The sequence below is a fragment of the Pinus tabuliformis genome, chromosome 5_2 (assembly GCF_031772625.1).
Source record: "Pinus tabuliformis cultivar Carrire ecotype Pingquan chromosome 5_2, CPIR1, whole genome shotgun sequence".
NCBI classification, from domain to species: Eukaryota; Viridiplantae; Streptophyta; class Pinopsida; order Pinales; family Pinaceae; genus Pinus; species Pinus tabuliformis.
In genome coordinates, this window is record NC_142306.1 from 115,696,478 (window position 1) to 115,984,835 (window position 288,358).

General features: G+C 38.9%; 3 protein-coding genes and 1 pseudogene across 3 annotated transcripts; 2 read left to right on the plus strand and 2 right to left on the minus strand.

The window, feature by feature from the left end:
- Positions 1–21,491: 21,491 nt before the first annotated feature.
- Positions 21,492–22,328, minus strand: LOC149157764 (glucosidase 2 subunit beta-like). The gene has a single exon (XM_089433779.1). It carries the CDS (start codon positions 22,326–22,328, stop codon positions 21,492–21,494), a length of 837 nt encoding a protein of 278 aa, XP_089289905.1.
- A 17,657-nt stretch (positions 22,329–39,985) lies between these two features.
- LOC149157765 (ubiquitin C-terminal hydrolase 12 pseudogene) lies at positions 39,986–57,052 on the plus strand (annotated as a pseudogene).
- A 3,060-nt stretch (positions 57,053–60,112) lies between these two features.
- Positions 60,113–216,210, minus strand: LOC149157766 (T-complex protein 1 subunit zeta 1). The gene is made up of 15 exons (XM_089435995.1): positions 215,819–216,210; positions 214,601–214,664; positions 212,012–212,147; positions 173,810–173,961; positions 173,582–173,629; positions 167,411–167,503; positions 113,654–113,760; positions 95,771–95,885; positions 95,550–95,636; positions 67,754–67,958; positions 67,455–67,549; positions 67,099–67,167; positions 60,961–61,068; positions 60,749–60,867; positions 60,113–60,481 (listed from the first exon to the last, which is right to left on the minus strand). The coding sequence occupies exons 1-15, from the start codon at positions 215,950–215,952 to the stop codon at positions 60,409–60,411; spliced, it is 1,605 nt and encodes a 534-aa protein (XP_089292121.1). The 5' UTR covers positions 215,953–216,210; the 3' UTR covers positions 60,113–60,408.
- A 6,787-nt stretch (positions 216,211–222,997) lies between these two features.
- On the plus strand, positions 222,998–224,023 carry LOC149157767 (uncharacterized). Its single transcript, XM_089433781.1, has one exon. It carries the CDS (start codon positions 222,998–223,000, stop codon positions 224,021–224,023), a length of 1,026 nt encoding a protein of 341 aa, XP_089289907.1.
- The last annotated feature ends 64,335 nt before the right edge of the window (positions 224,024–288,358 follow it).

The following is a 288,358-nucleotide window of genomic DNA, read 5'->3' on the forward strand; positions in this document are numbered from 1 at the left end:
TTGCTTAGATATAAAAGCCAAAAAAAAAAATAAGAATTAAATTTTGCCATGAACTCGTTTTTCCTTTTTTTGCCAAAAAAAAAAAAAAAGATTTGTCATTTTCTATATTTTTATAAAGTTGTTCTCCTAAATTTATAAAATAAAATTATTTTCTTCTAAATATCACTAAAATTTTCTAGTAATTATAAAATACTCACAAATTTGAAGATTTTTACAAAAACAATGTCTAATATTTTATGGTTGGCATTTTTTTTAAATGAAATGTGTAGGAATTTTTATATTAAAAAGAAAAAATGGATTTTATGTCGGTCCCTTACATTTTTGGACTTCTAACCAATTCCACTAACCATTCCCTTCCAAAAAATGGTTTCCCTGCATCTAGAATATCTTTTGGTTACACTTTAGCATGGATATCTACGATAGACTCTAAACAAGACACCTAACAATCGTATATATTTGCAATATATTAATTAAGACATTTAGGAGTGAATTGAATCAGAAGGCCCAACTTATTGGTTTGTGTTGCTAAAGTTTATAGCTTGTTCTAAAGCTTCCAAGACTCGGACGGCAACGCCAGGACTCCTTTTCTAGGTTGGGCTACACTTGTCTCCAATTCCTCTTGTTTTCTCTTTAAACCTTAATTGATCATAGGTTCTAATCTACCCACTTTGATGTTTAATACAGTTGCCTCTGCCTCCATCAAAGCCTGTAATTTTTCAAATTTTATTTGGAGCAACTCAAATTTCTTGTCCAATAGAACAAATTGCAGTGCCCTTTCCTTGTTTGTCAGGTCGCTCCACCGGTTCGTCAGCTCCAGCAAAGAAACCATAGTTTTGGACAAATTGTTTTTCGCTTGACTCATCTAGGCCAGCGCTTGTTCAAGAAAAAAATAGTCTAGAGACGCCATTGAGCCCGACTTGCAATATTGCACCCATGTTATTCTACCAACGAGAAACAAGCTTGCTTCACTATTGATTGACAAGAGCGGAAGACATGCTACTTCTTGAGTTGGATATATAGATGGAGCTTCTTTTATTTTGCAACAAGGCCAACTGGATGTAATTAATACAAGGGCAACCCAATCCATGGAACTGAGGATACGATCCACTCCAACAACTTCCATTAATTTACATTTTTTGCAAAGGATTTTCACATTTATTTCAAAATTCTTAGGACTTTAATGCTTTCTCGAGACATCAAGCAAATTTATATAGAGTTTCACCTTGTTGTCACTCACTGCATTATGAGTTTTCAATTGTCCCAAGTTCCAAATAACAGTGAAGTCTGAAGCCATTTTTTAAGCCATAGAAGCTCTCAAAGCTAAATCAGACCCTCTCCTTTGCATGGTGCTCAGAACGCTCTTTCTAACGGTATGTGGAAGTCCGAAAATGGACTTCTGGATCAGAAGATAATGCATGTTGAAGTTACCCTTTGAAAGCCAAAAAACAAAGAGAAAAAGACCAAAGGTAAAGGCTCATCACAAATTGCATATCGAAGGTCCCAACAATCAAGACATATCGGCAGGGTAAAACAGCAATTGTTGATATCGTACTCCAGGAGCACATCACAAATCGTAATCAGCTCTTTTCTAAAGTAGCCACAGGGGAGGCTAGAAAAAGTATCGCGATCAGCGATCGCCAATATCGCAAAATTGGCGATCGGGGATTTCAGGGTCCAGGGCATCACAAATCGGCGATCGACATGATGGTAGGGTTACAACTCCAAAACACTGTGATATTGCGATGTTTCAATATGATAGTGGAAAGCACCGAGAAGGCCGAAAAATATTTAACAAAGGATTGTTGTGGAAAACCAAAGGCAAGCAGGCTCTTTCTCTCTCCTCAAGCAAGGCCACGTGGAAGCACATGATTGGTCCCGAGAAAGACACATGGTAGTTGACATCAGCATGACATGTTGGTACGGAGGACACGTGGCATGCAGATCAACATTTTCAGGGGTCCTATGGGGGTATATTCAGGCGACACTTGTCACTACTCAAGACGCGACATGTGGCATCGATGAGGTCAACAATCCCGCATTTTGGTGATTAGAAATCTCACAAGTCAAAGTACCAGTCTGGCCAGATATTGATTAATCATCCCCCATCTCTAGACGACCTAGATTGACTCTGCCCAGATCGACGACTCAGGGCTTTTCAGCCCCCCTTTCCATGTTTCCCTTTATCGACGAGGGGGGGGGGGGGTTCGAAAAAATGGTTTCCCTGCCAGGCCCCACCGCTACGTGTCCCTCTCATATCATTTCACACCCCCCCCCCTCAATTACCTCTCATACCCCCCTCCGAAAACTACTCATCCTCACACTCCTCCATATTACACCATAGTTGCATCACAAGGCATATCAAGGTGTCGATAGTGTTTTACAGGGATTCTGGGAGGGTGGATGAGTTGGCAGCCGTGTTCAGAGTATGTTATCGCAATGACAGGTAACTGCTCCTGCTTCATGAAAGAGAAGGAACAAGACTATTAAACATTGAAAGTGACAAGGAACCGGCTGAGAGAGGACTAACCGTGATTTAGCATAAACACGCTTAGACAAAATGCCCGTAAAAAAGAGTGGCGTGGAGATATTTTCAGGACCATCATTTCAGTTTCATTGATTAATTTTGTTTTTGTTGTTTTCAATTGTTGTTGTTGTTATTCTGTTTTACTTTCAAGAAACGTATCTTACCATTGTAACAATTAGAGGCTTCACGCTAAGACAACTAGTCATACAGATAGTTGTAAACTCCAGCCATAAGATATTTTTGTAACTGAATTCCTTGCTCCCCATTTTCTTATAAAATGGAGGAAGAAACACTTAGAAAAGGTTCTGAATTATGTGGAAAAATTGATGTAATTTCTGAAGCTATGTTAATTCCAGATTTGCATCTTTTAGATTATAAATGAAATAGTGGCCATTCCAACCTTCGATTATTATAGTATGTTATTTCTCTGTTAAACTTCCATTATGTTCACATTTCCTCTCTGATTTCATGCAATTGTAGCTGCCATAAATATTTCATATGCTCTTACGGATTCATTTGTGTTGACTAATTAATGCACATGCCTGTATGTAATTCTGAGATTATATCTTTAAATTGTGCTCCATGAATCATAGCTTCCATTCCTCTTACATCCATATGTCTATATTTAACTCGGATAAGTATATAAATCTTGAGGTTTCAAGCTCTATGTGATGAGTTAGTCTTCTCCCTCTCTTCTTTCATTACTCTGCACAAGATGATTAAACTATAAATCCTCGAATTACTCAGCCTCCACTAGTTTTTACCTATATTCCTGTGAGTTGTATATGTGAAAGGATACCAGAAATATATGGATTATATCCTTGGATGAAGGAACCAATCCATGATGTTATTTGTATATTTGTAATTACTATGTGTATAAGATGTATATGATGTCTTTGGTTTCCTGAAGATCATATAAGACATATAAAGATAGATGTTACCAGGCACTGGTCTTGTAAGCAATCCAAGGTTGTATCTGGAAGTGACAACATCTTTTGGCACTGTTGTTGGGGAACTTATTGAAGGATTTTTCCCCTAGGATATGACAAGTGAAGCACTCTTTGTGTAGGTGATCAAAGACGTTCTGATTGCATCATTATCACCTTGGTGACTCCACTAATCTTATTATCAATTATCATCCTGGCTTTTAGAAAGCCTCACACTCACTCAGATACCTCTCAGTAGAAAAACCCTTCTGTATTTGATCCAGAGAAATTAATTTCCAAGAGAGAAGGAGAAAACTCCTACTACCTATACTATTGTCTCATCATTCTTTCAAACTTCCTCATCAATCTCCCAACACATTGTCAGTCACGGCTCAGATCTAACTCCTAATGTCCTTACATACCCTACAGAAGATAATCTAGAGCATCGTGACCCCAAGGAAGAGATTAAAGAGGAATAAATATTAGTAATGACTCCTATTGTTTCATTTCCTCCTCCTCCTGAGATTGAAAAAGGTAAATTTATCCTAAATAATAGCCATATCCATTATACATTCAGACATACCGTTCTCATTCTAGTTACTCCAACCCCTGTGGTTTTAACCCAAGCCCCTCTAGAAAATCTCAATCCCCCTCCATTAACCCAGATGGTTGTTTCGAATTTCTTACTGAATAAATATGCCCCTCTTGATTTACCTCAAACCCTAAGTGTTATGCCCCAGGATTACCTAAATCTTTTGCCTAGCTTCAAGTGGGAAGACGAAAATACTACGCAGAGACACATTGAAATATTTTGTGCCTTTGCTGAAAATTTGAATGTAGAATAGCTGGATGTGGTCCTGAGACTCTTTGTGCAATCCCTTGATGGAGAAGCCAAAAAATGGTTCAAATCCCTACCCAATGCATCTATCACCACCTGGGAAGAACTCAAAAACTCTTTCACAGAAAAGTGGGGTGAACAGAGAGATCATGAATATGTCTTCACCGAGTTCAATGCTATAAGGAAGAAGCCTGAAGAGGATATATCAGAATTCATAAAAAGATTCAATAAGAAGTATAATAACCTTCCCATTGAGATAAATCCTCCTCAAGTTGCTGCTCGTGTAGTATTTGTGGGAGCCCTTGAGTCTGAATTTGGCTTTACCTTGAGGGAGAGGAAGTCTCATACTTTAGATCAACTCCAAGTGGACACTCTTGAGGTGGAAGCAAATTTCACCTCGGCAGGGAAGTCAAGAGGAAAGCATAATCCTCATGAGAAGAAAAGGGGGAAAGAAGAAGCATCCTCCTCTGGTCAAGGTAAAGAATCACCAAATCTAAAGTGGGAAGAAATGGAGAAGCTCATTAAGAGTTTATCGCACAAAGTGGTGAAGCTTGAGCTCAAGAACAAGAATATCCCTAAACAGAACACTCAAGGTAAGAACCAAGGGTACAACCCACAGTACCGAAGGCCACCATTGCAGATACTACAAAGGGAAAGAAAATATCAACTTGATCAAATCCCTCCTCCTCTGTATCTAGAAGATGATCCAGATGAACAAACACCAGATACACATGAGACACGGGGAAGCCTATATTCCTCCTTCTCTGAAGAGGAACAAGAAAACATGGCTCACCATGAGATGTGTCCTGATAGAGCAGCAACAAATGAGGAGGTCATAGGGGATTATTGTAAACAATTTGCAGATTTCATGCAAGCACAGATACATCAAAAGTATGACCTCAGATCTTCAAAAAAGAGGTCGAGGGAAACTGAACAGCAAGAGGAAACTGCTCCCCAAAATACTCCCCCAGTATTAAATAAAGGAAAAGGGAAGTTGAACACTGATCCACCCAAAGTAAAAGCATCCTTAAATAAGGAATGCAATAACTTACCATCGCCCTTTCATGGACCATACAGTTTAGGCTCAGCATGAGCCTGTTTTTGCTTTATGATAATATTTTCATGTTTATATATTACCAGTTGTATTTACAAACATACATACTCCTTGCGTAGAGTATTTTTTTGATAACTTTATTATGAACACTACTGAAGGCAGATCCTCCTTGCATGGAGAGCCTATCTTTTGTATTTCTCTACCTGACAGACACACAACCTCACATATGCATATGCGAACAACATCTACAACATGTAATTTTCCTTTAATAATGAAAATTACGATTTTTCCAAGGGGGAAAGGAATGCAATAACTTTGAGAAACATACAAAAGTGAAGGCACTCCTTCTAATAAAAACCATTGGCAATAAAGAAAAAAAAGTAGAGCTGGGAGGTGTAGAAAAGGGCAAGTAAGCATCCAATCTCCAGAAGGAACTTGAGAAGGTAAAGATCCATGTTCCCCTAACTAAACTTCTAAAATAGCCCACGTATAACATTCAAATCTCTCAGTGCATGCTTCCATCCACTTCAGTACAGACCCATGATTGTTTAAAACTTCAAGAAGAGAGACCAATGGTTATTTTTGGGCCTCATATTGAAGAACTTGACTCTTCCACTGCACCCTTCTATGTGACCCTGGTAATCCATGACCTCTTATTGCACAACTATATGTTGGACTTTGGAGCCTCCCATAACCTCATGCCCTTTGCTGTGATGGAACAACCACTAGACCCTACAAGGACCTATACTCATTTAACTCTAATAGAGTCAAATGCTTGGGAATGATAAAATATTTGGCGATAAACCTGGACCATATCCCTATGAAGAGTTTAGTGATGGACATAGTGGTGGCAGATATTCCCCCTAGATTCGACATGCTCCTATCTAGGTCTTGGGGTTCTAAGGTGGGGGGCTCTGTAAAATTAGATCTAACTTATGCCGTTACTCCCACTTTTGGAGGCAAAGAGAGGAGGTTGTATAGAGAATCCAGATTTGTAAATATTGTGACCCCAGCTAAAGGTTCTAGAAATTCTCTTGTATATGGAAAAGAAAGTGATTGCTCCTTCCTAGCCTTATAATAAGATGAGACCATCTTAGAAGAAACTCGGGTACATCTAACAATGAAATTAGACGACCAGCATACAGATAAAAAGAAAGTATCGAAATTGTACTTTGATGGAGCTAATTCAAAAGAAGGAAATGGAGCAGGATTATTGTTGGTAAGTCCTAAGGGCAGCTTGATACCCCTCTTATTCAGGCTAGAGTTTGAGGCAACCAACAACATGGCGGAATATGAAGCATTTCTCCTTGGGCTAGAAACAACGAGGAATATGAATATTGAATTTTTAATTGTGCATGGAGACTCTGAACTAATTGTAAAGAAAATCTGAAATAAGTGTTAGGCCAAACACCCTAGATTCAGGACTTACCAGAATGAAGTATGGGATTCAATTGATAATTTATTCCTGGCCTTTAATATCCAATTTCTGCCTAGAGAAGAAAACAGAATGGTTGATTCTCTTGTCGTAGCAGCAAGCAACTTCAAATCTCCTCAAAATCCACTTCTCAGGTATAAGGTGGAGGTCAGACATAGACCCTCTATACCTGATAATGTCAAGCACTGACAGGTATTCAAGGATGTTGAGGAGGTCAAGCGGTTTATAGAAGTAGTTGGGGAGTTCAGTAGCTCAACTATTGATCATGAAGAGGAAAAAGAGGCATATCAAGAACCAATTTCATGGAAGAACACGGTGGTCAGACAGAAAATTATACAACTAGAAGGGAATACTATTCCTCGTTGGTCATTTCCACTGGAAAAATTATTTAACCAGAATGATGTAGCCTCCAAAACAATGGCTCCAGAGATGGACGAGCAAGTAGAAGATTGCAATATCGGCCCAGAAGATGAACCTCGGATGGTCCGACTATAAAAGGGAATCCCCGCACGGTACAAACAAAGGTATTTAAATCTTTTCAAAACCTATAAGGATGTTTTTTCTTGGTCTTATGAGGATTTAAAATCATTTGATACTAACATCATACAGTATAAGATTCCTTTGAAGAGTGGGATAAAACCATGCAAGCAAAAGCTCGGGCAGATTAATCCACTCTTACTCCCCTCTATTGAAAAAGAAGTGAGGAAACTTCTACAGGCTAAAATCATAGTGCCATTAAGGTACTCAGATTGGGTGGCCAATATAGTCCCAGTCCGAAAAAAGAATGGGGAAATAAGGTTATGCATAGATTTTCATAACCTTAACAGGGCATCTTTGAAATACAATTATCCATTGCCCAAGATGGATTATATATTACAAAAGGTGGTGGGATCATTTATAATGTCCATGATGGATGGGTTCTTTGGTTACAACCAAGTGGCAATCCACCCCGATGATCAAAAGAAGACTGCTTTCACCAGACTTTCATGTACGCTCGCATTCCTTTCAATCTTGTGAATGCAGGGGCCACTTTTCAGAGAGATATGGATATAGATTTTGTAGGGGAACAAGACAAGTTTGTAGTGGTATATCTGGACGATATCACAATCTTCTCTAAAACTGATGAAGAAAACATCCTCCACATGAAGCTCACCATTGAGAAATACAGGAGTTATTTGTTGTCTTTAAATCCCAAGAAGTCTCAATTTGCCTTGAGTGAGGGAATCTACTAGGACACATAGTAGAACAAGAAGGAGTGAATATTGACCCTAAGCGAGTCGAAGCTATCAGTCAAATTCTACTGCCCAGAAATAAGAAATAGGTCCAAGTCTTCTTGGGGAGAATTAATTTCTTGAGAAGGTTCATACCCAACTATGCAGAAATAGTGAAGGGTATCACTGATATGCTAAAAAAGGAGAATGAAGTCAAATGGAGCCCTAACTCTTGAGAGTCTTTTACCAGAATCAAAGAAGATTTTGTTGGAGCACCGGTACTAGTCAACCCTGACTACTTTGTACCTTTTTATATCTTTTCTTTTGCTTCTCCTCATATTATTGTTGCAGTTATACTACAAAATAATAAAGATGGTTATGAGTTGCATGTTGGCTTAGTGGGGCCTGACCCAGGTTCAGAAGTGATTTAGCCAAGCAAATCCCAGTACTATTGGCCCTTTCAGCAACAATCCGCGAAGCGCGGACTGAGGTTTCACCCGAAGTAGTATGGGAGGGTGCTAGAACCAGGTTTCCGCACCCTAGGGATGTCTGAAATGAGGTGATTGATACGCGGTCCAACCTTCACACTTACTGTGCTACGCGCACCTGTGGGTACCCTGCACCCTGTGATACTGTCTTCGTGCAGTTCTAGCCACAGCGCGACCCGTGTTATTTACCCAAGTCTTCCTTAATTAGTCTCCGTTAGCTGATTACTTAGATTAAATTCACATATAAGAATTCATACGAGTATTCATCAAGTGCGCGTAGTAAATAAATAGAGTAAAAGTAATGTATAACATCAAAATAAGGATTCAAGAACAGATGCACAGAATAAACTTCTCTTTATTAACTTTCAATTCCAAGTACAAACCCGACTCCGCCCTACGCACTCAGCTGCAGGGGTCCGTGCACTTAGCTACGGACTCTACTAGGCCTCTGCGCACTCAGCTACAAAGCCTCTTCCTACCACTACGACCCAGTACACTTCAAAATCCACTCTAGGCTATAACCATGCCTTTGCTATTCTATCTATTCTTTGCTAAGCTAAGTTTTCTTTACACTTAGAGCCTCGCTCTATTTATACAATCCCATCGTCCGTGGACCATGGGTAGGCCGACACCACTTTACATTAAATTACAATATAATGCTTAGGGTAGACAACCCTAGGACTCGATTGTACACTTCGCGCTCCGCGCCTGCACTTCACGGAGTTCTACACCATCTTTGACCAAAACTTGGGCTTTGAGCCCCAAAACCTGCTGCGGGGGATCCCATGCCCAACAGGCCCCCAACACAATCATTGTGACTCGTCCTGAGTCACTCTGCTGGTGCGACGATCTTGGCATGGAGCCCCTCCAACTGTGCCTGTGCTGCGCGAAGGTCTGCAGTGCGCGGTTCTGTCGTCTGCTGGATCTGCTCCATTTCTGCTTCTGAATCATCTGCGTCTAACTCGAGTCTCTTCTTTGGTACCAGCTTCTGGTGCTTATGTTTATAGTCCCACGCCCTTGTCCGGCTCCTCGAGTCGCGAAGACTGTGCTTCGATTAGTTAGTTAAATAGTCGGCCCACTCGTGTATGGCTTCAGGCGACTGCCATTTACCTTTCCTGGGAAGGGTTCTCCATTAAGTTTGACTAGCTGGACCGCGCCTCCGTCTATGACCTCTTTTACCACATATGGTCCCAACCAGCGCATTCTGAATTTTCCAGGAAATTTTTCAAAATTGTTGTCATACAATATCACTAAATTTTTTACCTTGAAGGTGCGCAACTTGATATGGTAGTCGAGCCAAGCTTTTTCATGCTGCTTTTGTACCTGTTGGTGAAATCCAACTAGAAATCGTTCCTCCTCGAGTTCTTCTAATTGTGCGATCCTTTATGCTAGAACTTCGTGGTCCTTCATGCCTGTGAACGCTGCTATTCGCAGACTAGGTACGATGTATTCCATGGGCATGACTGCTTCCGTACCATAGACCAACCAGAATGGTGTCTGTCCCGTCAATTTCTTACATGTTGTCTTGTACGCCCATAACACAGCGAGTACGCGCAGGTCCCAGTTGTCCCACTACGCATTACATATTTTGGTCAATGCAGTCTCCAGTATTTTATTGAATGCTTCCATTGTTCCATTACCTTTGGGTGGTATGGTGTACTTTTCTGGTGATAAACCTCGAACTCTTCTGTGAGCGCGTTGATGGTTTCATTCAAGAAAGGTGTTCTGTGATCGCTCATTAAGATTTTTGGGCAGCCAAATCGTTTCATCACGTTTTTGAACAAAAACTTGGCAGTCGTGGCAGTCGTGCAGTCCTTGATCGGTTGTGCTTCCGCCCATCGTGTCAGGTACTCCGTCGCGGAGTTGATGTAGCGCGCACACGTCTTTCCCTGAGGTTTGATTGGAACCACAAAGTAAATTTCCCATTTCTCAAACGGCTACAGTGTCATTTTGGGATTTAGTGGCATCTCGTCCCTTCGTGATGGTTTTCCCGTCCTTTGACATATATCGCAGGCCTTACAATGCGCTTTCGAATCCTGGTGTAGGGTCGGCCACCATAACCCTGCATGAAGAATCTTTTGTGCGGTCGTGTGTCCTACATAATGTCCTCCTGCAACACCCCCATGTGCTTCCACAAGGATCTGACCTCATTCAAATTCAGGTACGTATCTTCGCAATATCTCATCGTTGCCCATCTTGTAGAGGTGCCCTGCGATGACAGAAAAATTCACCGCGTGCACCACCAATTCCTTCTTCTGTTGGATTGAGTACTCCTTTAGTGCAATCCCTGTTGTTAGAAAATGGATTATATCTTCAAAGTGTCCATCTGCAATGCGTACGGTAAAGAGTTGTGCATCAAGTAGTCCCTCCTCCAAATTTGTTGGTTCCTCGCCCGTCTCAATTCATGACAAGTGGTCTGGTCCTGCGTTTAAGCATCCCGGCTTGACTATGACCTCAAAATCATATTCTTGAAATAGTAAAAGCCATCTTCATATGCATCCCCCCAACACAGGCTTGTTCACCAAGTATTTCAACGTGGAATGGTTGGTATACATCTTAAAATGTCCTCCAAGTAAATAGTGTCAGTATTTCTGGAGCGCATACACCATTGCCAACCCCTCGCATTCGGTGGTAGAGTAGTTCTTTTCTACTTTGGACAATCTTCGACTCGCAAATGCGATCGGGTGATCCACACACTCCGCGCCCTCCTGTGTGAGTACAGCTACCAACACGATGCACGATGCATCAACATGTACATGAAATTCCACGTCCCATTCTGGGAAGACCAAAATTGGCGCGAAGGCCAATTTCCCCTTTTGGACATCCAAACTCTTCATGCAATCATCATTCTAGCAGTATGTCACATCTTTTTTCAATAGATTTTCCATCAGCGCGGTTATTTGGGCATAACTCTTGATAAACTTCCTATAGTAGCCAGTGTGCCCCAATGTAGCGCGTAATTGTTTGACACTGCGCAGTGCTTCCAGATTCAGAATAACAGCAATCTTCATAGGGTCCACCATCAGGACTTGTTTGCAGACCACATGGCATAACAGGTTGCCAAAGGGAACGAGGAAGGTTCACTTTTTAAGGTTCAGCTCAATCTAGTGTCAGCAGCAAGTATCCAGCAGCAAATGTAAGCTTGCTACATGGTGCTTAACTAATCCAAAGACAGTCCAATTGTCCAGATATACCTCCAGATATATTCTTTGAACACCGCCGTCAATATGCGCGAAAATATTGCTGGCGCGTTCTTCAGTCCAAAGGGCATAACGGTGTACTGGAAGCAGCCCCATTCTATTGCGAAGGTTGTTGTGCTCCTATCTTCCAGCGTGATCTTGATCTGATGGTACCCTGAGAATCCATCCGTGAATGAGTAAGCTTCCTGACCGCCAACATTCTGCAATACTTCATCTGTGAATGGTGTTGGGAATGGATCGTGAACACAGGCGTCATTAAGCTTCTTGAGGTCCACGCATATTCTTACTTTGCCTTTCTGTTTCTTCTCTTATACTACCATAGGACTCACCCAATCGGATTCTTCTACTGGTTCAATAATTCTGGTTGCGAGCATTTTTTCTAATTCATCGCAAACCTTTTCTTTATACTTTGGGTTCAAGCAGTAAGGTCGCTGCTTAATGGGCTTCGCATCTGGTTTCAGAGTGATCTTCATCATCCCTAAGTCGCCAATGATCCCTTTTAAGTCCATAATTTTGGTCGAGAACAAGTCTTGGTATTCACGGAGTAACTCAGCGACCTTATCTACCGTAGCATCGTCCCAATAGTCTCCAAGCGTCGCATACTTTGGCTCTGCTTCTGTGCCAATGTTTACCTGCTTTGATTTTAGCGGAATGGTGATGTCGAGATCCTCAATTGATGGTCCTCGAACCTCGTGACAGCCTTCGGTTTCTGGAATATCAATATTTCGAGGGTCGTCAACATCCTCCTCCACTTGCACGTTATAACATTCGAGGGCGCTACTTAACTAGGTTGCCCATACTGGTTGAAGCAATTCCAGTGGCTCCTGTGGTATTTTGAATATGGCGACTTTTACTGCTTGCAGCACGTCATCAACAGTATCCGACCACCCGTCTTCAAATTTGAATGTTAACAAAAATCCCTCGTGTAATACATCCCATTCGCCCGTACCATGTCAGAGTTCTATCTTAGTATACCAGTTCATGGGTATTGCATCCAAGCTACAGTAGAATAAGTGTACCCATTCGGGCTGTGGTTCTTCCCCATAGACCTTGGTCCATTTTGCGAGGTGCATGCGTGGGTCATCTCATCCATCGTATTTGTCTTCTAGCCGTAGTTGCGGTTTCCCAAATCGTATGCGCATCATCCTTCTGCATCCGTGCCAGTCCTCGAAATTTCCTTGATGTGTTCCCCACCATCGTGCGGGTGTTGCGCGCAATGCCCACTTCAACTCATTGAACGTTGTTGTTCCGGTACTGCGCTTTCGAACTTGCTCAGGAATTCATCCACCACTGTCAATCCATCGTATGTCGACAGCTCTCTTACTTCCATTGTCACGCAGCATAGTGATCTAACCATCATGTTGCAATTCAGCGTTGTCAATTCGTGCAACCGATTCTGCCACCGCTCTACTTCTTCGTCTGAATCTGAAATGCAGGAGCTTTCGTGCTCCCACAAGATCCTCCCATCTACAATCGAATCCACCCAATCCTGGTCTTGCACAATTATCTTGTAAATACAATCGAGATCATCATCGTGCATTGGTTCAGTGTAGCGCACTCCTTCGGTTGGGTCCAGTGGGACTACTACGCGTAGTGAATTTTTCTCAAAGATAATTTTTTGCTTCTTCATATTAATGACTCCGTTCATATCGGTGGCCCAATCTATTCCTAACAATGCAGGATAGGGATTGTTGTCATCGACAATCTCTATTACTTCAAAACTGCCTGCGCGCTCGCGCCTTCAATATCATCTGTTACCCCTTGCAACCTCCCCATGGGAAAAATCTTATGTTGGTTCGCCATTCATAATTGAGAAGGGGACCATTGTAACGCAGGCTTGCCCATGAGTTCCCATGTTTGCTTCAGTAATAAATTCACGTCCAAACCCAAATCTAGGATCACCTAATCCATTTCATACTCACCAATCTGTGCAATCAACCTCATTTCCCTTCCAGTGTGCAATGCATGCTTTCCCAATTTCCTAACTACGCGCGGTTCTCCTGACCCCATGCACTTGGTGATCAGTTCCTGTAGTCCTTTAACCGCCTTGTTGTCGCGCAATAGTTTCATGCATGTCTCCAGAAAGGTAGTGAGCATTGAAGGATCCATTCCTGGCTCTGGTTGATCCTTACTACCTGAAGTGGAGGCCTCCGCGAAGCTCTTCTTAGCTTCCATGAATGTCTCCTTTGCGCGTTCTAAGTCAAACTCAGGTTCCTTCGCAGGAGCCTTGCAAACCCATGTACTTTCCTCTGGTTGTTTCCTCGTATCTTCTCCCATGGCCATACCGCTTCTGAGCATCATGTTTACATTCGGGTCTTCTTCGCACGGCTCAGACCTCATCATTTGTATATTCTGAGTCGGGGGAGGCTGGAATACCCCTTTTTCGCGCATCTTTGTGATCAACGTAGGACAATCTATTGTTTCATGATCAAACTGAGCACAATATGAATAGGATATCCTCATCGAGTTGGTACAATCACGGGCATAGTGCCCTGGTCCTCCACAATTGTAACAAATTAACTATTCGCAGCCCCTTCCTGGTCCAATTCCACCTCATCCCCGACCTCGCCCTTGAAATCCAGCATGTGCCATCACTGCATCTAGGTCGAGGGCTCGCATTTCGGTCTGCATCCTATAGGCTGGGGTCCAATCCATTGTTAGCTCGTAACTGCGGAAAGTGCGCTCATCGTGGCCTACCGACCTGCAAAAATTACAAAACAATTGCTGGGGTGTCTGTGTATATTTCTGCAGCAAATGACAATTTTCTATTGTGTGTTTCCCTCCTATCTGACAGATCGCACACCATAAAGTGGGTGTCACAGTCAGCCCTGCTTGCACCTCCAGTATCAGCGGCATTGGCCCTCCTCCTGCCAAGTAGTTCACGAATACTAGGTAGTGATCCTTGTCATGGCCCTGGCCTTTGCACTTTATGCACCATACTTCCTCGCACGCCTCTAGCCGTGGTGCCCTATCCTGATTCAAGCTTTGCATTTCCAAACACAAATTTTGTAGTTGCGCGTGGATTTGTTGAACTCCCAACCCAGGGTCTTGTATCGGGGTCTCATGCAATCTCATTGCCATTTCTAATGCTTCAGCCTGGGTAGAAAGTTTCTGCTGTGACAGCACCGTCCTAAAGTGTGGTGCCAGAGATGCTACAAACCATGTGTGATGTTGTCCATATGTCAACGTCATATTGGTTTTGCAAATCGTACTCTTCAGTCGTTGATCCGGATCCTAGGGAGTCTCATCTGGGAGCATCGCGATCTCTTTAAACTCGATGATTGATTGTGTTTCTGACTTTGGTCTACTAAATTCCCTGTTCATCGCGTTTTGGATCTCTGTTATCCTTGCATTTGGGTGGTCGTTAGAATGCTTGATATACCATGTTCATGTGCGATCTTGCAGTGCGCTCACCAATGTGGCCTTCTTAATATTGTCATCCATAACACCTTGTGCTTCCCATACTGCTCTTACCACAAACCAGAATTGGTTTGGATCCTCATTCCCTACTCCTCTGAATACTGGTAGTTTTATCGTGCTCACCATACTAAACTGTGGAGGTGTTGGAGGTGGAGTAGGTGGAGGTGGAGGTGAGGGAGGTGAGGCGGGAGGCGGTGTGGGTGGAGGTGGTAATCATGGAATCCGCTGCCTTATCAAACTGACCGTGCTCCTCCGAGAAACCTTCACGAGCTCGTCCTCACTCTCCCGCGAGGGTGAAATTAAGGGACTATTTTCTAATTCTTCACCACTTCCGTTTCTGTAGATCTTTCCACTCCGCGTAGTCCCAAACATTAATTTACTCACATAACCCGCTTTTCACATAACAACATCTTAATCCAGGTGTTCAAATATTTAATATACTTGCATCGCGGTCCCTTGAGAAAACGTCTCTCTGCTTCAATGTAACTGACAGTCGTGTCCATCGTGAACTTAGTGATAAATCCTCCTATTATTCAGTCGAGCCAGTGGTCCATAGCTCACACTATCTTATCTTCTAAGGCTTCTAGTTTGCACACTAGTTCCGAAGTCCACACTATTGGTTTGTTGAGCCTACACCTTCCTTGGTTGTCTGCTAACTTCGTGATCCACTCATATAGCTCCGACAGAAAGGATGCAAAGAAAATCTCGTGGATTTCAGTGTACAAATAGCGATCCAAACACTGTTCAATTTCCTTCTTTATTGGGTTCCAGTGGCACGACATCAGACATCCCTTATGCAGATCTCGATCCTAGCAATGGAACGATTTTTTGGCTTAGTGGGGCCTGACCCAGGTTCAGAAGTTATTTAGCCAAGCAAATCCGAGTACTACTGGCCCTTTCGGAAACAGTTCGCGGAGCACAGACTGAGGTCTCACCCGAAGCAGTATGGGAGGGTGCTAGAACCAGGTTTCTGCCCCCTGGGGATATCTGAAATGAGGTGATTGATACGCGGTCCAACCTTTGCACTTACTGCGCTATGCGCATCTACAGGTACCCTGCACCCTGTGATACTATCTTCGCGCAGTTCTAGCTACAGCGCAACCCGTGTTATTTACCCAACTCTTCATTAATTAGTCTCTGTTAGTTGATTACTTAGATTTAAATTCACATATAAGAATTCATACGAGTATTCATCAAATGCGCACAGTAAATAAATAGAGTAACAATAATGTATAACATCAAAATAAGGATTCAAGTACAGATTCACAGAATAAACTTCTCTTTATTAACTTTCAATTCCAAGTACAAACCCGACTCCACCCTGCGCACTCAGCTGCAGGGGTTCGTGCACTCAGCTGCGGACTCTACTAGGCCTCTGCGCACTCAACTGCAGAGCCTCTTCCTACCACTACGACCCAGTACACTTTAGATTCCACTCTAGGCTCTAACCATGCCTTCACTATTCTATCTATTCTCTACTAAGTTAAGCTATCTTTACACTTAGAGCCTCGCTCTATTTATACAATCCCATGGTCTGCGGACCATGGGTAGGCCGACACCACTTTACATTAAATTACAATATAATGCTTAGGGTGGACAACCCTAGGACTCGATTTTACACTTCGCGCTCCGCGCCTACACTTCATGGAGTTCTACAGCATCTTTGACCAAAACTTGGGCTTTGAGCCCCAAAACCTATTGCGGGGGATCCCATGCCCAACATTTCCCATCGCCTTCTTTAGCCAAGTCCTGACGGATGTTGAGCTGAAATATAACATCTTGGAGAAACAAGCATATGCACTAGTCAAAGCTCTGAAGGTATTTCGAGTGTGTGTGCTACAATCATAAATCACAGCCTTTGTCCCAATAACAGCGGTCAAGGACATCCTTATGCAAGGAGACAATGAAGGAAAAATGGGTAGGCAGATATAAAAGATACAGGAATATGAGTTACACATAAAGCCTACTAAGCTCATAAAGGGTCACGGGTTGGCCAAGATTTTATCAGAATCTAACTGCCAAGCTTTGGGAATAAACCTGATAACAGAGGAAGGCAAAGCAGAAGTTCAATAGAATGGGGTAAAAACATCAAAGAAAAATATATGTGTTAAATATGAGGGGTCACCCTGTTACAAGAATACCATCCATTATCTCTTGTTCCTGAGGTGCCCACTAGGGGTAGATAAATCTAAGTACAGGACTTTGAGACTGCAAGCTCAAAATTATATCATATCCAATGGTTAACTCTATTGGAAGGACCCGGCGGGAGTTTTGTTATTATGCTTAGTGGATGGTGAAACCCATATAGTGATTGAAGAATTTCATGGGGGAGTTTGTGGAGGTCACTACAGCTGGAAGACCACATCTCACAAAATCCTCAAGGCAGGATTCTACTGGCCTATACTATTTGGAGAGGTGTATTTACAAGTCAGTCCTTGTCATAAGTGCCAAGTTTTTGCTGAGAGACAAAAACTCTCTCCTTTTCCCGTGATCCCAGTGCATGTGGATGAACCTTTCAAGAAGTGGAGACTAGACTTCATAGGAGAGATAAACCAACCTTCTAGTGGCCTGCAGAAGTGGATATTAACAGTCATGGATTATTTCACCAAGTGGGTAGAATCCATCCCAACTAGAAACGCTACAGACTCAATGGTAATTAAGTTCATGGGGGAGAACATATTATCGCATTTTGGTTTCCCCATCAAAATCATCATTGACAATGCACAGTTCTTCAAATCAGCAAAATTAAATAGCTTATTTCAGAAATTCAATATCATCATAGGGCACTCCACTACTTACTATCCCTAGGGAAATGGTTTAGCTGGGTCCTCAAATAAAACTGTGGTGAGAGTGCTAAAGAAGACCATCACAAAAAATCAGAGGAATTGGTACATCCAATTTAAGTTTGCACTCTGGGCCATCCGAGTAACTCCTAAACACTCCACTGGAAAATTGTCATTCGATCTTGCATATTGTAACTTGGCTACAGTCTTCCCAATCCAATTAGCAATTCCAATGGTGAAGTTACTGCAAGAAGCTAAGAAGGAGCCAAGTTCTTTGACAAGAAGTATAAACCAATTGGTGGAGCTCAATGAAAATAGGGAACAGGTGGGGACTAAATTGGCAAATTACCAGCAGAAGATGAAATCCATGTTTGACAAAAAGGCCAAGGATCGACCTCTTCAACCGAGAGATTTAGTTCTTTGATGGGATGTCCGACGGGAAGAAAAGGACAAGCATAGAAAATTTGATGCACTGTGGTTCATCCCTTTCAAGATTTCAGAATCAAAAGGAAATAATACTTACCTAATCGAGAATCTAGAAGGTGAATCGTTGGAGCTACCAGTAAATGGTTAGTTCCTTAAACTTTATTTTCATAATTAAAAGGTATTGTCTTGCAGTCATCATAAATACTGATGTGTGTTGTAATTATCATATGAAATTTCCAGTTTTTTGTTTAAAATATCTACTTTCAAAAAAAATTCACTTGTTTAAGAATACTTCATGCCCAATGGAAAGAAGGCTACTAGTCTATAGGTTCTCAGCGCCTTGCCAGCAAGGCACTGTCCCCAGTTGGAGCCAATGTTGTCACTCACTGCATTATGAGTTTTTAGTTGTCCCAAGTGCCAATTAACAGTGAAGTATGAAGCCATGTTTCAAGTCACAAAAGCCCTCAAAGCTAAATAAAACCCTCTCCTTTGCATGGTACTCGGAATGAGCTTTCCAATGGTATGTGGAAGTCCGAAAATGGACTTTTGGATCAGAAGATAAGGCATGTTTAAGTTAACCTTTGAAAGCTAGAAAACAAAGAGAAAAAGACCAAAGCTAAAGGCTCATCGCAAATCGAATATCGGAGGTCCCAGAAATCAAGACATATCGGTAGGGTAAAACAACGATCGTCGATATCGCACTTCGGGAGAACATCGCAAATCGCAATCGACGCTTTTCTAAAGTAGCCACACAGGAGGTCAGAGTAAGTATCGCAGTCAGCGATCACCGATATCACAAAATTGGTGATCAAGGGTTTCAGGGTCCACGACATCGCAAATCGGCGATTGACGTGATGGCAGGGTTACAACTCCAAAACACTGTGATATCGCAATGTTGACATATGATAGTGGAAAGCACCAGGAAGGCTAAAAAATATTTAACAAAGGATTGTTGTGGAAAACCAAAGGTAGACAAGCTCTTTCTCTCAACTCCAGTATGGCCACATGGCAGCACAAGATTGGTCCCGAGAAAGACACATGGTAGCTGACGTTAGCGTGATGTGGCGATACAAAGGACATGTGGCACGCAAATCCTGCATTTTCAAGGGTTCTATGGGGGTATATCCGGACGACATGTGTCACCACTTAGGAAGCAACACATGGCACTGATGACATCATCAATATCACATATCAGCGATCGGCGATCTCACATGTCAAAGTCCCAACCTGATCGCATATTGATTAAACATCCCCCATCTCTGGATGGCCTAGATTGAATCTGCCCAGATCGATGGCTCCTAGGCCTTTTCAGCCCCCCCACCATGTTTCCCTTTATCGGCGGGGGGGGTCCGAAAAAGCAGTTTCCCCACTGAGCCTTGCCACTACATTTCCCTCTCATATCATTTCGCACCCCCCCCCTCACTTACCACTTACCGCACATACCCCCCTCTGAAAGCCACTCATCCTCACACTCCTCCATATTACACCATAGTTGCATCATCAGGCATATCAGGGTGTCGATAGTGTTTTACATGGATTCTGGGAGGGTGAATGAGTTGGAAGCCGCATTCAGAGTCTATTATTGCCATGATGGGTAATTGCTCTCTCTTTGTGAAAGAGAAGGAACAAGACTGTTAAAGGATGAAAGTGACAAGGAACTGGTTGAGAGAGGATTAACCGTGATTTAGCAGAAACGCACTTAGACCAGAAGCTAGCAAAGAAGAGTGGCATGGAGATATTTTCAAGACCATCATTTTAGTTTCATTGATTAATTCTGTGTTTTTTGTTTTCGATTGATGTTGATGTTATTCTATTTTATTTTCAAGAAAGGTATCTTATTGTTGTAACAATCAGAGGCTTCACGCTGAGACAGCTAGTAATACAAACAGTTGTAAACTCAAGCTAGAAGATATTTTTGTAATTGATTTCCTTTCCCCCCCTTTCCTTATAAAAGGGAGGAAGAAACGCTTAGAAAATGTTCTGAATTCTGTGGAAAAACTTATGTAATTTTTTAAGTTGTGTTAATTCCAGATTTGCATCTTTCATATTTTAAATGAAATAGTGGACATTCCAAACTTTGAATATTACAGTATGTTATTTCTTTGTTAAACTTCCATTATGTTCACATTTCCTCTCCGATTTCATGCAATTGTAGCTACCATAAATATCTCATATGCTCTTATTGATTCATTTGTGTTGACTAGTTAATGCACATGCCGGTATGTAATTCTGAGATTATATCTTTAAATTTATGCTCCATGAATCATAGCATCCATTCCTCTTACATCCAGATGTCTATCTTTAACTCAGATAAGTATAGATATCTTAAGGTTTAAAGCTCTACGTGATGAGTTAGTCTTCTCCCTCTCTTCTTCCATTACTCTGCAAAAGCTGATTAAACTGTAAATCTTCAAATTACTCAACCTCCAATAGTTTTTACCTACATTCCAGTGAGTTGTATATATTAAAGGATACCACAAATACATATTTTATATCCTTGGATGAAGGAACCAATCCATGTTTTTATTTTTATATTTGTAATTACTATGTGTATAAGATGTATATGATGTCTCTGGTTTCCTAAATATCATATTAGACATATAAAGATAGATGTTACAAGTCACTAGTTTTGTAAGCAATCCAAGGTTGTCTTTGGAAGCGACAACACACCTTATGCTCTTTTCATGACCCAATAGACTATCATTTTCATTTTCTCTTAGTGTTGTGTAAGGGCCTCAAGTAGATGTCATGATGGCCTACGTACTCCAGATCTAAATTGTGAGATGAATTTTTCCTCAAGTCCAATCTTCCTTAAGAATGGTGCAAGATTTAGTTCGGGAGAATTAATTGATATATATTGTGGATTGTCCAACTAGCTTTTTGACGATAAGGATTGTCGTTTTGTCAACCAACGCATCTGTTCTTTTACTTAGTTTAATGAAATTCATGGTTTTGACACCTAACCTTTGGGATTAGCTAAATCCGTGTAAATATTGTAAAAAGAAAATAAGGAGAATTAGAAGACGAAGAAGAGACACTGGAAGATGAAACCCAAGATATTCTCCCTCCATGTATATATTAATGCAAGGACACAATTCTATTTGAGGAGTTACCTCCCGGTGTGACATGGTATCAGATTTAGCCCTTTTTTTGCTTTCTTTCTACCCTTGTAACTCCCTCCTGCCTCTATTCTGCATAATTTCCATAACTGCCTATGTTCTGCATAGTTTGCAGAATTGCCTCTATTCTACATATTTTTGCAGAACTTACACCTCTTCCTTCCAATTGACCATACCTCTCCAAAGTGAGCCCAACGTCCAAGCTCAACATACGACATACCAACTCTATGAAGGATCCCATGACGCCCATTATATGCACACTACACTTCCCTCTCACCTCCAAAACTAGTATCGAAGCAACAATAGCCAGTTCGAGCAGTGGAAATACCTTCAAGTCCTTGAGATTTTGGATTGTATCTTTTAGTTTCTTGTCTTCTTGCTTCATTGATCTTAATGCAGTTTCTTCTAACAAGAATTTTCGTTTTGCGTGCTCTCTTTCTTGTTTATCTATGGAGAATATTTTTGTGTGAACTAAGAAATTTTCTAGTAGCTTCTCTGTGATGCCCTTCCCACCCTTCCTACAAGTATTAGGACATCTTATTTTACCATAATTATCATCATTGTCGTCACAACAATCACAAATACCATCATTGAATCGAGATGATGACATTAGAATTGGTGCAGGTCTAGTGTTTGTGAAATAGAATTTTCCTTTTGCACAAGATGATGTTCTTGGTTCATCCATTCTATCAGCACAATCATGGAATTCGTCATTAAGACGATCACAGGAAAAACTCTTGGAACCATCCTTGCACATTATTTTCTTTGATTCATAATATCCTTTTTCTTGAGGATCAATTCCAAGAATTAAGGGAGTGGAAAAGACCAAGACAGTGTATGAAAACAGTCTTAGGAGAAAAAATGCCTGGTGATATACTGAATAAAGGCCAAATCCCTTCATCATCCAAACTGTAACCTTAGAATTCCTTCTCTGGAAGCAGGAAAAACCCTGGTAGCGACTGTGTATATTTTTTGAGTTGCATTCAACTGTGATAATATTCCAAGTGCTTCGGCAGATAGGGTCCCTCCATGCAAGAAGGAAGGTGCAGCCTTAGTGCAGTCCTATGGTGTTGTTGACTGTTTTTATGATGTATTCACCTGAGTTTTCTCACTATGTTGTGGCACATTGCAACATTGGAGTAACTGAATACTTGTTCAATGCTTCACTTTCTTCATGGAAGGATGATTGGTTGCTTCATTCATGAGTAACTTTCCACATGAATTTTAGGAGATATTTCTTTGAAGAATTCACTGACAATGTTGATGGAGCAGTGTTCTTTGCAGACATGTCAAAATTCAAGCCATCAGGGCTCGGCACCATCACGCTCAAACTACCTAATCTTCTAGACTTTCTTCTACATGATGTTCTATATCTCCCAGAGTTGAGGAGAAAGTTGTTTTCTTTGTTCCGCATCCGCTAGTAAGGATACTCCATTCATATATTTGATGGAAAGTTTGAATTCAGAAAAGCATCAGATCACTCACTTGCCATGATGGGGATAGAAGAAGAAATACTTCTGAAGTTGCAAGGAACCTTTTCTCATGCATAGAACTTCTCATATAGTTCTCAATATGATGAAGGTACATTTCCATCAATTCTTTTATGGCATGCTATATTTGGACACTTGAACTATGAAAACCTTCGTTTGTTGAAGAAAAATTGTGTTACTAGTTTGCCTACAATTCCTAGGAAACATAATCAATGTGATGCTTGTATCTTAGGAAAGCACATCAAACAGTATTTTCATGATTCTCATTCCATAGCACATAGAAAACTTGAACTCATTCATTCAAATTTATGTGGACCAATGTTTGTTCCTTCTGCAAATAGTAATAAATATATGATGACATTTATTTATGACTACACCAGAATGTGTTGGCTTTATTTATTGAAGAACAAATATGATGTTTTCGAAACATTCAAGAACTTTCATGCATGGATTGAAAATTATGCACAATCTCATATTGGCTCTATTCACACTGATAATGGAAAAGAAAACACTTCTAATCAATTTGAAAAGTACCTTCGCCAACATGGGATCTAACATCAAAAAATTGTGCCTTATAATCCCTAACCGAACGAAGTAGCTCAAAGAATGAACAAGACAATCTTGAATATGGCACATTTCATGATGTTTTTCAAGAATGTTAAAATGAGGTTTTGGGTTGATTTAGTTCTATATATTTTGTATATAAAGAATATGTTTCCATCTAATGCTATCAAAAACAAGACTCCCTATGAAATGTGGTATGGCCACATTCCTTTGGTGAGTCATCTCAGGGTTTTTAGTTCCACCTGTTATGCCTTTATACCTAAGGAAAAAAGAAACAAACTCAGTGCAAGGAGTCACAAGTGTATCTTCTTGGGGTACTCAAATACCTCCAAAGCATATTGTCTCTATGATGAATTCAATAAGAATTTTCATATCTAGAGATGTGATCTTTCTTGAATATTCCAATACTGACAATGTTGTTGAGCGACAACTTGATCACTTGGACATGCAAAATATTTTTAAGAGTTTGATAATCATATTCCACATCCTAAAGGGGAGATTCCTATACTAGATCAATCTGTGGAATCTTCTTCTGAAGCACTCTCTCCCCCACATGAAGCTCCAACCACTGATGACACTTTGAGTGATGTGATTGACAGAATTGGGAGACTAAATTTTGATTCAACCCCAACTCAGTCAACTGAGCAGCCTGGGTCATCTCAAAAAGGTCCTCCAAAATGGTTGACAAAGACACTCAAAAGTGTTCATCCTAATGAGGTTGGAAAGAGAGGAACAAGAATATCAACTAGACATAATGGAGGTGATGTAGACGATTATGATTCACCTATTGATATGGATGTTTCTTATGATTGTGAACTGAATTTGTCTACAGATTTTGAACCAAATTACTTCAAATAAGTTGTTGCTCATGATGAATGGAAAGAATCGATGAAGAAATAATATGATTCCTTGATAAAGAATGGCACCTGGAAGCTGGTTAATCCTTCATTTGAAACTAAACCAATAGGCTGCAAGTCGTTGTTACACATTATTTTGTCAGATGTCCTGCACTTCCCTGTGACATAACCCAAAGTGCCTGAAACATGACCATCATGTAGTGTACTCATGCAGATATGTAACTCAAATCCTCCCTAAAACACTGATTTAAAAATGCCTTAGATCTTCCCCTGAAGAAAGGGCTCTAAAACCCTAATTTTAACATCATCACTCCCCTGACACTGAAAACCGCGATGGTCACTAGTTGCACTATACTAGCCCCACAATGCCAGCGCACTTTTGGCTTTGATTCTTGCGATGATCCCTAAAAGGAAATTTTCCCAAAGAGGATAAGAAGCTTCGTGATCTAGAGGCTTCCAGAACGATGAGCTGGAGGTTTTTCAACATGGATGAGGTCGATTTCTCTCAACTTGGCCCTTTGGTATTATCCCTATGAGCTACCTGCTTGAGATGAGGGCCTTCTCCTATCTTTGGATAGATCCTAACTCCCTTTCCCTGCCTATATATTCATCCTCTCCCATTACCAAATCGTTGGTCTTTGGATATTTGCACCCTTATGCTGAGATTATGCCTACATGCTACTCATTTGGCTTGGAGAAGGAGTGCTTGGACTTGGAAATTCACTTAAGCAGAGCTTATTGACATCAAGGCTTCGTTGTATGCTTTCTCATTTATTCTATTAATATATACAACTACTAGTTCATTTTCCATAAATGTGTATGTTAATGCATCATTTATCTTAATTCTCCTTGATCTGTTAAGTAGGTTACTTTCGATTATGTTATTTGTACTTGTATGCTTTGTTGTGTCTTGATCTCTTAAGTAGGCATTTAAATGATGTGAGAACTAGTATCGAGCCCATGGCACAAGCGACTCGAGGTCTTCAACAAAGGAGGACATTATAGAATCAGAACAAGGTAGGTCATCTTCCTCTTCTCATATTTTGATTGTAACTTAGGAAAGTGTCTAGTAGATTGTCACGTAGGTTTCTAGTCCCACTCATTGGGCTAGAGTTATTGTCTTTGTCTGCCGAGAGGATTGCCTAGACAACAAAATGGAAACTCCACTTGAGAAGCTATGACCCTTTCCATCCATTCCTTCAATCAGATTCTATGATGATTTTGACCAACCATCAGTTTCTTGGCTTGTTTGCTTCTCTGTACCTACTTGCACCCACTGGATATTTCTTGAGGACCCTTAGTCTATTCTGATCTTAGAGATTTTTTATTTTTCCCTATTTTTATCGCCCATCATGGGTTTAGCTTTAACAGACACGTTGTCATCGCTTCTTTTTTAATTACAATCACGTTGATTACCCTTGCATCACCCTTTTTCCTATAACAAGCGCACTAATCCTTGAGGATAAAGAAAAATTAGGGTTTATTCTTGTTTTCATTTTTTTCCCCTCTGTCAATGATTTCCCAGTGTGTCTACAGTGTATTTGTCTTGGTTTCTATGCTTGTATGAATACAATTGTCTCTTGACTTTGTTAATGTGTGTTTGAAGCTTGTTTGCTTTCTAGGGTTTTTAGGGCTTCTAGGTCACCCTCCACTCATTGTTTGGTTTGCCTCTCTTAGATTGATTGCTCTCGTTCAAGAGTCTTCCTGCAATCAGGACATCTTTTTCAAGTTTCTTTTGGTTCATTGATGTGAATTTGTTTTCATTAGTGTTTAGTCGTGTCGATGATTTAAATATTGTTTTAGTCCCATTGTCGAGCATAGATTACAAATTGTTTGCTTTGGTTGGACTGAAAGGAAGTGCTTGTTTTCATTCTTATGTTTCAGAAAGAAAAAGTGAAGATTTCGTCATTTAAGTATTTTTGAGAAATTTCTTTCATTTGCAAGATGAAAGTGAAAGTTAGGGGAAGCCATTTTGCGTGATGTGTTTTGTTTGATGCATTATTGACTGAAATTTTTTCCCTTGATTAGACTAGCTTTCATTGAAGTGGAAAGTTTCCTTTTCTCATATAGTTGCATCTTATTGATTCATGTGACATCATTTTGATCCTCAAAACAAAAACTTAATTGAAGATAAAAATTAAAATTTACCTCAATTAACTTAAGGAGAATTTGGAACTTAACGCAAACATTTATAGGTCTAGGCTAGAGACGTGTTCCGACATCTATAAACCTAACAGTTGTCGTTAACTTCATGCATTGTATCTCGGGGGTGAAATCTCGTTCCACTACGAAAGTATATCAAAGGTTCTCTAGTGCTTTCGGGTATATAGGAGGCACTTCAATATGGCAAGTATATGGGAACACTCTCACTGAATGGTTATGCATTATACAGTGCTAACACAGACTTGTTCTCCCCTTACCGTCGAGTATATATTGGGATACCCCACTCGGTTGTTAGCCTTTAGCCACATGTAATTGAGTCAGCCGTCTTGTAAACGTGATACACCGAACACAGCATTCAAGGAGATTTGCCACTGTACGTTAAGTCCTTGGTTCCGTCTAAGGTGTATATAGTGGTTCACAGATACTTGGTAAACCCTTTTTGCCTAGACTCCCCCTTTTTTATTTATCTTTGTTAAAGTTATAAAATCAATTAATTGACCGTAAAACAACATCCTTCCTATGGAAATACTCCTTAGTAGATCTTAGGTTGATAATGATGGCAACATTTCTTGAGTTTACCAGTCAAGGAAACCCCTTTGACAAGAATCCTAGTCCTTTTCCTTCTTTTGGAAATATTGGTGCTCGTTATATGGTGACGTTGGCCCTTCCTAGATTGACCATTGGTCTACCAGTTTGGTTATTTTCGACCTCGATGATTCCGAGTGTCCAAAATGCTTTTCAACCAAGTTCTCCTCCACCTGAACAACATCAACCTCATGTTGATCCTAAATTTGACCCCTTGCCTTCTTCGCCTATTTCTTCACCCTATTCTTCCTCGTTGCCTGACGAAAGTCTAGATTCTAGTAACCAGGAAGCTAAGAACAAGAAGAAGAGGACCAAGAAGAAGAAGCAAAATAAGCAAAGGGGAAACCAAGTTTTCATTGCTACAAATGCAACTGATGTAGAAAAATCTTCCAACCAGCCCTAGAAAGTAAAATTCCCTTGGATGTTATGTAAGGGTGACCACCTTCTTCGAAATTGTCTTGGTATTCCTAAGGTCTTAGAAGTGTGGTCCACAGGTTCACATCGACCTTTTTCATCAACCTCTAGAGTTCATGTTGGGGACGAACCCTCAACTAGTAACCGTAAAGCTCATGGGAAAAAGGGAAAAGTCAATTTTCCTTGTAAGTTGTGTGAAGGTAATCATCCCATTCACCTTTGTCCTCTTTTGGATGAAGCTTCCAAAGAGTTGGAAAACCTTCCTGCTTCCCAGCCTCGTCTTCCATTTGGTTATCGAAATATTTCCCCTAATCCTTCACTAGTTGATCCAGGGATTGATCAAAAGTCATCTTTGGTCAACCCCAATCTCTCTGAAATTGAGTCTCGTGAGTCCATTCTCGACCAACCATTGGTTGAGAAAGTGATAGACTTGGCTCCACCTTCAGTTAATCATTCCTCTCCGATAGAGAGTGAACCTCTTACTTCTCAAGTTCTTCTGGTTTCTTCAGTTTTGAATGAATGAGAGGGAAATCCTCCCATTCCCAAAGTACATGAGAGAAGTTCTCATGTTCCTATAGAGAAATAGGGCTGCTCTCACATTCCTAAGACACCCCCTCCAAGTAGTTTGGTCACTTCTTTTAATTGGAGCCGACTGGAAGGATATCGTCTTCCGCCTTATGTGCCTTTCCAGATTACAGTACATATTTATAATTTGGTCATACCGAGCACAATCATAGATGAGGATGCGCCTGTTAGTATTTTGCCTTCAACTACTTGATAAGATTTAGGTTCTTCTAAGCTTGTCCCCATCACCCAAAATTTGTTAGCTTTTAACAGAGGAACCAGTCAATCATTAGGGATCCTTCCTAAGTTGCCTATTACTTTGGAAGGAAAGATTGTCTATATAGACATGATAGTTGTCTAGGGCCTTTTAGATTTTAATCTACTTCTTGGTTGTGACTATGTTTACGTCATGGGGGATCTTGTTTATTCTCTCTTTCAAGTGATTTGTTTTCCACATGAAGGAAGCATTGTAATCATTGATCATATTACATTCATTGGTCCTGAATCAACTCCAAATCAACCATCATCCCTAAGTGGTTCTTATGTGCAAGCGGTATCACCCCCGCCATAGGTTAATTACGTGGCCACTTGTTCCATGCCCACATCTACTGATGATCTAGTGGGTGATATCGTACACCATGTATTGGGGGCATTGGAGCCCGATTTTTCATTTGGAACCTTGGACATGTATCCCTTCTAGATTGTTTTTCTCCCGTCTGATGAGAACCTCTTGGAAGCCATGGCCTCTTTTGGGTTGTGATAAAGGGATGGAGTAGAGTTCCTTGTCTTGTGCCAAGCTCCTTAAGAAATGAAACAAGGGATATGCGGATAGTTATTTCACTATGTCGACCTCGTTAAAAAATGAAACAAGGACTATGAGGACAATTATTTTACTATGTCAACCTTGTTAAAAAATGAAATAGGTTATGAGGATAGTTCTTTTACTATGTCAACCACGTTAAAAAATGAAATAAGTTGTGAGCATGGTTCCTTTACTTGTGTCAAGCTCGGTAACAAATGAAACACGGTGTCATGGGCATGGTTTTTTTCCTGTTTCAAGCTCGTTAAAAAATGAAACAAATCCCCTTCCAATTCAAGTCTTTGATTAGATCTCGTAAAATCTTAGTCAAGTCTTTCACTTGATCTCATAAGTGAACCTTCATTCCATCTACCTGTTAGTAACGAGTGGTCTACTTAGGTGAATGAAATGAAGCTTGGGGGGCATGTACCTCAAATTGAGTCATTATGTTGGGGGCATGCAAAATTGTCTCAAGCATAGTTTATTTTTGCTTCAAGCTTGTGTAAAAATGAAACCAAGTCTCAAGCATAGTTTGTCTCTGTTTCAATCTTATGTAAAAATGAAACCGAATCCAAGCATAGTTTTTCCCATGTTTCAAGCTTGTGAAAAAAAATGAAACCATCCTCAAGTATACTCAAGCATAGTTTCCCATGTTTCAATATTGTGTAAAAATGAAACCATTCCCACTTTACATCTCTTGATTGTTGTTTTTATCAGCCGATTTTTGCCAAATGGGCCTTGGTTTTTCATTCCAACATCACCATCGCTTTGGTTGATCATATGCTTTCAATTGGTTGCTTTACCCTTCCCTGGGAAACATCTGCAATGAGTGGTATTATTAGCCATCCTCTTGACCTTTACATGTTTGGAGCAGTTCCATCATGACCCGAACCAGTTGCCATCCTTTTATACCACTCGTTTCTCCAGGAGGAATCGTCGTTAAGCTCTTTTCTGACTCTTGAAATATGAAAATATCGTCGAGTAATTGTCGCCTTAGTATACGTTTACCCCTTTTCGAGCTAAGATTGAATATTTAGGAAAAAGGTACACCTTGGTTGACATGGTTAAGAGGTCCTCTCGATTTCTACCTTTTCGGGTTCGAGGGACAAATTAAGAAAAGGGACATACTAGAGTTTTCTTTTTCATCTCTTTTTAAAACTCTCTAAATATGAAAAAGATACCGAGTTATCCTTTCATCGGTCTTGTTAAAAATGTTTACAACGAAATACTTGTCACCATGATGAGACCAAGTTTCTCCTTCGTAGGGCTCGTAAAATTTACTAGGATGGATTCATTTGAAGAATGAACTTATATGACAAACATATGTTATCCCCTTCAAGCTTGTGATTAAAAATAATTAAGGTACTCACTAGAAATAGTGGGGAAAAATGAAAGTGAAACATCCCTTGTATAGGCAACATGTCGCTCTTGAACATGACACTTATATGTTTCTCGTGTCGGGTTTGGGATATCCTCACTCAGTCACTTGTCTTTCCGGGTTTGGGTGATCCATTTTGCCTCTCATCTGACTATTCCATTTCGTCATCATGACCCTTTATCTTATGTTGATTCAAATGTTGCCACACTCCAGAAACGTGTCGCCGATGTTCAAGAGAAGTCCTATCTACGGTTTATTACCTATACATTGTCTGGCCCTTTGATATAGTCTTGGATCATATTCATTCATTCAACTTTATTTCTTATTCTGTGTCGATGATGGGGGAATCATTATGGCCCTCCTTCAACGGGTCACTTCCTGTTGACTTCAGCTCACTATCCAAGAAGATGATTTAAAGACTCCTTTTTAGTACCTTAAATCTTACATGCCTTAATGGAAAGTTCTTCGCATCTGATGACAAGTTTCCATCATTGGCCTTTGATTGGATGATTCCAGGAGTGTTTGACTTCAGCTTCATATTCACATTCACATATTGTACTTGTGTACCTTGAGATCCATTGACATTACTCGTGGTTTCTCTCATGCATGTTAACGATCCACATCATTGCGCGGTAATCAGGTGGTTTTCTAGCATGTTTGACTTCGACACATTCATTCGCATGTTAGAATTCGTACGTTGATCAGGTTGGGATGGAACACAAGACCCTAAGTTTTGTCTGATATAACTCAGGTTGTGGGGAGTTATATATTATTCATGATTCTACGCATGTGTTCTTCTATACGGATGGTTGTGACCATACCATGGGACTTTTTATTTATGATGATCCTTCTATATTAGCTAGTTGCATCTATACCTTGTGTTAGGGTCCTATAATTTATAGTCTCTCAAGGTAATTGAGTATTGTATCTCAAGAATCTTATTTTGTAAATACTTGTCAATTTTCCAATGATTTCCAAATAAAAGAAAAATAATTAAAAAACTAAAAGAGGGTATAAATAAGAAAGAAAAGATAAAAACTAAAAATATTGAGAAAATAAGAAAAGACTAAGCCCCACCAATGTTGGGTTGTGTTATATTCTTTCCATGACTAGCCCACGTAGTTTACGGGGGGGTTAGAGGGGGGGCAGAGCTCCCCCTTCGTTGCGTCGACTATGCAACGGGGAGGTCACAAGGGGGTGGTAGACCCCCCTGTACGAGGGGTTTGAGGGGGGCAGTTAGCCCCCCTCTACGAGGTCCGAGGCAGCGCCCCGGGGAATTTTTTTGGACCCTATATTAGGTTGGGCGAACCTACCTATGGTTTTGTGCATGGTTTTCGCACATGTTTTTTGACGCGATGGTTTTTGTTCCATGGTATTGGATGCTTTGGCATGTATAAATATGTATTGTAACATTGAAAGGAATATAATGAAAAATCAAGCTAGTAGTCCCGGTTTTGGGATCCAGGGGAAAATCTATGTGTATATGTGTTTTATGTGTTATGCTCTCGCATTGATTATTGTCTGTGTTTTAGAATTCGTATGCAGGTAATTTATGTACGAGGTTAAAACCTACATTTGGTATCATAGTTGTTTTGGCTTCAAGGGGACGCATTTATTGCTGAGGGGTTTCGCTCGGGCCTATGGTAGACCCTTTTTAGTGGGAGATTTGCAGGGTCAATTCTGGTGGTGAAAGAAGATGGAAAGCAGTGCAAAGATAGAGATCGATAAATTTAATGGTCATAGTTTTGAGTTGTGGAAACTCAAGATGGAGGATCTGTTGGTGGATAAAGATTAGTGGATCGTGGTAGATATGGGTACTAAACCAACGGGAGTGTCTGATGAAGAATGGAAGAAGTTGGATCGGAAGGCAAACGCACAATACAATTGTGTGTCTCAGATTCAGTATTGCTGAATGTATCAGGGGAAGCTACGGCGAAGGCTTTGTGGTACAAGTTAGGGACATTGTACCAATCTAAGTCTCTGGTGAATAAATAGTTCCTACGAAAAAAATTGTATAACCTGAGGATGAAAGATGGAGACTCGGTGACAGAACATCTGAACACATTTAATACAGTATTAATTCATTTATTATCTATTGATATTAAAATTTCAGATGAAGATAAGTATATCAGTTTGTTGTGTTCTCTACCAGATTCACGGGATAGTATGGTTATTGCAATAGGTAGCAATGCAACTGCCTTGCAGTTTGATGAAATAGTCTCATCCTTGCTGACGGAGGAGATGAGACGGAAAAATATGGAGAGCCAGAATGGTGATGCCTTGTCTATACGAGGACGGTCCTGGAACAGAAACAAAAATAAGTCATCAAGTGGGAGATCTAAATCTAGAGGGAGATCTAAATCTCCAGGAAAACCTGTAAAGGTGGTGTGCTGGAAATGCGGAAAGGAAGGGCACTACAAAAGGGATTGTAAATCAAAATCTCCTGACAAACGAAAGGTATATAGTGATGCTCCTTCTGCAAAGGCAAAAACCACTTCAGATGAAGGTAGGGATGTATATTTGGCTTCTTCAAGTACACATATCGATCATGAGGCATGGTTGATTGACTCAGGTGCATCCTTTCACTTCACTCCCCATAGAGAGTGGTTCTACGAGTATGAGAAATATGATGGTGGTGATGATAGGAAGGCTAGAATCGTTGGTCGCGGAAAACTAAAGTTGAAGTTACAAGGTGGAAGGGTTAGAACACTTCCGGGTGTTTTTCATATTCATGCATTGGCTAGAAATAAGATTTATGTAAGCAAGCTGGATGATGCAAGTGTAAAAACAATGTTCGAGAACGATACCTGCAAGATGATTCGGGGAGCACTGGTATTGATGCGGGGAGTTCGAATTGGAAATCTGTACAAGCTGCAAGGTAGCATTGTTGTTGATGGGTTCAACAGTTCTGTGGTTCCTGAAAGTGGAGCAGAAAATCTAGTGGTCTTTGGAGAGAAGACCATGTTGTGGCATCAAAGGCTTGGACATATTGGAGAGAAGGGCCTTCGAATACTTCATGGTAAAAGTATGGTAGAAGGTATGAGTAATAGCTCTCTAGATTTTGATTTCTGTGAAAATTGTGTATATGGGAAGCAGAATCGAGTGAGTTTCCCCTCTAGTGGTAAGAGGGAAAAACATATATTAGAGGTTGTGCACAATGATGTGTTTGGACCTGTGAAGGTTCCATTACTGGGTAATTTTGTGTAATATGTATCATTTATAGATGACTTCTCAAGGAATACATGGATATATTTCCTTAAGAAGAAATCTTGAAGTCTTTGATAGGTTTAAAGAATTTAAGGCTCTGGTGGAAAACCAAACAAAGAATAACATAAAGGTGTTGAGGTCAAATAACGGTGGAGAGTTTTGTAGCAAGGAATTTGAAGAATTATATAAGAAATGCGGTATAGCACGGCAGAATACTACTCCATACACACATGAGAAAAATGGAGTTGCAGAAATAATGAACAAGATGTTGATGGAAAGGGCGAGAAGCATGATCAGTGGTGTCGAGTTAGGACAGGAATTCTAGGTAGAGGCGGTGGAGACAGCATGTTACCTGGTCAACAGATCACCTTCATCAACATTGGAGGATAAGACTCCACAAGAGGTATGGACTAGTAAAAAACCCTCTCTTTCACATCTGAGGTTATTTGGATGTGATGCATATGTATGTGTTCCAAAGGAAAAAAGAACCAAGTTGGATAGTAAATCTGAAAAGTGCATCTTTATTGGGTATAAAGATGGTTTGAAGGGTTATAAGCTTTGGAACCTAGTAACAAATAAGGCTGTGTGCAACCAAGATGTGGTGTTCAGAGAGCTGAAATATGTTATTAAAAATGAAGTAAAACCAAAGGAACCTGAGAAGATAGAGTTTGAGCATAAGGAGGAAGAATCAGACTCTACAGCAGAAGAGGAATCTGGAGATGAATAGCCACAAACTTAGGGTGTTATAAGATCGATTCAAGAAAGAAGGTAACTAGAAAGGTATAGTCCATCTTCATTCTGTTCAAATTTTGCTTTATCTATTATTGATGGTGATCCTAGAACTGTGAAGGAAGCAGTAGATTCAGAGGATGGCAAACTCTGGAAAGAGGCCATGGTTGATGAATGGCATCTTTGCACAAAAATGAAGCTTGGTATCTGGTGGAGTTGTTGGCTAGAAGGAAACCCATTGGCAGCAAATCGGTTTTCAAGAAGAAGACAAATGCAGAAGGAAAGGTGGAGAAATACAAAGCTCGGTTGGTAGTAAAAGGTTATTCCCAGGTGTCGAGAATTGATTTTGGTGATATTTTTTCTCCTGTTTCCAAGATAGCTTCTATTAGATTACTTTTATCTATTGTTGTTGCTTTTGATTTTGACGTAAAACAGATGGATGTGAAGACAACATTTCTTCATGGGGATCTGGAAGAGGAGATCTACATGAAGCAACTTGAAGGTTTTACGGTGAAGGGTAAGAAAGAACTGGTATGCAAGTTAAAGAAGTCTTTGTATGGGTTAAAACAGTCACCAAGGATGTGGTATCAGAAATTTGATACATTTATACGGGGACTTGGCTTCACCAGAAGCAAAGAAGATCATTGTGTGTATTTTAAATTAATTGGTGACTGTGTTATTTATCTGGTCTTGTATGTGGATGATATGTTGCTGGTTGGAAATGACAAAGAAATTATCCAAGATTTGAAGATCCAATTGTCCTCCAAATTCAACATGAAAGATCTTGGTGTTGCAAACTATATTTTGGGCATGGAAATTAAAAGAGATCGGGAAAAGAGGAAGCTCTGGTTAAACCGGAGGAAGTATGTCGAAACAATACTACAGAGGTTTAATATGCAGGATGGTAAACCAATGAAGGTTCTTATTCTTGTAGGTGTAAAGTTATCTGTTGAACAGTGTCCCAAGACACAAGAAGAGGAAGAGGACATGTCTCGTGTTCCATATGCTAGTGTAGTCGGTAGCCTGATGTATGCAATGGTTTGTACTAGACCAGACATTGGACATGCAGTGGGAGTATTGAGCAGGTTTATGTCAAAACTAGGGAAGGAGCACTAGACAGCAGTGAGGTAGGTTTTCAGGTATTTACGTGGCACTAGTGATTATGGTTTATGATACAAGGAAGACCAGGATTAGACAGAGTTTTGTATATATGTGGCTTTGTTGATGCAGACTGGGCTAGAGATCTGGATCAGAGAAGATCTACAGGTAAGTATGTGTTTAAACTATTTGGAGGTGCAGTTAGCTGGATGAATAAGAAACAATCTGTAGTGGCATTATCAACTACAGAAGCAGAATACATGGTAGTCACTCATGCAAGCAAGGAAAAAGTTTGGTTGCAGAGGTTGTGTTCAAGTATGGGGTTAGTACAGGGAGATATAAGGATAGACTGTGACAGCCAAAGTGCAATTTTATTGGCAAAGAACCCTAATTATCATTCAAAGACAAAGCACATTGATGTTCATTATCACTTTGTGAGGGATATGATAGAAGAAAAAAAGGTGTTGTTGGTAAAGGTGGACACTTTGAAGAATATTGTAGATGCATTCACAAAATTTGTGAGCTCTGAGAAGTTCTCTTGGTGTAGAGAAACAATGCGTGTTTCAGGGCTGGATAAATGACTAAGCTCTCCTATGACCCCCTGTGAAAATAAAACAAGTGGGAGAATGTTGGGTTGTGCTATATTCTTTCAATAACTAGCCCACATAGTTTATGGGGGGGCTAGAGGGGGGGTGGAGCTCCCCCTTCGTTGCACCAACTACATAGTGGGGGGGTCACAAGGGGGTGGCAGCCCCCCTTGTATGGGGGGTTTGAGGGGGGGCAGTTAGCCCCCCACTACGGGGTCCAGGGTAGCGCCCCAGGGAGAAAATTTTGGACCCTATATTAGGTTGGGCAAACCTACCTATGGTTTTCTGCATCGTTTTCGCACATGGTTTTGGACGCGATGGTTTTCGGTCCATGGTATTGGATGCTTCAGCATGTATAAATATGTATTGTAACATTGAAAGGAATATAATGAAAAATCAAGCTGGCAGTCCCAGTTTTGGAATCCAAGCGAAAATCTCTGTGTATATGTGTTTTATGTGTTGTGCTCTCGCATTGTTTATTTTATTTGTTTTAGAATTCATATGTAGGTAATTTCTGTACGGGGTTAAAACCTACAACCAAAAGAAAGAAAATTCAAAAAGGAATAATATTGAAAGTGTTGCAAGTCTAAATGCCACTACTCATAGATAGTTTTGCTTCATTACTGAAAAATAAAAGGTTGTGGGCAGCTTGTTCAAAATGCCACAATCATTAGATTTTAGTTTAATCATACAGTGTAATCATGATTAAACTCCTTTAAATTTCTGTAAATTAAGTTAGAGAATAAATACATACCCAACAGTGTAATCTGGGTAAATCACTAGTTAGCTAGAAAATAACATTGATCCAACTGTATAATTTGGATCGATAGGAGAAATAAGGGATAGGTTAGGTAGTTTTTCATTTTCTATAAAAAAAAAAAAAAAAAATGGGTTGCTAGTCTAAGTGCACCCTACAGGAAAGAATTAAAAAATGCTAGTTTAGCTAAGGGTAGCTAGATTGGATTATTTGTAAATATCTGCATATGTAATTTTATTCTAAGTTTTGAGGATAGGATTACAAAAGGGAAAATATGTGCGCTATAGGAATAAAGTCTTTCATATATTTCAACATTTATCCCTTATCCTAACTTCAAAAAGCAAATATTGAAAGCGCAAGAGGACAAAGTTTTTGTTTGTTGTATTGAGGTTAAAGTATAGTAGCATTAAAAGCCTCGATATCTTCTCTCACCTGTCAACCACGGTCCTTATCCTCTTTCAGCTCCCCCTCTCCATTTTGTCTTTACTACCGAGGGGGTCCGAAAAGTTGTTTCACTTGTCAGGCCCCATCCCCTACGTGTCGCATCCTCGTGATTTCGCACCCCCCCCCACCAAAACCATAAACTTCTCACTACCCCCTCCGAAAACCACTTTCCCTCATCCGCTCTACCGCTCCCCACCATGTTTCCTCCACCACTCTCCGCCCACCACATGGCATAATCGTTGGCCTATTAAATTCTCTCCCAGCCAAACGATCGTTCGGCATTAAATTAAATTTCTCCTGGGTAACCGTTTAGGCCTAACGGTCTCGTGTCATTTCAATGGGGAAATTCACTGCAACCTTTAAACCTTGTTGAACCCATCTCTTTCTTTTATTTATTGCTCATTTTGTCGCTCTCCTGCATTTTATTGTTTTTTCTATTATTTCCAGCTTTGTACAGCAATCTCTTTCATAGTCTCTTTGCGACTAGATCACAACAGAAACTGACATTTCCTCTTCCTTTCCACATGACAGCCTGTTATTCAACTATGCACGGTAATCTCCTCTGTAATTTCATCTTGTTCATAGATTTTTACAGTCATGCCTCCAAAGACTAAGACTCAAGATAAAGCTATTAATCCTTTAATTCCCCTTATGTAGATTTAGATCATATACCTTTAGCTAATAGGGATTACAGGATAAATGAAGCCCAATGTGATTATGATTTTCTTGAGTTATATTGCTAGCTGGAAGATAAACACACAGACAAAACCGATGAAATTGGGCTTTGGGAGTCCAACCTCCCCCATTATATTTTCCCCTTGACATTCCAAGCCCCAAAATTTACCAAAAGATGTCAAGCATGCTATGTCCCTACCCAAAGAGCCATCATTGCCCCTACAAGTGACATTCTTTTCACAATTACAACCCAATCCATTGATTAAATGATGTTGGCCCCCACTGTGGAAAATGCTACTCCTTTCTCTCTAGAAGCCCTCACCCAACCTTATCAAAAGATAGATTTCACCACCAGAGCCAGAATTTTTGAGATTTTCTTCCAGAGAATGCCCAATTACCCAAAACGAATCCTCCATATCCTTCTTCCATCTTCCCTGATCAGGCCAAGAAAATTATGTCCATGATCTCCTACATTTTAGGCTATTATTCTGATCAGTGGGTAGATGGGCCCATTTTAGGATTCCTCTCCATATTTTCCACAGACAGCAAGCCATCCTTGGTGTTTAATTTCATTCAATTTTTGGTTGATAGTATTCATGAGAAGTTCATAAAGTTTCCTACAGAACAGGTGTTCAATTACACCTCTATTTTGATTTATATGTTCCTCTATTATCAGGAAGACAAATTCAATTTTTCATTGAAGAAACTTGATGATGCAAAAAATTAGCAGCCAATAATCTTTTGGACCTCATTGGTCATGAGAGAACAATAGGAATACACCTATAAGCAGTTCATTGAAGATTTTGTTCATCCAGCCATGAAAATTTTGAACAGTGCAGTACATCCCAGGATCAGTGAGGAAATGAAGATAAATTTTCACTTGACAGATCAAGCAAAGAGTGGGGTTTGGTATTTATACCAAAATTACACAGAAATCAGGGTGTATGGATGTGAATTGGCACCCTATAAACTCCCCAAATACCTCCCAATGAGGATTTTTTCCCTAGAATACATCAAACAAATGTTGAATTCGGATGACATCCACTTTGTAGTGGCCAAAAAGAAGTCATAATTTAGAATAAAGACATAGGCGGGCCCGTTTGTGTGCAACACAAGGACAGTAGGTGAAGAGGCAGATAGAATTCTTAAAGAAATGAAGTTCAGTTTGAGCTTTACATGGTCTTATGACCCCTATGGCATCATTTCAAAGCTCAGAGTAGAGAACAAAAATACTCCTTACATTCATACTTCAAGGCCAGAAATAGAGCAGTATTCCAATCAGCTGGATTACAGGAAGTTGAAGAATAGCTTATTTCTACTTCTATTTTTCAGACTCCTATTCCTCAGCAAAAATTAAGTAAAAGACAGATGGAGGTAGGATCATCATCCACAACTGGGATTGAAGCTAAATAATTCAGGATCAGCTATAGGAAGAGAGAAAAGTTAACTCCTAGAGTATAATTGGATAAAGAAATTGAAGAGCGGGTTGTCATCATCATCACAGATTCACCACCTAAAACTAGCAAGTTCACATCTCCTACTGGACCTTCATCTTCACAAGGTCACAAGGAAACTGAGCTAGAATCACAAAATGTCCAAACAGAAAAAGAGAAGACAATTTTTGACAGGTACAGGGAGATAAAGCTCAGAAATGAGATTTTGAAGAATAACACCTATAACCAATTCTCGAAGCAAACCTCCAGCTCACAGAGTAGGTTACTATCAGACTTTGACACAGAGCATGGAAAAATGCAGATGGCCTTTCCTGAGGCCCAGATTCCATAGCTAAAATCAGTAGCAGACTACAAGAGCACCACTTTTGAATTTAGCACAAAGGAGATACATCCTATTGATCAAATGGAGATGCACAAGAAAACTGGTGAAATGATATCCTCCACTTTGACTAACACTGCTATGTCACTTTCTAAATTGTAGGTTTCTTTTGCAAATGTCCAGTCACAGTTGAAAATGGAGAAAGTGTCCTCCTTGGCAAAGGATAACAAGATCAAGTATTTGGAAGACTTAGTGATTAAAATAGGATATGATCCCAAAGATGTCAATGCTACTGAGTAGATTATTAAAAAGAAGAACCTAGACATTGCAGCATTGAGAAAGCAGCTGAAGTTGACAACCACAAAGGATCCAATGACCAAGTATATTGAATAAGGTGAAGCACAGAAAGCAGATATGATGAAATTGATCATAGAACAGAATATATGGATTACGCAGATGGAGGAAAATATGGAATAAATGATAAAGGAGAAGGAAGACATTCTGAAGATGGCCATTGTCCCCTTGGATGCCATACCTATTTCTCAACTTCCATCAATAGGGGCAACCATTGCAGCCACTTCTTCCACTCAAACTATGAGTGTTGAACAAGTAACAAAGACACTGGAGAACATGTCACTCCAGTCAAAGGAGATTGAGACTTTTCAGGGCCAACTCAAAGCTCTAGAAGTGCAAAATGCCAAAGCAGAAGCAACTCAGGTTACTGAAATGCAGAAATCCCAAAGGCTATTGGAGAAGTTGCAAAAGGTAGAGAGAGACACTTCAATTGGTCAGACCTTGGCCCAAGCCAAGGAAACCATCTGGATGAACATACTAGACTCTATGAATGAGATTTGGCCTTTTATCCAAATCATATTTGAGCAGAAAGAGCTGATAGAAAAGGCTATAGAAACTATTGTGTAGGGAAGAGAAAAGTTGGGAGAGATGCCCATAGAAGCCTCTAACATAATCAAGTTCTTAAACTCCAAGTCCAAGTATGAGCTTGAAGAGGTAGGGATCAATGATAGAACTACCACCATTCTGGAAGTCAAGAAAGTCTTGACAAAGAGAAATCTCATTGATCAGTTGGAAGAAAGGTGTGAAACCTTGGAGTTACAAGTAAACAGGTTCATAAATAGAATTGAAGCTTTGATCTAGAAAGAGTTGCCAAGCATTTATGTGATAAATGAAAAATTGATCACTCAGGAAGATTATGTCCTGAAGATGAAAGAAATGGCTAGAAGCATCATTAAGGTCAGTGGGATTAAGGGCATTATGACAGCAAAGGCCTTTCTAGAAACCATGTCAAATGATTTCTATGTACATAATGAAGTAAAACACATTTTCATTGTGAAGCCAACCTTCGGCAAATACACAGAGGTAGATGAAATCTACCGCAGGGTAACAAAATTGACAATACCAGATGAAAGCAGATGGGAAGAATTGGTTGATTTAATGGATTGGAGAATAATTCAACGACAGTAAAACAATTTCCAACGCAGCATCCAGCACGATGGGTAGTTCCGCATCACAACATTGTTTCGATTTGACTCAGCAACCAAAACCATCAAAACAAGGCCACCTTTCCTTTCACTTGCCTACGTGGCCTATTTGTCTGCCAGAATTATATCATCTTGTTTGTAATTAGGCTAATAATACATTGTCGATTTGACATCGATTTTGTAAAGGATTTTTTGTAATTTTTATTATAAAAACTTTATTGTTTGAAGTATTAAGGGTTGATTTCTGAATGTAATTTCCTTCTGCGTATTGTAATTTTCAAAGTACTAGAGAATCAATAATACAAGGACCTTTCACAGGAATCGTGTGGTGTACTAAATGGTGATGTGTCTCTTATGTCTAATTGTTTAAACATTGTTTTCCCTTTCTCTGTTATTCTAAATTTCTGAATCGATCAACAGAAACTGTGATAAATAGGATTTGTTATTAAGAGCACCATATTTTGGTTGTTGATAATTTTAATGTTTTCCACTAAATTCAGAACAAGGAATTCTTAATTTCTCCTTGGTTTCAACTAAACCTTATATTTCTGTTGTTCCACAATTCATTTAATTTCTGAAAAGATCTAGTTAGTGCAACCTAACTTTCCCCGTGAGAACTCCTCTAAAAATTGATGCAAAACTCCATTTTATTTTGTAGACTCCATAGCCCAATGGAATTATAAAACTCAAATCAACCAAACCTTTCAAACAAAACAATCAATACATTCATAAATAGCCTAAAATTGACATAAAAACAAAGCCAATTTGAACAGAGAGATCTCTGTCTGAAGCTGGCAAGGCTAGATCCCGGCTTCCAAAGTGGTTTTGATGTTGTCCTATGTGTTTACTCCCTCAACCTCAAAAATACTGAATGACAACACCTTGGATCTTAGATTTACAGATGATTCTTTGCATTCGAATGGCTGCACCCATGCCGTGAATTTTCTCATAGTCCTTTCTATCCGGATGGTTGTGTCCATACCATGGATTCCTATATTAATGTGTCCTTGATTTGTAGGTCCCCTAGCAGTTTTTGTTCTCGTCCTTGCGAAGCTCGTAAAGCATTTCAGCCATCACTCAATGTTCTGCCTTCATGCTTTAGAGGGGCATCCGTTACACAGTATTTTGTCACACCTCCTGCACTTCCTTGTGACATACCCCGAAGTTCCCAAAACATGACCATCATGTAGTGTACTCATCCAAATATGTAGCTCAGATCCTCCCTAAAACACTACTTGAAAAACGCCTTAGAGCTTCCCGTGAAGAAAGGGCTCTAAAACCCTAATTTTAGCATCATCGCTCCCCTGACACTAAAAATCGTGATGGTCACTAGTTGCACTATACTAGCCCTACAATGCCAGCGAGTTTTTGGCTTTGATACTTGCGATGATCCCTAAAAGGAAACTTTCCAAAAGAGGACAAGAAGCTTCGTGATCTAGAGGCTTCCAGAATGACAAGCTAGAGGTTGTTCAACATGGATGAGATCAGGTTCTCTCAAATTTTCCCTTTGGTCTTATCCCTATGAACTACCTCCTTGAGATTAGGGCCTTATCCTATCTTTGGATAGATCCTAACTCCCTTTCCTTGCCTATATATTCATCCTCTCCCATTCCTAAATGGTTGGTATTTGGCTATTTTCACCCTTATGCTAAGATTGTGCCTGCATGCTACTCATTTGGCTTGGAGGAGTGCTTGGAGAGCTTGAGCTTGGACTTTCACATTCACTCAAGGAGAAAATAATGACATCAAGGCTTGGTTGTATGCTTCCTCCTTTATTCTATTAATATATACAACTACTTGTTCATTTTCCATAAATTTGTATGTTAATTCATCATTTATCTTAATGCTCCTTGATCTGTTAAGTAGGTTACTTTGGATTATGCTATTTGTACTTGTATGCTTTGTTGTGTCTTGATCTCTTGTGCATGCTTTTAAATGATGTGAGCAGTGGGACCAAGCCCATGGCGCAAGCGACTTGAGGTCTTCAACAAAGGAGGACATTATAGCATTAGAACGAGGTAGGCCATCTTCCTCTTCTCCTATTTCGATTGTAACTTAGGAAAGTGTCTAGTAGATTGTCACATAGGTTGTTAATCCCACTCATTGGGCTAGAGGGATCGTTTATGTCTGCAGGGAGGATTGCCTAGACAACAGTGGGTCTACAAGAACAAGTATAAATTTGATGGATCACTTGATAAGCACAAATCCAAGCTTATGGAAAAATGTTTTGCACAGAAGGAAGGGGTCGATTATGAGAAGACCTTTTCCCCCACAGAAAAATGGGCTACCATCCGGACACTCTTTGCCTTGGCAGCACAGAATGGTTGGAAAGTCCATCAAATGGATGTAAAAATTGCTTTCTTGAATGGATATCTGAAAGAGAATGTTTTTATGTCCCAACCAGGAGGATTTGTTCTGAAGGGTTAGGAACATAAAGTATGCAAGCTTGTAAAATCCTTGTATGGCCTCAACCAAGATTCGCGAGCCTGGTACGAAAAGTTAACTGAGCATCTTCTGAAACTCAACTTCAAACATTATGATCTTGATGTTGCAACTTTGTTTGTCAAGAAAGTTGGTAAAACAATTGTATATCTTGTGGTGTATGTAGATGATATTTTGATGACTATGAACAATGAGAGTTATATTTCATCCATAAAGAAGGAATTGAGGAAAGGTTTTGAAACGATGAACTTGTGCTATGTTCACTACTATCTTGGAATTGAAGTAACTCAACATCTGAAGTTTATATTCCTCTCTCAGAAGAAGTACATTGGAGATTTGTTGAATAGGTTTGGCATGACTGAGTGCAATCCTTTAACCACACCAATGGAACATAATTTAAAGCTCACATCCACTGAAGGAAAATAATTTGATTATGCAACAAATTATAGACAGCTCATGGGAAGTCTCAACTATCTAACTACTACTAGACCACACATTTCATTTTATGTTGGAACCCTCACCATATTTATGCAAAAGCCTTGTGAGGGACATTAGTCTGCTGCAAAAAGAGTTCTAAAGTACTTGAAAGGAACTCAAGACTTTAGACTTAAGTATACACAGGTGGGTGACTTCAGCTTGATTGGATACTCTGATTCAGAGTTTGATGGAGATAAAGAAATTGGGGTATCTACTTCAGGTTATGTTATGAGTCTTGGATCAGGAGTTGTCTCCTGGAGGTCACGTAAACAAGAAGTTCCAGTGGATTCCACAACTGAGGCAAAATATGTGGCAGCAGCTAAAGCAACAAAGGAAATTGTGTGGCTCTTGAAAATTCTGGAAGATTTGTAGGAAAAACAAGTGCATTCAACTCCTCTCATGATTGACAACACTTCTGCAATAAAGTTGGTGAAGAACCCAAAGTTCCATGATCACATGAAGCACATCAATACAAAATAACATATGATTCGACTCATGTTAAGGCCAAGACAATCCACCTACACCATTGTTCCACAAATGGAAGGTTGCAGACATCCTCACCAAAGCGCTTGGAAGAGAAAAGTTTGAAAGATTCAGCATGATGCTTGGACTCACCAACATCCCTTCAAATTAAGGGGGGGAATGTTGACACCTAATCTTTTGGATTAGGTAAATTCATGTAAATATTGTTAATAAAAAATAAGGAGAATTAGAAGACGAAGAGGCACTGGGAGATGAAACCCAAGAGTCACTCCCTCCATGTATATATCTATGATCAATCTTAATGCAAGGACACAATTCCATTTGAGAAGTTACCTCCTAGTCTAAAAAATGGTAATGGGGTGTAGGCTATATGGTGATCATCAATGTCCATCATGTCTTGTTACATTCTAGCACCTTTGTTGGCTAGTGCATTTGCTTCTTTATTCAAAATTCGAAGTATATGAGAGAATTTGACCTCCTCAAATAATATCAATTGCATATAGATTCTTGACAATATGTTGTGGACAACATTGCTTTGAGATTCCTTAATTCTCTAGACCTTTTTAATTACCAACATTGAGTATCCAAATACCAATAATCGATGAATTCTTTGCTTACACTGATTTTGAGTCCTTTCTAGAGAGCTATATATTTTGTTTGGTTGTTTTTCATAGTGCCCAGGCCCTAGGAAAATTGTATCTCTCTTTTTCATTGGGGCGAAGGATTACTCCTCCCGCTCCTACCAACCTAGAGTTTATGGTTGGCATTTTAAACATAAGATTCATCAAAATGTATGGATCCTAGAAATTTTCCTTGGTAAAATTTTAACACGTAGATTTTGAAAACATCACAAACCAAGAATGTTGAATGTTTATTAAATAGGGTTTCATATGGTAGTTTACAAAGAAACTTCTACATCTTTGGTAGTTTTGTTAAAATTGCCAAAAAGATTGCCTCAAAATTAGCTAATTCAATGCACATGTACAAATAATTAATGCAAAACACCTTATATATTACAATCACAAAGCCATAATTCATTGTAGTTGAATGCACAAGTTCCTTAGAATAACATCTTATATGATATTGAAAAGTCACATCTTATATATAGAGGTAAAAAGTTCCAATTGTCAAGGTGCACAAGTTCAAAATAGGCAAGTTCAACTATAGAATGAATGTCCATTGCAGATGATGTTTCCACTATTGATACAGGTGAAGTTATTCAGTTGAGGTAAAATCCAACTTCTAATAGCATTCTTGTCTTGTGAACAAATTAAAAAACAATATTAATTACTTTTGACACTATGGAGTGAGGATGTTGTTGATTTCCAAGTGTTTTAAAGTCAACAAAAATTCAATGTTTCATAAGTGAATCCAATCTGTGGCAACTCATTGAAATTATATTCAAAATCAAATGGATAACAAAGATAGAGACATAAAATTAAGTCACTTTGAAATAAACCATAGATGTTCCTCATGTAGAGGTACATTGACACTATTATACAACTACAACATGGAAAGGAAAATATAGAGATATAATATTATGTATTTCAATTCTAAACTTCGAACATATTTAACAACCTCTCAAACCACATTTATGTGTAAAATTACAAAATATATTTCTTGCAATTCCATTTCACTTACAATATGTAAATTTAAAATAAGTTTGAAATCAATTACAATGACTATTAAGGGAGATAGCACTTATACAAACTATGTATCATACTTAGTGAAATTTGAATAATGTGGAATGATATAATAAAGCTTAATTGTTGAATTAAATCCAAGTATTTTATAATTCATTGGTTGGGTTTCTCTAGCTTACCTCTTTAATACACAAATATATCCTATGCCTATACATGTTTTGAACATATGCATAAACAATTGTTGATGCGAGTAGCATTGGAAGGTCTTCTACATCGGCTTGGTGTATTAGCATGTGGAAAACATTATTTTCCTCTTCTAGAATTTATGTATTCTTTCCTAAGTCTAACTTAGGAAAAGTACAATAATTAAAATTAATTAAGTATTGTTGACTATTGAGTTATTTTGTAAGAACAAATAATTTAATTATTTAAGTGACTTAGAAATAATCTCAACCATTTATCTCCAAGATTGTTCTAAAGGAGATTAGGGTTATGGATTGGACTCAATGAAAATTATAAATGGAGCCTAGCATGGAGGTGAAGACACAAGACGAAGAGCACAATTGTGTGAGTAAGTGATCATTTAGAGAGAGTGAGCTTCTCTGTAGTGCGAGTGGCTCAGTGACCAGTGTGCAAAGAAGGAGAGGTGCGAGTGGGTTCGTGTGAATCCAAGGAGGTTGAGTAGGAGGATATTGTAAGGCCCAGTTTCCAGAGGGAGACCGTGTTTGTCTGGAGGAGGCCGAGTTGTTGGCGCATTGGGATTTCTCGAGTGTGCATTAGTGGTAGGGCGTAGATTGAAGAGTGCAGATTCGATTGCTAGAGGCCAAGCTCTTCAAAGTGATTTCATTTCGACGCAAATTTCCTTGAGTCTGATTTACCTGGGTTGAATTCATTTAGAGGGAGCCTAGTTGCAGGTTCAATATTGTATTTCCCCTTGTATCTTTTTGGGTCAAAAAAACCATTTTTCTAGATAATAAAATGACATAGAATTGTTTGTGGGTTAATTAATTTTGTAATATGTGATTGATCTCTTTGGTTTATTTCCGCTACATATATTTTCTAGAAGTTAAAAATACTATTGATTTTATTTTCCGGTGATTTAGTGATTATGTGAGAAAATAAATAAATTTCTGAGGATAAATTAAATTTTCATAAGAAAATAAATTCGTCTGGTATTAGAAATTTAACATGGTATCAGAGCGGTCTAGAAGAATATAAAAGAGAGATCTGAGATCACTAGGGTTTGCATCAACAAGACAATTTCTTAAATTTTTGCAAATGGGTTTTGTGGTCGTGGTCAATTTGTGGAGATGGCATCATTGAGTAGTTTGAGATATGAAGAGAGGTTGGACGGGGTATCAAATTTTAGCCCCTTTAAAGAGTGAATAACCATGATTCTAAAGAAGAATGATCTTTGGGATTTAGTGAGAATAGATGTACAAGTTCCTTCAGATTTAATACTTGTAGCAGAACATAGAACCAAAGATATGAAAGCAAGGTGCATAATTCTACATGGTGTGAGGGATCATATAATTCCCCACATATCAGGGAAGGACACTGGAAGACAAATGTAGTTGGCTCTCAATTGTATTTATTAGAGTACAAACGAGAATAGAAAAATGGTGTTGAAAGAGAAGTTGAACTATATTAAAATGAACAAGTTTGAGACTATGACTTCCTATCTCACAAGAAGCCAGCAAGGTCGTGATGAGCTTGCAGTTGTTGGGAAAATTGTGAGCAATTCATAGCTTGTCATAGTTACTCTGAAGGGGTGTGTGAAGAAGTGGCTCACTTTTGTGGATGGGGTTCTTGCTCATCAACGGCTTCCTGATTGGAGTTGGTTATGGGATGACTTCGCCCATAAGGAGATCTAGGAAAATTCCTTGATCAGAAGACAACGAAAGGGAGGAGAGGAGAATGATGAAGTTGTTCTTGCTACACAAGCAAAAAAAGACAAAGAAAAGGCCAAGTAGAACCAGGGTGGAGGAGGATATTCACAAGGCAAGAAGGAAAAGGATATGAGAAAAGTTAAATGATATGCTTGTCACAAGTTCGGGCATTTTTCCAGTCAATGTCCAAGCAAAAAGAAGGGAACTGGTACAATGGCTACAATAGTTATTGGGCATATGGAGGAGATGGTCGAGAAGTTTGACAAAAACTTCGCCTTAATATCTTGCCTTTTTGGAATAGAGACGAGAGGTGTTTGGTTCGTGGACAACAGAGCATCTTGTCATATGATGGGATCGTGGGACTTCTTCACCAGTATGACCAGGGGACCCAAAGATGTAAATGTGGAGCCAGGTGGCAAGGCCAAGTATGTAGTTGAGGGCATTGGGGATATCAATTTCCAAATGGAATTAGGTTGTATCATGGAGGTGAACTAGGTGTTATATGTATTGGGGTTGGAGAAGAATCTCCTTTCTGTTTCAGCCATGGAAGACAAAGCACTGCAGGTCAGCGTTACGAGAGGTGAAGTGGTTGTTGGGCCGAAGGGAAACAATGTCAGTAACAAGCGGGTGATTGGTAGGAAGGAGAAACACCTCTATATGTTGAGAGGACAGTCAATAAAGGCTCTCATTCACAAGAGTGAAATCTAAAGTGAGATCTAGCATAAGAGGATGGGCCACCTACACCACAGAGCTCTTCTTAGGGCGCAGAAGATGGTTTTTGGTTTTCCAAAGATCCAGGTGGAGCAAGATGGAGTGTGCAAAGGGTGTGCACTTGAAAATCAAGTCAAGGTTGCATATCCTCACAGTGATACCAAGTCAAAGGACATGTTAAACTTGGTGAATTCTAATATATGTGGTCCTATGTATGTGACATTGATCATAGGGTCCTTATATTTTGCGACGTTGATAGATGATTATTCCAGCAAGACTTGGACCTAGTTCCTAAAGACCAAGGATGAGGTTTTCGATTAGTTTCAGGAATTTAAGTCTCTTGTGGAGAACCAGGTCGAGAGGAGGATTAAGGTGATGAGATTAGATAATGGGGGCGAGTATACCTCCAACAAGTTCCAAGGTTTTTGCAGGAGGCAAGAATTAAGATGGAGCTCACAATGCCTTGCAATCCTCAGCGGAATGAGGTTGCCGAGAAGAAAAATAGGACCATCATGGAGGCAATGAAGGAAATGATCTATGATCAATAGTTGCCTATGTTTTTGTGGGAAGAAGCTTGCAATGTAGTTGTGTACGTGTAGAATACGAGTCTAAATAGGGTGTTGAAGGACGTGACTCCTAAGGAGTTGTTTACAGGAGTGAAACTGGATGTGAGTCATTTGCACATATTCAGTAGACCAGTTTATGTCCATGTTCCTATAGAGAAAAGGACTAAGTTGGAGCCCTTATCTGAGAGGGGCGTGTTTCTTGGTTACAGTGAGGTCTTGAAGGCCACTAGTCTACATTCCAAGACAAAGAAAGGTGATCTTGAATCTGGATGTAAAATTTGATGAGGACAAGACACTCGGGAGATCTCATGAGAGGGAGTCAATAGTGGTAGATGAGTGAGGACGAGGGGCTCCTAAGGTTGAGCAGGGACTAGCAGCACCAACAAGGCCACAGCCAACAAATTCGAAGGATGAGTTGGATATTCCTTTGAGTTCTACCAAGAGAAGGCTAATATGGGACAAGCAGACATTGAGGGATGTTGAGAAGCATGTGCAAGCTCCTAGCAACACTTCGAGGCAGAGAAAATCACCGACTAGATATTCTAGTTAATGGCAACTATCAAGTAGCATCTACCATTCTGAGCCATCCACTTTTGAGGTGACTATAGGTGAGCAGATCTGGAGGGATTCCATGATATAGGAGTATAGCTCCATCATGAGTAATGATGTTTGGGACATAGTGCCAAGACCGAAAGGGAAGTTTGTGGTCACTTCTCAATGGATCTACAAGATCAAACATGCAACAAATGGAAGTATCGAGAAGTATAAGGTGAGGTTCATGGAAAGATGGTTCTACCAAAAAGAGGGAGTGGACTAAGGAGAAATTTGCACCTATCGCTAGATATGCATCTATTTGAGTCGTTATGTCCATTGCTTTAGAGATGGAGTGGAAGATACAACAAATAGATTTGAAGATTGCTTTCCTTAACGGAGTGATTAAGGAGGAGGTGTATATTGAGTAGCCTCATGTTTTTTAGGCTTATGGGAAAGATTCTCATGTATGCAAGTTGAAGAAGGCCCTTTTATGGGTTGAAGCATGTTTTGCGTGCATGGTATGCCAGGGTCGATGGATATCTTCTTGGTTTGGGCTTCACCAAGAGTGAGGTGGATCCTAACTTGTACTTTGTGCTCATTAAAGGTGAATTTCTCATCTTGGTACAATATGTGGATGATCTCTTCTTGACGGGATTGAAGAAGCTCATAGGGATGTGCAAGGAGGATCTTGCTTTAAAATTCAACATGAAGGACATCAGCTAGATGCGCTAATTTTTGGGATTAGAGGTGTGGCAGCAACCACGAGAGATTTTCCTTGGGAAAGGAAAGTATGCAGTGGATATCTTGAGGAGATTCGGGATGGAGTATTATAGGCCTATGTCTACACCTATGATCACTAACTTGAAGAAGTTGAGCACTTTCAAGGGTGAATTAGGGGTTTCCACATTTTATATGCAATTGATAGGTTCTTTGATGTATCTAGTCAACACTAGGTCATATATATGTGTTGTCGTGAACACGCTTAGCTAGTTCATGGTGGAGTCGATATAGGTTCATTGAATGGCAATGAAGCATGCGTTAAGATATCTGCATGGGACAATAGAATTTGGACTAAGGTATGTCAAAGCTAGAGGAGTGGAGATGCAGAGGTATATAGATTCTGATTAGGCGCGGAGAGTGGTGGACAGAAAATCCACATCTAGATGCTTCAGTCTGGTATTATCCATGATATCGTGGCTCAACAACAAGCAGCAGTCAGTGGCACTCTGATTGGCAGAGGCAGAGTATATGGCAATGAGTATGGCAAGTTGTGATGCAATGTGGATTCACAAGATTCTTGCAAAGTTTGATCTACAGATAGGGCCAACAGTGATCCACTATGATAATAAGAGTTGCACTAATCTCTCTAAGAATATTGTGTTTCACAATCGGTCCAAGCATATTGAGATCAAATATCACTTCATCAGAAATAGGGTCCAGAGGGATGTTGTGAGATTGTAGTACATTTCTGCAAAATAGGTGGTAGATTTTCTCACTAAGCCTCTAGTGAAAGGGAAGTTTGTGAAGTACTAGAATAAGTTGGGGGTGGTGGAGAATCTCTTCCTTGCTAGGAGGGAGTGTTGATGTGAATAAAATCAGAAGGTCTTCTACATCGACCTGGTGTCTTAGCATGTGGAAGACATTATTTGCCTCTTCTAGTGATTTCATTCTTCTTTCCTAAGTCTAACTTAGGAAAAGTACAATAATTAAAGTTAATTAATTATTGCAGACTATTGAGTTATTTTCTAAGGATAAATAATTTAACTATTTAAGTGACTTAGAAATAATATCAAAAAAGATATTAGGGTTAGGGATTTGGACTCAATGAAGATTGTAAAGGTAGCCTAGCATGGAGGTGAAGACACAAGACAAAGAGCACAGTTTTGTGAGTGAGTTGTCATTTAGAGAGAATTAGTTTCTATGCAGTGCAAGTGGCTCATTGACCAATGCGTAGATGAGAGGTATGAGTGTGTTTGGGTGAATCAAAGGAAGCTGAGTATGAGTAGATTGCAAGGTTGAGTTGCCAAAGGGAGATTTTTCTGGAAGAGGCCGAGTTGCCAAAGTGTTGGGATTTTTCCAGTGTGCATTAGTGGGAGGGCACAGATTTGATTGCTGGAGGTCGAGTTCTTTAGAGCAATTTCATGTGGAGGCAGATTTCCTTGGGGTTGACTTACCTAGGCCGAATTCATTCTGAGGAAGCCAAGTAATAGGTTACATATTATATTTCTCCTTGTATCTTTGCGGGTCGAAAAACCAAGATTTTTAGATAATAAAATAACATAATTTTTTGTGGGTTAATTAATTTTGCAATGTGTGATTGATATCTATGGTTTATTTTCACTGCATATACTCTCTCGAAGTTAAAACTACCAATTATTTTATTTTTTTGGTAATTTAGTAATTATTTGGGAAAATAAATAAATTGTTGGGGATAAATTAAATTGTCGTGCGAAAATAAATATGTTTGGTCTTAGAAAATTAATAACAACGTTTAAATGTAATGATCAAGTTAAACTTCAACAACCATGTAAGTTAACTATAATGCACTCTTAGAGATTTAAACTTGAGTAAAGCATGGAATAAATCAAGTGGTATGTGCATGTGAGATCTCCTATAGGTGACTCCCCAATGTGCATTACGACATTCATCTATCTCCTTGCAACTTTGTAAATGATACAGATGCATATGTTGTGCATATAGCATTTATCTCTCTACTCTCTTATATCAACATTCAAATGTATATAAAAACATTTAGTTCTCATTGTAAATTTGTAGTTTGATACATATACATCATTATGCATAAATACATTCATCTCTCATCGTAAGTCTATAGTTTGATAAATATGCATTATTGTGCATAAAGGCATTTCAGATATCCATAATATGATGTGTATGCATTCAAATTTTCCAAAAATATTAGTAGTTATATTGAATCCCAAATACATTCTCCAATTGTTTATCTCTCATATCATTGTATGCATAAATATTTTCACACAAAAATTATACAAGTGCATCAAATATCCCTAAACATGGATCCTGTAAATTGTCACTAATACATAAAAACCTACTACATTATCATATAATATAGAATTAGAAAATGTCATTTATTTTTATCATAATAGTATGTAATGTTCCCAAGGGATTAATTGGCCCAAGAGACGAAATAGCCTATCAGTGCCCATAGGCTATAGTCCTCAATAAGGGGGGAAACCCCAAAATACTCAACAATGGGCAAGTTTAGGGCAAAAATAAGGGGTTTGATGTGAACCCCACTCAATTAATTTAGGAGAAAAATCCCCTCAAGGAAATAAATAAAAGAGGGTTGGATTCATTTGGATCATCATTAGATTGAATCATTTGTCTTTGTTTTCTTTGAGGCTGATTTGTCTTTGTTTTCTTTGAGCCTGAGACTATAAGGGTTTTAAGTTTTCTTTGAGCCTAAGACTATAAGGGTTTTAAGACCCCATTTCTTTTTTGACTAGTTTGGATGGAGGTGATCCCACCCTACCTAGTCACCTTTCTTTGTTCTGGCAACAAGGAACATATCTGATGAAGCGGCGAAGTCTTTCCACCTATCTGTCTTTTGTTTACTTGTTCTAACCACAAGAAATTAAGCATTTGTAGAAGCAGTGAGACTTTGTGGAGATCCAGAGGCACATCGACCTAATTCTTGAAACCCTATGATTCTACCTAAAGCAACAAGAACGAATTTCCAAATCTTATGAGGTAGGACAAAATAATTCTGAAAGTTGAGGCATGCGACTCTATTCCAAGGTGTAGAAAAGGTAAATTTGTTGAAACAGAACAAAATGCCTGAAGTCAATTCTATGTGATTTCCTCCTTGAATTTCTTACAGAACAACTCTTCTGATGGAGGTTGAAGTACTTCTGAGGCTTGGATGAGGGTTTCTAACCCATTTCTAGCTAGTCTAAGGTCAATCGGGAGGGCTAAATTATAGTCTATTACAAATCTGACGCCAAACCAAACACTGAGGTACATATGAATGGGCTTATGGGTTCAAAAAGAGGATTAATTCCTCTGTCAAATCTAAGTCATTAAAGAGAAGGATGTGTTCCTGACGCAAAGTTCGGAGGGTATCCAGAATTGATCAAAGGAGGTTTGAAGGCACTCAAGGTCGGATTCTCTTAGGTAACCAAAGACTTCTGAGGTCAACATTCCAAGTGCTCTGGGGAAAATCATAACCTCTTTAGTGAGCTCATGAAAATTCACCCTGAAACTAATACGTGATAATTTTCTGAAGCGAGCCCTATTGACAGAAAATCACTTAAGCGGATCGAAGGTTGGGGACTAGAATCAGTCCAAGCAATTACAAAATCCTTAGACAATTCTGCGAATTTTTCTAAGAAAGGTTGCAAGGTGAAACGGGATTTGTTCTTCATCTTAGACGACCAAGTATTCACCCTGGATAGCCGAGCTTGTCTAGAACCCGTGGTCTTTTGTCATGTACTAGACTTTGTTTAAGAGACTCACAAGGAAGTGCCAATTGCGTACTTGTTTAAAAATGTACATTAGGCCAGGTCATTTGGAAGCTTAAGCATTGTTGCTCATTGGCTTAGTTATGTTGAAGTTGGAGTTTTTCCAGAATTTGTTATTGATTGGGTTACAAAACTGTGTTGCTAATTTACTATTTCATATATCGCTAAATGAAGTGGTATTAATGGGATTATACTATATTGTGCTACTGAGTGATATTTGTTTTTTATTGTTAAATGAGAAAAGAAAATTTTATGGGAAAAAACCCTAGTTACTTAAGAATAACCTAGGGCAAAAATCTCCCTACATTATTACAGTGGTATTAGAGTTGGCTCACCCTGCCAGCCTATGAGCAATTGGGTTGATGTCATGGACCCAAGGTTTTAGGTGAGACTCAATGGAGAACACAGTTTTGGGAAAAAAATTCGCAGCAACACGAGTCGGTGATGTCTCAAATTCTTGTCCCACTCAGAATCAATGCAAGAAGCATTCACCATGCTCCTATTCAACTTAATGCCCTCAGACAAACTAGTGTTGGGATCAGTTTGCATGGATCAGTGATTGCAAAAGATTGCAAGGGTCAAACGCATGTGAACCCCAACACTGATCAAGCACATAAACTGATGGATAAGGTCATACAGCACAAAGCACTCAATGATTTTTGGGCTAGTTATAGGAAAGACAAATCAAGTGACACTAATGGTGAACCTAAGACAGAAAAACAAGGTACAAGAGAAACAAAAGCAGGGTCAAAGGCATGACCAAATGATTGGACATGGTTGTATCTTCCTAAAAGGAAGGAAAAACCTCAAGAACCTATGGGCAGCTCCAAGCCCTCACCTTACAATTTTGATTTGCTATATCAGCCAAAGGGAGATACAGGAGATCAAACTCAGTGACTAAATTAAGAGAATCAACCCATGGAGGAACCCCACTTTACAAATTCATTTTGTCGATTGAGCATGTCTCCAAATTGAATGTTAAGAAGTATTACTCAGATGTTTTCATAGTAAGGGGCTATAAATGGCGTGTGTTGATATTCCCCAAAGGGAACAACATGGACCACTAGTCCATTTTACTTAGATGTGGCGGATTTCACAACATTACCTTACGGTTGGAGAAAATATGCCTTCTTCAATCCGGCTATTACCAGTTAGATTCATCACAAATTCATTGTCAAGAAAGAAACGCAACAACAATTCAATGCCCGGGAGAGCAATTGGGGACTCACATTGTTCATGCCTCTACCTGAAGCTTACGACCCCACAAAAGGATATTTGATAGATGATACTTTGATTGTGGATGTAGAAGTAAGTGCACGAAGGGTACTTGACTATTGGGCATATGATTCTAAAAAACAAACGGGTTTTGTTGGGCTAAAGAATCAAGGGGCAACATGCTACATAAATTCTTTGCTCCAAACATTATATCATATTACTTACTTCATAAAGGTTGTCTATCATATGCCCACCACTGAAAATGATATACCCTCAAAAAGCATTCCCATTGGCTTTACAAAGCTTGTTTTATTATGAAGTTCGGTGCATTAACACCAGTGTTTCAACAAAAGACTTGACAAAATCATTCGAATGGAACACATGATTATATCATGCAACATGGTGTGCAGGGGCTAAACTGAGTGCTTTGCGAGGAGTTAGAAGATAAAATGAAGGGCACAATTATTGAGGATACAATAAAGCATCTATTTGAAGGACATCATATGAACTACATTGAATGCATAAATGTTGATTATAAATCTACAAGAAAGGAATCATTCTATGATCTATGGCTTGTTAAAGGTTGTCGAGATGTCTATGCTTCATTTGACAAGTATGTTGAAGTTGAACAACTTGATGGTGATAACAAATATCATGCAGAACAGTATGGACTACAGGATGCAAGAAAAGGTGTTATTTTCTGATTTTCCTCTAATACTACAACTTCAAAACTTCAGTTGAAGTGATTTGAATATGATTTCATGGAGATACAATGGTCAAGATAAATGATCGATATGAATTTCCACTTCAACTTGACTTGGATAGAGACAATGGAAAATATCTTTCTCCAGATGCAGATAAAAGTGTGCGCAATTTATATACCTTTCATAGTATTTTGGTTCAGTGTAGGTGTGCATGGTAGTCATTATTACACTTTCATTAGGCCGCCTCTCTTAGATCGGTGGTACAAGTTTGATGATGCAAGAATCACAAAGGAAGAAGTAAAGAGAGCACTGGAAAAACAATATGGTGATGAAGAGGAACTCCCTAAATCCAAGCCTCATCGACAATTCAGGATTCAACACACCATTTAAATTTACCAAATACTATATGCTTGTGTATATAAGAGAAAGTGACTGGGATAAATATTGTTTGCAATGTTGACGGGAAATATCTAGCAAAGCACCTACAAGCAAGATTGAATAAGGAAGAAGAAGAGGAGAAGAAACAGAAGGAGAAGATAGAAGCACATATTTATACTATTATTAAAGTGAAACATGACAAGGACTTTGCGGATCAAATTGGTAAGAACACATTTCAAACTTATCGATCATGACAAGGTTTGAACGTTTCAAAAGCGAGTTCCTTTTGTCTCTTTCAAGGAAGAAGTTGGAAAGGATGTCGTGATTCCAGTGCAATTTCAACAATTTGGGCCATGAGCTAAGCGCCAAAACCATGCATATCATCCTAACATGTCCTTTACACAATCAGAGGAATCCAGATCTGTTGACTATCTGAGGAAGATTTCAAACTGGGCACATATTGCAACTTCAAACAAGGCACACACTGCAGAATTGAGATTGTTTTAAGAAGTTGAATATGGTAAGGATTTTTTATTACTCCCACCTCCTACATCGAGCAGAGGCAATTTTATTCCGTTGCTTTGTGCTAAAGTAGAGACAAACTTGCAAAATCAAATTTCTGAAAAGTTGATACCACAAACTGTAGATAGTACTGACCATCTAGAATCAGATACGATGGCCATTACGAATTCATTTGAAACTAGGAATGTGGGGAGAAAGCTTGGCAGTGACTATTTCATGATGATTTCCCCCGCCAACCTCATGGACATTAGGATGCAAAAAGAAAAAGGGTGTGTTGATATGAAAGCAGTAAGTACGGAAGGAAGCCTATTATTCTTAAAACTTAAAGTGAAAATTATGCAATGCCCAAACATGTCATTGCTTGAGGACAAGCAATGTCGGGAATGGGAGACTATAATGTTCCAAAGGGATTAACCACCCCAAGGGGCGAAGTAGCCTATCATTCCTCATAGGCTGTAGTCCAAGATAAAGGGGGAAACCCCAAAATACCTAATGTTTGGGCAAGTTTGGGTCAGATGGGGCAAAAAAAACGCAAAATTGGGGTTTGATGTAAACCTCACTCAATTAATTTAGGAGAAAAATGCCCTCAACGAAATCTATAAATACAAGAGGGTTGGGTTCATTTGGATCATCATTGGATTGGATCATTTGTCTTTGTTTTCTTTGAGCCTGGGGCTCTAAGAATTTTAAGACCCCATTTCTCCTTCAACTAGTTTCGGTGGAGGTGATCCCATCCTACCTAGTCACCTTTCTTTGTTCCGGCAACAAGAAACATCTATCTAAGGAAGCACGAAGTCTTTCCACCTAAAATTAACCATCTATAGAGACAGTGAGACTTTGTGGAAATCCTGAGGCACATTGACCTAATTCTTGATACCTTGTGAGTCTATCTAAAACAACATGAACGAATTTCCTAACCTTCTAAGGGAGGACAAAATAATTCTAAAATTGGAGTGAGGGTTTATGCAATCAAAGGTTGAGGCATGTGAGTTTGTTCCAAGGTGTAACAAAAGTAATTTGTTGTAACATAATGAAGTGCCTGAAGTAAATTCTATGGGGTTTTCTCCTTGAATTTCTTACTGAACAACTCTTCCAAGGGAGGACGAAGTACTTTTGAGGATTGGACGAGGGTTTCTAACTCGTCTAAGGTCAATTGGGAGGCCTAAATTATATTTTGTTACATATCTACTGCCAAACCAAACACTGATGTAGATACAATTGGGCTTCTAAGTTCACAAAGAGGATAAATTCCTTTGTGTCAAATCTGAGACATTAAAGAGGGCGTGCTCTTGAAGCAGAGTTTGGAGGGCATCCAAAGTTTATCAAAGAAGGTTTGAAGGCACTCAAGATCGGATTATTTGAGGTAACCAAAGACTTTTGAGGTCAACAAGCCAAGTGCTTTGGGGCAAACCGTAACCTCTTCAATGAGCTCATGCAAATTTGCCCTGAAACTAATGTGAGATAATTTTCTAAAGTGAGCCCTATTGACAAAGAATCACTTAAGCGGATTAAAGATTAGAGGTTGGAATCGGTCCAAGCAATTACAGGATCCTGAGATAGTTTTGCAAAGTTTTCTGAGAAATATCGGGAGATTAAATAGGGTTCGTTCTTCATCTCAAATGACCAAGTATTCATCCTTGATAGCCAACCTTGTCTAGAACCTATGGTCTTTTGTCTTGCAGCTGACTTAGTTTAACAAACTCGCAAAGAAGTACTAGTGGCATACTTATTTCAGAATGTGCATTAGGTCAAGTTGTTTGGAAGCTTAAGCATTGTTGCTCATTGTCTTAGTCCTATTGAACTTGGAGTTTGTCTTGACTTTATTAATGATTAAGACTATAGAACTGTGTTGCTAAATTAAATTTTACTATTTAATAAATCGCTAGATAAACAGTGTTATTACTGGATTATATTGTTACTCTTGTACTGTGCTACATAATGAGATATTTATTTTTAATTGTTGAATGAGAAAATAAAATTGTATATAAAGAAACCCTTGTCGCTTAAGAATAACCTAGGGCAAAAATCTCCCTAAATTATTACATAATATAAAACATTATTTCACTAAAAAATAAATTGCACTCAAAATAAACTAAAATCTCATCCAAACTTCCCAACTAAGAACTTCACTTAAATCTCATACAAACTTCCTAACTAAGAACTTCATGCTTTGTTCCACACAGAAGCCCATTAAGATTTAATCAAATAAAAATTAGTAGTATAAATAATAATATCAAATATTATGATTTTATAAATTAAAATAATAATAATAATTAAAACTAAATACATACCTTTTAATACAATAAGAATTCAAAGACATGGGAAAATTGCATCGCATATATTTAATGATCTTTAAACAATAACTTTAACAGTTAATTTCGATCTCTATAAAATATTTTCCAATATTATATTATTATACTTAAAAACAGTTTATAAATCAATGATAAATTATAATAAAAATTGCACAAACGCTACATATTTAAGGGACCTTTACACATTATAGATTTGACCCTTTATTTCTATCTCATTATATGTTTTTCATTTAAAAGATCAAATAAATAACTTTCTAATCTATTTTTTACATCATCAATATCGTTAAACAAAACATCATATACCAAAAATTAGGGAACTGCCAACAATACATGTTTCTCTTTTATGTTTTTATTGTCTATGATAATGTCAAGCATGTACAAGGGTTCATCGATTTATCATACATTGAAAAAGGAGTTGTCTTTAGTGCGATTTTTTGGAGATTCCGGTGATGGAATCCGGCAGAAAAAAATGAGGTTAAATCTTAATTTGTATTATTTAAAATAGTTTTTTAACTGCATATTTGGATTCAGCACCTGAAAAACCCCAAGGACACTTTGATTGTGCAGAAATTACCTATCAAACTTGCAATTTCAATAAATTGTTGCCGGATTTTAGAGATATTTGACCAGAAAAACCTACCAGAAAAACTTGCAAAAAGTCACACTAAAGACTACACCATTAAAAAATAAAAGAGAAGAGCCAAGCACGTATGAATATCCCAGACACTAAAGCTAAAGCAAAGCAAGCACTTTTCAATGGATGCAAGAATGCAAAATGTCAGGACACTCGAGGCGCTATGTACGCAAAAACAAAAGCACCGAGCACATCACTGATCCAAATCCCAAATTGCCAATAGTAGGCAATGTTTGCGATACATAACTCTTCAAGGAACCAATCTCATGCCAACTCATATTACATGCTCATTCATTACTAAACAAACTGTCCTGGACTCTACAAAACTGCTATCCCACCTCAGCAGTGTTGATGCAATAACACCATATAAGCTTATTAAAGCTAATGTGCAAGCTTCAGCTTTTTCGCATATTCCGTCCAGCACGGATGACCTCATCCACAAGTAGCAGCTGCGATGCAATTACAGGGCTGCACAGGACATTTATGTTAGGACTAACTCTAAATCAACCAAGAAATCATAACCTATCTTGTAACAGAGTATCAATCCTAGGGGAAAGATCTGTTAGAATATGACCAAAAACGAGTCTTCTACTACCTTATTCATATTTATGGACAAGTGAAGAGTAAAATTTGGTCCTGTACTATAAACAGACAAGAAAATATTGCAGTGATAGTCCACGGCATGTCCAAACAATGGCACAACAGAAGACCACGTCAAAATTTATGAATCCATACCCAGAATTTATAATCTGGCGCTTGACAGAGTAGTTGTCGAAAATTCCCTCCAAGTATGGGTCCATCGGTTCTCCTGTATGCTGATTTAAACCAACAATGTTGCCTTTGTCATGCTCCACCTGCAGAAGAAATATATCTTATCGGAATTAGGAAGAGTCGATCTCTAAAAAAAACTCAAAAAACAGCTTGACATTGTCAACAAAAGATCTGACCTGTAGTCCAACCAAGACATCCTGAGTATCTAGTCCAGAATTTTCTGCCAGAGTCTTGGGCACAACCAAAAGGGCATCAGCAAAGGCTTCAACTCCTAGTTGTGCACGCTGCCAAAAGATTAGAAATACACAATAAAGAATTAGTACGCAAAGAGAGAAGAAAATTGCAATTCCTTTTTAAAGGAAGTCCCGGGGCTAGAAAAACCAAAGTACAGATAAATAATGAGAACTTGTACATCCCTGCACTAAACAACAATTTTGACGGGAAAAGAGCTTTAGAATATTGTACATTAGGTAAGTACCTGAGAAATCTTTGTTTCTTCCAATTACATCGTTACATCTCATTAAGGCAAGACCAGAACAGACTTCAATATCATTATCAATGTCCATCTGATTGGTTTTTGTCTATAAAAAAACTCCGTTCATGTTGATTACCGAAGTCATAGACATTGTTATTTCTCTAATTATACTTTGAAAAACTCTTTAACCACATTCCTGACAGGTAAAATTCCAAAAACCAAACAGAACGGAAACAGCTCAGAAATCCCTAGAAAACACACTTCCTGCCAGTTCCCAGATTCCAACCATTGTTTCCTAACATTCTCTGAAGAGTTTAAATTTTCAAATGGGTTTCTATGTCAACATGCCAATAGCAAGTAGTTGCCACACTATGGAGATCATTTACAACAGTGCCACAAAATCTCGTCGAAGCAGACCACCCAAGAGTTTGGCTCCGAACAGGAAAAAATCAGCTATTACAAAATTATAATGATATGCGCATATTTTGGCATCCACCCAGCAGGTTAAATTGAACAAGTCTAACTCATGATTAATTGTGGTTCAAATTTTGACTTGCGATTAATCATGAATCAAACCCATGTTGATCAAGTCAAGCCCAGTTTAACTGAGTTTGACTCGAAGAGATTGATTATATATATATATATATATATAAGGGTCCAATCAAAGTCAAACTCCACAAGCTACAAATTTGACTGGCCATACTGGTAACCATGACTTAAATCCATAGAAAAATATTTCGATTAAATCACAATAAAACTGATGAAATATAACAAAATATGACTACAATAATTCCAATTATCACACTTATAAACTCCATCTGCTGCTCCCATCTAAAGTTTTCTGAAGTTATTTCTCCTAATGTCTAAGACTAGGTTCAAACGTCACGTTCAAAAGAGAAGATTTGACGTAAAACCCTGGTTCATTTCCCCTCATTGTCAGGCCTAAAACCCCATCGTCTGGGGCAAGTAACTTGGTGAAAAAAAAGCAGCAAAAGACCATTACAACTCAGTTTTCTTCTTCTTTAGGTTTTAGAATAACAGTGTGAATGGCATCTAGCTCGGGTGGTTAAAAAGAGTTGTCATCCTCCCAACCCAGGTTTAAATCCAACTTGTGGTATGCTTTCCCTTAGTGGGCCGATTGCCTCTCATGTGGATGGATTCCACAAGTCTGAGTGCGAAATTCCTCATGTTGACAGGAAGCATTTTTATCAAGAAAATAAAATGAGACTCACCAATCAGGCTCATGAGGCATTAATCAACCCACTGAATACAAGAACCAAGATGAATTTGACATACGAGTCCTGGTCAAACACTACAAGTCGTGATACTCTTAATTGAAATAAATTATTATAGAGGCACGACACCCTTCTTTGAAAGTCTATTGTTGTTTCGTAGATTTTCGGAAAGCTTTTGACTCTGTTCCGAGGGAAGCCTTACTCCAAAGACTCGAAGATATTGGCATCTTGGCAACCCTATTGACAGCTATTACACTCCTATATGAGGCCGCCCTTGGTTGTCTTCTCATGGCTCATGGGATGTCTGATTTCATCCAAAGCACTATTGGGGTTACGTAGGGTTGTCCAATGTCCCCTACCTTGTTTGGGATCTATATTGATAAGTTGGAGGCTTTTCTACACGAGCATATCCAGGACACTAATGGTTGCCTTCTTCACGAGGTTCTGATATCTATTCTACTCTTTGTTGACGACGTGGTCCTCCTCTCCTCCTCTCCAGAAGGATTACAGAGGCAGCTGGATGTCTTAGCTTTGTTTTGTGATATTTGACAGTTGACGGTCAACCTAGGTAAAACCAAGGTTATTGAGCCAAGAGGCTCATTCTACAGCCCAATATGAGGGATTGTGTAAGTTTGTCTGTCCATTCATGAACCTTTAAAATTAAAATTAAAATTAAAAATTGTGTTCTAAATAGAAAAATAATGTCGGCTATAATTGAACAAAAATGAATATGTTGTAAAGTAATTAGAAGTAAAAAAGATTGTGAATCAGATGTTTAAATCTTATACTTTTCAAAATTATTTCAACAAGAGATTTAAATAAACTATTTGAAGATCTCTGTTAACTAATTTATGTTGATATCAACTTTATATATTTCTATATATAGGAAAAAAAATATGGTCAAAAATTTTACTTGGACCTATATATACTCTATTTAGCATTCAAAAATACAATTTAAATAATGAAAAATAACACATTGTATTTTGCACTCTAAAAAAGTTTGCACTTGAAGAAATTTGATCCCTCTCGGCTCATGTTAGATCCGTACTTAAGACGGATCTATGATGGTGATCTTCAATGGGGTGAAGAAAACTTCGGACCTTCACTTCCTATTTAGAAGGGAGGAGGTTGAGATCACCAGCACGTATACATACTTCGAGTGCAATTCTCAAGTCCCCGCTTCAGTTTGCGACCAGCGTTTCAGCCTCGAATCAACAAAGGATATGGATCCATAGCCCTTCTCAAAAGATAGTGCTTTCAACATCACTTCCAAGCTAAGTCACATTACACAAGGACACAAGACACGGAGGACACATAAATACGAGTATTCAACACGAGACACAGGGACCCCAGAAACAGGATACGAGGGACATGTTTTATATATATATATTAAACAAATATTGAAATATAGTGCCTAATCCATATAGATATGAATCATGATGATATCTATTTAGTATTTAGTATACACTATTTACTATTTAGTAATTTACTAGTTTGTTTATTAATTTACTACCTAAGTGATGTTCACAGTTCAATGTTCATTGTTCATGTTATAAATTTTGCTATTAACTTCAAATAGATTCAATCATGTTCAAACTTCACATAAGGTAGTTTGTAAATTATAAATTTATGTGTTCAAACTTCATCGTTGACCAGAGCGTTTATCGACTTTCCCTCCCTTTAGACCTCCAAGGTGTAGTGAGTAGTGAGCACATGATGGGGAGTTGGGCTTTTTATTTCAACACACGATCTATACATGGTCACTGTTGTATAATAAAGTTAAGTTCCATAGGCTAGAACACAACTTACAGGAAATTTAAGTGCTCCAAACTCTCAACAAAGCATGTGAACACTCGTCTCCTGCATCTCCAGGTCCAAGTCGATGTGAAGTTGTGAATTGTGCTCTCAATGTGAACTTGTGAGCATTGCACTCAAATTTGATGGAATTCCTCACACTACACAACAAATTCGATTTTGGCAGCGAGCAAACACGACTTCGCTGACGAACAATGACAAAAAAACCCAAAAATAAACCATGTTGGAGATTTTAAATGTCACTTTTCAAGGGGCACGTGTCCTAAGATCCAAAAACGTCAGGGCATGTTTTTGCCATGTCCAAAACACGTGACTTATTTGGAGGACACGAAGAAAAACATTTTTGACACGTTTTAGGGCACGTTTAGTGTCCAACACATGAAATACGGGACACGAGACCTCAAGGGACGTGTCATGTGACTTAGCTTCCAGGACTTCTCGTCCAAGATGAGCCTCATGGACACCTTGATCCGTCCCACTGTTCTATATGGCTCAGAGATTTGGGGACCGTCTTTACTCGAGTCAAATTGAGCTTCAGTTGAGAGAGTCCAAATTCTTCTTCTCCGCTACATCATCAGATGCAAACAAACAGTACCTTAGTACATCATCCTTGCAGAGTTTGGAGCTCATCCCTTTCGGCTTGAGACAGTCTTCACTTTGGTGTCATTCTTGCGTCGTGTCTGGGGCTTTGCAAAGTCAATAAAGAGTAGGGACCGGTATCCTTACTTGGCATATTGTTCTTCTGAGACTATTGCTCGTTCTACTCCCTCGGGCCAGACTAGACGTTGGTTTGCAAGAGTTTCAGATCTCTTAGAGTCAGTGGACATTCAGTTGGATCGTCTCCCTCCTTTCCGATATTCCTTGGATGCTCTTGGTCACCTTCTACCTACTAGACAAGAGTTGAACAAGATCATCAAGGCGGACATCTACAGGGAGTTCGTCCAGGTCACGTGGGTCAATCCTCCGGGAGGGTTGCGCCCAAAGATAGCCTTCTATGTTGAGCACTTCTTGGAGTTGAGAGATGGGCTCATTGTTCGACCCTAGTATACGTTTCATCACTGGATGCATGCTCTGCGCATTCCTCTAGGCCAATTCAGAGTAGGTTCTCATAGACTTCGGGTAGAGACGGACCACCAAATTGATAGACCAGACAGAATCTGCCAGGGATGTCATTTACAGGAAGTAGAGATCGAGGTGCACTTCATTTTTGGATGTCCTATCTACTACGAGATCAAAGGAAGGTTCCATTGATTGTTCAGAGACTCTCAAACCCTCGCAGACTTTTTCACGTATCCCAATCAAAGATGTTTGGCCCTATATATGAAGGAGGCTCTCAAGTTCCGAGCGCATATTCTTCAACCTCCCATCAGACCAGGCCCCACACAGAAGATCACGACATTTTTCAGGGTACTACCTTCAGAGAGGGGCACCAAGAGACCGATTGATATCGTTTCATATCTAGACTCTAGATCAGTGAGGCTCTGTGGGACCTCACCCCGCCACACGAGATTTCAGTGGCAAATCCGTCTCAGATTCATGCCTAGGAGACACACTAGGTCCTCCAAACCTCAACAGTGAACGAACTCCGTGAGACAACGATTTAGTGGACAGTCCGCACTTCCCACCGGCCCTTCATCGGACCAACAAAATTTGTGGAGTTTTCTTCAGTGTTCTTTAGTCAGCCTCGGATGTTACGAGAGATGAGTCTGATCCTCAGACCCATTAACTCTTCGATCTTCTCCGTCAGGGCATTCCATACATTGTATCTTTTATGTTCCTACATTTACCTTTTATATTCATGTATTGTATTTTTTTATAGGAGACTGTTTGGTTCTCCCGCATTGTATGGATATCATTGTACTCAACAGTCCATTTGACCTACTTTGTGGTCATTAGTTGGACATAAATATAATTATCTTACCTTATCTTAAATGGACATTGTAAACTCTCCTTTTAATTAAGGATATTCTTTTTCTGACATTAATTGTATTAATTTTAATTTCCATAGTAGGGTTAACTCCCAAAATTTTCACAAGTCCGAGTCAACTATTGTCAATTATCGTTCAACTCCTCAGGTTATTCTTCAAACAGATTCTGGTAGCTTTGACTCTTACTTCTGAAACTGAAATTTTTATAGAAACAATCAATGGTTTCTGAATTTCAGGCAACTTAGGCTTCAGAATCAATATGCTGGAACCAGAAACAAGCCTGGCAACGAGCAAGTGTCAAACCAGGATCTGGAGGAAAATTGGGTTGAAGATCCTGTCAACTAAAAATACATAAAATATGCAAAAATAAATGAAATATCTATATGATCATGTAAATCAACGTAAATCCAAACCATTAAACACCAAACATGCATCGTTTGTTCTTTGCATATAGCATGAGAGGTGTTTTTGTCATTTTTTTTGCTTAATTTTCAGTTTTTTGGGATTGATTTTATACAGGTGGGACAAAGTTTTTTGAGGGCCAGGACACAGTTTTTGAAGGTCACTACAAATTATAACCAGCCAATCTGGCAGGCTGAACAGTGAACCTACCAAACCAGCTGGATCGGAACAGAACCATCCTACCAATCTAATCCGGCCCCTCTTAGCGGGCTCATATGACACAGTTCAGAACACATGCAAAGAATATTGGAATTTAGAACTGTTTCTGAGACACTGAATACTCATATATGAATGTCAAGGGGCAGATACACATTTACAACAGTGTTTTTACACTTAAAATGCTAAATTTTTAATTGGAAAATAAGAAAAAAATATCAAGATCAACAGATCATAGCATACCCCCTGAACAGTCTTTTTGACAGTGTGTTTGAGATGCTGGCTTGCAGCAACTTCAAAAGCTCCAGCCCCCTGTAATCCACCATCAAAAAGAAAGGACACTAAGCACCCTATGTATTCTACAACTTCAGTAAAAAGAGTCATCAAGTGCGTGCAGACACCCACAAATTAACAACCAAATCCTCCTCTAAATTGTTAGGTAACAAATAAAATAAAAAATCCTGTATTTTAAAGTTTATACACACAGCAGACTCTGTTTTACTATTTTTTTCAGTGACCATACACTTTCTTGCCTAGTGAACTGCGAAGTCAACAAAGAATACACCAAAATGAAAAAGAAGCTCTTAACAAGTTCTCACCAAGACAACAGATCTATCTTCAAGTGTGTTTTTAACAGCTCTGAGACCATCACGTACAGCATCCTTAATTTGAGCAATAGTATGATCATTAGGTCCTGCAAGAGCCAAGAAAATAAAAACTCCAATAAAAACAGGATGCTCGAAGAGAGCTAAAAAGAGCTGAGATCATTTATAATACTTCAGCAATCCATAAATCCTGGTGCATTTTACGCAGGCTGGGGGAGAGTCTAGAAAAAATACTATTTAGCATGTTCTTCATAGAGAAAGTAAAACAATGTTTACATATTTTCAGAACTTGCCTTTTATTAGAATTGTACATGAGTGAGGATTCCTAACATTTTCCACAAAAGTGTACTTTTCTTCCCCTAGGACATGCTCATATACAAGCCCAGCCCATCCAAGAACATTAGGAGTCAGATCATCAACAGAATTGACAGCATCCCCACCACAAGCTAAAACCAATCTCTCCATATTGCGCCTCTTTGCTCTCCTCAAAGCTACAATCTGCAAAACAAAGATACAACAAACAATTATTTAAAGGTCACAGCATATAAGAAATTAGAGACCAACTGTTTTAAAAGCATCCAAAATATCTTCATTGCACAATAGTTACCCTCTGAGGATACCAATAAGGGTAACCAATATGCAACCTATAAATTGTGCATCCACCCAACTAATAGACCAATTGTGCACATAAATTCCAGAAGAACAATTACAAATGGAACCACAACTCAATCAGAGGATTACAGTAATATACTTGAACTGAGGCTTCTAAACAGTCATACACTGGAACACATCCCCACGGCATCGGGATGCATTTCCAGTGGAAAGATCCATACCAGGAATACCATGAACATCTCAGGTATATCCCAGAGGCACCATGTATGTTGGGTGTGTCACGAAAAGCAGCTCAAGAGTCAATACATCCCCATCCAATTTACTGATGTCCCCATTTGCTGGGGCATTTGTGTAGTGAATGAACCAAAAAAATACATTACAATCTAAAGTTTTGACTGGATCCAACATTGAACACATATTTTTCCTGGGCAAAAATATGTGACCGCAGAGGAACTTTGGCAATTTTACACTCGAACAATGGCTGGAAACCTGCAAGAGCGGTTATTTTTTGTTGATTTCACTCTAAAATCCACTTGCAAATTGTTGGAGAGGGAATTTCCCAAAACCATTATGTCATAAATTAAGGAAGTTGAGATGCTTCCATTTCACTTTGGATTCAAATTTAAGGGCATCCACCTCATGTATAGTGGGTCTCACCTGCCTTTATGAAAATTCCTTGAAATGCAGCAACTGGAATTAATCACACTACGATTTCTTCACAAAATAAAATAATTGTTGTCGAAAAAAATGCTGGAAACTGAAAAACGTTAGCACACATACAAAAAAATTATGACACTGTTATTTTTGGACAAATGTCCCCAGAAAAACCCAATGTGGGAAAACTGGTGCAGCTGTGAGGGTTTTCATTATGCAGCCGCAGAATTTCTGAATACAATAAAATGTTGCCAAACTGGCGATTCTATCCAAGAGAAATACTGGCAAAAATATACTAAGGGATTTTACCCTCTCTCCAAGCATTCCCGCCACTTGACTTCCTCTGAAAAGCTAGCCGTCCAAACCCTCTGTGCAGACCCTCTCACGCTCAGCCCGAAACTGCTGCCAATCAAGTCGTCCTGCCTGCTGCTGACTAGGAAAATGTCTCTCCGGCATTGAAACAACTGAAAACGACCTTCCCTTCAGCCAAATCGAACTGCTCTGCTGAAGCAACTGTGCAATCCCTACGCTGCTTCCTGAAGAATAATTTTGGCCTCCTCTTTCTGACTCTCCGAAACTGGAAACTCCTCTGGAATGTTGTAAAATGTAACTAGGTTCGGTCTTCATAATGACTTGTAATTGTAATCTTTGTAAATGATGAAAAACAGAGAATAAAAATATTTTTGTAATGCCTTGCTTCATGGGTTTCATGAGCAAGAGTTTTTATCTAGTTGGCTCCCATTGAGAGTCTTAGGATTTATCATTAGAGACAGAGTCAATGTCATGTATGAAGAACCCTTCTTAGGAGATGTCAAATATATACGAGTCTATAATAGCCCTCCAACGACAAGCACAAAGTCCTCTTCATGTCTGCTTCAAGTCAAAGCAACTAACTCATGTCGGCTTAATATGACGGACAGACCACTACAAATAGCAACCTTGGCCCAGTCCATAGAGACAGAATTTCGGATATCTTTCTCTGAGTTTTTTGGGTGATAGAGAGAATTTCGCATGGACAGTGGAAGAGTATAATTCAGACATCTCTGTGATTTCGAGTAGACAGTGGCAGTGATAAGTTTGATGCAATCACAGGAAGGAGAAGGGACTGTGAGGTTCTGTTTAAGGATGATCATAGTCAACAGTAGTTTGGATCTCTGTCTAAGTTGGATGGATGTTACAGTGACAAGAAAAGGAACAGAAGTTTGGATTACAGTGACAAGGGTTTCTTATGTTCGGTGCTGCACAAGAGGAAGGTCACGTGTGTGACAAGATCTCGTTGTTGTTACAAGGAAGAAGATCTCAGTGGTGTCTCAAAGGGCAGCAACTATGGTTCAGCAATATGTCTTCAGGATTCGGTGTTACTGCTGGAGGAGAAGATTGATATCCACAGTAATCACAATTGGGTGTCATCACATATGGTGTGAAATCTGAAGTAGAAGGAACCGAGAAAGAGTGAATGAGAAGATGGAAGAGGACTTGTGTCTTGGTCTTGGAGAGGCTACTAGGTCAAGGGTCTTGGTCTTGGTATTCGTCAATTGGAATCTCTATAAGAATAATTTGTGTGGGTTTTCCTCTCAAAGAGTGAGAGGTTTTGGCCCTGGCTGATAGCCTACATTCTGTGTCTCTTGTCTATTTATGTTCATGCATTGGTTACTATTTGATGAAGAAGAACACTAATACACTAAGAAGAAGAAGATCCTAATCTAAAGAAGTAACAAGCATTCACAAGCAGTCATTAATCCAAGATAAATCACCTAATGCTAATACCCTAGATTTCTCAACATGGAATACTGTTGTGCTGCCCCTTTGCCACCTGCTATTCACCCACTGGCTCGATCTCCACTACTGAATCACCCCTACTACTGAGAACTCGAACTACCTAAGCAATTGAGTATGTGCACTGACGTGTTTTCCATCTACCCATCGACCTCTTCTTATAATCTCTAGTTGGGACTCCAATGTGTTGACACCTAATCCTCTACGATTGGGTGAATTTATGTAAATAGTTAAATTAGGAATGTGAACAGTCATCAGGAGATGAACTGAGCAGTCACACCCTTTGTATATATCAATAGCATACCTAATGAAATAAATCGAATCATCTTTTCTGCCTAATGGAGTTACTGCCTGGCCTGACATGGTATCAGAGCCAACTCCTTGTTTTAGCTATTATGCTCCTGTAACTCCTCTGTCCTGTCCTGAGTTACCTTCCAGCGCTACTCTGCCTCTGCCATATTCTCCTCTGTCCTGACATAACCTGCCTCTGCCATATTCTTTTCCAGCGCTGCCTCATAACGCATCTGTCCATACTGTCCAGACAGAAGCGTTGTACATTAATAAAAAAAAATTGTGAATAGCGTTGTCATTTTGAAACGTTTGCGCTGTCTTTGTGAATGGCCTGACATGGCCTGATTCAACGTTGTTCATTTCTTACACTGTTCATTCCTGTTTTGCGTTTTTTGAAATGGGGGCGACGTTTGGTTGTTCTTCTTCTTCAATGGAATGAATGTTTTTCCCTCTGCTTGTAGACAGTCGTGCCCTCTTCGTATTCATCCTGCATAGGCTCTCTCGTTTGATCCTTGGATCGAAACGCGTTGTGTGTTGTTGTGTAGACCGAGGAATCGGGCGCTACAATATCCATGTCACGGAGATTCTTCAGTTGATCGACTCTTCACTCGCTGATTGTGAAGGTTGTGCAGTGGCTCTCGCTACCTTTCACACCATTGTCATTTTGACAACCAACTCCCGCTCCCTATCAGTTGAGAGCGATTGGGTGTTGGTCTGCCTACTCTTCAAAGATTTGGACGCCTATTTCTGCTGCTTTTTCTGAGCAGTGGAAGCTCAGAGAGAACGGGATCTCGAGTTGGCAATGCTGCGGTTTGAACCCGGGACCCACCGTCTACAAAGCGCCATGTCTTACCGTTGCACAACGCAGCAATGCTTGAGCTGAGCTGTGAACAAGGGTGAAAGCAAGGCTTCCACGAGTGTGGATCGAGTTTTTGGATCCAAGCGACGGCAGGGAGTTGCAGTCTACGGGTCCATATTTGCTAGCCCGGTGGTTAGTACTGGTGACAGCCTCAGCTACGCCGCGAGTTCGAATGGTCTGGCCTGAAATACGATGGTCTGGCCTGACATACGGTGGTCTAGCCTGTTGACAAGTATTGAAATTTAAATTACGACAGCATATAATATTGAAATTTCGATAACATTTATTTGTATATAATGTTTAGTGAAGATCTTTGGCGCAGCAAAGTTCTATTCACAGTATATGAATAGCGTTTGATGGTCTTAGTGCACTTTGTATGTAATGTCTGGTGAAGATCTTTAGCGCAGCGGAATTTTGTTGCTGGGATATATATATACCACGCTATTAGGCTACCATAGTGGTTTTTTTTATAAAGTTGTTCTCAAAAGTGACTAACATAGTTAAGGCTAGAATACATTTTGATATCATAATCAATTTTCTTTTAGCAGCAGAAGTTTTTTTTTTCTCCACAAAAGCACATTTTTGCCAGCAAAAGTATTTTTACAGCTCTCAGATTTTTTACAGAATGCATTCAATCATATCCATGGTAGGAATAGTTCTCACTGGCAAGGAGAACTATCCTGAATGGTCCCAGATGATAAAACACACCCTCATCTTCAATGAGTTGTGGAAAGGGGTGTGTGTCGGAGAAGGAGACAAAGACCCAGTACAGCGTACCTCAAACAAAGAGCTCGTCATTTGGGAAAACAAGAACAACAAAGCTTATGCATTAATTACAGCATCTGTAAATGAAGAGGTGAGTCGCCATATTTCATCATATTCAACTGCCTTTGAAGCCTTACAAAAGCTGAAAGAACTCTATGACTCACATTCTGCACTTGAAGTTGTTCAACTCATGATTAAACTCTTCACTCTTGAACTGAAAAATAATGATCCTCTTGCTCTTGCATCTGGTATCAATTCCACTCTTGAAGTAAAGTCTATAATGCATGATATCAATTCCACTAAGGTTGAGCTGGATATCCCTCTTATTGCTTTTCTCAAGGCACTCTATCCTACTTACTCCAATTATCTTGAGTCTTTGCAAGCAAATGGAAATCTCAAATATAACCTTTGACTCTCTTGTGAAAAAGTTTGTTGAAAGAGAGAAAGCTTTTGGAAAGAAGACAGCCCCTGAATCTTCTGAAGAGACTGTGTGCCTTGCTCATAAAGAAAAGCATCCTGCTCAAGATTCTACAAGAGGAAGAGGTGGACGAATAGGAAGAGGAAGATATTTCAGAGGCAGGGGGGCCAGATATTCTCAAGGAGAAAAGGCAAATTTACACTGCATTCGCTGCAAAAGAAATGGATCACATGATGCCTCTACATGCAAGCTACCATGGGACAAAATTGAGCAGAAAAGAAACCAACAGAGAGGTAAACTGATGATACAGACAAAGGTAAAGCACCTGAATCCGCTCACTATATTGAGGCACAATGTAATATTGGAGTAAATGAAGATTTGTTTAATGCTTCACTTGCTTCATGGAAAAATGATTGGTTGCTTGATTCAGGAGCAACCTGTCACATGACTCATAGAAAAGATTTTTTTGAAGATTTCACTGACAATGTTGATGGAGCAATATACTTTGCAGATCAATCAAAAATCAAGCCATCAAGGCTTGGCACAATCAGGCTTAAACTGCCTGGTCTTCCAGACTTTCTTCTGGATAATGTTCTATATCTCCCACAGCTCAAGAGAAACTTGTTGTCCTTGGTCCACATCTGCCAACAAGGTCACTCCATTCATATGTTTGATGGCAAGCTTGAGGTAAAAAAAGCATCTGACCACTCACTTGTCATGAGGGGAATAGAAGAAGAAAGGCTTCTCAAACTGCAAGGAGCATCTACTCATGCACAACATTTCTCATATATTTCTCATCATGAAGAAGGTACACTTCCATCAAGTTTATTATGGCATGCTAGATTTGGACATTTAAACTATGACAGTCTCCGCTTATTGAAGAAAAATGGTGTTGCTGGTTTGCCTACAATTCCTAGGAAACTTGAGCAATGTGATGCTTGCATTCTAGGAAAGCATAGCAAACAGTCTTTTCATGATTCACATTCAAGAGCACATAGGAAGCTTGAACTCATTCATTCAGATTTATGCGGTCCAATGCCTGTTCCTTCTGCAAATGGGAATAAATATATCATGACATTTATTGATGACTACACCAGAATGTGTTGGGTTTATTTATTGAAGAACAAATCTGATGCTTTTCAAACATTCAAGAATTTTCATAAATGGATTGAAAATGATGCACAATCTCATATTGGGTCTATTCGCACTGATAATGGAAAAGAATATACATCAAATGAATTTGAAAACTATCTTCGCCAACATGGGATCAAACATCAAACAATTGTGCCTTATAATCCCCAACAAAATGGTGTAGCTGAAAGAATGAATAGAACAATCTTGAATATGGTACGATCCATGCTTTTCTTCAAAAATGTAAAGATAATGTTTTGGGTTGATGTTGTTCTATGTGCTGCATATATAAAGAATAGATGTCCATCTAATACTATAAGAAACAAGACTCCTTATGAATTATGGTATGGACATGTTCCTTCGGTAAAACATCTCGGGGTCTTTGGTTCCACCTGTTATGCTTTAATACCAAAGGTACATCGAAACAAACTTGGTGCTAGAAGTCGTAAGTGTATCTTCCTGGGGTATTCAAACACCTCCAAAGCATACCGCCTCTATGATGAAGTAAATAAAAAGTTTGTTGTATCGAGAGATGTAATTTTTCTTGAATCATCCAAATCTGACAATGTTGTTGAGCGGCAACTTGATCGCTTGGATAGATTCGCTAAAACAAAATCATTTCAAGAATTTGATAATCAGATTCCACATCTTGAAGGGGGGATTCCTATTCTAGATCAACATGTGGAATCTTCTTCTGAAGAACACTCTCCCCCAAATGAAACTCCAACAACGGATGTTGCTTTAAGTGATGTAATTGATAGAATTGGGAGACTCAATCTTGATTCAGTCCCAACTCAATCAACAAAGCAGCCTGGACCATCTCAGAAAGGTCCCCCAAAGTGGCTGACAAAGACACTTGAAAGTGTTCATCTTGACGAAATTGGAAAAACAGGAACCAGAAATTCAAACCGACAAAATGGAGGTGATGTAGATGACTCTAATTCACTTGTTGATATGGATGTTTCTTATGACTGTGAATTGAACTTGTCTACAGATTTTGAACCAACTTCCTTCAAAGAAGTTGCTTCTCATGATGAATGGAAAGAAGCGATGCAAAAGGAGTATGATGCCCTCATAAAGAACGACACTTGGAAGCTGGTTGACCCTCCATTTGGAACCAAACCAATTGGCTGCAAGTGGGTCTACAAGAACAAGTACAAAGCTGATGGCTCACTTGACAAGCACAAAGCTACGCTTGTGGCAAAAGGTTTTGCACAGAAGGAAGGGGTCGATTATGAGGAAACTTTTGCCCCCACAGCAAAATGGGCCACCATCCGGACACTCTTTGCACTAGCAGCTCAGAACGGTTGGAAAGTCCATCAAATGGATGTAAAAATTGCCTTCTTGAATGGAGATTTAAAAGAGAATGTTTTTATGTCCCAACCTGAAGGATTTGTTGTGGAAGGACATGAACATAAAGTATGCAAACTTGTGAAGTCCTTGTATGGCCTCAAACAAGCACTGCGAGCCTGGTATGAAAAACTAATTGAGCATCTTCTGAAACTCAACTTCAATCATTTTGATCTTGATGATGCAACTTTATTTGTCAAGAAAGTTGGCAAAACAGTTGTATATCTTGTGGTATATGTAGATGATCTTTTAATGACAGAGAACAATGAAAGCTACATTACATCCATAAAGAAGGAATTGGGGAAAAGTTTTGAAATGACTGATTTGGGCTATGTTCATTACTATCTTGGCATTGAAGTAACCCAACATCCGAAATCCATATTTCTTTCTCAAAAAAAATACATTGGAGATTTGTTAAATAGATTTAGCATGACAGAGTGCAATCCTCTTACTACTCCAATGGAACAAAACTTAAAGCTCACATCTATTGAAGGAAAGGAATTTGAGGATGCAACCATGTATAGACAGCTTGTAGGAAGTCTCAACTACCTTACTACTACCAGACCAGACATTTCATTTGCTGTTGGAATCCTCTCCAGGTTTATGCAAAAGCCTTGTGAGGGACATTGGTCTGCTGCAAAAAGAGTTCTAAAGTACTTGAAGGGAACTCAAGACTTTGGAATTAAGTACACACAGGTGGATGACTTCAGTTTGATCGGATACTCTGATTCAGACTTCGATGGAGACAAAGAAACTGGGTATCTACTTCAGGATATGCTATGAGTCTTGGATCAGGAGCTGTCTCCTGGAGATCACGCAAACAATCAGTTCCAGCAGATTCCACAACAAAAGTAGAATACGTGGCAGCTGCTGAAGCAACAAAAGAAATTGTGTGGCTCAGGAAAATTCTTGAAGATTTGTAGGTAAAACAAGTACAATCAACTCCACTCATGATTGACAACACCTCTGCAATAAATTTGACCAAGAACCCAAAGTTCCATGATCGAACAAAGCACATCAATACTAAATATCCTCTGATCCGACATCATGTTGAGGCCAAAACGATCCATCTCCTTCATTGTTCCACAAATGAGCAAATTGCAGACATCTTCACCAAAGCGCTTGGAAGAGAAAAGCTTGAAAGATTCAGAACGATGCTTGGACTCACCAACATCCCTTCAGATTAAGGGGGGGAATGTTGACACCTAATCATCTGCGATTGGGTGAATTTATGTAAATAGTTAAATTAGGAATGTGAACAGTCATCAGGAGATGAACTGAGCAATCACACCCTTTGTATATATCAATAGCATACCTAATGAAATAAATCGAATCATATTTTCTGCCTAATGGAGTTACTGGCTGGCCTAACACAATGGCCAAAATTAAAAACTTAATTGATGCCTGAGATAATCTCCAAGTCAATCGAACTACCTAAGCAACTGAGTATGTGCACTGATGTGTTTTCCATCTACCCATCGACCTCTTCTTATAATCTCTAGTTGGGACTCCAATGGCTAAGATTGAAAACTTTATTGATGACTGAGATAATCTCCAAGTCAATCCATGTGAGTTTTTTGAGAATTCTCACCTTTCTCAATTAATTGTTATTAATTGACCATTTTTCCTAAGTTAGACATGGGAAATTTTTAATTGTCATCAATTAATTTAATTGAGCCCTCTCTAGGTGGAATTTCCATAAATGATTTTTGGGTTTTGGAGAACTCATGTTTTAGTCTCTCCACAAAGTCTCGAGACTAGAACACCGTCTGATGCTACAAAAACTAACATCCCACACACTATAAACCATGAAACCTGGAATCAAAACATAAAATCAATTCAAATAGTGACCATTGGTATTTGGTAGCAATTTGGAAACTTCGTAGCTCAAACTCACCTGCAGATGATTTTGGCATTTTTTTCACTGGATTTGACATTGAAAAGCCATTCCAAGTTTGATTTTGAGCTTCTTTGTAGGTAAAAAAAAGGTGACAGAAGAAATTTGGCAATTTCTCATTGAAATCATGGCTGGAAACCTACAACAGCAGTTACTTTTTGTTCATTCCACTCTAGAGTCTACTTGAAAGGGGAGAATTTCTCAAAACCGTTAGCTGTTGCTGGCATAAAGATGGAAGCTAAGATGCTTCCAGTGCAAGGGATCCTCCTCATGTCTAGTGGGTCCCACTAATCTTCTACACACTATAACCTAAGTAGCAGGACATGCTCCCCAGGGATGCAATGTCCTTATTCTCCATATCAGACATGGACCAGTGTTGAAAAAAATGGCATTGGCAAAAAATCAGCGAGGGTCCAGAAAACATCTTTTTGGAAACACTGGCAAAAAATGGCAAACCACAGCAAATGTTAAAAATACAAAATATATTCATTTTTTCAAAATCAGAAAATAAAAAAATAAAATGACAAAAGTCTGGAAAAATTGGCAAAATGGGGAAAATCAGAAAAAAAATCACAATTTTTCTACACATCGCCTAAAAATTGGCGATTTTATCGACACTGACATGGGCACACCAGGATATGTGTTTGACACGTGTCCTAAAACAGGATATGCACATGTGACAAACACGTGTCTGACACATGCCCTAAACATGTCACAACTATTTGACTCTAAAAACACATTTTCATTGTTATTTTCTCACTTTCAGCTGGATTGAAAGAGCTCTTATGTTCTCTCATTGTGCAGATGAAGGGTAAAATTGAGACTGAAAGGGATTCAAGGTGCTCTGTAAATGTTCTATTTTCTTTTAAAAAATGGAACTTTGTCTATTTTTATGTTTGTAATTGTAAATTTTAAATTTTTTTAATATATATATATATATATCATGTCCTACATGTCATGTGTTGAACACTTGCATTTCCGTCTCCTCCATGTCTCATGTCATCATGTTATGTGACTGAGAAACCTGTAATAAATACCTGGAATCAAAACATAAAATAAATTCAAACAGTGACTGTTGATGTTGGGCAGCAGTTTGGAAACTTGGTAGCTGAAAACTCAACTGTAGATGATTTTTGGCAATTTTTCCAGTGGATTCACTATTGAACACATTAGAGAGGCATTCTAAGTTTGGTTTTAAGCTTTCTTGTGGACAAAAAAAGGTAGCAGCAGAGGAAGTTTGACTTTTTCTCACTTGTCAGAGATTAATACAATTATCTTATTTTACCTATCTTATCACTGAAACAGTGATTGGAATCCAGAATCTGCAGTTTTTTGTTGATTTCACTATAAAATTCACTTGCAAATTGTTGGAAGATATATTTCTCAAAACAATTAGATGTTCCTGTTATAAATAATGGAAGTTAAGATGACTCCATTAATCTTTGAGTGCAGCGAATCCATCACTTTTTTCCAAGGAAAACCTCATGAGGTACTCGAGGGTTACTTCCCCACATTTGTGGCTGGCACCACTAGCAAATCCATCACCATAAACTAGCACACCTAACTCAGGGGGTTTAAACTGGGTACCAGCCAGCACAGAACTAGTCAAATATCCAACAACATTCGTAATAAACAGTTGAGCATCCACCACCTATCAAGAGGTGGGCACCATCCCACTGTTTGGGCTGTATGACCACCCAGCACGAACTTAACAGCCATGATGGCCTCTGCTTATCAAATGCCCCCTTGTGCAGAGCATCCACTACCTATTTTCCAAGCAAAAACTTAAGGGGGAAACCCAACGGATGCTTCCCCACATTCATGGATGGCATCCCTAGTAAAGTTGTTGACGTAGAGTACTGCACTTAACCCTGGGTGGATTCAAACCAGTCATCAGCACTGAACTAGCCAAATGCGCAACAACATTGGCAACAATTGGTTGAGCTTAACCCCTTGGGCTTAGGGTATCCAACACCTATAAAGTGTTTGGATACCATCTCACCGTTTAGGGCATATGACCACCAAGTCCTGACTTAATGGCCATGAAGACCTCTACCAATCAAGTCCCCACCATGTAGATGCATCCCAGCCGACAAGGGGCAAACATGTCACATTTGGGGCATTTGAACCCTGGTGGGGGCAACAGCACTTACCTGGTTTCACCAACCAGGAAATTACCCTTTGACTGCAATCATAACTGATCATTTCAGTCAGGTTATGTAATTTATTTGTGATTGTTTTCTATTAATTATTAATAAACAAAAAAAAAAAAAAACTTTTTTGTGTGTAATATCCCCAAGATATCCTGCCACCAACTGAAATTTGAGGGGTTTCTACAGACATATTAGATACACATACCTGCATTCCCCCTGTACCAGAAAACCTTGGTGGAAGACTGTTCATAAAAGCAGTTATAAGATGTACAACCCATATCAGAAGTAGCGGTATCTTGATTGGAGAAGAGAAGGGTTTTGCTTGCCTAGGTGCTAAGGCTAGCAAAGGAACCCATGAGACAGCCACTTAGCAGATTCTTAATTTAATTAGCTATTTCCTAAAGTTAAACTTAGGGAAAATTAAAAATTCCCAAGTTAATTTATGATTTAATGATGACCGTTGACCACAATTTAATCTCAGCATTGAGAAAGATTAGGGTTGAGATCAAATTATAAGAGTAAATAGAGCGAGTTAGTGGCAACTCAGTTGAGCACAAGCAGGTGTGAGAGATCAGCAAAAGGAAGCTTGAGGGTTTCAGCAGTTCACAGTGTTTCAGCATTTGGAAAGGAGAAATCAAGTGGGGATCGAATTGCCTCAGCTCAGACAGCCTTAGCGCAAACTCCACTTTGCACATGAGCGCAGAAAGAGAAGCCTGCACGTTTGTAACTTTGTACTATTCGCACAGGCTGCAGATAGCCATATCTGCGCAGGCCGTATGGCAGATCTAGTGCGTGAGAGGGAGATTGATTCATCTCAGAGCTGATCAGTTGCTTTTCATTGTGATAAAAGGGAAGTTTCTCCCCTGCTATAATTTTCAGAAGAAACCCCTTTTGCTGAAGAAGATAATAATAAAAACACACAGAGTTGCAGGTTTTCCCCGGAGTTGGGGTTTCCTGTGTATATCTTGTGTCATATGGTCGATGTGTTTTTCTTCTGATTTATTTTCCGCTGTGCATGTATTTGCAGTTTAAGTTTCCAGTGCAGCAGTTGTTTGTATTTCTGGTTTTTATACATAGAAAATTGTAAATCAGTTGCTGGGTTTTATGGAAATCTAATATGTTATACATATTACCACTTCCTATGGCACTGGAAACTTCTTTTTCTGAATTCTGTTCTAATTACACACCTCTATTCAATATATACACCATTCCCCGAGATACATTCCAGAAGAAACTTTCCAAAATGACATAATCTGAGGATTCCAATACATTGTCACTTAGACCCAGGACATGACCCAGGACATTAAAACAAGATTCCAAAAACAAGGATCAGACAGAATTTATCATGGAATAAAGATGTACAATATAATACATCTTTCAATTGCAATGGAAACTTTTCTTCTGAATTGCAATTCTAATTTTTTTTAAATTACAGTGACCTCTGATACAAAGAAATGCTGGAACCAGGAACATGACATATGCCACTTGAATAGCAGCCAACTGACATAAGTGAATTTTCTAACCCCGGCAACCTGGCTAATTAATTTCTAGAAGATTATTACGCAGATCTACTGAATAAAAGAGCACAGCTGAGATTTTAACACATAAAAAATAGATAACACCAGAAGCAAATTAATACACCAATCTCAAACACATGCACACATAGTTTCTGCCCTTCAAAATCTGTTGTTTTATTAACAAAAATCCACAGCATAGAAGGGCTCTCTTCCTGGGATGATGATCCTCTGAGGAAAAACACAAATACAACAATAAAACTGGAAATGATCCAGCTGGTCAAACCCATGACCCATCCTTCAATCTGCTGGTTATCTGGATCCTTCCCTTGCTGCCCCTTGCACTCTTCCTCAAACCCTGCACACTTGGATGAAATTCCTTCACCCAATCACTGAGATCTCACTATCTCACTGTGTCTTGTGCTCGCTTGAAGTGTCTTCTCCCCTAGGCCTAGCCTTCTGTTTATAAGTTTGAGTTATTGACTAAATCCACAACCCTAATCTTCAAAGTGATTGACAGTTGAGATTGGATCTCAACATCACTTGAGATCAATAGTTGAGATTCATCTAATTCACTAATGCAAACAACCTTTGCATTTCATTAGATTAACTCACTTTATATTATAAAAGTCAATTACATTAATAATTAAAGTAATTGCTCAGGTTAAAGGTCAATTAGGCAACTTCCTCATGTTGAAATGTGTAACTAGGTTCGGTCTTCATAATTTCTATTGTAATCATGATTTTATATATTTGATATTAAAGAGAAAAGAAATTTATTATTGTCATTCTTGATGCATGGGTTTCATGCTCAAGATAAATTTATTTATAGGTCAAGCACCCATTGAGTGCTTCTAGGTTTGTCATAGAGTTATGAAGTCAAAAGAGTCATTGTCATACATGTAAGACCCCTTTGGGCATGTTGTATCTTGTAAAGAAAATTTTTGTATAGTCAAAAGTGTCATAAAGACCCTCCAAGACCTTGTCAAACAAGCAGCAACAAGTCAGCCTTCATAAGATGACAAGTTGGCCTCATGTAGGGCTATTCGACCTAGAAGAGAAGCCTATATATAAGAGACATCGACCTCACTTGAAGGACATCCAATTATCACACAAGAAGTTCGATCAAGAAAGAGAAAGAGACCTAAAAGAGCGAAGAAGAAGAGGACTAAAAGAAGGAAAGGAATGAAGTCTTTGAGTATTGCTTTTGGGCTATCATCTCCTCACACATGCGAAGATTAGGGCAACATTACTACAGCAAGACCGAATTGCAGAAAGAAGCTGAGATAGGGCACCAAAAGGTCTACCTTGCAAGCCGAGTTCCCAAGAAGGAAGAACCAATTCAAGCGAAGGAATAAGAGGGAAGAAATCACCATCTTTTCCCATACGTGCAAGAGCTAGGGTTTCTGTAGTAGTCGAAGTTGCAGAAAAAATTGTTGGAGTCAAAGTTGATGGAGAAACTGTTGGGGTTGAAGTTGTTGGAGAAGTTGTTGGGGTCGAAGTTGTTGGAGAAGTTGCTACGATCGAAGTTGCTAGAAGGAAAGCTCATCAAGAAGGAAGGTTGACTTGGTCTTGGAGGGGTCTTTGACAAGGATCTTAGGTCTTGGAATTCCTCATCTAAACATTCTATAAGATGAGAAAAATTCTTGTGGGTTTTCCTCTCAAGAGGAGAGGTTTTGGCACTGGCTTGCAGCGTACATTTTGTGTCATCTTGTCCTATTGTTCTTCATTGTTTGGTAGTTGTTTGATGATTAAAGAACACTATAATAATCAAGTAAATCAAGTTAAATAAAAGAACATCACAAGCAGTTATCAAAGCAAGAGAAATCACCTAGTCTAAGTTGCCCCTAGATTTCTCAACATGGTATCAAAGCCAAGGTGACAAGACAAGAAGAGACAGCTTGAAGATCATCAATTTAAGAAGGATACATAAGGGTCGAGCACAAGGAGATCATCAAGAAGGAACTAAGGAACATCAAAGAGGACTACCCATCTCATCACAAGGATCATACCATCTAGAAACAACAACGCTTTGAAGAAGAAGAAGACCTCAAAAACCCTAGCTCATTCAAAGAAGGATTCTACACTTGAAGCATTCTTGGGAAGCTCACACATCCTACAATCATCATCCAAGGAAGCAAAAAGAAGCATTGCCATCATCATCAAAGGAATCAAGACTATCTCCCTCTCTTGAAAAAGAAGCGTTGTCATCTTTGCGAAGGGATCTTCAATTATCAACATCATCAAGAAGGCATCAAGTTGAAGATATCATCTTCAAAGGACCATCTTCACTTGTCAAGTAAGTATCTTTGTATTTATCCCTGAATCTATTATCAACATGACTTCATTCTGCAAGGAAAGCAAAAAATTGGTCGGGTCATCAAATTTCCTTGCATGGAAGAAGACAATAGATTTGGTCCTCATAGAGAATGAAAATATTGAATATGTAAAGGTTTCAATCTCTAAACCATCTCAAGAGCAAGCTCAAGCACTATTGAAGTATATGAATTTATGAAAGGGAAAATAAGGGTTCAAAGAATCCTCATAGAATCAATCAAGGATTCCCTCATCCCTTATGTAGCAAAGTTGTACAAATCGAAAGATATCTACGAAAAGTTGGTAGAATTGTTTTCTGTAAGCACTGCAGGAGAAGTTATATCACTGAGAACCGAACTATACAAAATGAAGGTATCAAAGGAAGAAGGGGAAGGGGTAGCCTCATACCTTATGAGGGTACCTGAAATAAGAGATCAACTACAAGAACTAGGAGAAATAATGTCTAATAAAGAAATGAGCATCGTCGTGCTCAATGCACTACCTGATGAATGGGGCAACTTTGTATCAAGTATCTATGGAAAGAAGGAAGCCACTCCATTCAATGAACTATGGTCATTATGTAAGATTGAAGAAACTAGGTTGAAGGCAAAAAGCGATGCTAGATCAAATGAACAAGTTCAAGCATATGTTTCCATGGCCAGGAGAAAAGGAAACTTTGGGAAGTTTGATCCTCAGAAAAAGAAGATCATCGATATGTCAAAAATACAATGCTATGAGTGTAATGAATATGGGCACTTTAAAAGGAATTGTCCTAAACTAAAGAAGGACAACAAGAAGAGAAAGGAAATAAATGAAGCTCGTGTTATCAAAGAAGTGGAAGAATCAGAAAAGAAGAAATCAAAGGAGGAAGTGAAAGATCTCTACTATAACTAAGATAATCTCCTTCGCTTAGTTCTTTTCAGTTATAAAAGAGAATAGAAAGCATCACAATTATGATAGGATGCATTAGAGCAAGATAGAGATGACATCATCATAGAAGCATGGAAGGATAGCTAAAGTAGAAAGTCTACATGGTTATCGCAGTCATCATGTTAAAATTGGCAACTAGGGCCAAATTCCACCTTGGGACAGCTCATATGATCAAGATGATTATTGCATTGGATTCCTCTTCCTTTTGCTTCTGAGCTTCCTGTCTGATCAAACTTGCTTTAATACCATGTCAAAATTTTCAACTATTTCAGCAACTGAAAATTATTCTTCTAACTCTAAATTAATTTTGCAGCTTACTTGCTATAGCAAACAACGAATAATTCACAACTGCAATTTTCACCAAAACAAAATATTGCGGAAGATAAACTAGAAACTGGGAAAATACTAGCACACACACAAAAATACAACACCGTTATTTTTGGACAAATGTCTCCCAAAAAACCCAATGTGGGAAAATCGGTGTAGCAATTCAAGGCTTTTATTATTAAGCAGCAATGACAAATCCAGAGTACAATAAATGTCACCAAACTAGCGAATCTACCCAAGAGAATACTGGCAAAAATATACTGAGGGATTTTACCTCTCTCTAAGCAATCACAGCGCCATGTAACCTCTAAAAAGCGAGACTTCTAAACTTGTCTGCAGGCTTTGCATCACCCCTACGTTGCCTGCCAAATGCTCTAACCTCAATCAACTGTCAATCTAGTCATCCTGCCTGCTGCTAACTGGAAAAATGCTTTTCCAACCCTTTGGAAACTCTTCTCAGCATCTGGTACTGAAGACGTCCTCCCCTTCAGCTGAATGGAACTGCTCACTTGAGCCTTTGCGCTGCCTACTGGAGAATATTTTCAGCCTCGTCTCTCTGACTCTCAGGAAATGGCAAACTTCCTTTCAAACTCACTATCTCTGCGTCCCCTCTCTAGCTCGAACTCTTCCGGCAAAATGTTGTTGCTCTCTAGAAAGTCGAACTGCCCAAGGAAATCAATCGCAGGTGTATTCCTCCATCTACCCATCGACTTCTTCTTATAACATCTAGTTGGGACTCCAATGACCAATATTAAAACATAATCAATGGCTGGGGTCATTTCCTAGTCGATCCGTGTGAGTTTCTAGAGAAATCTCATCTTCTCCGTTAATTACTGTTAATCAATCATTTTCCCTAAGTCAGACTTGAGAAAAAATTAATTACTGATTAATTAAATTAATTAAGGCATTTCTAGGTGGATTTTCTTGAAACCTTTTCTAGGTTATGGAGTCCTCGTGTTTCTTAGCCTTTCTGACAATTGTTGAGAATAGAACACCATCTGATGTTACAAAAACTAACATTATCATCATGAATTCCTGCAATATCTTTCCAAAAGCAGATAACCAATAACAAAAAATATTAGATTTACCTCATCATGATAGCTTTCTTATCAAGGCAACATCCTCATGGTACATCTTCACACGAACCTTCATGCATCAGAGTGCCCAAGGATGGAACTTGATTACGAAGTTACAATTTTTCTATATTGGATGTTGATCACAATGTGGAAAAAGTCGAAGTCGGGATTAAATCGGCAAGGGTCCAGAAGTTGAAAAAGTCGTTAAAGTCGGGAGTTTTTTGAAAAAGTCAGCAAAATTAAAAAAATACAAAAATATTCATTTTTTAAAAAATCCCGACTTTTTCAATAAAATCCCGATTTTTTCAAAAATAAAAATAAAAAATCGTTAAATAAACTACCTCATTCACGATTTTTTGGAAAAAGTCCCGATTTAATCCCGACTTTTTCAACTGGGAAAAAATCGGCAAAAAATCGGCCGATTTAATCGGCCAGCCAAAAAATATCACATTTTGGGGATTTAATCCCGACTTTTTCCACACTGGTTGATCATTATTCTATATAATCTGAGAGGAAGTCTTGATCCATTATTCATTCTAGAGTAAGTCAAGCTCATCTTTTCGGCATCATATAACCATACAAAGCATATTTTATGACCAACTTCTTTTCACAAGATTTTGTACATATGAATCCTACCCAAAAGATACTTCAAGTATGCATTCCTATGCTATCATATAATCATCTAGATATATGCCCTAAAATGAGCCTACAACATGACCAACTACATACCTTCATCCTTCTAGAGTATTGTTTCCATACAATATGAAATATATGTTAACCTTGTCATAATTCTTCTTCCAAGAACCTTCCAAAATGATGGTTCTTATAGAAACCATGATGATCCACCTTAGCAAGAATGACTACCTCTAGCATAATGTTAGATAATGCTTGGATGAATAATAATATGCAAAATGGTCCCAATCTTCTCAATTTTAAAAGACCTCGATGATTCTCACTAAAGCAAATCACGTAGACTCTAAGTATGCTACTATCTCATGCTTCTATCTATGATGCCAACAAAAACCTTCTAGAGTAAACAGTGCATGTTATTCTAAAGGAAAGACCAACTTCCTAAAGAACATGACAAGGAGGATGCCTTCTTTAACAGTAAATATCTTTGACATCTTCTTTCTTTAGCTTCTTCTCAGGTTCTCCCATCTCCTCAGTTGTGTGAGCTTCACTTCTTTCCTTTCTTTTGTTGTTCTGTTTGTTTGGACAGTCCCTCTTAAAGTGTCCAAATTCATTACATCCAAAGCATTGAACCTTGGACATGTCTTGCTTCTTCTTGGACTTCCCAAACTTTCCCTTCTTCAGCTTCTTGGTTCTTGCAATGAAGGCTTGAGACTACTCATTTGATTCGATATCATCCTTTGCCTTGATCCTAGTCTCTTCCAAGATGCATTGAGCCCACAACTCATAAAAAGGAGTTGAGTCTTTCTTAGAGTAGATGCTCATTGCAAAACTGCTCCATTCTGGTGGCAAAGCATTCAGTACACATATGGTCATCTCAGAATCAGAAATTGTTTCCTCGAGCCCCTTCAACTGATCTCTTATTTGAGAGATCTTCATTAAAAATGAGGCCATAACCTTGTCCTTCAATTTCTTCATTTTATATAGATTATTTCTCAAAGACATCTTTTGTCCTAATGTACTTATAGAGTACAAATTTACTAGCTTGTCATACATAGCCTTGGAAGTCTTCAAGTTAGCAACAAAGGGAACTAGATGATCCTTAATGGATCCAACAAGGATCCTTTATGCCCTTCGCCTTTCTTGTATTTTGCTAGTTCTTGAATCCTATCTTTGCTAGGTTCAGTAACTTCACCGAGGAAATCTTCCATTACTTCATGTTTTGTAAGTGTTAGGTCAATTCATTTCTTCCATGCTAGGAAATTTGTTGAGCCAATGAGCTTATTGCTTACCTTGTAGAAAGGACCCATAGGACCTTTAGATTCAGACATAGAGCAATAATATGATACTTACTTGTCAACCAAGAGTCTTACCTTTTCTGATGATGTCTCCACTATCCTGAGGCTTTCAAGATCTTCAATGATGTCTTATAAGGATGTTTTCCAGGTAGGTTAGATCAGCAAGATTCAATCCTGCATCAGCTAGCTACTAGCTACAATTTCGTTCCTTAGTTTCGACCCTGCAACTTTGATCAACGCCTCTGATGTTGAAACTGTTGTAGAAACCTTGGATATGGTACAAGATAATCCTAAAATAAATTCCTCCTTTGAGCGAGGCTGATCTTTCCAAGATCAACGAGGTCAAAACAAAATATATGGTCTTCCAGTAACTTGAACTGCAACTCAATCCCCTACAATTTCACCCTCCCTTGTAGCCAAAAAAACCTTAAACCCTTCGTATGTCCACTAGATGATCCTTCCAGTTGACTTCTTGTTCACCTTAGCTCTGATACCATGTTGGAAAATGCAATGTGGTAGCTATTAATTTATATTTTCCTTATTCCTTAATACTTGCTTGTGAATCTTATTTTTCTTCTTGTGTTTCTATATTTGATCATTTTCATCAAACAAATATCATGATCAAAACAGTAAAGACAATGGAAATAGATATTAGGCTCCAAGTCAGGGCAAAAACCCCTCCAAGGGGGAAACCTAGAAAAACTCTTCTCTTCTTATAGAATCTGCTTCAAATGAGACAACAAAGACCCAAACCCTAGACCAAGTCTTCCAAGTACCAAGTCAACCCTCCAAAGAGACCTTCCAATTAGGTCAAAGTCAAACCAAATCAACCAAAGACAAACCCTTCCAGAGTTGCACAAATCTCAGAATTTCAACCCCCCTGCAACAAGATTTCGGACCTGCAGTCACTACAGAAATTTTGACCCCTACAACTACTCTAGAAACTCACATGTGTGAGAGAAAATGCCCAAAAACTCATCCTCTTTCCTTTGCTAGGGTTTTCTCCTTGATTCCTTGTCCTTTGCTCTTCTTTCTTCTTCTCTCTATTGCAGATCAAACTTGTTGACAATGTGTGTCAAATGAGTTCAAAGATGTCTCTATATATAGCCTTTCCAAGAGGTCAAATAGCCCCTCTCTAGGCTAATTTGTCTCTGTCAGGGCCAACTTGTGCTAGGAGGCTTCCAAGATTTCCCGAACTCAAAAATAAATTCTTTTACAACATACATTTTGCCCAGAAGGGTCTTATAATCAAGATGTTGACTCTCTTGACTCATGACAATAAATCATATGACCTAACAAACCCTAGAAGCATGAAGAACATGCTTTTACCTAGAAGACCATCAATAATGAGTATGAAACCCATACTTTAAAATAATCACTTTTTCTTTTCATCTTTTGTTTGTTACACAAGATACATGTTGAAATGAGTACAATAACAATTATGACTACTAAAACTAGTTACATTTCCAACACTTGGAACCCTTCCCCTTGTCCTTCTTGGCCATACTAATTAGAGCCAGGTTCTCCTCTCCATCTCCCTACCTATTGGCCTTTAGACTCCTCCTGAGTCTCTTACTAAATGCAAACATACCAAAGCCTCTCCCAAGCAAAAATTCCCTTAACAAATGGTTCCCACAACTTGGGAAAACCATTTAGTGACACAATTATGAGCTCCACATCCTCCACTTTCTCCCCAATGGTTGAAAGTTGATCTCGTGTCTCGGTGATCCTCATGAAGTCACTAGTGACAGTATCAAACCCTGACAACTGGATGAATTTGAGCTTGTTTCTCAAGATCATCTTCCTATTCATGTTGTGACTCTAGAACAAGTCTGTTAGTGCCTTGAACATCTCCCTAGTTGTCTTCCTCTTTGTCAAACGAGGGATCAAGTGATCCTTCATGGCATCTATGATGACTCGCAGAGCTCTAGTGCCTTTTTCATAGGTTGCCAATAATGTTGCATTTATTGATTGTTGAATCTCCTTATCAACAATCTCCCAAAGCTCATTCTCTTTCAGCATCAAGGTAACCCTTGCCTTCCAAGGCAAAAGTTAGTTCTTCCATCCAACCTATCCTCAAATCTCAAACTGGTTGTTGCCATCTCTAGATTTGATAATTATTGTCTTGTGTTAAGTCCTTCTAGCACCCAAAAGAAAAGTTGTTGATTGATAAATCTGCTAAGATCTCCTGTGGGTTTGTGTTTTAGTCCTTTAAAACACCCAATAAAATTATTTTTCTACCAAAACCCTAATTGGTATCATCTTCCTCTCTCCCTATAAAGAATGACCCACAAATCTCTAACATCCTTTTCATGGGTTGCCAACAATGTTGCATCTGTTGGTTGTTAAATCTCCTTCTCAACAATCTCGCAAAAGGTCATTGTCTTTCAGCAACATGGTAACCATTACCTTGCAAGGCACAAAGTTAGATGCTCCATCCAACAACCTATCCTCAAATCTCACACTAGTGTTGCCATCTTTGGATTTGATAATTATTGCATTGTGTAAGTCCTTCTAGGCTTCTAGCACCCAAAAGAAAACAAGAAGTTGTCAATTCATAGAACTACTAAGATCTCCTCTGGATTTGTGTTTCGGTACTTTAAAACACCCAATTAAATTATTTTTCTGCCAAACCCCTAATTGGTATCGTCTTCTTCTCTCCCTCTAAAGAATGACCTCCGTTAATCTCTACTAGAAAATTCATTAACTCTATTGACATTGTCCTTGTACCCCTGTAAATTTTTTGGATGTTGTAAAACTCACCTGTCACTTGTGCCCCCACACAGTTGTCATACATCCTTGGTGACTTGGCAACTCACACAGTGGTTACTTTCTTGCAACTCATACGACCCTTTGATTATGTAAAGTCGCATACGGTCGTAAAGCCACATAAAATTTCCTGCACAACTTTGATGGCCACTCGATCTGACGCTCGCACGTTGTTTTGTAGCTCTATACTAGCTAACGACAACTCTATTTCAATTTTCGCACTATACATTTGTTGCTCTAACGATCGCGACTGTTGACAGCCACCAATGGCTATTACACATTTTATAATTTGTATTTCATTTAAGCCTTTGTTGTCGAACATTGTTGGTCATGCCTTTTTTACTATTCCACTTTTTTCAACTTAGTCCATACCCTCGTGCGGGTCCGTATTTTTTAGACACCATGCATAGTGATTTGTTATGGAATGTGTAGTGCCAATATATGATATGCCCCCTCATGCAAATACAGAAAGACTAATTTATGTGGTGTGGAATGCATTGAACACCCCACCTCATATGGCAACCTCTACAACTAATCCAAAATGGTACGATCCAATAATATAGTAGCCTCCTTCCAAATATAGAGAGGTGGTGAAAGAATTTATGAATATTGTTAATAAAAATTTATCTTTGTATATAAAAGAAATCCAACATACATTCCTAGTTTGCCCAAATTTCACATTGGCAATGTATTTTTGCTTTACATGCTACTTTGGGAAATAGGCATAAGAAAAAGGATCCAATTGATTAGGTGACACTCCTAAATTGCAAGTATTTGCCACATGATTACTTTCAATAATTCTTCGTTGTGAGATGAACTCGAGCACTTATTCTATCATCCATTCAATGAAGAGAAAACTTAATAAGGGTCCTTTCCATAGCAGAAAGGATGTTATATGTGTGGATGAGATGCCACATCTAACCAGCCTTTTTGAAATACCTATACTTACTGTCATCAAAGAGGATCATATGCTTGAGAGATATGATGACCTAATAAGCCTATTGATCAAGGACCTAAGCAACATCCATGACGATGAGGATGCAATAGACCAACAAACTTGCTGAGGAATCAGCTATAATGTTTTTCCTATATCATTTTTAGAAATGACATAAGGCAATTTTTGAATTTAGTGTGTACTTGGTTTATGACTCAAGCTATTAACGAGAATGATCATGTTCATTGTTTTTCTAATTGCATGAGTATTCAATGTTCAATGAGAAATGTCAAATTATCAATTGATTAATCATTGCATGGCAAATGTTTGAAAATTGACTCTGAAGTTGAAGTTTGAATAACTTGATGATGGGTTTTATCCAAAATGAGTATGAATGATTGATAATTTACTCATTTATGTGGGTGTGAGTTTAGTTATTGTTGGGCATTGGATAAACCAACGCTCCCACTGTGTTTCGTGACATGGACAAACCACCTCTCATGGATCCTTATCTCTGGCGATGTGATCGTTGACTAACACTTGCGGGTTTTGGTCTAATGGCAATCGTGATTCCCAACAAGTGGTATCAGAGCGTAGGTCACGAGTTTGATACACACCTGGCTCACGTTAGGGGGGGAGATTGTTGGACATTGGATAAACCAACACTCCCCGTCTGTTTCACGACATGGACTAACTGCCTCTCATGGACCCTTATCTCTGGCGATGCAATCGTTGACTAACACCTGCAGGTTTTGGTCTAATGGCAATCATGATTCCCAACCGTTATAACTCATGAGACTCTTTGAAACATTAGGCATATATATATATATATATATATATATATATATATATTCGTTTTTTTATGCGGTAGCTCCGGCATACACTACTGGAGTGTGTGCATTTCTCTTCCATTGCATGTTTCTTTCATTGCCTCACCTTCCCTCCTACGTGACATGATTCTTAACCATGCCTGTGTTAAGGTACCTAGACTGATTTTTCATGCACTAGCTCCTCAATGCTTTTATGTCAAGTATCAACCTCCCAAACAGCAATTATCCACACAACATAACATTGCAAATAGAGAGTTACTTAATAAATCAACTAGAGACATACACTCATAAATCAACTAGCTTTCCATTATAACATAACTAGATTTTGATTAACACTTTTTTCTCCTAACCTTATATATTAACATGGAGTGTGACTTTACAAAACTCATTTGTCTTGTCAGAAGACATACACTCATAAACCAACTACATTTATTTTAAAACATAACTAGATGTTGATTAACACTAGCCCCTCAATGCTCTTGTCTCAAGCTCCAAACTCCCAAATAGCATGTGACCTTGGCTCCGATACCATATTAATTATTCTCGGATAACATAACACGACAGACAGAAAGTTACCTGAGTTTATTCAAATCGGCAAAGATGTACAAAACTCGTTTGTCTAAGAGACACACACTCGTAAATCAACTAGCTTTGCATTAAATCATAACTAGTTGCTAGTTAGTACTTTACTTCTCCTATATTTATTAACATGGCATGTGATTTCAATATATTATGCCTAAAGTCACTTTAGTATATAAAATAGCACCTAACAGAAACATGCGATGACCATTAGACTACCTTGACTCTATCAATGTCCTTGTACCCACATCCATGAACCCTAGCTAACTGCCCCTCAAATGTGATCATCAATAAACTGATATTAACAAAAATGCTTCCTTGTAACATGGTCAACCTTACAAATGTTGCTTTATGCAACCTATGGTTTCATAGCATAGTGACCTTCAATTTGTCTCTTCCCAATATACATCAATGCAAATCTTTTAAATTAAATATAATTAACTACACCCTGCATTTTCCCAACTACATGAAAACTACATATTTTTTTTCTGTTCAAATAGCTTAATACTGAATTTTTATGAATACACAAAGCACTTCCTTCCTTGATGAGAACTATTTTTTTTCTATAGTGGGAAAACCAAGCATAACTCAGTTGTCAAACAAGCAGTGAGGAAAGCCATCTCTGGCTGCTATCCGCAAATGCAGGTTGACTCATCACCGTCATTCAAGGAAAACCACGCCACCTGGAATGACCCGATTGTGGTCCGTAAGGGGGCAGGCTTTCACTCTTTCCAGATGCCTTTGGGTCTTGTGCCATTAACCTTTACCTTATGTCCGACGAAGACTAGCTCCTAGGCAAGCAAATTATGGTTAAGTAACTTAGTTTTCATTGATGAGAACTAAGTTACTTAACAATAATTTATTATCAAAAATTACAATTTCTAAGCAAAATTTGGAAGATATTATTTCATTTTGTTTATAATGTTCCTCAAATCATCACTTCATTAACCAATCCCTAGGCCTTTGCCTGCTTCCAACCTCAATTTCTTCTCAACTGAGCCTCTAATACCAAGTGAGTTATTACTCTCCCACAAGCTTAGACAGGGATAGATAGGAATGAAAGAAAATGGATTCATACATTATTAAGTGATGCAATGTCTCTCTACATAGTAGGAGACAGGAAAGTACTTACTTGCCAAATACCTAATCTTACTCCTGATCATAGTTTTAAAACTCCGACTCGGCCGAGGATCGACTCCAAGACTCCGAAACGGTAATGACTCGGCTGGCTCGATTTCAATGACTCGGTCGTTGTAAAAATACATTAAATATTTATTTTTTTTATAAAAAAACATAATTTTAAAGATTTTAAACATAATTTTAAAGATTTTCATTCATGTTTCCAAACACACAGCATTATAATATAGATGGAAGACAATATATGATCAAAGTAGGTTCATGAACCAATCCATTATATCAAAATGGTACCCAATGGCAATACATAGTCAATTGTCATACATGATCAAAGACTCAAAACAAAAAACACATAACCAAGACAACAAAAGTAAACTGTGACGAGACTCCAGTACTAGTACTACAGCTACTGGCTAGTAGCTACTACCAGAGGAGCCAAGATCATGTCGATCAATCTCTGGATCATCATCAGAGTCGGACAGGGGACCCCATGGCTCCTCCTCATCATCATCATCTCCAACTGCAACTGTAGAAGTGGTACCACTAGCAGGCTGTGCAACAGCAACAGATGCAAGCTGAGATAGAGTAGATATGCGGCTCCACTTCTGTCGTGGCTAAGCAGAGGAAGCACCTACAACTGGAGTCCTTGCTGGCTGTGACACTAACGCTGGTGGATTGGGATTTGCATTCAACTGAACAGCATGTTCAAGTTCAACTGATGTCTTGATATCTAAATCTAAATCAAGATCCTCATCAGGATCAAACTCTGCTGGACGACTCCCCACTACCCAATTTGATGTTGGATCAATGTCTTCCAACACAATGGGATCTGAATCAAGTCTTTTGTTCAGCAAATGGTTTCGTTTGAGCCGGAGGTTGTATTGGACATAAACTAGATCATTTAACCATTTTTTATCCAAACGGTTTCTCTTCTTTGTGTTACTTGGGAGCAGGAGCGAAAACGGGAGCGGGAGCGACATTTTCAGAAGCACCTGGCTTGGGAGCGAATCCCAGAGGAGTTCGACAACCAATGTCACTAACATCAAGGTACATAGAGGGATTGGTGCCCTTGATTAAATACGAGTTCCATACCCTAATACATGACAAAATTCAATGGAAACATTGCAATCCTCCAACCCTGAAATCCTGAAAAACTGATAAGTCTGCTGGATTTTGAATGAAATCTAAAATTCTACTTTCTCCATATGAAATCCAATGAGGTCGAAACCACTCTCAAACATCCTGAGTCATTTCATGGTAATGTTAAAAATTTAAGTAAAAGGATGAAAATGAAGATTAAGGAGAATGTCACTTTTACTTTAAGAATTTAACATTACCATGAAATTTGAATAGCATATCAATAGTAGAGAGCATTTGAGTGTGTTAAATAGGGTTTGGGAGGGGGGAATGGACCCCAAATAACATTTAACTAATTCATAAAACACATTGGAGTCCAAACCAATCAGCAAACACTTCAAAATTTCATTAAAAAAATGTCAAATCGCTGTTTTGATGGGGTTACAAGGCACTGGTTATGACTCAGCCGAGTCAATACGGAAACGGTTCAGTAGGCCGAGTCAGCCATGACTCGGCCGAGTCATGGCTGACTCGGCCTACTGAACCGTTTCCTCCACCGAGTCACATTTATGGGCAATGAAACGGATCAACTCGGCCGTTTCCGTTTCGAATCGGCCGAATTTTAAAACTATGCTCCTGATTACATCACTTATTATAAAACCCCTAAATAAGATTTATGACCTATTTAGGACCATCATCTATAACAAATGTACCCAATTCTAATGATTTGTTCGAACTGAACATAAATTAATGAAAAAATACAACATACCCCTTCTCTTGCAAGAAGATCGAGTGACATAGGATCTATTCCCTTTTGATTGATCACAACAAAATTGTTGTCAGTGCCGTCACAAACCTGAAAAACATAAAAAGTAGAACATTATGAAGTGAACTTGAGATTTCATTCTTGTCTGACTCAAAATTTGCTCCCACTAAATTATCATAAGGATTTGTAAAAGTCTTAACACTTCCTAAGGTTAAACAAATTACTTTCTTCTTGAGGTTAATGATCTTTTGAATTTTCTCATCTACTTGTCTTCTTTCTGCTAAAACCATTTTCTCCCTCTGCTCTGCATTTGAGTAAAAGAAACCTGCATTTACTTCACTGGAAACAAGACACATATTAATATATGAAAAAACAGGGTTCAAAAACTTGATTAGCACATGACAGAAGTATTTCATGGAAAATAAGAACCAATTCAATAAATCTTGCAACAAAGCATAATTAAGTGAAAAGTCAAAATATCATTAAAAGCAGCATTTTTTATTCAAGAAGGAGAATCAAATCAAGATCAAACAAGGGTGGCACAGCACAGCAGATTCAAACTGTCATAAGGATATGTATGTTTTATAAGAACAAAAAAACTGTTAAATGTTTTTCTGCATACGATTCGGGCATTAATTTTCAGATATTGCTACAAAATATACTTAACTAATCAAATCAAGATGCTTTTGAATGGCAATCTTTGGCCAGTTCAAGCAACTACAAACTAGCACAAATTTCTAGGACTATTAAAAAAAGAAAATGCACAGAACTGTTTTATCATTATGTAACTTATCAGGATAGAATAGGATGATTAAGGTAAAGTAAAGATCTTCGAAAATAGAAAATAATGCCCCTAGTCAACAGACCATCACAGTAAGGTCATGAGCTTGAGTATGATAGAGCCACAAAGGGGAACCCATGGAAATCTTAAAAAGGCAATGTACTTCCCAAAGGCTAACTTAAAAAAATCTTCAAGGGAGGACTGCTAATTACACAGGATGTTTGGAGCATCCCATGACCACGGATGGATGGGTTATGGCCTTTAACTAACAAAATCACGAGTTAGGATGGGGTGAGACTTGCAAAAGTGAGGCAAAGATATTCAAGAAGGTTCTGCTTCCAGACCTTCATTTATGCCATCAACTAATACCAAGCTCAAAACATGACTATTGGTTGAAAATGTATCCATGATTATCTTGGAGAGGGAGGACTTGAAACAATCTTGAGTGAGGGTAAGATGCTCTATTGCAATAAATGGCTGCATACATATCCAATGCCTCCTACTACTCAGCATCCCTGTTTCACCTTTGGCAAGTGTATTCTTCCCACCAGCAACTGATTGCGTTGGGAAATGCAAGCATTCAACTTTCTAAGATTCTTTGGGACAGCTTATAGTAGGATGGATCCTCAAATCTACCACAGGTGGTCACTAAAACTCATGATTGTTGTACAAATAGGTTAATTGTTTGGAGCCAGTAAAGTATTATTTGTTTGCACTTTGGCCCCTTGTTTTGTGTGTGCACTAAATAACAATTCAAGGAATTTGAGAGGATTAATTAGATCATCAAATTGATTTACAGATGTGATAGAGATGCGCAGATGCTTAACTACAAGTATCATTCCTCCCTAGCTATTTAAGGCTAATGCATCCAAGGAGTTCCTCAGGCCTGTAGAAGACATGCCATGCCAATTACATTATATTATTAGAATAAATGATTGATATAGGTAGTGTAACCCATAACAGTATGTAGGGGTTCACCCAACTGTAGAGAGCCCACAACAAACACGGAAAAAATGTTGCTCCCCACCACCTATATGTGCATTCACTTAATTAAGTTCACGTTATATGTTCTACTTCTAATCAACAGATGTCAGAAACATTATGATGCTGTAAGTCTAAAAAAACATCCTCTGACCAATAAAAGCAGCCCGAGCAACTAATATGACTATAAAAAAATATTTGTGACTAAAGTTACCTGACCCACTGGGGTAATGCTAAGTTACTAGAAAACGGATACGGGTACGGGGTTTGAAACGGATACGGCAAATTTTCAAAAAATCTGGATACGATACGGCAGGAAACGGCACATAATAAATATATAAAATAAATAAATATATATATATATATATATATATATATATATTAAAAATAAAAAATTCATATTAACATTCATATTTCATAATCTAGATTATCTGTATCTCATCATCATCAATTCAAGTTTCAACATATGCCATATTGAAGCAACGTTTTCAGTGTTCACTCTCCAAAAAGGCAGAGATTACCTTCTCATATCAAGCCAAGGGTTCCTTTTTTGCTGGCTAAATATATCTTGTTATCTGGGCCGAGTTTACCTCTTATTACTTGCTAGTCGAGTTTGCTGCTTTGTGGGCTGAGTTCTGCCATTTTAAATGGGCTGAGTTTTGTCCTTTTGAGGACCCAGTTCCAGTCTATTTCTGGAGTTCAAGATGCTACTAAAAAGGGGGTTTAGTCCCCTCTTGTTGTGCCATTCAAGCTGCCCAAGACCTCTGTTATTGGTGGCTGAGGATTTGTTTGGAAGAACTGTGGGTAATATTTGTTATCAGTCTTGCGTTTTTTGAATCTATCTTTTGCTAGACCAAAACAGTTCCAGTTAAAAGTTAAAACTTAAAAGCCAAGGGAGGCAGTCTTGCTTGTGTCTGCCTGTATCATGTCAACTATGTTCCAACTTCCAAGATGAAGATAATGCCAAATGGCAAAACCTCTGATTCTTTGTCCTTTTATGGTATAATGGAATGAAGCCATGGAATCCTTTGATTCCAGCATTGTTAATCCAGGTTTTCCTGTGTATTTATTATTAAAACAAAATGAACTATTTCCCTCTTCATGGATGTTTGAGCCATTTTAGAGCATTGCTGCACTGATCTCAAAATTTAAAAATTTGAAATAACCTTTAAGATATCTGGGGTGCTTTCATAGCTCTTCTTCCCATTTCAGTGACCAGTCCATTAAAATCTTCAGAGGACCATTTCATAAACTACTTTCAGATCATGTTCTTGTACTGTACAGTATCCCATCTTAATAACAGATTTTTAAAACTACAAGCGTTTCCAATTTCTGGGTCTAACAGACCAAAGCTCATTCTCGATAATTCATGTGCCTTTTAAGTTTTTACATGGTACTTTCCAATTTTCACGTCTAAAAGACCAAAGCACATCCTTAACAATTCCTGTCCTTTATTGCATAGCAGTTCACGATTTGCTGAAACGTATTGGTTTTTTTAAAATGGGAGGGTTTTTTCAGGAAAACACCTGAAAAACGGCTAGAAAAAAAACAAAACGTTTCCAAATCACCCAAAACGTTTTTTGGCCGTTTTTTTGCCGTTTCTGGGGTGGATACGTATCCAAAACGTAAAACGGCATTTTGGCCCTTCAGGCACCCGTTTCCGGTATCCTAGGGGTAATGACTTCACGAGGCCAAAGAGTAATAGTTCACCCGACTTGGGAAACTTAAGAACAAAAGAAAATAAAAATAGATAAAAGACTACAAAGAATATTATTTTCAATAATATCTATGTTCACAATGTCAATATAATGTAAATTTCAGTATAGCTCATTTCAAATCGTAGTATTCAAAACAGTCCAGATCGAATAGGTAACCGGTCAAACCAGTCAATTCATTAACCTCCATGACTAAATCGGCCAATAAACCTGGTTCATCCCATTGCATGCCTAGGGTTTGCAGCAAACCGGTCATAAACTAGCCCGTTTATGAAGGAACCAGCCGCTATTTCCATAAACAAGTTTGTTCGTCATAAACCGGTCGGTTCATTACCAACGTGATCGCAGACCAAAACTGGCCAGTTTTGTCATAAACAGGTCGATTCATTACCAACACGGACACAAACCCCACACGCATCAATTTTGGGCATGCGCGAGTGGTTTTGAGGGAAACTGGGGGCGGTTTCCCTTCATAAACAACCCCTCTGATCCTTTAAAAGCATGCATCCCTTCTTATTTTCCTCACACATCTCAACCCTAGCAATGTTGGCAATCAATGTTAAATCTTTCATTTTCATCCTTTTACTTAAATTTTTAACATTACCATGAAATGACTCGGGATGTTTGACAATGGTTTCGAGCTCATTGGATTTCATACGGAGAAACTACAATTTTAATCTCACTCAAAACCCAGCGGACTTAATGGTTTTCAGGATTTCAGAATTTGGGGGATTGCAATGTTTCCATTTGATTTTGTCATGCGTGAGGGTATGATATTGGCATTTGATCAAGAGCATGAAGCCCTTTAAGTACCTTGATGTTGGTGGCATTGATTGTTGAACTTCATTGATGTTGGTGGTATTGATTGTTGAACTCCTCTACCATGACCTTAACAAAAATGTACCCTTCACTCAAAGGAAAATAATTGGTTAGGCATGCTAAGCTTTTTCTACCATATTATAAGGTTGAGGAGATGAACCCTTCACTCAAACCAAAATCATTGGTTAGGCATGTTAAACTTTTTCAATTTCTACCATATTATAAGGTTGAGCAATCCAAGTCTGAAGACTTTGAGCTAGATGATGTTTATGTAGCTCTTGTTGATGATCCCATTTCTAGTAGTGTTGAATCAATGATGAGTTTCATTAGTGATCATGCTTATCAGTGATTTGTAGTTTTAATGTCTAGTTTTGCTACTACTACTACTATTATAGAGGTTGCAAAACAGCATGAGGAGTCCTCAAACTCTAAACCAGATGATGTTTATGCAGCTCATGTTGATGATCCCATGTCTAGTAGTGGTGATGAGTTTGATCATGATGAGGAATGATCATGTTGATCACCGATATGTAGACTTGTAGTAGGCCAATGGCCCCGAAGCTTGTAGCATTGTTTTTCGACTCTAGAGACCAATAAGAGCTTCATCAATTATGTATTTTGTTGTTGATATGTATTGCACTCAGTGCCATTTTCATATATTCACCTTTACATGGTATATAAATGACTAAACATTGCATATTTTGTCTCTATTGGTTTGGAAACATGGTTTTAAATCTTTAAAAAAAAAAATCATGTATTTTTTAAAGGTTGATTCATTAAGGCCTAGCCAGTCCGGTTTTTCCGGTTTCAGTTCAAAAAAAAGTTTTATGGGTGGACCGGTCTAGTCACCAGTTCCAGTTTTGAATACTATGTTTCAAATTACATATATGATACTCAATACAATAAAAGCGCATGGATTCTTGAATTTTGATGATTCACAAGTAGTATGTTGTAAAATCAGGTCACTAAAAAAAGCAAAATGTATGTCTTTTCCCTCGCAAGCATGACTTGCTAATACCATGAATCAAATTGACTCTTGTTTGACATGTAATCTAACACATGTTGGACTTGTTAGTCTGAATTGGACTCACAAGAGATGATTCTACTTGATTTTCTCAAAGAGTAAAGTCAGACTTAGAGATCAACTCCAACTCATAAGTGTCTGGTATCACCCCTTTGACAAATGGAAGTCGCTATGCTACAAATATTTTGCCAAAGAAAACACGGTGAACTTTCAGGTCATGCATCTCAGTTGCTTCCATCAAAAATTTCAATCACCAAATATAGCAATGTGCTTCCCATTCATCTCACCTTCTCACAACTCAAAAATCCAAACAAAGTGTTGAAATTTCTAGGGCACAAGCTAGAAATGATTTCCTTCCACAGATAACTACTTCCAATGATTTAGTTAGCATTAATTTCACATATTATTCATCCAACATCATCAAGTAGTTATGCAAAAGAAAATTCAACCATTAAAACATGAAAAAGAAGTAAAATAATCATGAGACAATGAGACAAGAGACACAAAAATTAGGCTCATAGTCCAATAATAGTCAAATTTGAATGACCATACTAGGCTCACAAGGGGGAACCCATAAAATTCCTTCCTAGTGAGAGAGAGAGAGTTCCAAATTTATCAATACATCAAAAATAACCATAGCAAGACAATAGCCAAACCAGTAACCAAGAACGAGATAAGTGCCAAGCCAATGTCCAAGCTCTCCTTCAAATTTTCGGCCCCCTTCTTCTGCTCCCAACTTCGCTAGATTAGAGATAGACAAGACAAGTTCAATATCCAAATGAGGAGAGATGATCTCCTTTATATAGCCTTCAAGTGGGCCCCCTTTATATAGCCTGCAAATAATATCTTCATGATGAAAATACCAACCATAGCTACCCAATTTTTCAACACTCCCTCTTAGTTAAGGAGGTACTTTTCATTTTGTCTCAAGATCAATCTTCTAAACCACTTCATAAGTCTCACAGCACACAGCCTAAGGAACAGATCACAAATGCAAGTCTCTCTCTTCGTCAGGATCAATCTCCCCGACCAATCCATAGGTCTCAAAGCACACAGTGTAAGGGAGAGATCATTAGTCTGAACATAAGGAAAGATGTATAGCATCCAACTCATCTCAATGCATCTCCCCCGCCACAAGGTCTCACAGCACAATGCATCTTCCCCAAACAAAAGGTCTTCATAGCACACAGCCTAAGGGAGGAATCATCAAGTCAATGCATCTCTTGGACCACAATATCCCACAACAAACAAACTACGGGTGGAATCATCAAGTCAATGCATCTCGCATACCACAAGGTCTCACAGCACACAGCCTACAGGAGGAATCACCAAGTCAATGCATCTCCCAGACCACAAGGTCTCACAACACACAGCCTATGGGAGGAACAATCTTTCCGCCCAATCTATTGGTCTCACAGTCTTAGCTTAAGGAAGATTCATGATGATATGTAATCAATGCTCCCTTTCCAAAGGGATTCTCAGCCATTCCAGTCTCTTCACATAAGCATCAACAACCAGCTTAATAGCAGAAAAGTAGCCATGGCGGATTTCTACACATTCTAGTGACATCATTCAGTTATTCATTCAGTTTTTGCCAGGGCGTTTCTCAAAAGCAGTCAATAAGTGGCTTCTCACAAAAGCAGGTATTAGTCAAAATATCAAAATCCAAAAGACAACAAGCGGCTTCTTACAGAAGCAAGCATAAGCAACAATGGTCGAATCTAGCAAACAACTTCTCACAAAAGTAGGCAACCTGCACATCAGCAGACAAGTACACCATAAGTGATTTCAACACAAGCTCCAATAGATCTGCAACCAGCTTCACAATTCAACTAAATTTCCAACTTTCATGTCATTTAGATCAACACAGTATAGAGTCAGCAATCAACAGCGGCTTCTTCAAATTTTCCTCAAGCAAGTGTCCATGGACTCACAGTCCATTGTGCCACAGCGTCAACACGGATTTCACCACGCTTGTGTCATAGTTTCAATCTTACAATAAGCTCCCTCTTAAACTGGATGAGGACCTCAGTGCTTATCAGAACCACTTCATCAACACATAGCAAAAAAATCACAAGCTCTTCTTCAGCAAATTTGAATTGTCATTAATCTTCAAGACATCAAACCATCATGGATCAAAACATGCTTCAATCAGGTTGATCTTAATTGTTCCCTCTGAGTCCAAAGGCTTATCCAATCATGATTCTTTTTGTCACTTTGTTCTTCCATCCTTTCAATGACTGCCACAACCTTGACATGTTCCTACAATCTTCACTGGGAGGCCAGGGAAGAAAAAATACAACCAAGCAATGCATACAAAGACAAGAGACTCGTAACGAAACAATAATAGAACCAATCAAGAAGGTACTTACCTCTTATCAAAGAGTTAATCTCATCCATGTCATCAAGAAATTGATCTCATCCACATCATCATCATCAAGTTGTCCACATCATCGAGTCAGTGTCATCAAGGAGTCCATATTATCATCAAAGAGTTGACCTTGTCCATATCAAGGAATGCACATCATCATCATTATTAAGGAGTTGACCTCGTCAACATCACTTATCAAGGTATGCACATCATCATCATTGAGGAGTTGACCTCGTCCACATCATTTTTCGGGGAATTCACATCATCATCATCATTAAGGAGTTGACCTCATCATCACCATTTATCCAGGAATGCACATCATCATCATCATTAAGAATTTGACCTTGTCCACATCATTTATCAAGGAGTGCACACCATCAACATCATTAAGGAGTTGACCTCATTCACATCATTTATCAAGGAGTGAACACCATCATCATCATCATCAAGGAGTTGACCACGTCCACATCATTTATCAAGGAATGCACATCATCATCATCATTAAGGAGTTTACCTCGTCCACATCATTTATCAAGGAATGCACATCATCATCATCATTAAGGAGTTTACCTCGTCCACATCATTTATCAGAGGGTCTACATCATCATCAAGGAATCCACATCATCAATAATGATTTAAAAACTAAAACAAAGTACATATATTTTTGAGAACTTGTCAACTCCCTCTTATTCTTTAGCCTTCTTGGGTCCTCGTTCAATTCATCAAAGAGTTAATATTGTCCACATCATCGTCATCAAAGAGTCGACATAAAGAAATCCATATCATCAAGGAGTCCATATCATTATCATCAAGGAGTTTGTTGGGTCCTTATAATACTAGTGATTACCCCATTACTATTATAGTTATACCCCTTATTTATACTGTTGTGCCCCTATTAACCCCTTATTGTTATTTTTGTGCCCCATAGAATCCCTCTATTGTTATTTTTGTGGCTTTATAATATTATTGTTAGGTCGGCTGAATTATATTGTGACTCCTTAGACTCCTATATATAGAAAGGAGGTTTTGTCATTTGAATCATCCAAGGATTGTTCATTTATGTAATGTAAAGGAGGTTGCCCCCTCGAAGAGGCTGAATTCTAAGGCATTGATCTATCTTTTCTATCTTTTCTTGAGATGGTTTCATAACATTTGGTATCAGAGCTTTGGATTCTAGGGTTTCTCTGCTCCAAACAGGTCATCGTGGCATTTTCGTTGTAACTTTTTTTCTATGACGTTTCAAAAGTTGCAAAAAACCTATTTGAGAAGAAATCGCGCTGAACCTTGGGTCCGAATTTCAGAGCTTTTCGCGCGATATTTTCGGAGATATGATCTGAGGAAGTTGGTTTTTTTGCAGACTCCTGAATTACATTCAAAACAGGTGACCTGGGGAAAATTGTCATAACTTTCTCTCTGGGAATCAGATTGAAATTTCGTAAGAAGGTACAGAAAGAGGACAGACTGTAGTTTCTTGTATATCATTTTCAGAACCAAATATCGAAAATTGTACACGTGGCACTTCATACTTCGCTCTTCTGGAAAGGTCTATAATCAGGTCATCTTGGGAGATTGTGCATAACTCTTTCTTGGAGAATCCAATTTGGATCAGACTGGTGGCATTGGAAAGAGGACATAGAGAGCTACTACAGGTCACAAATTCAGAACTAGATGATTGGAAAGTACAGAGATACATCAGAGGCAATATCCAGCTCCTACAAAGTGAAAAAAGGTGTGTAGATTTTTTTTAAATTTTTGCTTGCGCTTGGTTTGAAAATTTATTTTGAAGGAATTCAAAGGGCATAGTAGAGCATTATTATCGGTAACTGATGCCCCGAGGAAAGAAAATGCAAACACCTAGTAAGGAACCTGAAAGCTCTAGCATGACTCATGAAGAAGAGGAAGAAATGCTACATGATATATCAAAATTACAAGAACAAGTGCAACAATTGTCACGCTCACAAAAGTTAACAGATGCTAAGATAAATGGCGTGGAAGCTAAGATGGACAATTTGAAGATAGATTTGAACACAAATTTGAAGACAGGCATGGCAGATTTGAAGACAGATTTGACAAATTTTCTACAAGAAATACTTACTAATGGTGAAAAGGTAGTAAAGGAAACTCATGATGAGAACAAAAGAAATGTTAATCATGATTCCATAGACGCTAATGTTGGATCGAAGAATCACCATATTCCAAAAATCGATATGAGGAAGTTTGATGGCAAGGATCCCGCCACATGGATATTACAGATGGAGCAATTCTTCAATCTCAATAATGTCCAAAACACACAAAAGGTACGTATGGCAACTGTATATTTGGAACCAAATCAGTTTGTATGGTATCAATGGCTTTGTTCTCGTAAACAATTTATCACTTGGGCAATTTTTACGGAAGAATTGATAGCACAGTATGAGGACACAAAAAGCAACACTTTTTTTAGCCAATTGATAAGTCTCAAACAAAAGGGTTCAATAATGGAGCACATTGAGGAGTTCCAAAAATTGAACATAAGGGTAAAAGATATTCCAGAGGAGCATAGGATTGATGTGTTCATAGGGTCTTTAAAGGATAATATCCAACATGATGTTCGCCTTTGAGAACATGATTCATTAGAGAAGGCATTCAGGTTAGCAAGAAAAATGGAAATCAAAATTATGGCAACTAGGAAGCATACCACTCACAACTATAAAGACGGAAGTGTTGTTGCCCCTAGTCTTCCACAACCTACAAGGTTGACGCCACAACAATTGGAAGAAAAAAGAGCAAAAGGGCTTTGTTACAATTGTGATAGCAAATACACAAAAGGTCATAAGTGTGCTGAGAAGAAATTATTCTACATAGATTGTGAAGAGGAAGAAGAAAAGGAGCAAGAAAGGTCAAAAGAAGAGGATATATTCCAGGAACAAAGCCTAAATGAAGAACAAATAAATCCGACCATATCTTGTAATGCATTGGCAGGAATTACCACTCCTCAAACCATCAAGATAGAAGGACAAATCAAGAAGAAAAAGGTAATAGTGTTGATTGATTCAGGAAGCACCCACAATTTTATTCATTGTGGGGTAGCAAAAGAATTGAATTGCTTCCTATATCCAGCACCAGAGTGTCAAGTGATGATTGCAAATGGAGGAACAACAAATTGCTCTGGAAAGTGCCATAATATCAAGCTATCCATGGGAGAATATGTATTGACTAGCCCAATGCTTTCCATTCCAATGGGAGGTGCCAATGTTGTACTAGGAGTCTAATGGCTACAATCCTTGGGTACAATAGCTTTTAATTTTCAAGAACTTTTCATGAAATTTTCTGTAGAAGGAAAGGAAGTTGAATTAAGGGGTATTGCAGGGAAACCAGGAAAGATAATCAGCTCTAATGGCATGACTAAGCTTCTAAAAAAGGAGCAAAGAGGTGTAATTGCACAATTATGTTCGCTAGATGTTTCCACATTGGAATCATCTATTGCTCCAGATCTCCAAAAAGTCCTGGACAATCATTCCAAGGTATTTGAGACTCCCAAAGGTCTCCCACCTATGCGTGATCATGATCATGCTATTCATCTGGTTCCAGGAAGTGTTCCTCCAAACATCAGGCCGTACAGATATCCCTATGTCCAAAAAAGTGAAATTGAACGTATGGTTGCAGAAATGCTAGAGGTTGATATAATTCAACCGAGTCAAAGTTCTTTCTCAGCTCCAGTAGTATTGGTGCACAAGAAGGATGGATCATGGCGCATGTGTCCGGATTATAGGGAGCTCAACAAGCTCACTATTAAAGATAAGTTCCCCATTCCTGTCATTGATGAATTACTGGATGAATTGCATGGATCAATTTACTTCACCAAGTTGGATCTTCGTTCGGGATATCATCAAATCAGAATGAAGATTGAAGACATTCCGAAAACGGCATTTAGAACTCATGAGGGTCATTATGAATTTTTGGTCATGCCTTTTGGCCTTACCAATGCACCTTCAACATTTCAAGGTTTGATGAATTCAATTTTCAAACCATTCCTTAGAAAATTTGTGTTAGTATTTTTTGATGATATACTAATCTACAGCAAGTCTTGGAAGGATCATGTTGAACATGTTGACAGGTTCCTACAACTATTGGAGGAGAAACAATTATATGCAAAAAGATCCAAATGTTTCTTTGGAGTCCAGGAGCTGGAATATTTGGGTCATATTGTATCTCATGAAGGAGTTAAGGTAGACCCTAGCAAAATTAAAGCCATTAAGGAATGGAAAATCCCCACATCCATAAAGCATCTGCGAGGATTTCTTGGGTTGACAGGGTATTATCGCAAGTTTGTTAAGAATTATGGGAGAATAGCAGCACATCTAACAACATTATTGAAGAAAGATTCATTTTCATGGACTCCGGAAGCAACAAAGGCCTTTGAACATCTTAAAGAGGCAATGTGCCAAGCACCGATCTTAGCTACACCGGACTTCACAAAAACCTTTATTGTGGAATGTGATGCTTCAGGAAATGGAATTGGTGCTGTTCTAATGCAAGATGAAAGACCCATTGCTTTTGAAAGTCGACCAATCAAGGGAAAGTTTTTAAGCAAAGCTATTTATGAGAAGGAAATGTTGGCAATACTCCATGCACTTAAGAAATGGCGACCCTACCTAATGGGAAGACACTTCAAGGTAAAAACGGATCATGATAGCCTTAAATACTTTTTAGAACAAAGATTATCCTCTGAAGAGCAACAAAAGTGGGTCACAAAGATGTTGGGTTATGACTTTGAAATCATCTACAAAAAAGGGAAGCAAAATGTGGTGGCAGATGCACTCTCAAGAAAGGATGAGGATGTGGAAGCATTGTTGTGTGCCATTTCTATTATCCAACCAGATTGGATAAACGAAGCAAAGGAGGAATGGAAGAATGACGAAGAAGTGTGGGCACTTATTCGAAAGCTACAACAAGATTCCAGTACTTCTAATACATTTAGCTGGCAAAATGATTCGTTATGGTACAAAGATCACTTATACCTCTGTAAGAATTCCCAGCTAAAACAAAAGATTCTTATGGAATTGCACACTTCTCCCTTAGGAGGGCACTTAGGATTTTTAAAAACTTACCACAGGGTTAAGAAGGAATTTTTTTGGGATGGCCTTAAATCAGATATTCAAAAATTTGTGGCGGAATGTTTGGTTTGCCAACAAAATAAAGTTGAAACAATTAAGACACCGGGTCTATTACAACCTTTATCCATTCCAAGCCAACGTTGGGAGGAGGTTTCAATGGATTTTATCACAGGTTTACCCAAGTCTGAGGGAAAGAGTGTCATCATGGTGGTAGTTGACAGACTTACCAAGTATGCACACTTTTGTGCATTATCACACCCATTTAAAGCCAGTACAGTTTCTACTGCATTTATGGAAACAGTTCAAAAGCTACATGGAAACCCAAAGATTATTGTAAGTGACAGAGATCCCATTTTCACTGGAAATTTTTGGACAGAATTATTTTCTTGTCTTGGTACTCAGTTAGCTCATAGCTCATCTTATCATCCTCAATCTGATGGGCAAACTGAGATAGTAAACAAATGTTTGGAAGGATATCTTCGTTGCTTTGTATCTGATAAACAGACACAATGGGTCAAATGGTTGCCTCTGGCTGAATGGTGGTATAACACTTCCTTCCATACAGCAACAAAAATGACCCCATTTATGGCACTTTATGGGTATCAACCACCATCCATCACATCATATTTAAGAGAAAATTCTAAGGTTCAGGCAGTGGAACATCACATCGAACATCAACAACAAGTCCTCCAACTCTTAAAGGATAACCTCGTGTTGGCACAAAATAGAATGAAACAACAGGCAGATCAACATCGCAGTGAAAGAAGTTTTGATGTAGGTGATTGGGTATTCCTACGGCTACAACCATATAAGCAAATGTCCCTAAAGCAAGCTAAGAAGGATAATAAACTATCACCAAAGTATTATGGTCCGTACAAGGTGTTGCAAAAAACTATGGCATACAAATTGGAGCTTCCTGCAGCGTCTCGATTGCACCCAGTTTTCCATGTTTCATGTTTAAAGAAGGTTATAGGTGACAAGCTCCCAATTCAAACAATATTGCCAGAACTTGACGAGGAAGGAAAAATTATATTGGAACCGGAAGCAGTCACAGAAACAAGAACTCGACAGCTACGAAATCGATCAATTTCAGAGTATCTTATCAAGTGGAAGAACTTATCTGCTGAAGATTCCACATGGGAGGATGAGAATTTTATGCAGAAGTATCCAGAATTACTCAAGCGTTGAGGACAACACTTTTTTGAAGGAGAGGGGCATGTTGGGTCCCTATAATACTAGTGATTACCCCATTACTATTATAGTTATACCCCTTATTTATATTGTTGTTCCCCTATTACCCCCTTATTGTTATTTCTGTGCCCCATAGAATCCCTCTATTGTTATTTTTGTGGCTTTATATTATTATTGTTAGGTCGGCTGGATTATATTGTGACTCCTTAGACTCCTATATATAGAAAGGAGGTTTTGTCATTTGAATCATCCAAGAATTGTTCATTTATGTAATGTAAAGGAGGTTGCCCCCTCGAAGACGCTGAATTCTAAGGCGTTGATCTATCTTTTCTATCTTTTCTTGAGCTGATTTCATAACAGAGTTCATATTATTATCAAGAAGTTAGGGTTTCTTCTTTCAAACGAACATAATCAATGCTAGGATTTGGTCCATTTTCATCTCCAAGCACCACCTAGGGTTTATAAACCATAAACAATCAAATGTTAGTAATTATTAAAACAATAAAAGAAATACAAGATACTTATCTTTTGAGCTCAAGACAACATTCTCTTGATCTTAAATTTTCTTGAATCCAACCTACAAATCAACGTTAACAAGATGTCAAAACCTTTAGGAGCAAGGGTTCCTTCTTAAGGAGAAGCAATTAATCCACAGGCCCTGGGCTTTCTATTTTCAACCCTTATGACTTGATAGGGTTTTAACTTCAAACCCTAATGATCTTACAAACCATACTGCTCATCTTCATAATTCATTATCGCATTCTATTTCAACTTCATCATAATTGCTATCAAACAAGGGATATGACCATACATTCCAAGTTATTCTTGTTCACCTCAATTTCAATCTTCCTAGGATTTTGTAATCTTAACCAATTTTAAATCCGTCAGCAATGTTCTTTAGATCAAGAAATTTATTTTGTCACAATTGTAACAACAGCATAGGTCCATGCAATGAATTCCATCGATCAGGGTTAGGCTTGCTCATGCTAGCACATTGTTAAGCAGCATCCACAGATCCTTGAAATTTTAACGCAGTGTTCTAAAGCTATTTTGCAAGCCACCCATCATTGTTGATACCTCTTCATAATAGTGTTTCAACATAAGATAATTTTAAGTATTTGGACATATTTCTGGCATTACAGTTTAATGCAAATTCTATTATTTTACATAATAGCTTATGACAGAGAGAATTAGGTTGGCTTACTTGCAGAGCATGGCCTCCTTTTAGAGAATTTTGTTCTTCTTATATATAAAAGAAACATCAATCTTCAGGAGACAATCAAGCTTGAGGGCTTATAGGTCACATCAATAGGATTCTTGACTTCTTTAGTGATTAATATCTCTTCATAATAATGTTTCTACATAAGATAATTTTAAGTATTTCGACATATTTCTGGCATTAGATTTTAATGCAAATTCTATTATTTTTCATAATAGCTTATGACAGAGAGAATCAGGTCGGCTTACTTACAGAGTACGGCTTTCTTTTAGAGAATTCCGTTCTTCTTATATATAAAAGAAACATCAACCTTAAGCAGACAATCAAGCTTGACGGCTTAGGTCACATCAATAGGAGTCTTGACTTCTTTAGTGATTGACACATGATACCTCAAACTTTAAGTACCTCAGAGACGACTAAAGGAGGAGACTCAAACTTTCTGGACATTAACTTGCACTTGAGTAGCAATATTTGGGAGTTCAGCACTTACCTTAGAGGGTTTGTGTGCAACTCGAACAACAGAGTATGGAAGCTTTAGAGATCTTTGACGATTTGATTGCCTCAATTGTATACTCCATTGCATAGTTCCACAAATGTATATGGCCTCAAGCACGAATTCTAGAGATCACGAGATACGTTTAACTTCATAGTTGGCTACAGAGAGAGATCTTTAGATTATAATGGATGTCTTAGAGTTCGCAAAAGAGATTGTCAGAGGAAACTCATGTATCATTCAGATGAAGCTTGCATAATCCATAGAGATAGAGCATAAGAGACTCACACAAAAGGAATCTCATACATTCAACTACTTTAATTTGGCATGTGATGTATAGACTTAAATCATGAGCCGAGTGCCATCATGACATGGACTAACCGCCTCTCATGGATCCTTATCTCTGGCGATGCGATTGTTGACTAACACCTACAGGTTTTGGTCTAACGGGAATCGTGATTCCTAACAACTTCCATAATGCAATGAGCCTCAGAAAACTTGCATACCAAGCCACAGAGAGGTCTGTAATATGGTCACAGAAAACTCGCATAGTAGAGACAACAAGATGTCATAAGCAATATTACAGACCTTCGCATGAATAGGTACTATAGAAAAAATTCAGCTCTCATTTGACAACAAATATAGAACAGTGGATCTCGTATAGTCATAAATAATGGAGCCACAGAAGATCGTATGTCATAAAAGAATAGTGCCATGAATGCAATAGAGAATATAACAAATAATAGTCCATAGAAGAGTTCGCATACAGAGAATACATGCTACAGGAAATGCGCATAACAAAGATGCCACAGAAAAAGAGTTCGGATCACATGTGCAAATGCTTCCACAGGATCGTTCTTATAGAGGTATGCGAGCTTACAAAAGTCCTATGATTCGACCCATCTCCAGATCAAACAGAACCATAAAGACTCGGATCATATCACAGATAATTTCCACAAACTTCAGACTTCGGTGGTATTACCACATACTTCAGCCTTAAATGATAAATGAGACCTTTCGGAAAAGAAATTTGGCCTTCCTATAGTCCTTCAGATGCTTCAGATTGAACATAGAGAAGGAGGCTCGAATGACTTGTCTCAACTGCTCAACGAACCAGCTCTGAAACCATGTTGAAATTTCTAGGGCACAAGCTAGAAATGATTTCCTTCCACAGATAACCACTTTCAATGATTTAGTTAGCATTAATTTCACATATTATTGATCCAACATTATTGAACAGTTCTACAGAAGAAAGTTCAACCATTAAAACAAGAAAGAGCAGTAAAATAATCATGAGACAGTGAGACAAGAGACACAGAAATTAGGCTCACAGTCAAGGCAAAACCCACAAGGGGAAAACCCAGAAAAGTCTTTCCTCATGAGAGAGAGAGTTTCAGATTTATCAATACATCATAAATAACCATAGCAAGACAATAACCAAACCAGTAACCAAGAACAAAATAAGTGCCAAGCCAATGTCCAAGCTCTCCTTCAGACTTTCGGCCCCCTTCTTCTGCTCCCAACTTCTCTAGATCAAAGATAGATAAGACAAGGCCGATGTCCAAATGAGAGATGATCTCCCTTATATAGCATTCGAGTGGGGGTCGAATGGGTGCCTCTTAGGGGCCCAGCCGACCTACACAAAATGAGGCCAACTTGTAAATTTTAGAGGCAACAATAAAAATACAAATTTTTTATTTTCATGATGAAAATACCGACCATAGCTACCCAATTTTTCAACACAGATCTCACATAAATGCCCTTTAAAAGAAGTCATCCTCGAATATTTGCAAGATAATTCAAACAACATGCCAAACTACAAAAAGAGCCACATATAGCAACAAACAGAATTTGGTGCTACTTTGCTAATATTCGGGTCAAGTCTTATAAGTTTACTATTAATTCCGTGCATAGAAGACATACAAGACTTGTTAGCTTGTATTTTACCTGAAAGCCAGAATGTTAGCAATCATATTTAACACAAAATTATAAATATTTAACACAGGTGATATTTCTAGCTATATTTAAGTTCAAAAACAGTCATTTTAAATCAGAACAGAAACTTCTATTGAAAAGAAACAGCTAACTATTAGAACTAGATTCAAGACAGATATGGACCAGTAATGCCTGATGTTAAAAGAGAAACTTCAGACAAACATCTATGTTTGTAAACAAGATGCTTAGACTATTTAGTATTACATGCTACTAGCTAAACATGAAGAAAACCCAATTGGGTTGCTTCAGTGCACAAGTACAGCAGCACAAGAAGCCATATTTATATCCCATAAAAGTTTCAATGTAATCTCAACCATTAAGAAAATTAAAATTTTAGAATAAGAAATGCTTGTAACCCATTGAAGAAGGAAAAATTGGAGCAAAGTCAAAATCAGGAATCAGCCTATATAAATTCCACCTACCTCTTTTCATATTCTAGAGATACATTGCAAGTCAATATGTAGCAATTCTCCACTCTTTTCTTCATGTCCGGATGTCGGGCTCCATGATCAAGGACCAAGCCATTAACCTAACAAAGCATAAAAGCATAAATCTCTCTATCTGGCATTAAACACATTGTCAACCACAGGTCAATGCACTAGAAAAGGCAGAAATTTGTTAAAAAGGACAAAAATAAAAAATTAAACATATTAACTGAAAAGGTACACCAGACTAAAACAGAGGATTTGCTCCCTACACACTTGTAAAATTTTTGTGCTGATGAAGTTCAACCTTTCCCTAATCTCATTATCACTGCTTACATAAGAACTATTCACTTGGTTCAAGATGTGATCAAAGTTGGGACAGAAAGATATCATTTGAAGGCTATCCATTTCTCAGATAACTAAAACTTTCCTTACGTTCAGGTTTCATTTATTTTTTCTGTTGCCTAGGGAGATGGCTGTAAATGTTTTTCGGGCAAGGATGCAGCAATGTGGAGAAAGAGAAAGAGCAGCAAGACTGCATTCCACATTACTAATGCGAATATGTGGAAATGCAGATAAGGGAAAAACAACTCAGGCTTACCAGTGTCTAGTCCACAAATACTCCATCCATTCATACTACTTTTAATTTTGATTTTAAAATTCACATGTCTCAACGGTTTCTTGTTTCCAAAGTAGCCATTTCAATAGTTACTGTGCCTTCCCTGTACATCCACACGTCTTTTGTTCCAATGGGAAAATAGTCAGTGAACCAGTATTAAGTATATAGGTAAGCCATTTACCATTACTGCTTTTCACATTCACACATCGCAACAGTTTCTTTTCTACAAAATATCCATTTAAACAATTGTTGTGTCTTCTATGTACCTAAGCACGTGCCTTCTATTTCAATTGGAAAATAGTCAGTGAGCCAGTATATAGGTAAGACATTTACTATTACTGCTTCTGAAAGACTGAATTTCTACTGCTTCTCACAGACTGAATTGCTGTAAAAGGTTGTTTTATTGATGCAACTTTACAGACAGCTTTTCTTCTATTACAATGATAAACCAATAGTCCAAACGAGCGGTTGAGATTACCAGCCACTAGCATTGATTTAGTATATTGTTTTTAACAAATTCATAATCAGAACCATTTCTTATTTACAAAGTAGATCTGTAGACACCCGGATTCCAAACAATTACTTTATTTCTATAACCTCAGATGCTCAATCAAAATCAATTCTGGTTAAAGTGCACCTAATTCCAACTCTATATCTTTGCTGAAATTTCCTTCTAAAAGCTCTAAGGAAAATCCAGACTCTTTGAGAGGTCACAATCAGTAACAAGATAAGAAAATTGCAGCTGCTTAATCAAATTTTGAGTTTCTTGTTGACAAAAGTAACTAGTTTCAGTCTTCATAATTTGTACCATTATGTATTTATCAGTGTTACAGGAGTCTCCGATCACTCGCGAGTACTCGCGATTCCGACTCTGATCTTCAACCAAATGAGCCAATCTGAATCTCGGCGAGTCAAACTCATGTTGACCGAGTTTGACTCGTGGTTAACGCGAGTTTGACTCGCAATTTCGGCGATTTGTAGAGGACTCGACGAGCCACTTTGATTCATAGGTTAAAAGTCCGCAGGGTTTTATTTTGTGGTTTCACTTTCATTTCTTCTTGCCACCCGCCGCGCTTGGTGTTTGCTTTCATTTCTTCTTGTTGCCCGCCTATCCAGAGATGTCGTGGATCAAATGACGCCATTGTCACGTTCTTCCGTCATTGTGTGCACTTCAACTTCAATAAACATGAACCCTTTCTCTAATTCGTCAAGGTCACAATGGGTTTTGCTGGTCAGATTTATGTATATAATGTTAGGCAGTCGACTTCATGTATTAGGCAACAACTTTAGCATTGGTTGGATTGCTTGTCTTACCAGACTACGCGACTTTCCAGGTTTTCTATGCCTTAGGTCTAGCCACACTACCTTTCCCCCACCCAAAGTGTCACCTAAGTGAAACTATGGGTCCGCTTACCAAACACAGACTACTTGCCCCAATGCTCATGCCAGTAGCTATTGACTTCACTGGTATATGTACATATTTGTGGCTACTCCCCAATGGTCAAGCAACGTTCTTTTCCTTAAAAAATATCATTTTGAATAAAAGAAACTAGTTGTAGTTTGCTAAAGTTCTATATCGTTTTGAATAAAAGCAAATCGTTGCAGAATGTTGGAACTTTACAAGGACCTATAAAATGAAGCAATTCCTTGAATTCATTTGTTGTCATCAAGTGCATAAGTGATCTACCAATGAGTATAATGCACTATCAATCCAAACTCAGGAGCAGGAAGAAGGTGATGTGATCAGCTCCACTATTTTATGGTACGAGGTCCTTCATCCTACATTTACCATATATGGATAAGTACCATTAAGATATATTTATCCATATATGGGTGTTTAAAAGTCATGCAACTGTAACCCCAAGTAAGATTTTAGCAGTGTTCCATGGGGACGCGTCCCCCAGGGTCGGGTGCGCGCACCCCTCGCACCCCACGCACCCGGGACAGGGGGGCGTCTGGGGAAACGTTTCCCCACGTCCCCCTTTTGGGGAGATGTGGGGAGACGCAAGGGGGGGCGTTTCCCCAATGTGGGGGACGCAACTCCCCAGGCGTCCCCCCTTAAATTTGCTTGTAAACAATGATTTATGATAGGGAAAACGTAGTATTTGACCATGTTTCCCTACTAATGCTATGCTATTCATGGTAATGTTAAATTCTTAAAGTAAAAGTGACATTCTCCTTTATCCTTCATTTTCATCATTTTACTTAAATTTTTAACATTACCATGAAATGACTCAGGATGTTTGAGAGTGGTTCTGACCTCATTGGATTTCATATGGAGAAAGTAGAATTTTAGATCTCACTCAAAATCCAGCAAACTTAACAGTTTTTCAAGAATTCAAGATTCGATGGAGTGCAATGTTTCCATTGCATTTTGTCACGTACAAGGGTATGGAATTGGTATTTAATCAAGAGCACCAAGCCCACTGTGTACTTTAGAGTGACTTTTAGACTCATCACTCCATTATTTTTGAGTTTTAATTATATCAATTTACTATTCCAGTCTTTAGATCAATTTTTCAAGAATTCAGGATTCGATGGAGTGCAATGTTTCCATGGCATTTTGTCATGTACAAGGGTATGGAATTAGTATTTAATCAAGAGCACCAAGCCCTCTGTGTACTTTAGAGTGACTTTTAGACTCATCACTCCATTGTTTTTGAGTTTTAGGTATATCAATTTACTATTCTAGTCTTTAGATTTCAGTATCTATTATAGTCTATTTTGCATAGTACAAATTAGATTCTAGAATGATAAATAATGAATTTTAATTTTAAATCAATTTAGAATCTAGAATGATGAATGATGAATTTAATTTTTAAATCAATGTAGATTCGAGAATGATGAATAATGAATATTGAATATGGATCAGAGTATTTCGTTATTGAATCTCATGGTTTATGGATGAATCATGTATGTATTAGTAAGGATGATGAGTATGGATCAATGTATTTCATTATTTAATTCAATTATGTATGTATCATTCTATCTATGCTTTCATTATTGAATATGAATTTGAAAATATATATATATATATATATATATTAAAAAGGAAAAAAAATTATATACCCCGACGTCCCCCCGTCCCCCCTAAATTTCCCTAAAATTTGAGGGTACTCCCACACGTCCCCCTTGTGCATCTCCCCGCACCCACGTCTCCCCGTCCCGGAGACTTGGTGGAACATTGGATTTTAGTAGGTCCGCAGTGTTGGCTGACAAAAACTTGAATGTTCTTCGTCTCTTTTGAATCTTTGTACTTGTTTTTAAATGTTTTCCAATACTAAATATATTTTAGACTTTAAGTATACACATTACCCCCTTGATTTTTTGGACATCTATTGATATTTTGCATTGTTTGGACATGGCTTTATTGAATATCAATGAAATTTTTTTATTAATTTATTTTTTTTAGATTCAATAGATGTGATTATCTTTATTTATTGTATTCACCGATTTTTTTCCGATCCAATTAAAACACTTTTCTCTTTTTCCTTGCCGATTTATTGTCGATTCTGAGCGGTAACATTGGTATTTATGTAAAAAGAAAAAGAAAAATTATTATCATTTTTTTAGACAAGCATGTTCTTCATGCTTTTAGGTATTTGAGTCAAAGAGTCAAAGTCCTATTTTGGACCTACTGTAAAAGAAAAAGAAAAAGGAATTTTTAAATATAAAATTTTGGGACAGAAAACCCTCTAGATGCCAAGTTGGCCCTGCCCCAAAAGACATGTATGTTTGCACCCCCTTGGACAAGTATAAATAGAAGGAAGTTGGAGCTCATTTGCACACACACTTCATATATTTTCTTCTGAAATATCGCAGGAAGGGACAGTGAAGACAGAAGAAGGGGAGGACCGAAGTCTGGTTTGAGGAAGATTCTCTCTTGATATCTGTCTTGTGGAAGTTCTCCCTAGTTGAAGACTTGTTGCTGATCTCTTGCTGATGAATTCGCTGAAAGGAAGCAAGGTCAGTCTTGGCATCTAGAGGTGGGAATTTATGTGGTTATGAGTCTTGGATATCTCATTTGATCTGATTCTATAAGAAGAGATTTTTGGGGTTTTCCTATTGAAATGCTAATCAGATTATCTTTTCAAGAGCCATGACAAACCAAAATGTAACTACTTTCAGACAACAAAAAAAAGGAGTTTCTTTCAAAGTTACACCTACATGAATTTTCTTTTCTATATGAGTTTTCTTTCAGAGTCACACCTACAAGCATACAATAGGGCATACCTTTTCCCATGGTTGCACATGCTAGAGTGAAATAACGAGGCTTCACCACAACAAAAATCACAAGGGAAAAATGGTATATGCAAATTAGAGTTGTGCAAGGGCACTGCAACTGCTGGGGTTGAACATTAAGGTCTAAGAGGCCAATATGGATCTACGAAGCCATCCTAGAATGTATGCCCTTCGCAATTCCATAAAGTACATTTGAATCCCATTTTTCATCCGCATTCATTCTTATTGACAAAGGCGATATATGTACCTAAAATTAGATGACATTTCAGATTTCTGTACCTAAAGTGGATATCTCTACCAACAGAACTTGCCACTAATGAACTTATTGATGGTAAGAGGAAACGAGAGAAGCATTGGATTAGCTCATACAAAATACAAAAGGAATAACTTTTACAAAATGAACCTATTAACAAAGTCAGAGATTTTACTTTCTGATCATTAAGTGCGACCTAGAAACACGGTAATACAGACAATCAATCTGGATTTTCCCGTCTTACCAGATCCATGGGATCGTGATCCTGGATCCACATATCCACATTTCGGATAAGTATATGGATACAGATCCACCCAGATCCGCACAGGATCTGCCACGTAAATGGATCCTTCCAACCTGAAATCAGATCCCATGCTACTGAAATGGATCCCATGCCAGCTAGCCCTCACATGCCGAATCCCAAACAAATAACATTAGAGTTTTCAGTTTATTTTTTACTTTTTTAAGGATATTGCCAACTGTTTGAAACCCTAAAAAACAAATATTCTATTTAGATTTTTAGTTGAATTACTTATTAGTAATCCGCAGGCTGTATATTGTGTAAGTTATTAATTACCTGTAGGCTGTATAGCACATGGTAATGCTAGCAGAAAAGGTCTAACACATCCAAATTTTAATTTTCCATTTTTGATAATGCTAACAAGAAAGCTTTAAGACAATACATAGATAATATAGTGTACAAAGGATGGTTGTGTAATCTGCAGGTTGTATGCTTGTATAAGTGAGTTATATAGTGTACAAAGGTTACTATTATTTATTAGCAATCTACAGGCTTATAGTTGTATAATTTATTAACTACCTATAGGTTGTATAGCACATAATAATGCTAGTGGGGAAGGTCTAACACATCAAAATTTTAATTTTCAATTTTAGATAATGCTAATAGGAAAGATTTGAGACAATATATAAATAATAATATATAGCATACAAAGGATGGTTGTGTTACTAATAATTTAATTAGATCAATCCCATCCAACTATAGGTGAAGAGTCCTCTTAGAAGTTAGAACACCATAATACATAGACTATAGCATGTTCTCAAACAGTGTACAATACTCATTTACCATTGTAACTAGATGGGAATTTTTAGATTTTAAGGCATATTTCAAGGAAGATGACAGGTTGATCATGTTGGAAAATCAGAAAGGCAGAGATATTTTCTTATGTTGATAATTACTTGTGATATCTTTGTGTTCTTATTAACTTTCTTAAGTTCTTTTATCTTTGTTTCATCAAGCAATTATCAAAAGCAAAACACGAATATCAAGACACCAGATCTAGGCTCTCTGCTAGGGCTAACCCCCCCCCCTCCGCCCCTCTACAAGGGAAAACCTAGTCAAACTCTTCCATTAGCAAATTCAAGTTGAGCTAGACCAACAACCTAGACCAAAAGACCTTCCTACTCAACCAAGTCAGCCTTCCAATTTAATTCAGCAAATTTTAGTAGTCTCTTCTTGTCCAACAACTTCTGCCCAGCAACAACCCAAAATTTCGGCCCCCAACAAATCTAGAATTTTGGCCCAGCTATATTACTGCAACTTCGGCCCTTCCAACAGCTCAGCAGCTTCACTCGTGAGAGAGAGAGAGAGAGAGAGAGAGAGGCAGGAATAAAGGCAAGGGGCTAAGGCATAAATGGGAGCAGGACCAAGTTAAGTTGATACGGATCCTGTTATCCACAAAAAACTATCATTTTCCGTTTTCATTTATAGAAACCTCGTTTTGATCGGGTCGGAGAGAGAGAGAGAGAGAGAGAGAGATAATTTCAACTTCTTGTGCTTGATAGAGACCTCCTTCTCCTTTGCTAGCCCTTTCCACCTTCTTCCTTGAATTTCATAATTTTACTGCCCCTAGCAACTGCAAATCGAACATGGTGAGTGAGTGCTCCAAATGAGGTCGAGTTGTTGCCTTTATATAGGAGATTTTGCCCCTCAATTAGGTTGACTTGTCCAATTTGAGGCCGACTTGGTGCAGGAGGCCTAGAAGACCTAATTTACATCAAAATAAATTTATTTCTTGACAAATGAAGCCCAAGAAGGGTCTTTTACATTATGACATGGACAAGGACACTTGACATAAACCCTAGAAGCCTTCAATGGAGGCTTTGACCTAAAAACAATTGACCCAAGCATGAAACCCATGCTTTAATAAGTCAATTTCTTTAATAATAAAATTCATTTTTCTTTCTTTTGACAAATACATTACATCATGACTCAAATACAATTATGAAGACCGATACTAATTACATTCTTCAACACTCCCTCTTAACTAGGGAGGTATTCATAATTACATATATACATAGGTACATGGGAGATCTCAAAATGATATGCTCTATGAAGAGTTACAACACATGCAATGTAGATTAGATACTTGACCAGAGTGCTCTAATTGGGTGGGACTACGATGGACTCAAGCTTTAGCCACTATAAGTATCATCAGGCTTTTAATCTCTACCACCAACCCAAGGATCTAGGTGTTTATCCAACGTTAGAGTTCCATGACTAGCGCCACCCTCCCTGCTTCGGGATCTAGACATCAACACATAAGACGGCCAGATGTCCTCCCAAGCATCTTGCCATAAGATGTTTCATCTCTCCTAATCAACTAAATCAGATATATCCACCAATCCAAGCATGATTCAAACGTTCAACTTTTTATGGAGAGATCTTGAACAATCACAACCTCCAATCAATTATAAACTATCAAATGTATATATACAAGTAAACACAAACCTTCGGGGTCCTCAATCATTCTGATGTTGCTTTTATTATCTTCAATATTATCGGAAGCTTTTCCTTTTCCATTTCTTCAGCAACACCAAATACAATCTCACTATTTCTCAAGTCTCTTTGTTTATAACTTCATGAATCACGAACATGCTTCCATTTATTCATTTTCATTCTTACTTCAAGGCATTCATTATCATTGTCATAATATACCCTCCCTCTCAACTAGCGAGATATACCCTTTCTTCTACCCAAGCTCCCTCTAACTTGGGGAGATCAACAGCTTCATAACTTCGGAGAAACTTCATTCTTTCTTTCTTATGGCATCAAGGTCATCTTGATCTTCACCATTCTTATAGCTTCCTACATCATGCTCATTATCATCTTCAATTACGAACATCTGCAACATCTTGAAGATTATGTACCTGTAGATCTTTAACAGCAAGTACAACCAAATATAAATATACAAAAGCATGAAGACAACTATAATATGTTTATCATGTCATTACAATGGAAGCATCAAATCATTCAACCTTTAGACATCAAAAACCTAAACCTAGTTTGGTTCATAATCAACAAGAGAGATGTCCTTTTATATACTAGTCTTCAACTTCTTGCTAGGGCTTTGTCATAAACCCTAGACTCCATCTTCGAGATACGAAGCCTTAGATATCATCGATTCAATCAAAAAACAATCCAATCATAGTACTATACATCTAAGGTTTCAACAATATGCTTTTGGAATTACATTTCACACTCTACTGGGATTTGTTGCAAACCCTAGATTTTATCATCAAAACTAAATTATATCGAAAACAATATCATCATATCCTAGAATATCGATTTCTGCTAGGGTTTTGTTACAAAACCTCAATTTTACAAACTAAAACATTAAGTTAGCATACTAGCATATAAATATCTAAGATGCACTAGCATTTCACATCAATATCAATAAGGTAAACCCAAGACATAAACATCAATACATCGAAGTTAGATATGCAACAATTTTCACAAGGCTATGGTTTCGATCAACCATACGAACATACACCTAGGGCTTCATTCCCAGGATCTTACTATAACTATTACAAAGGTTTTGTTCATAAACCCCAATTCAGCAAACCCTAAATATTTAGGGTTTTATTATGACATTATCAAAACTCTAAACTTCAAAAGAATAGGATTTCTAAACATTATCAACAACCCTAAGAGGACTAGGGTTTCAACATTATTGACATACCCTTAGCATCAAGAGGCTGGGGTTTTATAGTGAACCCTAAACGTTAAGATTTCACAAGAATGATCAAAATGATAGTATGACGAGGGTAGATTCAATCTAATGATTAATCACCCTAACAAGAATCTTAAGATTCAAAACCCTAGACATAATGATGTTAGTATTGTAAAGCAAATTTCAAAAGAGAATGAACATACCTTTTCTATGAAGAGAACCGTGTAACAAAACTTGTAGTTTAAGACACACCTTGGGTTGGTCTTTAACAAACCTTATAGGATATCAATTCTAGAAAGGTTTCCTTTGCAATATAACTTCTTTCATGCTTCAAGTCTATCCCTTTGAAGTTTTCTCCGTAACCTTTGTGTATTCTGCAATCTTTCTTATCAAGGAAAATACAAAGAAAGGGTTATTAGCATATAAATACAATCAAATCTTGATATGAGAGGGAAGCCAAACATAAAAGAGGAAACAAGAAACAAGATACTTATCTCTTGGTAAAATGGTGAAGGCTACCTCTTAATCCAATCTTGAAGGATACCTACAACTTATCAAAATAATGTTAGACAGTAGACCTACAAACTCTAGAAATCAAAACATAAAGGAAAACAATACAAGACTAAGAAGGATATGTATGAGAGGACTTAGTAGTATAAGTCCTTAACTTTCGATTCTCTAGTCTTGTTCTTCTTAAGTGGAGCTTCATTGGTAATATTTGCTTGTTCCCAATCTCTCTTCTTATTCCTTGGATTCTTAGGACATTGATTTTTGTAATGACCCATCTTAAGATAGTTGTAACATTCAATCTTGAATAGGTCAACTATCTTCTTTGGTCCTTTGAACTTCTTGAAGGTTCCCTTCCTCTTGCAATGAGGAGAATAGGCTTTAGAGGTGTTTTCTTCTTCATCCTCCTTTTTGTTTACTAATGATATTTGGGCTTCTTCTTGACTGCATGCATTCCACATTTGTTCAAATGTTGGAGTATCCTTCCAACTGCTAATTCCTGATGCAAAAGCACTCCAAGATTTTGGTAGTCCTAGAAGAGCAACAATTACAAGCTCCTTTTCTGGTACAACTTCATCTATTGCTTGGAGTTCATCTCTGATTCTAGATATCCTTACAAAGTAGGATGATACAATATCGTCTCTTGTCATCTTTATTGTCCTTAGTTCATTCTTGAGGCTTGTTATTTGACCAATGTTCTTGATGGTGAATAATTTGGAGAGAGCCTCATACATTTCTTGAGCGGAGTCTATGTTGGATATGTATGGAATTAGGTTGTCTTTTACTCCATCTACTATTAGATTCATGGCCAAGATTCCAGTTTTTCTAAACTTCTCTTTCTCTACTTCATCTGTAGGCTTCTTGACTTTTCCTTAACAAAATCCAAAACTTTGTGCTTAGCGAGGATAAGATCTATCATCTTTTTTCATGCCCTGTAGTTGGAGCTCATTCTAGTTTCTTTTCTCTGTTGAAATTTGGTACCGGAGGACAGGTGGTTCCCTAAGGCTTTGATCTTTGGCCTAGGGAAAAGTGTCCAAAAGAATTTAATTTTTCTCCTAAAGTAACTTTATAATTTTATAAAGTTAAATCTAATTTAAAAGTGACTTTAAGTGATAAAGTTACTAAGTCTAATTTTAAAATAACTTTTATAAAGTAAATGAAAAATTAGAAAGGAAAAGTGACTTTGGAAATAAATGACTAAGTGGGTCTTTATTAAAGTGGGGTGAATTAAAAAATAGAAAGTGAGATTTAAATGAGCATTTAATCTCAGCCATTGATCTAAATCTATTTCAGCCATTGGATTTAGAGATCACCCAAAAGTCACTTGGATCACCCAAAAGTCACTTGGAGTTATATTAAAGGAGGAAAAGGAGGAAAAGGTCATTCATTCTTTCATGAGCAGATTGGGAGAAGGAGAGCAAGAGAGCAAGAGAGATTTCTGAGCAGGGAGAAGAAGGAGACAGCAGCTTGGCACACATTCCAAGGCAGCAGTTGAGCAGATTTGTACAGCTGATTCAGCACATAGTGAAAGGCAGATTTTTGCACAAAAAACGAGGAGTTGTTTGCTGATTTTTCTGCACACAAAACGGAGGCCGTACAGCATTTATTGCTGTCCTGTTTGCTGTAATTTCCAGATTGATGTGAGGCACGGGAAAGGAGATAAGTTGTAAATTTGTTTGCTGATTTTTTGCTGAATAATTCTCACTGTAAAAAGGCAATTTTCAGAAATAAAGAAGAACTCTCAAACTGGTTTTCCCCAAAAGTTGTAGGGGGTTTTTCCAGGGTCACGTTGACCAAAAATATCAGTGTTCTAATGTGTTTTAATGGCTGTTTTTGATTGCTGATTTTTAATTCTGCAATTTCCAGCATTCTGAAAAATTTCCAGAATTTGTGTTTTCAGCAATATTTATTTTTTTCAGTCTGTTAAATGTATGGTTATGGGAATGGGCATTTAACTACATGGGAGAAATAAGGAGAAACTGAAAACCGGGGTGGAAAAACAGAAATTTCTACATGGTATCAGAGCTTGAGTGCTGAAGGGCAGTTTGGGACAGCAAAAGGAAAAATTACAGTTGTTGATTTTTCACTAAGAAAATTCCAGCAAGCTGATTTTTTCATAAACAGCAGTTTTATCTTTACTACAGCAGTGTTATTTTTCAGTTTTAGGACAGCAGGATGTCATTGGGATTGAGGGTGGAGGATAGGTTGGATGGGCATACAAATTACAGTGTTTGGAAGGAGAGAATGCAGAGTATCTTTGAGGAGGCAGAAGTCTGGAATATCATGGTGCATACAGCACAGCACCCTGTTGTTGTGCCCACTGATGTTACTCAGTTGGCTGAGTATAAAAAGTAGACAATAAGGGTAAGAGGCTGATTCTAGACGGAATCAAAGACCATTGCATTCCTCATGTGAGAGGAAAGAGCAATGCCCATGAGATGTGGACAGCATTGTCCAATCTCTACCAGAGTACCAATGAGAACCGGAAGATGGTCCTGAAGGAGAAGCTGAAGAACATTAAGATGGGTAATGATAGTGCAGCTGGATATCTCACAAAGATTACCAATGTGAGAGATGAGTTGGCAGCGATTGGAGAGGCCATTCCATCCACTGAGTTGCTGCGTATTGCAGTGAATGGCCTCCCTCGTTCATGGTTGAACTTTGCTGATGGGGTTTGTGCACGTGAGACCAATGTTGCACGAAGCGGGAGCGAAGCGGAAGCGCGGAAGCGTCATTTTCCAAAAATCTAGGAAGCGAAGCGTCCGCGGAAGCGTCTGCTATATATATATATTTTTTTATATTTTTTTGCATTTATACTCAAAACAAACATCCCAAATACCAAATTAATTGTAGAAGACATGAAAACATGCATATTTTTGCATAAATCAAGATAGATATGGCATCCATGATTCCATTGTAGTTACTTACTAGTACAACAATCATCTATATTCTAGCTATTACAAACATACATCAAATTTTTAAGCATATTATAAAACATAAAACATTTAAGCATATTATAAAACATAAAACATAGAGCATATTATGATTTATCTAGCAAGTGAGCAACTGTCAACATTTGTCATGTCCAAAATTCAAATAATAATGTTTACAAAATATGTCACTTGGTCACCGCCAAGCAAAAAGGTTCAAATTCAAATTCACAAGTCTACAAGTCTAATGAGTAATCTATGACAAAAAGAAGTAGATTGTGAATATATCTATAATCTCTCCTCCTTCCACACGAATAGAACGTGATGGCGGGCTCCACGTGGTGGCAATGAAGAAGATGGTCCCTGTGTAAGTCGTGGCATGGAACTGATGAAGAAGAACCCCCTGCTGTTGGTGTTGAACCATGGAACCTAGGAACCAAGGGACCAGATGGGGGTGGGGGTGGTGGCATATCAACACGGTCATCATCATCCTAGAATCGCTCAAAAAATTCATGCAAAAAAAAAACACTAGTTAACAAAAAAATTAAAAACATGAATTAGAGAAATGCTTTATAAGGTAAAATTGGAAAATTCATACCACAATGGACATACCTGGATAAGAGCATCCTCTAATTGCTTAGTCGCAACACTCCATCCTCCAAATTGGGCTCCTCTGGATTCTTGTCCCAAGTCAACAAGTCTTTATTAGACTTTGCATCTTCACAGTAATGGGACAACAATCGCAAGTTGTAATGAACATAAACCAAGCTCTCTGCCCGGTCTAAATTCAACCTGTTCCTTTTAACACTGTGGATGAAAGAATAAGAGCTCCAACACTCTCTGCAGAAGAAGTGTTTACCACCTGTGATAGCACCCGCAATGCCAAACTCTGTAGAAGTGGAGTAGCCCTCCATGCATGTTCCACCACTCAAGAGCAGAAAAATGCTCTCGATCTTGAATTGCATGCATGCTCCCAAATGGACCAGTGTTGAGCGTATAGTTGCTCACCTGTCTGTACCAATGCAGCCTCCTCATTATCAGGATTAATTACTCAATGCAGATTTTTTTTCGTGAACCTCTCTATCTTGGTGTGGTTTTTTCCTGCTTCCCCCCCAGGTGCTGGTGTTGAAAGCCATGATGGATGATAGTATTTAGGTGTCAAAACATATGCTAATGCATGCAATGGAATATTTAGCATTTCCCATCGGTTTTGCACCTCTACAGAATATAATTGTACAAGGTGGTATCTCTAGGCTCAACAATGTCTTTATCTGCCCCAACATGCTATCCATTTGCTCATACACCTCCCCAATTACTGGTCGATCTGAATCTGCAAACTTGATCATGTAATAAATTGGTTTGGTGAATTGCAAAACATATTTAACCTGTGACAAAAGTAACTGTCAAGAACAGTGTCCTTGACTACATTGCACCATCTGTGTCAGTGTTAATTTCATCCATGTTTCAGCACACACCAGATTAGTTAAAGCTTGTCTCACCCTCACTAGCCGCCTAAAGGTGAGGTAATAACTAGCAAATCTTGTCTTTGCAATTTAAGCAATTGCAACTTGGAGTAAGTGCCATAGGAGTAGTTTACCCTTGTATGCCCTGTGATGAATTTAATGAGTTGCTTCCCTTTCCTGTAAACCTCAGCAATCCACCACAATCTTTGTGTTTCACAATATCATGCATCAAAAGGTTCAATGTGTGAACCAGGCACCCAGACCAAAAGATGTGTGGATGAGTACGCTCAATAATTTTTCCTGCTGCCTTACAATTTGCTGCATTATCTGTGATCACTTGAACCACATTATTCGGACCAACATCTTTGATTGATTTCAATAGGAGATCTGCAATGTTTTGTGCAGTTGCACTGATGGAGGAGGAGTCATGACATGCAATAAATACTGCACCACTAGAAGAAACACCAAGAACATTTATCAAATGTTGGTTTCTAATATTTGTCCACCCATCTGATACAATGGATACCCCAGAATCCACCCACTATGTGTAAAACGTGTCAAAGCTCTTTGAACCTTAGCTTTTTCTCTTTCTAATAACACTGTTCTAGCTTTCTCATAGTTGGGGGCCTTGTATCCTTTGGGGCTTCATTGATGGCCTTTACCATGTCATGCCAATAGGAGAGCGAAGCACATTGAATGGTACACCGCAAGCACAAAGAAAACGGACTATCTTTCCATCCACATCATCCCTCCCAGAAACATTAAGGAAATCCCCTATTGTTTTTCTACCTCCAGAGGTTGCAGAAGTACCATGAGGAGATGGGCAACTACAAATTTAGAGGTTGCACTTGATTCAGAATGAGTTTCTTGTTTCTTGTTTTTTTGTTGTGCAGCCATCTCTATTTGGATGAATTTCTTCTTTCTTCAGTTGAAATGTTTGGGCAAATTTGTACCCCACAGAACCCTTTTTTTCATCACTGTCCAGCACCCCACAAAGATGCCTCCTCAGACGGGTATATGAACCCGTATATGGTTTTCCTCCATGAACCATGAGGGCACACAAATTTGTAAGATCCACCACCCTTTCCCCATCAAGTTTGGTCACATAGTTCCACAAGGGATTTGATGTACCTTTCCCATCTTGTGCTTCAGTGTCCCCTTCAAGTTCATCCCCTTCCTCTTCCCTCTATTCCTCACCTTTGCCATCATTAAAACCAAGAGTGGAATGATACATAGAAGCCAAAAGAACACCATCTTGGAATATGGATATAGGTGGTGGAAAACCTGTAAATAAGGAGCAAGTAGAAACAATGGGAAAGAGTAGGAGAGGGAGGAGAAAAATACAATTTTTTTTTCAAAAACAAGGTTGTTTGGGGTTTGAACTTACCTCTTTAGCTCTTGTAGATGAAGTCCTCCAAGCTCTTGCTCCAGCTCCTCCTTCTCCTAGCTCCTCCTTCTTCACTCCTCCAAGCTCTCCTCTCTTCTCCTCTCCTTTCCTCTCTTCTCTTCTCCTCTCTCTCTTCTCTTCTCCAACTCTCATAAACTCAAAGTGAGAAAATGAGAAGAGAATGGGGGCTTTATTCTTTTCTAAACTCACCCTAAACTCACCCTAACCCACCCCCTCATGCTAAGTTAAGTTAACTTTTAAAAGAAATTAAAAAAAATTTAAGTTAATTTTTGCTGCCCGCGGGTTGCGTCCGGGTTGCGTCGGGTTGCGTCCGGGTTGCGTGCACTTCCGGGCGGGTTGCGTGGCGCAACCGGATGCCGAATCACCCTCCGAAGCGTGGATCTGGGGCAACGCCACCTAAAAACCAGGAATCGTTTTTAAAAAACGGAATCGCGCAACCTAAAATTTGGAATCGCGCTTCGCCTGGAGATTCGGAACGATTCTGTACGGGTCGCGATTCCGGCTTAGGATCCGGGGGGGGGCGATTCCTGCAACTATGCGTGAGACCCTTCCCACATGGGAGAGGTTTTGGGATGATTGCATTCAGGCAGAGATCAGAAAGGACAGCTTGGGGAAGCCAAGCCAATTGAGCAGGATGAGGACGTAGCACTGGTGGCAGGAGGCAAGAAAGGCAAAGGGAAGAAGCAGGCTTCCACAAGCGGTGGTGGAGGCAAAGGCAAAGGTAAAGGTAAACAGGGGAACACACAGAAGGACTATTCCAAGGTGAAGTGTTGGAATTGTCAAAAGATGGGACACTATGCAGTTGTGTGTCCAGAGAAGAAGAAGAAGGGGAAGAACCAGACGTGGCAGCTTCAGCAGAGATTGAGGACTTTGCTGGTCGTTTTGACCGAGAGTTTGCGTTCACTACGTGTGAGTCCTCCAGTGCAGGATCACCTGCCACACAGGTTCAGAGGGAGCATGCTTTTCCCTCGATTAGCGGAGCATCTTCAGGTATCTGGTATGTGGACAGTGGGGCTTCACGTCATATGACAGAGTCCGTGAGTACTTCTCAGAGCTTTCAGAGAGTGGCACTGATATCGAGGTAGTACTCGGTGATGACAGAGTTGTTAGAGCAGTCGGGGTGGGGACAGTGACATTTCAGAGGGAGTCCAAACCTCCCTTGAAGGTGTCAGAGGTTCTTTATGTGCCAGGGATGAGGAAGAACCTCATATCCGTCTCAGCTTTGGAGGACAGAGGATATGAGGTACTGTTCAGGGAGGACAGGTGTTGATGTATCCCAGGGGCACTCCAGCTGATTCAGCTAGAGTGATAGGTGTACGCCATGCAAAGGTGTACAAGTTTGCATTTCAGCCCCTTTTGGCATTGAGCAGTAGTACCGACAGCAGAGCTAGCAATTCTGAGCTGTGTGAGATTTGGCACCGCAGGATGGGACATATGTATCATGGAGCCTTGAGGACATTGCGGGAGATCACTACAGGTGTGCCAGATTTCAGTACTGATCACTTTGATACTTGCAGAGGTTGTGCGATGGGCAAGTTTGCCAAATCCCCTTTTCCCAGCAATGACAGCAGAGCGACGGGGATACTTGATTTGATTCATTCCGATGTGAGCGGTCGGATGTCTCATGTTTCCTTGAGTGGATATGAGTACTATGTTTTATTCATTGATGATCACTCTAGGAGGACCTGGATTTATTTTTTGAAGACCAAGAGTGAGGTCTTCAAGCGGTTTCACGAGTTCAGAGCTCTTGTGGAGACTCAGACATGTCGAAAGATCAAGTCCTTGAGGTCCGACAATGGAGGAGAGTACACCCTTGGAGAGTTTGTTGACTATTGTGCGGAGGTAGGCATTAGGAGGGAGTTCACTGTTCCTTACAACCCCCAGCAGAACGGGGTTGCAGAGAGGAAGAACAGATCCATCATAGGGGCTGCAAAAGCCATGTTACATGATCAGGGGTTGCCATTGTTCTTGTGGGCAGAGGCCTGCAACACAGCTGTTTACTTGCAGAACAGGAGTCTGCATCGTGCCTTGGGGCACATGACTCCGGAGGAGGCTTTCTCTGGGAAGAAGCCTGATATTGGTCATCTTCATATCTTTGGATGCATTACATACTCCTATATACCCAAGGAGAAGAGGACCAAACTAGAGCCCACCGCAGAGAAGGGTATCTTTGTGGGCTACAGTGAGACCTCAAAGGCCTTTCGGATTTACATTCCTGCACAGAGGAGAGTTGTTGTCAGACGGGATGTGAAGTTCGAGGAGGACAGGGCCTTTAGGAGGTCACGGGAGTTAGAGTATCTGGATCAGCCAGACCCTCAGCAGCAGTTGAGTCAGTCGCAGGGATCCAGTGGGCAGGGATCAGAAGGATCAAGAGGTACATCTATGAGGATGTCAGGTCTGTCAGTGAGCAGTGGCTCATCGAGCCAGAGGGGTGGTGCTCTGGGCAGCATGTAGAGCAGTTCACTAGCGAGTCCACTGATGGACAGTTCACACGGTACCTCAACTTCTACAGGTTCAGGTGCAGGCAGGAGGACAGCAGACAGACAGTCAGGAGTTCAGGCTACTGATGGTGATGAGGAGGAGGAGTTTCATTCTCCTATGGGAGAAGCATGCTCAGGGAAGAGGAAGCCCAAGTGGCTTCAGGACACCTTGAGAGATGCCACATCTGTTGCTGAGCCGAAGAGGCCGGTCAGAGAGAGTAGACCACCTGAGAGGTTTTGTAGTTATATGGCGATGGTTACCAGCATCCTTGACTCTGAGCCTTCTAGCTATGAGGAGGCAGCTAGCCAGCAGGTCTGGAGAGAGGCCATGCAGGAGGAGTATTCTTCTATCATGAAGAATGATGTTTGGGAGGTGGTGCCAAGGCCTGAAGGCAAATCCATGGTTACTTCCAGATGGCTTTACAAGGTAAAGCATGCTGCAGATGGCAGCATTGAGAAATTCAAAGCGAGGTTTGTGGCTAGAGGGTTCTCCCAGGTAGAGGGAGTTGATTATGAGGAGACCTTCGCTCCCGTGGCTCGATATACTTCGATCCGCTCCATTATATCGATAGCAGCAGAGATGGGTTGGAAGATCCACCAGATGGATGTGAAGACCGCATTTCTCAATGGCTTCATACAGGAGGAGGTGTACATTGAGCAGCCACAGGGCTTTGAGGTGCATGGGAAGGAGTCCCATGTGTGCAGATTGAAGAAGGCCCTTTATGGCCTGAAGCAAGCTCCCAGAGCTTGGTACTCCAAGATAGATGCATACTTGCAGGGGATGGGTTTCACAAAGAGTGAGGCAGATCCGAACCTTTACTTTATTGTGATTGGTGAGGAGCCTCTCATTCTGGTGCTGTATGCGGATGACTTGATCATTACAGGTGCAGAGAGACTCATAGAGCACTGCAAGAGAGATCTTGCGGCGGAGTTTGAGATGAAGGACATCGGCTTGATGCATTACTTTTTGGGTTTGGAGGTGTGGCAGGAGGAGGGGCATTTCTTCCTGGGGCAGGGGAAGTATATTGTGGACATCCTTAGCAGATTCCACATGGAGGATTGTAGACCCATGTCGACACCGATGATCACCAACTGGAAGAAGCTTCATGCTTCGGATTCCGAGTTGGTGGATCCCACATTGTACAGGCAGCTGATTGGTTCCTTGATGTATTTGGTCAACACTAGACCAGATATCTGTTATGCAGTCAACACGATGAGTCAGTTTATGTGTGAGCCTAAGAAGGTTCACTGGGTGGCTGCAAAACACATTTTGCGGTACTTGCAAGGGACAATGGATTATGGTCTGGACTACAGGCAGGGAGATGGAGTGAGATTGGCAGGATACACTGATTCTGATTGGGCAGGTTGTGCTTCTGATAGGAAGAGCACTTCAGGGTGTTGTTTTGGGTTGGGTTCAGCAGTAGTGTCATGGTTCAGCCGGAAGCAGCAGTCAGTAGCACTGAGTTCAGCGGAAGCAGAGTATATGGCAGCCAGTCTAGCTAGTTGTGAGGCTATCTGGCTTCGCAAGATGTTGTTTGGCTTATTTGGTCAGTCGTTGAGACCTTCAGTGATTTACTGTGATAATCAGAGTTGCATTAAACTCACGGAGAATCCAGTATTTCATGACGGGTCAAAGCATATCGGGATCAGATATCATTTCATCAGAGACTATGTTCAGAAGGGAGCTATGAAGCTTGAGTATATTTCCACTGATGAGCAGGTTGCAGATATTCTTACCAAAGCCTTACCACGGGGCAAGCATGTCTACTTCAGAGACAAGATGGGTGTGGTGAGGAACACCTTCCTCGGTAAGAGGGAGTGTTGAAATTTGGTACCGGAGAACAGGTGGTTCCCTAAGGCTTTGATCTTTGGCCTAGGGAAAAGTGTCCAAAAGAATTTAATTTTTCTCCTAAAGTAACTTTATAATTTTATAAAGTTAAATCTAATTTAAAAGTGACTTTAAGTGATAAAGTTACTAAGTCTAATTTTAAAGTAACTTTTATAAAGTAAATGAAAAATTAGAAAGGAAAAGTGACTTTGGAAATAAATGACTAAGTGGGTCTTTATTAAAGTGGGGTGAATTAAAAAATAGAAAGTGAGATTTAAATGAGCATTTAATCTCAGCCATTGATCTAAATCTATTTCAGCCATTGGATTTAGAGATCACCCAAAAGTCACTTGGATCACCCAAAAGTCACTTGGAGTTATATTAAAGGAGGAAAAGGTCATTCATTCTTTCATGAGCAGATTGGGAGAAGGAGAGCAAGAGAGCAAGAGAGATTTCTGAGCAAGGAGGAGAAGGAGATAGCATCTTGGCACACATTCCAAGGCAGCAGTTGAGCAGATTTGTACAGCTGATTCAGCACATAGTGAAAGGCAGATTTTTGCACAAAAATCAAGGAGCAGTTTGCTGATTTTTCTGCACACAAAACGGAGGCCGTACAGCATTTATTGTTGTCCTGTTTGCTGTAATTTCCAGATTGTTGTGAGGCACGGGAAAGGAGATAAGTTGTAAATTTGCTTGCTGATTTTTTGCTGAATAATTCTCACTGTAAAAAGGCAATTTTCAGAAATAAAGAAGAGCTCTCAAACTAGTTTTCCCCAAGAGTTGTAGGGGGTTTTTCCAGGGTCACGTTGACCAAAAATATCAGTGTTTTAATGTGTTTTAATGGCTGTTTTTTATTGTTGATTTTTAATTCTGCAATTTCCAGCATTCTGAAAAATTTCCAGAATTTGTGTTTTCAGCAATATTTATTTTTTTCAGTCTGTTAAATGTATGGTTATGGGAATGGGCATTTAACTACATGGGAGAAATAAGGAGAAACTGAAAACCGGGGTGGGAAAACAGAAATTTCTACATTCTCCCTTCATTGAATTTGTCATATTGCTATCTTCTACTCCTTGTGACCTTCCTTGAAAACCTTTTTCTTATATCTCTCCTTTCAATAGATCTTCAATCTACCTTTTTCTTTCTTCTTCACCTTATCTTTGATACCATGTTAGAAAATCAGAAAGGCAGAAAGATTTTCTTATGTTGATAATTACTTGTGATATCTTTGTGTTCTTATTAACTATCTTAAGTTCTTCTTTTAACTTTGTTTCATCAAGCAATTATCAAAAGCAAAACATGAACATCAAGACACCAGATGTAGGGACTCTACCAGGGCCAAAACCCCTCTATAGGGAAAAAACTAGTCAAACTCTTCTACTAGCAAATTCAAGTTGAGATAGACCAAGACCTTAGACCAAGAGACCTCCCTCCTCCACCAAGTCAATCTTCCAGTTCGATTTAGCAAATTTCAGTAGTCTCTTCTTGTCCAACAGCTTTAGCCCAGCAATAACCCAGAATTTCAGCCCCCAGCGAATCCAGAATTTCAGCCCAGCTATATTACTACGACTCCAACACTTCTGTAATATTCCAAACTAGGAAAAATAGTGTTATGCAAGGCAAATAATAAAAACAACACCATAAAATTGAAACATTCAATGCACACCCATAAAAAGCCCAGGAATAACCAACAACTGAGCCATTTTATTATAATCTGGGAGAAAAGTACAATAATGTGGAAGTAGTGCACTTGGGCTTGCCTCAATGGCAAGCGTGATCAAACCCATGTGGTAATATGTCAAGCCCAGATGGCACAAATAACTGTTGCAATGATGCCCTGCGCTGCCCTTGTGAAACTGTGATGTCTATTGCAAAGATGTTGCTGGAAACCCCACCTCCGATGCTCAGAAAATTACAGGAAATTAACCCCGACCTCTCCACCAAATACCCAGAATAACCCATGAAGGAATTGGCCAAATGTTGACCTCGAAATTTTGGCCCAAGTTCCCCTTCACTCCTCTAGTTGTTGGCTCAGTGGGGACCCATGTTGGACACCTTAGATTTGCCCGGAAAATTCTATAAATTTAGGAGTGTGATCCTTGCCCAAAACACAGAAAAAACCCAGAAAGGGTTTCCCTTGGTTCCAACCTTCAAAAATTGACCCTTCACAACTTGGCCCTCCTCCAATTTCGAATTTTGTTGCTGTGACTGATCCTGTCAATCTCTACTCTCCCAACTCCAACAATCCTCCTCAAATGGCCCTCCAAATGATCTCCCAACCTCCTAGCTCCAAACTGCCCTGAATGGTGCTGCCGCAAAGAGTCTCACTCCAATGATTGCACAATCAAGGAGGAGATGACGCAATCCTGCATGTGATGAAATGAGAGTTGCATGTAGGATGGCCCTGTTGTCTGTAGTTGCCCTCTATACTCTTGAAAATGATGAAGGATGCTCTTGTCTCCCCAACTTCCCGGAGTACCTCACGTTGTGACTACGTAATCCCTGTGTTGTTGTTACTCCCCTTGCTATTGGTACTCGACTTACAGCAGTTGTAACTCGTCTCCCTACTACTGCTACGAACTCAAATGAAGAAGAACTCCCTTCTAGGGCTGGCACTCAAAGTCCACAGAAGCGAGGGTTGAGATCTCCGCTCGGAGACACTTGTGTGCTAAACAACACAGTAACCCAGCTAAGCAACTCAAGCACCTAAGATTGAGTTCAATATGTCAAAATATACCAAATGAGGCTGAGCCTCCTCTATTTATAATTTGTGGGCCTCTTTTCCCATGTAGGCCCCCTCCAACTAGCAATTCAACTTTTCCTCCTTAGTCATTCGAACTTCCCTCTAAGATGGTGCGTATTTCCCTGTGTTGTTGTTACTCCCCTTGCTACTCGTACTCGACTTACAGCAGTTGTAACTCGTCTCCCTATTACTGCTACAAACTCAGATGAAGAAGAACTCCCTTCTAGGGCTGGCACTCAAAGTCCACAAAAGCAAGGGTTGAGATCTCTGCTCGGAGACACTTGTGTGCTAAACAACACAGTAACCCGGCTAATCAACTAAGATTGAGTTCAATATGTCAAAAGATACCAAATGAGGCTAAGCCTCCTCTATTTATAATTTGTGGGCCTCTTTTCCCTTGTAGGCCCCCTCAACCTAGCAATTCAACTTTCCCTCCTTAGTCATTCGACCTTCCCTCTAAGATGGTGCGTATTTCCTCATGTGGGTGGCCCCTCCCAATCCTGACTACTTGTACAACTCTCACAGTCCCCTCCCAATCCTGCCACTCCACCCCCTGCTATTTGACTCTTCAGAGATGCCTTGGACAGTTTGGTTGTCTCTCTTTCCTTCCAATGATTTGAGGGCTCTTCGAATGATTTTTGGATTTGTATTTGAGCAAGTCCCTACCTCATGTCTATTGAATTTCCACGACCTTGGGTCTAGGTTAGAATCTTAAAATCTCTGACGCTACCAAACCAAGAATCTCAACAATACTACTTTGCACAATCGAATATAAACAGCAGTAAATCACACATGCACAGAATATAGACAACTTTTTACATTTTTCAACCCAACTTCGTTATATTAAACAACGTATAATACAACAGTCTAGGGCTCCAATTCCAGGGATAATGGCCAAAATACATCCACTAGTACAAGATACAAACTACGGCTTGGTGTTAGTCCATCAACAACCAATCTACCCTCAACAAGATACTCTGACCATCTAGCTGATGTAGAACTCTCAGTTGCCTTGGCGTACCCTGTACCTGCCCGGTCCTTCGGCCCCTAATTTGCAGCTCCTGCCTCTATCAATGCTCCAAATCCATCTAGACACTGAATCTTGACTATCCAATTTGCTCACTAGTTGATCATTCATCCATCAACACATCAAGACTCCTGTCAAGTTGTTCACAGCTCCACTTGTGAACAACTCTCGATCTGCCCACTGCTGCTCCTCGGCTACTCAAGGACTTCCGCCCACTATGGTCTTCTTGCACTACTCCGATGAAGACCAACATAGGGCATGGAAGGTTTCCACCTATCACTACAAGATGTCCATCTCCCACAATGAACACGGGCTAGGAGGACTGCCCATCTTCTGTTGTAGATGTCCTTCTCCACACACAAGTCTCAGGCTCCACAAACTGCTCCTGGTTGATCAGACCCTTGAGCTCAACAACTGCCTCTCTCGCAACTACCTTTGTCCATCAAGGTGTTGCTCACCGGGCTCCAACTTGGACACTATCACGTTGTCCTCCAGCAAACCATAAGTGCCCAATCACATCCACACTTGGTCTTCTCTCACGCTGCCCTCCAACAGTCCATGAGAGACCAAGTCCGCAAGGTAGCATCTGCACCTAGTTAGGGCATCCCACACCTAGGAGAACCTTACACACGGCTGCCCACAAACTCCACCAATCTGCCATTTGCTCGGCAATAGAGGAGCTATTGCACAAATCAGGGCACATCAATATGTCCTTCACCTAGGACACCATCCACCATGCGATCTGCTCCTAGTTGGAGTTACTTCATGCCCAAGGAAACTCCAACAAATGGCTCCCACGGGCTGCAAACTAACCAATCCAATACTGGTCACAAATTGTGACTCAACACAAGGCAAAACTGGAGAAATAACATACCTTTCATCTCTTCTTCATGGACTAAAGTCTGGTCACTAGTAGGGCAACCTTGCAACCCACAACAACCTACCATTTGTGATCAAAACCTCCACCAAACACTGCGGCCTCCTCAAATCTACAAGCCCCTGCCACTTTTTGTCTTGATAGGCACCTACATCACCCAAATTAGGCTTGTTTAGCCCTCCAAATATCCTCCATAGGTCTGCGGCCTAGTCTCCACAGGTTTGTGATCTCCTCAGCCTATTCTAACATGAGAACCCACATCAACTAGCCCAGAACAGATTCCCTTGAGTGCGGTTGTCCCTCCTTGAGAGGCTGAGGTGGTTTGCTATTGTCCTAGCCTCTAAACAAGCCTCGGTCTTCCTTCAAGTATTGTGGTTTCCCTAGATCTCCACCTACTGGTCTACGATAGCCTAGATTTGGGAATGTCCACCCTCAATCGAACCTTCACACCTTGCCTTACTCGGCCTTCTTGTGGCATGAGATAGCCCTCCACGCAGTCAAAGAGGCACCCAAGCCAGCGCTAAGCCCTCACATTGTTCTATCCTCTTCTCCTGCGACAAAACAAAGGTATCTCCCTCTTCACTGAGTTGTTGTCCCTCCTCCTTTATGCTACCTTAATGTTGCACTCTTCGGATGTGAAATAACCTCACATATCACCCTTTATTTATATCCAAAAGAGGGGCTCCTTCCAAGGTCACTCTAGGTTTGTCCTGCTGTCAAGGAGACTTACTCGAAATTGGATGATTCTCATTGCGTTAGAATCATCTCACCGAAAGCTATCATCCTCATCCATCACATGTCGAAAACTCATCACAATTTTGGCCCAAACATCTCTGGGTGCAAAGCCCCAGGCTTGGGTTCTAAGCCCACAAGCCTACTTGTGGCGCTTTGACCTTCAACCCTCAAACACTAGGGCTTGGAGTACCCCCCTAAGCTACACAAAAATCAACACTCCCTCTTAGCGAGGGAAGTACTTCCAAGACTAGGAAGTAACCATCATCATTCGGCGACGACACTAACCCATCTAGCATACATCTCTGCAGCATACCCTATAGAATGAATCTAGCAATCTCAGTAGTGCCTCTATCTCATCACCTCTGAACCTGAAGATCCTAAGCCTCCATAGGGTTGCTCCCTCTGAGCCTACACGATCTCCACTGGCTCAATCTTGCAAGCACTCATCCTCTTAGATGAAATACCAATCGTACAAATCCAACTAATCTCGGATATGCAACATCACAATTCGATGAAGACTCTAGCCTACCAACATGTGGTCCATCACATGAAGCCATCTCGAACAACCTGATCTCGTCCATGCCAAAGAAACCCTCAAGATGTCCCAACCATCCATGACAAATCAACGGAAGTCACTGATCAACAATCTGCCCTACAACAAACTATTGTTCTCCAGGCTCACCACCAATCCACCATAAATCCCAACCCATCTCGCCATGTAACATGTCAAGGCCACATCTCCATGTCCTCAGTTGAACCCTCTGCTCCATGATCTAGACACCCACAACTTCCTTTGAGGTGCTTCACTGTGCACACTTTGATTCACAGTAACTCAAAGTAGCTCAGATATGCTCTGATACCATGTTGAATTTCCACGACCTTGGGTCTAGGTTAGAATCTTAAAATCTCTTATGCTACCAAACCAAGAATCTCAATGACACTACTTTGCACAGTTGAATATAAACAGCAGTAAATCACACATGCACAGAATATAGACAACTTTTTTAATTTTTCAAACCAAATTTCTTATATTAAACAACAAATAATACAACAGTCTAAGGCTCTTGTACCAAGGATAATGGCCCTCATACAGCGACTAGTACAAGATACAAACTGGGGCTTGGTGTCAATCCATCGACAACCAATCTGCCCTTAACAAGATACTCTGACTGTCTCGCTGTCGTAGAGCTCCTCACAGCTGCGTTGGTCGTTCCCTGTACCTACCCAGTCCTTCGGCCCCCAATCTGCAGCTCCTGCCTCTATCAATGTTCCAAGTCCATCTGGCCACTGAATCTCAGCTACCCAATCTGCTCACTAGTTGATCATTCGTCTATCAATGCATCAACACATTGAGACCCCTGTCGAGTTGTTCACAGCTCCACTCATGAACAACTCTCGATCTGTCCACTGTTGCTCCTTAGCTACTCAGGGACTTCTGCCCACTATGATCTTTTTGCGTTGCTCAGAGGAAGACCAACATAGGCCGCGAAGGGCTGCCACCTATCACTGAAAGATGTCCATCTCCCACAATGAACATGGGCTAGGAGGATTGCCCATCTTCTGTTGTAGATGTCCTTCTCCACACACAAGTCTCGGGCTCCACAAACTGCTCCTGGTTGATCAGACCCTTGTGCTCAACAACTACCTCTCTCGCAACTACCTTCGTCCATCAAGGTATTGCTCACCGAGCTCCAACTTGGACACTATCCTTTTGTCCTCCAGTAGACCATAAGTACCCAATCACATCCACACTTGGTCTTCTCTCACGCTGCCCTCCGACAATCCATGAGAGACGAAGTCCATGTTGTAGCATCTGCACCTAGTTAGGGCATCCCACTCCTAGGAGACACTTACACACGGCTGCCCACACACTCCACCAATCTACCATTTTCTCTGCAATAGAGGAGTTATTGCACAAATCTGGGCATATCAATATGTCCTTCACCTAGGACACCATCCACCGTGCGATCTGCTCCTAGTTGGAGTTCCTTCCTGCCCAAGGCAACTCCAACAAATGGCTCCCACAAGCTGCAAACTAATCGATCCAATACTGGTCACAAACTATGACCCAAAACAAGGCAAAATTGGAGAAATAACATACCTTTCATCTATTCTTCATGGACTGAAGTCTGGTCACTAGTTAGGGCATCCTTGCAGCCCAAAACAATCTACCATCTGTGATCAAAACCTCCACCAAAGACTGTGGCCTCCTCAAATCTACAAGCCTCTGCCACTCGTTGTCTTGATAGGCACTTACAGCACCCAGATTAGGCTTGTTTAGCCCTCCAAACAGCCACCATAGGTCTGCGGCCTAGTCTCCAAAAGTCTGTGATCTCCTCGGCTTGTTCTATCATGAGAACCCACGTCAATTAGCCCAGAACAGCTTCCCTTGAGTGTGGTTGTCCCTCTTTGAGAAATCGAGGTAGTTTGTTATTGTCCTAGCCTCCAAACAAGCCTTGGTCTTCCTTCAAGTATTGTCGCTTTCCTAGATCTCCACCTACACGTATGAGGCAACCTAGATTTGGGATTGTCCACTCTCAATCGAACCTTCAAAACAGGCCCAATCCCTCCTCCTTTCACCTACATTCACACCTTACCTTACTCGGCCTTGCTGTGGCATGAGACAACCCTCCACACAATCAAAGAGGCACCCAAGCCAGCCCTAAGCTCTCACATTATTCTATCCTCTTCTCCAGAGAAAAAATAGAGGTATCTCCCTCTTCACCAAGTTGTTGTCCCTCCTCCTTAACGCTGCCTTAATGTTGCACTCTTTGGATGTGAAATAACCTCACATATCACCCTCTATTTATATCCAAAAGAGGGGCTCCTTCCAACATCACTCTAGGGTTGTTCAGTTGTCACAGAGGCTTACTAAACTTAAACCGACCTTAACTCATATGGTGCCAACCCACCATTAGACTTCAAAAATTCATAACTCCTCAACGACAACTCGGAATCAGAGGATTCGCGTTGCATTAGAATCGTCTCGGCAAGAGCTATCATCCTCATCCATCACATGTCGAAAACTCGTCACGGTTTTGGCGCAAACATCTATGGGTGCAAAACCCCAGTCTTGGCTTTTAAGCCCACAAACCTACTTGTGGCACTTTGACCTCCAACCCTCGAACACTAGGGCTTGGAGTACCTCCCAAGCTACACAAAAATCAACAATGTCCAAGAATTTGTGCAAGGTGGTACTTCAATCTATATACCCCTTGTCATATGATGCCCACATAACTTGCAAGTCAAATTTGATCTGTCAAACCCTCCATCAGGTTCACCAAATTCCCATAAAGGGACCAATGTCCTTGGCATGTTTGTAACTTTGTTGAATCTTGAGTTTTAATGTAAAATTGAAGTTTGAAGTTTGAACCTAGGGCACAAAAAGAATTGTAAGTTAAACAAATGAAATTAAAATTTACATACAACATTGTGAATTGTTGACCAAAAATAAAACCCTCAATTCAATGCAACAATAATGGCAAAAAAAATACATTCAAATCCAAACAAAAATCATGGAAAAAAACTAGTGCAGAAGAAGAAATTAAACAAATAAAACTAAAAATCAAGATTTTGCATTTTTTACCAAAAAAACCCTCCACTAAATGCAACAAAAATGACAAAAACACACTCAAATCCAAACAAAAATTATGAAAAATAAATGGGTGATAGAAACCCAAGTTAAAACAAGAAAAAAAAAAAAAAAAAAACAAAACAAAACAAAACAAAAAAAACAAAAAAAAAAGGCCAAATTAGATGCCCATACCTGAAAACCACGCTTTTTTGATATCCAAATTTGATGTCCAAATGTGAATTTTTTTTGCTTGGGATGATAAATTCCTTCAGTTTTCTCCTCAATTACCCTTGTAAATGAGTTATCCTCCTCAGCTCTCACTCTTGCCCTTTGCAGAATGAACCACAAAAAAATCTGAATTTTCCCTTTAAAAACTCGTTGTTGTCGCAGACCACGATTTTTACTTATCAGATCGCGATTTTTTCAAATTGAAAAAATCGCCGATTTTATCGGCCGATTAAATTGTCTAATCAAAAAAAACATTTGTTTTGACCACCCTAAATTAATCTTTTGTGGAATTTTGCAATTAGTGGACACCTCGTGTGCATTTTTATCACAAGACTTAATTGCATATTATAACGAACAAAGTTCGTATACTTCAGCGGTATGCTCTGATAACAATGTAACGAACAAAGTTTGTTTACGCTCTAATACCAATGTTACGAACAAGGTTCATATGCTTAGCAATATTCTTCAGAATACTTCAAAGACAAAGACATCCATTGTAGGACAACTAATGTATATTAAATATTATAAAAGAATTGATCAAATGATTACAAATGAGAGTGAGGGTCTCCTTATATACCTAGGCAAGTAACTTTTCACGAATGGTCATGTCTTTTAAGAAATGTCTTTTCATTACTAATGCCTATTAGTTAACCTTGTTATGATTATTATTTTTTACATTAATTTTATTATTTTTTTATGAATTATATTCATAACATTGCCTTTCTCTTCAAAAAGTTTTGTCCTCAAAGCTTCTTTTCTTGTTTCAAATATCTTCTCATCTCAGTGTTTTCATCTTCGTTGATACAAAACGATATTATCCTCTGAGTGATAAACAAAATTGTCGCACTCAGAATGGATCTGACCTTCCTAGATTAATGTTTTGTGGAATCTTTCGATTACTGGAAATTTGTAATGATTTGCTATCATAGGATTGGGTTACATAAACTTCAGATTTCTTGGAACATACGTTTGTTGATTATGTTTCGAGTGATATAGATATGCAAATAGATTGAGATGTTTCTTCTTGTAATTCGGATGTCGATAAGTAGTTCTTCTGGTTTGAATATCCCTTATCATGAGCGTGGCACTTTCCTGATTTTCTTTAGTTATTGATGTTGTTGAGTTGGCTACTGAATCATCACTTGGAATGACCATTGTTTGAATTACAACCTCTGAGTATGTCTTCCCTTCGATAGGGTTTAGATTTGTCTGCACTGTGAAATTAATGGAATCTTCAACTTGCACTGCTACATCTGGAGATTTTGATGCTTCTTTGCAACAAGTTCTTTGAATTTATTCTTCAATGATTTCTTATCATCTTTAAGTTTTTTAATCTGATTAAGCAGATTTTGGATTTTTAAACATGAAAGTTATTTGTTTTCTAGATTGTTGACTTATTCTTAATTTCCTCCTCATCTTTTAAACTTTTGATTTGTTCCTGTAACCTTTGATTAAGGGCTTTGAAGCGAAAATTTTCTTCTTTCTTCTCTAATAGACTCTCATTGAATTTATTCTCAAAATTTTCATTTTCTTGTTTTAATTTTTGCTTCTTAACCTTGGACTTCTTGATTTGTTCAAGTAATTTTTTATTATGGTCCCTTAGGCACAAAATTTCCTCATCCTTTTCTTTTGATTTATTGTAAAACATGTCTTCGAGATCTTTATACTTCTTTTCTGATGCATTGTTTTTTTGTTCAAGCCTTGCGAATTGTTCCTCTAATCTTTTCATTTGTGTCCTTGAATTACCTTGATGTTCTTCGGTGCTAAATAATCTTCCACATGTTGGACAACTTAATTTGCAATCTTTTTGAATATATAATATATATATCCAATTTCCTTGAAACAAAATGGACATTCAGTCCAAAATGTTGACTTATTCATGGAGCTTAACATTCATTTAAATTTCCCTTTATGATTTCGATTGGAACTTTTGAATTGAATTAGAGCTTTTTTATTGGGTTTTCAAAGTATAATGAAATGGCCCTTTTTAATAATATAATACCCTTTTTTTCTTATAATAATATATTTGTCTCTAGTAATTCCACTTATTTGTTCCCTCTTAACATACATAATAATATGTTTTCTGTTTTTTTCTTTCATAACAAAATTTTAATAAAAAAAAAATTAAATGATGAGGGCTGAAATCCTTTAATTAAAACCTTAAGGGAATAACCTCTTTTCAATTTGTAATTATATTTATTTCTATATCCCCATGTCTTTAATTCCTTTCAATAATATAACCCCAACGTCAACTCAATAGACTTGGTTTAAATATTAAATGACATTTAATTAAGGGTCACGATGTTTGACTTTGGTTGATGCCTCTCTGGATATGATAACACTACGATCTTGCAAGAGTTATGTGGCAAAAATTCATCATATGTAATCCCACAATGCTCAGTTTCAAATTGAATCTTACCTCGTGGCACTAGTTATATTAAAGCAAATCTTTCACTGCTAAGCTTTATGCGGCCTGTTCACTCTATAACGGTGTTGCTTTGAATTTCAGGGTTTATTATTTAGATTAACAGTACACTAGATCCCTCTACAATCGGACACCAATATAGCAATTAAATTCCACTGCAAGAAAATCAAACAACCATTGATGGAAGCAAATCATACGGTTTTGACATCTATATAAAATGGTTGCGTGGAACGGCGGTTCTCTGGCTACCTATGGCAACTGGGTGAGTTTCAGTCTGCGGTGAAGGCCAGCTGTGGAGTCTATGACAATGGCTACGGCTTTACCACAGATATTCATTCCGCAGTGGCAGCTGTGCAGGCCACAGTGGTCTATCGGCGTCATCGGCCTGTCGGCTAGGTAAGTGTTTTGTTTTGTTTTATTTATTTATTTATTTAATTTTTTATAACTTTTAACTTTATTTTTGTTTCGATATATTTTTTTCGGTATTTTTTCCACTTTTTTTAACTCCTTTTTTTTAATAAAAAAATCTTTTAAATATTATGAACAAAAGCCCCATTTTTCCTTATATAATATTTTTTAATATTATTTTTTTTATTTTCTTTTTTTCTTTTTCTTTCTCTTTTTCTTTCTTTTTATTTTTAAATAGTTATTTTCTACTTTTTTATCTTTTTTTCTTCAATGGCTAAAAGCCTAACAATGAATCCAAAAGAATAGTGAACCTCCAACTAGGTAGTGAAACACATGAATTGTGACAACAACAAAGTTGAAAAAAATTGATGGCTAAAGGCCGGATTAGACTAGCTCTTTGTGCAGTAGTGGAACGGCCAGAGGATCGAACAGCATTAATACCAATGTAACAAACAAAGTTCGTATGCTTTAGCGGTATGCTTTGATACCAATGTAACAAACAAAGTTACATTACGCTCTGATACCTATCTTACGAACAAGGTTCATATGCTCAACAATAATCTTCAGAATACTTCGAAGACAAGGGCATCCATCGTAGGACAACTAATATATATTAAATATTATAAAAGAATTGATGAGATGATTACAAATGAGGGTGAGGGCCTGCTTATATATCTAGGCAGGTGCCTCTTCACAAATGGTCATGTCTTTTAAGACATATTTTTTCATTACTAATTGGTTGACCTTATTATGATTATTATTGTTTACATTAATTTTATTATTTTTTATGAATTATATTCCTAACACAGACATTAGTAGTCTTTGAAATATAAGTTCATTATTTATGTTCTGAGTCATACAGATATGCAAACTGATTGAGTTGTTTTCTCTTGTGATTCGGATGTCGATAAGGAGTTCTTGTGGTTTGATTTTCCCTTATTATGTGAGAAGTAATTTCGTTATCTACTCCAAATATTGATGTTGTTGAGTTGGTTACAAATCTTCATTTCGATTTTTCATCGTCTGAACTGCAACATCGAAATATGTTTTTACCTCCAATGACTTGTCATCTTCTTGAGTTATGATATTCACTAGATTGGTATTCCTTCCTTTTTCTTCAACATTAATATCTACATTTGAAGAATTCGATGCTTTCTTCTCGATAAGTTGTTGTACCTTGTTTTCCAATGACTTCTTGACCTTCTTAAGTTTCTTAATTTGCATCAATATTGTTTCACCATGGTCCTTAGGTCGAAAAACTTCTTCATTTTTGTCAGCGGTGATTTTGGCAACTTCACTTCGCATATTTTGTATTGCTTTTTCACTTTCTAGAAAAATTACTTTTGAGATATCTTGTATGTCTTCTGGAGTTACTGTGTCCGATTTCAATGTAATGTCCTGTATTGTTATTTTTTTTTCCAGTAGAAAATTGTTAAAAACTTCTTCTTCGTATTTAGGATGAAAGATCCTATTGATTCCATCCAAGACGAACCCAGAATTATATCACTATTTAGTATTGTCACAATATAAGGTTTTAACAGTGCATTGCAAGATAAAAGAAGTGTTCCACGGGGACGCATCCCCCAGGGTCGAGTGCGCGCACCCCTCGCACCCCACGCACCTGGGACAGGGGGACGTCTGGGGAAACGTTTCCCCACGTCCCCTTTTTGGGGAGACGCATGGGGGGGACGTTTCCCCAGTGTGGGGGACACGACTTCCCAAAAGGGGGACGCTCAGGCGTCCCCTCTCAAAATGGGCTATGTGTCCCCCCTTAAATTTGCTTTTAAACAATGATTTATGACAGGGAAAACCTAGTATTTGACCATATTTCCCTACTAATGCTATACAATTCATGGTAATGTTAAATTCTTAAAGTAAAAGTGACATTCTCCTTTATTTTTCATTTTCATCCTTTTACTTAAATTTTTAACATTACCATGAAATGACTCAAGATATTTGAGAGTGGTTCCAACCTCATTGGAATTCATATGGATAAAGTAGAATTTTAGATCTCACTCAAAATCTAGCAGACTTAACAGTTTTTCAGGAATTCAAGATTCGATGGATTGCAATGTTTCCATTGCATTTTGTCATGTACAAGGGGGTATGGAATTAGTATTTAATCAAGAGCACCAAGCCCTCTGTGTATTTTAGAGTGACTTTTAGACTCATCACTCCACTGTTTTTAAGTTTTAGCTATATCATTTTACTATTCCAGAATTTAGATTTCAATATCCATTATAGTCTATTTTTCTTAGTACTAATTAGATTCTAGAATGATGAACTTAAATTTTAAATCAATTTAGAATCTAGAATGATGAATTTAATTTTTAAATCAATGTAGATTCTAGAATGGTGAATAATGAATATGGATCAGAGTATTTCATTATTAAACCTTGTGGTCTATGGATGAATCATGTATGTATTAGTAAGGATGATGAGTATGGATCAATGTATTTCATTATTTAATTCAAATAAGTATATATTATTGTATTTATGCTTTCATTATAGAATATGAATTATATATATATATATATATATTAAAAAGGAAAAAAATTATATACCCCGACATCCCCCCTAAATTTCCCTAAAATTTGAGGGTACTCCCACACGTCCCCTTTGTGCGTCTCCCCGCACCCGCGTCTCCCCATCCCGGAGTCTTGGTGGAACATTGGATAAAAGTATAATCTCCAATACCTAGTTGTAGATTGCTTATGCCCATAATCGGAAAAAATCGCGATTATTCTCATACTTTGATAACTGTTTGTAATGTATTTTTACCAGTGTTGCACTAATCGGGAAAAAATCGCAATTAAATCATTTAATCACGATTTTTTCAAAAAAACAATAAAATCGGGCGATTTAATCAGAAAATTTTTTTTGGGCCGTTTTTTTCGAAAAAATCGTGGGAAATAAGCAAAAAAATTAAAAAAAATTAAAACAAAACCAAACAAACAAACAAACAAAAAATTCTATGAGGAGGAGGAAGTGACCCAAGCTACCCCTGTCACAAGAAGAGGACGTGGTCTACCTCCTGTAGCTCCTAGTTCTTCAACTTCTAGAGCAGAGCAGAGTCTACTGCCAACTCCACCGACATCTACATCTAGAGGGGCAAAGGAAATCAATAGTATTAGACTTTAGTTATTTGGTTCATTCCATTGTATATGACATTATGACTCATGATATGAGATACATTATTATATTTTTTGTTGACATTTTGAGGTTGAGTTGGGACTTACTATTCAAGACATGATTCAATGTTATGTGTGATTTTAGCACTAGAAATGATATTAAACATCTTATATATTAGTTCTTTTATCATATTTATGTGTCAATGTATTTATTTTATGTTGTAAATGGTTTAGATATTAAAAAAATGAATATTTTTGTACCAAACGATTTTTTCCCGATTATTACCGATTTTTTCCTGATTATTACTATTTTTTCGAATTTTTTCCCCGCGCCGAATTAATCCCGATAACGATTAGTGCAACATTGATTTCTACTTCACTTGATTAGCTTCTTTCACTTGATTATTAATAGTGTTTTTTATCATCAAACAACTACCAAACAACGAAGAACAATAACACAAGAGGTCACAAGATATAGGCTATCGATCAAGGCCAAAACCTCTCCTCTTGAGAGGAAAACCCACAAGAACTCTTCTCTTCTTATAGAACTTCCAATGATGGATTACAAGCCCTAAGACCCTTGTCAAAGTCCCATCCAAGACCAAGTCAATCCTTCCTCCTTGATGAGCTCTCCTTCCAGCAACTTCGACCTTAGCAACTTCTACAACTTCGACCCCTAGCAGCTTCTTCTGCAACTTCGACTGCAGAAACACTAGATGGCTCGTGTGAGACAATAGTGATGACTTTGCTTCCTTTCCTTCTCTGCTTGGATAGCCTTCTCCTTCTTGACTACTCGGCTTGCAAACTTAGTCTCTTTCACACCGGATTTCGGTCTCTTAAGAGAGCTGCAATTTCAATCTTATGGCTACAATTGATGCCCTAATTCTCTTGCACATGTGAAGGATAGAAGCCCAAAAGACAATCCCAAAACTTCGCTTTCTTCTTCTGTTTCTTTCATAGGTATTCGGCTTCCTTTTTTTCCTTAGATCGAACATCTTAAGAGCAGATGAGATGATCTTCAAATGAGGTTAAAGTCTTCTTATATATAGGCTTCTTTCTAGAACGAATTGTTGTCTTTGTTGAAATTTGATGACTAAAAAAAAGTTTCCTGCAATCCCAACCCGGTTTTAACTTCACCTTATCACTACTATTCAGTGAAATGCCCTTTCCCATAAACATACATTCAACATATAAAATTTTGGAAATGAAATTTTCAGATTAAAACACATGGGACTGTCAACACATGCTGAAAATAAATATGGACATAACTAGACCAGCAACACATAAAAATACACACAGATTTTTGGTCAACTTAGACCCACGCAAAACCCCTTCAAACTTCTCTAGGGAAAACCTGTTAGAGAGCTCTTCAAATTTATTTATCTTTCAAGGTCAAGAAAAATACATTTGCAAACAAAACAAAACAAAAAAATACAACTTATCTCTTCAACCCAAAACTCCTTGAAAACCGTGCCCACTTTGCCTCGATTTTTGTGCCCACTTGAAGCTGAAAATATGTATTGTACAGATACGACTGTACGGACTGTACCATAAAAAATCCGTATGAACTATACATATTTTTGTACTGCTATACGAACTGTATGGATTTTTTTTCAAAAAAAACCATAAACTTCTCTCGAATGGCGTGCAGCTCACAGCGTTCAATGTTGTTCGTACTGTACCTTCTGTTGTCTTCTATGCCTTGATTTTCATGCCTAGCTTTGCCCATAAATCACTCCTTCAGCTTACTGCAACAAATTTCTCCTTCAAAACTTTTCTCCAACTCTCAGCCTCCTTTCTCCAATCTCATCATGAAGAATGAATGCAGTGTCTCTTTTCTTTTCCCCCATTTGTTTCCCTAAATGACTTTTGGGCCGCCATAAAATCTAATGGTTTAGATTCATTTAGATCAAAGGGATGAGAATAAATGTGCCTTTAATTCTCACTTTCTATTTTTAACTCACCCATTAAATAAATGTTGAAATTTGGTACCGGAGGACAGGTGGTTCCCTAAGGCTTTGATCTTTGGCCTAGGGAAAAGTGTCCAAAAGAATTTAATTTTTCTCCTAAAATAACTTTATAATTTTTTATAAAGTTAAATCCAATTTGAAAGTGACTTTAAGTGATAAAGTTACTAAGTCTAATTTTAAAGTGACTTTATAAAGTCAATGAAAAATTAGAAAGGAAAAGTGACTTTGGAAATAAATGACTAAGTGGGTCTTTATTAAAGTGGGGTGAATTAAAAAATAGAAAGTGAGATTTAAATGAGCATTTAATCTCAGCCATTGATCTAAATCTATTTCAGCCATTGGATTTAGGGATCACCCAAAAGTCATTTAAGGTTGGGTTAAGGGAGGAAAAGGAGGAAAAAGATCATTCATTTTTCTTTCATGAGCAGATTGGGAGAAGGAGAGCAAGAGAGCAAAGGAGATTTCTGGACAAAGAGGAGAAAGAGGCAGCAGTTTGGCACACATACCAAGGCAGCACTTCAGCAAATCCGTACAGCTCAAAGAACAAGCATAAAAAGGGCAGATTTAGTGAGCAAAACAGTAAAAAATTTGATTTTCAGCACAAATATCGAGGAGGCGATTTTCTGCACGAATTTCGAGGTCTGTCCGTACAAGTCCGTACGGTCGTCCGTACAGTCCGTACAGTCCGTACGGTCCATACGTCCGTACATCCCTGCATCCGTACGGTCCGTACAGCTCGTACAGCCATTTTCCAGATTGTCTGTTAGCTGAAAAAACAGATAAGTTTGCTTGCTGGAAAAATTTCTGTTTTGCTGATTTTTTTGCTGAAAATTTTTCTCTGTAAAAGGCATTTTCCAGAAATAAAGAAGAGCTCTCAAACTGGTTTTCCCCAAGAGTTGTAGGGGGTTTTTCCAGGGTCAAGTTGACCAAAAATCACTGAGTTTAAATGTGTTTTTATGGCTGTTTTTAATTGTTGATTTTTATTTCTGCAATTTCCAGCATTCTGAAAAATTTCCAGAATTTGTGTTTTCAGCAATATTTATTTTTTCAGTCTGTTAAATGTATGGTTATGGGAATGGGCATTTAACTACATGGGAGAAATAAGGTGAAACTGAAAACCGGTGGGAAAACAGAAAATTTCCACATGGTATCAGAGCTTGAGTGCTGAAGGGCAGTTTGGGACAGCAAAAGGAAAAAAATACAGCTGCTGATTTTTTCACTCAGAAAATTCCAGCAAGCTGATTTTTCATAAACAGCAGTTTTATCTTTACCACAGCAGTGCTATTTTTCAGTTTTAGGACAGCAAGATGTCATTGGGATTGAGGGTGGAGGATAGGTTGGATGGGCATACAAATTACAGCGTTTGGAAGGAGAGAATGCAGAGTATCTTTGAGGAGGCAGAAGTCTGGAATATCATGGTGCATACAGCACAGCACCCTGTTGTTGTGCCTACTGATGCAACTCAGTTGACAGCTTATAATAAAAAGAACAACAAGGGTAAGAGGTTGATTCTAGACGGAATCAAAGACCATTGCATTCCTCATGTGAGAGGAAAGAGCAATGCCCATGAAATGTGGACAGCATTGTCCAATCTCTACCAGAGTACCAATGAGAACCGGAAGATGGTCCTGAAGGAGAAGCTGAAGAACATTAAGATGGGGAATGATAGTGCAGCTGGATATCTCACAAAGATTACCAATGTGAGAGATGAGTTGGCAGCGATTGGAGAGGCCATTCCATCCACTGAGTTGGTGCGTATTGCAGTGAATGGCCTCCCCCGTTCATGGTTGAACTTTGCTGATGAGGTTTGTGCACGTGAGACCCTTCCCACATGAGAGAGGTTTTGGGATGATTGTATTCAGACAGAGATCAGGAAAGGACAGCTTGGGGCAGCCAAGCCAGTTGAGCAGGATGAGGACGTAGCACTGGTGGCAGGAGGCAAGAAAGGCAAAGGGAAGAAGCAGGCTTCCACAAGCGGTGGTGGAGGCAAAGGCAAAGGTAAAGGTAAACAGGGTAACTCACAGAAGGACTATTCCAAAGTGAAGTGTTGGAATTGTCAGAAGATGGGACACTATGCAGTTGTGTGTCCGGAGAAGAAGAAGAAGAAGGGGAAGAACCAGGATGTGGCAGCTTCAGCTGAGATTGAGGACTTTGCAGGTCGTTTTGACCGGGAGTTTGCGTTCACTACATGTGAGTCCTCTGGTGCAGGATCACCTGCCACACAGGTTCAGAGGGAGCATGCTTTTCCCTCGATTAGCGGAGCATCTACAGGTATCTGGTATGTGGACAATGGGGCTTCACGTCACATGACAGGAGTCCGGGAGTACTTCTCAGAGCTTTCAGAGAGTGGCACTGATATTGAGGTAGTACTCGGTGATGACAGAGTTGTTAGAGCAGTCGGGGTGGGTACACTGACATTTCAGAGGGAGTCCAGACCTCCCTTGAAAGTGTCAGATGTTCTTTATGTGCCAGGGATGAGGAAGAACCTCATATCTATCTCAGCTTTGGAGGACAGAGGATATGAGGTACTGTTCAGGGGAAGACAGGTGTTGATGTATCCCAGGGGCACTCCAGCTGATTCAGCTAGAGTGATAGGTGTACGCCATGCAAAGGTGTACAAGTTTGCATTCCAGCCCCTTTTGGCATTGAGCAGTAGTACCGACAGCAGAGCTAACAGTTCTGAGCTGTGTGAGATTTGGCACCGCAGGATGGGGCACATGTCTCATCGAGCCTTGAGGACATTGCGGGAGATCACTACAGGTGTGCCAGATTTCAGTACTGATCACCATGATACTTGCAGAGGTTGTGCGATGGGCAAGTTTGCCAAATCCCCTTTTCCCAGCAGTGACAGCAGAGCGACGGGGATACTTGATTTGATTCATGCTGATGTGAGCGGTCGGATGTCTCATGTTTCCTTGAGTGGATATGAGTACTATGTTTTATTCATTAATGATCACTCCAGAAGGACCTGGATTTATTTCTTGAAGACCAAGAGTGAGGTCTTCAAGCGGTTTCAGGAGTTCAGAGCTCTTGTGGAGACACAGACAGGTCGAAAGATCAAGTCCTTGAAGTCGGACAATGGAGGAGAGTACACCCTTGGAGAGTTTGTTGACTATTGTGCGGAGGCAGGCATTAGGAGGGAGTTCACTGTTCCTTACAACCCCCAGCAGAACAGGGTTGCGGAGAGGAAGAACAGATCCATCATAGAGGCTGCCAAAGCTATGTTACATGATCAGGGGTTGCCATTGTTCTTGTGGGCAGAGGCCTGCAACACAGCTGTTTACTTGCAGAACAGGAGTCTGCATCGTGCCTTGGGGCACATGACTCCGGAGGAGGCTTTCTCTGGGAAGAAGCCTGATCTTGGTCATCTTCATATCTTTGGATGCATTACATACTCCTATATACCCAAGGCGAAAAGGACCAAACTAGAGCCCACCGCAGAGAAGGGTATCTTTGTGGGCTACAGTGAGACCTCAAAGGCCTTTCGGATTTACATTCCTGCACAGAGGAGAGTTGTTGTCAGACGGGATGTGAAGTTCGAGGAGGACAGGGCCTTTAGGAGGTCACGGGAGTTAGAGTATCTGGATCAGCCAGACCCTCAGCAACAGTTGAGTCAGTCGCAGGGATCCAATGGGCAGGGATCAGGAGGATCCGGAGGTACATCTATGAGGATGTCAGGTCCATCAGTGAGCAGTGGCTCGCCGAGCCAGAGGGGTGGTGCTCAGGGCAGCATGCAGAGCAGTTCACTAGGGAGTCCACTGATGGACAGTTCACACGGTACCTCAGCTTCTACAGGTTCAGGTGCAGGCAGGAGGACAGCAGACAGACAGTCAGGAGTTCAGGTTACTGAGGGTGATGAGGAGGAGGAGTTTCATTCTCCTATGGGAGAAGCATGCTCAGGGAAGAGGAAGCCCAAGTGGCTTCAGGACACCTTGAGAGATGCCACATCTGTTGCTGAGCCGAAGAGGCCGGTCAGAGAGAGTAGACCACCTGAGAGGTTTTGTAGTTATATGGCGATGGTTACCAACATCCTTGACTCTGAGCCTTCTAGCTATGAGGAGGCAGCTAGCCAGCAGGTCTGGAGAGAGGCCATGCAGGAGGAGTATTCTTCTATCATGAAGAATGATGTTTGGGAGGTGGTGCCGAGGCCTGAGGGCAAATCCGTGGTTACTTCCAGATGGCGTTACAAGGTAAAGCATGCTGCAGATGGCAGCATTGAGAAATTCAAAGCGAGGTTTGTGGCTAGAGGGTTCTCCCAGGTAAAGGGAGTTGATTATGAGGAAACCTTCGCTCCCGTGGCTCGATATACTTCGATCCGCTCCATTATATCGATAGCAGCAGAGATGGGTTGGAAGATCCACCAGATGGATGTGAAGACCGCATTTCTCAATGGCTTCATACAGGAGGAGGTGTACATTGAGCAGCCACAGGACTTTGAGGTGCATGGGAAGGAGTCCCATGTGTGCAGATTGAAGAAGGCCCTTTATGGCCTGAAGCAAGCTCCCAGAGCTTGGTACTCCAAGATAGATGCATACTTGCAGGGGATGGGTTTCACAAAGAGTGAGGCAGATCCGAACCTTTACTTTATTGTGATTGGTGAGGAGCCTTTCATTCTGGTGCTGTATGTGGATGACTTGATCATTACAGGTGCAGAGAGACTCATAGAGCACTGCAAGAGAGATCTTGCGGCGGAGTTTGAGATGAAGGACATCGGCTTGATGCATTACTTTTTGGGTTTGGAGGTGTGGCAGGAGGAGGGGCATTTCTTCCTGGGGCAGGGGAAGTATATTGTGGACATCCTTAGCAGATTCCACATGGAGGATTGTAGACCCATGTCGACACCGATGATCACCAACTGGAAGAAGCTTCATGCTTCGGATTCCGAGTTGGTGGATCCCACATTGTACAGGCAGTTGATTGGTTCCTTGATGTATTTGGTCAACACTAGACCAGATATCTGTTTTGCAGTCAACACGATGAGTCAGTTTATGTGTGAGCCTAGGAAGGTTCACTGGGTGGCTGCAAAACACATTTTGCGGTACTTGCAGGGGACAGTGGATTATGGTCTGGACTACAGGCAGGGAGATGGAGTGAGATTGGCAGGATACACTGATTCTGATTGGGCAGATTGTGCTTCTGATAGGAAGAGCACTTCAGGGTGTTGTTTTGGGTTGGGTTCAGCAGTAGTGTCATGGTTCAGCCGGAAGCAGCAGTCAGTAGCACTGAGTTCAGCGGAAGCAGAGTATATGGCAGCCAGTCTAGCTAGTTGTGAGGCCATCTGGCTTCGCAAGATGTTGTTTGGCTTATTTGGTCAGCCGTTGAGACCTTCAGTGATTTACTGTGATAATCAGAGTTGCATTAAACTCACGGAGAATCCAGTATTTCATGACAGGTCAAAGCATATCGGGATCAGATATCATTTCATCAGAGACTATGTTCAGAAGGGAGCTATGAAGCTTGAGTATATTTCCACTGATGAGCAGGTTGCAGATATTCTTACCAAAGCCTTACCACGGGGCAAGCATGTCTACTTCAGAGACAAGATGGGTGTGGTGAGGAACACCTTCCTCGGTAAGAGAGAGTGTTGAAATTTGGTACCGGAGGACAGGTGGTTCCCTAAGGCTTTGATCTTTGGCCTAGGGAAAAGTGTCCAAAAGAATTTAATTTTTCTCCTAAAGTAACTTTATAATTTTTTATAAAGTTAAATCCAATTTGAAAGTGACTTTAAGTGATAAAGTTACTAAGTCTAATTTTAAAGTGACTTTATAAAGTCAATGAAAAATTAGAAAGGAAAAGTGACTTTGGAAATAAATGACTAAGTGGGTCTTTATTAAAGTGGGGTGAATTAAAAAATAGAAAGTGAGATTTAAATGAGCATTTAATCTCAGCCATTGATCTAAATCTATTTCAGCCATTGGATTTAGGGATCACCCAAAAGTCATTTAGGGTTGGGTTAAGGGAGGAAAAGGAGGAAAAAGATCATTCATTTTTCTTTCATGAGCAGATTGAGAGAAGGAGAGCAAGAGAGCAAAGGAGATTTCTGGACAAAGAGGGGAAAGAGGCAGCAGTTTGGCACACATACCAAGGCAACACTTCAGCAAATCCGTACAGCTCAAAGAACAAGCAGAAAAAGGGCAAATTTAGTGAGCAAAACAGTGAAAAAATTGATTTTCAGCACAAATATCGAGGAGGCGATTTTCTGCACGAATTTCGAGGTATGTCCGTACAAGTCCGTACGGTCGTCCGTACAGTCCGTACGGTCCGTACATCCGTGCATCCGTACGGTCCGTACAGCCATTTTCCAGATTGTTTGTTAGCTGAAAAAACAGATAAGTTTGCTTGCTGGAAAAATTTCTGTTTTGCTGATTTTTTTGCTGAAAATTTTTCTCTGTAAAAGGCATTTTCCAGAAATAAAGAAGAGCTCTCAAACTGGTTTTCCCCAAGAGTTGTAGGGGGTTTTTCCAGGGTCAAGTTGACCAAAAATCACTGAGTTTAAATGTGTTTTTATGGCTGTTTTTAATTGCTGATTTTTATTTCTGCAATTTCCAGCATCCTGAAAAATTTCCAGAATTTGTGTTTTCAGCAATATTTATTTTTTCAGTCTGTTAAATGTATGGTTATGGGAATGGGCATTTAACTACATGGGAGAAATAAGGTGAAACTGAAAACCGGTGGGAAAACAGAAAATTTCCACAATAAAGAATCCACATTGTACTTTATGTCTAAAGTCACTTTTCACTTTATAATTTAACATTGACTTTACCACTTATAAAGTCACTTTCACTTTATCAAGTCACACTTAAGAAAAGAATTATTTTGGACATTTCTCCCTAGGTAGAGACTAACCCATGGAAACCACTTGTCCAAGGTACATTAAAAATCAACAGTCTTTAGGCCGACTTGTTCTTTTGATGATGACAAGATCTTGGACATCTATTTGAACCTTCCGACTTTACATATTTTTTCTTTACAATATGTAACATGCCCAAAAGGATCTTCCATACATAACAATGACTCAATTGACTTGTAGATTCAATGAAAAGCCCTAGAAGCACTCAATGGGTGCTTGACCTATAAATCAAATAGCCTTAATCATGAAACCCATGCCTCAAGAAATAACTAATAGTTTTATTTATCTTTTCATTAAATATATAAAATCATGATTTACACATCATTATCACGACCAAACCTAGTTACATATTTCAACATCATATTGTTTGTTACTCGTCGAATCCATCATTTCAATTATATTCGATTTAGGAATCACTAATTGGTTAGCAAATTCAGTACTAACATAATTACTATCTTTACTAGGATCGATAAAGATTATAATATCCCTTCCTACAAGTGATCCTTTCATTTTAAATAGTGCAATAACACATTTACTAAAGGTTTTAGGATATCTTTCATTACCGGTCTCCATTTTTTCCTTTTTTAGAATGAGCTTAGGGTTTTAAAGGCAACCCCTTTAACCTTTTATTAATCCTTCAATCCCTTTTAGTTATATAATAATGTAATATATATTTCAATCTATTTTTTTTTATAGACTTTCCTTTCCTAAATCACTTTTTTAACAACAACAACAAAAGTATATCTTTTTTAACATATAAAAATATCCCCCTTTTGCACAAAATATATATATAGTTTCTCTTTTTTCTAACAATCTCAATTATGTTTTCCACTTATATATAACTTTAAAGTATAATTTGAGCACTTACATTTATAATCTGTTTTATATATATAAAACTTACTAAAAATTGATTTTTATTTTAATACTTTTAATTCCTCAAGAAACATCACAATTTTTAACTGGAGCCCCTATGAATCTAGTCTTCCTTTTCGTAATTGTTGGTCAATCTTAACCAAGCCGTAAAATATTTATTAACATTTCTCTTTTAATTATTAAAACTTACTATTGATATCGTTTCATTTATACCCTTTGAAATCGGAGAAGATTCTTTTAATTCCCCTTATAATGTGTTTAATTATGTTAATTTTGGATAACAATGGTATGTTTTATGCTTAAGATCAATTTACTTCAATTTTTCTTATTAGCCCAATATCAATTTCCAGATTAGCAATCACATTAACATGATTGTAAACGCAGATAGAACATAAATAAAAAGCAGAAGACAAGCCAAGACAAGAGGACACTACATTTGGAGGATGCGAGGGAAAAACCCCAATGTGGGGAAACCCTTCGATCAAGTTTTCTTATTATTCTTCAAAAGTTCCGCAGAGAGAGAGAGAGTACAATATACAAAATTCACTTGCCCAAACACAGAGAAATCTGTCCAGAAAAACTACAGTCAACAGGGTGCCCTAACCAGAAAATCAACGCTGGTCAAATCAGCGAAACTACTCCTCCAAATCAACTCGGTCAAACCCAGTCAATTCGGCCTCCAAAGACAGTCCAAATCAGCGCAAAACAGTCTTGAAGACATCGGTCAAACCTGGTCAACGCACAATCAAACCTGTGGTCAAACTTGCTGTGCTCAACGTTGGTCAAACAGCACAAAAAACCTCAGTTTCTTTGCCAAAGAATGCGGCCTACCCAAACAGAGATAATCCCACAAAAATTGCAGTCAAACAAGGTCAAACGCTGCCCGGTCAATGCTGGTCAAACCTGCTGCAACTTGGTCAACGCAGAAATCAAAAAACCCTAGTCAAACTTTCGCATGTGTGGAGGAGAAGAAGGCTGCCCTGCAATTCGTACGACCCAATCAGATGAGGAGAGAGAGAGATATGTGTGAGATGATGAATGTCCAAATGAGGTAGATGCTCCTATTTATATGCAACGTTGAGGGTGAAGAGACGTGACTTTTGGGATTTTGGGCTTCTGAGCTTACATTAGATCACTCACTGACCTTGTCAATTTGTCCATAGAAGAAATAAATTCATAATTGTTAAATTTGGACAACTAGGTCCAAACTCCATGTTCTGATGCTCAGATTAAGAGGCTAATATTTTTGTTGGATTCCTCTTTCTGAGAGGTGTAAAATCCATATAAAAATAGTCTTAATCCGATGAGCAGAACTTATATTGTGAATTTATTATTCTTAATAAATTATATGTGCAAGGTCAGTCAGTTTTGTAATGTAAGCTCACATGCCCAACAGATGTGTCACACACCCTCATTGATGGATATATATACAGGAAAAGTTGGAGAGAATTTTATCACAACTCAACTCACATCTTCCTCTCTCATCTTAGAGAGTACGCTACCTGGAGGACGAATTTCAGCCACACGTGGGAAGGACGAAGAGGACAGACCGTACGGATTTTCTGCTGCTAGGGTTTCGCAGAAAGTTTGACCAGCGTTGACTTTGGTCAACGCTTGGTCCAATCAAGCTGAAAATTGGTGGAAAGTTCGATTTTTGAAGGCCGTACTATCTGGCACAAAAATCGAGGTCAAAGGGTTGACCGTTTTGCTGCTGCGTTGACTTTTAGCTTGCTGCCCCTGCGTTGACTTTTCAGGACAGCGTTGACTTTTTGTAGAATTGACTTGGGTTGACTCATCTACTAGTTGGAGGGATCTTGTGACACATCTGGGCTGGCTGACCAAAGGAGACTTTGCTGGTTGAAGCATCCTGTTGACCGCCGAAACAAACACACACATTTTTCTTGTTTCTGATTTGTCTTCTGTAAGATCTGCTTATATGTTCTATCTGCATTTTGCTTAACTACTTGTATGATTGCTGTGAGAAAAGTGAAATTGCTCTTAGCATAGAACATCTACAAAACTTTACATGGTATCGAAGCTGAGGTGAAGACAAACTCTATCTATAGCAATCATCATCGAAATAATCATGCCCTAATCGAAGTCAATGGATGCCTTTGTGTCGCTGTACATAGAGGATTATATACGCTATCAATGATATACGTTGTAACGGAAAGATATACAGCGCAGCTGTAGAGGATATGTTTAGGCAGTAAAGGAAGCCGCAGTCATAAGGACATGAGGCTGCAGTCATGAAGAGTCAAGTCGTAGTGATGAAGAGGTATCTGCAGGCTTAAGGCTCTGGCCAAAGTGCGAAGAGGAGTATTTCTGTGTCTTTTGTTTATGATCTGATTGGCCAAGTAAGGAAGGAGGCTAGCTGAGCTTGTAAAGAGGAGTTCTGAGCATAAATGCAAGGGTTATTCTCTATGCACAGGCCGTTGAGTGATTTTGAGTTTTACAATGGGACAAAAGTCTGTTTTGAGAGGGCCGAGAGGCCCAGCAAGGAGCAGGAAGAAGGCCGCAGTACCCTTGACCATCAACGTAGGAATTAAAGAGGTTTGAAGGCTGTATAGTGGGCTGTCGTAGAAGCCACAGAAAGCCCTAACCAGGGCCGAAATTTCAGGGTCCTGTGCATTGGTCAAAATGTAGTTGTGGACAGAAATATGACGTCTATCACAGGTATGTGCTTGTCTTTTATAATGATGAATTTGCCAGATACTATGGTCCAGATTAGACAATTTGCAATTCTGGTATAATGGACTGTAAGAAGATGCTTGGTAAAGCTCCAAGTATAGTCCCTTGAGAAGGACAACAAGGGCTGTTAGAAGGTAGATGATTTGGAGTCTTAAAAATGGATATATGGAAGAGCTTAAGGGTAGTCAAGTGGGCTTATTATCAGACCCCATCTTCTGTACGTATGACAGTGAAATATGACAATATGACAGAGTTTTTGACAGTGATCTTCTGCACTCATTGTAGTGTCACTTACTCTTATAACAGTTATGCATAGCAGTGATATTGTTCTCTTGACAAATGGAGATGATATATGAAAGAGATATTTGTTCCTATGACAATAATGTTTGGTCAGCGACTTTAGTGATATTTGGACAATGTTTCTTGATGTATGGAAGTGATTCTTGTATGACAGTGATTTATATGGCTGTGATGTGACAATGATATATAGGACAACATGATGATGATGCATAGGCAGCATTATAAGATCATGAACATGAAGGGCTGCCTGATTTTGGAAATAATCATAAAGGTGTATGTAAGGGCTGAAGGAAAACATACAAGGGGACCTTTCCCCTCAAGTGTCACAAAGACATCTGAGATATTGCAACTGGTCCATTCTGATCTTTCTGGTATGTTGCCTGTAACATCCCTGGGGGGATGTTCTTACTATATGACATTTACTGATGACTTCTCTCGCAAAACCTGGATATACTTCTTGAAAAAGAAGGATGAGGCTTTCATGTGGTTCCGTACCTTCAAAGCCTTGGTGGAAAATATGACCGGAAAGAAGATCAAGATTTTGAGGACTGACAATGGCACTGAATATGAGTCAAATGAGTTCAAAGACTTCTGCAGAGAAGCTGGCATTAAGAGGGAGACTACCACTGCACTCTCTCCACGTGTTTGGGTTTTGTGGACAGAGAGATCTAGAGGAGAATCCGCAGTTCTAAAGAGCCCTCATACGCTGTCCCAAGAGGCCCTTACACGCTAAGAATAGGAGCCCTAAATCTGCAGTATATTGGGCCCTAAATCTCTGTTTTATTGGGTGCAGTTAAGGGCATTTCCAGTGAAGGAAGAGGGGACGTTTAGGTCACTCCTATGACTGTTTTGGAGTGAAAATTAACCAGCAGAAAGGCCTCAATAAAGGAGACAAAATTCTGGGTTGATTTGAATATTATGTGCGGGCTGGAAACTCTGTTTCAGCAGGCCGTGGGTACAGGAAGCCACCTGTGGTAGGCCGCAGGCCCTTACCCCACTGAAAAGGCATTGCGTGGGACTGTTTTGGGGCTAGATTGAGCCCTAATCAACAGCGTGGATGCAGAGGACTTATACAAGGGTAGCACGTAGTTTTTGAAGGTTGTTTGGTGACTTGGTTAAGGGCTGTTGTAGCATATGGATGCCCTAACCAGTCATAATTAGGAGCAGCAGCGAAAACAGATTGGAACAACAATTTATGCCTTGTGTTGGGTCAAGGAATTTGATCAGTTTTGGATCAGATGGTTGGGCAACCTGTGGGAGCAAATTTGGAGGCTTGATTGGGTGATCGTAAGCCTCAATTAGTGCAGATCTGACTGTGTTGTAGTGTTGCAACGTGATGATGCAAAGGCAGCATGGGTAGCATGCAGCGTGATGATGCATAGACAGCAAAGAAGATATGAATCTCCACTAGGAGTATATTACAATGAAAAGACCAGATCTGTCATTCTTGTTGATTTGGGGTAGCAATGTGATGCTGTATAATGAGAGCAACATTACAGTCATTGAGGTGCAGATCCATGATGATTGAGAATTGACTATGACGATATATTTGCACCTGTGGCTCGATATACCACCATCCGATCCATCATAACCCTTGCTGCTACGCAAGGATGGAGTCTTCATCAGATGGATGTCAAGACCGCTTTTCTGCATGGTGCAATAAAGGAAAAGGTGTATGTAGAACAACCTCTGGGATTTGAAGTTTAAGATCGAGACACTTATGTCTGCAGGTTGAAGAAAGCCCTCTATGGGTTAAAGCAAGCACCCAGAGCTTGGTATGAGAGGATGGATAGTTACTTGATGAAGCTGGGCTTCACTCGAAGCAATGCTGATCCAAACCTTTACTTTAAGGTTGTGGAAGGAAAGCCTCTCATTCTAGTGCTGTATGTGGACGACCTCTTCCTGACAGGTGGTGACCCTCTCATTCATCAATGTAAGAGGGAGCTTGCTGCTGAGTTCGAGATGAAAGACCTAGGACTGATGCACTATTTCCTAGGCCTAGAGGTCTGGCAGAGACCTGGAGAGATTTTCCTTTCTCAAGGAAAGTATATTGTGAAGCTTCTGGAAAGATTTGGGATGGTGGACTGTAAGTCCGTGTCGACACCAATGGAACTCAACTTTAAGAAGTTGAGTGGCAGCGCTGCAGGGCCTATCTTGGCCAATCCTACTGAGTATCGTCGACTCATAGGAGCTTTGATGTTTTTAGTGAACACCCGTCCGGACATATGTTTTGCAGTGAATACTTTGAGCCAACAGATGGTTGAGCCTCATCATTTTCACTGGGTTGGTGCCAAGAATCTTTTGAGATATCTTCGGGGCACGATAAACCATGGGCTGAGATACACTGCCAGGAGTGTGATACTCCGGGATATACTGATGCCGATTGGGCTGGCAGTGTGGTGGATCGTAAGAGCACATCTGGATGCTGTTTCAATCTTGGTTCTGCTTCGATCTCATGGATGAGCAGGAAGCAGAAGTCGGTGGCTTTGAGCACCGCGGAGGCCGAATACATTGCTGCTAGTATGGCCTGTTGTGAAGCAGTTTGGTTGAGGAAGCTCTTTAGTGAGCTGTTCCAACATGTGCTAGATACCACTGTAATACTCTGTGATAATCAGAGTGGGATTCGTATGACTGAGAATCCTGTGTTCCACGACCGATCCAAGCATATTGATATCAGGTACCACTTTATCCGGGATATGGTACAGCGAGGCGCCGTAAGGCTCGATCATATAGGAACTGATGAGCAGGTCGCGGATATTTTCACTAAGCCCCTGGGGAAAGTCAAGTTCCTAACCTTCCGTGAGAGTCTTGGTGTCGTGGAAAGACCCTATGATGTGGGTCCTGTTGGACGATGAGCTCTGGGAGCTCTGGGGGGCTTTGGGGATAGCTTCTCGAAGCTATAAGCACTCATAATGCTTCTGCCCCACCCTTGTGATTATTGAGCTGGTTCGCCACTCATTTAATCTGTGCCCCGTATGCATCCTACCCATTGAGTTCAGGGCTCATGGGAAGTACCTCTCATTTGGCCAATGAGGTGTGGAAAGACTGATGGACGCATCAGAGATTGCCGTACTCTCTATCTAGGATGGCATGGTCCAACCTCTTGATCTGGGATCAAGATTTGTGAGGTCTGGGACCTCTGGACTGATTATGTCAGTCGGGGAATGATGTCTTTGTGACTGACCCACTTCTGTTCTGAAATAAAGAAGCCAGCAAAGCAAGTTTCGGCGGGATGACTCACGATGTTGATTGCACTAATAAATGGAGTTCTCCCTAGTTGAGAGGGAGTGTTAAATTTGGACAACTAGGTCCAAACTCCATGTTCTGATGCTCAGATTAAGAGGCTAATATTTTTGTTGGATTCCTCTTTCTGAGAGGTGTAAAATCCATATAAAAATAGTCTTAATCCGATGAGCAGAACTTATATTGTGAATTTATTATTCTTAATAAATTATATGTGCAAGGTCAGCCAGTTTTGTAATGTAAGCTCACATGCCCAACAGATGTGTCACACACCCTCATTGATGGATATATATACAGGAAAAGTTGGAGAGAATTTTATCACAACTCAACTCACATCTTCCTCTCTCATCTTAGAGAGTACGCTACCTGGAGGACGAATTTCAGCCACACGTGGGAAGGACGAAGAGGACAGACCGTACGGATTTTCTGCTGCTAGGGTTTCTGCTGCTAGGGTTTCGCAGAAAGTTTGACCAGCGTTGACTTTGGTCAACGCTTGGTCCAATCAAGCTGAAAATTGGTGGAAAGTTCGATTTTTGAAGGCCGTACTATCTGGCACAAAAATCGAGGTTAAAGGGTTGACCGTTTTGCTGCTGCATTGACTTTTAGCTTGCTGCCCCTGCGTTGACTTTTCAGGACAGCGTTGACTTTTTTGTAGAATTGACTTGGGTTGACTCATCTACTAGTTGGAGGGATCTTGTGACACATCTGGGCTGGCTGACCAAAGGAGACTTTGCTGGTTGAAGCATCCTGTTGACCGCCGAAACGAACACACACATTTTTCTTGTTTCTGATTTGTCTTCTGTAAGATCTGCTTATATGTTCTATCTGCATTTTGCTTAACTACTTGTATGATTGCTGTGAGAAAAGTGAAATTGCTCTTAGCATAGAACATCTACAAAACTTTACAATAATTCCATTTATACTTGTCAGAATGAGATGATCTTTAGATCAATCCTACACCTCTTGGAAAGAGCAATCCAACAAAAATATCATCTCCATCATGAGTTGTCCAAGGTGGAGTTTGGCCCTAGTTGCCAATTTTAACAAATTACGAAGTCGGAAAAACTGAAATCAAATGTGAATGCAGCGTTCCCAATCATCTGCTTGGGAAACTTCGGTATTTTCACAGGCCGACGGTTATTAAATCTGGTTAGTGATTTAAGAAAACCATCTGCGGCATAACTTCACGGTTGCAATCTTTTATTTTGTTTCGAGTTTTGATGACTCGATTCCAGTTATTTCGAAACGGTGGCTTTAGAAATTCTGTAGCAATTCTAAGGACAATCCTTAAGTAAACCACACTACTCACTTTAATATGACTCTTCAAATGCGTGTTTATTGTTGACTTGGGTGCCAACTGTTACTTTTATTTTTGCCATCTCATAATTTATTTGGCCAAAAATGTTGTGCACACAAACGCCTCAGTTTACTTTTTCTCTGACAATTTCATACATGCAAAAATATTTGCTTTTTTAAATGCTGATAGTAATGATAACAATTGACTGGTCCATACGTAGTTTTGGTCCAGACATAGTTTCTTTGATGATCTACATTTTTTTTTGTTCGCAAACCAGACGCTGGTGGTGATACTTACAATTGTTATTATTTTTTTTATTTGTCGAGTAGTGGCCTCAATGATCTGCACTGGAAGTAGTCATTGACTTACGGATTATTCAGATTTTCTATCGTTTACTAACACTTTTTTCTGTTCAGTGCATGCAGGAGAAATATATGCATTGAAAACGTTTCCTCGAAGAGTCCTGATTCTCTTGAATTTGCAGTGGACCGTAAATTTTAATTCCTGTTTTCTTCACATTCACAACAGACGGTAAGTTCTGAACTGTGAGTGGCCAAGGGCCAATTGTCGTCAACAACCTGGAAAATTCAGAGAACCTTTGAAATTTGGAGGTGGCCAGCAACCAATAAATATCTTGCCAAGGGCAACAAAATTTTGACCAGAGGTTTAGTGGCGAAGGGCCAGGATCAAGCATGGCTCTGATACCAAATGTTATGAACAAAATTCATATACGCAGCAGAATACTTCGAAGATCTGAAATACATAAATATCCATTATAGGACAAGTAGCATATTTATATAAAAATGTACAGGAAGTATGAGATGATTTCAAATGAGGGCTCGCTTATACACCTAGGCAGGTGCCTCTTCATGAATGGTCATGTCCTTAGAAACATGCATTTTTTATATTAATCACTAATTAACCATTATTATGATTGTTATTGCTATTTATATTTATATTATATTCATAACTATATATATATATATTGTAGTTTTTAGTATGGGTCATTTTCCCACCGAATGCTGATCCGGATCCAAATCTGGATCTGTATCTGTTTCTAATTCCTGCTAACTTACGTTTTTCCACTATAATCAGGATTCAGAACATACAACTAAGAAAGGTGATAATCCTGAAAATTTTCTTCTACTTTATCCTAAATCCATTTTATAAAGTTGCAACTGCCACTCCCTAATCAACTTTTCCACTCGAGAACTGCCAGATTATGCTGCCAATCAATCTGAGTTTTTCTCTATAAACAGCACATATAACTCAGAACAGTGATACTGCTGAGGATTTTCTACTCAATCCTAAATCCATTTTATAAAGATGCGACTGCCAATCCATAATCAACTTTTCCACTTGAGAACTGCCAGTTTATATACAATATGGCATATCTATGTTTCACATAATTTCTTAAAAAATGTTTTCAAAGACCATATGATCATTTTGCAAAACTAGAATTTTGATAGTGCAAAATCGAAAGCCCGTCTGCATAATGATATACTTGAGAATCTTTTTTAGGTTATACATATTACATCCATAATTTATGATTTACTTTACATCTCAGGACTCCATGCAAACTAGCAGCTTATATCCTGAACAAACCAGGCATGTACAGATTGCAACAATTTGGAACTTCATAATTGGGAGCAACAACTGAATAAAAGGGTTAAGGTCGAACCAGATGAGTATCTATGTCAAACTTATGCCTCATATGCATAATCTCCACCATAAATAGATCAATGGATTCCTCTGGCTTTTGGATACAAAGCACCTGCAAAAAGGCCATGTCATGTAAGTTCATGGAGTGAGAAAAATACATATGTATTTACTTTCAAAATACTACAAAAAATATGTAAACCTGAAATTAAACTCCGAGACAGTGTCATGACTTCAAATCACCAAAAAACAAAAATATGTAAACCAGAAATTAAACTCCGAGACAGTGTCAAGACTTCAAATCACCGAAAAACACCTTATACAAAACAAATTTCAAGGAGAGCTGCTTCATTACTTTTATCACAAATTAGGAAAAGAAAATGCTGAAAAATCATAAATAGTTCCTGGTAGTGTAAATATTGACTTAGGTTTGTCTTATTGATAACATTTATTATTAATGATGCTTGAACTGTGTGAACTGAAAGATAGAAAAGAGTGTGCCAGGCTTATGAACCACAAAGGATAAATCTGACCCTATTCTTAACCGAGAAGTTCACAAAATTCCCTACACTTGTGGCAAATCCTACATTGGCCAGACTGTTAGATAATCAAAACCAATGTTTTAAAACTTGGACTCATACTCGGAACCGGCCGAGGGTCAACTCCGACTTGGACTCCAACTCGGTATCGACTCGGACTAGTTGATTCCAATGACTCGGTTTTCGTAAAAAGTACATTAAATATTTAGTTTTAATGAAAAATCATATTTTTAAAGATTTTCATTCATGTTTCCAAACCAATGTTTTAAAACTCCGACTCCGACTTCGACTCGGCTGAGGGTCGACTCTAACTCCGACTCCGACTCGGTATCGACTCGCTCAGCTCGATTTCAATGACTCGGTCGTTGTAAAAAATACATTAAATATTTTTTTTCTATAAAAAACATAAGTTTAAACATTTTCATTCATGTTTCCAAACACACAGCATTAGAATATAGATAGAAGACAACATATGATCAAAGTAGGCTCATGAATATATCCATTATATCAAAATGGCACCCAGTGCACTGTCCAATACATACATGATGATGATATAGAGATCAAAACAAAAACACATAACCAAGGAGGCTAGAAATGGCGTTATCCTCCAAAATAGATTGTAAGTCATCAAGGAACTAATACAAGGGTGTTCCTCACTCCAAGAAAGTCCCAAAGTGCATGTGTACATCTTCAAAAGGTGCATCCTCTACCATGATGTCATCTAGGAGGGACCCTATGTCACCCTTTTCAAGCATGTGAGTGACATGGCACCCCTAAGGGTAAGCATGGGATGTTCTCTAGCTCCGAAATTTTGTGTAGGGGCTAAGAATACATAAGATCTCCAAGACCTAGAAATCGTTTGGAGAAATTCTGCCCGAATTGTGAATTACTAAAATAATTATTATTTTTAATGGGTTCCTACGTCTAAACTTAGGAAAAAAAAATATTAATGGGTATTAATAGAAATATGGTTGAGAAGATTCTAAGAGGCGAGGATCAAGTTTGTTTTAATCTTAGCCGTTGATTAGGGACTTAATCTCGGTCGTTTATTCATCAACAGGAAAAGTATAAGAGGAAACTTAAGGGTCAATTAGAGATACACCGAGTGATCAAATCAGTTCGAATTTTCTGAGCGTGGTTTGCTGAGAAAATCGAACTACTGATCTGAGTTGCAGTGAGAGGAGCAGAAGCAAAGATTTGGATAGGACACCTTGAGAGATGCCACATCTATTGCCGAGCCTAAGAGGCCGGTCAGAGAGAGTAGACCACCTGAGAGGTTTTGTAGCTATATGGCAATGGTTACCAGCAACCTTGACTCTGAGCCTTCTAGCTATGAGGAGGCAGCTAGCCAGCAGATCTGGAGAGAGGCCATGCAGGAGGAGTATTCTTCTATCATGAAGAATGATGTTTGGGAGGAGGTGCCGAGGCCTGAGGGCAAATCCGTGGTTACTTTCATATCGCTTTACAAGGTAAAGCATGTTGCAGATGGCAGCATTGAGAAATTCAAAGCGAGTTTTGTGGCTAGAGGGTTCTCCCAAGTAGAGGGAGTTGATTATGAGGAGACCTTCGCTCTCGTGGCTCGATATACTTCGATCTACTCCATTATATCGATAGCAGCAGAGATGGGTTAGAAGATCCACCAAATGGATGTGAAGACTGCATTTCTCAATGGCTTCATACAGGAGGAGGTGTACATTGAGCAGCCACAGGGCTTTGAGGTGCATGGGAAGGAGTCCCATGTGTGCAGATTGAAGAAGGCCCTTTATGGCCTGAAGCAAGCGCCCAGAGCTTGGTACTCTAGGAAAGATACATAGCTTGGTACTCCAGGAAAGATACATACTTGCAGGGGTTGGGTTTCACAAAAAGTGAGACAGATCTGAACCTTTACTTTATTGTGATACGTGAGGAGCCTCTCATTCTGGTGCTATATGTGGATGACTTGGTTATTACAGGTGCAGAGAGACTCATAGAGCACTGCAAGAGAAATCTTGCGGCGGAATTTGAGATGAAGGACATCGGCTTGATGCATTACTTTTTGGGTTTGGAGGTGTGGCAGGAGGAGGGGCATTTCTTCCTGGCGCAGGGGAAGTATATTGTAGACATCCTTGGCAAATTCCACATGGAGGATTGTAAACCCATGTCGACACCGATGATCACCAACTGGAAGAAGCTTCATGCTTCGGATTCCGAGTTGGTGGATCCCACATTGTACATGCAGCTAATTGGTTCCTTGATGTATTTGGTCAACACTAGACCAGATATTTGTTTTGCAGTCAACATGATGAGTCAGTTTATGTGTGAGCCTAGGAAGGTTCACTGGGTGGCTGCATAACACATTTTGATGTACTTGTAGGGGACAGTAGATTATGGTCTGGACTATAGGCAGGGGGATGGAGTGAGATTGGTAGGTTATACAGATTCTGATTGGGCAAGTTGTGCTTCTGATAGGAAGAGCACTTCAGGGTGTTGTTTTGGGTTGGGTTCGGTAGTAGTGTCATGGTTCAGCCGGAAGCAACAGTCAGTAGCATTGAGTTCAGCGGAAGCAGAGTATATAGCAGCCAGTTTAGCTAGTTGTGAGGCCATCTGACTTCGCAAGATGTTGTTTGGCTTATTTGGTCAGCCGTTGAGACCTTCAATGATTTACTGTGATAATCAAAGTTGCATTAAACTCACGGAAAATCCAGTATTTCATGACACGTCAAAGCATATCGGGATCAAATATCATTTCATCAGAGACTGTGTTCAGAAGGGCGCTGTGAAGCTTGAGTATATTCCCACTGATGAGCAGGTTGCAGATATTCTTACCAAAACCTTACCACGGGGCAAGCATGACTACTTCAGAGACAAGATCGGTGTGGTGAGGAACACCTTCCTCGGTAAGAGGGAGTGTTGAAATTTGGTACCGAAGGACAGGTGGTTCCCTAAGGCTTTGATCTTTGGCCTAGGGAAAAGTGTCCAAAAAGAATTTTTATCTCTCCTAAAGTGACTTTATATTTTTTATAAAGTCAAATCTAATTTAAAAGTGACTTTAAGTGATAAAGTTACTAAAGTCTAATTTTAAAGTGACTTTATTAAAGTCAATGTAAAATTAGAAAGGAAAAGTGACTTTGGAAATAAATGACTAAGTGGGTCTTTATTAAAGTGGGGTGAATTAAAAAATAGAAAGTGAGATTTAAATGAGCATTTAATCTCAGCCCTAGATCTCAATCTATTTCAACCATTGGATTTAGGGATCATCCAAAAGTCACTTAGGGTTAGATTAAAGGAGGAAAAGGAAGAAAAGGTCATTCATTCTTTCATGAGCAGATTGAGAGAAGGAGAGCAAGAGAGCAAAGGAGATTTCTGGATAGGGAGGAGAAGGAGACAGCAGCTTGGCACACATTCCAAGGCAACAGTTTAGCAAATCCGTACAGCTGAGTTAGCACACAATGAAAGGCAAATTTTGGCACGATTTTCTAGAAATCCGTACAACTGTTTGCACAGAAATCGAGGAGAAGTTTGCACAGAAATCAAGAAGCAGTTTGCTGACACATTTTCCAAGGAAATCCGTACAGCATATTGTTGTTTTTTTGCACGCAAATCGAGGTCCGTACAGCATATTTATTGCAAGCCATACAGCAGCATTTAAGGCTGAAAGTGGGCACGAAAATCGAGGAGGCCATATAGCATTTATTGCTGTCATGTTTTGTTGTTTGCTAGTATTTTCTAGTTGGCTGTGAGGCACGAAAAATGAGATAAGTTGTAAAATTTGCTTGCTGATTTTTGTTGAATATTTCTCACTGTAAAAGCATTTTTCAGAAATAAGAAAGAGCTCTCGAACTGGTTTTCCCCAAGAGTTGTAAGAGGTTTTTCCAGGGTCACATTGACCAAAAATAACTGTGTTCAAATGTGTTAAATGGCTATTTGTACCTGCTGATTTTTATTTCTGCATTTTCCAGCATTCTGTAAAATTTCCAGAATTTGTGTTTTCAGCAAAAATTTATTTTTTTAGTTGTTGAATGTATGGATATGGAAAAGGGCATTTAACTAAATGGGAGAAATAAGGTGAAATTGAAAACCGGGGTGGGAAATGAGAAATTTTTACAAGGCTAAGATCCAAGAAACCTTCTAGTTTGAAAATGAAAATTCTGTTTTGCATTGAATTTTAAATTCCAAGAAATTTCCACATAGTCTTCCATCCATTCCTTTGGGTGTTATCTTTTGAAATATTTCCATCACTAATACTACTTTAAATTCTCCTCTTTATAAAAAATAATTAGTGCAACCTAATGCTACCAAAAATAAGAAAAATGACAATGCCTCTAAAAACAGGATTAGATGAACCTCCAAACCTCAAGAGATGTCAACACTACAACACACACACACACACACACAGATACATATACACATACATAAATACATATATATATATATATATATATATATATATATATCTTAGTCCTCCATCCCTTTCTTCAGGCGTGGTTTTTTATCTCTATTTCAAATTTGTATTGGTTTTAACTTCTATTTTCCAAAAGAAACCAATGTCTATATCACTTTCCTAGAAACGCTTGAAAAACATTTCAGGGCACAATAACAATTTTAGGTGTTTTGTCCCAAAAGCATTCTGAGGTCAGAAATACTTTATTTACTTTGGCAGCAACGCGGGAAGCATTAAAAACAACCTAAAGAATAACATAATAAACCAGACACCTTTATTTTGGCATTTTAAAACCGAACTCCATCAAATATGAATAAGAAAATGAATAAGGGCACGGCCATAACAGCCCTATCCACAATAAGAACATGATGCCAGTGAGTGCTCTGTCAATGATGAGACAAGAAAATGCAAACATGAGTCCATAATGAAACTTTAAAAGGCCAATTTCTAGATCACTTTCCTGGAAAACATATCAGTTCCTAAAAACTGATTTTCAGTATTTTGTTCCAAAAACATTTTGGTGCAAGAAATGATTTATTTACAGCGGCAAAAACATATTGGGGCAAGAAATGCTTTATTTACAGTGGCAGCAAATAGGGGAAGCATTCACAACAACTTCATAGAATAACATAATAAACTAGCCACCTTTATTTTGGCATTTTAAAACCTAATTCCATCAAATATGAATAAAAAATGGACAAGGACATAGCAATAGCAGCTCTACCCACAATAATGGCAGATGCTACTGAGTTGTCCATGATGGGCCAAGTAAATACAAACACAAGCCCATAATGAGTTCCCTGTTGAAAGATTATTATATGCTATTAAAAGGTTTGTCATGCTTTTTCTCCACAGTTTCATATATCATATTTGGAAGACATGAAACAGTCAGACGTGAATTGCAATAAATCTAGTCAGATCCTGGAATTCTTCCATGGGGCAAAACCCAAACAATCTGGCCCAAAACACAAAATAACTGATTTGGTTCGATGATTCACATTATACTATAACTCCTAGACAACAAACAAACAAAAAATCTCAGATTGATCATGAAGCTAAAGCTCAACATACATTCACATGACATAAATCTCTAAGTTAATTATCATATACATGAATAAAGGGGAAGAAAGATAATAAAACCAGCCTGGCATTAAAAAACCATATCACTAAATTTTTCGTGCGATAAAAAGCACTAAAAATTCTACTTCAAGGTTTTAGAAGAATAATTACTCACCGCATTCACAACAATGTCAGTTAATTGATCTGCAAGAGATTCATAGAGCTACACAACCAACAGATGATATCAGTTAAAAATATAAACAAAATATGAATAAAGCTAAAATTGTTTTACCAGTAACTAATCCTTCCAGAAAGGCAATTAATAAACGATGTAACCCAACTAAAAATAGCAAGGTGGTTTTAAAAAATTCAACAAAATTTAAAAACAATGTATTCAACATACCTTTGTCCTAAGAGTTGTCCTTGCTACCATTTTCAACATCTCCTTGTCAGGGGCTTCCTCCATAAGAACTGAGGTTTTGAATTTCTCAAGAAAATCCAATGTAGCTCTTTTTGCAATATCAAATCCATCCACTAGCACACGTGGGTGCATTCCTGAAATTTCTCTCATAGTTGTAAGATAAATTGAATTTTATTTGAATAAGTTGCACACTAATCAACTTCAACCTTACCATAACTTATTGAGATTAACTTATGAAGGACATCACAATGCTATAGTTCAGTTGAGAGCTAGGAGAAAGTAAAATTATAATGAACTAATCCTAAAAAGAGCTTAGAGTTGATTGATACAAAAGGATGAAGGGTGCAAGCCACACCGTTCTAGTCTTAATCTAAGTGGAATACCATCTCTATGCAAAACTTATGTCAAATAGACGAACAATTATGTTAATTTTAAATAACAATGGTATGTTCTATGCTCAATTTCCAAATTAGCAATCACATTAACATGATAATAAATGCAAATGGAACATAAATAAAAAGCATAAGACAAACCAAAACAATAGGACACAAGATGTGGTGCATGCCAGGGACAAACCCCAATGTGGGGAAACCCTGTGATCAATTCTTCTTATTATTCTTCAAAAGTTCAGCAGAGAGAGAAAGTACAATATACAAAATTCACTTGCCCAAATACAGTCAAATCTGTCCAGTCAAACTGCAGTCAACAGGATGCCCTAACCAGAAAGTCGACGCTGGTCAAAACAGCAGAATTATTCCTCCAAATCCGCTCAGTCGAACCCAGTCAATTCCGCCTCCAATGATAGTCTGAATCAACCCAAAACAGTCCCAAAAAATATCAGTCAAACTCGGTCAATGCAAAGTCAAACCTGCGGTCAACACTGGTCAAACAGCTCAGAATGCCTCGATTTCTGTGCCCAGAAATGTGGCCTGCCCAAACAGAATTTCTCCAAGGAAAATTGCAGTCAAACAAGGTCAACTGCTGCCCAGTCAACGTTGGTCAACCCTTCTGCAATTCGGTCAACGCATAAAACAGAAAATTACAAACTTGTCCTTCGCACGTGTGGAGGAGAGAGGCTGCCCAGAAATCCGTACACCCAATCAGATGAGGAGAGAGAGATATGTGAGTGATCAATGATGTCCAAATGAGGTAGATGCACCTTCTATTTATATGCAACGTTGAGGATGAAAAGATGTCTTTTGGGCTCCTGAGCCTACATTAGTTTGTTGGCCAACCTTGACAATTTGTCCATAATAGAAATAAATTCATAATTCCATTTATACATGTCAGAATGAGATGATTTTTAGATCAATCCTACACCTCTCAGAAAGAGGAATCCAATAAAAATATCAGTTTCATCATATGAGCTGTCCAAGGTGGAGTTCGGCCTTAGTTGCCAATTTTAACACTCACTCTCAACTAGGGAGAACTTCGCCTGCCAAATCATCTGTCAATCTGTACCATCTCTGACATCGCTGTTATACTCTGCTTTGCTGAACCATGAAGAAATAATGAAGAAGAAATGATCGAGAGTGTGTCATACCACTCTCCACTGACCTGAAGTCAGTTTACAATGATCGAGAGTGTTTCATACCATTCTCCACTGACCCAAAGTCGGTCTCCAATGATCCCAGATCAATATCAAACCTCTTATCATAGGGAGTACGGTAGTACACGATGCGTCCATCGGTAGTACCATGGTTCCTATCCTCATTTCCCTAATCATTGGCGAGATGAGAGGTACTTCCCATGAGTCCCAGACGACATGGGTATGATGTATCGGCAGGAGAAGGTGAACCACTCATCCTGCTCATATGCCATAGGAGAAGGTGAACCACTCATCCTATGCATATCTCAATCATCATGGGGTATCACAAGGGAAGGTGAACCACTCACCCTGAACATCGCGCACCAATTGGGGAAGGTGAACCACTCACCCTATGGTCGCTCATCGCTCCAAGAAGTACCCCAAGCCCCCCGGAGCTCCCAGATCTCACTCTCCAAATCAAACGGGACCCTCATAAGAGGGTCTCTCCACGACTCCAAGTCATTCACAGAACATTAAGAATTTGACCTTCCCCGGGGGCTTTGTACGAATATTTGCGACCTGATCATTAGTCCCAATATGACACATCCTTATTGCTCCCCATTGTACCATATTCCGGATAAAGTGGTACCTGATATCAATATGCTTGGAGCAATCATGAAACACGGGATTCTCATAAAGATGAATCCCACTTTGGTTGTCGCAGAAGATCACAGTGGTATCCAACACATGTCCAAACAGCTCACTAAAGAGCTTCCTCAACCAAACAGCTTCACAGGAGGCCATACTAGCAGCAATATATTCAGCCTCAGTGGTGCTCAAAGCAACCAATTTTTGCTTCCTGCTCATCCAGGATATCGAAGCAGAACCTAGAGAGAAGCAACATCCAGATGTGCTCTTACGATCCACCACACTGCCAGCCCAGTCAGCATCAAAATAACCATGGAGCCTCACATTCCCGACAGTGTATCTCAGTCCATAGGTGATTGTGCCCCAAAGATATCTCAAAATATTCTTGGAAGCAATCCAATGTATGTGATTAGAATCGACCATAAACTGACTCAATGTGTTCACTGCAAAGCATATGTCCAGACGAGAGTTCACCAAGAACATCAAGGCCCCCATAAGTTGACGATACTCAAAAGGATTTCCCAAATCGGGCCTAGCAGCACTTCCGCATAACTTCATGAAGTTAATTTCCATCGAAGTAGTCACGGACTTGCAGTCCACCATCCCAAATCTTTCAAGTAGCTACACGACATATTTTCCTTGAGAAAGGAAAATATCACCTGGCTTTTGCCAGACCTCCAACCCTAGTAAATAATACATCAGTCCTAGGTCCTTCATTTCAAACTCGGAAGCCAGCTCCTTACATTGATAAATGAGAGGGTCTGCACCTATCAAAAAGAGATCGTCCACATAAAGTACCAAGATGAGAGGTCTATCATTCTCAACCTTAAAGTAAAGGTTCAGATCAACTTCACTTCTTGTAAAACCCAACTTCATTAGATAGTTGTCGATCCTCTCATACCAAGCCTGGGGTGCTTGCTTCAACCCATAGAGGGCTTTCTTCAACCTGCATAAATGTCTGATGCTCTTGAACTTTGAATACCTCGGGTTGTTCTACATAGACTTCTTCCTTAATTGAACCATGCAAGAAGGTGATTTTGACATCCATCTGGTGTAGGTTCCATCCTTGCGAGGAAGCACGGGCTATAATCGCACGGATGGTGGTATATCGGACAACTGGAGCAAATATCTCATCGTAATCCACACCTTCCTTTTGAGAGAATCCTCGAGCAACAAACCTGACCTTGAACTTTTCAGCGCTTCCATCAGCTCCATGCTTGATCTTGTAGATCCATTTCAAGGTGACAATGGAATTGTCCTTGGGTCTAGGGACCACATCCCAGACATCATTCTTCATAATCGACTCACACTCTTCGTTCATAGCATCCTCCCAAACTTGGTGCTTCACAGCATCTTTGAATGTGCGAGGATCAGATTGAACAATGCTGCTCATTGCATCTAGGCACACCCTTGGTACCTATTCGACTTCTTACTTTCATGAAAAGTTTCCCTTGGAGCAATATGATTCTCGGCATCTTTGAGAGTTTCCCTAAGCCATGAGGGTCTCCTTTTTTTGGAGGAGGGCTCATGGGGAAGTGGATCAATGGGATCCATTGGTCCTTCAACATCGAGCATCGACTCATCCTGCGATTCTCCCTGCTTTCCTGAATATGCTTCTTTGTCCTTCCTTGGAATAGGAAGGTTACTAATCTTCCCAAGGGCAACATCTTCATCGAAGGTGACATCATGACTTATCTCCACTTCTCTTTGACCAGACACAGATTTTATATGCCTTTGAAGTTTCACAATAGCCCACAAATGTTCCTTTCTTCCCAGATGCATCCAATTTGCTTCTCTTTTCTTTCGGCACATGAAAATATACGGGGCTACCAAAAATTCTAAAGTGAGAAACATAAAGTTTCTTACTAGAGAAAACTTCTTCAGGAGTTTTGGAGTCCAACACTTGATGAGGGCATCTATTTTGAACATACACAGTAGTGTTGGCAGCTTCCCCCCATAAGAACTTCGGAAGGCTTTGATCATGAAGCATGGCACAAGTGGCTTCTATAATATAACAGTTTTTCCTTTTAGCAACACCATTTTGCTCAGTAGTATATGCGGTAGTAGTCTCCCTCTTAATGCCAGCTTCCCTACAATAGTCATTGAACTCATTTGATTCATATTCGGTTCCATTATTGATCCTTGATATTTTGATCTTCCCTGTTTGATTTCCGACCAAGGTTTTGAAAGAACGAAACCATGTGAGCACTTCATCCTTCTTCAAAAAATAAAGCCAAGTTTTGCGAGAGAAATCATCCACAAAGATAGCATAATATAAATAACCTCCCAAAGATGTCATAGGCAACATACCAGATAGATCAGAATGAACCAATTGCAGAAATGTAAGTAGTCTTGCTATCACTTGAGGGAAATGGTCCCCTTGTATGTTTTCCTTCAACACATCCCTGACAAACACCTTCATGTTCTACTTTAAATTCGGGCATACCTATCACTATCTTCCTCATATCGGTTAGAGCCTTATAATGTAGGTGAGAAAACCTCCAATGCCATAATTCGGATTGAAGAGATGTGTTGCATGACATAGCTCCTAATGGGATTCTTTCAACTTGATATAGGCTATCAACCATGAATCCAAGAGTAAATGCTTCTTTGAAATTCCTTTTCCAAACACGTACCTTTCCATCGATGAATGCCACCTTGAATCCTTTATCTTCCATCGTGGAGATAGATATCAGGTTCTTCATTAGATCAGGTACATATAGTACTTTTTGTAGATGAATGGTGTTACCTTGATTCAATTGAAGAGAAACATTCCCAACTCCCTTCACGAGATAGGTGGCATTGTCTCCAAGAATGATTTCCAAATTTGTATCATTTTCTATCAGATTTGAAAGAGCTTCCTTATACCCAGTAAAGTGCCTTGAGGCACTACTATCAATCAACCAATTTCCCAAGGTATCCGGTGGAGAGGCAGTAGAGAGGGCATATATACGATAACATTATTTTTGCTTGTTATCTACAACATTAGATTCATCATACCTGGAGTTTCTTGATCTTTTGGGAGGTCGACCATTTCCATGTTGAGTAGCAGGAGCGTTCCTTTTTCCTTTGTTGTTGAATTTTCCATTCCTTTGATTGTTGTTGCCCCTGAAATTGTTGTGGTTCTTGTTGTCATCATCCCAATGAGTATCCCTTCTATTAAGACACTCCCTAGCATACTCACCAAACCTGTTACAAATGAAGCATATTCCCTTCCTTCCATCTTTGAATCTTGGTCTTCCGACATTGCTTCTTTGAACCTGCATTGTTATTTTTTTTAGCATGAGCGGAGAATGCAGTAGGTTCATTCCTATTTGAAGGCATGTCTCTCTCCATCATCATCCTTGTTTCTTCTTGAGTACATCTAGTCAACAATTCATCAAAATCTAGAATCTTGTCATTGTTGAGGATAGTGGTGTTGAACACATGCCATTCACAAGGGAGACCACCAAGGGCAATGAGAGTGAGCTCCCTATCAGCAATAACTTCTCCAATTGAAAGATCATTTTTTATCTCGGTAATCCTCATGAAGTAGGATTGGATATCTTCACCTCTTCCCTTCTTTATGTCCTTTGGACTTGGATTGCATTGCTAACTTTGAACATGCCAACCAACCTGTCATAAATCTCCTTAGAATCAGAGATGTATGCAACCAAATGTCTGTTAATAGAATCCCTAATGATCTTCTTTGCTTTGACTTTACCTTTCTTGTACTTTGTCTTAGCAGCAGCCGATGCATTTGAAGGAGGTTCAGTAATCTTTCCCTGCACATAGTCCATAACATCCTACTCTTCCAAAGTCAAATCAAGAGACATCTTCCATGCATGATAATCAGACTTATCATTGAGCTTGTCATCAAGTTTGAAGTAAGATGCGAAGGCCATTGTGTCTTGTCCTTGTCCAACAAGTCTCAGTGATTGTTCTTTTCACTCTTGCTTGGGCTTTGTCTTCATCTCAACTCTGATACCATGTTAATTTTAGATAACAATGGTATGTTCTATGCTTAAGAGCAATTTACTTCAATTTTTCTTATTAGCCCAATATAAAATTTCCAGATTAGCAATCACATTAACATGATAGTAAATGCAGATAGAACATAAATAAAAAGCAGAAGACAAACCAAGACAAGAGGACACAAGAAGTGGTGCATGCCAAGGACAAACCGCAATGTGGGGAAACCCTTTGATCAATTCTTCTTATTATTCTTCAAAAGTTCAGCAGAGAGAGAGAGTACAATATACAAAATTCACTTGCCCAAATAAAGTCAAATTTGTCCAATCAAACTGCAGTCAACAGGATGCCCCAACCAAAAATTCAACCATGGTCAAAACAGCAGAATTATTCCTCTAAATCTGCTAGGTCAAACCCAGTCAATTCGGCCTCCAAGAATACTCTGAATCAACCCAAAACAGTCCCGAAAATATCAATCAAACTCGGTCAATGCAAAGTCAAACATGCAGTCAAATAGCTCAGAATGCCTCCATTTTTGTGCCCAGAAATGCAGCCTGCCCAAACAAAATTTCTCCAAGGAAAATTGCAGTCAAACAAGGTCAATTGTTGCCCAATCAACGCTAGACAACCCTTCTACAATTCTGTCAACGCATATAACAGAAAATTACAAACTTGTCCTTCACTTGTGTGGAGGAGAAAGGCTGCCCAAAAATCGTACACCCAATCAGATGAGGAGAGAGAGAGATATGTGAGTGACCAATGATGTCCAAATGAGGTAGATGCACCTTCTATTATATGCAACGTTGAGGATGAAAAGACGTGTCTTTTGGGCTTCTGAGCCTACATCAGTTTGTCCGCCGACCTTGACAATTTGTCCATAATAGAAATAAATTCATAATTCTATTTATACATGTCAAAATGAAATGATCTTTAGATTAATCCTACACCTCTCGGAAAGAGAAATCCAACAAAAATATCAACTTCATCATATGAGTTGTCCAAGGTGGAGTTTGGCCCTAGTTGCCAATTTTAACAAATTATCTATTGATAAAACAAAGCTTTTCCACAAATTCCTCCAAATAACCCAACAACTGAGTATTCCCAACAGCATAGTGGAGCTTTTATATATTAGGATCAACGTAGTATTAAATAAATGTGCATACACAAGAGTATAATTACTCAAGGACAAGAGAAAAACATAAAGATAACTTGATATTATTAAGGATGGGTTATAACTTATATTTCAATAGCTGAGTATGAGAGAAACAATGTCATGTACCTCTACAACTATGACACTGCCTCATTACATTAAGACAATACTTGAACTAAATCTAGCTTAATATTATTATAGCATGTTACTTTATTAACTTAAATCACTTAACACTATTAAACACCTAAATCTAAAGTGTTAAACTATATTAATATATCAATACATCACCATATGACCATTATACTAAGCAAACACTACCAAGTAGTAGTAAGATTAAATGGCAATGCTTTTGAACGCTTGAGGCCTATAAATAGTCACAATATCACAACATTTACACATATTACACCTCCCTCTCGGATACCTAACCTTCCGAAAATTAGTCTCAGTATAAGGCTCCTTCGCAAACATTGCCTTTAAAACACCAGCAAAAAGCATTGCAATCATATGCTCACAAACATGTCCAATCAAGTTTATCTCCAAATGAAACCAATTTGGAGATGACATTCAAATAATAAGCATCATCAACAAGGATAAATGGTCATCAGTTTACCAATAACAAGCAAAGGGAGGCAATTTAAAAACACCAGTACTAGTAAACAATCTAATATCAAGCAATGCTCTATGTGTAACCTATATGGAAGATCAAATTCAAGCACCAAGGATTCTTAGGATGACTCAAGAATTTTGCCTCTAGTAAATAGCGTTTTCAATCATTAATGTCGAATTCTAGCATGGTTGTGTAAAATTTCAATGCCCGTACCTAAATAAGCAAATGGACGCACTCACAAGCATTCATTGTTACTTGTTATTTTGAGTAATTGGGTTGAACCTAATGGTAACATCATGCTTGCCAAGCCAATAACCCAAGTTCCATTCACTATAGCCATGAAAGTAACTAGTTTTATGTGCATTGGTCTCTCCTTCCAAAAATTCCAGCAAATCCCATCAAGATCACTACTTCCCAATAAACATAGGTAGTTAATTGCCTCGTGAACTAGCAAAACAAAGAAGTTCTTCCTCTTGTATCATTATATTAGACCTAATGTCAACGTCATGGTAACATCATGCTTGACAAGCCAATGACCTAGGTTCCATTCACTATAGGCATGAAAGAAGCTAGTCTTATGCAAAATGGTCTAGTCTTCCAAAATTGTTCACAAAAATATTTAAGATCCTTTAAGGTGCATATGATGGAAATATGTCACACTTGCCCTGCTAGTTACCCAAATTCTATACCCTATAGATGCATGAGAGAAAGTTTACTAATATCTTTCAAAGGTACACATACCTAGATCCAGGGTACACAAATTGGTTATCAACACACTTTCCCTATACCAAGTACCAATAAGGGAACATACCCTATCATACACCACATTAAAAGGTATAATCCCTGAGGTAATCTCGCATCACTTCAACCTCTATATTGTCATGCTGAGGCTTTTCGGCCTTCTGAGGCTTTGATAGAGGTTTAGTACTTAAGGCTTCGGCCCTCCTGCAACAATCAACATAATCTTGGCTACAAACTTCAAATTGCTCTTAAACTTTGATGGCGTGTCATGAACTTCAATTTAGCATATATAAAAAGGTCTCTTATTTTCTATGTTTTCTGCTCTACCACAGAAAATAAAACAAGAAGCAAACCTAAGGCCTTTCAACCTCGTACAAACAGACAACTTGTGCTTCACAACTTCTCTCCAACGTCTGACCTCAAGTACTTTGTCTTCCTTAAAGTTTCTTTGGCTGCTTTTTATCCTCGCTCTAATACCATGTTGATTTTGCATAGATCTTCTAGCTGGTAATTACTTCAAATGCTTTCTTACGTTAATTTTTCTTATGTTCACATTCATCATAAAGCAATTACATACAAGAACTCAACAGTAAAAACAATAAATAAAAGTAGGATCATAAAGAGACAGCCAATCAAGAGACACAAGAATTTTACCTTGGGAAAACCCACATGGGGGAAAAGTCCAACAACCTTTTTCTTAGAGAAATCATTAAGTTCAACAGAGATACATCTAATTCTGTCATGTCCCTTCCCAAATGAATTTGTAACAGGTTTTTGTCTCTCCCCAATTTTGTACAAATTTTTGTTAAGTAAAGGACCTAAGCAATTTTGACTTGGGACTTAAGAGAAATGAAGGTTGGATTAATTTGCTAGTGGAAAGTGGGGGCCACCTACGTGGGAAAACGCATTGGGCAATTCGAATTGCCTTGGAGGGAAATCGTATCATCATTTGCTCACCTGCGTTTGGTCACGCTTGTCCTTAGAGACAAACCCAGGTGCACCATTCCATTCACTGTTGTATTTGTCCATGATGATTTAATAAAATGGCTAAGAAGTTCTCTATTTCCAACGTTTTCATGGGTGTATGGTGATTGCTTCTCTTTTCTGATTGTTGGTTTGTCTCTATGTTGCAGGAAACGGGGGGGGGGCGTTTCCGACTGGAAAGTGGGACGAGATGCGGAAACGCGTTTGGTATGGCCAGGAAACGCGTTTCCGGCCGTACTGCCACATTTCCCGAAACAGAAACGCGTTTCCCGGCCGTACAACCTGCGTTTCCCAATTGAATTGTGTTTTTTTTTAATTTTTTTTTTTTTCAAATTTGTTTTTTAATTTTCTAGATGTGTGTCTAAAGTTATAAAAGTGAATTTTTGCCCTAGTGTTGATATGCAGTTCATGGTAATGTTAAATTCTTAAAGTAAAAGTGATATTCTCCTTTATTTTTCATTTTCATCCTTTTACTTGAATTTTTAACATTACCATGAAATGACTCAGGATGTTTGAGAGTGGTTTCGCCCTCATTGGATTTTATATGGAGAAAGTAGAATTTTAGATCTCACTCAAAATCCAGCAGACTTATTTGTTTTTCAGGATTTCAGGATTGGGGGGATTGCAATGTTTCCATTGGATTTTATCATGTACTAGGGTATGCAACTTGTATTTAATCAAGAGAACCAAGCCCTCTATGCAGGGGAAACTCCCAATAATCAAGATCATGTAGGGTACTAGGGTATGAAACGTGTATTTAATCAAGAGCACTAAGGTCGTTCGACTATGTAGGAGGAGACTCCCAATACAACAGTGGTCCTTCTAAAGAATGGGATGTGGATGCAGAAAATCCTGATTTGGATCTCTCTCTTGCAGCCTTATAGTCTTTATTGTACTTGCAGCCTCATATATTAATATAAATAAAGGCTGATTTTGAGATTTGGATATCTAATAAAGGTTGCTTTTGGAAATTTTGATATTTTTATTTTCATTATGTGATCATTCATGAGTAAATGTGATGTAAATTAAATATTAATGTTTAAGTGTAATAAATTATAATGTATCATTTATGTTTTATGATTGCACACACACACACATATATATATATATATATATATATATATATATATATTTAAATATTTTCTATATATATATATATATATATATATATAGAGAGAGAGAGAGAGAGAGATATATATATATTAGCGTTTCCCCGTTTCCAAAATTTGGGGAGGTCGCATTTCGTATCGCTTCCCATTTCGGAAACTCATACCCGTTTCCCCGTTTCGTGCAACTTAGGTTTGTCTGCTTCCTTTGTTTATCACTGAATTTCCTAGTTAGGAACATTACAAATTCTTCAAGTCAAACTGACTAGCAACATAGCCCTAGTCACAACTGGTCAAACTATCCTTAATAGCCTCAGCAATTTAGTCTTCTTGTACCTCAAAAATTTCGGCCTTCTTTAGATTTCGTCCTTACATTTAACATCAAAATTCGTCCTTGTATTTTCCTTAGATAATGCCTCAGAACTTCATCTTCTTGTGATCTTAAATAAGCCTCAAATGATCTGAAAATGGATGCCAAAATTTGAGAGAATGAACACCAATATATAGATGTTAAAAGGGCCAAATGGGTGTGTCCCTTCAAGTTGGGCTTACTTGACACTGGGAGGGTTGACTTGATCATTTTGGATCCAAAATTCAAATTTCAAAAATTATGAATTCTTTCTTTTGAAGCCGACATGAAGAACATGTCTTATATAACTCAAGGGCCAAAATATTAATTATGAAGACCAACCATAGCTACAAAATTCAACACTTATAGAGTTCCTCTAACACCTATTATACCCTATGAACAAATTACCACATGCCTTGTGATCTCCTTTAGCCATTATGAATCACCATACATAGACACTACGTAGCCAACTATAAAATGACTACTTACAAGTTACAGGGTACTCATCCCTCATATCATAATCGCAACCAATAAAATGATTCATATGCACTAAATGAATCATATTTACATGAACACTAGGTGAAAATATATAAACATTATGTCAATATCTCATACCTCATATGACTAGGTTGTTAGAATTCGAGTGAAAATATGAATTATTTTAACATGATAATTACTTGTGAGCATTATTTTGATTCTTCTTATTAGTTTGTTTGTTAATCTTCTTCATCAAGCAATTATTAACAGATATAAGACATTATAGATCTTTGAACACAAGGAACAAGAGACACAAGAAATTAAGCTCCAAACCAAGGCAAAACCCCCACCATGGGGGAAAACCCATCAATCCTTTCGTTATAGAATCCAGATAAATCCAAGTCAAATACATTTGTTTCAGTAACTAGCTTCTTGCATTACCAAGTTAGGCCTCCACTAAACAACATTTGCCTTCATAATTATGTCCATAGGTCTGTCCATTAAATCCTTCATAGATTACCACATGAGCTTACATACTATCACCAAAGATGCACCACAAAAAGGCCCGAAGTTAATCACAAGTCCACACCACCGTGAGTCTGAATATCTTCACAGAGAACCCGAAATCTTCCAGGTGAGGGTTATCCGAGTTTCATAGAGAAGCACAGAGGAAAGCACCTGAAATCCTTCTTTCCATAGATATTTGTACTTGCTACAGAAGATCCACGAACTGTTCACCAAATGAGGGTGCACGCTTGCCAATATATAGTAGTTTTCATGTCCAAAAAGGAATGCATCCTGTGGTTGAGTTGACCTGTCTCCTAGGAGGGCTGACTTGGCAAGTTGGAAGACAAAATATCAATTATAAAATCATTTTTTTCTTTTCATTCATGTGTCCAAACAGAACATATAAAAAATCAATTTCTTTTTACAAAATAAATGTCTTCTTCAATCAATTATGAAGACCGAAACTAGTTACAATTTCCAACACTCCCTCTTAACTAGGGAGGTATTCATAATTATTCACACTGATATTCTCATCTATAAGCAAGGATTCAAATTGACAAGCATCAATGATTATAGCATCATCATAGCCAGCATTGTCACACTACCAAGGCCTTGACAAGTACACTCAACCTCTCCACAAGATCAAAGCACAATGTTGGGAGGCATTCCATGGGACACCATACCACCTCCACGAGGTACATACTCCACTAAGGATTCTTGGAGTATGTCCTCCACCGAAGCATTTTCCTCAAGGAAATGTCTATACACCGGACCACTCTTTATTCAAGTCCATGTACTTGACTTAGGATCTCCATCCTAATCCATCACAGTACATGACTCAAGAATGTTTGCCCAAGATGCTTTTACAATCCACAATTCTCCTTATCGATGTCCATGTACTTAACTTGGGATATTAATCCTAATCCATCACAGTACCTTAAGAAACCAGACATGATCCTCAAGGGACATGTAATGTTCCAAACTTAAATAAATAGTGATATGCAAAGCAAAAAAGATTTACAACACAAAAATTTTAAACAATGAGCAAATGCTCATAAAAACTCTGGAATTAAGAACCTGCTAAGCCATTTTATTAATCAAAGGAGCAAGTACAATAGTACAGAGGAATGCACCTAGGCTTGCCTCAATGGCAAGCATGACAGAACCCAGGTGATAATACAATGATCTCAAATGTTGGAAAAGACTGCTCCTCAATGCTCTGCGCTGCCCAAAAAACTTCATTGTTGCCTAGAAAGGGACTACAAGAAACTCCTCCTCCGGTGCTCAGAAAATGATGAAACGTCAGCCAGAAACTCCTTAGCAAAAACCCAGAAATGGTTTGGCCCCATTTGGATTTCCCAAAGTCGACCCCATTTGGCTTAGACTTCTGAAATTCAACCCCCTTGAAGCCCAACCTCAGCTGCAACTGCAAAACTTAGCCTGCCGGAAATTGCTTGTAAATCCTCCCGGAAATGCCCCCAAAGTGTTGGGCTGGCCCTTGCTATCCAATCCCTGACTTCCCAAGTGAGATCTTGGCCTAAGACACCTACTCATAAGCTCCACGAAAAACTGTTGAGTGGCCTCTGCGCTGTCCCCTAGCCCAGCAATTCAAATTGTTGGAATACTAGCTTTGTTCGCTGTAAAACTCAGCAAGAATGTTAGTCTATTGGTGCTATCTCAGCTCTCTAACTCTCCAGCAAACAATCTGATCTCTATTGGCCTCTATCTCCCTATGTGTATTCTCTGGTTGCCCAGAAATACGCACTCCCTGCTCTGCGCTAGTGGGTGGTGCTATGTCACTACCCCGAAACTCCTGAAATCCTTGTAGAACTCCCTCTCTAGGGTAGGCACGAATGGTCCCCCGAAGTAGAGGTTGAATCTCCCACTTGAGAAATTTGTGGCTAAACAACCGATTGACTCAGCTAAACAGCAAAGTGAACAGACAAGTGATTTTGTTTGCAAGATCTATGAATGAATCCCAAAACGAGAGTTGCTCCCTCCTTATAACTCCTTGGGCCTCCCTTGCCTCATGTGGGCCCCTCCATCCACCTATTCAACTTTCCCTCCAAGCTATTCGAATGGGCCAATTCAAATACCCATGTGGGTGGCCCTTGCATTCCACTAGCAACCAAATTAAGTCGAATTACCTCCTAAGTCCCTACGTCGAAAATGATGGGTTCTCTTCCTTAGCCAAAATTGTTCAAAATTGTATAGCAACACCCTGTTACAAATGTGTTTGAGAAGGGACATGACAATCCTCCCCTCCCAAATGTTGCTTGCCCTCAAGCAACCTCAAAGTTGGGTGCTCCAATATGTGATCACCCTCCCAAGTGGCATCCTCATCCGGCAAGTTCTTCCAACGCTCCAAAAATCGTTTGCCCTCAAGCAATGCTTGAACGAGCATTCTCTCTAACTGTTGCTCCCCACTGTCACTGCAACATGTGCCAGGGTCCCAGATGTCCCACTGAATCATCCCTAACCTCCGCACTATCCTGATATGAAAGAATACTTCAATACCAGGATCCCATGCCATCCTATCCAACATGAAACTCCCCTCGCTCCACTCACTATCCTGCCCGGTGCAAGTACCAGAAGTCCCTTGCTCCATCAATGACTCACTAAAGACCAATGGAAGATCTGTATGATCTCCCCCTGCAATAGCTAGCGCATCCCTAAAGATTATTGAGTTGTGAAGAGTTGCGACGCCCCAATTCCCTGCTAGTCCTAGAGTGGTGCCACCATGCTGACGTTGCGCTACTCTGACTATGTCATACTCCCCATCATGCACAGACAGTATCCTCCTCTCCTGGAACTCGATGGTGGAATACTGAAAGAGGCGAGACACATCCTGCCTAGGCATCTCCATGGCACCAAGGCCTACCCATCCAAATCTAACTCTGAACCTGTGCAGCAATAGAGAATGTCTGCCTCCCCATATGATGAAACCCTTTGTGAACCCCCATGTGTCATCCCAAGAGCAAACTATATCACTCTCTGCCACGACTCCGCTCATCACGAGTGATCTATTGATCAACTGAATCCCTGCATCCCATAGGCAAACCTGCTGCGGCATAGCCCTGACAACCGATGGAATCCCTTTGGCCCTCATCTCTAGTCCCTGCATGCCACCCATATATAGGCTCCATACATCATGAACTAATTTGAGGGATGCTAAATTGTTCGGTGTCTGCCACTATGTAGTACTGATGACCACTGGAAACCACGTTTGCCAAATAGCTACCCCCTGAATGCAACCAATAGATGGGTATCTGATACACACAATTGACTCGGTGTATGTGGATCCATCCTGCTCCTACAAACCATCTCCACTAGTTTGGCTACCCACCTCGTGGAGAATGTGTCGATACAATGTCGAGAACCCAGATACATACTGGACAACTATCTTAGTCATACACAGTATCCTCTGCTCATGCATGGTCCAGACATGCACTGTGGAAAGAGAGAAACATGTCTCCCCTCTGACCGACTCCCCAGGCATAAGATCAGTGATGAATGATATGCCATCCTTGTCGATGATCACCTCATCCCTCGACTTGTGACTGTCAACTCGCGCACCAACTCGATGCCCCCACGGAGAAGTCTCCCCTCTATCGCACCAAGTGTCATCCAAATATCTTGGGTGAGCTCCCAGTCCCCTGTTGCTCGTGCCCAGAATGTCAAAGGACAACAACCAAATCGCCCATTCCTATAAGTGAAGTAGAAGAGGGTCAGGAGTGTGAGTCCCTACGGATACCATCAAGTATCGCTCATCTATGTCCCCATCGATCCTCGGTGAACTACACCCAAAGGTATGCCAGATATCTCCGTCCATGGGTGTCCCTCAAGGCAACACTCCAAGACCTCGTTGTGCAACACCATAAGCCTTTGCATACCACCGATCATCCCAGTACTCCTGGACATGCCACTGTACACCGCAACCTACCCCCATACACTGTTGGATACCCTCGACTACAGTTATGCCATCCTGTACCGTCCTGTTTCCTATCTGTGTCACTGCACCTGTCACTCCCCGCATGTACTCACTGTGATGTGAGGCACTCCCACTCCATAACGCAGTCCAACACACTACAACACACAACCATGCATCTCCTTGCCCACCTATAGACCACTGCTCAACGCTAGATGCTCGCACACATCCTTGGATATGATGGCCTAGAGCTATGTCTCTACGTGTCAGGCCACACCCAATCAGTATCGTCACCTCCACCATCGCATTATTATCCCTGCCGATGAATGGATCTTCCCTCCAAGTCCCCCCTTGAGGGATCCGAGCAGTGACTCTCCCTGTGTTAGCAATGATGCCAACACTACTCTGCTCCTCTATGTCCTGCACAAAAGTGAAGAGCCCCCAGCTCCATGCAAGGCACCGTCTAGTGACCTGCCAATACCACCTCCTCCAACAAACTCTTTCCAGAGTATGTTGATCACCCGTGATCCCGTGTACAAATGCCATACCAAGAAAACCAAAAGAGTTTGTCCATAAAATGGTCGGCCACTAGTGCTGACCGAGACTCCCCTAGCGAATGTGCATGCTCAATTGCTAGGTCAACTGCACCATCCCAGTTGTAGTCAACCGACATACATGGGAAATGATAGGTAGTCCCTCCCAGATCCCAATGCCAGTCGGGGCTTCCAGCATCCCCAGTGCCTGGAAACTCCTATTGAGCTCCACCTGGGTCCACTACCATCTCCATAGTCCACTCCACCGGGTACCAACTCAGAATCTCTCGCCACCCAACCCCAAGAGAGGGATCGAATGCACGAACTCCCGCACATAGAACAACCCCAGCATGCGGGTGTTGCACCCTGTGCAACTCAAGTCATCTCATCTCGCTATCCTGGTCAATACATACAATCTGACTAGGTAGCTCTATCTCCCTCTGTCCAATGGGCCAAGGTAACCTAACAGTGTTGACCAGGATACGATCCATGTTTTTCTTCAAAAATGTAAAGACAATGTTTTGGGCTGATGCTGTTCTATGTGCTGCATATATAAAGAATAGATGTCCATCTAGTGCTATAAGAAACAAGACTCCTTATGAATTGTGGTATGGACATGTTCCTTCGGTAAAACATCTCAGGATATTTGGTTCCACCTGTTATGCTTTAATACCAAAGGTACATAGAAACAAACTTGGTGCTAGAAGTCGTAAGTGTATCTTCCTGGGGTATTCAAACACATCTAAAGCATACCGCCTTTATGATGAAGTAAATAAAAAGTTTGTTTTATCTAGAGATGTCATTTTTCTTGAATCATCCAAATCTGACAGTGTTGTTGAGCGGCAACTTGATCGCTTGGATAGATTCACAAAACCGAAATCATTCCAAGAGTTTGATAATCAGATTCCACATCTTGAAGGGGGGATTCCTATACTAGATCAACATGTGGAATCTCCTTCTGAAGAACAATCTCCCCTGCATGACACTCCAACAACGGATGATGCTTTAAGTGATGTAATTGATAGAATTGGGAGACTCAATCTTGATTCAAACCCAACTCAATCAACAGAACAGCCTGGACCATCTCAGAAAGGTCCCCCAAAGTGGCTGACAAAGACACTTGAAAGTGTTCATCCTGATGAAATTGGAAAAACAGGAACCAGAAATACAAACCGACAAGATGGAGGTGATGTAGATAACTCTAATTCACCTGTTGATATGGATGTTACTTATGATTGTGAATTGAATTTGTCTACAGATTTTGAACCAACTTCCTTCAAAGAAGCTGCTTCTCATGATGAATGGAAAGAAGCGATGCAAAAGGAGTATGATGCCCTCATAAAGAATGGCACTTGGAAGCTGGTTGATCCTCCATTTGGAACCAAACCAATTGGCTGCAAGTGGGTCTACAAGAACAAGTACAAAGCTGATGGCTCACTTGACAAGCACAAAGCTAGGCTTGTGGCAAAAGGTTTTGCACAGAAGGAAGGGGTCGATTATGAGGAAACTTTTGCTCCCACAGCAAAATGGGCCACCATCCGGACACTCTTTGCACTAGCTGCTCAGAACGGTTGGAAAGTCCATCAAATGGATGTAAAAACTGCATTCTTGAATGGAGATCTAAAAGAGAATGTTTTTATGTCCCAACCTGAAGGATTTGCTGTGAAAGGACATGAACACAAAGTATGCAAACTTGTGAAGTCTTTGTATGCCCTCAAACAAGCACCACGAGCCTGGTATGAAAAACTAATTGAGCATCTTCTGAAACTCAACTTCAAACATTTTGATCTTGATGATGCAACTTTATTTGTCAAGAAAGTTGGCAAAACAGTTGTATATCTTGTGGTATATGTAGATGATCTTTTAATGACAGGGAACAATGAAAGCTATATTGCATCCATAAAGAAAGAATTAGGAAAAATTTTTGAAATGACTGATTTGGGCCATGTTCATTACTATCTTGGCATTGAAGTAACCCAACATCCAAAGTCCATATTTCTTTCTCAAAAGAAATACATTGGAGATTTGTTATACAGATTTGGCATGACAGAGTGCAATCCCCTTTCTACTCCAATGGAACAAAACTTGAAGCTCACATCTACTGAAGGAAAGGAATTTGAGGATGCAACAAGGTATAGACAGCTTATAGGAAGTCTCATCTACCTCACTACTACCAGACCAGACATTTCATTTGCTGTTGGAATCCTCTCCAGGTTTATGCAAAAGCCTTGTGAGGGACATTGGTCTGCTGCAAAAAGAGTTCTAAGGTACTTGAAGGGAACTCAAGACCTTGGAATCAAGTATACACAGGTGGACGACTTCAACTTTATTGGATACTCTGATTCAGACTTCGATGGAGACAAAGAAACTGGGGTATCTACTTCAGGATATGCTATGAGTCTTGGATCAGGCGCTGTCTCCTGGAGATCACGCAAACAATCAATACCAGCAGATTCCACAACAGAAGCAGAATACGTGGCAGCAGCTGAAGCAACGAAAGAAATTGTGTGGCTCAGGAAAATTCTTGAAGATTTGCAAGTAAAACAAATACAATCTACTCCACTCATGATTGATAACACATCTGCAATAAAGTTGGCCAAGAATCCAAAGTTCCATGATTGTACTAAGCACATCAATACTAAATATCATCTGATCCGACATCATGTTGAGGCCAAAACAATCCATCTTCGTCATTGTTCCACAAACGAGCAAATTGCAGACATCTTCACCAAAGCGCTTGGAAGAGAAAAGCTTGAAAGATTCAGAACGATGCTTGGACTCACCAACATCCCTTCAGATTAAGGGGGGAATGTTGACACCTAATCCGAAACAGATGGGTGAACTGGACAGTCATCTAGAAGATGAACTGATCCGTTTTCATTTTTGTATATATATGCATGAGTTACCTAATGAATATATCAATCAGTTTTGTCTCTCGTTCAATGTGGAGTTACCCTGGCCTGACAGTCTATGTATGCCCGAAGAGGGCTGCTCTCACGCTCCAACATGCACTCTCACTGCACCAATAGGGAATCCAACTGCTCTCCAACATGAGTCAATTTAGCTGTGGACTCAGCACAATCTGCTCTCATGCCCTCCAAATCCTCGTTCTGCTGCAGAATCGCCTCTCGAACCAACACGGCCTTCCTTTTTAACGCTAGAAGGTCGCCTTGAAACTCCTTTTTTGTGGCTAAACAACCAGATGACTCAGCTAAATAGCAAAGTGAACAATCAAGTGATTTTGTTTGCAAGATGCATGAATGAATCCCAAAATGAGAGTTGCTCCCTCCTTCTAACTCCTTGGGCCTCCCTTGCCTCATGTGGACCCCTCCATCCACCTATTCAACTTTCCCTCTAAGCTATTCGAATGAGCCAATTCGAATACCCATGTGGGTGGCCCCCACATTCCACTAGCAACCAAATTAAGTTGAATTGCCTCCTAAGTCCCTAAGTCGAAAATGATGGGTTCTCTTCCTTAGCCGAAATTGTGCAAAATTCCCCGTTACAAATGTGTTTGAGAAGGGACATGACAGGACACATGTCTGAATCGTGGCTCAAGCGTGTCCTGACATGTGGGATTCACTAGACACGCGAATCAGATTCGACGAGCCAACGAATCCTGAATTTGGGACACACGTCCCACTAAAAAACGTGTCGCACGGATTTAAAAGCCTGACTTGGGCCAATTTATCCCTCATTCTTGTGTCTCTCTCTTGTTGTGGGTGTGTCGGATCGACTAGCAAAGGATTTGGGAGCGTTTTGGAGGTGATTCAAGCAACTAGTAAGTGCATTTTGATTCCATTTTTTTTCCATTTTTGCTACAACAGTTTGCATGTCCATTTTGTTTACATGCTTGTGCATTTTTTCTTTATTTTTTTACAGTATTCATGGCTCAATCAAGGGCAATGGGGAAGGAACAAAAGAAGGGGAAGAATGTCATCATTGGTGATGCCCCTACTATTCCACTGTCATCAAGGTCTGCAAGTGTTCCCTCTGTTGGAAGTGGGTTGCAACAGCAGCTTCAAATGTTGAGGGAAGAATAAATTTAAAAAGACAACAGGCTCAAGAAAGTAAATATCCCTTGTGGAAGTATGTCACAAGAGATCAAGGGCCAAGCAGCAAGTTAAATGGAGGAGGCAATGTTTCTTGGACATGCAACTATTGCAACAATCATTTCAAGAGTACTTGTTTCTATGTGAAAGTTCATTTGTTGGGCTTACAAGGTTGTGGAATTGGAGCATGTGCAAATATGTTTGTAGCTAAGAGGAAAGAAATGGAAAAAGAAGTTAACGTCGGTGTTGCAGGGGTGGTTGCATCGTCTAAAAAAAGAAGAATGAGGATCCCCTTCCATTCTTGAGGAAAAGGAGCAACAAATTTCCATTTGAGAGTTTTGGTGGGGGTTTAGGTCAAGCAACAAAAAGAAAGGCTGTGGCAATTAGTTCCAATGGGAAAGATATTTCAAAAAGAGAGACGGGAAGAACATGATATCACCATTGCCTTCTTTTTCTATCTGAACTTTATATCCTATAATGTTGCACAATCACCTTTATTTCTTGAGATGTGTCAAGCTCTAACTCAAGGGGCTCCATCAGGGTATGTGCTTCCTGGGTTAGAGAAGCTTAGAACCACATTGTTGACTAAGGAAAAGAAAGAGGTGGACAAAATGCTTGAGCCTGTTAAATCAGCATCGCCAACACCTGGGTTTAGTATTGTTTATGATGGATGGACAGATTCAACACGCCACCCACTCATCAACTTCATGGTGTCTTCCTTGAATGGACCAGTTTTCTTGAAATCAGTGGATGCACTTGGACAATACAAGGATGCACAATATATGGGTGAGTTGTTCATTAAAGTTATTGAAGATGTAGGTGTTGATTCTTGTGTGCAAATCATTACAGACAATGCACCTGTTTGCAAGGTTGTTGGCATGATTGTGGAAGCTAAATATCCACAAGTATTTTGGACACCTTGCATTGTCCATTCCTTGAATTTAGCACTTAAAACTATTGCTTCTGATGTGCCTTGGATTGGAAGTGTTATTGAGGATGCACAGCATATCCGCAACTTTGTACAAAATCATACTAATGCCCTCACAATCTACAAGGAGTACACCCATCTATCATTGTTGAAGATTGCAGATACACAGTTTGCCTCTTCATTCATCATGTTGAAGAGGTTGAGAGAGGTCAAGACCGCTCTTGGGGCCATGGTTATTTCAGAGTTTTGGTCTTTTTGGAGAAAGACAGATCAAGTAGCCTCAAAAAGAGTCAAGGACACAATGTTAGATGATGCTTGGTGGGAGAGGGTAGATCTCATTATTAAGATCATGGACCCTATCATTGCTTTGCTATGATTTGCAAATACAGACCAACCCATCCTAGGAGAGGTTTATGAGGGATGGGATTCCATGATTGAGTCTGTGAGGACCATTATTTTACAGAGTGAGTGCCCTGAGTATGAGACATCATCAGAGGCCTTCTTCACCACCATACAAGATATTCTTGTCAGCAGATGGGACAAGAATTGCACACCTTTGCATTGTTTGGCTCACTCATTGAACCCAAAATACTACAGCCATGAGTGGTTGAATGGTGGACCTTCCCGTAGATTCCCTCCTCACATGGATGGTGAAATTTCACAAGGGAGGAAGGATGCATTGAGGCGGATATTTCAGGATAAAGCATCTCTCGATGAGGTGGAGGATGCCTTTGAAGAGTTTTCCACTGGCACTGGGTGATTTGCAGGCTATAATGAGATTAGAGATAGGGGGCTAAGAAGCCCTTTTCTTGATGGGCAACTCAAGGGGCAACAAGCCCTCCTCTCCAGCAGTTAGCCATGAGGCTCCTCTCTCATGTTACTTCATCCTCTTGTTGCGAAAGAAATTTGGGCACATATGAGAATTTGTATAGTGTCAAGAAGAGCATGCTTCAACAGTTCAGGGTAGAGACAATGGTGTATGTGCACACCAGCCTTCGTCTTATTTATAAGCAAATGGATGAGTGGTTGAAGGGAAAGACAAAGATGTGGGATGTCTTTCCTAATGATATGGATTTGGACAATAGTGTTAAGTTTGCATTGGCCAACTTGGATCTTAACAAGCCGGTGCTCAAGCTTGTCACTTTGATGATGGTGATACTCTTAAGGGGTCATACTCCACACCAGCAAATGCAGAGATTACATTGGATACAAAGGAGGAGGATGCAGCAGAGGAAAGCAGTGGTGACCATGACAATGATGCGGATTTTGATGATGATGATTGATGAACTACCTACTACCTTGTAGTTGTTTTGTATTTATTATTTCTAATTGCCAGTCAGGAGTCCTTAAGACTCAGTACCTACTACCTATGTAACACATTTTGATTTTGATGACTTAATGAGAAAACTGCAGTTTCTTTTCTTTCTCCTATTAGATCATTGATGAAACTGCCACAATTGTAGTTGTATGCATAATGTTACATTGTACAACTTACAAAGTTACAAATTTACAATGTGGAATCTAGATCTATGTCTGAATTTGTATCATGAATGAGAATTTGTGTAATATGAAATCATTGAAATATCTATTTAGTATTAATTTTTAATTTATATATATATATATATATATATATTAATAAAATAATATATAATGTGTCCTATGTGTCTTGTTCTGGGGGTCCACGTGCCCCGTGTCAGACACTCAAATTTGTGTGCCCTGCGTGTGTCCCCGTGTCAAATGACTTAAAGTACCTGGCACAAGGAGAACCATGTGTCCAACCTTACTCCCTCTCAACCTGAGAGGAATCCATGCTCACTCCCTCTCAAACAGGGAAAGTGCGTCAACGAGCCTCAACTTGTGTCAGAAGTAGTCATATTTCCTCAACGAGCCCTCTTATCACTTGGCTTGCTCATCTTGCAACTTCTTGAACTAGTGCTCCAAATTTGCCTCCTAACAGTCCATGATCCTGTACTTGAGGTCTTCAGCTACTACATCTTGTACTGTGTCCAACACTACTACCTGCACTGCTTCCTACCTTGAAGATAGTCCATCACATAATTCCTTCAACTGACTGATTACATTACAAGATTAGCCAATCTATTGTTCAGTCAACCTCAAACACAACTTGGTTGACCTCCCCAATCACTGTTTATCAATTAACGCAACTCCATAGACTCAAATAATTCTACCCTCTAGTTGTTATTCTCATCTTTCCAAAATAGCCAACTCTCAAGGTTTTCAAATAAACCTTCTTGTAAGTCCTCTAGCTGCCTTTTAGATGATTTTCCTTAGGGTTTTCACAAATATGCCCACTTGTCATTCTTCTGGTCACTTTAGAACACTGCTCCTTGGGCTACTGAAACCATATTTTTAAAAACCGGTCAGCTTGAACCAAAAATCGGTCAAACCGGCCAGTTCATTGGGCGACCGGGTCAAACTAGACAAAAAACCCGGTTTATGGGCCTATTTCACCAAAAAAACCACAAAAATCTGCCCAAAACAACCGGTTCATGAAGGAACCAGCCGATTTTCCCATAAACCGGTCGATGTCATTTAAGAAGACTGCTCCTTGGGCTACTAAAACCATAGTTTTAAAAACCGGCCGACTTGAACCGAAAACCGGTCAAACCAGCCGATTCCTTGGGCCACCAGGTCAAACAGAAACAAAACAAAAAAAAACACAGTTTATGGGCCTATTTCGCCAAAAAACCACAAAAACGGGCCCAAACCAACCGGTTTATGAAGGAACCAGCTAATTTTCCCATAAACAACAGGTTCCTTCATAAACCGACCGGTTTATTACCAAGCCAGCTACAGACCCCACAAAATGCAATTTTCTAAGTTTTGATATTGTTTTGAGGGAAATTTGGAGTTGTTTCCCTCAAAAAACAACTTGTCTAAGAAAAGCATGCCTCCCCTCGCATTTGCCTCACACATATCAACTCTAGCAATCAATGCCAAATGGTAATGTTAAATTCTTCAAGTAAAAGTGACATTTTATTTATTTTTCATTTTCATCCATTTACCTAAATTTTTAACATTGCCATGAAATGGCTCAAGGATGTTTGAGAGTGGTTTCAACCTCATTGGATTTCATATGGAGAAACTAGAATTTTAGAGTTCACTCAAAATTCAGCAGACTTATTGGTTTTCAGGATTTGTTTCGATTTGATTCTATCATGTATGAGGGTATGAGATTGGCGTTTGATCAAGAGCATGAAGCCCTTTAAGGACCTTGATGTTGGTGGCATTGATTTTTGAACTTTGGTGATGTTGGTGTTATTGATTGTTGAACTCCTCTACCATGGCCTTAACAATAATGTACCCTTTGAGTTTTGTTAGGGATGCTAAGCTTTTTCTACCACATTATAAGGTTGAGGAGATGAACCCTCACTCAAACCAAAATCACTAGTTAGGCATGTCAAACTTCAATTTCTATCATATTATAAGCTTGAGCAATACAAGTCTGAAGACTTTGAGCGAGATGATGTTTATGCATCTCTTGCTGATGATCCCATTTTTAGTAGCGTTGAATCAATGATGAGTTTCATGAGTGATCATGTTGATTAGTGATTTGTAGTTTTGATGTCTATTTTTGTTGCTACTACTACCACTGCTGCTAAGTTTGCAGGAGTTTTAGGATTCCTCAAACACTCAGCTAGATTATTTATGTAGCTCATGTTGACGATCCCTTGCCTAGTAGAGATGATGAGTTTGATCAAGATGAGGAGTGATCATGCTGATCATTGATATGTAGACTTGTAGTAGGTCAGTGACCCCATAGCATATAACATTGTTTTTGTACTCTAGAGGCCATTTAGAGCCTCATTGATTATGCATTATGTCGCTGAAACCATAGTTTTAAAAACCAGCCGGCTTGAACCGAAAATCGGTCAAATCGACCGATTCCTTGGGCAACCAGGTCAAACCAAACAAAAAACCCAATTTATGGGCCTATTTCGCCAAAAAAACACAAAAACCGGCCCAAACCAACCGGTTTATGAAGGAACTAGCCGATTTTGCCATAAACCAATTGGTTCCTTCATAAACCGACCAGCGACAGACCCCACATAATGCAATTTTCTGAGTTTCAATATTGTTCTGAGGTTAATTTGGAGTTGTTTCCCTCCAAAAACAACCTGCCTAAGAAAAGCATGCCTCTACTCTCATTTGCCTCACACATATCAACCCTAGCAATCAATGCCAAATGGTAATGTTAAATTCTTCAAGTAAAAGTGACACTTTCTTTATTTTTCATTTTCATCCTTTTACTTAAATTTTTAACATTACCATGAAATGGCTTAAGGATGTTTGAGAGTGGTTTCGACCTCATTGGATTTCATATGGAGAAACTAGAATTTTAGAGTTCACTCAAAATTCAACATACTTATTGGTTTTCAGGATTTCATGGTTTGGGGGTTTGCAATGTTTCCATTTGATTCTATCATGCGTGAGGGTATGAGATTGGCGTTTGATCAAGAGAATGAAGCCCTTTAAGGACCTTGATGTTGGTGGCATTGATTTTTGAACTTTGGTGATGTTGGTGTTATTGATTGTTGAACTCCTCTACCATGGCCTTAACAATAATGTACCCTTTGAGTTTTGTTAGGGATGCTAAGCTTTTTCTACCACATTATAAGGTTGAGGAGATGAACCCTTCACTCAAATCAAAATCACTATTTGGGCATGTTAAACTTCAATTTCTATCATATTATAAGCTTGAGCAATACAAGTCTAAAGACTTTGAGTGAGATGATGTTTATGTATCTCTTGTTGATGATCCCATTTTTAGTAGCGTTGAATCAATGATGAGTTTCATGAGTGATCGTGTTGATTAGTGATTTGTAGTTTTGATGTCTATTTTTGTTGCTACTACTACCACTGCTGCTAAGTTTGCAGGAGTTTTAGGATTCCTCAAACACTCGGCCAGATTATTTATGTAGCTCATGTTGACGATCCCTTGTCTAGTAGCGATGATGAGTTTGATCATGATGAGGAGTGATCATGCTGATCACTGATATGTAGGCTTGTAGTAGGCCAGTGACCCCATAGCATATAACATTGTTTTTGGACTCTAGAGGCCATTTAGAGCCTCATTGATTATGTATTATGTTGCTGATTGATATATTCACCTTTCCCTGGTATATGGATTAGCAATCTTTGCATACTCTATTGGTTTGAAATCATAAATATAGGTTTTTTCATTAAAAACTAAGTATTTCATGTATTTTTTTAAAGATCGGTTCATTGAGATCTAACCAGTCCCGGTTTGACAGGTTCTAGTTAGAAACTCGGTTTGATAGGTGGATCGGTCCAGTCACCAATTCCGATTTTTAAAACGCTAACTGAAATTGCCCTAACTCTATGACAAATCAATTGTTCTTGTCACTCTACTTTCGGCTTTCAAATCCGCCCATCTTGTCAACAATTTCACTACTCCATAATGCTCTTCCTAGGGCACATTAATGGCCCACTTATCGCAGACTTCATTGAACAAGGACATCAAACCATCCCTCACACAATCTACAAATTTAGGGCTTAATGACCAGCCTACTCAACTCTGATTTGTCATCTCTAGTATTGTATGTTAGTGCACACTTAAGATAGCCCTCACAACAATATGTTAACATATCAAATCATAGTCCTTAAGGCTTATATAGGCAACCCACTGGTTGTTCCTTTGCCCTTCCAAATTGATAGACCTTAGGGCATGCCAAATGCAATCATCAAACTACCAATTCCATCAATGCTTAGGTCTTTTATAAAGCTAGAAAATCTTTTGAATATACAACACTCTTCCATGTTAGCCTTTAGCTGCTAAACCCTAGCAATATCACCGACATGAAAGAGACAAAGAGCATATAAACAAGAGACTTACCAAAACCATCAATCAAGGAGGAAAGGCCCAGAATACTTATCTTTTGAAAATGATTAGCCCTTACTTCATGCATCCATTTTGTCAACTTCATTCTCAATAAAAATTATTGCCCTCTTAAATTTGAGCTACACGATCAATTTTTCATCTTCCATTCCCAAGAGCTAGGGTTTTTCTTTCAACCATAATGATCAGACTTGGGGTTAGGGTTTCCTCAATCATATTTAAGCAAGGGTCAATATACAACTTCCCAAATCCTACCAATCTATCACAAATGCATGATCTACAAGAATGCAATTGTTAGTCACAAATTCCAATAATTGTTAACCATGTGCCTTCTATGGAGCTTCACTTATGTTTTGATAATAAAAGAGGATACTATTATCTAATCAATGTATCCTTACAGACCCTCATGCTTTAACAGCTCTCTAGCAAAAATAATCAAGACCATATAAGGAAACCTTAACACATAATCATGTCAAGATTTTACACAAGTAGCCTAGATCCATCTAACTCTGAATCTAACATGAGCCGAGTGGGGATCAAATTTCTTCAATGAAAACTTCTTTTAGAGTACAAAATACAGTGTAAATAAATTGGTATCCACATAAATTAGTTAATATAGATATTTAACTTCTAATTTATTTACATGAAATTATATTATGACATATGGCAACTAACTAAACATATATAGCATATTAGTCTTTGTTTTTTATTATAGCCGACATTACTTCTCTATTTAGAGAGTAACTTATTTTCAGTTCACAAAAGTTGAGCACGGATGGACGGACATACTTACACATCACCACCATACTGGGTTGTGGAATGAGCCTCTCGGCTCAATAAAAAGGCAAAATACATACCTTGTTAATTCATACTTATAGTGCTTTTTCTACAGCAGGTGTAGATCATCTTCCTGCATGCACTTGAGACATCCCAGACTTTTAACGAACCACAAAAGTTCTTACATGCTACTAGCAACATTCTTTTTCTTGGTTCAAATGGATTGTATAGCAAGCCGATCCTTCAAAGATTACAGGATTGTCCTTCAACTATTGTGAGGTGAGCTGGAGTATCTATCATTCGGATTACTATTTGCAATCTTCAATATTCATGAATTCAGGTAGAGCCTGGATCCTTACTTTCGAGAATCATTGTCCCTTCAAACTTTGAACCTTTGTCAAGAGACATACTGTCATTTTTGCCATAGCAACTTATCACAACCCTATCTCTTGTCAACATATGTACTTGCCATCAGTCGGAGCTAAAGCTACAGAATACAAGCCATACTGCAATAATACAATCCAATCTCTGTAGCGAGCCACCACAGGTCTAGAAGTTTGTTCCAAGCACAGGTCTTATCCAATATGTATAGCAATGCCACCACAGGTGAGCTTCAGTATCACATTTAGAAGCTCTGAACCATTGTATGTTTGTCCATCACTGGGATAGCAGATGTGAATCTCCTCTTTGTAATGTAACAAACCATTGAAATGTGGATTGTAAAGAATATAGATTGGGCCACATAATTGTATAGAACAAACCACAATAATGTGAAAGCAAATCCCAATCAAAGATTTGTTGAGCCATACGAGACATAGTCATAAATTAAGGTGAAGTGCGGTCATCCTTTTAGACAAGAGTTCTTTTGCTTCAGAATTCGGACCATATTACTTCAGAAATTTTGACTATTTTCCTTATCAAGACCATCGAACTTCTATAAATTATGCACGAACTTTTAAATAATGTTCAATGGATTATGATGTGACCTTGATTTGCCTTTAATGCTTTCCAAGTCTTCTTCAATCCTTAGCATTTTATTAGGGCTTCTTCCACAGTGCTCCAATCCTTGCCCTCGCTCTGATACCATGTTAGAATTCCAGTGAAAATATGAATTTTTTTAATCTGATAATCACTTGTGAGCATTATTTTGATTTTTCTTATTAGTTTGTTAATCTTCTTCATCAAGCAATTATAAATAGATAAAGACATTATAGATATTTGAACACAAGGAACAAGAGACACAAGAAATTAGGCTCCAAGCCAAGGCAAATGGGGAAAAACCTATCAATCCTTTCTTTACAGAATCTAGAGAAATCCAAGTCAAATACATATGCTTCAGTGACTAGCTTCTTCCACTGCCAAGTCAACCCTCCACTAAACAACACTTGCCTTCATAATTTTGTCCATAGATTTGTCAATAGGTTTGTCCATCAAATCCTTCACAGCTTACATACTGTCAACAAAGATGCACCACAAAAAGGCTCGAAGTTCATCATAGGTCCACACCACAGAGACTCGCGAAGAGCCCAAATATCTTCACAGAGAGCCCGAAATATTACAGGTGAGGGTTATCCGAGTTTCATAGAGAAGCACAGAGAAAAGCACCCAAAATCCTTATTTCCACAGATATCCATGCTACAGAAGATCCACAAATTGCTAACCAAATGAGGGTGCAAGCTTGCCAATATATAGTAGTTTTCGTGTCCAAAAAGGCGCCTCATGTGGTTGAGTCTACTTGTCTCCCAGAAGGGCCAATTTGGCAAGTTGGAAGACAAGATATCAATTATAAAATTCAATTTTTTCTTTTCTTTCATGTGTCCAAAATAGGACATATGCAAAATCAATTTCTTTTTACAAAATAAATGTCTTCTTTAATCAATTATGAAGACCGAACCTAGTTACAATTTCCAACATAGGTAAATGTAAAATAGTACCATGTCAAAAAACATTGACAATAAGTGAATGTCTAATATCATAATATAAAGGCACCTCAAGCATTAGGGTAATTTAATATATCATCCATCCCCTAATTACCAGCTAACACGTGAGAATTTTTCTTAAATTGCATGGTTCTTGTTATTGGTTGATTAGTTAGGCAACTTTTTATAAGTTATTTTTAATCATGTACAAATCCCCCCCGGCTTTAAAGATAATTTGCTTCCATTTTCAATCAAATGAGTTGACTATACAACATCCACACCTGGCATCAAAATGTTAGCATTCAGCATCACTATGTAGTAGTATATACTAGTTTGTTGTTCCATGTAACTAGTGAACAGTAACAATGGTTTCTGCCAACAAATAAAACATCATTTTTGTTAATTTTAGGCAACAATGGTATGCTTTATGCTTTGGAGGAATTTTACTTCAATTTATTTATTAACCCAGTATCAATATTCAGATTAGCAATCACATCAACATGATAGTAAAATGCAAATAGAACATAAACATAAACAGTAGAAGACAAGCCAAGACAAGAGGACACAAGATGTGGCACCAGCCAAGGACAAACCCCAATGTAGAGAAACCCTTGATCAAATCTTCTTTTAGTCTTCAATACTTCAGCAGAGAGAGATAGTACAATTTACAAATCTGATAATTTATAACAGCAGCAAAAGAGCCCTAACCAGAAAAGTCAACGTTTATCAACAGAGCAGATTTGACCCTCGGCAAATCGGTCAACTTCAGTCAACTTCGGCCTCAAAACAGCAAGATAAAACAACCCTCAAAACAGTCAAATTCAGCCCAATCAAAGTTTGGTCAAACATCCCACCTGTGGTCAACGCTAGATGCAGTCAACACTAGTCAACAGTCAACGTTGCACCTCAATTTTTGTGCCCATAAATGCGATCTGCCAAAACAAAGAGCCCTCACAAAAACGCAGTCAAAGGAGGTCAACGCATGCAAATCAACGCTTGGTCAAACTGTCTAGAAATTCGGTCCCCTGAAATTTTGGCCTCCAGAAATTTCACAAATTTCGGCCTCGTGAAATTTCGGACGTGCGGAGAGAGAGGCCCAAAAATCCATACCCAATCAATGAGGAGAGAGAGAGAGAAGTATGAAGATGAGTGTGTGCAAATGAAGTTAAGGCACCTTTTATTTATATGCAATGTTGAGGATGAATAGACATGACTGTTGGGCTTCTGAGCCTACATAAGTTTGTTGACTGACCTTGACAATTTGACCATAATCAAAATAAATTCATAACTTCATTTGTACATGTCAAAATGGATGATATTTAGATAAATCCTACACCTCTCAGAGAGAGGAATCCAAGAAAAATATCAGTTGTCATAAATAAGATGACCCGTGTGGAGTTTGGCCCTAGTTGCCAATTTTAACAATTTTCTTCTTTAGTTTTGGCTCAATGTCAAAATTAGTTGCAATCACTTTGTTTAGGCCTTTACATACTTTTGTGGGGAAAGCTACAAGAGTTGATAGATGAATCACAATCATACCTCACATGTCATCTATTGATATTAATCTATTTTATAAAGGGAACATAGTTAGAGTGTGTTGAATATCTCATTTGAAACAAAGAGAATCAACACAATGTAATGAAACTTGTTGAAACAATGTTACCAAAACTAGTCAATTTTCATATTATACCAATGGTATGGACAAATTTTGTCGTTAGCAAAATGAATCAAGATAGAATGAGTACAACTGGTCAATTCACAACCACTTAATGGGCTTCTGATGCACACTATCAACCTCAAATAAATATACAAACTAGCAACATAAAGTCAAAGATGGATTCTATCATTCCACTACAAACTTGTTATCCTTTCGCTGGATTGACCTAGAGTTGCTTTCACCGCCACAAGTGGATGACATTGGTGTTACTCCAATACCTTTTGGGGCATGGAGTCAAGGGGATGAGGAGGCTACCCATGCAACAAACCATGAGGATGATCTAAAGCATTTATAAAAGAAACTATTGTTAGCAATCTTGATGATATGGAATCAATTATAGTGTAATGATTTTTGAATTGTGGGGTCATTTAAAGACTCGACGCTTATGTGTTTTCTCTCAAAATTTTAATTGTATGTACCCCAAAGCTTATATATGAATGTAATCTTATTATTTGCACCCTTGCATGCAATATAAATTCCAATTCTAAATATTTGGTCTGAAACATAGAGAAGCATTACAATTTAACCCCAAAAAGTTATGACATTGTCATGTGGTAAAACAATTTGCATTTTCAATTACGTTCCAAACAAAATTATGTTTTCCTTACACCCAAGAATTAAAGTACACAAAGATATGTTTGAACTCTAACCCCATCTACTTCAAAAATATCATCAATAACAACCAACATAAGATCTTCGTCATCTTTCCAACAGCAAAGAGAAAAGTTGAATTAAATCGATACAAAGCACACACCACTTCATTAGCAAGTTTCAATTTGAATAAATAAATAAATAAAATCAAGACTACTTATATCCCATAAGTTTTTGCAGTACATTTTTGGCAACATGAGTTCTCCCTAGACGATCATTTGATGTGGCAAATATAATGCATGGAGAAAACCAATCGCTTTTAAAAGAAAAACTCATCAGAAAAATTTGATCACCACCTGACTACTTTGGACCATAGTTCACTATCAACCGCAAAAATGTATACAAACTAGCAACATCAAGTCAAAGATAAATTCTATCACTCACTACAAACTTGTTCTCCTTTCGCTGGATTGACTTGTAGTCACTTCCACCACCACAAGTGGATGACATTGGTGTTAGTCTAATATCTTTTGGGTCGTCAAGTAAAGGGGTTGAGGAGGCTACGCATGTAACAAACAATGAAAATGATCTAGAGGATTTATCAAAGGCCATTGTTCACAATCTTGATGATATGGAATCGATTATAGTATAATGATTTTTGAACTGTGGGGCCATTTAGAGACTTGACATTTATGTGTTTTCTCTCAAAAAAATTATTGCATGTGTTATCACTCCTCTGGATCTCCAAGGCTAAGGAAGAGTCCAACTGAGGTAATAACCACAGACCAACCTTTTGACTTGGTATCTAGCCCTACCAAGCTGGAGAGGTCTCTCTCCACAAAATCATAGCGAAGAGGGGTAGATGAATTAGGATTTTAGGCTAGTTATGATATGCAAAAGGGTTTGATTGTTTGAAATTGGATTGTTGGATTAGGATTAGGTCAAAGAGACTAGGTCAGGGCAAATAAGGGTATGATTGCAGACATCTGATGGAGCAAGGTAGGTAGGCACTCAAACACTTTGAGGTTCTTGAGTGAGATGGATCAGACTGGTGAGGTGCTAAAAAGAGCAAGACAAAAATGCATTCTTTCTATACTAAAGAAAATGGACAAATTATGAAGATTTCCCCAAAACAGAGCATGTAAGGTGTATTCTGCTCATCAACTTGAAAATCAACATATCATAGAAGTGAAATGAAAAATGAGAGCACAAAACATTCAAACATATGCAACATAAGAAGAAACTATGTCAAAATGCCATACCACAGGTATTCCATCAAAATAGATGCAACTCATTCATTAAATTTATGCCAATACTGATTACACTAGTGTCTCTGATCAATACAACAGCATCCAACTGAGTCCCCCCTATGAAATGAGTCACGAAATGATAGATATAGCCATCAAACAACTTCTCCCATCCTCAGGGGTCGAATCCATCAACTAAGGAGCAGTTCCACCAAAATCTGAACTGAAAGCTAGATTATAGGGAGGTCAAACTGACTCATCCCTCACTTTTTGGAAATTGATTCATTACACCTCATTGAGTCCATTTACCTAATGTATTTACCCTAGGCAACAATAAAAACATGTTAATTACATTTACTTCATCAATTACATAAGTGAAATCATCATTTCCCAAGATAAAAGTCAAAAATGCAGTGAAATTGAAAAATATCAGACATTTGTCAAACGCGCCATTTTTGTGCCAAGCGCGCCATCTCTGTTGCAGCCAAGTTTTGAGTGCCTTCTCGATGTCCAAATTGGGCTCAAGATAGCTTGTTGGAAAGATCTCTCCCTTGGCTACAGAATGGACCTATCAAGCATAGCCCCTCAAAAATCAATTCTCCCAAGACTGGTAAAAAAGTGCAAAAATGAAGTGTGCTCTTGCAAGAAACTTTTGGAGGTCTTCCTCAACTCCAAATTGAGCTCATCATAGCTCATTGGAAAGCTATTCTGGTCTAGTTGTCATTTGACTTATCAAGAAAGTCATTTGGACACTCCAGCTAGGAGAAAATTTGATTTTCCCAAGGTCGCTCCAGAAGTGCAGAAAACCTCTTGTAGCACCTGTATGTTTTACATTTCTCCAAAACCATAACACCTGTGTAAAAAATAAAGGAGGTTTTTGTTCCTTGGCCTATGATGGACAAAAACCTCTCTCACTTTTGTAAAATTCATCTCTGTTTGGTCAAAAACATACTTTGAAGCAAAACTGGCCTTATGTGTGGCAAATGATTTGTCCCTTGGAATGACTTCTTGAAAAATGATGGAGACATGATGTTTATGAGCTGAAATGACCTCATATTTGCTTATATGACCTCCCTTATGCCTCCTCTACTCAGATCTCTCTGATTCCATTGCCAACCCTAGCTGAGTGGAAGAGGAAATTAGGGTTTAGTGCTTGTGTAAAATGATGATTTAGGCACCCTTGGGAAAAGACAACTCCCTTTGGCATTCACTTAACCTTTTGAAACTTTACTCTTTCACTTGACTATTTCCTTTGATAAATTGATCTTTTGATGGTCTGGCATCTTTGGAACACTAAGTTAACAGCTTGGGAACCTTGTACTTATTACATTTGAATGACATAAAATTACAAAATTAAAATTAAAAATATTACATTTGAACTCAAAATTACATGATGAAATAAGCATTTCTCTTTACAAATCATCTTTACATCGTGAAGAGAGGTTACTGATCATTTTGAGTGGAATTTTATTGAACCATGAAAACCCTAATGACCTAATGAAAACCTTAACTGGATTGACCTTTGATGACATGACTGATGTGATGGCATGATGTCATTAACTTTATGGATAATGGCTACTCAGCAAGGTATGGAAGTGTACCAACAAGTAATCAATTTTGAGGGAGATTGATGATTTTTTTATTTTAGGACTGCCATCAGTGAGTGAATTTTGGAATGCAACCTAGTGGAATGACAAAATTTCTGAATGTGACCCTAATATGCAATGAAAAGAGAACTTTTGATCACTGATGGCAGGATGCAAATATTGACACTAACAGCATGTATCCCAAAGCTTATATATGAATGGAATTTTGTTATCTGCACCCTTGCATGCAATATAAATTCCAATTCTAAATACTTTGGTCTGAAACATAGAGAAGCATTACAATCTAACCCCAAAAGTTATGTCATTGTCATGTAGCAAAACGCTTTGTATTTTCAATTATGTTTCCAAATAAAATTAAGTTTTCCTTACACCCATGAATCAAATAACACAAAGGCATGTTTGAACTCTCACCCCATCTATTTCAAAAATATCATCAACTACAACCAGCATAAGATCTTCGTCATCTTTCCAACAACAAAGAGTAATGCTGGATTAAATCGATGCATAGAACACACCAATTCATTGTTAAGTTTCAATTAAAAAAAGAAAAGAAAATAAGACTACTTGCATCCCATAAGTTTTTGTACATTTTTGGCAAGATGAGTTCTCCCCAAACGATCATTCAATGTAGCAGATATAATGCATGCAGAAAACCAACTGCTTTTAAAAGAAAAACTCTTCAAAGAAATTTGATCACCACCTGACTACTTTCGACCATAGTTCACTCCAATAGTGCAGAATATTCAACATGTGTTGCAACACTTCATCAATATTTTCCTTAACAATTATGCAATCTACTACTAACATACCAACAATATCATGTGGCTCCATTCTTGTTCCATTCTCGTTCCTACAAGTATGTACCTCATTCCCTCTTTTTGCATAATCAAGATGTTTGATCAACTATTATTTTCCCAATGGAAATTCAATCAGGACGACATGCTTGATGCTATTAATTGCTCAAGAGTATGGTCATATAATTTTAGAGAGTAAATGTTTTGCATATAGTGCAAATGGGTTCTTCATAAAGTTATTTCCAACAAGATAATCAACAATAAAAAGATAAAGTATCCTATTAACATCCACATAATCAAATTTGGCTTGTCAAACACCTATTAAGTCCTTTTGATGACAGAGGGAAACCAACTATTGGATATCAAACACCTTCCCTCACACACAAATACTCGACACTCGATAAGGGTTGAACCCACATTGTTTGTATGGCATTATCCTATCCCAAAAAATGAGACAACCAAAAAAATCCCACTTTTTTACCCATTGCATGTAGATCTAACTTCATCATACAATGATCCAATATTTAAGCTGTTATGAATCTAATTCTCTACGTACTTCCTAAAACCCATGTAGTTCATTTGTAGCTCTTAACTACAAACCCTCAATAGTTGAATTTTGAAAGATTATCATCACATTCAGCAAAGTGCAAGCATGAGAAACCTTAACTTGTAAAACAAAACCTATACCCATAAAGTTTAACAAGAAATCAGCTTTTTGAAATATATGTTTAATGTTGGCATGAGGTTTTCATTTTTTATCATATTTGTTTCACCAGCACAAGGGATTTTATCATAAATATTTTTAAATTATGTACATTTTGAATGATATAGTTTCTCAAACCTGATGTGAATTTTATTACATGATTTAGCACTGCAAAAAAAATTCAGACTTCGTGGTTGTCTAACTCTAACACAACAAACCAAGGGACTAAGGTTGAAAGCATTCTGAAATATGTTTAATGTTGGCATGAGGTTTTCATTTTTTATCATATTTGTTTCACCGGCACAAGGGATTTTATCATAAATATTTTTAAATTATGTACATTTTGAATGATATAGTTTCTCAAACCTGATGTGAATTTTATTACATGATTTAGCACTGCAAAAAAAATTCAGACTTCGTGGTTGTCTAACTCTAACACAACAGACCAAGGGACTAAGGTTGAAAGCATTCTATATTATGCTTCTTAATTGTTTCAATCTTTAAATAACAACAGAGAAGAAAAATAAATAGTTACTTAAAAGAAATAACTACCACAGTGATCCCATATATCTCAACTCCTTCCACAATAGTCACCATTATTCGGTATGCTTAGCTTTTGACCAAGTTCAATCTATCTCCAAATAACTTCCACAACTGCAATATCCTCAAATGCTCTTAAATAACTTATTTTTAGACAACAGAAATCTTAGGAAAAAGATCCGTTGCTCAAGCCTAATTTTAGACCATTTGTTTGTTGATAATTTCAAACATAAAGCCCTTTTTCATTGTTAGTCAACTGAGACTTCACACTCTCATTATCAAAGGTTACAAAAATTGCTGAGTAATTTTCCTAGCAGAGAACAAATTCTGTTTAACACCTGAACATACCATACATTTTTCATATAACTAATTGGGCCATCTAGCATTTGCAAAAAAGGACTTTATTTTCCATTCACTACATAAGTAGCCTCGTCAACAACTGACACCAAATCTCCATAACCGAAGTCATTCTCAATGTCCAACAACTACTTTATGTCAGTTAATCCATTGACACATAACTTTTAGTTTGATGATAATACCAACTATCGTTTTTAAAGTGACCAATTTTTCCAGCTGGACTGGAACCAGAGAGTTTGTGATGAAACCATCTTGAAACAATCTGTACAAACCAATTAAGCTAACCCACTGACCTTTTTTTATTTTCTTATTATACCAACACGAAAATTTTGTACTTATATAAGCTATTTGTTTTCTAGATTCCATAAGCTACTAGACAAAAATAGTTGATAATGGCATGAACCCCATTTTACAAAAGTCAATGTTTATAATGGGTATAGCATTTATTGTTTCACAGAAAGCAACTTTACAAACAGGTAAATGAAGAAAAAAGCCAACTGAGACCACAAAGTTAGGACATTTGTTTGCAATTATAACGACAAGTGTAAATAAAACAGCTGACCTTCACTTATGTAACGCTCTGATTGTTTCATGAGCTCCCCAATGAAAAGAACAGTAGAGGTTGTGCCATCTCCACTTATATCATCCTGAGCGACAGCTGTCCTTGCTATCATGATAGCTGTAGGATTTTGAATTTGCTGTAATAACAGTAAATCAATAATCAATACAAATGCATCCAAGTATAATTATACAACAAAAAGAACTCCATCACAGATCACTGTTCTCCAGTGTAGAAACACACAAGTTTGGAAAAATGTGACTAAAAACTAAATAAAATAGCATATAATCAAGCATATGGTTTCATTACATTTGATTCTTAGGTTATACTGAATCACAACCCAAAATTAAAGAGCAAGTACAGTTCTAACATGTTTCTTCTATTCATGGCCCATTGATCACTTGACTACAAACACAATGCATATATCAAAATTCATTTCACTATTAAGAATTGCCCACAGTGAACTGTTCTATATCCACAGCTGTTGGATAATTATTGAAAATCTGCAACATAACCATCTGTAGATTAATCTCAAAAAGCAAACTTTGCTATAGCCTTGTGCATAGAACGCATCCCCAAACAATACCTTCACCTTCGTAGCCTTTTCTTATTCAGAATGAACACAAATAATGCATTTTCCTTCCCAATTAGAGAGATTCAGACAAGGGATTGTTTCAAAACAAATGCAAAGACTGTTTCATGAATACCAAAGTTTTACCTCAACGATCTGCAATTTTGCATACCTATGGCATTAACAATTTAGCTCAATTTTAACCTAGGCATTGCCAGACTGCCAATTGGCTATTGAGTATTTGTTCAATAAAAAACCATTTCATGCTCAGACATTACCCATCATTGATCTTTTCTATATCCATAGCAGCTGGATAATTATTGAAAATCTCTGTCAAACAACTCTCTGTGGATCAATCTCAAATAGCAAATTTTGACATGGACTTATTTGGCTATTGAGTATTTGTTAAATAAAAAACCAATTCATGCTCAGACATTGCCCATCATTGACCTTTTCTATATCCATAGCAGCTGGATAATTATTGAAAATCTCTGTGAAACAACTCTCTGTGGATCGATCTAAAATAGCAAATTTTGACATGGACTTACATGTAGAAAGCTTCCCTAAAATGGTACATTGACCTTCATAGCCATTTTTCCTATACAGATTGAACACACAAAAAATGCATTTTACTGTGATGAGATCGATTTAGACAATAGATTGTCGCAAAAAAAATGCAAAGAGTGTTTCAACAATACCAAGATTTTTCTTCAACAATTTGCAATTTTGCATACCTGCATACCTATTGCCTTAACAATTTAGCTCATTTCCAGCCTAAGCATCGCAAGCCTACCAATTCACTATATAGTATTTGTTCGAATGTTTTTACTTCAACCTATTTCCCAACATTCGAAGCCAATTCACTTTCAAATTGATATAGATCTGGAGATTCATGGTCAGAAATCTTACTCCTATGCACAATGCATTGCAAAGCTTTAAGACATTAGATAATGTCTACTTCTAAAAAAAAGCTCAGTTAACTGGAACTAAATAGTAAATTCAACCAAAAATAATCAATCTATTTAATCCATTGGAGAGAAAAAAAGTTATGTAACATACTTAACTAAAATTTAAAAAAAAACTTGTAAATGCAAAAACTAGGAAGAGGGCCAGCAGCCAGATTGTTCATAGTACATACTTCACAATGTTTACATTATCTATTAAATACATGACCAATGTAATGTTAGATGTTGTAGTCAGGCGTTAACCACCTATGGGTCCTATCCACAAACCCAACTACGGGTGCTGTAAATATGTCACTCATGGTGATTTAAGGTGTGTAAGAGATGCATAACTGGAACATTGTTAATGAAATATAAGTTCTGTTTTCTCTGCCCACCATCCCTCCCTCTTTAAGAATGTACGTACCCTAAATTTCTACAGCCTTTAAAGTTTGTGAAACACACTAAAGAAAGTCAGGATATAGTTAATAGTCAATTTTTATAAACAAAAGCTCTACCTAGTTTGGAATCCTCTATAAGCATTGACTGAACTGTAATAAAAAGCATGTTAACAGCACCATCATATTATATATACAATAGAGAATTAAGCATAAAATCTAATACCATTTTATTCTGCCTTGAACTACATTGAACAGCATCTTAAAAGCACAGCACCATCATACACATTATGTAATTAAACAAAAAATCCAATCAATTTTATTTTGCCTTACAATGTACTCATATAGAAAATGCAGAACTCCCTTCAGAAAACTGTATATTTCCTACAGCCAAACTTCAAGGCTATTACTTGTTTTAATATTCAAACTGCTTCTTATTCGCAATCCACGGAGTCATGGCCACAGGCGAACCAAATGCACAATGTACATTACAAGGCGCATCATAAAGAATTGAATTAAACAAGTGGCTAATATAACAACTAGAAGAAACTAGTTCACCTTCTTTCATGTGCATGGCCTGTGAGGTTGAATTAACAAATATCAGAAGTTAAATAATCTACCAAGTATCTTATTAAAATGAAATGCTATTCAATAAAACCTCATTAGTAGGTGTAAAACTTGCCATTTCTTTCAAAAGGGTGTTCCCATCTTTAGTGAGCTTAATGTCTCCAGAGCCTCCAACAAGCCTATCAAAATGCACAAATCAGCATTTCCTACTTATAAAACCTTCACAGAAGACCAAATTATAATTGCATTAGCAAGATCAAAACTACAATGAATATACCATAAAATATGGTACAAATGAACAGTATTTCCGGTTCATTTGATGGACAAAAGCCTAAACTGGGAGATAATCGATGTTCGAAGAAATTGCTTAGGACAATTTGGAAGCCTATACGTAGATTTGGCTTATCTAACAACAACAGTCTTAGTGGATGTAATATGTTTGATAGTATCAAGAAATAACCGCAAGTCCCATGTAACTTCACTTCAGCCAGTGATTGGGACAATAAATGATATTAATGTGGATAAGATTGAACCTATAACCATAAAATGCGAGCAGAGAGAATAAGCCCTAGTGAATCAATGTACAAAACATAAAAAATAAAAAATGTTGGAAGAATTTTTCTTCCATGAAGGTCTTGAATGCATAACATGAAAGAATAAGATGAAGCCATAATTTGTAGTATAAATGCGAAGGCGCTATAATCCAGTCCAAATGACAATTACACCGTGAGCAGAAAAAGATTTGATTTTTGAAAAAAGGAAAATGTATCTAAAACCTAAAAGCACGAGGGATGGTTCAGTTGGTTCGACCTGTTGAGGCACGAAGAGGGGAAAATCCACAGGATGCTTGAGGCTGACAAAGTACCAACTTCCCCACTCTGAATGCTTAATACGCGGACAGCGGAAAAGGGGGAATCCAAGGGGCGTTAGCAAGGTACCAGCTTCCTTGGACTGAAAGACTAAGAGGCCAGATGGAGACTTCTCTTTCCGGAAAAAGAATTTAAAAATTACAAAGACTGAGACACTACCCTCGCAACAGACCAAAACTTTCAAACCGTTTAATGTGCTAATTTTTTAAAAGATGCATCAAAATGTACTACTCCATCACCCCACCACACCCCACCCCACTTATGGAATTACATTTAGCTTAACCAGCAGCTCTTCTCTCCGCCATTGACAGGCTAAAAAGACACCGCACTAAATTTAAAAGAAAAATGGATAAACAAAAAGCTCCATTGAAACCATTGATATTAAGGGCGGCCAAATGCATTAACTGCTTAGATTAGAAGTGAGAACAGAAACAAAGACAGAGATGAGAAATGCATATAAATACATTTTGATAGTGCCCTTGGGTCCAAGATTTGTCTTGAGAACGTCTTGTAAGCCCTTGGCGGCATTGATATTCATATATAATGCTGCTGATTTGTTCAGAACCTCGGCATTGGGGTTTAACACACGCAGCGCCATTGTTAGTTTTTGTTTGATATGGAGTTGAACCCTAGGTCACTGCGTTCGGCCCAATCCAGTGAGGAAATTCTCGCCCAATCCAGTGAGGAAATTCGCGGAAAATTTTGAGGGTTTGTTCTAAGACGTCTTTTCAAAAGTTTTCAACGCAGGTGCTTAGAAAATGTGCCCTCCTCAGAATGGATGCCTCCCTCCGCAATGGTTAAAGGAAGAAAGAGCATCAACCTAGCCCCCAACCGACTATTTCACTGAAACGTGTTATTGGATTGGCTGCACGTCTAGTTATATAGTATGTTTCAGTGTTAGGTATTTAACTTTATTTGTGATTTCTAATAAAAGGAGTATATTGGAGTCACTATTTCATGGATGTTAAATATTTTTATTTTCAATTAAGTGTTTTTATTGCCTTATAAATTATGGAAATTTTGGCAAGATTTTTATAAAATTCAGTAGGGATTTTTGTAAATCTAGGTTACAGTTGTCAAAATTCAAGGTTTTGGATTTTCTAGAGGTTTTTGATGGTGCTGAATCTATTTCCACCATCAAAAACATGATTCAAACACTATTGGTGCAAGATTTTTTGAAATTTTTTGTCCAGATTTCGGCCACTTTTGGTCGTCTTAGCAATTCCTCCGCCTCGGTAGACACTTCCACTAAGAACTAACTTGCATCAACTACGATGCGAAACAGGTTGATGGAAAACACCTAAAAAAGTTTGGGAAGAACAGGGTGTACTTTTTGCACTTCTAGGGTAGCAGAATCGGAAAAACATTTCATTTTGGAATGTGATGCTTTCAGAGACATTGGTTCCTCAGTATGTTAACATTGGTTCCTTGGCATTGTCTTTTGAGTGAGGGGACTATTAGAAGGTTGGGTCAACTCATCATTAATTTGAATAATAAAAGGAATGAATTGCAAAAGGGGAAAAATAAGGAAGTTGGTGGTCCCATGTTAAAAGGTTGGGTCAGCGGATCATTAATTTGAATAATAAAAAATATTGAATTGCAAAAAGCGAAAAACAGGTGGTCTCATAGACTATTTCTAGTCTTGTGAATGTTAAAATTTCATTCATTCATTACCGTCAACCATTAATATAGTTCCATGAAGTCTTATTTAATTACCACCAGTGAGTTCGGGTCAGAGATGTCATTTGTCAGTGACGTAATTAAATTAAATTAAATTGTAATAGTTATTAATTTGACTTTTATATTTCTAAAATTATATTACATACAAGAGCTACGTGGTGGCATGTTACTGCTTATTTACATATACGAATTGTGTGGTTTTAGTTTATTTAGTTGAAATAATATCTATGAAAATAAAACTAACAATTGGCCCTAAAGGTACAAAGATACACCGAAAGAATTGAACATGTCTATGATGTTATTGCAAAAAAATTGTAGCAACGAAAAGATAACAACCTAAAGGATGGAGGATGGAGGGGAGGAAATGTGTTGAGGCTTGCAATAGTCCCACACTTGTGTCGATGCCTGACAGATGTTGCTCGAACCACCTGGCTAAATCAGTTTTTTCCAATCATACTACTATGTCAAAATCTTATATACATATTATATCCAAACTATAACATGCAAGGTAATGAGGAGAAACATTACCATAGGTCCTTGTGGGCATTGGCGCACAAAAAATGTAATTGTAGAGAGGAAATCATTGAAGTGAGTGTGTGTTGATAATGAGATTAAATAAAGAGCATCTTCATTCCATGATAAAAAAAGGGGTTTGTTTTAGAATTTTAGCTATCTCATTTTTTAAAATTTTAAATTAATTTGGAGCCATTAATTCCAATTTTAAATTTAAATTGAAATATTGTCTAGCAAAAATAAATTTCTTTGGTAAAATGTTATAAATTCAAATTCAAAGAGGATTAAAATACATATAACTTTAAATGAAAAAAGCTCACATATCAATTTAATATCAAATTAACCATAATATTAAAATTAAATTATTATTATTATTATTGAATATATTTATCCGTACTTTATGGTGGAGAATTTAAATTTGTAAATAAGTTGTTATAATTGTTATAATATCATGTATCATTACCATGACTTATCAATACTACATGCCCAAAAAACCATAACTCATTTCATATGTCACTTGTTCATATAACATTCTTTTAATCAATTAATTTAATTAAAAGGACAAAAAAACATAACTACATTGGAGATAAATCTCAAATCATTTATTTGTGTATACTACACTGAAAATTCTATAAATATTTCATGGAGGTTAAACCCTCACTATCCACTTAATAATTATTGATAAGAATTCATAACTGGCTTATGTGGACCTCGAAGTGACCCACTGTGAGAACACAGGTGCCTTGATCTTCGTTAGCACAATATTGAAACCAAGAAATATCCAACTATTGCATTTATGAATTTGGGGTTGATTTATTCTTTCTTTCTTTCTTTCTTTTTCTATTTCACTTTTAACTCAAAGTGTATATCTTTGTATGTTGATTCGTGTTCAAATATTATGTGTTGTATAACTCATATATGTAAATGAATATATGTATTCTTCTTTCTGCATAAGCATGTATACATATGCACTTATTTATGTATGTAAACTTATGCATTTATCAACCGCTGAAGTGTATTACAAGTTTGTTAAGTTGCATTGACTTTTAATAAATTAAAAAAATTGGATTCGTGGCTCCCGACCCACCAATTTCCTAGGGATTTGAGAATATTCAAATTCTAATAAGTTTCTCCATGATAAGTTTATCATTATTATTTATAAAATTCATTTATATATAAGAAATTTTTTTTTAGCAAAATAGTTCATTACTTTTCATAAATTTAACAAAATATATTCGTGCCATGTGGCTCCCCACCCACCAATTTTCGAAAGGATTTTAGATTATTCCAATTCTAATAAGTTCCTCCATGATAGGTTCCTATTATATAATCAAATCCTGAAAAATACATAATTAAGGATTTTACGCAGGAACTGTATGATGAAGAAAGTGGGTTGAAGCACAAGAACAGTCTACTGAAGAAAGCTTACGAGCTGGTGGGTTGGACCATCTCTTTATCGAATGCAGGATTTTATGGCTCCTCTGGCTCACGGTGAAACTTGTAGCTGTCATAACAAATTACACTGTGAATCAATTTTCAGAAGGAAAGGTATTTCCAACCAACTTGAATGGCAAGCTTTGGCTATGGAATCGAGTACTTTGTTGTATAGCTTGTAGTTTTGGTACCAGTGGCGGGCATGAGGTAAATCTGTTATTGACTAGTTTGCTCTCACATTACTGATTTTGTATATGCATGTACTCGAAGTGTCAAGGTGCCACTGGTCGGGTTGGTTTTCATTGAGTTATGTGGGTGGTGCATTATTCTGTAACAACTACTGGACCTGTCAATTTCCTATTTGTCACTTGTCTTCTCATGCCTATTTGTCATATGTTTATCTTTTGCTTGTCCGCTTACACTCCACATCTTATTATTGACCTACACTTGGGGCCTCAATGATGACGCTCCCCCCTATGGGTGGGTTGGTCATTGTTTTCATTCAGTATGGTCTTTTCTTACTGATCTTGGACATGCTTTACATCCTCACGTATGAGATTCTGCATATTATTGTCATATTTCTCATTGTGATTTACATTCTATATTGTATCATTTGTGATAAACTTAGCCACCTTAGACGAAGGCCACATGCAACTATGGGTTAACATCCTTAAGTTTACATGTCCCTCTTCGCAACGCAACCATGGCTCTTGTTTTGACACCACTAACTACTCCACCCTCTGGCGGAAGTGGATCGACTCCTTCATCATCACCAGACTTTGCAAGAATATAGGCTTTAGATGCTGCAGTAGATGGTGGATGTGTCTTGGATGTTGTTGTTGTTACTGATGTGTGGGCTAATTCTCACTTGGCCATGCCCTGCTCCGCCTCTGGTTTTTTTCCTTACACTTCCTGCAACCTACCTCACTGGGGTGGCTAACGGTTTCCGGTAGGGTATCACCGAAATCTACTCATTTATATTTTCCTGGCATTTCAAATTCAATTTGGGGTGGCATGTATGAGGAGTTGTGGGTGGTTTTCTTGAGATCTATTAACTCTGTCATTCTCAACTTATTTATGCCCCACCACTTTTGGTCTTTTTATTCTGATTTCGAACGCACTACAGATTCGGGGTTGGTATTTCGGGATCTCTCCTGTATTTTTCATTAAATTGCCATATTGTGACAGGGATCGGCGGCGAGATGGTTGTTGTTTTCTTGTGTCATGGGTTTTATGTGTTGTTGTCTAAGTAAATCCTCTTTGTGGATAGAGATGACCCATCTAGCCCAATGAGTGGGACTAGCAACCAACGTGACAATCTACAAGACACTTTCCTAAATTACAATTGAAACAAGAGAAGAGGAAGGAGACATACCTCGTTCTGATGCTATAGTGCGCTCCTTTGTTGAAGATCTTGATCGCTTGCTCCTCAGGCTCAGCCCTACTGCTCACAGTGTTTGAATACCTGCACAAGGGATCAAAGACACAACAAAGCATACAAGTGCAACAAGCATAATCGAATGTAATCCACTTAACATATCAAGGAACTTATAGATTTGAGGCTTCTGCTATCTATAGTTTGTGTGGTGATATCTTCATGAGTTATCACATTCATGTTTTTTGGAATCGACGTTTCAAACCAACCTCTGTGGTTCATCATCAGGGTCACATGAGTGAATAAGTCAGAACTTAATAAGGTAATAAATAAAGGAGAGGGTTGGGATGGGAATGAATGGAGCCAACAAGTTTGATAAGGATATGATTCAGATTTAGTTTTAATTATTAATTTTATTAATGATTATTAAAAAAATTGACTATTATATTTTTAGTTATTGATTGAATGATTAAAACTAAATATTATAACCTAATATTATTAATGATTATAAACTAACTAATTATTTTCTGCATAATTAATTAATTTTTGTTAATTTCAATATTTTAATGATTAAATTTTAGTATTGACAATAGTGTTATGTTGCATGATTAAAAATAATAAATAATAATTAAAACTTAATATTTAATAATGATTATAAACTAACTTAATCTTATATGCATCACTAATTATTTCTTATTAATTTAAATAATGATTAAATTGAATAAATTTTTAATCTTTAATTATGTTAGAATCAAATTGAGAATTATGAAAATGTATAATTTTCTAATTAATAATTATTAAAATATATTGTTAATGATGTTCTAAGTCTGGATGCTTGTAAACTATTATTATATCTTTGTTAATTATTAATTATTATTTATTAATTTATAAAGTTTTTTAAATTTTTAGAGTATATTGATTGAGATTAAGTTAACTAAAGATTTAGTTAAAATTAAAATAAATTTAAAGTGTAAATTAATTCATTCTTATCGCCATCCTTAGAAGAATGCGCTGCGAGCCTGCTTAGGCTTAACCTAGCCGCCCCCATCTTCGAGCTGCCCCTGCGGCCTCCCCGCCTAGCAACCTTCTGCTGCTGGGCTCGATCATCCTCCTCGACACCCCTGGATCGCTCCCATCTGTCGACTGAATTCGCTGAAGTGATAAGCACCTTGGATAAGGGCTAGCACAGGCCCCTGCGCTGTTGTGCTCAGCCATGCCTCCTTCTGAGGACCTGAATAACATGAATCCGCCCCCGCCTCTCCCCTGGAGGTTACAACCTCAAAGCAATGATAGCAGCTGGAAATAAGCACCCGCCATCAGCCATACAACAGAAATTTGTAAAAAAGATGGAATCCATTCCTTCGGTAGCACTCCCGGAAGAAGAAACGTGCAAGGCAACACTGAATCTAGCTGAGAGAGGACTTATAGGCCAGTTCACGGGCCTCTGGCCCTCTCCCAAATCGGTGGAGGACTGGACTCAAAGGAACTGGAAACCCTTAATCAAAGAAGGTATAAAAAGTTATTTCGTAGGCAAAGGTTTCTTCATCTTCGTTTTCGAAAGTGCAGAGGATAAAAGCCTAATCTTCAGAAATGGACCCTATTTCATGGGTCCTCAAGGATTATACCTCAACAAATGGTCGCCAGACTTTGATCCAGCCCAGGATGTTCCATCTGCTGTTCCGGTGTGGGTGCGACTCCCCCACCTCCCTCTCCATTGTTGGAATCAAAAGTCTCTCCAGATTATTGGCAATGGACTAGGCAAATACATAGACCAAGCTGTAAGGAAAGATCAATACTCATGCGCTCGCATCTGCGTTGAAGTAGATCTAGAGGAGGGCCTGCCGGAAGCCATCAATCTTACAGTCGCAGGATGGACGCATGTACAAGAGCTGGATTATGAACAACTTCCCTTTAAGTGCAGACACTGCCATGGCTACGGGCATTTTGCCAAACACTGTAAGAAGAAGGCGGATGAACAACCAGAACAACAAAATGGGGAACAATGGACCCGAATCCAAAAAACTACTAATCACAAAAAAGGCAGTGGGAAAAGCATTCAGAAAGAGGCACCAAGCAGCTCCAACCCCCCTCAAGAAAAGAACCAAAAATCCAAAGAAAGCAATCAGAGCATCCCAGTTACAGTAGATACTGAAGATCTGGAACAGATAGATCCCCAAATCCCCAACAAAGAAGACGGTGAAATGGCATATCAGGAAGCTCCTCAAGGGAGCCCTTCTAATCCTTCTTATTCAGAAATCACTAGGAAAAAACTAGCGGACAGTTCTGGTTCATCGGAGGATGAAACCTTCGAGCAGCCCACAAGAAAAGTTGGCAGGAAATCTCGCAAAGAGATAAGAGAAGAGGAAGCGGAAAGGCTTAAAACACAAGGAAGTCAGCCCACAATAGAGATGTCTATTGGGAGAAACTCCAGGAATAGGCCCTCTAAGGGAGGCTCTCAACCCACCTCTGGTAAATAATGCGTCTCGTCTCTTGGAACTGTAGAGGACTGGGGAATCCCTCGAAAGCAGGAGCAGTCAAGGACCTACTCAAAATAGAACCCTCAGACATCCTCTTGCTCCAAGAGACCAAGATAGAGGGGAATACCCTTCTAGATATCAGTAAGAAGAAATGGAAGAAAAGCATGGGAAGAGCAGTCAGCTCAAGAGGCTCAGCCGGAGGACTTGCAACCCTTTGGGCAGAAGATCTCTTCCTTCTGAACAAAGCCCACGAGACTCAGCACTGGATCTTCACAGAGCTAACGCACTGTACAAGTAAGTTGACCATCTCCCTTTTCAATCTTTATGTACCTGTTAATTACTCTGAAAAGAGAGACTGCTGGAATTCCCTCCTTGAATTCTTAGAACAACAATCCCCAAACAACATCATTCTCGCTGGGGATCTTAATATTGTCTTAAAACCAAAAGAAAAAAGGGGAGGAACTAACAACAGAGATCCCATTCTCCCCCTGGTGGAAGACCTTATACAACAGTGGGAATTAATAGATTTTATTCCAATCAGAGGGCAATACACATGGACCAACAACAGGGTGGGGGTGGATCATATCGCGGCCCGCCTGGATCGATTCCTAGTACAAGGCACTCTGATGATGAATAAGAAAATTATCATTACCAAAATTCTCCCCAAGCTGACCTCAGACCACAAACCAGTCCAGCTCATATTGGAAGATGAAGAAGATTTGGGCCCAATTCCCTTCCGATTCAGTCCACTCTGGATAGAAAGGAATGGATTCATGGATACAGTGAGAACAGCGTGGGCCAAACCAGTCACTGGGTCCTCCAGCTATGTATGGGAACAGAAGCTCAAAGCTACAAAGTTAGCCCTGAAGGATTGGATAAGGAAGCCTGTCCCGAATCCTACCAGTCAAAGAAAAGAAGCAATTCAGACATTAGATACACTGCAAACTGAAATGGAAAGCAGAGAGATAACCACATCACTGCTAGAAAAAGAAGTCAAAACCCAATGCTCAGCATTCCGATCCTTCAGAACAGAGGAAGAACATTGGAGATTAAAATCCCGAAGCCTGTGGTTGAAAGCTGGAGATCGTAACACCACCTTTTTTCACCGTCAATTTAGAGCAAGACTCTCCAGGAACCACATATCTGAAATCACATCAACAGAAGGACAGCTATGTAAAGGTTTCAGTTAAATAAAAGAGGCAACGGAAAGACATTATAAAAGTTTGTATACAGCAGATAACCAAGGCAGCGAGGAAGATACCGCAGATCTTCTCTCAAACATCCCTCTTTTGGTCAGCTCCGAAGACAATTCAGCTCTCACTCAACCTATCACGGAAGAAGAGATCATCAAAGTCATTTGGTCTATGGAGCCGGATAAGGCCCCCGGGCCTGATGGATTCCCCATTCATTTTTATATGACTTGCTGGGAAATCATCAAAGAAGATCTAATAAAAATGATAAAAGGTTTCGTGAAAAAAGCCAAGGTAGGAGGAGGAACCGATTCCACCTACCTCGCCCTCATCCCCAAGGAAACTAATCCTGAAACCTTTGCCAGATTTAGGCCAATTTCGCTTTTCAATGCCTCTTATAAAATTCTGGCTAAGCTCCTAGCTACCAGGATGAAACCATTGCTTAGCAGGCTGATCTCTTGACCGAGTCAACCGCTCCTTCCTGTACAAAATCCTCCTCTCTTTCGGTTTCTCCTGTCATTTTGTCGATCTAATCACTGCCTGCACTCAGAATCCCTGGATCGCCCCCCTTGTCAATGGACGCCCCACCTCCTTCTTCCAAGCTCAGAGAGGGCTCAGGCAGGGATGCCCGCTCTCCCCCTTCCTATATATTCTGATGGCAGACTCCCTCAGCGGAAAGCTATCCATTGAAAAATCCTCAGGATCCCTTCCTGGCCTCAAACCATCAATCAGTTCCCCTGCTCTGAATCATGCCCTTTTCGCGGACGACTCTCTTCTCTTGGGAGGGGCATCTGCTCGAATTGCTAAAGCTATGGATTCAGTCCTCAAAAGTTATTGCAGGGTATCGGGCGCCTCCATTAACGAAAGAAAAAGTGAAGTATATGGATGGAATATCGGGCAGCAAGAGCTCACAGGCATAGCAAACATTCTGGGCTTCAAAGGGCATGCCCAATGGGATATGATAAAATACCTCGGCCTCCCTATTACTATTGGGACCAATAAGAGGACGTTGTGGACGGATATCATTGGCAAAATTAAGTCAAAAATTACTTCCTGGGGTGGGCACTGGCTCACAAAAGGAGGCAAGGTTATTCTGATAAAATCCGTGTTATCGGCTCTACCAATCTATCAAGCAGCATATCTTCTTGCCCCAAAGAGAGTGACAGATCAAATATCAAGACTCCTGCGCGATTTTCTATGGCAAGGGGGAAAGGGTAACCAACAAAAAATACACCTTGTCAAATGGGAGACGGTGAAGCGCTCAATTTCAGAAGGCGGACTGCAAATCCGTGATCCAGCCTTGGCAAATTTGGCGATGGGAGGGAAATTATTATGGAAACTGTACAAGGAATCATCGCACCCTGTAAGCGTAACGCTGAAGTCCAAATATGCCTGTAATGTGCCGCTCAGGAATCTTCAGACATGCCAAACTCCAAACAGCACGCAAACTTGGAAACTCTGCAATAAAAGCATAAATTTATTTAAAAGGAAGGCATACAAAATTCCAGGAAATGGCAAACACACAAATTTGTGGTTTGACCGAATTATGGACCAAAATCCGATCGCAGAGATAGATGAAATTGCAGGAATAAAAGAATGGTTGGAACGCGCAGGGATCACCAGCATATTTGACCTATCCAAATGGGATAGGCACGGAGATTGGCAGGGATGGGACTTCCTCGGAGTTCCTGAAAGACTTCAATAGCAGAAACAGATTCTCGAAGAACTGTTGGAAGATGCGGCCCCAGTAAATAGGAATGTTAAAGACAGCTGGGGTTGGGGGCGCTCTGGAACATACACCATAGCAGAATCGTATAACACCATTCAACCAAACAGGAACAGCAACAGAACACCTGAATTCTGGAAGAAACTTTGGGATCCGCTCGCCTTGGCCAAGGTAAACTTCTTCTTCTGGACGTTGGTGCATGATAAGCTCCTAACCGGAGACAATTTAATGAAAAAAAACATTGCTGGTCCGCACAGATGTGAGATGTGCAGAAGCAGCGTAGAAAGTGCCAAGCACCTATTCATAGACTGTAAGTTTGTGAAAGAAGTATGGGGATTCTCCCTCCATGGGCTACAAATCGCAGTTTCGACTCACAACTCAGTAGCTGATCTATTCGACACATGGAACCACTGTTATCCTAACAAAATTCCTGTCAAATCCATCTGGAGGAAGATCTGGAATTCCATACCCAAATTTGTGTGTTGGCAGATTTGGTTATCCAGGAACGATTTGATTTTCAATGAAAAGGCACACACTCCCCTCTCCGCAGCGGTAAAAGCCAAGTCTCTTCTCCTAGAAGCAGTGCAACAACAAAACAATACAGGTGACCCATTGCTCCTCCTGGAAGAAGAGCGGTGGTTGGGACCCCTCCACACTCAACCAAGGAAGCAACTATCAGTTCCTCAAGCAGGAAATCAGACTTGGCGCATAAGAGAAACTGAAGAAAAATTTCAAGAATGGTGGAGAATGCAAAAAATTACAACAATATTCTTTGACGGAGCCTCCAAAGGAAATCCCGGGGTAGCAGGTGCTGGAGGGGTCATCTTCGCTCCGAACGGAATAAAAAGGGACAGTTTTAGTTGGGGCATTGGGCAGAAAACCAATAATCAAGCGGAGATCCTAGGCCTTCTCAAAGCTTGTCAAATTGCCAGGGAAAGAGGAGATAAAAAATTTCAAGTGTTTGGAGATTCGGAGATCATAATTAAAAATCTAAATACAGGAAATCTGTTCACTAAAGCATGCCTCAACAAAACTCTAAATAGGCTGAAGAGAGTGCTGCTCGATTTTGACTCCTACAAATTCTTCCACATACTCAGAAATCTGAACAAAGAAGCAGATCAAATGGCGAATAAAGGGTGCACCCTCCGGAAAGATCAACTTCTCACAAACGATGAGAGCTCACTTCATCCCTGCAATCCTTGAGGAAATGGAATTCTGTAACAGATCAAAAGAAAGTGTTAGAAACAGCAACAGAAGATATGTAACAATGGCTGCCATGATGTAATTCTGAGTTTCTTATCAAATAAATAAAATCATATTAGTTTGAGTTATAAAAAAAAAAACAAAAAAACAAAAAAAAAATTCCTTCTTGATTATTGTTTTCTTTCAAATATTTTAATAAATTTTAGGGTTGGTATACCATAAGGAAGACCAAGTGATAATGGGCAGGGTGCATCTAGGAGAAGGTGGAATCTGCAGTTAGAGTGGGAATCCAATTATCGCTTATTTTACAACCATCATCGTGGTTAAGGTTGTTAGGGTGTTTTCTTATTTTGATAACTTCTCTTAATTTCCTATGGTGATAATGATCAATTGTGGCCACAACACAAGAGCTTTTGATACAAATGTGATGATTGGTTTTACTATAGTGCTCGGCCAACACTGAGCTTTTGGAACGGTTATGCTTAATCAACGGCATTCTTTTGAATCGTAGTTAAGATAGATCGACCGGTCTCACCAATGTAGGCTTTGCCACAAGAACAAGGCACCAAATAAACCCCTTTGTGGTATTTAGGATCAATAGGATCTTAAATAAATGATGCATTGACACAAGCATTTATGGAAAGTGAACCAACAATTTTATATATTAATAAATGAAAGAGGAAGAATACAACCTAGGCCTTGATGTTAGTAAGCCCTCCTTGAATGAATGTCCAATTCTAAGCTTGAGCTCTCCAAGCACTCATTTTCCAACACAAAATGAATAACATGTAGACACTTTCTCAGCATAAGGGTTCAAACAATCAGAGACCAACCATTTGGGAATGGAAGAGGATGAATATATAGGCAGGGAGAGGGAGTTAGGATCTCTCCAAAGATAAGGGAAGGCCCTCATCTTAAGGAGGAAGCTCATAAAGATAAGATTAAAGGGCAATATTGGGAGAATTCGACCACATCCATAACGAACAACCTCTAGCTCGTCATTCTGGAAGCCTCTAGATCAATAAGCTTTTTGTCCTCTTTGGGAAAACTTGCCTTTTAGGGATCAGCGCGAGTATCCAAGTAAAAAGCGCGTTGGCAGTGCAAGGCTAGTATGATGCAACCTACAGACAATCCCTCTCGCCCAATGAGTGGGACAAGCAACCAACATGACAATCTACAAGACACTTTCCTAAATTACAATCGAAATGAGAGAAGAGGAAGGAGACCTACCTTGCTCTGATGCTATAATGTGCTCCTTTGTTGAAGACCTTGATTGCTTGCTCCTCAAACTCAACCCTATTGCTCACAACATTTGAATACCCTCACAAGAGATCAAAGACACATCAAAACATACAAGTGCAACAAGCATAATCGAATTTAATCCACTTAACAGATCAAGGAGCATTAAGATAAATGATGCATTGATACAAGCATTTATGCAAAGTGAACCAGCAGTTGTATATATTAATAAATGAAATAGGAAGCATACAACCTAGGCCTTAATGTTACTAATCCCTCCTTGAGTGAATGTCCAAGTCCAAGCTCAAACTCTCCAAGCACTCATTTTCCAACACAAAATGAATAGCATGTAGACACTATCTCAGCATAAGGGTGCAAATAATCAGAGGCCAACCATTTGGGAATGGAAGAGGATGAATATATAGGCAGGGAGAGGGAGTTAAGATCTCTCCAAAGATAGGGGAAGGCCCTCATCTCAAGAAGGAAGCTCATAGGGATAATATCAAAGGGAAATATTCGAAGAATTCGACCACATCCACAATGAACAACCTCCAACTCGTCGTTCTGGAAGCCTCTAAATCACGAGGAAAAACTTGCCTTTTAGGGATCTGTGTGAGTATCCAAGTAAAGAGCACGTTGGCAACGCATGGCTAGTATGATGCAACCTTCCATCAACACTAATTGCCAGTGTCATAGTCGCGCTGACCCCAAAATTAGGGTTTTGAGCTTACTTCGTCAGGGAAGGCTCAAGGCATGTTTGCATTAAGTCTTCAAGGAGGATCTGGACTGCATATCAGGATGGGTACATTGCATAATTGCCAAGTTTTGGGCACTCCAGGGCATGACACAGGGAAGTGCAAGAGGTGTGACAAAATATTGTGTAACAGATGCCCCCTAAAGCATGAAGGCAGAACAAAGAGTGATGGTTGAGATGCTTTATGATATTTTGCAAGGAAGAGAATAAACACTGTCAAGAGACCTGCAAATCAGGGATGCATATACATATACATATCTGATATCAAATCAAGAATCCACGGTATGGACGCAGCCATCTGGATAGGAAGGACCATGTGAAAAGATCCATGGTATGGGCACAACCATCTGAATGAAAAAAGATTGTTTGGAAGTCTAAGATCCAAGGTATGGACGCAACCACTTGATATAGAAGGATCAACATGATCATAAATATAAGGTCCCATGGTATGGTCACAACCATCCGTATAGAGGAAACATGTATACAATCATGAACAATACATAACTCCACGCAGTCTGAGATATATCAGACAAACTCAAGGTCTTGCGCTCCATCCCAACCCAATCAAAGTACAAATTCTAACATGCGAATGAATGTGTCGAAGTCGAACGTGCTAGAAAACCACCTGATTACCGACTAATGATGTGGACCATTAACACGCACAAGAGAAACCACCAATAATGACAATGGTCCTCAAGGTACAACAGTATAATCTGTGAATGTGAAAATGAAGCCGAAGTCAAATACTTGTGGAATCATCCGATCAAAGGCCAATGATGAAAACATGTCGTCGAATGCGAAGAACTTGCCATTAATGCATGCAAGCTCTAAGGTACTCAAAGGGAGTTTTTAAGTCATCATCCTGCATAATGAGCTGAACTCGACAGGAAGTGAGCCGTCAAAGGAGGGCCATAATGATTCCCTCATCATCAACACAAAACAAGGAATAAAGTGGAATGAATGAGTACGATCCAGGATTGTGGCAAAATGTCAGGCAATGTATAGGAAATAAACTGTAGATAGGACTTCTCTTGAACATATGGACGGCACGACTCCAGAGTGTGGCAGCATTTGATTCAACATAGGACCAAGGGTCATGATGACGAAGTAAAATAGTCAGATGAGAGGCAAAATGGATCACCCAAACTCAAAAAGACAAGTGACTGAGTGAGGATATCCCAAACCCGACACAAGAAACAAATGAGTGTCATGTTCAAGAGCGACATGCTACCTATACAATAGATGTTTCACTTTCATTTTTCCCCACCATTTCTAACGAGTACCCCAATTATTTTTTTATCACAAGCTTGAAGGGGATAGAATATGCTTTTTGTATAAGTTCATTCTTTGAATGAACCCATCCTAGTAAGTTTTACGAGCCCTAGGAAGGAGAAACTCGATCTCAACATGGTGACAAGTCTTTCATTGTTTAATTTTTACGTTTCCAACTGAAGAATAACTCGGTGTCTTTTTCATATTTAAAGAGCTTGAAAAATAGACAAAAAATAAAACTCCATCATGTCCATTTTCATAATTTGTCTCTTGAACCCGAAAAGGTAGAAACAATATTCGAGAAAACCTATTGACCACGTCGACCAAGGTGTACCTTTTTCGTAAATAGTCAATCTCAGTCTGAAAAAGGAGTAAACGTATATTGAAACGATATCAATTCATTTAATTTAACGAGTTCGAAAAGACAAGTACTCGATGATCTTTTCATATTTTGAGAGTCAGAAAAGAGCTTAAAGATGACTCCAGGGGGGTTCCTTTATCGCTTATTTTTAATGAGTCCGAAAAATAGATAAAACAAAAACTCGTTGAATTGGTAAAAAATGATCACTGTAATCACCAAAAAGATCCTGTAACTGCACAAAGACAACCACACATCACTAATATTGAGAAAAATAATAAAATATTGGCAAAAATGTGTTTAAAAATTTATAAATAGACCAAAAGTAAAAACATTTTTACCATTTCACTTGGAGTAAATTGGAGAGTGCATTTTACCCCATTTTCCTTGATTTTTCACGCAAGCAGTGTGGGAGGTCCAGGGCACCATTTCTCAAACCGTTAGCTGCAAGTAAGAGATCTTCATTTTCTCTCTTGCTTTTCATACTTATTTCATGTCATTTCATTGGAATTTTAGTTGGTTAAGGGGGGGATTTTCATTTGTAAAATCGGGGGCGACTAGCGCGAGTCTGCTCATTGGATCTGCGTTGATCGCCTCCGAGCCCAAAAGGCTCTCTCGCGCTGCCAGCGCGAAAATAATTCTAATAGTCACGATGGATGCAGAGTGGAAAAAAGAATGAAAATACTCTCCCTTGATCGGTTTTTTCGAGAATTTGATCCGTGGAAAGCCAGCTAAATGATGTTTATGGGTTGTTTGTAGGATATTTCGACAAATATGGTCATCGAATGGAAGGAAAGAGGCCATGAGGTAGAATATCACCAAGCTGCCCAAAGCATTGAATGTGCTAATGCCTCGAGGGACTATGGGTTACTAAAGTTCTTCTGAACCCGAGGACTCAGAGCTCAAAATGAGTTGGTACACTATCTCATTGGACTCTTGGATGTTGATCCAAAGATCTTCATTATTGGAGATCAAGAACTAGAGCTGGAAGTAGCATATATCTACTTCATCACTGGATTGTCTAGAATAGGGGAGAAGGTCCAACTCTTTGGAGTCCGTACTAGAGGAGAGAGAACCAATACCTTGATCAGAAGGCATTGCTTGGGTGCAGAGACAATTGTGAACGAGAAGGTGAAGATAACAACTATTTAGTCAATTTAGTATGTCCTAAATTGCTACATTAATTATCAATCCGAGAGTCGTAAACTTATGAAGTGTGGCGCACTATATGTGCAAGACAACCTCTTTCTTACTTTTTATTGTTTTCAATTTTATCTTGTTTTTGGGTGTTTTATCTTGGTTTGTCTCCTAATGCAAATGGAAATCCTATTCCTAAGTTTTAAGAATACTTTAGAAGGCAAGTATGGGTATAGATTTTAAGGCAATTATGTCCTTTATGATGACTTCCAGAACTTAACACTTCAGAGGATCTCAAAACATGCTAATGATGAAATTAATACTTGAACAAGAATGTAAATGTGCAGCTATTTGAATCAAACAAGTGATGAATTGTTGATCATGAAATATCTATCTTTGTTGCTCATCTAAATACAGAAATAAAAGTTAAGCTATTGCACTCAAACAAATCAAAAACTGCAAACTAATAAAAGTAAAACCAATTCACTTCATTTATAGTCTGATAGCTTGCCAAGTAGCTTTTCGGGGTTAAGCCATGGCTCTGGAGATAATGTCAATAACATGAGGAATTGATATCTAAATTATCTACTTGCAAATGAAAATAAAATCAAGTCTCTTCACTTATAGTCCGATAGCTCGCCAAGTAGCTTTTCTGGGTTAAGCCATGGCTTTGGAGATAACGTCAATAACATGAAGAATCAAATCACTTCACTCAAAATCCGATAGCTCGCCAAGTAGCTTTTCGGGGTTAAGCCATGGCTCTGGAGATAACGTTAAATGACATGAAGAATTTGATATCTAAACTAACTATCAACAGCAAATGAATAAGACTGAAATCAAAGCATAACTGAAATTGAAAGCTAAGAAAAACAAAGTCAGCAGAGAGGTCAATTTCATGTCACTATTTACTGCAAAAATTGTATGAAAATGCCTGAGCCTATCCTAACCTGAAACACACTGATCAGTGTTAGCAAAAATATACAACGCTTGGAAAATCATGTACAGGAATGAAACATTAACACCATAACTGAAATATGAAATCTACACAAGTGAACAAACTATGAAATATCTACAATGGAAATAAAACAACATCATATGAAAACTTTACAGAAATAAAGAACGAAACCTTAACTAGCAGGGGCCCTCTGCACGGCCTTGGTTAACACGCTGTCAATCCGAGATTATGCTCACACAGTCATATAAAATAGAGTCTTATTATATTGCAAAACAGAGGAAGGATCCTCTCGTTACCACAGTAGGACCAATGTCACGGCACAATACATAAACTTAACAGCAAGATTACATCAACAAAACTAGCTACATGCGTTTGCAAATGCGTTATTTATAAGGGAAATTACATAACTGTTTTTCCTATGGAACTCCTTCAGCAGAAGACACGTAAAAAGACAACATCCGTGAGCTTAGCGTGTTGGTTGCCATGATCATTCAATCTACCAAAAGGTGGATGTTGGATTTGCATTGTGGAGGAATCTACAGCTGTCAAAATGAATCCATGGATCTAGGAACAGTCTCGGACCCTTTACGTGTTGAAACAGAGACCTGTTTGCCGTAGAACTCCTTCGTTTGACCGCCATTTGACCAAGGCTTTCCTTTGCGAATCTGGCTAAACCAATAGGACCCGGTCCATGTCCAGATCATTTCTGACCTGCCCACGTGCCTTGTTTTGCTTGCTTACACCAGCATCCTAGAGATCAACAAAAACAACTGCAGAATCTTAAGTCAGCTGCGGAAAGTGGCTGCATTCCGCAGCTGATGAGCAAAATCTAAGTCAAATAGCAAACACAAAAATATTGTTAGAAAACCACTTAAATGCACTCTCAAAATCAATATGTAATGATTTTTGATAGCTTGTGAGGCATTGGTGAGGGGAAAAAGTCTAGAAAGTGTGTAGAAGAGATGCAGTTTCAGGGCTCAACAACAACCATCGACAATCTTCCCTTGAGGATGATTATACACACCATGGCCCGTATAGCTGGGGCGTAGGCATTGCATGATGCAACGAAATCACAATTCCAATATGCAGTGGATTGTCTAGCTCTAACAGTGTTCAACTGGTGCGAAGGACTGCTAGTTAACATGAGGAGACAACTTACCAAAGGAATGCTGGGAAACTTGAAGCAGTTCGACTTTGGATCAATTTTGGTCACTTTCTTTTTGGAGCGTGTGCCCCTATTTCGATACCAATGTGTAGAGGTGGACGATCCAGCTCCATAAGGTCTGAGGTTGCTCATATCGAGTGAGATCATTCCTCGAGGAGGGGGAGGTCAACAGATGCATTTCTCTTTGTCGTTCTTTGGTTAGCTACGCCAACAACTGATCATCGTGGATGACTATGGCTATGTTGGCATGAACTTCAGAGGATATCCGGATCTTCCTCTACCACCGGGTGCATAGTGGACCGATGCAAGTAAAACTTGTTTTTGGGATTTTTCAAGTTTCATGATTTTTTTTGTTTGAAGTGTATCTAAGAGTTTACTTATGATAATTTTGCAGATGTAGGATCGGAAAGGCCTCCTGGCATGTTGCCAATAGCACAGTGGGTAGCACGTCAGATAGAGGATGCTCCATACGAGGAAGGAGAAAATCCTAGGGTAGAGATGGAGCGAAATCTGGAAGTGATTACTCGGGGGATTCTAGAATATGCGACTATAGATGACATACCATTGTGGTACCAGAGGCATACAGTAGGAGTGTCTACGAGACTACGTCGGTTATTAGGCCGAGTGATCAGAGCAGTCTCATGCTATCGCGAGCATCATGTGGGCGAATAACCTTTTCCTAGTCGTGTTTATCTGCACTATTGTAGGCTTTGAAAGCCATGTGTCCCAAAACACTTATTTTTTGAGATTTTGATGAACAAACTTGGACAAACTTGATATATATATATATATATATATACTTCTATTGTCTACTTATGTGTCCATATATCATGATGATGTGATTAGTTTTTATAAGTGGCGCAAACGTCTATCTAAACCATAATTTGCTAATGCATCTGTTAATGTATTCAAATTTTGTGGAATGTGTTTATATGTGATATAATCAAAAATTATTTTCAGTAATCAAACACGTAGATACATACGCAAAATTTGTGGATTTCTTACTAAGTAATGACTATTTAATTGTAGCACAACGAGTTGTGAATCTAACTTAACAACTAAATCTATAATTCCGAGAGCAACTGCTTCTGATAACAGTTCAATAACTGCACTGTACTCGGCAATATTATTAGTTGTTTGTCCCAAGCAAATACCTTGTAAATTGATTAACTCGCTATTAGGGGCAAAGAGTGCCCAAGCTGTGGACGATAAGTTTCGTGTGCTACGACAAGCACCATCAGCAAAACCAACATAATGGTTTCCAGGCATTTGCGAACTGAGTGGAACACAAGGTAAGTAGAGGAAACATGTCTGCAAAGCAAACAATCACACCAAAAAACAAAAAATGCACACCAATGAATTCACACACTAACGTACAAAAGTAATTACATGGAACTCATGCGTAATAAGTTTAGATGGAGCCCATTTGTAGACTCGGGTTATCAATCAACAGAGAATGAAGCAGAAGTTTCACCGTTGGCATGACGTGTAAGCATCGACTCGGTCAAATAGTGAAATAAAATGCATAAATGGCTATGCCGCCATGCACCCTCGCCCCCCGGCGAGTGAGGGTTACAAGTCATAGGATAAATACCCCGTTACAATAATGGGTGAATGGTAAAAACTCGGCGAGGCGAGAAAATATCAATCCCACGGCGAGAAAAAAATGTTTCCAATTGAAAGAACGAGACAATTTTAGGTATATCCGAAATTTCAATGGGTAAGGTAGTAGTAATATTCCCCATATTACCTTCGGACAAAACTTCATGCACCAAAACAGGTGTTTTCAGTGGATGTGTCGAGTTATGTGAAAAAAAAATCTTCAAGACACGAAGGGATCTCGCTAAGACTTGGAAGAAACGAGGAACGATGGTGGGCATCATTCCAAGGAGTTTCGTCAAGAGACATAACCTCAACAATACTCTTGCCAGTGGGGAATATCTCGTTCAAGGGATACGGAGAATCTCAAGAACCAAGCCAAGGAGATTGAGAATGCATAACCAGGTGCATACTAAGAACAATATGACTTTTTGAAGCAATCGCTGAAGCCAAGACAACTTATTAATAAGCTTGTTCTAAAGGACTTATTGGCATAACGACACCGAAATATTCAACTTGATCTGGAGTAGGGATGATCCAGGATCATTTGAGGTAGAGTCATGTTGATTGAGGCAATATGCTGAGGTGGGAGAGAAAAAGTTCCCATTAAAGCATAATATTTGAAAAGACCTTCCCCCACGCTCTCATATGGAATATTGGTATTTCCCACATATGGGACATTGCCATTAGAAGCACCGAAGAGAAAAAGGACAATTGATCGACGGTGACAATTTTCTTTTCATGAGGAAAATAGAGCACCCAGAACAAAGAGGAAACCAAACAAAACATGGCATGGGTCCAACTTCACCCAAGTAGAAGATTGTAATTCAGATTTACATTTACGACCTCTAATTCTAACTCAATAGTTTTCCCTTCCAAGGTGATGGGCAAACTTTTGAGAATACCACAAGGACGGGAGCCTCTGCCATCAATGTCTTCTAAGGTGTTCAGGGAATGGTTGAGAGGTGGAGAGTCAATGGATTTCCCACATGAAACATACATGATTCAGGTGGAAGCACCTTCATCAATGACAGTCTGATGAATCATCTTTCCTTTTATAATGACTTGAATCAACAATGCAATTTGATGAGGAAGACGAGGAACATGATTTTCTAGATTGAAAGTGATCAAGTTCGAATCGGCAGGATAAATGCCTCCTATAGCAGACAATAATGATTTCCATTGCGTTGGACAAGTTTGGAGAACTTCCAAAACAAACATCATTGAAGGCGCTTGAGCTAAATCTTCGACAATATTATAATGTTGAGAAACTCTAGCGTTCAGATAATAGGATGACTTCTAAAACACAGCTTTAGGGGGCAGTCAGATGATGGACTCATTATTAGGTATCTTGATATGGAGAGGACCATAATTAGGTGGAGAGGAAGTAGAAGGTGTAGCAATGGCTTCCTTTTCCACCGTCTGCTTTTGAGGAGTTTGATAATCTTTCAACTGGGTGGCAACAAAGATGGGCGTTGTGCCACTTATCATGTAAACCTGAGAACCTGAAGAGGCAGAGGATTGTGGTTGGTCTACCAACTAAGTCTTCTGAGATGGGAATGGCTCTTTCAGTACAGTCGAGGTCCCTTTCAATAAATGACTAACTTCTGCATGACGGGGACAATCCTTGGTGTAATGATCTTCCTCACAAATGAGGCAAGGATATTTTGGCTTACGTTTGGAGGCATCATCAACAGATGGCTTAGGAGGATCCTATTTCAGGGTATCAGATTTTTCTTTACCTTTACCCTTTTTCTTACCTTTTGAGGTTTTATCTGTCGTGGTAGACTGGATGACATTAACCTCGGAGGTTTTACCAGGATTCGATGGGGTTTTCGAAGGAGGATTAGAACCAGTATTCGAAACAAATTTTTGCTTCGAAGAAGCTTTAGTGGAAGTTTGAGATACTGATCCAATGATACCATCAATAGGTGGTACATCTGGAGACTTTGAAGATGCTAGATCCGAAGATGGCCTTGGAGCATCAGGCAAAATTTCATATAGCGTGCCAGATTGGGAATAAACCAAATCCAAATACTGGGCACGGGAAATGACTTGATCCTCGGTAACACAACCATATATTACTATATTTGTAGCAATTTTGTTTATGAAATACTTGGTGAAATATTCGGTTAACAGCTCATCAGAGATTTCAAACTTGATGAGGCGACGTTGACGTATCCATTCATGGATGTGATTAGAGATATGGGTCATGGTATCCTGTTTCAGGGATGTGAGCAAGTGGGTACCAGTTTCATAACGAACCGATAACTGGAAGTGGGTGAGGAAGGCCATGGCCAAAGAGTTGAAGTCTGCATAGGTACCTCGAGGCAACTCGATGTACCACTTTGCGGCAACACCTGTCAAGGTTCGTTGAAAGAGGCAGAGACGAACATAATCGTCAACGTAGGAATTGGAAGAACACCATAAGTGATATGCCATCACATGGGCTTGAGGGTCCTCTTTAGCTTTTCCTTGGAATTTGGGGCAATCACTCGGAATTTTAGTGGGAACTGGAGGCCAATAAAGTGAATGAAGAATTGGATCATTAGTAAGCCTCGAGACATTGGAAAGTTCCAACTTCGCTAGAAACGACAATTGTAGGTTAAATGACATATAAGGCCTTTGGTAAGGCCTAGTCTGTGGGTTCCAACCTTGTTGGTAAGGGTTTTTCCCGCAAAGTGGAGGATTTTGACCATAAGGGGCTTGATTTTGCCCCCACTAAGGGATACCTTGACCATAAGATGGATTCTACCGAGGGTAGGGTTCATATTGACCTTCCATAGGTGGTTGATAACCATAAGGCAGATAAAAATTGTGCGTGGCATATGGATTGTAAGGTTGCTGCAGCTGATGACCCTGGCAATAAAGTTGTTGGCCCTGCTGTTGCAGGGGTTATCCTTGTGTTTGCAAAGTTTGACCTTGTTGTTGTAAGGGTGACCTTGCTGCTACAATGGTTGACCTTGCAGATATAAGGGTTGATTGGGTTATTGTACAAATTGTGTTTGTTGTTGCAAATGTTGTTAAAATTGTTGCAAAGGTTGGCCCCACTGCTGTAAAGGTTGCCCCTGCTGCTGCAAAGGTTGCCCTTGCTGCTGCAAAGGTTGCTCTTGCTGCTGTAAAGGTTGTTGAACAGTTCCTCGAGGAATTCCTTATTGGTACTGTTGAAGCCCCGAAAATCGGGTCTACAACAAGGGGGGTACCGACCCGGTCCGGACCTTGGTTAGCAGCTCCTTTTCCGTTTGGTATAGTGGGTCCGACTGGGGATATGGGACCAGTTTCCCAATTTATGTGTGTGTGTGTATGAAGGGTTGATATTTCTCTTTCTAAAAGTTCTTAAGTGAGATGCTCTAATTCTAACTCTAATCTAATAACATGCAAATTGTATTCTAATAAGCAGAAATATCTAAGTCTACACTAACCTGGGGTGTAATCCTTCTGTTATGCGATCTAAAATGATTTCAGATAACATTGGTAATAAAGATCATTCAACTGTTATAAGAAAAGAATTCAATACAGATAAACCACTTCGTATAAAAAGTTAGACGAAACAGTTGTGAAAAACATATCGCATAATAAGCTATTCATAAATTAAGCATAAATAAATAGCTATCACTGTACAAAAGTGCCAAATGATAACTCAAGCATTCACGCATCAATATATAAACAACTGAGCATAAATATCACTTTTAACACAAAGGCATAAATAGTTAACAGATAGAAGTACCATTTATAACTAGTCCTACTTATGAGCTTCAAGCCATAATGATTTATCTCTTCTTAATCCAACATCCACTAAGAGTACAGAAGTGCAGCATCAGTAGCAGATATTAAATGCAGATATCAATAAATCATATTCCATTCATTCATCAAAACCTCCTCAGAGGGTACAAAAGTGCATGTTCTGGGGATAAGTTTTTGATAAATTTTAGGACCCTTCTCTAAATGCATGAGAAGGGTTTAAATACTACTAACAAAACAACTTATTACAAAAATGTAGGATGCAGTTTAAATGACCGTCCTCATTTTGGGCAAAAATAAAACAAAATTTAAAACTAAAACTGAATCTAAAACTAAAATTACTAACTATTTTTGTATCTGCTCCTTGAAGTCGCATGCGTTCAGCATCTGTATGAGAAGAGTCGGCTGGCCGACTTCCGATTTTAGCTGTGTTGCGAAAACAGAATCGGCAACAGCTGGCGCCATCTTCTCTGCAGAATTGATGATACACTTGAGAGTCATCCACTGGCTGTGTGGCTTTACCAAGTATGCCCAGTAATAATCCCAATTCAACTTGGTTAACCTTTGGATTGTTTCTGCCTTTTCTTGAGCCTTCTGTCTCCAGCTTGTTTACAATTGTTGTGCATATATACATACTATTTTGAAGATATTTCTGACAAATACCACTGGTTTTAGGATTTAAGTTTTACTTCTTTACCTCTAGCGTTTTTTTTTTACAAATTTTTGGGCTTACAAGTGACTGAGTAATTAGGAGCTTTCCTTTTCAAGAGGTTTTGCTCAGCGCTAGCGCTAATCGCGCATTGGAAACTGCCTTCGTTTCTTGATCCGGGCTTCCTTGGTGCGTTTTTCGCCTTTTGCGCATTTTCTTTTAGCGGATATAAAGCTCAAATTTTGTGAAAATAATGATTCCGTGAGCTCTTGACCCTGAGTTTTAAATTGTCTATTTCTGATATCAGCGTTGTCCAGTATCCATTTAACCATGTCTGTGTATGGGAGAATTTTGGGCCTTGCCGCTATTCGGTGTAAGAATGAACAAGCTAGCTCTGTAATGGATGCCTCAGAAGAACCATGTGAGCCTGCAGTAGCCTCAACCTCCATTACTCTAGGATTCTCTTCTTCAAGTAGATTATACATGCCTTCCCAAGTAGAAATACCAGCGTCTCTGTTACAGGCAGTGTCTGTATACAAGGGCGCCATTTCTTTCTCTTCAGAGCTCAGGGCTTTGCCTTTCTTTCCCATAGTATCCTGCGTACTGCTTTGTATCGTTCTCTGCTCTCCGTTCCTGCAATTTACAAGTGAAGTGAGAATAATGATAAGGAAAGGTGATGAGAAAGTTTTAAATGCCAAAAATGTATAAAATATACCACCTTACGTGAAATGACTTTTCGATAAGCATGAAACCATATTCCATTAATAACTGGCAACTAACTCATTAATTAGCATTAAAGCGCATAACCAGGTGTCGGTTTATGGAAAATACTTCTTTTTGAACAACGAGCCCGAAAGATATGTGATGAAGCGATTTTGCAATTTGCTTCGCAATATTGCAGATCGCAACATCGCAGAATCACCACATTGCTTGCTCGCTATATCGCAAATTCATAATATCGCATTATCGCATTGCCGCTCAATCACAAAATTGGAATATCGCAATATCGCAGGAGCGCGACATATGACAATTTTTGTTAATCTGTTTTCTGTGAAATGCGATATGCGCCATCACATATCGGCAATTTAAATTTTTTCAATGTAAGCGGTCTTTGATGCATGCGATGCGATATATGTTCGTAGTCCTGTATCGCAATCTCGCAATCTTAGAATTTGGTTTGCAAGGAGGTACCCTGTTATCCTTTTGGGATGCGATATTTTCTAAGGAATAATTCTACTTTATCATAAAACTTAGGTTTTTGGTTTTTTCAAGGAGATTTTCCTAAGTTTATGATGGTAAGTTTTATAAAAAAAAAGAAGAAGGAAATACAAGCACTAATTGATTGTTTTAAATTTTGACTAAGGGTCCCCACTTATTTAGTATTAGTAATAACACTAAATAAAAAAGGGGGGTTGTTGCTGGCCACAACAATTGGCGATTCACTTGGAAAAATCAGTTATCTCTACTTTTCTTTTGAATTTTCTAAACTTCCAAAATAGAAAATTTTCGAGAAAATTAAACTTTATTATAGAAAGACAAAGTACATTATGCTTTTACTTATTAATGATATTTTGTGTCTTCTATTTTCAACTTTGATTATTTACTCCCTCAAGCTAGTCCTTGTATCTACATCAGTCATTAGTTGGTTTATAAAGATAAAAATAAAGCCTTCTCTGTAAATCCGTTTTGAATATGCTCATTTGTCGTAGGTAGATCCTTTGTTGCCAGCAAGCGTTTATAGCCTCGACATGGTTACCTGTTACCCAACAATGGTCCTGTATCCTACCTAGAGAAATTTACAACTTTCAAAGAGAAATCCACATCCACAGTTATTGATTTTTTTTCTTTTTACCCTTAAAGAACAATGTCTTGGTTTGGTAGCCAATTTATGACACAGTCATTCACTGATTTATGGCTTTGCTGAACAAGCTGGCTCGTGATGAGACCCCTTGTCTTTTGATTGCAACAATCTTGAGTCATTGCCCTGTTGTGGTATGCAGTATTGGCAAAGTCAGCAAGCTATAATATCTATGATCATGATAAGTCGGCTCGTGATGAGACCTCTTACTCTTTAAGTTAAAGTGTATCTTTGGATCATTCTCTGAACATTGTAGTTTCCTAGGTGGGGAGGAAGTCATTGTTTCCTTAAGACAGCTCTGGACGACAATGGTAGAGTTTTTGGAAAGAGATTTTCTACAGAGAATCTTCATTTTTGTTATTGATACCTTTCATTGGACTGATATAAAACAATTTCCCACTAAAGGTCGTTTTTTGTCAAAATTTACAAAGTCGAAACTAGTATCATTTCTAGGCCTAGAGTCTTTAACTGTATCTTTCAATAATAATGATCAATTTTCTAAAAGAATTCTATTTATACAAGTGAAAAAACAAAATTTAAAAGAGAATTTGTGTCTTTTTCATAAATCTCATATGTAACCATTTACAAACGGTTTTATTAGGAAATTAAAACAACTACTCTACAAAATAGAAGAATGATCTCTTATGGAAAAATATTTTTTGAGGATCTGTCCGTTAATAGGTAAAGAATCTCTTTTTCCTGTTAAATCCTGTAACATAAAAGTAGACGGACCTATGACTTTTATGATTGGAAAAGGGCCAAGCCACATTCTTTGAAATTCTGTATGTTTCCCTTTTTCCTCATGAGCCTTGTCCCGTTTTAGAACTAAATCTCCCATCTAAAAATCTTTTTTGGATATCATGTTTGAATCAAATGAGGCTTTTACTAATGCTTGATGATGAGCGTGAGTTATCTTAGCCTGTTCTCGTTGTTCTTTTAACTTAATTATTTCCAGCTGCCTTAGTTGTAAGGAAGAAGTAGGTACTTCATAAATATATTGAACTAAGGCTAGAGAGGGGATTGCTAAATGAGTTGGAAGAACCACTTCTTTCCCATAAACTAAATTAAAGGGAGAAGTGCCAATGGAGGCTTTCTGCATTATTCGATCTGCCCATAGAGCATATATTAAAGACTTGTGCCAATTCTTATGATTTTGGTCAATGGTTTGCTTAATAATTATGATTAAGTTCTTATTTGTAGATTCAGCTAATCCATTCCCCTGTGGGTAATAATTGGCAGAGTATTTAAGCTTGAAACCCCTTTTGAGTGCAAATTCAGTCATTGCAATGGCAGAAAAATATGATGCATTATCAAACATTAAAGCAGAAGGCAACCCAAACCTGGTGATTATGAACTGATCTATGAACTCGATGATATTTTCAGCATTAGCCGTCTTGAGTGGAACTACTTCTATCCATTTAGTAAAGTAATATGTTGCTGTGAGGATATATCTATGCTGTTTAGAAGAGTGAGGAACGATCTCACCTATTATGTCCAATCCCCACTGATCGAAAGGTTGTTCAATGTTAACTGGTTGTAGTGGCAAGGATGGTTTCCTTTGTCTCCCAACAGTAGTTTGACAGACTTGACATTTTCTCATGTAGTTATGTGAGTCTTTGAATAATGTGGGCTAGTAATAGACTGCGCGTAAGATTTTATGAGCAGTAGCGTCTCCAACCTAGTGTCCGCCTGCTGGCCCATCGTGGAGTTCCTGCAAGACTTTTTCAGCTTCAGATTTCTCAAGACATCTAAAGAGAACAAAATCATAATTTATTCTAAAAGGAACATCGTTCATGAGCTGATATTGTTTGGCTTTCAACCTTAGAGCTCTTTTCTTGGTATGATCGAGGTTTGAAGGAGCGTATCCATTCTTTAAATAACAAATGATATCAGCGTATAATGACTTAACATCGTTTAGGCTTACCTCGTACATTTGTATCTCTGCAGATGGAATTTCAGACATAAGCGATGCTCCAGCCAGCATTTTGCAAAAGCCTTGACCTTTTACAATACTTGCTAGTTTGATTTCCACGTCATATTCCTGTAAGGCAGTAATCCAATTGGCTCTTTTCTCACCCACATCTTTCTGTACTAGAAGATTTCTTACCGCTGGAAATGATACTATGATTTTTGTATGTGTTTTGAGTAAAAAAGGTTTGAAATATTTAATTGCTTTGAAAACAACATAAGCTTGTTTCTCCATATCTGAATAATTTAACTCAGCCCCTTGTAAATTGGAACTAAAAAAAGCGATTGGGGCTTCTGCCTTTTTTGGATTTGCTTGAGTGAGTATCACAGCATATGATCTATCAGAGGAAAATGTATATAAAATAAAAGGATCGGAAAAATTTGGAGTTGCTAAAGATGAAGCATTAACAATTTCTTGTTTGATTAGATTGAATACCTCATGTTAATCTTGGTCCCATTTAAAGTTTGAGTTCTTTTTAATCATTGCTTGTAAAGGAGACACAATTCTTGAAAAATCTAGAACAAATCTCTTTACAAAGTTAATCTGGCCAAGAAAAGATTGCATGGCTTTCTTGTTGTGAGGTAGAGGAACTGTGGAAATCTCCTTGATTATGTCAGGATCAATGTGAATTCCAGATTTTGACACTATGAATCCGAGAAGTTTTCCTTCACTTAATGTGAAAAAGGATTTTTTAGGGTTAAGTGTAATTCCACACCTTTGACAACATTAGAAGATTTGCATTAAATCTCTAAGATGATTGTTTCGTTTCTTGGAATATGCAGTTATATCATCCAAATATATTACCACTGATTTATTAACTAAACCCTTGAATGCAATGTCCATGGCTCTCTGAAATGTCGCACCCGTGTTAATCAGACCAAAAGGCATCTTTCGATATGCGTATGTGCCCCATTTAGTTCTGAATGTGGTTTTTAATTGATCATTGGGATGTACCAACACTTGATTGTATCTTGAGAATCCATCCAAGAAGGATATCAATTCTGACCCCGCGACTGCCTGCAGTATTTGTTCCATGGGAGGCAAAGGAAAATTATCCTTTTGGTAGGCTTTGTTAAGATTTCGAAAGTCAATGCAGATTCTAATATCTCCGTTTTTCTTTCTAACAGGGACCATATTGGAAACCCATTTGGAATGTCGAACATGAAAAATTATTTTGGCTTTCAATAACTTATTGAGTTGAGATTTGATCTGGTTTTCTAGATTGGGATGGATCTTTCTCAACTTTTGTTGGACAGGTTTTTCATCGTCTATCATTGGAATAGTATGTTGGATGATGGAGGTGTCGTATGTTTTGAGTTCATCGTAATTCCAAGCAAAGACACTTTTGTATTGTCTCAAGAGACAAATATACACTAATTTTTCTTCAGGAGCTAGACCAAGGCCTAGATTGATATTCTGTGGTTTGGTATCAGTTCCTAGATTTACTAATTCATAGTTCAAAGTTGAACTTTGGAGTTTTGAATTGGTAGATCTTTTAAACCGATCTTTCAAATCATAAAGATCTTCTAACTTGACTATTGACTTAGGTATAACATTGTTAGTGCTATCCTGTTGCAATTGTCGGTCATGTTGGTCTTCGTCAATTATTTGATTGGTATAGGATCCTTCAGATGTGAGAAAACTCACGATATCAAGATCGTCGTTGAAAATCCTCCAATTAGTAATGTTATCAGGAATAGATGGTCTAAAAGTTAATTCAATTGAAAATCGATTAGGGCTAAAATCTTTTGAAGGAATGAGCTTGGAAGCTACGTTGGCTAAGAGGTCCGCACTAGCATTCTGGAGTCTGGGAATTGATGAAATATTAAATGCTATAAAGTGTTCAGTCAGATCTTGAACTACATATTGGTAATGTTTTAAATGACCTGATAAAAAATGTATAGTATTACGTACCTGTCTGATTACAATTTCAGAATCTCCGAAAACTTGAAGATATTTGACGTCTAATCCAATTGCTTTGTATAACCCTTGGACTAAAGCCTCGGATTCTGCGGTGTTGTTGGTGCAATCAAATTTGAGTCTGCAAGTTATCATAGTTTTATCTCCCTCTAGACTTATTAACACGCATCCTGCTCCTGCTCCTTCGTTAGACTTAGAACCGTCAAAAAATAATTTCCAAAATAAAAATTTATCTATAGGACTATCTATAAAATTAATACATTTAGAACTATCTGTTTGAGAGAAATTTTCTACTTGAGATAAAACAGAATGTTCTAAGTAAGGTGAGGTATGAGCATTAAAATTTCATAAGAAAGAATCTACTGAGTAGTTACCAATGATGTTATTGATGTATGCTACTGGTCCATTTTCTCCCTTGAGTTCTGTTACTATGTATTTCTGATACCTTTCCCGCTCAACTTTTATTTGATTTGGTTTACCATTGTAAGGGAGCCACATGTGCGACCAGTCAGTTGCAAAGTATCCATGAAGTTTTTCTGACCAATATCTGCTAAGAATTAAGCCATAAAATTCCGGGATATCAGCAACTAAAATGTCGATAACTTGACATACCTTTGGGTTGGATGACAGCCTTATGGTAACCTGATTTAATTCTCCAATCACTTCGACTTGCCATCGATCTAATTGAACTATGCGCACAACAAATTTTTGTGGTTGAACGTTCAATTTCGCACATATTGACTTTGGTAAGATATTCGATGAAGCTCCAGAATCCACTAAGCAATTATGCAATTTTTTATTGAAAATTTCATAAGTAAGAAGAAATAGGGGAGTATGAGATCTCGATCTTCCTCCAATTAAGGCGATATCGTTTGGATCAACTTTATTGATCGCATTAGTTGGGGGTCTTCCCATGTCATGGGAAGCTTGAGAGATTACAACGACAGGAAAAGGTGCAACTGGTACAACATGTAATTCTTTCAAAAGTACCTTTTGCTGGTGTTTTAACTTGCTCAATTCGTAAAAAGTGATATTGGCCCTAGTCTTTTTCATGTCTTCTATGATATTTTACTCCATTTCATCCGAAACGATCGATGTTTTAGATGGAGTTGATGGGTATGTTTGGACTGGGCTAGTTTGAGTTGCTTTAGGTGTTGTTTTCTCAGCTGCGACTTTATCTTTAGTCATCGAGCTTGCGCTCTTTGGCTTAGGTGTAGGTTGAGGAGGATCAAGTTGATTTCTACTGCGAGTACTAACCGGGGACGCCTCTTGATCCTCTTCATATGGGAGGATGAAATACCACATACTTTGTAACTCTACAACTTCTTCTTCATCGATATGTTCTTCAGTAGCAATTTCCTCTTCTTCTTCTTTGGATTCAGCACTTGTAATAGCGTTAGGGGGTTTGGAATCGGTTGAAGGGTTTCTTTTAAAAGGTCTGTACAGCTTTTTAGAAGAAGTTTCTGCCATGTTTCTTGATGTCAACCATCTCGTTAGACATGGTCTTCAAAACTTTTTGCAATCCTTCTAAATTGAATGGATCTTTCGATTGTTTTTTCTTGGGATCGTCCTTGAAAGTAACCTTCTTGGATTTTCGTTCTTCTATCGCGTCTTTCTTTTCTAAGGCCATAATACGTTTCTCTACTGTTATCGCTTCTTTCATATTTTCAACTAAAGTTGTTTTGTTAGCCCTATCAACGAAGATTGCTATGTTTGATGGTAAAGCAGTGATGTACCATTCACTTCGCACTTCTTCGCTAGGCTTGGAAGCAGTAGGAATTTTGTTTAAGATTTTATTGAAACGTAAATTGAAATCTTTGATAGGTTCTTTTTACTCGGCCCTAAGGTTAGACAAGTCGTTGATCAGTGTCGCCGTAGACCTATCATCACCGAACTTAGTCAGGAATTGATCTTGGAAAATCTCCCAACTAGTAATAGATCCAAATGGGAATGAGAAATACCATGATCCGGCTGTTCCTTGCAGAGTATAAGGAAAAAGTCGAATGATAGCATCTTCGTTGGTAACTCCATTGAGATTTATGGATAGCATAAAGTTATTTATATGTTCTTCCGCTAGCATGCCTGCCTAAGGATTAAACTTAGGCAACCATTTTTCAGGATGGGCCGGTAGCTGACTTAAGGGTGCAGGCATTAAGACTGCCCCTGGGTTATTCCATGGAGATTGGGCCATTTCTGAACTACTAACAGAGGAAAGTGCAGAAGATGATCCCTACGGTTGAGAAGATGAGGATATTACGGCTCCAGATGATTGAGAAGGAGATGTGGGAGTATCGATGGACTGATGGACAATGATCTTAAGTGGAGGAGTGGATGGTTGACTTCGCGGTGAAGAGGTTGAGATGGATGATGATGATGAAAGAGTCTCGCTATCGGACCCTTTAGGAGATTTCCTTGCTCTCTTCCTTGTAGGTAGAGGTAACTCAGTTGGCTGAACACCAAACTTTTCGCTCTTTAATCTGGTAAGAGGATGAGCAAGGTTGTATTGCGAAGTCACGCTGCCTTGAGATTTATCAGATTTTTGAGGAGATATACAAAATCGCTGAAGTTTGTGAATCAAAGATTCAACTTCAGGAGGTTCAATAGTAGATTGTTCTGAAATGTCAGGGTTTGTAGCAACGGTTTCTGCTCCTGCGACTTCTGGCTCTGGATTTAAAGTTTCTAAATGCGATGGAGAAGTCGGGGGATATAGTGAGGGCGATTTACTCTCAGAATGGTATTTAGATTTAGACTTGCTTGGCATTCACAGTTCAAGGCCCTCCTTCTAGCACCAAATATGTTGAAGCCCCGAAAATCGGGTCTACAACAAGGGGGATACCCACCTAGTACGGACCTTGGTTAGCAGCTCGTTTTCCGTTTGGTATAGTGGGTCCGACTGGGGATATGGGACCAGTTTCCCAATTTATGTGTGTGTGTGTGAAGGATTTTTATTTATCTTTCTAAAAGTTCCTAAGTGAGATGCTCTAATTCTAACTCTAATCTAATAACATGCAAATTGTATTCTAATAAGCAGAAATATCTAAGTCTACACTAACCCGGGTGTAATCCTTTTGTTATGCGATCTAAAATGATTTCATATAACAATTGGTAATAAATATCATTCAACTGTTATGAGAAAAGAATTCAATACAGATAAACCACTTCGTATAAAAAGTTAGACGAAACAGTTGTGAAAAACATATCGCATAATAAGCTATTCATACATTAAGCATAAATAAATAGCTATCACCGTACAAAAGTGCCAAATGATAACTCAAGCATTCACGCATCAATATATAAACAACTGAGCATAAATATCACTTTTAACACAAAGGCATAAATAGTTAAGAGATGGAAGTACCATTTATAACTAGTCCTACTTATGAGCTTCAAGCGATAATGATTTATCTTTTCGTAATCCAACATCCACTAAGAGTACAAAAGTGCAACATCAGCAGCAGATATTAAATGCAGATAACAATAAATCCTGTTCCATTCATTCATCAAAACCTCCTCAGAGGGTACAAAAGTGCATGTTCTGGGGATAAATTTTTGATAAATTTCAGGACCCTTCTCTAAATGCATGAGAAGGGTTTAAATACTACTAACTAAATAACTTATTACAAAAATGTAGGATGTGGTTTAAATGACCGTCCTCGTTTTGGGAAAAAATAAAACAAAATTTAAAAGCAAAATTGGATCTAAAACTAAAATTACTAACTATTTATGTATCTGCTCCTTGAAGCCGCATGCGTTCAGCATCTGTTTGAGAAGAGTCGACTGGCCGACTTCCGATTTTAGCTGTGTTGCGAAAATAGAATCGGCAAGAGCTGGCGCCATCTTTTCAGCAAAATTGATGATACACTTGAGATTCATCCAGTAGCTGTGTGGCTTTACCAAGTATGCCAAGTAATAATCCCAATTCAACTTGGTTAACCTTTGGATTGCTTTTGCCTTAGCTTTCTGTCTCCAGCCTATTTACAGTTGCTGTGCATATATACATACTATTTTGAAGATATTTCTGACAAATACCACTGGTTTTAGGATTTAAGTTTTACTTCTTTACCTCTAGCATTCTTTTTTACAAATTTCTGGGCCTATAGGTGACTGAGTAATTAGGAGCTTTCCTTTTCCAGAAGTTTTGCTCATCGGAAACTGCCTCCGTTTCTTGATCCGGGCTTCCTTGGTGCATTTTTTGCCTTTTGCGCGTTTTCTTTTAGCGGATATAAAGCTCAAATTTTGTGAAAATAATGATCCCGTGAGCTCTTGACCTTGAGTTTTAAATTGTCTATTTCTAATATCAGCGCTGTCCAGTATCCATTTAACCATGTCTGTGTATGGGAGAATTTTGGGCCTTGCCGCTATTCGGTGTAAGAATGAACAAGCTAGCTCTGTAATGGATGCCTCAGAAGAACCATGTGATCCTGCAGTAGCCTCAACCTCCATTACTCTAGGATTCTCTTCTTCAAGTAGATTATACAGGCCTTCCCAAGTAGAAATACCATCGTCTCTGTTACAAGCAGTGTCTGTATACAAGGGCGCCATTTCTTTCTCTTCAGAGCTCGGGGCTTTGCCTTTCTTTCCCATAGTATCTTGCATACTGCTTTGTATCGTTCTCTGCTCTCCGTTCCTGCAATTTACAAGTGAAGTGAGAATAACGATAAGGAAAGGTGATGGGAAAGTTTTAAATGCCGAAGATGTATAAAATATACCACCTTACGTGAAATGAATTTTCGATAAGCATGAAACCATATTCCATTAATAACTGGAAACTAATTCATTAATTAGCATTAAAGCGCATAACCAGGTGTTGGTTTATGGAAAATACTTATTTTTGAACAACGAGCCCGAAAGATTTGCGATTTGCTTCGCAATATCGCAGATCGCAACATCGCAAAATCACCACATTGCTTGCTTACTATATCCAAAATTCATAATATCGCATTATCACATTGTCAGTCAATCGCAAAATTGGAATATCACAATATCGCATTATCGCAATATCGCAGGAGGGCGACATATGACAATTTTCGTTAATCTGTTTTCTGCGAAATACGATATGCACCATCACATATTAGCAGTTTAAAGTTTTTCAATGTAAGCGGTCTTTGATGCATGCGATGCGATATATGTTCGTAGTTCCGTATCGTGATCTCGCAATCTTAGAATTCGGTTTGCAAGGAGGTATCCTGTTATCCTTTTGCGATGCGATATTTTCTAAGGAATAATTCTACTTTAACATAAAACTTAGCTTTTTGGTTTTTTCAAGGAGATCTTCCTAAGTTTATGATGGTAAGTTTTATAATATTATAAAAAAAAAAAAAAAAAAAAGAAGAAGAAGAAGAAGAAGAAGAAGAAGAAAGAAGGAAATACAAGCACTAATTTATTTTTTTAAATTTTGACTAAGGGTCCCCACTTATTTAGTATTAGTAATAACACTAAATAAAAAAGGGGGGTTGTTGCTGGCCACAATAGGTACTGATAAGTTCCAATTGGGATTTGACCATATGCACCGGGAATAGGATTTTGACCAGGTTGCACATGAGGACCTACTTGTGGAATATAAGATGGAATTTGCAGTGCTTGTGAACCATATGGAACATAACACTGTTGGAGGGGTATTTAAGTTGAATAAGCTTGTTGATACGAGATATTACTAGCTCCAGCTGGAATAGACGAATCAACGGGATTGGGAATACCACTAACAGGTTGACTTGCTCCAACCATGTGACGTTGTGATCCACTCACATGGGTTCCACTTGAAAAAATAGGGATGTTTGGATTCCCCCCCCCCCCCAAGGCTGTGAATGAAGTGGTGGCTCGTTCTATCTGCTTGAGGGGGGAATCGAGGAACTTACAGACGTATAAACTGAAATTGTCGGTTGCACCAAAATGGAAGGTTGAAACAACGGTAATGGTTGTGTTGGAATAGTCGGTTGAATCAGAACCAAAGTAACGAAAATTTGCACAGGGATATGAGAGGTCACGTTAGGAATAAACGAACCAGAAGTAGGCATAACATTCAATGACCAAATTAGATTTTGGTATTATGAAGAAGCACTGGGAGTTCCTGAAAACTAGTTGAGACAAGGTTGTATAAACACGTGGAAGCATAGGCCCATTGTTCATAGGAAGTGGTTGAGAGGGAACTCTTCCTTCATAAGGAAAGCCTTATGGGGGAAAGTCGTATTCGAAGTCATTTTCGACTCTAGGAGTGTGAATAGCGGAGACTTTCGGAGGACCTCAAGGAGAGGTTGGAATCTCACCTTTTGAAGCCATAGGTGGAAACAGTTGGCGAGGAGAAATCTAAGATGGATGAGGAGATAACTCCAAAGGAACACCTGGTTAGTCGTATGGACTATAACAATGTTAAGGAGATATCACAAATGGATCAAAAAGCGTATTCGGAGAGTATAAAACAAACCGATGTGGACTCTCAGGGGTTTTTGGATTAGACTCCTGAAACGACGATGAGTCCCGAGGTGGAGGATGAGAAGTAAGGGTTTGGATACTTGGGACAATTATAAGTTCAAAGCCTTGAGCTTCAAGTGATTGTGAAAGTTCAGGATGAACTTCGTGTGAAGACCCTTCAATACAAGTTGATGTAGGGGAGATGTGAGGTGAACACAATGGTTCAGCCACGATGACTTTCTCTCAAGAGCAAAAGGAGAAAATATGATTTCATCGAGGGCTGATTAAAATTAAAATTGACAAGGATTTACTCAATGTGAGGCCAAGAAGCAACTGCATGGGTTCGACATATTATCATTGGCAGTTAATTTTATGACACGAAACAACAAATAAATAAAGAAAAAGGGTAATTCTAGGCAAGAGAGTTTACCAAGTATTCGTGAACCGTTATATACACCTTAGATGAAACCAAGGACTTGGCGTATGACTATCGATCTCCCTGACTGTTGTGTTCGGTGTATCACATTTACAAGGCAGTTGACTTGGTTACCTGTGGCTAAAGGATAGCAACCTAGTGGGGTCTCTCAATATATACTCGACGGTACGAGGAGCACAAGTTCGTGTTAGCGTTGTCTAATGCATAACTGTTTGGTGAGAGCGTTCCCATATACTTGCCATACTAAAGTGCCTCCTATATACCTGAAAGTACTAGAGAACCTTCGATATACTTCCGTACTAGAACAAGATTTCACCCCCGGGATACAATGCAGGCAGTTAACGACAGTTTCTATGTTTAAAGACGCTAGAACACGTCTCTAGCCTAGATCTCTAGATATTTGCGTTAGGTTACAAATGCTCCTTAGGTTAATTGAGTTAAATTTTAAGTTAATCTTGAATTAGGTTTCAATTTTATGGCTCAACAGTGTCACCTGAATTCCTATAATGCAGCTAAATGAGAAAAATGAAATCTTTTCATTCGATGAAGGCTAAACTAATGAAGGAAGAGATACAACCAAATAATGCATCAATCAAGCAAAAATGCATCAAAAAGTAACTCTTTCACTTTCCCAATGCAAGATGTAAAAATGAAAACTACTCTTTCACTTTCACTAATAAATGCAATGCCAAAATCCAATCCTATGAGAAACAAAAATCACTTTTCTTTCACTAAGATGCACTAATTTGTTCTTTTCCTTTCACTTTGATTAAAAAATGCAAACTAATGCACAAGTAAAGGTAAAACTATAATCCAAAACAACTAAAATCAAAATTTCATTCACTTTTCAGTTTCAAACACAAATCGTTTCAAAAATACTTAAATGAGGAAAATCCTTTCACTTTTCTTTTCGAAACAATGAAATCAAAACAAGTATTCACTTTCAATTCTACCAAAGCAAACAATTGTAATCTATGTTTGACAATGGAGCAAAATCAATTTCCAAAGCACCAATATGACTCAATACCAATGAAAAAAACTTCACAAACATGAATCGAAAACAATTTGAAAATGGTGCCCTGACTGCAACAAAACTCCTAAATGGAAGCAATCAATCTCACAGAGACAAGCCAAGTGATGAGTGAAGGGTGACCTAGACCTAGAAACCCTAGAAGGCAATCAAGCTTCAAACACACATCAACAAAAACCAAGACAATTGTAATCACACAAGGATAACAATCAAGAAAAACATATTGTAATTACACTGGAAAATCACTCATAGAGGTTGAAAACCACTGAAAACAAGAAGAAACCATGATTTTCCTCTATCCTCTGGGATCAACGCACCTAGTAAAGGAACAAGGGCGATGAAAGGTAGAGCAGTGCGACTGTAAATTGAAAATCAGCACTGGTAGTGCTTCTGTCAGAGCAGAAAACACACTCGGCGTGGAAAATAAGGAAAAAATAAAAAAATATTCAAAATCAGAGCAAGATGAACACTCTCAAGCAAAAATCAGTGACTGCATAAATCTACAATGATGCATACAAGCAAATAAATCGATGGTTGGTCAAACTCATCAAAGAATCTGATCGAAGGAATGGATGGAAAAGTTATAGCTTCCCCAGCGGAGTCGCGATTTTGTTATCTAGGTAAATCCTCTCTGTGGACAGAGATGGTCACTCTAGCCCAATGAGTGGGACTAGCAACCAACGTGATAATCTACAAGACACTTTCCTAAATTACAATCGAAACGATAGAAGAGGAAGGAGACCTACCTCGCTCTGATGCTATAGCGTGCTCCTTTGTTGAAGATCTTGATGTTGGAAATAATACTGGGGGGGGGTCAATCAGTATTATCAGGTTAATAATTTTATTTCCTAAACAGATTTGTATACTCTACTTCATCTAAGTGAACCAACGTGTACACGTGATTGCACTTAAAGCAACCAACGTATATGCAAAGAACTTTTATTTACCCAATTTATCATGCATTGAACTTTAACCAATATATTAGATATTTATTAGACATTGCAGTAAAAGCAGAATAAAGCAACACACGTAAGCAACACACATGAACACCAAGATATAAGGTGGAAACCCAATGTGGGTAAAAACCACATGTTGTTGTTGTCTCTGTCTTCTTTTAATAATAAGAAAATTTGTTTACAATCTTGTACTGGTGGCAGACTTATACCAGTACGCAGTGTTCTACCTACAGAAGGTTACAACCTTCTCTCGTTCTCCAGCTTCTACTGGAAGGGAGCTACAACCCCCTAACTCTTGTACTAGTTGATATGTTTACTAGTATGTAGGTGGCGACCTACAGAAGGCTACGACCTTCTTTCTTCCTTCAAGGACCACGTTTCATAAATTTTCAGACTAGATCCATCAACAACATCATAATTCAATCATCAAATACATCTGCATCAACCAATCACTGAAACTCAACCACAACTAAATCAATCAATCATTTTGACAACCCATCGTCAAATCATAATCAGTCTGATCATTCAGAATACTCACCAGAATACAATAACCAGAACCCATAACTATACAACAGCAAACAGAAACAACTGAAACATACTTTATGAGGTATGCGCTACTTCCATGTGTTGAACCTGCGGGTATACGCGCTTTTATCAAAGCCAACCAACGTACACATCTGCAATTATTAATTCATAATTCTGCAGCTATTCCAGACATCAGTTATACCTTGATTATAATATTTACAAAACAAAACATGCGTCAGTATTCAGATCTAGAATATACATGATCAAACCACGTAATGATAATCCATTTCAAGCCTTAAGATCCTGATCCATCATTAGATCTTATCCTTCATCAACTGCTAAGGTTCATCCTTGGTTCAGATCAAGCACAACACCATAAGCCAATAACCTGCATACTAGATCTCACACTTCATCAGATATTCGATACTTGCACACCTAGCCTAATGATTTTCTCCTCCTTTTATAGTTTTAGGCCTTTCTCAATACCATGGATCAAAACCAATTAGGACGAAATACCTAGGGTCAATACCTCGGACCAGATACCCTGGACCAATACCATGGATCAAAATACCATGGACCAAATACCTCAGACCAAAAACTTAGTTTTCCAAGATATATGCGCTTTTCCTTTTATGAAAGTGCATGTGTGCGTATATGCTACTTGTGTTTAGTGAACCTGCGTGTATACGCAGCTTGGTCAAGGTGAACCTGCGTGTATACGTAGCTTGGTCAAGGTGAACCTGCGTATACCTCTCTTTCTTCATTCTTTGTAGTCTGATCTGTAATTCTTTGTTGTTAACCTGCTGTACTGTGATCTTTCATCTGAGTGAGTTGCCATCAAGGACAAAACCTGTATCATAATGCCAACACTTGATTGCTTGCTCCTCAGTCTCATCCCTACTGCTCACAGCGTTTGAATACTTGCACAAGAGATCAAAGGCACAACAAAGCATACAAGTGCAGCAAGCATAATCGAATGTAATCCACTTAATAGATCAAGGAGCTTTAAGATAAATGATGCATTGACACAAACATTTATGGAAATTGAACCAACAGTTGTATATATTAATAAATTAAAGAGGAAGCATACAACTTAGGCCTTGATGTTAGTAAACCCTCCTTGAGTGAATGTCCAGGTCCAAGCTTAATCTCTCCAAGCACTCCTTTTCCAAGCCAAAATGAATAGCATGTAGACATTGTCTCAGCATAAGGGTGAAAATAATCAGAGACCAACCATTTTGGAATGGAAGAGGATGAATATATAGGTAGGGAGAGGGCGTTAATATCTCTCAAAATATAGGGGAAGGTCCTCACCTTAAGGAGGAATCTCATAGGGATAAGATCAAAGGGAAATATTGGGAGAATTCGACCACATCCATAATGAACAACCTCCATCTTGTCGTTCTGGAAGCCTCTAGATCACGAATATTCTTGTCCTCTTTGGGAAAATTTGCCTTTTATGGATCAACGTGGGTATCCAGGGAAAAAGCGCGCTGGCAGCACGATGTTAGTATGATGCAACCTGCCATCAATACTAGTTGTCGCTGTCACTATCACGCTGACCCTGAAATTAGGGTTTTGAGCTTACTTCTTTAAGGAAAGCTCAAGGCATGTTTTCATTAAGTCTTTAGGGAGGATTTGGATTGCATATCATGATGGGTACATTGCATAATTTTCATGTTTTGGGTACTCCGGGGTATGACACAGGGAAGTGCAGGAGGTGTGACAAAATATTGTGTAACATGTGCTCATTATTTCCACACATGATTTGACCTGCCTTCTTATGGACTTCATCCCAAGATGATCCATCATTTATTTTCCATCTTTATATCCATCTGTCTGGACATCGGGACTCCTCATTTGTGATCTACCTACCCTTGCCACCTATTATTCTACACCTACCCTTCCCTTTTGAACGAGACTGGCCACCTGACAACATCTTCCTGGAGGCCTATGGACCTATCCGACTTATTTAGGTCGGACATCTATGCACATGAGGCTTATATTCACACCACCCTAGAGGTTGAGCTGGCCCTTCCACACGGTCCTCCCCCAAATCCACTGCTCTCCGGGTGGAAGTTTCAGATGTCGACTAAGGTTTCTACACGATCCAAATTGTTGGGTGAGTTTACATATGATTTTCAATTACTTGCAGGGGCTCATACAAATGTCCCACTTGTGGCTCCATCTCTGGTTCATGGCCGCTATGATACATCACGGGCCCCTAAGACCAAACCTCGTTGACGGGCAATCAGACCTGCTCCATAGACAAAATTGTTGAGTTTTGACTATGATGTTCTTTTGGACCATGTGATTAGCCTTCAGAAGTGGGCTCTGGTAGGGCGTTCGTATTTTTCAGACATGCAGGAGGTTGAGATGCATACATGGGTGGATGCTCAGTGGAAATCCATTCTTGGTTATTCTCCCACTGTGAGCCGTCTGATGAATTCTTGGTACAACTTTCATTTTTTGCACATTGAGGACTTAGAGAAAATCCTTAAATTGCCATGGGTGAGGGGGCAGGCGTTCTTGGCACTGAAGCAATGGTATATTGGTTTCAATCCACTTCAGGATACCCCTCACAACAAGCTAATTTGTGTTAAACTATCCGGTCTACCTATTGAGTTTTGTACCAGACGGGTCTTTACTAAGATTGGGAACACAATTGGTAAATTTGTCTATGTAGACCCGAAGTGCTTGGGGGCTAGGGATAAGAGGGTAGCCCATATATTGATAGAATGTGGATTTTTGGGGGGATTTCCTGAACATATCAACTCAGTATGGGATAAAATTCATATACATTGGCTTCTGGATTACTGGTACATTCCATTTCGGTGCTTGTTTTGTCACCACATGAGACACCTTTTGGCACAATGCCCTCAAAGACTCAGAAGGAAGGGGCAATTGGGACCTACAGTTGGGAATGAAAATGGCGTGGGTCGGACGCACGATCATCACCATGGAGGAGGGATGGATGAATCCACCCAGAACTTCCACAATCCTTGACCATGCCACCCAGGTACATCCTCGCAATCACTACCCTCTTCTTCTGATTTATTTACAAACGAACTGCCGACTCTTCAACCCCCAAAATGGTTCCATCCCCCCCATATTTCCACCACATCCACTATTTTGCTTTTGTCTTCACCTGCTGCCCCTCCTTCTCCCTAGCCCTCGACACGACCATCCTCGTCTCCCCCGCCCGCGACTACTATGCACACCCATGAACTTTTGGCTCCCCAATCCCACCTATCTTTGCTGAAAACCCCTGATAATTGGCCCCCCCCATAACAACCCAAATTCTTATGTTTCCCCACATTCTCCACAATTTCCCATATCCTCCCCAAGAATTCAGTTGACAACGACATAGAGTTCCTGCTCTCAAACCCCACAGTTGACCTTAGAACCTTGTCCATCCACCGAGAGCGACCTCAGACTTCTCCTACCATTAGCCCCAATTCGGCCCTCAACATTACTGTTCGGCGAAAGGAAAAGAGGGGTAGTATACATTTGCGGGGCGACCCAAAGTCAAATCCATCTCCTTTGTTGATTATGCCTCCCTCATTGATATCCTTATTGGCTCCACTTTTGACCCTCAAGCCCTTAGAGCAAAGTCACCCGCTCACCATGATACATGACGCTCTGCCTCTCTCTGAAATTGTGGGGACTAGGGGACTCACAAAATTCCTATCCCTTAGAGAACTTTTCACCTCTATAAAACCTCTTATCATTCTATTACAAGAATCCATGACCAATGCACATAAAGTGTTAGAATACTTTAGAAATATGTTGTCAGATTGGGATATGGTGGTTGTTGACTCTATTGGCCTCTCTAGGGTAATGGCGTCTCTGTGGAATCCGTGATGGGTGCAATTCTGTCCATACTTCTGTTTTGTTGGTATCCTTCTTTTAGGGCGACTCAAGGGTTTGCCAGATCGCCCGCGCATCCTTAACCTATGTGCTCCATACCGAGATAGGAATACTTTTTGGAACATAATGGAATCTTTCGATCTCCTAAAAATTGAATCCCTCATTTTGGTAGGAGATTTCAATGCCACCATTATGTTGGGTGAATGTTGGGGCTCAGTTCGTAGGAGGGATCCATTGGTGAATCAACAGAATTCCATTTTTTATGACAATAACCTGTTGTACATCTGATCGCAAACTATTCTTCCCACCTGGCATAATGGCAAGGTTGGCAAACACCACATTGTCAAACGGTTGGACAGATTTCTGGTTTACGAAGATCTCATGGAGAGGTTGGGATTCATTCAATCGAAGGTTCTGAAAACTTTCATCTCATACCGTCTGCCCATCACTCTACTATGGAGAATGGATGAGGTGCGGTTGGAAGTGCCCTTCAAATTAAATCAGGTATGGATCGAAGATGTAGAATTTAACAATTTGATTCGAGATTTTTGCAATCACACAGAACCAATGAAATTCTCCCATGTTGGTCATCCATACAAAACTCCTTGCCCTAAAAGCAGAAGTTAGAAAGTGGGAGAGAAGAAAAAAAACGCATGAACATGGAACTTGCAGAAATTAAAATGGAGTTGGAAAAACTGGGTAATGATCTGGATGCTAGGAATCATTCCCCAGACCTCATTAGGAACATCAAGAATTTGGAGGATAAAAAACAAAAGATCCTCCATATACAGGAAGTCACATGGAGACGGAAAGGGAGGGCGTTGTGGCTTGAAGAAGGGGACCAAAATACAATTTTTTTCACAGGTATGCTAACTACATAAGGCAAGTAAACTCCATTTGGAATATCAAAGACTCATGTGGAAACATGGTACATTCCCTCCCTGAGATTCAAAATGCGGCTGTAAATTTCTTTGAGGATGCCTACAAAGATAGGATGGAAAATGGGATTGAGGATCAAAATTGGGGATCATATTCATATCCCATAATGTTAGATTCAGGGAAAAACAAGGAGTTATGCAAACAGGTTAATCTGGAGGAAGTTCATTCAGTCCTAAAATCTTCTATGAAAGATAAATGCCCTGGACCAGATGAATGAACCCTAGAGTTTTTCCTACATTTTATTTTGTTTGGTTGGGTCGGACTTGGTGAGGATGGTTGAAGAATCCAGGCTGGAGGGACGCATCCCCAGGACTATCAACTCTACTTTCATTGCGCTCATTCCAAAAAGCAGTGAGTTGATCTCCTTCGCTGATTACAGACCCATTTCTCTTTGTAACCTGATATATGAGCTTATATCTAAGATCATTGTAATCAAGATTAAGAATACCTTGTCCACCCATATCTCCCTGGAATAATATGGTTTTTTGCAGGACAGATTAATTCATGATGCAGTGTTCATGGCGAAGGAATGCATGCATTCCATCCACATAAGAAAAATGGAAGCAATTGTCATGAAGATATACTTGCAAAAAGCTTACGACAGTGTCGACTAAGCTTTCCTCCGCATTATTCTTTATAGGATTGGACTGGAGACATGAAATATTGAGTGGATTATGGCATGTGTCACATCTATAAAATATGTTGTTATTATTAATGGATATCCCACTAAATTTTTTGGCGTTGGTATGGGACTCCACGAGGGATGCTCATTGTCTCCCCTGCTTTTTATTCTAATTATGGATGGCCTCAGCCACAAAATAAAGAGTGCATGTTTGGAGGATGGATTCCGAGGGCTTCCAGTTGGCCGAGACATCAGAGTGTCACACAATTTCTTTGTCGATGACATTTTGGTTTTTGGCATGCTTTCGAGAAGAAAATGGGCTACTTTACATCATATTTTTTGTAGATTTGGCAGTGCCCCAGGACTGTTGATAAACAAGGGGAAATCCGTGCTATTATTCACTGAGGGGAAGCAGGAGGACATTGAATATATAACAAATCTATTTGGTGTTGATTCATTGCACATTAGTCATGGTTTAAAATATTCGGGTTACAACATTAAGCCAAACAATTACAAAGTCAATGCCTGGTGGTGGATTGTTGATAGATTCCATAAAAAGATTTCGGGCTGGGAACATCGGTGTTTAACTCTTAGAGGTAGAGCTACTCTCACTCAATTGGTCTTGCAACAACTCACGGTGTATTGGGCTCATCTCTTCTAACTCCTTGCGATGATTATACAAAATATAAATAGTATTATGGGAAGATTTATATGGGCTGGATCAGGGAAAACATTCAAGTTCCACCTTACCAAACTTGAAAATATCACTATTCCTAACAGGATGGGAGGATGGGGTTTACTGAATTTGAAATATTTTGGATGGGCCTTACTAATCAAATCCTTATGGCGCGAAATATTTGGGAACTGTTTGTGGGGAGACATCATAAGATCAATACATTTAAAGGGAATCAAGGCTGGATATTGGATGAGAGATGGGCTCATAGGAAGTTCAAAAGGATCCACCATATGGATTAGCTTGAACAAGTTTAAGATATGGATATTAAAGAGACAATGCTGGAATTTTGGTTTAAGAAAGGAGATTAATTTTGGCAGGGACTGTATTCTAGGCACTACAATGAATCACTTATCCATAGTCTTAACACGAGGGAGTACTTCTACCTGGCATAGGTTATCAAATTGTGGCATGGTATTACAACAATCTGGAAGAGGGCGGAGGAGATGGGACTATTTGGAGAGAACACTGAAAGATGGGAGTGTTTAACCAATGAGCTGCATAGAGAGGGTATTTGCAAAGATGAGGCTGGGGACCAGATCGGATGGGATGGGAAGCTACTCAGAGGTACTATATTTGTTTCCGAAACATATTTATACATCTGTTTCTCCTCCCACAACATACATAGAACTTCTTGGTTTGCCAAATTCTGGAAGGTGCACGTCCCATACAAGATGCTACTTTTTACATGGCTGACATGGAAAAACAAGTATTTAACTTGGGAAAATTTGAGGAAGAAGGGCATCCATGGAAATGGACTATGTGTTTTTTGCAAAATGCAGGAGGAGAATAATCTACACATTTTTCTACAATGCCCATGGGATGTACAAGTATGGAATAGAACCTTAAGTATATTATCTTTCACTCACAGCACACAAGACAATATAGAAGCATGTTTAATATGATGGAGCTATAGGTCTAGCAGGAAAATGGCTATTCCTATTGTAATTTTTTGGGAAATGTTGAGAGCTAGACTCTCCAACATCTTTGAAGGCAATACCCTTAGTTACAATCAAATTATCAACAACATCATTTCTTGGCTGGGACCCCTAATACATACTAATCCTATGCATAAGAAACTTTTGCATAAAAAAATTGCCCCAAATCTATCTTTCCATGCAGGTTTCTCGACAGTGCAGAACAAGGTGGGAGATGTTGATGTGGTGCATGGATCCGCATCGACTACAATCAGTACTACAGAATTCATTTCTTTGGAGGTTCTAGGACAAATACGAGAGCTGAAGTGATTGCATTATGGGGCTTAATGTGGTTTGTTAGCTTCCTCAATATTCCTTGAATGCAGATATATGGGGCTTCTCTAGCCATAATCAACCATGTGCTGGGATTGGCTTACATATCCCGTCCACACCTATAGGGTTGGCTTAGAAATATTGATTTTCTTAAGGGTACTTTTTAGTATATCGATTTCGAGCACATCCATCGATAATTCAATGCAATTGCATAAGACATATCCAAATTGGGCATCCTAGATCCCCCTGGCATCATGCATATCACATTCAGGATAGGCAACACTCTCATGGATGTTGGATCGATGATCCTGCCTGGTTAAGTATTTCCTAAATATGGCTCCCTCTGCTCTTTTGCTCCATGGTTGCCACTATGCATTTTTGCTTTTTTGCTTATTTGTATGTAGAACTAGAACTAGAATATGACTACGTTTTTTCTACAGTTTCCTTGGAAGAGCTCTCCATTGGAAGGCAACTTTCAACACTTATTATGACTGAGGCATATGATCCCATATCCTAGATGCTATAATCTTTATACATTTTCTGACTTATGATGGATTGGAAATGATGATTCTCTTAGAACTATATGTACTAAATTTTGTTTTCTCCATTGATAAAACCAACTTTTTTTCTTATTAAAAAAAAAAAAAACAACAACAACAACAACAACAACATTATTTAAAGCATTCGTTTATATATAAGAAAATTTTATTTTGCAAAATGGTCCATTTTACAATAAGATGTGTAATTCCTTTTTTTTTTTTAAGTTGAAGTTGACCCAATGTAAAAAACAAGACAAATATCAAATGTAGATGAAAAAGGTAGAACCAATTTAAAAAAGGGACACCTTCTTCGTAATTATTTGAAATAAAACCACTTTTTATTAATAAAATTTATTAAAAAAATAATATTATTTTAATTTTTTAATAAAGTTATTTATTTCAAGTTTTTTAAATATATATATATATATATTTTTTAATTTAATAAAAAAATATTTTTCAAATACCCTAAAACTTTAACATAAAAATATTATTGCTTTTTACTTTTAAATTAATAAACAAAATTGCATCCTACTTTACTTTTTTTCAATTCTCCAAATGAGTCACTTAAAAATTCTAATAATGTTATAAAACTAGCATTTCATTCATTACTTCTAGTTATTAGCTTTGTTGTATTTGACTTATTTAACAATATTTAATGCTTATCCAGTAAAAATATTTAATTTTATTATATATAAATACAAAATATTAATTTGCCATTTAATAATTAAATTTTAATATTCTAAAATATATAGATTAAATTTTATACAAAAATATTAAATTTATTTATATTCTTTTGCTAAGAAATCTTAAATGTCATATATTAATTTCTTGTTGAATGGAAAAATAATTAAACATCTAATATCTTTGAATTTTTTTTTAATCTCAATTATTTTTTAAATTATATATATATATATATATAGACAACTATTTAAGTTTATTTTAAATTAAGAAGAATTGATTATTATTTGTTCAAGATGATTAAATTCTTAAAACTAACATCACTAACAAATTATTTAAATTGATTAAACAAATTTATAAAATTAGAAAAATCTAATAAGCAAATACATTTTTATATAAAATTATATTTTATATAATTAAGAATCCAGAATCGAGGGTCATTTGCGTTCTGAGGGTAGAGGGTTTTGGCCACTCTGCAACTATTCAACCACCAGGTCCCTATTCGACTCTGCAAGAGAGTATGTCGAGAGCTATAATGGCGAACGAACTCTTGTCTCCGGAGGTGACTATTCGAGTTTGGAGGGCTCGCCACATGGTTCTGGTTCATCTAGGGTTGAAGGGCTTTGCACCCGACTCCAAAGAGGTGGAATACCTTTGGATGGAAACTTCAGGGCTCAGGGAGCGTAATGCATACGCGAACAAGCTATCGAAGGAAGCAACGCATTGTCCTCGAGGAGATTGGCTGATTACGGAGCACTCACCTGAGCAGATCTATCGCTTCTTCCACATACCATATATGGAACTGGAACTACAGAGGGCAGACAGACCCTAACTTATCAGTTTTTTGTTTATATATTTTTGTCATAGAGAACCAATCACCAAGGGTGAAATTTTGAAATATGTAATTAATTTGTATATGATTAGTTACTATCAATATACCCTACACAGGGTCATTTTGTAGTACTTTACAGTTTTACAAATAGTTCAGTGGACCATGGTCACGGTTTCTTGCATATGCCTATGGCAAGTACAACATGTAATTTTCACCAATTAATGAAAATTACGATATTTTCTCCTTGGGAAAAAAATTAGAATCCATATAAACAATTGATTTTATTGAATTTTATATTAACTTAAATAAAATTTAGATTTTATTTTTTCAATAATGTTAAGTTATTGAAATAGATTAATAAAAATAAAATAATAAAAAATATATATCGTTAGTGTTCATTTTTTTAAAATAATAAGTGAAGAAGTAAAAAATGACTATTTGAGGTCAGGGTTTTACCTCCTCACACAAACACGATCAACAGAGCTCAGAGGCCGACTTCCTACTAGTCATGGTCGGGGTCCCATGTCCTTACGCAAACAAGGAGCTAGCTTTTGGCCCAATTACCCGACTCCACATTTCACTTCCAAAACTGTGATTACAAATAAAACCAAAATAAGTTTCGTTATACAAAGCCATGCTTCTTTTTTTTGACAAAAACGATTATGGGGTATTTATATTCATCTTGGCCTGAATGCCGAAAATCTGATAACATTGAGGACGTCTGTGTCCTGTTGCATCTCAATGCTAAGAATGAGAATGCAGCTGAAACTTGAAGATTTCTTCCTTGATAAGGAATCTATATTTTCGATTTCAGATATTTTTCCCCACTTGAAGATACAAACAAATTTATTTAAGAGCAGGCAGTAATACATGGTAGTAATCAGCTTATGGGATGGGTTCCCATGATTCTTCTTCATCTTTCATCTTGACCCCTGCAGAGAGGAGGACAACTTTGTTGGCTGCAATGTCCGCCTCTTTATTATGAGTTCTCAACACATGGTAGTGATTCAGCTTCTGAAAAGCGTTTTCCAAGCCCTTGACTTTGGATATCAGCCTTGCTAGTTTAATATCCAACGTTGGGGAGTTGGAAATCATTGCATTTATAATGATCTAGGAGTCACCTATAACATTAGCTTCACTTATATTTAAATCTTTGAGGATCTTGAGGCCTTGAAAGAGGGCCAAAGCCTCAACTTGAATGCTAGATGAATGTCCAAGCCCCTAAGCAAATGAATAAATTTTTTCCCCAAATGGATTTACGACAACACCTCCTGCACCAGCTTTGCCCGATTGCCCTTTGTTGCCCCATCAAAGAAGAGAGAGTGCCTTGAGTGTGATTTGAGCCAGTCTTGAAAGTCAGTTTCAGATTTTCTTATTTGCCAGTCTTTAAGAGGAGGGGCGTTTCTGACTGCTGGTTGGAATTGCAAGCCAAGGAATGGTCCCCAAGCAATGTCATGTTAGCTGAGATTAGAGTCATCTTTTATATCAGTCAAGCACTCCTTTATATGGCATTTAATCTTGATTTCTAATGCCTTGTGATTCTGATTAGTATTTCTGAAAATTCTTCTATTTCTTTCTAGCCATATTTGCCAACAAATAACCTTTATAAGAATAGCCCAAGCAGTTTTGATTAGCTGATTTTTAGGAGGTGGGCCAGGATATCTGATAGCCCAATTAGAAAAAAGATCAGCAATGGAACAAGGCAGCAGAAAATTGGGATCCAAATTGTGGATAAAAGAGAACCAAATATGCTTAGAGAAATTGCGATCAAGAATTAAATGGACTGTTGTTTCTGCATTTTCTTTGCACAACGAGCAAATGGAGGGACCGTGGAACCCTTTCCTCTGCAAAATGTCATACGTTAGAATTTTGCCATGGCAAAGAAGCCATGCAAAAAAGTCGACCTTGGGCCATGAAGGAAAGCGCCAGACTCCCTGCCAAGGTGTTGGGTCAGGGGGGATGTGAGGCCTCTCATTCAGCTTGGTATATCCCATGGAGACAGCGTAGCCTCTGTCATTCGGCCCCCAGCCTTTCGAATCTCTTTTTCTCATGTGCGTGGGTGCCAAGCTGTGAAGGAGATCTAGCAACGTGGTCCATTCGTTGAGCAGATGAGCTGGCACCTCAATACATTTCGAGCCTGCCCAAACAGAGTCGCTCCAAAGAGAGATATCCCACAACGAACACAGCGCTTCTCTACCCATCCAGCATCGTAGCGCTCTAATGGAGGCTCTGTCTTCGATTGGATCCATATTCATGATTTTGTCAGTCCAGATATTGATCTTTTTTAGCTTTCATGGGATCCAGTAAGAGCGCGCTTTGATTAGAGGAGCAGCTTTAACATATAGTTTGAGGAAAGGTGAGTTGGGCAAATGGATCACATTGTCTAAACAACTTGAACGAGGACCTCTGAAATACTTTTTCCAGAGAGCCAATTGGGCCCAGCTAGGTTTGGGCGCAATGATCCTCCAGGTAATCTTAGCTGCCATAGCCACATTCTGCTGACATAGATTTTTGAAATTCAGTCCACCCTCCCACAGTGGCTTGGAGATGGTTTCCCAACTGATAAGGGGAATCTTTTTTTCATTATGTTTTTCGCCCTTCCAAAAGAACCTGCGCATGAACTCTTGCATTTTTTTTAATATGATTGCTAGAGCGAGAAGTCCAACAAATTGAAATAGAGGGAGGCTGGTGAGCACAGATTTAATCAGGACAGATTTTCCAGCAGAGTTGAGCCAGGAGAAGCCCCAGGCTTGGATCCTAGACTTGAATTTTTCAAGCTGAGGGAGCCAGTCTTTGTTTGTAATTCTCTTATGAAAAACAGGGAGGCCCAAATATTTGAAAGAGGTCCAAGAAGAGGAGGTTGCAAAACCCAAACATCTAGAAATAGTGAAGAGAAATCTGGGCGAAGTGTTCCAGATGAAGATATGGAATTTGTTCTTATTTACAGTGCTGCTTGAGGCCTCACTGAATTCATCCAAAACTACTTTAAATTTAGAGGCAGAGGAAAGAGAGGCATTACCTAAAAGCATAGTATCATCCACAAATAAGGCGTGGTTTATGTTTTTGACCCCTCTTGCAATACACAGTCCATTGATTTCTTGATCTTGCATCTTTTTGTCTAACAAGAAGCTGAGAACAGAGGCTTGGATGACAAATAGCAGAGGGGATAGAGGACACCCCTGCCTAAGCCCTCTCGAAGCTTTGAAAAATCAATGGTTCTTCCATTTACAAGAGGAGCAATCCATGGCTCTGAGATGCATGCCTGGACCCATTTAATGAAATTTGCTCCAAAACCAAACTTGCTCATGACTTTTAAAAGAAAGCTATGGTTTACTCGATCAAAGGCATTTGCTAAATCGAGTTTAATCACCATACCTTGTTCTTTTCGAAGAAGACTTGAATGGATTGCCTCTTGTACGAGTGTGAAGTTGTCCGCAATTTGCCTTCCTTGGATGAAGCCTCCTTGGTTTTCCGGAATTATTCTGGGAAGAATGGGCTTCAGTCTATTTGCAATTACTTTGGTGATTAACTTGTACCTAGTGTTGCATAAGGAAATCGGGCGGAATCTGCTGAAGTTGTTGGCGCCTTTTTCCTTGGGTATGAGGGCTAAGAAAGCTGAGTTTGTGCTGCCGCCTATTTTCTGAATGTTTTGAGACTTTTGAACCATTTTGAGAAGGTCCTTTTCAACAATCGACCAACAAACTTGGAGAAACCTGGCGAAGAAGCCATTTGGCCCCGGGGCCTTGTCCGGCTCCATATCAAAGAGGGCCTTTTTAACTTCATCTTTATTGATTTTGGCCTCAAGTATCCCATTCATACGAGGAGAGATTGCTGAAGGGATAACGTCTAACAGATCTGGGTATTGGAACAGATCCTTATCATCACTGTACAAGTTTTGGAAGTGAGAAAAGGCTGCTTTCTTGATGTCTGCAAAATCCTTGTGCGTGTCGTTATCCTCCTTGATCTCAGAGATAGTGTTGAAGCATTTCCTGGCCTGGGCTTGTTTGTGAAAAAAAGCAGTGTTCCTGTCCCTTTCTTTGAGCCAGAGATTTCGAGATTTCAATCTCCAGTATTCTTCTTCAGCTAAGCAGGCCTTATGAAAGCTCTGTTGCAGCTGAGTTTCTTGTTCTAACAACTCCTCTGTGACTGTAGCTCTCTCCATATGAGTTTGATGAGAGGCAAGATAGGCTTTAATGAGTTTCCTTTCTGTAATAGGGTTGGACAGGGATTTGGCCCAACGTTTTAGAACTCCTTTTACCCTTCTCAGCTTTTCCTCCTAGATGAAGAAAGGTGATCCTTTGACAGGCTGACTCCAATAATCCTTGATTGTTTGCATGAAGTTTGGCTCCTTGACCCAGAGGGGACTAAATCGAAAGGGGACAGGACCCAGATCTAGATGGGCTAGGAGCTCTAGCTTTAAGGGCTTATGGTCCGAGCCACTGCTGGCAAGAATGTGCATCCTGGGTTCTAAACATAGTAACAAATATGAGCTTTGGATGAAAAATCTATCTAATCTGGCAGCAATATGACCAGGACCTATTCTTTTGTTAGACCAAGAGAACATACCAGAAGAAGGCTTGATATCCAACAAGTCCCAGTCCTGCATAAGATCCTCCACCCATTCTCTTGCCAGATCTCAGACTGTGCTGCCTCCCCTTTTTTCAGACGAATGAAGAGTGAGGTTGAGGTCTCCATCAATAATAATATTTTCTAGATTTATCAAGTCTGCTTGATGCCTTATAAAATCCCAACAATCCTTTTTTTCCCCGATATTGACTGGAGAGTATACATTGAAAAGACAAAAGATTTCCTTAGTATCCAGGTTTTGCATTTTTAGCAGCAACCAGTGAGTATTGCTCGCCTCAAAGAGGACTGCAAATTTGCTGGCGTTCCATAGAGTACCAATCCCTCCCAAGGCAGCCTGGGCTGAGATTGCTCTTGCTTCACTTTTAAACCAAATTTTCTTGCTTCACTTTTAAACCAAATTTTCTTCCAGCTTAGTCTCCTAGACGAGAAGTATGTCTGGAGTTTCTGTTCTTATTAAGCTTCTCATGGCTTCTTCCTTAACTTTACTCCCCATACCTCTACAATTCCAGGAGATGACCTTCATTATTTATGTTTCTAGTCGGCTCCCTTGGAGCCTTGGGGCTGATTTTTCAACATCGTGGGCTTTGAGGCTAGCAGTTTTTCCAGAGTTGGCTGGCTTCCCTATAGCTTGTCTTTGTAAGTCTCCTGCTCTCTTTTTTCCCTGTCTGTTTTACGGCCTCTTGTAGATCTTCTTACCGAAGTTTGGGACTCTCCTATTTCTCCTTCCTCCTCTGACTCGTCCGTTTCCTACTGTTCTTCCTCAACTTCTATAGTCATACCTTTTGGATCTTCAACTCCTTTGAGGGAGGTTGAGGGAGTACATTTGCTTGGAGAAACTAGTTTTTGGGTCTCGATCTCCAGAGTGTGTTATGTATGTTGGCTTAGTGGATCAAATTTGTTTTCTTGCACCTTTTTGGGAGGGGGATGTTGGACATCAGCTTGAAGATAACCTTTTCCAGAGGGTCCTCCCGGTTTCTGTCCTTTGTGATTGATTTTTGCTCGCTTGACTTGGTTCGAACCCTCTTCGTTCCCTTTCTCTGGCTTTGCGTTGGACGGACAGTTTCTAGCAAAGTGTCCATGAACATGACATTTCCTGCATTTGAATGGCAGTTGCTCATAATCCAAGATCTGCACATGAGACCAACTGTCGACTTTGATTTTGATTGCCTCTGGGAGACCCACCTCTAGATCTACCTCTACGCAGATCCTAGCACAGTCGTATTGATCCTTGTTGTTTGCCCGATCTATGAATTTTCCGAGAGAGTTGCCTATGTGCTTCAAGGAATCCCAATTCCAACAATGAACTGGCAGATTTGGAAGGCGAACCCACACCGGGACAGCCTTGGGAACATCAACAGCTAGATCAAAGTCCGGAGTCCATTTGTTCAGATAGAGGCCCTGAGGGCCCATGAAATACGACCCATTTTGGAAGATCAGATCTTTGTCTTCTTTGGTTGTGAATTCGAAGAGGAAGTACCCTCGCCCAAGAAAGTAAGAGGTAACGCTTTGCTTGATCAGAGGAGCCCAGTTCCTATTGACCCATTGCTCTGTAGTTTTCGGGGAGGGCCAAAGTCCCGTGAATTGGCCAATGAGACCGCGATCAGCTAGAGATAAAGCTACTTGGATGGGGGTCTCTAGAGGCAAAGAGATCTCAGGAATTTCGTCGAGCTTCTTAATGAATTTTGATGCTTCGCTTCTTTTCTTCTGAGGCAAACCAGCCAGAAGCTAGTTGAAAGCGTCAAAGGCAGTAGCAGAGGGCGGATCCATACATTGGCCCTGCGTCTCCTAGGATCAGGCCTGGGGCCGGCCACCATAGGGGCAGCCACGTAGCAGAAGCCCAATCCCTAGCCTAAAATCTCAATGCCTCAGCGGACGGCCGCAGATCGGAGAGAGGCCTTATGCGGGCAAGCCCGCAGGGAACAGGAGTCGCAGAGAGAGGGCATGGCCACAGTCTTCAGAGTCTACGAAGTGCGTATCTCGTTGCAGGTCGGGAGCCGAGACCATTAACTTATTTTATTAAATCTATTATACAAAGCCATGTTAACAGCCTTAGATCAAATATTATTTAAAAGTTTTTAGTGTTTGACAATTATATAAAGAATATTTTAATAGTGGTATACTTATTTATCAATTATTTTATACCAAATAAACTGTATCAAATAAACTTTAATGAGAATTCATCAAAATTCTTAATTTTCATTCTGTTTTTCTTTTTCTTTTCCATTGTTGTATTATGTAAATTTTTGCTAGAAATAAATGATTCTTGGTTTTCGAGTTGACTGAGAGATGAATAGTAGGAACTCTACTTACACAATGTTAAAACATAAAACATATATTTAACCTATGATTCTTGGTTTTCGAATTGACTGAAAGATGAATAGTAAGAATTCTATTTACACAATGTTAAAACATATATTTAACCCTATATTAACATTAACATTAACAAACTGCACAATAATTTCTTTTTAAGATTAAAAAAACAATTTAGCTAATTACTCTCTCATGAGGATAGAACACTAAATCAAAATTACATCTCAATGCTCATTAGATTTATGAAAAGTTTTATACGTGAAACTTCGGCTCAAGTATCTCATAATAACTGGAAAAAAAAAACTTGGATCACTGAACGGGGAAAAAATGGCGAGGGTTTCAGGACGGGTAATCTTTGATGCCGCCTCTCTGCAACCCAAGGAAGGGAGAAGATCGGGCACAGATCGCAGCCCTCAAGGAATTTTCATCCGCCATGATCTTTCAGCAGCGCATTGGATTTATGGTGTACAGATCAGGGTTGAAAGGGCTCCTGCGGCGATCACTGATGCAGACTTTCTGCAAACCGAGGAAGGGAGATCCTCAGGATCAGATCGACGCTTAGTTGCAGTCGGGCGATCAGATCTTGGGTTATGGATTGTGTTCAGGGTTAGATCTGATACAGCATATGTATTATTCGCCACGGATGGTTCTCGCTACAGAAAGGACGCGGCTAAATCCTCAAAATCCTGGTTGATCCGCGTTTCCAATCTCTGGAACGGGATAGTGAAAGGCTGCATTAGAACAGGGCTTCCTGTCATACCCTGTGCTCGAATCAGAGATTTCGTGGAGACCCAGAGCTTGGAAGCTGTGGGCGTGGATTTCATAGACGAGAGTGAGACTCTGACGTTGGCAGAAAACCCTAGATCTGCTACAGATCCGTCAGATCTGGCTTACAATCCAGGAATTCGGGGCCTGAATAAGGTTGATCTGACATGTAGCTCAGCGGCTCGGGAGAACTCTATGGCTAGGGGTTCTGATCTTCTCAGCGCCGAGGCAGCGCAATGTCAGGGGCAGCTAGAACAGCCAGAACCCAGGCATCAGGTAACATTAACTTGTTTTCAGATTTTTATTAAACCCCCGGTGGGGAAAACCAGTCTAGTATGGGTACATGCAGAAAGCACCATTATGCAGTTGAAACAGCAAATATGGGCATTGATGGGATACCCTGTTCAGATCCAACATTTGGTCAGTGGTAGGTGGTCCCTGCAGGATAACAGAACCCTGAAAAACTATGATATTAGCCCAGAAACAACCATTGCTTTAAACTTTAGGCTGAGAGGAGGGGCTCTGCCCCAGGGACATCCAAGCTCCTCAGGAGGAGACAAGGGGAAAAAGACAGCATCTCAGCAACAACCCAAGGGAGGCTCCTCTTACAAAAACATTTTACAGGGTAACAGAGATCCAGGGTCCCCTCCAGATCAAGGTGGATATACACCTAGGCCATACATAGTAGATCAGCTAGGGCAAACCCCAGCCCTCAATTTTGATTCTACAGGACTTGAAGATTTCGTTAAGTCATATGAAACATAGGCCCTAATCTGCCGATTTAACAGTTTTTGGCCAAAGCCATTTGATCTATTTCACTGGATCTTCACCAATTGGACCATGGAATGTGATATACATTTATGCTCCAAGGGGTTTTTCATTGTTAAATGCGCATCCACGGAAGTCAGAGATACAATCATCAGTGTTGGGCCTTGGTTTTGGGGAACATCGGGTCTTTTTATGACCCCATGGTTTCCAGATTTTGATCCAAACAAAATGACTGTCTCCAAAATGCCGGTCTGGGTCTGCCTATATAACCTTCCCCTTCACTTTTGGAGTGAACGAGTGTTGGAAGGAATTGGGAACAACATAGGGAAATATATCAAAACAGATATGGAAAGGACTGATGAGAGGATCTATACCTTTGCACGCATTTGCGTGGAAGTAGATCTAAGTAAAGGACTGCCGGAAAGTATAAGGCTGGTATACAAACAACAAAACTGGCTGCAAGGAATAGATTGCGAAAACACTGCTTTCAGATGCAGGAACTGTAGGCTGACAGGACACTTGCAAAGTACATGCCCAGAAGCCAAGAAAGCAAACAACAAAAAGAAGCAGAGGAAAGGATGGCAATTCCCCCCTCCTGACTCAGAGGACGACGAATCAGAAGCAGAGGAGGAAGTTACCCCCACAGAGAATTCTGAGCCTTCCCAAGGAAAGAAGACCCAAAAGGAAAACATATCAGACAACAAGGATTCACAGCTCCATTCAAAGCAGGCAGAGAAGACAAGCGAGGATCTGAGTATGGGAGGGACAAAACGGCATCACCCCTCAGATACTTCAGACTCAGACAAGGATACAGCTCCACAGAAAGCAGAAACACAGTTAGTCCTAGCTTCGATCGAGCCCACTCAAGGAGAGTGGCGCAAGGTCGAAAAGAAGAAGGGGAGAAAAACATGAGGTGTGAGTCCTTTACTCACTATTGGGAACCAGTTTTTCTGTCCTTTCCTCCTTTCTTTTTTCATTTCTTTCATTGTTTCTAAATGCACGGTAATATCGCTACATTGCATTGTGTGCGAAAGCACTCGAGCCCAATGGGCAACTTATGGAAATGCTTCAATGCATATGCTTGTGTAACTTTTCATTTTTAATAAAAGGTTACCGCTTTTTTCCTTGGAAAAAAAAGTATCTCATAATAACTTCCCAAAAAGAAAATCAATAGACTCGACATAATTGAAGTGAATGTTTAAGAAATCTGAGTTGGAGTGTGCTTTCGCTGAGTAAACTTTGCTACCCTAAACTTGGTTCCAATTTAGAAGGTAATAGAGAAATATTAATGGAAAAGCATTATTTATTAACTTAATGTTAAGTGAAAAAAAATTGTATCACTTCAGAAGAATATTGAATTGTGTATTCATGTTTATGCAAATGAGAACGAATGAGTTTTTCTCCTTATAATGTGTATTTTAATTTTTGTATAGTCTAACTAATTATTTTCTAGTTATGCTTATGAATAAAAATTTCTATTATAACCAAAGTTTTGTTGTGGGCCAAGATATATTCATGTTTATGCAAATGAGAACGAATGAGATTTTCTTTTTAATGTGTATTTTAATTTTTGTATAGTCTAACTAATTATTTTCTAGTTATATTTATGCATAAAATTTCTATTATAACCAACGTTTTGTTGTGTGCCTAGCTTAAGTCTATATGGTTCGATAGTTAACTATTTTGATCTCCTTGAACTTCAATTCCACCAATCTAACCCGTAAGGAGAAATTGTTTGAAATAGTCAAAGTTTAAACACAAGATGCAACAAAATTGATTAAAAAGGGATTGTGGATAAACCTGCGTTGAAACAAAACATCACAAGGGTCATTTTATTAGCTGCAGCGGTTGTGGCTATTAGAATGATATTTTTAACATTATAAACTTTTTTTTTCATGTTATAGCTATAAAAATGTTCATAAAAAAAAGGACATGCAATGGAATGGCGTAGTCAGAAGTGTTGGAATCGGCGGAGTTGCAAGTGTTGGAGTGAGGATTTCATTAAGAAATGAAGGAAGACCAAGGCTCGACCTCGACCTCGACCTCAAGTCGAGCCCAACCTCCCGACTGCTCCATTGGGACCCACTGCTCCAACGTTAATAATTTACTCCCGAGGGTCTCTCGATTCTCAAGTGTGCTCTCAAATTTCGGGCTCCTTCCCGACTGCTCCATTGGGACCCACTGCTCCAACGTTAATAATTTACTCCCGAGGGTCTCTCGATTCTCAAGTGTGCTCTCTAAATTCTCAAATTTCGGGCTCCTTGACCCATATTTGAGGTCGGTTTTCAATTTATACAAATGTACGAGCTCGGCTCGTTGCAGTGATATAAAGAAAACCTACTTGAAAGAGTTCTATCAAAAGATGCAAGACTCACTCACCTCAGAAATATATACTTCGAGCTAAGATCGCATCATGCGCTTTGTATGGCAGATTGATTATAAGTCGCTATCATTTATAAATAGCCACCTCCTCTGTATTCTCTAGTAAGCAGCTTATATACTTGATATTTTTGACAGAGTTGAAGAGGTAATTTGTCAAGATGGTGTCTGGGACTACAACAACTGAACGTGCATATCTGAATAAGAGGAATGCTCACCTTCCACGACTCATTGCTCCTTCTTTCTTTTGACGTGATTCCAGTTATATCGCATGCCTGAACTTGAGACCTAGCTCATAGCATCTACTATACATAATTCGCCTGTGAATCATTGAGTCTTATTGTGCAAGACAACGAGAGTCTCTGTGTGGGGTCCACACAGACAGTCAGAAGTCAGATTTACCGGGCCTTTGGAGGAGTCGGCTACGAGCAGATAAAGAAAGCAGGACCCGAAGTAGTGATGGAATGGAGAAATGATACCAATCTTTCACTTGAATTTGTTCCGACCTCTCGATTGCTCCATTGACAATCACGTCATTAAATAGAAAAGATGGAAGATAAGGGTGTGGCAGGATAATAATCTTTTCAAATAAAAAAATTCCAGAGGAATAGGGAATATTAATGGCATGCCTTATAAGATGAGGTTCATCCTTGAAATCAATAGTCAGGGGGAAAACACGGTATTGACTAAAAATTCCACAGTACAGATTAGATTAATAAGTTGAGTTTGTTTACTTCAAATATCAAATATAAAGATAAATTTCTATAAGAAATATTGGATAAAATGTAATATTATAATATTATATTTTACCCAATATAACCTAGTAAAAAGTGGATAGATGTAGGCAAAAATATTAGATAAATGTAATAATTACATATATCTTAATATTTCCCCTACCTTTGAATATATTCAGTATTAATTTAAAAAAATTACCTTTAGAAGCTACATGGATTCAATGTCATAATTTTTTACAATTAATTATGTATATAAATATAACATCCACCTAAGATCGATCTAAGCTAGTTTAATTTCCTCTTGAAATGAGTTATATTCCACATGAATACCATGGGTCAATACCATGAATTTTTAAAACCATGTGTCAATACCATGGTTCATTTTTATTTATTTATTTAATTTTTACAGGGCTATTTTTATTTTGTTATTTTTTTTTCACCAAGTTAAAAAGTTTACATTACATTAATTTACACATTTCTAGCATAGTATAGGCATTAGATCTCCGCTCAATGAAGGAATTACATATATTCCTCATACTTAAAATAATAATAATAATTACTTCATCTCATTATATAAGGTCTAATGTAAAATAAAGGCGAAAATTGAAGTATTTTATTTATGGCATATTGATTTTTAAATTAATCTTTTTTTTTTTTTAAAGTAACGTCTGGCATATACATATATTATTTAATTTTTATAATCTAACGTTACGTGGCAACATCTCCTAATGCTATTTTTTTTTAAATAACGTCTGGCATATACATATATTAGCCAATACACATATATTATTTAATTTTTATAATGTAACTTTACGTGAAAACATCTCCCTCTCCGCGCAATAATAATATTTGTATATTTTGTTTTTATTGATTATTTGACTATATATTTTGTTTTTATTGATTATTTGACTATATATTAAAAATATTAGGAGATTTTGTTTTGCAAAACAAACATGAAACCAAGAGACCTCACATATGGAGACAACAAGGTAAATCAAATTTTCCATCGAGATTTAGGGGCAAATTTACAACAAACACTTCTATTTTTCCGATTCTAACGTCTAGCATATACATATATTAGCCAAAACACATATATTATTTGATTTTGATAATGTAATGTTACGTGACAACATCTCCCTTGTGTGCTGGGTTGTAGAGCGCCTCTCAATACAATAGTAATATTTTTATATTTTGTTTTAATTGATTATTTGACTATATATTAAAAATATTAGGAAATTTCTTTTTGGTAAAACAAACATGAAACCAAGGGACCTCACATATGGAGACAACAAGGAAAATCAAAATTTCCATTAAGATTTAGGGACAAATTTATAACCAACACTTCCAATTTTCAGATTCGTGATTTAGTTTAAACCATGCTATTTTTCATTAGGAATTCTCTGTGGGACTTAGGTCTGATGGATGCCAATATGATCGTTGGCACTTCAAGTGTAAAAAAAACTTTAATATATATATTTTTAAAATTCGTGTTCTGAAGATTTTTCAAGGCCCATATGTGTAATAATGGTTGATTTAAACTCCAAAACATTATTCCAGTGACGACAAACTCACAAAATCAAGGATAACATTATCAGAAATCCTACAGTTTCATATTACATACAACCAAATTTGAAAATCAATGATTTTGGGGTCCTCTAGCAGAAGAAAAAAACTAGAGACTGTAAATAAGAATGGCATCCCTTATTAGCCAATTTATAGAAAAATATGGGAAGATAATTATTATATTTATGTGGTCATTTCACTCGTTAATACAAAAAAATTGATCAATATGAACATTGACTTGGTTCAGGTCAAATCCTAAACCTTCATACACGTTTCCTCATTAGAAAACGCATGTTTTACACTACATTGTGCATATCTCCACTTCCAAATATGAATTAAAAATTATTTAAAAAATGAGTTTTCGCTTAATATTACGGTGATAATCATGAAAGGGATGAGTTTTAGTTTCCATTTACAATAATAAAAGACTAAAGAGATTAGTTTCCGCTTGAGTTCAATTAACCATGAAACCATAAAAAGAACGAATTTCTTGTTCAATCTGATTTATTACTAACCATTAAATGTGCAAGTTTTCACATAAATCTATAGCAATTTTCAGCAAACACTGCAAGAATAAGCTCATTACATACCTCAAAGAGAAGAACCAACATATGTCCGTCCATATTTACAATAGATAATCCCATGACGACCCTAAACAATGGCTCCCCCATGTTATAAGCAACGAGTAAAGCCCATTCCTAGTTATAATAGCAGAATTGTAGACAAAATATCTTTATGGAGAAAGCCTTAGAATCCTTCCAGATGAGATAAATCTGTAACATCATCTCCTCTCATATTTGCCCACTTTAACTAGCTTTCTCGGGGTAAATATGCGCTGAGGGGATACTATGATATGATTCAACATCCTAGATCACCTTAAGGAAGTGGAATCGACAAACCAAAATCCTTAATGACTTCCCTATTGGGTGCTATATGACCCCCAAGGGCTAAACCACCCTTCCAAGTGCCCAGACTCTGGATTAAACCTCTTTTTTTAGTGCCCTGATCTCCCAGACGCTGGCACAACACTACTTGATTTCGATTGAAACCCTCTCGTCGCATGCAAGATGCCTACAAGGGAGTGACTGCAGTCTTTTTCACCTAGTTTTGTGCCTGCAACCACGTGATTTAAGCCACTTTTTCAGGCTAGGATCCAGACCTCTGTCCAAAACTTAATGACACTCTCCAAAACCATGAATGGCACAAGGACAAAGCCTTCCATACAAATCTTTGACAATAAATTGACCTCACAAGGCCTAGCCATGACAAACATTCCATCAAACACATGGTGAACATGAGATCTACAAGTCATGAATGCATATTTGAACATAGAGATCTGAAACTTATCTGAAGTTTACCAAGAAGGATCGATGCCCTCTCACAATAGTTGCAATAACATCTATTAGGTCATGCATTCAATAACCTTTCATTTATCAACCAAACATGACAAGAGGCATAACTTGAATATGTCATAAAACCATGCTATAACCAACAGATAACCAAATAAATACCAATGATAGAACATCCATTTAAGGCACAAAACAACAAATACATTTACTCATCAAAAGCAAGGGAAACTTAGCTCTTATTAACCATATGCAAAAGCCAACCAAGTCAGGGACTTCCACGTACCACCTGACCATAGATTGGGTTGAACCAAATCTTTCTTTCAACCAATCACCCTCGTTCCATATTCCAAGCATGAATGTGGGATCTCATCGAATAAACCAATCCATAACCAACCAAGGGAATTCAAAGGTTAAACCACCTCCACCCTCACCATACTGTGATCTCACCTAAACCGGTCCCAAGATCACAAAACCAAACCAAGCTTGGATGCCTCAAAATTCCTTCACCATCCCTTGAGGAATTTTCCTATCTCCACCCACCTGTTGAGGGATTCCCGTAGAAAACCATCTCCACCCCTAACCCTTGGGATTTTCCTGAGACCACCTCACCCGGATCCAAAACCTTTTAGCAATCCAAATATCAACCAAGAAATAATCCCATCACACCATGGCTATCCGGAAATGGCAAGGCAAGGCTAAAACCATTGTAAAAACCTGGCAAAGTCCATGCCATCGACAACAAATAAACCAAACATACACAACATATACCATGCATGCTAAAACCAGCTAGGAATTCTTAAATGTAATCTGTTACCTACAAGTATTCTTGCTAAAACCGCCTGATCCAACCTTTCCTTACTTAATCCTTGCTTTCCTTTGCTTTTCTTGCCCTTCCTTTGCTTTCTTGCTTTCCTTCTCCTCTTGGTGCTCTTCTCCAATATGAGACTAACTCTGAAACTCAACTGACATAAGGCTACCAACTGATCCTCATAAGCCTTTTTATTAATGAGGCTTATAATTTCTTCAATTTTCCATTATTTTCCTTCAATTTCCTCCTCACATGCAACGTGTGGCCTTTCACCTTCTTTTTCTCCTAATTTCCTTTATTTTCATAAATAAAATGACAATTAATTCCACTTTTCCTTTTCAAAGTCTTTGCCCTTGCCTTTGCCAATTTCCGCTTAGCCATAATAAACCGAAATGAACACCCCACTAGGATGTTTTGGCCAACATTTAACTTGGAATATGTGTCCCATGACCTTGGTCTTGTTTTGACTTTATTAACTTTATTACATAAACTTTTAACCCAGTGTTGTTACAGACCCCTCCCCCTTAGGGGAACACTGTCCTCAGTTTTCTATGACACCTACAACCAACAAGACTGTTGAAAACCAAAACATACTACCCATGGAGATTTATTACTTAGTTCATTGCAATATTTACAATGAACAACTACTGAAAACATGACAATCATACAATGTACCAGAACTTTATAACACAACTCATTACGGTATTTACAATAACAACCACATATACTTTTGCACATTTTCTTCAACCAACAAATAATCATACAACTATGGAGCTTTATAAATCCAGCTCGATATAGTATTTACAGTAATATACACATATGCACATTTTCTCAACCAACAAATAAAGGGATACGATGCCTGCATCAACAACAAGGGAATCCAGAGGCTCACACCTCCACCCTCAAAAGTAGTACCAAGATTCATCTATTTCCTCGGAAGTCCATAATCCATTGCCAAAATCAAAGTTGCATTAATGTCCAACACCAAAATCTTGTGCCACTTGTCCTCTCAGTGAACAGTTACTGACTCATTGTTCCAAGGCACACTCCCAATGTGCATCTGATTCCATCTGGCAATGTTAATGACCAAAACAAATCCATTCCCCGACCTTTCCTTCTCTGCTACACAATCCCTCAGGCAATTCGGTCACCCCATTCCGTGCAGTCACTCACCTTCCAAGTTCCCTGACATCCCCTTTCCAAGGCGATCCATCCCTTGGCAAGGTTTCCTCGCATCAGAAGGTCCAAAAACCAAGGCATATCTCTGCCTCAAAACCATCATATCGGTCATAGCATCCTCGTAGAAATCAATGGACAATATTGGGTACTAGTGTACCATAATGACTCTGCTCCTTAATGCTTTACCAAAATACTGTTGCCTATTCCAATTCCTTTTTCTGCTGCTAATTCTTGTAGTCAGTTTCAATCAACCACCCAAACCAGACATTTCCAACATGCTTTCTAGTACTAAGCACATAACTTCCATTAGACCTAAAAGGAATTGAAATAAAAAAAATCATTCCTCAATGTTGATCCATCAAAAAGGTACACTTGCAGTTTTGTTTACTTCCTGTCACAGTAAGTCAAACTAGTTGTTTGATCAAATCATCATGTATAAACATATCTCATCCGATTAGCTCAAAATGCAACCATCATAAATATAAATCATAGATCAAATGCATGATTAAAAGTGAAATAAAATATTGATACTTATCTTTCAAATGGTTCTTTGCTCCTTCCTTTGGTCTTTGTCCTTTTTGTACACACACTGAATTGTTTGCTAAACCCGACAAGTACCCAATGCCTTCTCTTTAAGCAACAATGGAATCTGGAGATTAAACTGCCTCCTCCCTCAATATCAGCAACAAGGGTATCCTGAGACTAAACCACCTCAACCCTCAATAGCAATAAGGGTATCCCGAGGCTAAACCGCCTCAACCCTCAATAGCAACAAGGGTATCCCGAGACTAAACCGCCTCAACCCTTAATAGCAACAAGGGCATCAAAAGACTGAACCACCTCAACCCTCAAATGACAACAAGGGTATCTTGAGACTAAATTGTCTCAACCCTCAATAGCAAGAAGGGTGTCTCGAGACTAAACCACCTCAATCCTCAATAACAACAACAAGGGCCCAGACAGTCCCATACCCACCTGTCCCATCACATTGTACAACACATACACATACATAGTGTACAACACAACACATACACCTACACCCGGTGTACAATGCCACACATACACCTACACCTGGTGTACAACACAACACATACACCTACATCTACACTCATTGTAGAATGCCACACATACACCTACACCCATTGTACAACACAACACATACACCTGGTGTACAACACAATACATATATGTACACACTATAAAATACCATGAATACACCTGTCGTGGTCCAATGACTACACAATACCCATAACATCATACCAAATATACACAACAAAACATGTACGATGTGTACACAATGCCACCTGCACAATGTGTACACAACACCACATGCACGATGTGTACACAACACTACATGCACGACATGTACACAACACCACCTGCACAAAACACCCCATGTACAACATGTACATAACACCACATGCATACAACACCACATGTACAATCATGCACACAACGGCACATGTACATAGCACCACATATGAAACATGCAAAAAGCACTATATGTACACAACATCGCATATCCAACATGCGCACAACACCATCTGTACACAACACTACATATACAATATTTACACAACACAACATGTGTACAACGTCACAAGTACAACATGTACAATATGTACAACATTTACACAATAGTAGTATTGTACATCCAGATACCACACTGTCTCTACCAGGCAACCTTGCTTCTAGCACCTTACCAACTTTCCATGCTTGTCCAACATGCCGCAAAGCACACTTCTTTCATTCCGCTGATGTATCCCTCAATATTACATGTCCATAACATAAACATAGGCATAATACAAGCACATAATATCAAATCATAGCCACATGATACTAATCCTTGTAGATTTGTCAGGATTACTCTTCCCAATTGATTCCTCATGAAACTAAGAACCTCTTCATATCGTTCACCTGCATAACAAATCATTCCTCCACAAGAATGATCCCTGACAACCCTGTCAGATAATGACATACATACATACATGTATACATATATAGACATCATCATAATCATAATCATAACATAATTACCAGATATTACAAGGTCAAGGTTAAGAGAACTCCCTTTATTTGTGCACAACATGCACCACATTGAGAACAACAGTTCCCAATATAGCTAAGGCATCTGACGCCTCAAATCCATTTACTATACCTTTCTTGTTGCCTTTGTCATGACCCAACTAGTCCAAGTGGTTGTCATATTCTTGCCTTCAGTTACACTTTTACATGCACCGAGCTTCATCTGAGTCTTACATTACCTGTTGGGTTCCATTAACCTCTCCCCAAGCTCCATGAAGTTCCTCCTTCCCAACTAATTCCCAAAACCCTCAAAACATAAAAGGTAAGAACCAAAAGCAACCAAGAAGAAACCCATGAAAACCAAAAGAAATACGACACCTCGAACAAAGTGGCATGCCCATGCACTAGACGAATTCAAAATCGCAAATCAAGCACAAGAAAATCACAAAACATTGAAAGCACAAGACTAGAAAAAAACATCATGGCTCAATCCCCATGGTTTCCCAATGCTTCCCAGGAAAGCTCTACCCAAACCTTCTTCAAGATTCCATGGCAGCCTCTTTTGCCATGCAATCCCTTGCATCATACTTCCAGAAACACATAACTGTCACTGTATAAATAAATTTAACAATATACCAGATACCTTACCTTATTGTGCCAAGCACGTTGCCTTGTAACTGAACACATCCATACCATCTCTCAAGGGACTCCAAATCCTTGAAGAATCCAACCATAACTAGAACCAATTGTTATACCTGTCAAATACATATTTATGAATATAACACATATCCTCATAATGTCAGACAAGATTAGGGTTAAGAAGACTTCTTGTATTCATGCAAGCACTCATTCATTTGGAATTGTGGTTTCCAAACATAGCCAAAGGAATTCTCACCCAATTCCTCTCTGTTCCTTCTACCTTTTAGGGTCCTATGATTCATAGGATCAAATGATGATTGAATGTTTTCTTTCAGTATTTCCAATTGTAAATAGTATTGTATATTGCAAATGATTTCAAAAAAAAGATATATAAGTAAAAATAAAAAATGAAAAGAGGGTATATATAACAAATGGAATAGAAAAAGAAAAAAAAAAGATGAAAAGAACTCCATAAAAAAAATAGAACTGAAAGTGATGCAAATTCAAATGCCACTACTAGATAAATTCTTTGATTTTAGTGCAACTTGTTTAAAATGCCACAACCCTGAGTCATTTTTTGGGTCATACAATGTAACACGATCAAACAAGTTTCAATTTCTACTAATTAGGTTAGAGAATAAATTAGCCAAATTGTGTAATCTTGGATAATGATAGTTAGGTAGATTAGGTGAATAAATTGATCCAACAGTTTAATTTGGATCAAAGAATTACTAGGGTAAGGTTGCAGTTAGATTAGATGATTTTCCCTTTTAAATAAAATAAAACAAGGGTTGGCCCCTCTAAATGCACCCTTGGTTAGTCAAAATTTACCCTAGTCTAGAGGAAAATGGAGATAAAAAAGGTGGACATAAAACAAATTAATATTTCTGGTTATCTTATGCTTGGCGCCAAATGTAAGTTTATCCAAATATTGGAGTTCATATTGTAAAGTCGCAAATGGCAAAAGTCTTTGTCGTATTTGGTTAAACCCTACGCCCCATCCAACCATGGATTATTATCAGCGACCAGATCAACGACTCTCAGGGCCTTTCACCCCCCCGTCTTATCTATCTTTATCGACAGGGGGGGTTTGAAAGGCAGTTTCCCTTTTGGTTTTTGTGTCACTCACTCGCTCTTTCGCACCCTCCCTCACAATACCGCATACCGCTCACACCGCCCCCCGCCTTATCTATCTTTATCGACGAAGGGGAGGGTCTGAAAAGGCAGTTTCTTGTTCAACCTTCATGTCATTCCATCGCTCTTTCGCAACCCCCCCCCCCCCCACAATACCGCATATTGCTCACACTGCACCCCCCATGAAAAACGCCTCACCACCATTCCTTCCTGCCAACGTTCCTCGCACATATTCTACCCCTCCCTCCATGACACCTGTCCCCCTATCCACTAACTATTAAGCATTTATTCCCCGACTTAAATTACCATTAATCTCTCTAATGTCTATGCGCCTACAACATACACACTCTCAAACATAAAAACACCAGAGTTTCCCACATTTTTTTCCCTTCATTGTCTCTTAACTCTGCAGGCGTTAAAATTCATAAATTTACCCATTTGTCTGACTGGATATAAGTAGAGGATTACCAATGGCCAAATCGTCATCGTCGTTACAAGCCTCGTTTTCAGGTTTTTCTGGTTAATTCCCTAAATTGCCCTATCTTTCTATTCCTCGCATTTCTAGATATGGCTCCCAAAAGTCAGACTGCCACCAGTGCTGAGAATCCCATGATCCTTCCCCCCATTGACCTGGATCACCTTCCCCTAGTTGTCCGAGATTATAAGATCTCAGAACCAAAGTGTGAATTCGATTTTTTTGAGTTGCACAATTGGCTCAAAGATCTTCAACTTAACCATTCTGATGAAATTGGCCTCTAGAAATCAGATCTGCCCCTCTACATGTTTCCCCAAGCGCAATATTTTCCTGAATTCATCCTCAAATGCAGAGCCGATTACATACCAAATCAGAGAGCCATTATAGCCCCCACATGTGAAATTTTGTTTGCAATTGCCCCTCAGTCCATCCAACAGATGATGCACATTCCTGAAAATAGTGCCTCCACTCGTTTTTCAATAGAAGCCCTAAATGAACTATACCAAAAGCTAGATTTTTCTCAAAGGGCTATAATTTTTGAGATATTCCTACCTAAAGACACACAATTTCCTAAGAAAAACCCTCCCTGTCCCTCTTCAATGTTTGGAGAAAGAGCCAAACAAATCATATAAATGATATCCTATTTATTAGGTTACTATTATGATGAGTGGGTAGATGAACCCATCTTAGGTTTTCTATCAATATTTTCCACTGAAGACAATCCCTCAATTTTGTTTGATTTTAGCCAATTTCTTGCTGATAGGATCCATGAACAATTCCTTAAACTCCAAACTGAAGGAATGTTCAGATATGCTTCTGTTATTATGTACCTATTTTTATTTTTCCAAGTAGACAAATTCCCATTTGCAGTGCAGAAACTCAATGAGCATGGGGAGCCACACTCAATTATATTTTGGACCTCTATTCTTAGAAGAAGTTCATAAGAGTATGGGTTTAAAGACTTCATAGACCATTTTGTGCAGCCAGCTACTTGTTTGTTGACCAGTGAGATAGAACCCAGGATCAGTCAAGAAATCTAGAAGATCTTACACCTCAGTGAGCAAGCAAAGACATGTGACTAGTACTTGTGCCATAATTACACCGAAATTAGAGTATATGGGTGTGAATTGCCACCCTATAAGCTACCCAGATACCTTCCCATGATGGTTTTTTCCTTGGAATACATTAGGCAAATGATTAATTCTGATGAAATCCTTTTTGTTGCAGCCAAGAAAAATTCACAATTCAGGAGAAAAACACAGGTGGGACCTTTTATTTGTAACAACAAAACATCAGGGCAGGAAGTAGATGAAATTCTAAAACAGATGAAATTTCCCCTAAGATTTACCTGTTCGTATGACCCATTTCAAATAATTTCAAATCTTAGGATGGAGCAGAAGGCTACACCATATGTTCATACTCTGAGACCAGAGGTGAAAAATATATGAACCAGGATCAGTGGGAAGATAACACTTTACAAGAGGCAGAGGAGGAAATTTTGTAGAGTACCACTTCACATACTCTTGTTCCTCAGGAAAACACAGAGAAAAGACCATGAGAAGAGGACTCACCTTCAGTCACAGAGCTCTCAGCCAAGGAGTTCAAGATTTACACAAAGAAAGCCAGGAAGAATCCTACAATATGGTTTGCAGAACAAGGACGAGCTACAATAGTTATGAGAGGTCTACCATTTCAGACACATTCAGAGGATATATCTACAGGGTCCCCAACTTCATCATTTTCATAGGGCAATCCAAAAAACACTCCAGCATCAGAAATTGTCCATAGGCAGAAAGAATTAAATATTTTTGAGAAGTACAAAGAGATCAAGCAAAGAAATGAAGCAATCAAGCACAACACCTACACACAGTTTTGGAAGCAAACTTCCACCACTCATCATAGACTCATGTCAACATTTGATACAGAAAAGGGGAGAATGAGGATGGCATTCTTGCAAGCACAGGTCCCCATCCACAATCAAGAACAAATTACAAGCAAATCACATTTGAGTTTGAAGGAAAGGATGTCCATCCTTTGGACCAGAAGGACATGCATAGGCAAACTGGAGAGATGGTTTACTCCACATTCACATAGACTGTAATAACTGCTTCCAAATTGCAAGTATCCTTAAGTAACATTCAATCACAACTAAAGCTTGAGAAGATTTCTTCTTTGACTAAGGATAATAGAATAAAATCCTTAGAATATTTAGCTATTAAAGTAGGGTATGATCCAAGAAATGTAAAGGCAGTGGAAGAAATCACAAAAAAGAAAAATGTTGACATTGCTTCTCTTAGAAAACAATTAAAATTGCCAACTACTGGAGATCCTCAAGCTAAGGAGATGGGAGAATTGGAAGGTCAAAAATAAAATATGCTCATGCTTATCATGGAGGAGAATGCTCAAATAAAGGAAATGGAAGCAGAAATGGACAAACTCATCAAGGAGAAAGAGCAGAATTCTCAACTTGCTTTGGTACATCTTGATGCAGTGCCTCTTGCATCAATACTTCAAACATGCATTTATACATCAACTACAACAACAAGAGCATCCACCTCTACAACACCCTCTACTTCAACTATAGATGATTCTATCAAACTAGGCCAATCAATGAAAAATATGTCAACACAAGGAGAAGAAATTAAAAAGTTGCGAGAGGATGTAAAGGTCCTATAGGAACAAAACACCAGATATGAGAATTCTCTTCTAACAGAGCTGCAGAAATCCCAGAGGCTTACCTAAAGAATGCAATAGAGAGAGAAGGAAACTACCATGGGTAATACCCTAGCCCAGGTTAAGGAGAACATCTGGAAAAGGATAAATGAAGCCATGATATAAATCTGGCCATCTATACAGATCATATTTGAGCAGAAGATATTAATTGAGAAATCTAATGAAGTTATTGAATAAATCAAAGAGTAGTTGGGTGATAAACCAAGTGAAGCTACAGAGCTCATTCAATTCGTCAATTCCAAAAACAAGTAGGAGCTAGAAGAACTAGAGATTGAGGACACGACCGAGACAATACTAGAGGTAAAAAAGGTGCTGACCAAAAGAAACTTAATCAGGTAGCTGGAAGAAAAATGTCAAGTTCTAGACATAGGTGTACAAAGGTTCTTCAACAAATTGGAAGTCCTCTATAAAAAGGGACTTTCTAGTTTAATAGTGATAAATGAAAAGCTTAGCACATGGCCAGATTATAGCCGGAAATTGATGACCATTGCTAAAGACGATACTAAGTTTGCAGGAGTGAAAGG

What these genes read in the sequence shown, in the direction of transcription:
- LOC149157767 (XM_089433781.1), top strand. Translation starts at nt 222,998, where the DNA reads ATGGGAAGAGCAGTCAGCTCAAGAGGCTCAGCCGGAGGACTTGCAACC.
- LOC149157766 (XM_089435995.1), bottom strand. Translation starts at nt 215,952, where the DNA reads ATGGCGCTGCGTGTGTTAAACCCCAATGCCGAGGTTCTGAACAAATCA. An exon ending in CCCAAGGGCACTATCAAAAT is followed by an intron (nt 214,665 to 215,818) that starts GTATTTATATGC and finishes GCATTTTGATAG; the next exon opens with GCTTGTTGGAGGCTCTGGAG. An exon ending in CGCCAGATTATAAATTCTGG is followed by an intron (nt 60,482 to 60,748) that starts GTATGGATTCAT and finishes TGTCCTGTGCAG; the next exon opens with CCCTGTAATTGCATCGCAGC.
- LOC149157764 (XM_089433779.1), bottom strand. Translation starts at nt 22,328, where the DNA reads ATGATGAAGGGATTTGGCCTTTATTCAGTATATCACCAGGCATTTTTT.